At 38.8% G+C, this 246,918-nt stretch overlaps 1 protein-coding gene and 1 long non-coding RNA gene across 3 annotated transcripts; both read left to right on the forward strand.

Annotated features, from left to right (window-relative positions):
• The first annotated feature begins 6,175 nt into the window (after window positions 1-6,175).
• On the forward strand, window positions 6,176-216,953 carry XKR4 (XK related 4). Its single transcript, XM_053955953.1, has 3 exons — window positions 6,176-7,011; window positions 142,805-143,004; window positions 216,007-216,953. The coding sequence occupies exons 1-3, from the start codon at window positions 6,176-6,178 to the stop codon at window positions 216,951-216,953; spliced, it is 1,983 nt and encodes a 660-aa protein (XP_053811928.1).
• Window positions 216,954-227,126: 10,173 nt separating this feature from the next.
• On the forward strand, window positions 227,127-234,264 carry LOC128791166 (uncharacterized). Of its 2 annotated transcripts, XR_008431993.1 has the most exons (3): window positions 227,127-227,167; window positions 232,595-232,773; window positions 232,888-234,264. It is a non-coding gene; the product is annotated as an uncharacterized LOC128791166 (long non-coding RNA). The 2 variants fall into 2 exon arrangements; XR_008431992.1 differs by lacking the exon at window positions 227,127-227,167 and having other exon boundaries at window positions 231,498-232,773.
• The last annotated feature ends 12,654 nt before the right edge of the window (window positions 234,265-246,918 follow it).

A 246,918-nucleotide genomic window follows, 5' to 3' on the forward strand; every position in this document is an offset into this window, starting at 1 on the left:
AGGCAATTAAGTGTTTTTGTACATAAATGTTAAATACACATTCTAGATTACAACTTCCACTGACACCTGTGTGCATAGTTTAAACATGAATCTATTGAAAATACCTAAAACCTATGAACATCTTGTAGAATGGCTCCTACTTGATGCTCCTAAAGAAATTCATTTCATGTGCATCTGTGCCTGAGGGAACTGTTTTAACACGGAAAAATAAAGCCAGTTCTATGGAATACGTAGGAGTAAGACTATGTCTGAGTGAGTAAATGAGAAAATAAATGTTCATCAGATTTTCCATCAGGTCAAACCAGTTTTGTGTCAAACACATCTAGACAGAGGGAAGCACAGTGCAGGAAAAGACTGGGTGACTTTGGGAGAGAAATAGTATTAGAAGGGAGGGAGGAAGGCAGGCAGGCAGGCAGGCAGGCAGGGAGGCAGGCAGGGAGGGAGGGAGGGAGGGAGGGAGGGAGGAAGGAAGGAAGGAAGGAAGGAAGGAAGGAAGGAAGGAAGGAAGGAAGGAAGGAAGGAAGGAAGGAAGGAAGGAAGGAAGGAAGGAAGGAAGGAAGGAAGGAAGGAAGGAAGGAAGGAAGGAAGGAAGGAAGGAAGGAAGGAAGGAAGGAAGGAAGGAAGGAAGGAAGGAAGGAAGGAAGGAAGGAAGGAAGGAAGGAAGGAAGGAAGGAAGGAAGGAAGGAAGGAAGGAAGGAAGGAAGGAAGGAAGGAAGGAAGGAAGGAAGGAAGGAAGGAAGGAAGGAAGGAAGGAAGGAAGGAAGGAAGGAAGGAAGGAAGGAAGGAAGGAAGGAAGGAAGGAAGGAAGGAAGGAAGGAAGGAAGGAAGGAAGGAAGGAAGGAAGGAAGGAAGGAAGGAAGGAAGGAAGGAAGGAAGGAAGGAAGGAAGGAAGGAAGGAAGGAAGGAAGGAAGGAAGGAAGGAAGGAAGGAAGGAAGGAAGGAAGGAAGGAAGGAAGGAAGGAAGGAAGGAAGGAAGGAAGGAAGGAAGGAAGGAAGGAAGGAAGGAAGGAAGGAAGGAAGGAGGAAGGAAGGAAGGAAGGGAGGGAGGGAGGGAGGGAGGGAGGAAGGGAGACTTTTGACTTAGGACTTCCTTTGTTTCTAAGAGGGGCTGCTCAGGAGCTCTGCTCAGCATTGCGAGCCCTGCCAGGACAGCAGGATTATGCACAACTCCTTCTTGATGTAGAACTACTCCCTAAAGGACTGACTAGAGTAAGAAAGGCAGGCTTTTGTGCCAGAATACTTCCAGAGGATGTCAAATCCAAGTACAATGAGCTTACTCTAATGCTTCAGTTGGTCTGAACTAGAAGAAAGTGCAGAAACTAAAGCACTAAACTGCAATTGCCAAAAGTACTGCCAAACAAAAGAAAATAGATTTTGGAATAATTTTAAAGAATGCATGCAAAAATTGATTAGACCTGTAGAGTATAATGATATTCTAATGGCAAAATGAGAGATATACAAGCAAAAGTTTGTGTGTATTTCGAAAAAGCAGTCTGTACAACACAGCTAAAGAAGAGATGCAAAAACATCATTATTAGGATGTGAAGAACTAAAAAATACTTTAGAGTAAAGATAAGAGGATTGGCAGCTTGTTTCCTGGACATTTAGGTTTGAGTTGATAATTGTCTACAATGAAATGACAGAAGGATATGTACACACACAAAAAGTATTCCTGAAGTAGACCAAGATTCTAAGGGTCAAAAAAGGGAAATAGTTGTAACTCAGAAAAAAGCAGAAGTAGTGATACCCATTAAAATGTCTTTAAAGAAAGGAGAGGAAAAAGGAAGTCATGAATAAAATCTCCTTCAGAGAAAAACTAGCTTTACATGAGAAATGAATGCACTTGGTTGTCTGTATCTGGTTTATGAAATATGTATTTATGTCTGCAATCTCATTTTTGTCCTTCAATTATATTTTGTAATTAATAATTTCTGAGATTTAGTAACAACATTGGCTTGCTGAATGCATGCTGGTTTGTACACAGTGTGTATACAAACACTTCTGGCCTTGATACAGCTCCACAGAAGTTATGCCAGTCTAACAGAGAGGAAATTTGGTTCTGTTGTTATTATCATTATTATTATTTGGGATCCTTTTCATTTGTTATCTTTAAAGAGAGAAAACAAACCAGAAGACATTCCTCTTATCAAGTATCAAACAGCCTTTAATTTAAGTTTAAATGTTCATCTATTGCACTGCCTTTCTTGTAACAGACAGCTATTGTTAATATGAAAATCAGTGTGAAATAATATTTCCCTCACAAATGCAACAGTAGCTGAATCCAAACAGAGCAAACCTAGCCAACCAACAAAAAGAAGCAAAAAAGGAGAGGAGAGGAGAGGAGAGGAGAGGAGAGGAGAGGAGAGGAGAGGAGAGGAGAGGAGAGGAGAGGAGAGGAGAGGAGAGGAGAGGAGAGGAGAGGAGAGGAGAGGAGAGGAGAGGAGAGGAGAGGAGAGGAGAGGAGAGGAGAGGAGAGGAGAGGAGAGGAGAGGAGAGGAGAGGAGAGGAGAGGAGAGGAGAGGAGAGGAGAGGAGAGGAGAGGAGAGGAGAGGAGAGGAGAGGAGAGGAGAGGAGAGGAGAGGAGAGGAGAGGAGAGGAGAGGAGAGGAGAGGAGAGGAGAGGAGAGGAGAGGAGAGGAGAGGAGAGGAGAGGAGAGGAGAGGAGAGGAGAAAATATATAGGAAAGAAAGTGTAAAACTGTCCCCTCACCCACAACAAATTGTCTTGCAAACTGTACATCTTTCAGATTTACCTTTCAGACACATCTTAGGTCTGAACCCACTGTAGTGAACTGAAGTCTTCCTGGAAGATGGGTCAGCTCCTAGTTCTATCAAATTCTTTAGTGAAGTGGTTCAGGGCAAATATACCAGAAAATTTGTCTCGCATATAGAGCAGGGAGGGGAGGATGTAAGAACACTTGGCCCCAGCAGTTACCTTTTCCAATGGCAAGCAGCGGAGTAGCCTTAAGCAGGATCCCATGACTTCTGAAGATGATGTACACTGAGACTGACACCATTTATGTTCCTAAATATCTCCTGCATTGCTCAGAGCCACCTTTTGCCCTTTTAGTATGTTGGACCCAGATCTCCATTTTATTCTCTCCTTCTCAAATCTGACACCTTTGAGTTAGTCTTTACCCCAGCTGCAGCCCAAGCAATTTAGGTCAGGATTTCAGCTCTAGGAGCACAGTTGTTCCCCTACTGCCACTCATGTATCACACTATAACCTCCATTAAAAGTTTGTGGCATCTTTTAGACCTGTATATGTCAAACAGACTCAAAGTAACCTACAGTGTACAGTAAACCATTTTATTGAAGACATAACTACAAGAAGGCTCTGGGGAAATCTTATAGCACCTTCCACTACCTGAAAGTAGTGTCTACAAGTAGGGACTACAAGAAAGCTGGAGAGGGACTTTTTACAAGGGCATGTGGTGACAGGACAAGTGGTAATGGCTTCAAACTGACAGAGGGCAGGTTTGGATTAGATATTAGGGAAAAAAAAAACAATTACCGTGACTGTGGTGAGGCACCAGAACAGATTGTTCCCCAGAAAAGCTGGGGAGGCCCTATCACTGGTAGTATTCAAGGACAGTTTAGATGACTGGCTTTGACTAAGCTTTGAACAACCTAGTCAAGTGGAAGGTGTCCCTGGCCACAGCAGGGGATTGGAACTGAATGATCTTTAAAGTCCCTTCAAACCCAAACCATGTTATGAAATAGAGTAACACCGAAAACTTGTTGGTTATAAACCATAAATTCACAGCTAAATTAGCTTTATCATTAAGAACTTCTCTGCTCACAAGGTAATCCTGGAATCATAGAATGAATCATAGAATGGTTTGGGTTGAAAGGGACCTTAAGTGAATATATTTTATTATATATAGGTGCTGTCTGAATTATTAAAAGATATCTTGAGAAAGAAGCAATTTGTATTTCAAGTCTCAGGCAAGAAAGATCATGTAGATTGTAATGAGAATAAAATACAGGGTTCCAAAATTAATAGATATAAAGTGCAGTTACACCATTGTAACAGAGACTGCATAGCAAATGTGTATTTTTTAAGAACCATTATGTGACAATGTAATTAAAAGATTATTGTGTGATAACATGCAAAATAACTAGTCAAATTAGTTTCATGCGTGCTTTTCAACTTCCAAAGTTTGATTTTTGTGTGTTCAGCACTCTGAATACAGTAATGCATGCTGCAGTCTTTTCTTGAAATCTGGGGTATATATCAGTAAAAGCTAATTTCCTAAAGGCAATTTTATACTTACCAAGTACATTTAAGAGTTAGAAGGCAGATTTCTCAGCTGTCCGTATGACTTCTTCTGTTTAATTAATGAAGTTAAAGGGACTATATTTAGTCACAGAGCTTAACATAACACTACCCTATCAGTCTCACTGCCATTCCTATTAAGATATTCCAGCAACGTGGCTGAACAAACTCACTGCTCTATTTTAAGAAGGAAGAGGGCATGATCATAAAATATTTCAGAGGCTTAAAAAAAAAAATAAAAAAGGTGAAGAGGTCAATTAGTTGCTCATCCCGTATGGCTGAAGAAGCAGGAGGACAGAGAGGGCGGTCAATGCGCCCCTACCCCGCCAGCAGCCCGAGCCCTGTGATTCCCGTGTGACTCTCGGAGGCCGGATGCTGGTAGCCTCCCGTGACCGGGTAGCCACCGTTCACTTGTGTCCCCCGCCGGGCTCCGAGGGCGACGGCTGCCACGGGCCGCCCTGGGAGTCTGTGTTTCGCCGCGGAGAGTGGCGCCGGCTCCGCCCGGGACAGCTGCTCCCGACCTCAGCTGCTCCCCCGCCCCGAGCTGGGAACTGCCGGCGGAGCCAGCAAGTGCTGCCGAAACACTCGGGTGAGCTCTGAGGAGCGACCGCGCTCTGTGAACAGCCGGGGCTGCGAAGAAAGGGGCGGGGAGCGGTGAAAGGCGTCGTGAGTTCGCCTGGTAAATTTTACGCCTAAAATACAATTTCTCCAGGTGGCGGAATAAAACGGTGTCTCCTCACCTTCCCCCGAACGCCTCTGAGGCAGCGTGAGTCACGGCACAACCCGAGAACTGCAGCTCGCAACAGCGTTTCACAAAGTTAGGGGAGCGTCGGCAGCGCTTCCTACGGGACGGCCGGGACAGCGGCCGCCGCCCCGCGCGGGACTCGCCATGCCGGGCGCTCAGCGCGGCTCCGCGGTGCGGGCTCGTCCCGCTGCGCGCGTCGGGGGGCACGGCGGGGAATCGCCGCCCGTAGCTGCCCCCAGTCACCGCGCTGGGGCGGCAGCAGCGGCGGCTCCCCCCAGCCCTAGAATACCCGCTCGCAGGGAGAAGCCCGGGAGGACCCCCGCCTTCCTGGCCGCCCCGTCCGCACCCAGCCGCGTTCCGCCACTCCACCCCCCCGCCGGCGGGGCAGACGCAACCCAAAATGTTCGGAGGAGACCGGAGATCAGAAGCGGAGCCGGCGGCAGCGCCGCGAACCCCTGCTTCTGCAGCCCCGGCCCCGGGGCGAGCCGGCCACACCCCACCTCTCCCCGCCGACCCGCTCGCTCTCCGCCGCCGTGCACACCTCCCCGGGCCGGGCAGAAGAGACACCGCCTGCCCCCGCCGCTGCAGGGCCGTGCTCCGCACCCTCGGGGCAGCGCCTCGCCCTCCCCCTCCCGGCCGCCGAGCGCCCCCTTCCCCGCCCCTGCGCCAGTGCCGGTGCCGGTGCCGGGCGGGGGGCGGTGGCAGCGAGGGAAGAGGGATGAGGTCATCCTCTTTCCCGGCGTCAGTCAGCTGGGTGGTGGCGGCGGCGGGTGCGGGCGGAGGCGGGCGGGGAGGCGAGTGCGGGATGCGCTGCTCCGGGCAGCGCAGCCCTGCCTGCTCCCGGCTCGAGCAGAGCGCGGCGGCGGCGGCCCCGGCACTGCCGGCCCCCGCGGAGGCGGCGGCGGGGCGGGCGGGCTGAGCGCGGCTCCCCACAGACAGGCGGCGCTGCGGACGCGGCCGCCGCGGAGGAGCCGCCCGCGGGCGCGCAGCCCGGCGCGGAGCGGGGACAGGGGACGCCGTGAGCGGCGGGTCCGCGGCGGCGCAGGGCGGGAGGCAGGAGTCAGGAGGCGGAGGAGGAGGAGCAGGAGGAGGCGCGGGATAAAGGAGCCCTCGCTGCTCCCGCTCGCTCTCCAGCGGGGCTGAGGGAGGCATCATGGCCGCGAAGTCGGACGGGCGGCGGAAGATGAAGAAGGGAGGCGAGGTGGCGTTCACGCCGCTGCAGAACTCCGAGCACTCGGGCTCCGTGCAGGCGCTGGCCCCGGGGCTGCCCGCGGGCGCCGGGCCGGGCGGCGGCAGCGACGACGATGAGGCGCCCGGGGGCGGGTGCTGCAGCGGCGGCGGGGACGGCTCGGGCGGCGGCTCCCGGTGCTGCTGCTGCAGCGGCGGCAGAGGAGGAGACGGCGGAGGGGGCGGTGGCGGGGGCTCCCGGGGCTCGGGCGGGGGCTCGTCCTCCTTGTGCCTGCGGCTGGGCAGGGAGCAGCGGCGCTACTCGCTGTGGGACTGCCTCTGGATCCTGGCCGCCCTAGCCGTGTACTTCGCGGACGTGGGCACCGACATCTGGCTGGCGGTCGACTACTACCTGCGGGGCCAGCGCTGGTGGTTCGGGCTCACCCTATTCTTCGTGCTGCTGGGCTCCCTCTCCGTGCAGGTCTTCAGCTTTCGCTGGTTCGCGCACGACTTCAGCACCGAGGACAGCGCCGCCGCCGCCGCCGCCGCCGGGCACTGCCCCGCCGCCGAGAGCAAGCTGCTGGTGAGCAGCGGCTCCGCGGCCGCGGACATCGACGCCGCTCGCCCCAGCACGCCGCAGAGACAGGCGTCCACCGCCAGCAAGGGCAACGCCACCAACAGCAGCAGCAACAGCAGCAGCAACGCCGCCGGCAGCGGCGCCGCCGGTCCCCGCGCCGGCGGCGGCCGGTCCGCGTCCTGCGCCTTCTGCATCTGGCTCCTGCAGTCCCTCGTCCACATCCTGCAGCTGGGGCAGGTCTGGAGGTGAGGAGCAGGGCGAGGGCGGTGCGGGGGCCGGGGCTTGAGCCCCTGGCCACGGGGGAGCACGCCCGGCCGCGGGCGGGACTGCGCCCGGCGAGCGGCCGCCTGCCCCACCTCGGGGTCCCTCGTCGGGACAGCGCGCCCCGGCCCGCCGGGCCGTCGGGGTGACCGGGCTCCCGCAGGGCTGACCGAGCGCGGGATGCCGAGGGGAGCCCCGCCGGGTCCCGCAGCGTCCTGTGCTGCACAAGTGACCGCCCCGGGAGGCGCCCGGCTGCCTCCAGCCCGCGCAGCGCCAGGTGCCCAGAACCGCCTGGGAAACCTACGCCGGAGGCTCGGTAAAATAAGGGAAGCGGTGGGGAAAAGTGGGCATACCCCCGTAATGCACATCTCCTGGTCTCCTCACATGCGGCCAGCACACCGTTGCCGCCAGCAGGGAACTTCACTGTCAGTGAAGTTACTTTCCTGTAACGCCCTGATGCCGTGTTTTGAGATTTATGTGTACAAATGCTGCGAACAGTCATCTCCTTGCTATGCATATCCATTTTCTATATACGTGATGTATTAAAGGAACATCTTCTAAATCAAACTTTTGAGTAGCAGTTCTCAAAACCATCTACAAGTTACATACTGTGCATTATGGAAAGGATGTGCTGAAGTGGGTTGGGAAAGGCACTTGCTGAAAAGGGAGATGACATCATAGTTTTCAGAAGTAAAGTTTTCCTTCAGTTTTAGCAAATTTCTGGGAAAGATTCATATGGAGGCTGAATGCCCTGCAAATACATTTAGTGCTGCCTGAGAAGTGCAGAGTTCAGAAGGCATAGTGTATAAAGAGGTAAAACTTTCACATAAAACTTTGGAAGATAGATGTTGTGTTGGAGAAGGTCATGCAGTAGGGTAAGTGCACTAAAGCAACAGTGGAAAATACCTTCTGTGTTTCTTGTCTGATGGATGGAAAGAAATTATGTCATCCTTCTGTTTTGGAAACACTTGGGACTTTTCACAACTACTTCATTAGGGAGTTTAATTTATCATTACTGTAAACGTCTAATGCTGGTACTTTTAATAACTGTCTCATCCTTTTGGATGAGAGTCCACCTTAGAGTCCTCTGGTGCTGTGAGAGTCTTTTGCTCTGTCAGCACAGTATCCAGTACAGCTCAGTTCTGCTTGTGGCCCTTAAGCACCAAGGAGCCCAAGTGCTGCTAGATAATTGACCAAAGATCTTGGAATGCCACAACTAAGTACCTTTCACTTTCCAGAGTATTTGGTTCATTGTAACAAATTTAATTTTCTAAACTTGTGAAGCTAACTAAAGGTTACAGGTGTGCTCATATTAACATAGACATGACTAGAAAGGGAAGAAGAATTTTGAACAAAAAGTGATGCTTTGTTTCAAATCTTGAATGTTTGTATGCTTCTTTATCTTCTACCTTCTACCTTGTTTAGCACAAGTTAAGTTTAGGACTTTCTGAATGTGATGGGTTTTGTGTAATGTTTAGTCCTTACCCTGCAGAGATAGAGAAATAAGTACAGTGGCTTAAAATGTACTTAGAAATTCATGTTGATATTCATACATATAGAAGTCAAACAGTGTGGATCATGCTGAGTGATAGAGAAGAGAGTTTTACAAGGTCTGGTGTCACGACTCTGTGTTGGAGAACACAAAGAGCAGGGAGGGCTGTGGGTGGAGCAGGGTGGGATCCAATACTGTACAGCACTTCTGTCAGATGAGGCATCTGGGATTTAGAGCTCTCCGGCTGCTTGCTTTTTGATGCAGCACAATGTCTTTTAACATGAGATTTCCTCCTTGCAAAAGCACCTAGTCCTCTATATTTAAAGTTAGATGAGTCTCTTTTGATCATATGTAGCTTTTCTTCATGTTTTATGTGCAGCAGTGTAAGACTACCAGAATATTAAACTGATGAGGCATGTTAGGACATTATTTATGGTTTAGCCTGTTACACTTTTAAATTTTTTTTTTAGTGAAACAGAGCCATCAAATTGTCTATCTGTCAGTAACTTTGTAGTATTTATTTGCAGTTTTCCACAAACTTAGAAATTATATGGTCAGCAGTATGGAATGTTTCATATCAGCACTTCATAATTGATTAAAGTGGCTCCATTTTAATTCCCTAAATATATTCCTGATTAGGGAGAGCCTTAGGAGACAGCTACAGCTAATAATCAGTCCCAAAGAGAAGAGGTCACATCAAACCCTGAGAAACTCTGTACATAAGCATGGTGTCAGAACTAACATGATCTGTAGAAATTTTCTAGAAACAGTATCTCTAATCGGACACTTAATAGTCCAGAACTTTTACTCCACTGTGTAACATTGGCACTGCCTTGAGAAAATAGCTCAAGGTATTTAGGCTGAAAGATGATCTAAAGTGTTTTCCAGTTGCCTGTGTTTGGAGACTTAACTCCTTCTTTGACACAGCTGAACAGACCGTGCTAAGCTGCCTGTATGAGCACCACAAGTGCACATGTGCTGGGGTCACCATCCCAACAGGTGACAAAACCTGTCACCCTTTGTTCAGTGCCTCTCATTATGTTTCTTCTTAGCTTTCAGATTCTTCCTTCTTTTTTTTTCTTTTGCCCCTGTTTAAAGCTGTCCTGTAACTACATTTAAATTTTCTGTTACTTGTTGCACTGAATCTCCCACAAGTAAAAATGACAGTAATGTGTCTGTCCTTTATCACGAAATGAGGAGAAAGTTTGCTTGGGTCTGATTCTCAAGCTACTGAAATTGGTGACCATTTTGTTTTCATGTTTGTTGTTTTTTGTCTCCTCTTAAAATTAATTGAATCCTGAGGTCTTCAATTTTCCTTTATTTGTCCCATTGCCAAAGGTTTTGGGGGCAATGGTGTCAACTGCTTGTTTAAGGAAGCCATCCTGAGGAAAGAGAGGTACAACTGACAGTCTCAGTGCTCTTAATATCCTTGAATTAAATAAAAAGTTTGTTAAAATGTGGTTTTAGTGATTAATTCTGTAAAAATGACTTTTAACAATTTCAAAGCTTTTCCTCTGAGATTAATTTTTTGTTTACAAACATACTGAAAGCCAGATCATTGAAAATTATTATGTATTAATTTTAACTAAAATGTGCTAATGGGAAGTGAATGAGGTCTTTAATGTGATATGGAACAATTTTAGAAGTAGGCAATCTAAAATTACTAAAACAGTTTTTATTCCTTGAGTGTGAAAAAGGGGAGCTGCAGGAGCAGCTAAGCTGCCAATTAATTCTGAATAAAATTGTATTTTTTTTCTTTTGAAATTGGTGTAACTTTACCCCCTAAAAAACTTTGGAACATCAAATGGCTCCTTTTTGAAGATTTTTTTTTCCCTCTGTGGTTTGGCTATTCATGGACTTCCTGATAGCAGTGTCCACCTTTTAAAATTCCAGTGAAATCTCTGAGGATCTGCTTGCCACAGTAGAGTGCAGGAACTAGGCATTTGTTGGCAGCTAATTTCATGGTAAAATACAATCACTGATGACATTCTGCCTTGAGAAAGATACAGATATGTTTCCTTATCCATGCTTCCGGTGTATTCTGCTTTTTGCCAATATTTGGCCATGGAAACCACACTATGGAGCCCTCTTCTCCCAGGCAGGTGCTGTGAGAGACCTCTCTTATTAGTAGTAGACTCTGGGGGGTATGCAATACACAGGCTGGATTGCACAAGGAAGATGCAATACACAGGGTGTTTCTATCCCGTTGAAAGGAAAAAAAGAAAGTGGATGCTTTTAGAGTCTGTAAGGACCTCTGTAGAGGTATATAAACCAGTAGGATATAGATAACTATTGCCCTTTGAACCTGGCCTGAGAGTGTGTAACCACTGCCCTTGAGCATCCCTTTGATTCACTAAACTTCACAGGCTTTGCCATGACTTTCAGATTTTGCTCTGGATAGCAGGACTTGGTGACCAGATGTAAGAGATCAGAACGTTCATCTGGCATCTGTGGAGCTGGGTCATTTCCTTAAAAAAAATTCTGGCTGAGGTTCCTTTGGTCTGGCAGGATTCAGATAGCCATGCTTCTGAAGCTGGGTAAAGGGATCCTGTGAGTTAGCCCTGGGAAGAGTGTGGGGTGGGAAGCTGAGTGAACAGCAGGAGGAGACTGGAGGACTTACTGATGCCCATCTTGTGGTGTCTGGATAGCAAGAAGTAGCTCCCTGAGACATCTCCTGTGCCTTGCAGCAGGGTGGTTTGAGCAGGCTGCCTTGGTGCTCAGAGTGCTTGGGAGTTCCCACAGTGTCTGTCATTTTGTATGAAAGGTTGCAGTCAAAGTGCCTGAAAGGGAACTGTCAAGTTTCTGTAGCTAACAAGGCCAGAGGAAGGGTGATTCATTGGAAAGAAAAGGACTTGAAATTACCCTTTAAAATTATTTCTGGATAGCTGAAGCAATACTGAGCTAATTAAGTATATCCCTCACAAAAGAGTAAGGGGGTTTGACTGAGACTTACTTGCTCTATGGGAAAACACCTAGAGAAGGAGGAGGACATCAAGTTACTTACTTATCCTTCCTGGTGGCATTGTCCAGGACAGGTGTCTGTTCCTAAGTGGATCCCACTCCCTGATAAATTATGCTATGGATTGGCTATATCTGTTTATGTCTAGTACAAAGAAGCCATTATTTTCCTCATCCTTCCTGGTTCTTATTCAGAAAAAAACAAAGGAGTTGGAGCAAGGTTGTAAAGGTGATGTTGGATTCTGAGACCAGGGTCAGCTGAAATTTCTCTGGTGCCCTGTGGAAACATTCTTCACAGGTCTGGATCATTTGCTAAAGAAATGTCATTGCTTATGCTCATAAGCTTCACTTCTGCAATAACTTGACACTCTTAGAAGTAAAAAAAAAAAGAAAAAAGAAAAGGAAAAGGGGGTATCTGCCCTACATGTGAGAAATCCTGATGACTTCTTCAGGTGCTCACCATTGAGCATGACTGACACGCTAAACTGGAAGGGCGAGCAAGGTAGTTCAAATTAAGAAAAACATCATCAGTCTTAGCTCAACTCCAAACTTAAACAGGTTCATTTCTTTTCACACTTTTGATCTACATTGTAGTTTTTGACACTTTTGTTCAGTAGCAATGTAGGAGTTTGGTGTAGTTATGTGGTCAATAATTCCAGCTGCCACTGGACTTCACACTAAGATGTGATAATATCTCAATCTGACACCAGTTTTTCTCACTGTTTTGAAATCTGTCAGATAATTTGTCACATGGAGTCCAAATTTATGAATCATAACCATTTCCTAGACAAGATTATTGCATATCCTCCCCATCTGTCTCTTAGTGTAGCGGAATGCTGCCACTCAGCAATGCCGTATTTCTTTTATTGAGGTACTGCAGTGCTTGAGTTAAAATCCTACTGACTAACTATTTTGCTTGCTGTGTCTTTAGGTCTCAGGAAAGGTTATGGGCTGTCAGAAACAGGAAATAAAGTTGTGGGTTTTTTCCCTCTCAGCAGGATTAGAAGGGGCAGCCCAGCCTGTAAATGGCATGACCACATTTAAACCCTTGGTAATATATTCATCAGAATAAATATTCAAAATTTTATACTGCTTTCATTCCCTGTTTTTTTTTTTTTTCATTATTTTTTCTTCTCTCTTCTGAAGACAGTGGTATGCAGATGAAGTCTGTGCCTTTCATATTTTTTTTGAAACACAGGAGTGAAGCTTTACTATGTTCTTAAAAATCCCTTACAAGTCTGCATACAAATCAGATTTGGTATTCAGTTTATTCTAATAACCTTAGCTATGTGTAAAAGATGCTGATGTACTTTAGAAGAAAGATACTGTACTTTAATAATTAACAAGCGTTCTCTCTGTAGAGAATATTTATCAGTTACATAAGTTTTCAGATTTTCAAAGGACTGCTTAAGAACTGATTTCTGATCACACAACCGGCTTAGTAGGAAAACTAATATTTTATACACAGAATGCTTTCTAGAAACTTATATATGGGAAGAATTTATATTTACCTTTTTCCAAGAGTGGAAAATTGGTAAGATTACAGGGGTTTGTGTTTCAGAGGTTTTCATGTCACCATATATAGCTATTATTTTAGAGTCCTCTGGTGCTGTGAACAAATGACTGTATGTACATACCATGAATTCAAAGAAATGCATCACATCATAATTTGTTTCTAAATGTTATAACCTTGCAGAAGGTTCTTTGCAACCAGATGAGGGGTTTTTTTTTTGGTTTTGTTTTTTATTTTCTGTTACTTACATCAGAGAAAGTGTTTATTTCTGAAAGGTCAGTTTGTATGTCCACATCTCTTGAGGGAAAGCAAGAACGTGTAATGCTACAGCATAATCTGTAGCCTCAGTTATCCTCCTTCATTCTTCAGGTTATTTACATCACAGTTTAACTTGTTCAGAAGAGTATTCTCCTTGTCAGCTGGCTTAGTCATTAATATTTGTCCATAAGAACTGACTTGGCCACAAAGATACAAAAGCTCTAATAAAACTAAAATTAAATAAATTCCTCTGTCACTTGGTGTTACCTTGTTCTTCTGTCTCTCTGTTCCAATGAGCTTTTAATGTAGCTTTTTTAGTGTAGCTTTTAATGTATAGGAGATAAATCACAACAGTGACTTACATTTTCAGTAAACAGGTTGTTTGGGAGGAATTTGTCAGGCATAGACAAAATCAATAGCTCTTTTACTTGCACTTCAAGAAGAAATTTTTGTTTGCTAAAGTATATTTACAAAGTGGTGCCTTTTTTGTCAATTTTAGCACAGTTGTCAGTTGTATGCATTGTGTCAAGTGGATATAGGTGTGGAAGGGGCAAACAGGCTATAAAAATCTGCTTTGATTTACCTGATTTTTAAAATAAAAGGAGGCTACATGAGGGAGCATGTAGAAAAGGAAGAAGATTCTGAAAAGGCATGGGAATATCAATTAATACTCCTAACTATGTACCTAACTCCAGTTTGTTTCCTTTCAGCCACTGACAGAAGAGGAATTATTTGAATAATTTCCTAAGTGACTGCTTGAGAAACTGTAGAAGCAGGCAGGCAAACAGAAGTGTTGTATGTCTGGGAAAATTCACACAAAAAATGTTAGATACACAGAAAAAATGCTAGATAAACTCTTACTGCAGTGAGTAGTCATCTGAACAATGATAAATAAAAATGTGAGAGATCAGTATGGCATAAGCTGACAGGAAAGAGAGTACTCTAAAGCATTTTTTCATAAATTTTAGAATTAAAAAATAATAGGTCTTGGGTATATATTTTTTCCAAGAGATTTTACCTGAATTTTCTGACAACCATAACATGAATTATCATCTCCCCGTGGACTCTGGTTGCTGAAGTGGTTTCTTATCACTCTCCTTCTCATTCTGTTTCCCTGCCTGAATGGCTGAAATGGGTTATAATGTACTTTTTCCCCCAAGATAAAATAATTGCTATATTATGTTATTATTTTCATTACCTTTCCTTTGACAGCAAGCCTGTGTTGCTCAGTATGTTCATGGTAAAAGGCTTGTGTTGCGAGCCATATAAATCTTTTTGATTGGCAGGGATAATCAGTGGGGGTGGTTAATGTTATCAGTCACAAATGATTTGATGTCACGAGTTGGAGCACATGGAGTGAGACTGTTTTGTGGGGTGTTTTCAAAGGAATTTTAGCAGGCAATGATATGACAGGGAGAGTATCTACTTTTTGTTCTTCTAAAGTTGGAAGGTGTGACTTAGATGAGACTAATGTACCAAGGATGGTGCCAGAGAAAGATGCAGATGTTTTATGGTGAATAAAAATTGAATTAACCTACAGTTGGACGGACAGTTTTCCTTATCTCTATCAGCAGTTATATATCAGATTGGTTTCTGCCCTAAAAAATGAAGGTTAGCATTGCCACAGTTTTCAACATTACTTGCTTTAATGGGATGTTTTCATGTAAACATCTGATCTATTCCAGGATCCTGCCAACTTCTTTGAGTGGTGCTTTCCCATGGATATTACATAGGATCTGTGGATTGCTTCCTGCAGGACCAAGGAAAGTGCCTTTAAATATCAAGCACCAGACATCAGTTATCTGTAGAGAGATCTACACATGCACAGAAAGCAATGAAAGCCACTATGCTGATATTTTCACATTTTAATAGTGGCTTGTGTGGAATGATAAGCTTTGTCATTATAAATGTGTGTGGGCTTTTATCTAAAGGAAGGGTATGGATGCAGTTGTTTCTTTTCTTATTATTCTTCAACCCTAACCTTTATAGTCTCACTTTATATGGAAATATTTCTCTGAGACAGATCTATAATAGGAATTTGCTCTGAAAGCAGAATTTAGATGTTCTTCAGGCATATAGACCTGAAAAGATGACCTAGAAAATTTGGCCTAACAGCCTTGTGAGGAAAGCTTTTTTACTGTGAGGGTGACAGACCAGTGGAGCAAGCTGCCCAAAAAGTTTGTGGCGTCTCCTTCTCTGTAGATATTCAAAACATGCCTGAATGTGATCCTGTGCAACTTGCTTTGTGAACTTGATTTAGCAGAGGACTTGGACTGGATGGTCTCCAGAGGTTCCTTCCCACCCCAAACATTGTTATTCTGTAATTCTTAATGAAGTTACTTGAGGAACTTAAACATAATGGACCATAATGTTCAACTTAAAAGCTGCCTAAAGGCTTGCATTCCTGCCTTTTAGCTGTGTCTAGAACCTCCCCAGCACACACAGCCTGAGTTCCTCCTCATTTGAGCTCATTGCAAACCAGATGCTAGGCTGCAGTGGCACCAAAATCCCTTAGTGGATCCAGTTGGCAAGGATTGTTTAAATCTGCTTTATGAGCAATGACAAGCTTATATCCCCAGCAAATATTGCAGACTCAGCCTTGTTTTATAGTACTGGAGAAATGTCCCTTGTGATTAGAATATTTGCTCAGGTTTTAGGAGATTTGAGTCCAGTGCCCTTTCCAGCTGTGAGGGGTCAGTTCTTGTCTCCCTGATTGGTTTCTGCACTGATGCTTAGGCAAGGCTGGATGGGGACATTTACTGCCTTTCCTGCTGGAGTTGTGACATAACACTGACAGAGAAATGTTATGTTTGTGAGGCCACAGAGGAAGACCTAATAGGGCCTCGTAATGAGATCAAAAAACAGATTTCCCTTTCTTCTTTACAATTTAAATTTTTTCTACCTTTTTCCACCCTTTAACCTTCTCTCTTTCTCTTACCCTAAAGGACACTACCAGTATTTCTGTTTACAAACATTCATGCTTCATGTATAGTATAACCACAAAGAGCACCAAAATACAGATCTCCATGAAAATGCCTGCTTAAGCTTGTAGGAGTAGCTCCAGATGAACTGAATTAGCTGAAGGATTGGTTTATTCATTTTTTTTCATCAGTGTTTCTTTGTCATATGTAATCAAACTTAGAAAAAGAGATAGAAGAAAGCTGTTTTTGATGTATGCACCCAGTAGTTGTTCCACACTTTTTCTCTGCCATTTCTTGCAAAAGTGAATGAAATAACAATTTTAAAACTGCGATTTAAAAATTGTTTGAGTTCCTGGTTCTTGCTCTGAGTTGATTTCCTGATACCATTTCTGTAGTTGATTTTTATCAATGTAAGAATAAATTTTGTGGCTGAAGTAAAACCTGATCTTCATGTCCCAGCTTCTTATTTCCCAACTCACCTCAAGCTCCACAGCAAATGGAGCCCAGCTTTTCAGTATGCATAATTTTGGTTGTCTTTTGGTTGCCTTTAGTCTATGTTTCAGAAATTAAGAACTGCAGCTCCCTTTTACTTAAATTGGAGTGGAGCTTTTTATATTATATTTTCTTAAAAGAGAAGGATATTTAAAGGCTCAATTTAGATATTCGAAAGCTGAGCATACTTCTGAAGATGTTATTATTTAGTTATCTAGTACATATTTGCAGTCGAGTCTATGGATATTATGAAGACTTATCTTTGTAATATACTTTGAGATACTCAGATGGAAAATTATCTAGGTAGAAACAATTTGAAATCAATTATCATTTCAAGGTGTCTGTCAAAACAGGTTTTAAGTTAAATATGTTGAAAACATGAACGTCTTTCTATAATGGACAGTATTGAGCTATTAAAGTCAGACTTTAATATTTTAAAGATTTCTTTCCACAAGGCTTTATGCTTATTACACCCAGAATATGCTATATAGCGTAAAAAAAGTTCTGTCCTCTCCATTTCCTTCACCTACTACTTTTGCTGCTTTTGGTTAGTTTATCACCTCATCTTTTGAGCTGTTTTCCTTATTTGTTAGTTTGCTTTTTAAGCTGGATTCAATATGCTGTGGTAAACTGTCCTAAGGGTTAGGAATTATTCTAAATTAAGTGGAGGAGCTAGAATCAACTTCAATCTGAAGCTTCCAAGCACCAGACATTTCAGCTTCAGAAACAATGACATGTGTAGGTGATAGCAGACAAATAGGCTGAGGATAGAACATTACCAGTAGTATTGGTGGAAACTGGACTAAATGCAGAATTATTGAAAAAAAACCATAAGTGTAAACAGAGCTCATAGAATATTAAATGGATATGTTAAGTAAAGATTGGGTACTTGTAGGAGATTAACCCAAGTGAAACAAAATACAGTGCAGAGGATAATTAATGTGGCAGTGAGAACTCAATAATAACGGCTTTGAACTTTTACAATAGTGTGTTAATGCATGTGTCAAAAGGAGGGATTGCATTTACAGTCAACAACCATTTGTTAGCAATTTTTACCACACAGGCAAATTAAGAACTCATGATAACATTGTATGAAAATTACCTTTCTGAACTAAGGGCTATGTTTAGTCCTTAAGTATGTTATTAATTTTTTTTTTCTGTACCTAAAAAATAAAATTTTGGACATGTACATTTTTCTATAACCTGTCTTCATTTTTTTGGTGTCACTTCTGTAGAAGAGCTACTCGATTAATAATCCAATTGTGTTAGAGAATTAATTAGTTATTGGGAGTGTTCTCCTCATAGTTGGATTAAATCAAGAGAGCTTCTGAGAAAACTAGCATAGAGTGCAAAATAAGTCACCCATCAGTTCCTGAGTTTGTCTCATAAGAGGCTTACTCAGCTCCTGATGGTTGGTTTGGAGAAGAAGAACATAAAATCCAAGGAGCTGTAAAGGATCTAGTTGAAATGGACTCGCTCCCTTCTCAGTTTGTACCTGTTACTCGTGTGCTGTCAGGTAGACTGAGAATTTTGGCTTGTTTTGTGAGTTTATGGATACTTTACACTCATCAGTGAAAAAGTATAACTCCTATAGAGAGAGAATGCTGGTCTCCTGACCAAACTGTGAATTGGGCCATTGAAGGTTCTTCAAGTGGGACTTGCCTGAGACAGCCCAGAGCAAGTCTTTAATTTTTGTGTGTCCTCTCGTCTTCCAGTAGCACTTATTAAGAGCTTCCAGCTTCACCCATGCTGAAAAGGTGGCAAGCTGGAAGAAGGTTCTCCTGTTCCTACAAAAACTTCCTAGAAAAGCTGGAGGATGATATTATGTGCAGGTCTGGGGATACTTCTGAAATAGAAGTAATGAGGAGTTGCTACTACTTCTGGTGGTTTAAGCGCATGTTTAAGATAGAGGAGTATTTTTGAGCAGGTGCCTTTCCTAATTCATCCCAAAATCAATTTCAGACCTAGACTCAGTCCTTTTTCTTGAATCTAGCTCTCTTTATACTGCCCATATCTTTACTATAAACTGTGCACTCACAAGGGAGTCAACCCATTCTCTGCTAAGAACCAGAATTTTTCTACAGGTCTATCTTTTATTAGGACAGGTGTGTGGAACACCATACTGCATCAGAATTCATGTTAACAGGTTGTTATCATTAATTCTCATGTTTTTACAAATGGGAGATTTATAAAACAAAAACAAAAAAAAAAAGAAATTATATTTTCATGTCTTTCTATTTGTTAAGTATCAGGTACTCTGACTTGCTTTCTTGAAGTGCAGAAAATATTGGATGGAAAGAATATTTTGCAAAATGTTGACTGTCAACATAATTAAGTATATTTCAGTAATGACATTAAAAATTTTCCTAATTCATTATATAGGTGGGAAATGGAGGTGCATTACATGAAAAAACCTATAAAATTTCAAGTTTTTAATGTAATGCTGTGTCTTAAAGGATTTTAAATATCCACAAAATGATTCATTGAGCTTTGAAACAATTGGCATTTACATAATCAGCGTGTATTAACACAGGATATTTTCAATACCTCAGCAAAACCTATTAAAAACTCCTAGTTTTTCATTTTATGTCAGCACCTAAGGAGAAAATATGGCCAATAGCTTTATTTGACAGCTAGCACTAATATAGGAGTCAAACTTAAAAGGACACTCTATATACCCATCATCATCAGAAAAACCTTACAAGTATTCTTTTGAAGTTCACTTATGAATTCAGTTTGACTGTGTTAATGGCTTGTACTGATTTCTTCAGTTTGAGCTTTATGAGTGCAAATACTTATGGAAGGTGTATTTTAAGCCTGAGTGCCAGAATATTATCAAAACCTTAATTACATATTCAGTAGTAATATTAACAATTCATATGGGTCCTACTTAATATCATTACTCATCCAATCAAGGATCAGAAGCAATGACATATGATTTAAATAGAAAATTGTTTTGGATATTTCTAATTAGTAGGAACAAAGGATTGGTTATCAAAGGAATTAACTTTGGCACCTTGAAAACAAAGAATAACCTTGAAATAAGAATAAACTCAACCTTCAAATGTGTTCACAGAAAATGTAATAAAGGTTTTAATGCATGCTTACTGTATATAAACTATTTACAAATAAATAAATGACAGAAATATCATAGAAATATGTCTTCTAATGGCATTTCATAAATAATTCTTTGGAGAATTCTTCATGAATAGCAACCTTAATAGATGTGGAGAAGACAGCAGGATTTATGCTCATTTCAAGCAATTGTTTTGGGTATAAATATTGCCACTGTGACTCAAGAATGCATCTTATTTTGATACTACATCTTCGAGCAATGAAATTCTAATTTGGCCATAATGGAGAATGTCTCACACTGGATTTATCTTACTATATGGGAGCGTGTCACTGCTTCATCTGTGCTTTCCTCATCCTCAAAAACCTGTAAAGTCTTTTAAGGGGACAAGGCTTTGAAAAGTCTGCCTGCAAACTTGAAGGACCAGTGGGAGAATCGGGTCCTTCTCTCTGTCCTGCTGTCACTCCATGCTCTGTTAAGCATCCTTCATCTGCACTACAAGCCAAAGCTCTTTGATTCTGTGATCTACCACTCGTGATGCCAGAGGAAGGTTGCTCTGTGGCTCCCTCGAAGCTGTATTTCTATGAGCAGTACTGGATTCTAAAAGCAAGGAAGCCAAAGCCATGGGAATAGTTTAGGAATTATATTAATTGCCATCGCTGAATGTGTATATTCCTGGGATTTTTTGCAAGCAATTTCCTTACACAGGCTGTCCCACTTTCTTTTTTTTTTTTTTTTAACATGATCATTTTCACCTATAGACTTCACAATGAGAAGAAATCCATGATGAAATAAGGTAGAATTTTAGAACTGTCAGATCTTCTTTAATTTCCTTTTTCTCTTGGCAAGTATTTTTATCATATTCAAGCATTAAGCTCTTAGAGAGAAATAATGTTCACTTCAAAAGCCACTTCCTCCACAATAAATAATTCAGAATCATAGATTGTTCATGAGGAATTATCAACACACTAGTAGTAATTTAATATACCAAGCAATCGCTCCCACTTTAGCCTACATATGATTTAAATAGAATATGACAGTTTAGGGTCTCCATTTGCCCCATGGCATGTTGGAATCAAACTTGGCAAGTGGTTGCAATGTTCTCATATCTTCTGAAGAAGTGAATGAAAGTTGCATAATTCAGAGAGGATTTCTTAATTACATGCTAAATCAGAGTTTGCTTGCTTGTGTTCTGAATCCAAATTGTAGCCCAGGACCAGCTTTAAAGCATGTGAATATTTTCTCTGAACCTTGTTAACTAGCATTTCACAAACTTGTTTTTTTTTTAACTTGTTATAATTTTGTGGCAGTGTTTCAGTATATTCATTACCTTTGATTTATCCCATGGGTGAAAGGCTGAACCTACCCTTCCTGAACTGTCTGACACATGGGATCCATCAGCTGAAGACAACGTGCTTTCTGGGAAGTTTTACCTCTTTTGCTTTTTCAGAGTCGGTTTTATTTTTTTTCCCCTTCCATTCCCACTAGTAGCCCAACACCACTGAGTGTTAGCTACTGGTTGAGCAAGATTTGTTTTTCTCACAGTCATAAATAACTGGTGAAAAAGAGACAAATTCCTTCTCACTCTAATGCTTTTGCCTGTTGATAGGAAAATGTAAAACCGGTAGTATATCAATGGCATACATATCACGTATTACTACAACTATCATATCTGAACTCAGATTGGGACTTCTTTTTTCATACATTGCTTTTTCTGGAGTGGCTCAAATGTATTCACACTGGTTTGTCACAAATTTGGCATAAATTTTCTTCTGTTTTGGCTGAATGACAGTAAGCACTCCTATGAAGGTTTAGGGCTATAATCGTTTAAACCATAGCCATTTATCTTCTTTCCTTGGAAAAGATGGAAGAAAGGGATGCCTACAACCAAGAAATGTTAAGTACAATGCTTAATTTTATGCATTTGCCCTTTGTGTTCTCTACAGTCTGTATCTTCTAGAAAGCCCTTTTTTAGGTAGCCTTCTATCTATGACAGATATATAATGAAATCATAGCGAGAGACCTGTAATTGTCTTGGTGATGAGAGGCAGTCCAGGACCGTATTTCTCCAGGACAATAGCAGATTGATATTGAGACTGAGGAGTAACATGTTTTCCCGCGTTCTTGTGAAAAAAATAATTGCCCTTCAAACTTCTACAGTGTTCTCCAATTCATCTGGCTGATAAGGTAAAAAGATAGCCAGGATTTCTCTCAGAACATGTTTGCCTACAAGGAAGGCTATAGCTGAGTAATTTTTTCTCCGAACTTCCACTATAGGCTGAATAGATTTAGGAATGATTCCATCTTCATAAAAATCCCTGCTTCCTGGAGGAAGGGTAATGCCACAGGTTTTGGCTCATTGCTGTGAATATGAATGTAATGCAGGTCTTGTTATTTAACTTCTGGTTAACCTGGCCTTTCATCAGAACTCCACCAGAGATTTTCATTTTAGAAACAGTTTGCTGATCATATGGCATGCATAGAAGGAGCAAGGAACATCAGGTCAGTGACATGTAGAAGTAAGGAACATTAGGTCAGTGGTGGATGTATTTCTACTTTGATTTAAAGTGTCTTTAAGATGTTCAGAAATGTCCTTTATGTTCCAGTGGGATAAGAGATTGGATGCATGATGGAGCACTGGTGATCAGCATATAACTCAGGAGGCTGCAAGGGATGTGTTTTGAATCATCAGCTGCTATTGTGCAGTTGGATGAAAGAGACATCTAAAGATGTATTCTTGTCTGACTTAGAAGCTAGTCTCAGGTTGGTACTTCTGGAAGAAGGACTTCAAACATATATATATTTGTATAAAATACGTGCAAAAGGAGGAAAATGGGGAAAATCAGGATAGAACAGTGGATCTAGAATTGTTAACAGGAATTTGGTTAGCAAAGAAAACTCTAAGTTTTCTTAACCTTAAAAAAGTGTCAATGGCACACTGCTCTTAGAATGGTGCTTGATCCGTTCAGTGGCTGAATGTTGTCCATAAGGAAAAAGGTGAAACATGGATACAGACCCATCAAAAACCTGTGCGAGAAAAGAGAAGCAGTGGAAACACCTGCGCAGGACTTGAACCATGTGAATTCATGACTGGAAATAGGGACTTGTATGTTGTGTGCTAGCAAGAAAAGAGAACTGAAATTAGTGACATGCTGGTATTCTACTGAGTATTAATAATATGATAATTTGAAAGAGTGGGATGTATGTTTTTAAAAAGTAATTTTTAGAAGGTCTGCAAAGGTGGTTTACCTGGCCTAAGCATAGGGCTGCTGGAGTAGTGTTGTGAAAAGGGAAGGGATTCCAGAAATCTGTGAAAATGTTATCCATTGTGAGGGATTTAAACTGCTTGAATGAATACTGTAGAGCACAACATACTAGAAATCATCATAGATGTTTTCATGTGGAGGCTAACAGTCTTCAGCAAGTAGCTAATGTACTAGGATGGGTCACAGTGTTCTGTTTTTGATGGGGATCTTTTAGAACTTTTAGAATTTCTCAGTAAGGAATGAGGACACTATGGAAGACTGATAACACAGAATAACCTTCAACAGCATGATGATAGATAACTTCATTTTAAGTTTCTTTAAGAAATAAAGTTGCTACATGGTTTGTTCTATTTTGTTTTGTTTTCCCAAAAGAGCAAAATTTCATAACAGAGGCAATTGGCTAGTAAGAGACATTTGCTCCTGCAAATATATAAAGAAATTATAAATTTCTTTCGAATTGGTAGTACTAACACTGCAGGGAATCTCAATATAAAAAAAAAGAGAAAAAATTGTAGGGTGTAGCTCTTAAACAAAGTGTGTGTTTGCAACGCCATTAGGTATCTGCAAATAATGGCTTGGCACCTTGCCTCCTTTCCTTCCCAGTTGTTCAAGCAGCACTAAGGCTCAGAGGTCAAGAGGTCTGGAGATAAAAGTGAGACTTTCCAAAACCAAGCTGATCTGGCCTTTACAGGAAAAAAATTAGCAAAACACTCTTCAGCTATGTAATAGGGACAGAAAAAGAAAGAAAGACAGCTGCTATTTTATGAGAAGGGATATTAAAGATAATCTAGATAAACTTGGTGATTTCCCTAATTTTTCAATAAAGACAATTCTATTATCATAGTGGTAAAGGGAAGACAGATAATGTATATGATGATAGTAAAACAGAAATAACCACGACTGCAATGTAAGCAACAGTAAATGAGGTTTTTTTAGAAAAATCAAAGGGAATTAATAATTCCAGTTCCAGAATACTGAAAGAGCTAGTGAATTGCATCTGTGTTTTAAATCTGTTAATACAAATGTGGCACCATAAGACTGGAAAACAGCTACATATTTAGGAAGCTGAGAAATAAAATTATTCATCAATTATCCATCTATGAGTAAGTGATGCTATAAGTGTCCTTTCCTTTAAAAACTTTTATAAAGACATACAGTTAAAGGACAAGGGAGGAAGAAATACAGTGTAACAGGGTTTTCTAAAGATTGGCACTGCCAGACTGAGCAGGGAACTTTCCCAGTACTTTTACTGAATTTTATAGGGAAATGAAGTGTGCTGGATGTTTTCTGTCTGACAAAATTTTGTAATGCACCCTGGCAGTTTTCAGTAGAGCTGGACAAGAAGAGGAATAGCAACAGACTGTAGATTATGGAATGAACTAATTCACCGGTAGGTGTGTTTAATTGCAACCAATGGAGCTGAATTATGAGGGGCACTGTGTGGCCACAGCCACGGCTTCACTGAGTGACCCAAAGCTCATGGCAAACTGAGAGCTTACATGCCTGCTGTTAGTGTCTTCCTCATCAGCCTCTCATCCAGGAGACATATGTTTAAATCACTGCATTACCATTCTGCCAGAATTTCCAAATGATAGCTCTTTTTGTTTTCAAAATTCTGAATTTTATATCAGATAGAAGTTTGCATTTCACAGCCTAGTCTGAGCATATTGGGATTTTGTTTATTCTCCAGGCATGATCTGAACAGATATAAAAAAATTGCTGGTAGAAATACAGTCAAAACTAATTGAGTCTTTCTGCAGTTTAATTTTGCTCCACAGAGATGTATTGTCACATGCTATGAAATCAGGGAGTTTAAAAACTTCAGAGTCAATGATTTAAGCTTCCTTTAAACATCTTCTCAAATAGGATTCCAGCTTGTATATTTGTGGCATACCCTGAGACCACAGTTAAACTGGAGCTTTCCGTATGTTGTGGCACACAAGAAAATCTTGCTTAAGCTTTGCTATGACAATATATCTACAGGATCAAGTTTTTTTCAAAAGGTACAATATTCAGTTTAGATACCTAGTCATGGTGAGAGTTTACTGGCTGCTCATCACCTGGGAGCATTCAGGTGTTTAGTTCTGTGTCTGCAAAGTGATGGAAGAAACTGCTGTCATTGAAGATTGAGTAATTTTATGTCATTTAGATCCATGTAGGGATAAACTACTCCAAACAAAAGCTAGCCTGGGTGTTTTACTTGACCGTGTGCCTCGTACTTTGAAAAACTGCCTGCTGGGGATTTCAGGGTACTTTCATCTGTTCCCGTGCTTGTGAGTTTTGTGTGTGTGTAGAATTTTGTAGTATCCTTAAATTAAAATGTGGAAATAACATCATATTACTGTGGAAATGTCTTTATTTTAATTTTAATAATTTGAAACATTCTTACCTGCTACTGCAGAATAAGCATGACAGCCAGAGAATGAGACTAAATGAGAAAAATAATGGTATTGCATCACTGGGCCAGAATATATATTCCTTGTCTACAATTGTAATGACACAGGTAATGTCAAATCGTGTTGAAGCACTTTCTTTAGAATGTGTTCAGTAGTGTTTGTTGACTGCTTCACACTAGAGCTTTTCTAACCTCACATGTGGATGTGTCTCCTTTCCCCTGTGTTACGTAAATCTAGGTGCGAGGTGATTCAGAAACTGAATAAATCTGAAAAATATGCTTATGTCTGAGCCCAGAATGCCCTCCCTCTTGTGCAGAGTGCCACAGCCCTAGGTAATTAGGTTGTACTTTACTGAGTGTCAAACCAGTTTAAAGTACAAAAGGCGAGTGGGCACATTACTCTGCATGCTGGCAGGCTGCAGGCAGAGGCACCCCCGCTTTAGGCTCCACAGGAAGTCCCCACAGGCACAATAATGTGTGTGACTCCTTTAACCAGCCCACTGACTTCAGTTCAGAAATTCGCAAAGCACATACTGTCTTAGTCAACCTAGGGGGAAAAAAATAAAATATAGAACTAGCCCAATAAGTTGTATAGTAAGGTTGCTAATGATAGTTGCAAAAGGGATTATTCAATCACTGAGAGCAGTAGAACAGTGGAACTTTTTTTATCCAAAGAGTTAGGATTTCTGTTTGGTGAGTAATGCTTCAGCAGCACTCACAGTGAGGAGATGTGTACAAAGCTCTGGTCCTGCAAGCACCATGCCACCTGTGCTAAGCAGACATATAAACAGATGAAGAATCTGGCCTGTGCTCACTAAACTCAGACTAATTCAGTCACGTGAGTGAGGCAGAGAAATAGATGACTAAATAAATCAAGTATTAAGTGTGTGCAATGTGAAAAAAACGTTGGGTCTTATATTACTTCTTTTTCTGTTTTTGTTTGTTTGTTTGTTTGTTTGTTTTTTTCTTTTTAGAAAGGCAACTATCAGTCATTCAGATACATCAAAATATTGTTGGACCAAAAGACCTGCTCATGAGAAGACATGAGGCACCTTGGGTGGCAGATTAGTTTGCCCTGCTAAACCATCCAGACTTGTATAGTCTGCTGATACTCTGTATTTATATACTTCTTGATCTTAAAACTAACTTTAAAACTTTTAGAAGTCAACAAAACTTATTCCAGTTCTGCTTTATACTAGTGAAATTTTTGCTGAAAAACAGGACACATTTCAATAGTGAGATTAGCTAGACTGTGAAATATTACCCCTCAGGGAAGTCGTAGGAGACCAGTTGCACGGATCATTTAAATGCAATTAGAAAAACCAGCAGAGGATGGAGCCAAGCAATTCCCCCTCCCCGCCCTCCTTTGCTTCCTCCCCAAATAAATTTGAAAAATGTCTTTTGGGAAAATATAATGGAGTCAGGTTGAATTTAGCAAGTAGTTTTGGCTGAGAAGGGACAAATTTGAAGATCTTTTATTCTCATAATTTTGTGAAAATGCCTGCACATTAAGGAGGAAAGTTTCATGCTAAAAATGCAACTTGTCATTTTGAAATTTAGTGCTTTCATTTATGACTTGGGTCATGCTTGTTCCAGGTTGATGCAAGAGTACATAATTATATTTTTCTTTTCCTGCTTCTTTCCTTCCCTAACATGAGATTTTAATTGTTTGGGGTGTTTTTGTTTTTGTTTTTGTTTTTGTTTTTCTAGAATGAAAAGTCAGTTTCAGGCTGATAGAAGGACAGACTTTGTCTTTTCCTGGGAGACCTCTTTTGTTTAGAGCCTGTGATTTACAGGTTGAGTTGTCTGTCTCAGCTTAAGTAATGCCTTTAGTAGCTTTCAAGTTTGATTTCTCTGAAAATCTGGTGATGTGTATCAACAACTTCAGTTTCAGTATGAGGTACATTTTTGCATTCCCTCTCAGAGTTACGGTTTAAATTTCTCAAATTTGGTGCGTAAAGCTAAAGCAGTTCTAAAGAGAAGTAAAACGGTGATAGACCAAGAGAGTATTTAGTGGCTCTTAAGTCTTAGATTGCTTTTCTGAACAGGGAAGAGTTTTACCCACTGAGGTCTGGAAGGTTTTCTCCCATGCATCTTCCATTGTGTAGGTGTCAAATTTTCTGACAGATGGGGAAAAATTGAAACCAGTGAGGCTTCATAAAAATAAGAATTTTTGGGGCTACTGGGACTAACACTGCAATATTTAGCAATCTATTGTGAAGCAGCAGATGTATAATTTGATATACATAACTATTTCTTTCTTAAATGGTGATTAAAAAGAAGTGCTTAGAAATGAAAGTTGTCCACAAAAGCTTGATTTTGTCTCATTACTTCAGATAGGCGATGGTTTCCCCCCTCTGTTGCTGTCTGTTGTTAATTAGGGATGTAGAGATGGATGTGTAGAATTAGGTTGCACATAATCTCATCTGAATATTTAATCATAAATGATTAAGATGAAGATTTATAGCACAGATTTTGACATGCTGGCTGATAAAGCAAGGTTAATAGAGCTATATTCTCTCCAGTTGTGGATTGTCTAGGAAAGCAGGCAAGACAATAGTGTCTACAGACATTAGCGGGCAACAAGATCTCCAAGAATGTTCTTTCCCTTCTTTATTTTTAGGAAAAAAAATGTGATTGTCTGATGTAATACTAAAAAGTTCCATGGAAGAAAATTTAAACAGAAAAAAAGCAAAATTGAAAGACAAATTATTTCCTAATGAAACATATGGCTGTGGATTCTAATAAAAGTATTATAGCAGATCTGTTTTGTTTGAAAATTCTAGATGTTATTTGATGGAAAAATCTGCTCATGTGATGACTAAGGTCACATATTTTCCTATCCTGTCTAGTTGTACTTTTTTGGATTGAAGATTACTGAGTTGCATGTTCTGCCTGCTCTATGGAGTATAAGACCATTGATGTCTCCAGGACAATACCATGAGTTGGGGATGGTTGCATGCATTTGCTATACAAACAACTGAAAAATTATTAGGAAGTGCAGTATCAACACAATTTTTAGTACATTTTACATACAATATATTCTCTTGTAATCTCCCTAAAAAGAAAGAATAATTGATTAATTATAACACTGCTCTAGAGGACCTGTGCTATCATTAGATAATACTTGATTTGCTGGAGGAAGAACTGAGATAAGTAAAAATATGCCACCAATTAAAAAAAAAAAAAAAAGGCAGGTATCATGGAAATTGAGCATCTACACACAAAATTCAATCTGAAATTCAGTTCAGATGCTATCTCTCTAGGAATATTCTCTCTGGGAACATTTTGGGCATCTTATTCTAAACTATACCTTTATGACTAAAAAAAGGAAAAAAAGGACATGTAGAAATATCTCAGCATTAACAAAGCTGGTCAGCTTGTTCTGGGTCACCATAGCCCTGCCAGGGATCTAGAAATTAAGAAGTGTTCCACACATCTGTTGTGAGGATGCAGTGAGACAGAGAGTCAGCAGGTTGCCAGTGGATATTTCTGGGATCAAAACCTCTGAAATCATGAGCTCAGGTGTTGTTTCAGGTTCTGTGGTACTTTGTGCAGGTGCAGCACCTGCCACTGATCACCTCATGGTTGTGTCAGAGTGAGGCTTAGGACAGGGTACCCACAAGTACCAGCCTTGGCCAAAGTGTATTGCCACTCACATCAATGAGAATTTTTACCAGAGCCTTTAAAATGAGAGTTAGGAGATTGATATTTTTGAAAATCTGTGGTATGGGAATTCACAAAGACTGAATTTATCCTAGGAAACCTAATCTTGCATTCAGCTTGGAGGAGGGAGTCTCCCCCAGAGGGGAGTTGATGGCAGAAGACTGGTTATAGCTGCTTGGTGCTTTGAATTATCGCCCTGGAAGAGCCCATCTCCTCTGCTGCCCGTAGGAGGAACCTAGGGAGCATGGGAAAAAGTCAGGCACTGTAAATATCTCCCCAAGTGGCTTTCCTTGCTGTCTTCCTTACTTGTGTATTTCTAGCCCTGGGCTGTTGCTGTCCCTTTCTTGCATTTCCTCTTGCCTACCCCTATCATTCTTGTACCCTGTTACCAGAATAAAGGTGGGAGTGTTACTTTTCCTGTTCACAAACGCCTTCTGTGTAACATTGATCCAACTCTGGTGGTCATATCCTGTGACACTGATAATGCAACTTGTGTGGAGGATAGAAAGATAGTTGTTCTGTGCCATAGGTAGCTGTCCTTTTTCATTTTGTAGGGCGTGGAGAAGATTTTTTTACCAGACTTCAAAACTTACAGCAGTAAATGAGCTGTTTAAGCCCTTTTGTAAAAGCCATTGTTCTCTCTCTCTGTAAAGTCAAAAGAATTGACACATCTCATTAGTCCGTTAAGCAGTACAAAGATAAATGCTTTATATATAAGAATGAATATAGATGATGATACCAATTATGTGGTAGGATTCATAAATGTAAACTATAATGTCTATAAAGAGCTTTTGCTTATAAATTTTCATTATATTTTGGTTTAGTTTATTTTTTTATTTTCATAGATAATTTATTTTACTATGTAAATGAATACTTATATTAAGTGGTCAAAGATGAAAACTATCTACAATAAAACATACATATTATCTGTTCTTTGTTAAGTAAAAACATGTTTAACTCCCATTTTGTTTCCTTCTTAAACAGTTGGATATTTTGATCTAATAAGCATTTTAATGACTTTGTAAACAAGGCATGAGATGTCTGAAGTATCATAGGCAAGTTGTGAATTGTGATCACTGTTCCTTACTGGCTACAAATTAATTATGAAGGTAAGCCATGCTAAAATGTTTGAGGTTTCTTTCTCTATTTTGTTCAGCTGGCTGGTTATTTACTCATGCAAAATGAAGTTTGATACACAAACAAAATCTTGGTATTTTTTTTTCAAGTATATATAGATGTTTATAAGGCAGAAAATCTGTTGTCAGCTCCCAGTTAATTTGAAATTCAGCCATTCTCAGCAAATTCTGCTCCTTTATGTATTTGTATCATTTACCTCCCAAGTCTTGTCTTAGAATATGTTTCTATGGGTAATTACACTAAGTAGCCCCATTTGAAAGCCTGCTGAGCAGGGGTGGACCTTTAACCTATAAACTTTGTCAGGCAGAGACCATAACTAAAGTGCTTTTAAAATTTCTATCTCGGAAATGATGGGTAATATGCCTGGAATCATAAAATAATAGCAGAAGGTAATGAGGGGATTTCCCAGAAATTAACACAATCTAGTAGGTTATCTGAGCTCCTGATGATAGAGATGCCTGCTTTTTTCATTCAGGACATTGTTTTGCATGGGGAATTGTGTGATGTCAGGTGAAGGGATGGCATATCCTAATAATTGGCTGCTTTACCCAGTGTATCAGCAGGACTAATAAAAGATATTTCCTACTCCTACAAGGCTTTGTGCCTTTTATCATCAAGCCATCATGCCTTCAGCAGCACTACCAAAAGACAGTCTGAGAGAGATTTGTGTTGTGTGCTTGAGAGTTAGTTAACACCACTGAACTGACAGCACTGACAGAAGCCATGGGTGAAGTTACTGAAGGCAGGCAGAGGTGAATGGTCAGGGTGTTAAGATAGTTAAGATATGGTCCCTGTAGCAGTCCTTCCTAAGCAGTTCCTGAAGGGCATGTGTAATAAATTCAGATGAGAGAGATGATGCTTTGTATGCAGAATGCTACATCCATAAGGGAAAAGTTCGCAAAGCTGCAGACAAGTGACAGCATGATTTGGTAAAAAATAGATAAATAAATTGTTCATCTGTATTGCCAATGTTAAAAGAGCAGATGTGAAAGATTTTCCTGAAAGAACTTTCTATTCATATGCTGAAGTCAGGAAGAGCATAATTAGAAGTTAACTAAAAATAAGAGCCAGTTTTCTTATTGACAGCTGTCAGCAAGCATCTGTAGAGCAAAAAATATTTGACCCCAACATGTACTTCTAAAACTGTTAGCTTCTAAATTTACTCAGATGGGTCATGGTGTTGTTGGTTCTTTTGCTGCTAAGAAGTGACACTAACGATTACATTTCCATTTTGAAGCAATTTTTGTTGTGGTACTTAGAAACTTAAAGTCTTTACTGATACTATTGGCAGGAAAATTACTTTTTCAAAGCCATTCTACTAAATGGAGTAAAATTTCCTAATAGCTTTTGATTAAAATAGTCTTTTTAAAAATTTATCAATTCTTTAAATATTTTCTGCAAGTGCTTAATTGCATTTCTTCAACTTGAATGCTGTCAGTGCAAAATTTCTCTTTAAGGGACACTTGAATTCTGCCAAGAGGCAACACCCCTTATGTTCTAGACAGTGAGGTAAATAATCGATTTTTTTTTCTTTTTAAGAGATAGTTCTATCCAAGAAAAAAAAAAACCATATGCATCTGTATCCCTGCAAGCACACACAGACCTTCTCTAGTTGATTGTCATAAGAGAGAGCATAAGCAGAAGGATTAATGCACAGACCTACATATGATAATATTAACCACATTCAGATCCATTGTTTCTCACTATTTTTACAGCTCTCTTTCTGGTGCTGTGTGATGGCTTGAATTTCAGACAGTTACAAATATTGTCCCTTAATACTTGGACTAGTTCCAATTTCCACCACTGGTATCTTGAAGTCTAACACCAGTTTTCCAGCAGTAATGGCTGAAAAGACAAGAGTTGCTTAATAACTGTGTATCATTTCAGTTGATGGAAATTAAGAAGTTTCCCTATGAACCCCCCTGATCCTGCCTGCTGTATGTGAGGAGGCATGATGTGTACATTTGTGGGCCCAGAATGGAGTGCCTCATGGCTCTTGGGACCATCAAGCTCCACGACACCGCCCATTGTCCTTCCTCCTGCTGTTTTGGTGTAAACCCTCATTGGGGCCTGCCTTGAAGGAGAAATAAACTCTTTGGATAACCTTCTCTGCTGGTGGCTTGCTGGAGAGCATGTGGGACCTGCATGTTTGTGAAGCTCACTAAATCCCCCTGTACCAAAAGCTTTTCAGACCACTTACTCACAGTCAAAGAGATCAATTGTTTCAGCCTGTGATGGCAGCACGGTGCTGTTGCTGGTGAGCTCTGCCTTGAACGACCCTCATGGAAGCAGGTGGGGAGCATGGACCTCCAACAGTAAAATGAAAAATAATAAGACAAAAAGCATGACAGATGAAGTAAACAGTCAAAAATGGGGGCAAGGAAAAATCAGTTAAATCTTATCTAGATCTGTGAATGATACCAGTTTCCATCAATGCCAATAATAAACAGATTAATTTCATCTGGATTTAATTCCAGGAGGCTTTAAGTATAATGTTTCAATGAAAATGTTTATCAAATTACTTCTTTTATTTTAATTCATTGAGCTTAACACTTCATAAATGACAGAAATCAAATGAGGGTAGCTTTCTGTAATGAATTTTAATTGTATCATTGCTCCATAGTTTATTTTTAAATTCTGAGAATCCTGGCCCAAGTCCAGCATCACAGCTACTATGTACTGGAACCCTCCAAAAAGGTAATCCAAATTAAATAGAAGTGTGAATCCACAGTGGATTAATTAAATGACATTAAACTCTCATGTGGATACTATGAATCAGAATTAAAAGTGTCTTGATTCAATTTAACTTAATTTCCAGAGAAAATGAGTTAATTAAGTGTGCTGCAATTTTGAATGAAAGTGTCTACACAGACGTTTAATATGTTTTGACTAATCCACTTTAAAATTTAATTCAGTTAACTTTCCTGAGTGACCCTTGCACTGGCAAACCTTTAGTAACTTGAGAAAAAGTCAAAGAAAGGCTAATGCTCAAAAAAAGTAAAGACTGCTATTGCAACTAGTAGTTGAGACTTGATATTTGCATTGGAATTTTTGTGCAATCAAGAAGCAGCTTTATTTCTTCGGTCAGAAACTGTTCTTCATGAATATGATTCATTCTGTCAAAGAAAAGGAAAATAGTTGTGCAGCTCCAGAAGTGAAATACACGTGATGGTATAGTTGGTTTTGCCACAGGAGGTTGCTATATGTGATTTGTTTTTGAATATCAGAGCAGGGAGATACCAAGTATTTCTGATATTACAAAAACAGAGTAATAGCATTTCTCAAATAGTGCGTAGGATAGAGAAGTTCAGTTAACATTTTTTTTTTTATTTTGGAAAGAAATAACAGACCACCATGGACCTAATCCACTCCTGATAATGAGCTGGAAGGGAATCATTGAGATGAGGAAGCCAAGAGGAGAATACTGCCATGGTATAAAGAAAAAGCAAATTATTCAGTCACTTTCCATGATCAAATCATGTGAGTTAGGAGGGGTTACAGTACTGTCAGGTAGAACTGTGAATGTGGATTGACATCTGCACAACAATGGAAAGGGGAGTGACAAGGAAGAGGAAGGGGAGGAGCACAGGTCTTTCAGTGATGTGGGTTCCTGTGGCAATGTCCCACCTTAGCCTGGGCCATAGGTCTCCTGAATGAGCTATGAAGCATTAACTGGATCTGACAAGGCTGAGGCTGGGGTGACAGAGATGAAGAGTGACAAACCTCAGTTAGCCATGCCCATAAGGGCCTCCCTGAGCCACTATCTGTCCCATTTTCCTGGCACTGGTGTGATGCTTTGGACTTGTTGACCATCTTGGGTACAGGCATGGAAAGGGAGATGTTGCCTCTTCCTTCAGCTGAATATAAAGAACATGTAAGGAGAATCCGGTTTAGTGCCATATGAGACCCGAGTACTGTCAAGCAGAGAGCAAAAAGGCATGTCCACAGCTGGGATGAGATAGGCAAAATCTAGGGAAAGAGGGAGCTGCTGTCTTGAAGGAATAGAGCTTGCTCCACTGATGCAGAGACTAACATTTATCTTGGTCAGCTTTTTTTTTTCTTGATTGATGTTTTACCATAATTTTTGTAGTAAATAATTTGTAGATTCCTGGAGACTTCAGGACTCAGTGTTTTGTAATGGTAATGTGATACAAAGAAGCTACAGAGCTGAGAAAATATCAAATGCATGCTTTAATTGTACTTTGAATCTTAGTTCTTATTGCCCACTTTTGTTATCCTCTGTCCATTGCAAGAGCCTTTAAGACCAACTATCATCCTCCAACTACTTACAAAAATTACAGCAGCTATTGCTAGTAAAACGGAGAAACAGGTGCATAAGAAAATCAGATTTTGAATGCCTGCTTTAATTTTACTGCAAGAATAAGGTCTGGAAACAAAGCTCTGATTGGAAAAGTGGAGAGAATCAAAAACGAGTTGCAAGAGTATCTTCACTACATCTTTTAATTATGAGGAAATTTTGCCACATTTTCATTCTGTATTATTATCAGAGCACAATTTTCATGCTTTTCATATTCTAAAAACTCCAGAGTGACACACACATTTATTTCTAGTATTAAATTGTGCTGCTAAAGCACATTCTGTTTGGCATGACGTCCTTTCAGTTTAATTTTCTCCAAAAATCCGTTTCATCTTTTCAGAATATAAATGGCATACCATTGACCCTTCAACTTCCTGCTATTCCCTCCTGTCTTCAGTACTCAGATGACTAAGTTGGGAATGTGTTCAAGTGGTGGCATCTGGCTCTTTGGGGAGCTCTGTGAGCAATTATGTTGGCAGCTTTACAGATGGCTCTTCATGCATTGTGGGGTGAATCTGAGCTTTTATCTTTTAGATATCTGTGATTTGGAAGAACTTGCATGCTGGTAAATAACCATGCTCTTCCCTTCTTGAGTACCCGTTCAAGGCTAAACTAAATGCAGCTGCATTAAAACTCATTGTTTTATGAACCAGACACAAATAAAAACCATACAAGTGTACAGCTACAAAGTTGTTTTTAAAGGCTTGGATACATTAATATCATCCTCCTTGAAGACTCTGTTCTCTGTCTTCCATAAAACAGACATTGTCTCGGTAGCCAAGTATTTCCCAAATAGAAATTTAAGCACTAATCCTTGAAAGAGAAACTGTTAGCTGTTTAAAGAGATTATTTCCTTCTAGTTCCCTTTAAAGACTAGTCGATTCAGGTGTGTCTGGAGGATTTTAAACCTGGATGCTTTGGAGTATTTTTTTTAAATAGATGTACATGTTAGACATATTTAGAGTAATCAGAAGGCAGCCTTATCAAAAGGTTGCACCTTCTCAGAAAAAAGTCAGTTTACACTGAAGTAGAATGTGGGGACAAGCTGAAGTTCAGAGAACCCTGATGGGTGCAAGAGGGGGAGAGCTTCCAGATTCCTCAGCCTTTGATTTTTTTAACCCAAGCTAAAGTATAGAGACCAATTTATTTTTATTTTTGGAGCATATCTGACCTGATGTCAAGAAATGTATTAATGTCTTTTGAGGACATGGACTTGTGTAGATAGGCAAGAATAAGGCTTGAAAATTTGTCAGGACAGGTTACAGAATAGTTGAAGCATCTAAAAGACATCCAAGTCTTAAATAAGATGTCTTCAACTGAATATGTCTAATTTCATCCCCTTTCTTAGCTGAGTTCAGAGGACAGCAGTGAAAATGTCATGACTGCACCTAAAACAGCAAATTCAGGGTTTTGTGACATCAGAGCAGAGGGGCAGTCTGGTCCATTTTTTCACTTGTAGCCTGTAAAGGGAATTGCTGATAGGGTTTGCCTGCCATTCTGCCTAACTTCTTCCTGTCTAGAAGCAGTGCTTTTAATCAAACGAATGGGCACAAGAGAAATCTACACACTGAGATTTTGCATTAGTGATTTCTATAGATAGTGGATTTATAGATAATATCTACTTCAAATAAATCTGGCCTGGATCATAGAAAAACATTTACTAGTTGCATTACTGACAAGATTACATATTGCCTGTTGGGATCTGAGATTGGTGAAATAAAGAGAGTGTTCTCCAACAATCAATTTTTCTAGTTGTACGACTTCCTCAGGAGCAAAATGAGGCCCCTGGACTTGGAAATGAGGGAGAGAACCTCCCAGAAGTGCTGAAAAAATGTTTGAGATAGATGATGTAACCTATAAAATCCTGGCATCAGGATGCTGTATCATTTGAGATGATTCTCTAGAATTATCACTTTGATTAAAACCGCTTGATTATAATATTTGATTATAAGAAGTTTTATTATGTGTTATTTGTGAAGCATTCCAAGATTGAGGAATTTTACATAGCATTTCTAATGAGATGGATTTTGAGCAAATACACTGTATCTGAGTTGCTATGAGTCTATAATCTCTTTTAATACTTAGAAATAGAAACTTCTGACTAATCTTTTTCCAGTTGTAAGAGTGTAATGTACTCATTTGAAAGATTAGCTGATATTTTGTAAGGATATCTAAAGTAAAATGTGAATCAGCTTAAAGGACTTAGCAGAAAGACAGAATTTTTGTATATCGCATAGAAGATTTAATTACAGCCTTTGAGGATCCTGTGTTCACTCTCTCTGTCAAAGCCAAGAGACAGTAAAAATCATTACTGGACTATGAAGGTCCTAGGACTTTCATGTGTCTTAGACAATTCGATTATTGAAATGTTACCTGGTTTTAAAGAGTTAATTTCTGCCTGACAACTGTCACACAGAGGACCATGGCAATGGCCTTAGACAACACTTCTGCTGGCATTTAAGAGAAAAAGTAAGAAACTAGCTAATTTTGAAGACAATCATGACTCTCCATTCCTGCTCCCTGGGGGAGAGAGAGGAATAAAACTGTCCAGACTCACATGCGCCAGACAGGGGCCTCAGGGAGAACACTGAAGTTAGGGAAGATAAGATGTAACCTGGCTTTTGTGACAGTGTTTTCTCTAGTTGCTTATTCTTATGGTTTCTAAAGAAGCTGTTCTGAGCTACTGTATTTCTCATCCTGCCTTTTCTCCAGAGAGATGTCCTTTGCAGGTGTCAAACTCATTAGGACCTGCTGAAAAATTAGGCTGGTATACAGTGAAGACAACTAACTAATGAAGAAGCCAGGACATTTCTTTGCTTTTAGGGTACTCACCCTTGGAACACACCTTGATATTATTTTCTGATGAAACCTGTGTGTGTACCTCTGGTGTCTCTGCAAATAAGCCTGGGTATGTGAGTGGAAAGGAAGTTAAGGTATATACCAGCAGATCAGCTGATCTTGGTGACAGAGGCCAAAACTTCAGGTAGGATTGGGCTGTGCATTTACCCCACATGTTATAAGCAGTTTGGTGCTCTAGGTCAGTTGTCTCCAAAGAGGATCCACAGTCCATTGAGGTGTAGGCAGAAAACACATTTTGTAATTAACTTATTAATTAATAAGTTAATTAATAATAGTATGTTTATTTATTTATTAATAAAGTATGTTTTAAATAGTATTTATTTCATCTTTAGCTCATCCTTTTCTGTTTTAATTTTCGTGTATGTTTTGCAATATGCATTATATAGTAACATTAGTATAACTAATGATTGAATGAAATTTATTTTGCTGAAAATGTTTTTACTGATAGGTGCTCACCATCAAAAAAGTCTGGAGACCATTGCTGTAACTTATTTCTATAGGTGAAGGAAGATCAGGCCTTTCTATAAAGCAGGAAAAGATAAGTTCTATCTAAGAGGATTGCCTTAGGAAAAGAGTCTCTGTAAAATCAAATGTACAGTCTCTCTGATGTAGATATGCCAAGAATATATAAGTAATTTCTAACTGTAGAGTGTAACCAGGGAAAGATTTAGAAGAAGGAACATTTCCATCAGCATAGAATAATCTTTATTTGCATATTTAACTACTACTTAGTAAAAGTTAGTTTAAGTCTCATTATAATTATTTTAAAATCACTGCATTTACTCAGAAACAAAGAATTACTGACTAAGGGACTTAAATGCAATAACTCATTCCCTTCGTTTCCTGATGGAAACTCAATTCCAAATTTGTAACAATAAAAACCAACAAAAATGATTTTGAGATATTTTATTTCTGATGCTAAGTATTATTAAAAGAATTATGTGTACATATGTGTGTTATCTTTCTTAAAATATTTCCTAGGCAGATGAAATCTCTTATACATTGAGTAGAGCAGAAGCATAACCAAGTTCATGGAGTTTTATCAGTAAGAAAGAATAGTATGAAAGACAAATGGGAAGCAAAATTCTACCATTAATCCATAGGATCAATTTTGCAAGGCATCTCTCTGTACTTGATTTAGAAAACAGTATGAACGCCATGAAAAACTTTAAAACTGCAAGTAATTTATTATTGGTTGAAGTACTTCAGGTTCTGAATGCCTGCTTCTTTTTGCACTGGAAAATGTGCAACAAAACTCTCTATGCCCCCAGGTCTTAGGATCTACCTATAAAATAGAGAAGACCAGTAGAAGAATCACTTCTCATCTCCCTTTTGGGTCTTAATCTCTGCCATTAAATTGAGATATGTACACATAAAACACAGGCTGACAGTAACACGCCAAAGTCTCCCACAACGTATGTATGTAAGGTCAGCCAGCATCAAAGCCTATAAACAATAATTTCTAAACTCTCACCCAACAGCTCAGAGAAGAGAAGAGATGCCACAGCCTGCAACACGCCCTGGCTTTGGCAGAGCTGGGTTTATTCACCTGCCAGAATGAAAGGCAAGACCACAAAGGAAGGGAATCCTGGAGTCATGGTTTATGGAAGTGGATGTTGTCAGATTGTGCCTTTTAGCTGCTTCCAGCTGACATTGCATCATTTGGAGAAGTCAATTCTCTGATTTTCTTGGACCAAACCAGCTTTATGCCAATTTCCTTATCTTATTATTTGTGTATGCTATAGTACAGAATTCACATTCTACATTATATTGGCCTCTGAAGAGTTTCTAGACATATGTATGTGTGTAACGTGTGACACAGGCAAGTCTGTGCTTTACTAGCTTTGGTTTCCAAATGACTTAGAGGTATAATGTGTTAGCTGTTTAATCTGCAGAGTTATGGCATGAGTAGCTAGAATAAGTTACTGGATGTTGCTATAAGTCAGATGAGCAATCCTGTTAATAAGGGGTCGAGAAACTTGAGGGCATGCATCTCTTACTGTACTTGAAAAAACAGTGTAAGTGTAATAGAGGATGATTTTGGTGATATACCCATACTTTTATGCATTCCATTGTGTAACTCAAAGAATTTTGAAGGTAAAGAATTTTGAAGGTAAAGAAGCCTGCATGGTGAACACCCAGCACAGTAGCAAAACTGCCACTAGCAATATTTGATAAACTGAAACTACAAAACACCTTGAGTAGTCACTATCTGCTGTCAGCCCTGCTGCACTCCAGCTTGTGCCACGTAATTATCCTTTGAAGGTTTTGAGTCAATGATGCTTCTCCCAGATGCCTCATGCAGTGAATTCTTTCCTGCTCCTTCTCCCATTGTCAGTTCTTTGCTAACATGGTCTTTTCACTGGCTTTCAATGTTGTTCCACTGAAGAGGGAGAATGCACACAACCCTGTAGTCTTTCATAGGTTAAGCAACAGCAGACAGTGTCCAGATAATAAAAAAATTAAATTAATGTATTTAAATAAGATTTTCTTTCCCCTCAAGGACACGTATTGAACTTGTGATGTGTAACTAAGATAAGAAAAAGCTCCAATCCAGAACTAATCCTCATAATATATGATGGAGAGGCAAGTAGAAAATGTTAACAGTAGTTGTGGTTTGGAAGTGGGGTCATTAACTGTGCTGACATTCCTGCAGTACTGACAACTTGATCTTTAGGTGATCTCCATGGCCTTAAAAAGGATGAAATTTTAACTGTGATGAATTTCACAATTTGTTTCCTTCTATTTGTTGACTTTTTAAGATCAAGAACAATTACTTCAAGATTTTTCCTAAGCACATGGTTCAGAATTGTATTAGTTTTTAAAGACGTATTATTTTTATGTAATCTCATTATACCAGCCTTAGGGAAAATACCAATTATTGTGTGATTTGCATGAGTTGGCAACACTGAAATGGTAGTGTGGTAGGGTGCAGTGTATCATATGCTAATATCTCAGCGCTGAGGTGACTAATCTGCTGTGTTAATTCTCTTTCCGTGGGGAACAGCTTGAGAAACCCCTTTCTTGACAGTGCTAATCTCACTGCTGACCCTTTAAGTATCTTAAAAAAAAAATTCTTAAAAGCTTACAGAGAATAATGTGACAATATTTTTTGTTCTCTATTCTGAATCCCATGAGAAGTGATAAAAAGAACAGATATAGAGCAGACAAAAGAAAACCCATAGGCTAATGCTTTTTTTTTTTGATTACTTCATATTTTAAACATTACCACTCTTCACAGAAATCTTTCTAGAATTCTTTTAAATAACATTCATACCTCTCAAAATAGGCACCAAAACATATCTTTCTTTACCAGTTCTGTTAACAGTCATGAATAATGAGTTAAAGCTCATTTTGTATGTTCATTTAGTGTTTCAATTGGCAAGTTGAAGGTTTTTATGGCATTAAAGTATGCCGTTATTTATTGTCTTTATGGATTTATTGTCCAAGGTAGAGACTGAGTAGACCAGTGACATACAAGGGACCAAATTCTGTTGGCATTTACCCTCTCATAAATTCGAGGTAGCTTTGCTGATTTTAATTAATAACACTGCAGGTTTGCACTGAAATCATGCCCACAAGCTTTCCTGATTAAAGCTAAACTGAAAGGGCAAATTATGATTTGTTTAATTAATAGTCTGTAGTTCAAAATATTATAATTCAGGATGAGATCTCCAAGAAGATTCATCTGTGAGCTGGGTTCCCAGATCACTCAGTGAAAATATTAATGCCAGTTAGTGTGAGACAAGTTCAGGGCCTTTGGAAGAAAGCTCCATTGGGTTTGTGTTGGTATTAAAGCTTTTGAAGTAAAAGCATCCCATGCCTGGGTATTTTCAAGACAGTGTGAGAGCATACAAGACACTGACATGGTAAGTATAATGTGGAATTATACCTTGTAATTATGGGGTTGGATTCTGAAACAATAGAATTTGCCTGTGTGATCATGAGGATGGTGCTTTGCAGGGCCAGGAGTTGGATTCAATGATCCTTGTGGGTCCCTTTGAACTCAGCATATTCTGTGAAGCTGTGATTCTGGTATTTATTACATATGCATATTGCTATATTCATGATTTCATTTCAATATTTACTTCACAGAAGTATTCAGGGGCCCTGTCAAGATAAAGGAAAGAGAAGACAAATAACTCTCTTCCAAATGGCTATTTTAAGCCAAAAAGTAATCACTTGTACACAGTGGCCAAGAGGACCAAGAAATCTTCAAATTGGAGTGGCTGTTAAGAAAGACTTCCTGTGCAGAAAGAGGGAGCAGCTGAGTAAATAAGCTTGATTTGCCCAAGAAGTGGTGCACAGCCTCTGTGGTGGTGGTATTTTGGGCTATGGACGGGGAACAGCAGATAGGACAGGCTAGGTGAACATTTGTTCAGGTGTTTGATCTTGGAAAATCCTCACAGCTCTACTGAAATAATCATAGTATTCTGGTAAGAAGGACTAGGAAAACATCTCATTTCAGGCAGCTATCACAGCAAAATATTTATGAAAAAGTAATGCATGTACTCCTGCAGTCTCTTTTCAGTTGAAGGAACAATGATGCTGAATGTATTTAATTTGAAATTAGAAGGCTTCTGAATATTGGGATAATGATAGTTCTAGGGGTGTATTAATGAATCTGTGTGAAGGAAGGCAGGGCTGAAAAATGGCTAATCAAAGCACAAGCTATTTTAAATGGATTCCAATTTTATCTCATGACCTTCATGAAAAATATGCAATATCTGTATCAGTAAATACTCTGCTTTTTTTGCTGGCTTGGTACTTCTAAAAATATTTTCTCCTTTATGCTCAGGAAATGGAGAATACATAGCATTTTGGACTAAATAGGGGCCAAAATACTTTTCTTATCATCACCTGTATTTGCAGAGTTATGCCAGTGGTTGAAAATCACCAATTATTTTCAAGGATTTGGGACTACTTTAAAAACCAAAGCAGAATGCTTTGGATTTGAAGGGACCTGTAAAGTTCATGTTGTTCTAACCCCCTTCCATGGGCAGGGACACTTTCTACTAAACCAGGTAACTCAAAACCCCATCCAATCTGTTCATATGTTTTCCAGAGGTAATAAAAATAGAAGGGGAAAAGAAATCCCTACATAATATCAGTTAGGGTGACTTCTGACCCCAAACAAACATTTAAATATAAAAGCAATTTAATTTTGTCTTATAAATTGATGAAGCCCCAAACCATCCTCATCTCCTAATTAGAGGCTGCCCCTTGTGGTTCTTGGTGTTGTCTGGGAATGGAATAGCAGTGCTCTTCTTATGAGGGACACTGTTATTTTTCCCCCAGTATAGAATGCCATGGTGGTACAATGAAAATAACAGCTTTTGCTTCTTTCTTTTGTATTCTCACTTGTGGCTGTTAGTCACACAAATGCTATGACTGATGAATTAAATCCTACTTATGGTGCTTCATGAATCCAACAACAACAACATTGCCACCTCCTCACAGATTCACAAAATCTTTACCCCATGCAAAGTTCTGCATTCTGCTTAGTGTAACACTTTATGTCAGATGAAAAGATAGTTTTCTGTGTAGAACTTCCAAGCATGTGGGTATTTGTTCTGTTTGTTCTGAGTATCACTGAATTCCGTCAACTCCTAGTCAACACAATAGAGTGTGAAAGTACTCAGCGCCTTACAGAAATTCTTAGTTCCTGATGGAACTGGGTCATTTTTTTGTTTTTGTTTTTTGCTGGGGTTTTGTTTGTTTGTTTGTTTTGCTGTTTTATTTTAACACATTTTCTTAGTTCTTTGAGTTTTGAAAGTGGGTGTGCTCTTCCTCCATCAAATTTCTGATACTTGGCATTCTATGAACAGTCCCAGAGTCAGTCATCATCAGAAAAGCAGTTAGGTGGTTCTTAGCTACTGGAACAAGGGAAGAAGAGAATACAAAATGATCAGATTATCCCAATATGCTTTTTTTCTGTCACAGAAAGGGAGATAAGAGCTACAAAATGGAAAAAAAAAAAAGATCTGTTGCATTAAGTTGCTTTGTATATATTATCCTCCATTCCGATCCATGGTTATGTGCTAATTTTTTAATAAACCTTTTTAGGAAACGCTTCTCAAAAAATTTTGATCTGAGATGCTGTCTTGATAAAAGCTGGAACATTTTCCTAACTTCTTTGTTTAAAAAATTATTCTTGGTGATTTTTTTATGAAATCCAGGATGAAATTTTTGTTGAACAGCAAGAAAAGCCAGTAGCAGTAGTATCAGAGTGATCCAGATTTGCTTTGGAGGTGTATGTTCAACAGTCTGGCTTATGGTAGACGCAGAAAGGGTTCATGTATGTTTTCCCAATCAAAGAACTGAGCAGAGTATAGGCATGAATTTGGGTCTTCCTCACACTGTAGAATACGTCTCTTTCAGTTTTATTTTTTTCCCCATGAGAGTTCTCTTGCTTCACACAGATGCTGGGGAAGGGCAGGCTGATTCTAGGAACAATTGGAAGATCCTACATTCTTATTTTTGGGCCACTGAAATGTTAATTCAGTAGTATGCAATCAAATGGTTCCAATAAATGTGACTAGCAGAGGTTTATTTGGTGTCAAATCAAGCTTCAGGGAGATCCTTTACCTTCATTATCCTGTGTACCCACTCCCTTTTCCTGCCTCTCCTTGTCCATCTTTTATTTAGCATGTTCTGATTGTATATAGTAGTGGAATAAATATAATTTCTGAAGCCTTGTTTTTTTAATGGATTATTTTTTACCATGGATTTTAGGTTTTAAGATGACAATGAAAGGTCTTGCATATTTTACAGAATCACGATAAAAATAGTACTAAGTTTATTTCAGGGTTCATTCCTTTAATGTCATAACTGTTTTTTTCTAAAGATCATTTCCTAGAAATATATTTTGTAATTAAGTCTAACATAGTATTTTATAACACCTGCTGTCTGTAAGCTCTTTAGCTAATTCACAGAAAGGACAAATTTTAACTTTATAACTTTATACCTTTGTGATAAGTAATAAAAAATAAGTGTTCTCAAGTCTTCACAGTCTTTGATTCCACAATGGTTTGGCTCCAATGATTTGTTTCTTTCAGGCATTACATAGCAGGGCCTTAGACTCTTGGATCATAAATCAGGATGATTTATATATATATGATTTATTCATAAATCAATATTCCAATCTTGGAATACAAATCAAGATAATTTTAACCAAAACCCACAGGCACTTATCACTGGATATCAAATAGAATTTCCATTAATGTGTAATAAAACTTGTCTGTTAGACTGGATACTAGAGGGCAGCATAGCTGCTGCAAACTCTAAAATGTTATTAACAGGGGATTCAAAATGTGCAGTAGCCTGTTCTGGATGAAACAGAATAAATAGCAGCTGGTAGCAGACCTGTATAGAGGGACTTATTCCAGAGCTAAGGAGAGCAGAGCTTTTGCCCTGCCTGATTAACTCACACCCTTGATTTCCTGGGTCTTGAATTGCCCACTGAGGGATCACTGCCACCTGTGGAAAGGTAAGTCATGCTGGTTCATTACTGCTTACAGTCACCCATCTCCAAGCATCGCCAGCCAAGGTCCCTAAGCATCCCACAGCATCCTCACCTTGAAGCAAATCTCTAGGATCTTCCCTGACTTCCAGGATCTCTCCTTCAGCCAAGATCTTAAACTGCTTTCCAGGCTAGAAAGTGTCCCTGCCAATGGAAAGGGTGGGGGGTGTAGCTACACGAGCTTTACAGTTCCTTCCAATCCAAAACATTCTATGATTATATGATTCTTCTTTCTGAGACCAGTTCACCAATCCTTTCTGACAGCAGCCGCTTTAGCCAGAACCCAAATGCTCAATTTCCCAGTCTGTATAGTCTCTGTGCACAAGCACAAGGTACAACCAACCTCCTAATTGGTGGCTCCGTCTCATGTCTCCTTATTAATAGGAGGATTCAGGACATGCCAGTTCTGCTTAGCCCAGGTGTTACTGAATTTTCCGCCCAGCTTGTGCCAGTTATAGCTAGCAAGAGTAGGTTTCTGCTTGAGGACTCAGAAATTCAGTTTTGGACATTCATATCCTGCAACATGCCGTGCATTCATTTACCAGCTGCCTGTTAGTGTCCACAGGTCAAGCTATTTTTTCACCTGCAATACCCATTTATGTTGGCTAAACCCAGGGAAAATCTGAGGATTACAGGCTCCAGGATCCCGCTTCCTATTTTCACTGTAAGAATTCTCCTGGCTATAATATTCTTAAACCAAATTGAATTTGTATCTGCAGAGACTGTTAGCACCAGTGTTTGTTATCTGTAAACAATCTGTTGTCTCTTTCTTTTTTGTTCTCATCTCAGCCCTTTATAGATTATGACAGAATTTGAGTTTCTCATATCCTGGGTCTGTTCCCAAATCAGCCTTCACATCCAATGTTCTCTCTGCTCTGCACACTCTTTTTTAATCTCAGCATTTAGCTATGTTAAGATACCTTTCCTGGTGTGAAAAATGATTGATATTCCTGGGTGCATTTTAACTGCACTGTACAAGGATGGGATCATGTGATTCCCATTAACATTTACAGGAGTTGTATAATTAAATCCCTGTGCAACACAATGAAAAAAATATACCCTTCTATCTTATATCCTTTGTTGGACTGTTGTATGCCATGTAGTTGTATTAGTCACGGTGTGTTAAAAGAAATGCAGAAGTACGACTTTCTTCTTTCTTTCTCTCTTTCCCTGCCACTAGAAATTGCCCCTTTTTAACAGGGGAAATTCTTCCTTGTCAGTACGTATTACGCCAGAGTCAGGATGTGAGTTTTGAGTATAGAAGGCTGTTTCTTGCAGTTCCCTGATGCTGTCATATTTCCAGGACTTGTGCAACTTGGATGCATTCCCAGCAGCTGCCGTGTAGCTCCACAGATAATGGATTAAGTTTAATTTAGTGTCCCTACATAATGGAAGAAGGTCAATGCTTCCACTTTATTTTGGTTCTTGGTTTGAAGCCACCCAGGTTGACAGTAGCCATAATCATTACTAATTTGCAATTGCTTATGAAACAAACACAATATTCTTAATAGAGCTCCAAGTGGACAGGTGTCCACATGGCAATTAGCAGTGAAGGAATTATTAGGGTCATTGCAAAGAAGCCAGAGATGATAGAGATTCTTGGCACTAGGCAGACCTCCGACCCAAGGTCATGATTGCTCATGGTAAATGGTGAAAGCAAAACACTGGTATTGTAAAGAAGGTTTTAGTGTCATTGCGTAGGCAACCCTGATATTATGGCTAAATTAGATTCTTTTGTTTGTGCAATTATAGGCTTTCAGAGACTGTCACTTTATTATTTGTATATTGCAAAGAGAATGGGTAAATATCATTTATTCCTTCTCATTATAAGAGTCAGACTGGTCTCACTGTGATTTCTCCACTTCTGCTAATTGCACACTGTACTGTGCCAAAAGGAACAGTTTTGTCCACTGCATTCACTGCAGGAATATTTTTTAATATTCCTATTTCTCATTTACATAAACTATAACTTGCCTTCGGATTCAATGCAATGGCTTAGTAGTCATCTGCTATTAAATGCTGAGTTATTTGATTGCTGTTTCTGCAGTCTTTTGCTGACTCCAGTGATGCTTCAGCTCTTTGCTTCCTGGTCAAAACAAAGACCAGAATCAGAAGTGGCAGCAGCCAGTTAAGTACCATGACTATATTTTTAACTTAGAGAAGTCCTCACTAAGAACAAGTTTTCACAAGTTCTGAAGTCAAAACAAGCTTCAGGGAATTCAGATGCATCTTTTATTTCCACGTGATTTCTCAGGTCTTTTCATGTCTTTTCATATATACGTGTATGTGTATATATATTTAGGTTAATAACTTTTATCTCATTGTTGACTAAAATGGTTGCTATATAAATTACAATCCACATTAAAAGAATAAGATAATATTTTTAAAAAAAGGTAATCTCAAGACTTAATTCAAAAAGAGCACCTACAATTCATTTGCTAAGGCAGAACTGACATAATGCAAAGTGGATCTTGGTCTCTTGAAAATGCAGTTCATAATTTTTAAAGGTTGTAGGGATTTGTCTTTCCTTTGCCAATTAAGACTGGAAGTCTGGTTTTCATAAATTGCATACCATGATATGAGAGTGGAAAAATCCATAGGGACAAAATATTCTAAACCGATTACTTTTTTTATTAATTTGACTTAACATTTTGAAGTAATACAATGTAAAAAACTAGGCTAATGCCAAAGAAAGCATTCCTAGAGTGATAAAAACAAATTGTAAATTCCTGAGTGAATACTTAAACCTGAAAGGGCTATTAGTAAGCCCATCTGCTTGTTTATTCTGCCTAGATTAATGTAAAAGTTGACATAAATAAATTTTATTGTTTAAGTTACTTAATGCAATTTCTTTCAAATCCCAATGGAAATATTTACTATCCTGATAATATATCCTGTTTTCCCTGTGTGTTGCTATAGCCACCATTGGTCCTTGTAATGAACAGGTGCGTATTAAAATCTTCCTTCAAATACACAGCATTTCATTATTGGTCTTTAATTTCTGTTGATTTTCTGCATTAAATCATAATCATTTTTTATGACTGAGATTTTTATATTTTAAAAAATGCCACTGAACATTATTTGCTCAAGCTTTTGACCAACTGGTAGGAATCACAGCTCAAATACAGTTATCAAAATATACTGGTTCTTCAATATAAGGCAGTACATATTACAGCAATTACTGGTATGTCATACATAAAGCAAGTCTTGCCCTCTGATAACACTTTTACAATTACTTGGTCACTAAATTTTGGTCTTCAATTTTGGTGGATAGGAAGTAAACTGCACTTCCGGTCTTTTTTTGTGAATCAATCTTTCCTTATATGAAGTGCTTATATTGTATAGCCATTCTTAATGTGTGTTGTCTTACTATGATTTCAATAATTGTTTTCAATTGAGTTTTTACTGAAAGTAGAAACATCTGTCAAGCCTGCTTTCAAAAGCCTCAGAACTTAATTTACAAGTCAGTTAATGATTTCAGTGCATTTAATAAGCCAGTTGGTCACAGAAGAACTAATGTATTAATGACTAGGCATTTTATTTGAAACTTCCTCTTTAGCCAGTCTTCATCTTCTACTTTTAATAAACTGTAGCTTATTAAAATAGGGTTTAGTGAGTTAATGGTCATTAATATGAAAGCATTATTTGCTTTTATTTTGCAAGCATTGCTATAAAATATCTCAATGATATTTCTGGCTCGAGAAGGCTTTTTCTGTGAAAAGCAGTGAGTGAGTTTTCAGCATTCAGGATTTCCTTTCCAACATAATGCACATATTGTTGCATAATAATTCCAACATGGAAATAATACTCTTCTTTTTGCCTAAGACCAAAATGTGTGTGCTATTAAACATAGTAAGGTCAAAAAACATCCTGTAGTTATGTCTTCCATTAACACCTTCACTGAACACAGGTCAGCAGTAGTTATGTTCCTGCTAACAGAGGGAGATACTTTTTTATACCGTTTTCACACTTAAGCAGTTTTCTTCCGTGTCATAAGGCATTGCATAGTGTCACTTGGGTACCTGGAGTCTGACTGCTGACGAGAATCTGTTCCTAATTGTGTTGAGAGGAGATGGATAAGATGAAAACTGCTCAGCAGCTCTGAGGGTGTGTTCTGTGAACACATGGGCTTGTTAGAGCACACATGCAAGGTAGTTAGTTTTTGGTAATTCACTTCTGTTTGAGGATGCCTTCTCCAGTAGTGCTGCCTTTGTTTTTCCCTTGAAAAAAGAAAAAGATGAAAGAATGAGCATAAGTATAAAATATGGTAAAGACTAGTTAGTAGACTTGCTACATGCAGTCCTGCCAGGACTCATCTGCTTCTGTTACTGAAATAAATTTGCTACTACAGTTTGTGCTAGCATCAAAGTACTGATTAAACTACAAGGGAGTGTATTGAATTCTGTTATAGCTTAAGTAGCATAAACAGCTTTGTTAACTACTTTGTTGCTAGGTGCACATAGCTATGCTTCATTGCAGTGCTGAGGTGTTTGAACTAAATTAATTAGCAATTAACTAGCAATTTAACTAACTACAAAAAAAAACCCAAAACAACTAATTAAATAAATAAATAAATATGGAAAATACACAAAGGCCACACCTGCACATTGAATGACAGTTTACTCCTCTTCTTGGATAGTCTGCTTCGGAGCAGGGTGGATTTGGCCCTGCTGTGCCATTGCCCCTTGGCACAAGCTTGGTACCCAAGCCACCTCACTGCACATCTAGCCTGGGCATCATAAGATGCAGACTTATCCTGCAGACTGCACTCTAAACTTCAAAGGAAACAGGGAGGATGTGGCCACCAGAAAAAACGAAATTTGAGTTTCTAAACAGAAAGTAAGTTTCAAAGGCTGGAGCTTTTGCCATGTTAACTTCCACATAACTAATCTGGAGACACTTAGAATTTAACTCAGTGCAGTCATCTCTCCTATGGAAAAAAAAAAAAAGATATGAAATTTATATCTTCAACAAAACAGGTGACTCTTACAAGAACTGAGATGTTCAATTTATTGTATGGCAATGGTTATTTAGCTCAAAAAGGAAGGGGGGAAAGGAGCACTGTGTGCACCAGAAGGAAAGGTGCTTTGCTTAGCATTCCTGTGATACACAATACAGTTGTCTTCTGAACCCCCAAACTACCAGTTAGTATATCCCAACTTGGCCACAAGAAGAGGCAAATGAGCCTATGAGCCTGGCAAATGCACTTCACACAGATTCCACGGTAGATATTTAGCAATGCTGTAGAAATGCTCAAAATTATTGCTTTTAAAATAAAAATACATTTTTTTTGCTTTGCCTGACAGAGATTAGCTGAGATAAAAGAAACTATGCCCTCAAAATGGGTTTTATTTATCTTTTACTGCTACATAACCACTTAAGCTCTCAGAGTTGATGAAGGTGGTAGATAAACAGTTGGGGTTAACATAGCTTCAAGGAAACCTTAAGACAGATTCTCTCTTTTTATTTACCTAGACTAAATTTAACAATTATAAAACATTATGATATATAGCACTGGCTTCAGTTAATCTGTTCAAGAAACATAGATCAGTTTCCTTATGTAATGTCTCTCTCCTAAAAGTGAAAAATACCTCTGTAAAAATTATTTCACTTCTGCAGTGTTAAAAATAAGGGTGATCTGGGGCTTTGTATGAATGCCTCCTAACTCTGACGTTGCTTTCTGCCAGTGAAGCAGGACAGCCATATCTCTTCTGACTTTTATTAGCACAAATGAAGTTAACTGGAAGGTTTGATCTCTCTAAAGCAGTGTGTGCATATTTAGTAACACAAATGATTTAGAGCTATTGTTAAATCCCCTGAAGCATGCAAATTTTTGTTAAGCTTGATTAGTATTTGTTAGTTCCATATGTTCAAAATCTTTTCATTTTAGGCCGTCTGTTGTTCAGTAAGGAATTAATTTCCAATTTAATCTTTCTATCCACAGTGTGTCCTTTACAGGTACAGTCCTTCAATAAGATAGTATCAGTGCTTGTTAGAGACAGTAAATTGAGTAAATTGTACTATGCATATTAAAGTAAACAGTACATAGTAAAATATAAAAAGTAGCTCATTTTGTGTAGTAGTGTGGTGTGCCATCCACACACATATTTTAAGTAGTATTCCCATGCTTTCATAAATTAAATCTGGAGGACTTAATTATCATTTAAGAACTCTCAGTGTCTATGGGCAACAATTTCTCTCTCTTAGCACAAAGCTTTTCTCAAATCTCCAGTCATGTGAGCTGTACATCTTAGAAAACTTCTGCTTTGAATTTTAGCCACTGCTGTTGCAGACAATCTCTCCAAAAACAATCTTTAAATGAAATTTGAAGATATTTATTTAAATTTCATCTATGTTCACTCTTACTGAGCATCTGAAGTTAGCCACCAATATTAGCAAAATTAGTTGTTAATTTAAAAAACTCGAACCCTAATGAACAGGCGGCTTTGCTTTTCTGTTTCTCTCTGTGTAGAATCCAGGTTTGTATATTGCTGGAGAATGCAGCCTCCTTGGTATCCAGTCCTGTAGCCATTTACTAGAAATATGTAGTTCAGGAATTTGGGCATTACCATTTGCTAAGTAGCTAACAGTGATCAGCAGCTTTGGAAAGGAGTTTCTTACCACAAGGTATGACGGGATAAAGTCAAGCTTTTCTTTTATGATTGACCTGTTCATTGCTATCAAGGCTTTGTATCAGTTCATGCTATGCAATAGAATTATTATTTCTCTGACCAATATTGAGAGCAGACCTAGGTGTTTTGGCTATAGGCTTAATAAAACCAATGGAGAACTAATCATAAGACGCAATTCTGCTGTTTGCATTTTTGTTGTAATTAATAACACTGGATAAACCTTTCTGTCTTTTGGACCAATACCCTTTTAATTTTTTTTTTTTTTTGACAGAAACTTTCTTATTCAGTCCACAGTTTCAAAATTATTAACTGAAAGGTTAGAACAATGACCAGATTTGCATGGGCTTATAAATGTCAGACATAGGTCCAGTCTGGGTTGCTATTTGAAGTTATTTTTCTATGGGATTTTTTGGTGTTAAATATCTGCATTTTCCACACACAAGGGGTCTTGGGTTGATTGGTTTCCTTGGCAACAGCTCTTTGCTCTGATTGCATAAGCACACTGGAGTGGTGCAGAGCAGATTACTACAGAAACACGCTGGAATTTGATGTAATGGGATGTTGTCTGAGCTGTTACTCAGTTCTTAATTCCATTATCCTTTATGTTATTCCCATTAATACTGCATTGTAGTGAAATAAAAAGTAGCTTACTTAAGATTAATCAAATTTCCTTTAACAAGTTAGCTGTTAGTTTCTGAAAGAAAATTTTTAAATGAATGAAGTTAACTTCACAAAACTCTGAATAAAATGTGCTGTCATGACTGGTGCAGAAGAACACTTAATTCTTGGCAAATTAGTTTGCAAGATAAAAATATTTATACAGCTTACATTTATGTTGATGGATTTTCTCAGTCATTCTTTCTTCTTAGTCCACAGAAGAGCTCCCTTGTGTAGTTTTCGAAAATACTCTATGTCAGTCTTTGATAGTCTTCAGAATATATGTATTTTAATAGAAATTGCATTATTTTGAAGGTTATGATTAAGTCTAAAATGGTAGAGAGTTATTTCAATCAAGTGAGCTATAAACACAGCAATGAAATTTTTGAAATAGGTAAATTTAAAACTAAAAGGCGTTAGCTGCAAAAATTGGAAGAAATTGCATGGACGTATTGTCAACTGCCACATGCCAGGTTGCTGTACTGAAGGCTTTTAAGTTTTCTGGAGTCTTGTGAAGCTTGTCAGACACAATGTCCAGCATTACCCTGATGCTGAAATAAAAGAATCTGTGATCACTCCTAAAATATTTGGCTGTGGAAATGTGTAAGGGTGTGCTTGCAGTAGCTGGCATGGCACTCTGGAGTGAAACTGGCTGAAACCCTCATGTCCATGCCAGAATTTCCTTTTTCTTTGGACTAGCTCACTAGAAATTCAAGTGGGTGAGGTGCACTCTGTATCATGGCTTTGGGGTTTTTTATGCCCAAAAGAAGAATGGTTGCATGCCCTGAGATCTCTTTATGACCAAGAGATAATGTGCCTTCTTAAAGTAAATGAGAACAGCTGTGGGGTTTGCTTTGGAAGCATGCCACTGATTGAAGTCAAAACCCCAAAGGAAGGACACCCTGAATATCCCCCAGAGCCCCAGGAATGAGGTCATTATAATGTTTATAGATCAGTAGGCCAAAGGACATCTGAAAGCAGAACTGATCAGAAAGAAAACTTTTGAGCAGGGAGGAAAGGAAACCTCTCTAACTGATAAAGGAAGTGTATACATTTGAAGAGAAGCAGATCCTTATGTATTTTCCTTATTTTCTTCACCTTTTTTTGAATATAATTAGTATTAACGAGAGTCATGGGTGAGATCTGTGACTGGTCCCTTTATTATTCTCTTTAGAGTAAAAGGACACTTTCTCATTCCTTTGTGTAGCCATTTTACTTCATGCGTGGTCTGATAATTACAGTAGATGCTTGTGTAAAGGCAGCAGAGCTGTCGTCTTTTCTTTTCCTGTGACATTGAGAATGTCAGTTCCTTTCAAGTTGTTCACGCTTTGAGGCCTCTGAAACCCAGGAATCAGTCTGTTTTTTGTTTTGCTTTTGAGGAAATTCCACTCCTTCTAGCCCAATTCCTTCAAAGCTCTCCAAGGGGGATTTTCTGAAGTATCTCATTATTATGGGGTACTTTCACTTAAATAGGTCTTTCTAGCAAGGGACCTTCCCTTCTTCCTGGCTAGAGAGAGACATGACACAACCTTGGTCAATTCTATCTACCCAGAAGTATTCAGTAAAGCAGCAATTTCATTAGCACAGACAGGTTGTGTAAGCAATACCCAGGCAGCCATACCACCCGTCATGTCGATGATCCTGAAAATCCCTCAGGTTAACTACTGAAATTGTTTTTTGAGTCAACTTCAGAGACTCAAATAGAGTATTATCAATATATAGGATAATGACAGCATCTGTAAAAGCACATGTTAGAAGCGCTCTCAGCACCTGAGTTTATTCAGAAAGTTTATTTGCAACTTTATATATCTCTCCTAAGCCCCTTCCTTGCTGCAGTTGTTAAAACAAAGTTGGATATGCTCTGGCTGGGTTTTGTGACCCTGTTTGTGGAACAGCCCATAAACAGCCGTACTGTCACCAGTCAGCAGAAAACAAACTGTACCATAATGGCAAGAAATGAGGTGTGTGCAGAGAGAACCACTTAAACCCTCTTTATCATGCTAAGAAATGTGAAAATGCCTATGTAGAAAAGAAATGTTGACTTCCACATAAAAACACTATGTAGAAGCAAGACAAGAGACTGAACTGACTCTGGCTGTCTACTTACGTATGAAAGATAATGGAATTCCATTTTGTGATTCCAGCTCAGGTTGTGTAGTATTCAGAGAAGAGCTTTCTCTTTAGGAGAATATACATTTCAAACTGCTAAGATGTTACTCAAATCTGAGTTCATAGAATCATCACAGAATCATAGAATGCTTTGGGTTGGGAGGGACCTTAAAGCTCATCTAGTTCAAACACTACCACCATGGGCAGGGACATATTTTCCTAGACCAGAGCTCCATCCAACCTGGCCTTGAACACTTCCAGGAATGGGGTATCCACAAATTCTCTGGGCAACCTGTTCCTCACCACCCTCACATTAAAGAATTTTTTCCCAATGTCTAATCTAAACCCTCTCTCTTTTCCTTTTAATCCATTCCCCTTTGGTTTGCCCTTTCTGCTTCCATACACAATTGTGTTGATTTAGCCTGAACCTCCTTGAGTAGAGACTCTTCATACAGGGACTGTCTTGTGAGAACCCTGGTTTTGGTTGGTATTTCTTGGTGAAGATGTGTTACAATTAAATAGTGACATTGTACCATGAGGAAGGGTTGGAAAAGTTGACTTTGAAAAGTAGTCACAAACTATAAACTGTATTCAGAATTCAAACATGTCCAGCTTATAATTATTATTACTATTTAATATTGGCTATTATCTATTATTGTTTAAGATGATGCAGCATCTGATGTTAAAAAAAAACCCAATTTTTGGGGAGGTTGCAGCTCAGTCAGAAAACTAATCTTTTGATGAATATCAGTTTTTGTTGAAAAATCAAATGGCAGTTACAACTTTTTACAGCTAATCCTTTCCATGCTATCCACTGTCACATCAGGCTGGTACTCAGACCAGACACAGACCAACAGGAATCCAAAGCAGCAACAAGTCAGTGGACTTAGATCTGCTTACAACTTGTGAGAGAGTGGACTTCATGTATCTCTGCCAGCAGAGGATTGGGAGTCTTAAGCTGCCTGGAGGCCACTGGCTGTGCAGTTGTGTTGCTGAAAGGCAGATGACCTGTACAGCATGCCATAACTCTGCCTTTTCTTTCCCTGTCAAGTGCAGGAGAGACACAGGCCTTGAAGCTGGAGGCAGCAGCACAGTCATTTTCCATACTGCCCAAGCAGAACAATCAGGGAAAATGTCTTCTTCACCTGAATTCTTCCTCTCCTTTCTTGGTTATCAAATTTTACACCTAATTACTGAGCATGCGGGGTGGAACCTAATCTCTTTCTATCCCTAATGGTGTTTAAATATCTTGAAAGACATCAAATATCATATTCCTGGTTATTTTTCTCTTGTAACAATTTTGCAAAAATAAATATTAACATTAGGGAGAGTGATCAAGGTTCATGTGAAAGGTCAGAGTTAGGAAGGAAAAGAATGGCTAACAGGAGGAAGGGGGTTAGTTGCTGCAGCAATAAACACTGCAAGTTCACTGTGCCTTTCTTTCTGCATGGTAAAATACGTTACATAAAATACAGCCTCTTCACAGACAATACCAAGGTTTCTCTGAAGGATTCTGGAAGGATTAAATACCCTATTCAGACATCTTGATGTCAGAAAAAAAAAATATAATGGCACAAAGAATACAAAAGTAAATTGCACATTTTAGCTGTTAGATATACTTTAAAATGGGAGACAGTTATGTCTATAGCAGTGAAATGTACCTGAAAAATTATTTGTCAAGTCGCTTCTAGAGCCAGCGAGGTTGGCTATGAGGACTGTATTGTTTGGCTCAAACTGCTGAATAAAAAATCTGCTATTTAAGGATATGAAATCTGCCTATGCCCAAGGTTCCTGAATAAGAAATTGCATCAATAATATCACATTACTTGATATAGTATGTGACTAAGAATAAAAATATTTGAACAAATATTATTGTAGCTTAATAGAGAAACACTGACTTTACTTCTTAAACATATTATGTATCCATTAAGAGTTCAACAGAATAGATTTTACGGCATCAAAAGAACACCTTTGTGTTTAAAATGTCTGTCAATACTAAAAATTGACTTGAAATTAAACAGAATCCGATTATAGGTGCTGTCACTCAGTGACTTCCAAATCAACATTAGTCTTTCTACAATTAAAAGTTTTACCCTATGAAGTATGTGCAGACTACTAAATACAGTTGTGTAGTCTAACCACCTTCAAAGAGATTTCTTATTAGAGAACTCCCTAAAACAAAGATTCTTCATAAAACTTTGCCATTCTCTATTTATCTATACTAGTATAAATAAGCTCTGATGATAAGCCAAGGAAAGTTTCATTATTCAGTTGATGTATATATTACACTGTGTTACTGTGGGTGGACCTTGGCCAGCTGCTGGGTGCCCACCAAGCCGCCCTCTCACTTCTCTTTTTTTTTGGGGAAAAAGAGGGAAAAAAACAAGATCAAAAACTCAAGGATTGTGACAAAGGCAATATAGTGAAGATTTAATCTTGGCTTTCCATCAGCAGATGATTCCACCTAAGATCTCGTACATGTAGTGACTGCTTCAGAAGACAAACACCTTAATAGTTAATGCCCCTCCTCCTCCTTTCTCTTAGCTCTTATTGCTGATCATGTCATATGGTATGGAGCCCTTGGTCAGCATGGGTCAGCTGCCCTGGCTGTGTCCCCTCTCAACCCTTTGTCCACCCCCAGCCTGCTGGAGGAGGGGAGCAGAATGTTGAAGAGACATTGTTGATGCTGAGCCAAAGCTGCTCAGCAGTACCAAAACACCGGTGTGCTAGCTACGCTTTTCAGCTGCCAAGGCAAAGCACAGCCCTGCAAGGACTGCTGTGGGGAGGCTGACTCCATCCTAGACACAGCCAGTACAATTACACTAACCTGGGCTCCAGCTAAGCTTTCTTTGCTGTAGCCAGGCTGGCTCTCCAGTGTAAACATGATTAAAAGTGATTTTGTAGTTAAAGAAAGGAGTGGTATAAAGAAATATAGATTGGGATAAATTCCTGCATCTGTTCCTACATAATCTCCATATATTCCCTCTGTTTTTCTTATTAACACAGGGACAATGCCCTCCTTCCTGTGCTTTAATTACCAGGTTAGCTGACAGACTGGGTGGCACAGGAGCTGACTTTTGGTACGCTGCTACACACACAGAAGCACTATAGGGTGATGCTCCTCATTTACTGCACCTCTGCGCTACCTCTAGCAAAACTCATCTTCACTAATGCTCTTAATTATATCAGAATAATCACAATTCTGAATAAAGTGTTTAAATAAAACATTGATTAAGAATGTGGCATTTTCACAGGTTTAATCTATAGGCTGACTTTTTCTTGTCCTTGTGCCTCATCCCATTCTCTGTCCCTCAGTTTCCTTGGCTGAACCACATTGGTTTCTGGAAATTTAACTGTATAAATACAGACCACTGGCAAATCCAGCTTCACAGCTACAAGAAATTTTTCAGGATATTCTTACCTGTAATATTCACATTCAAACTTATATGCAATATCAAGTCAACATTTGTAACTGCAAAAATATTTTATTTCAAAGTCCTAGGTACCTCGAAGTTAAGGCACAACAAACTTTGTTTTACTTGCCTATTGTCAATAGGGTTTTTAAAAGGCTTTCATCCACTAAAAGGAAAGAAACAGCTCTGCTCTTTTTTATTAAATATGGAGTAAAAGTGATTGTGGTCTCAGGTAATTTTAGGATTTTGTGGAGCTTTTGACCTAAAAACAGAAAATGAGGTTATTCTAAAATACAAGTAGGAGAAGAAAGCCAATTCTACATTATTTTTCCCATTGACTTTTAAAAAGCCTCTACTTCTTTTAATGAAGATTATTTGAAGGGAGTCATAGGAATTAAAAAACAATCGAGATTTCAAAGCTAATATAGCCACAGAACCACATGAGACATTTCAGTGTTGACAGTAATCAGAAAGAATCATCTTTAATGCTGTTTTCAACGATATCAGAAAAAATGCTTTTCTTTGAGGGAAGAATATAATTTGATAAAACATGCTGGTAATATGAGTTGTTTCCCTTAATATTGTTAAAAGCAGATTACAACATGCAACTGAAAATTAGCATCTGTCTTCTCTCTGAATTGACAGAGAAGGGTAAAGACAGCTATGGCTGCTGACCAAACAGGGATGCAGTTGTGGCTCCTAAGCTTTTGCAACTTTGAGTGAAAGCATGGGCTGTAGGATGCATCAGAGAAGTGTTCCCACCCAAGGAATCATTTATCCCTCATAATACCAATAATACAGGTATATTTCCAAAAAGATAAAATGTCATTTTTTAGATCTGTGAGGTTTTTTAAAAATAAAGACTGTGTATATTTTAGTGATTGTACACAGTGTCAACTCGTATACCTTGTATCTTCTTACTCATTCCTGACCAGGGGTTCAAACCAATATCTTTGGCTTGGATAGAATATACTGAAAAAGGCCCTCTATCCAGAGGCAAGGAAAACTTTCCAGGGAGGGAGATACTATCTAGATATCTACATCTAGATCCATTCTCAGAATATTCAATTGGCCAGATATGCAATAGTTTTCTCCTCCTGGTCATAAAGATTGCTATATAACCTTTTTTGCTCAACCAGGTGATAGCTTTCATATCTGGGACAGCAAAACATGGTGGACAAAACACCATATTTTTGTGGCTTTTCATCTTTTTTAAAAAGTATTGTACTCTACTGCCAGCAGTGTTTACTTTTCTAATGAAGTGAAACCTCCATGCAGCTGCTCCTTGAGATCTTTCATGACACTACCGTGGTTTCTCAGTGCTACAGAAGCACCATGGGCACCCCACAGTCACAGGAATTTGTGAGGTCTTGCTCTTAGTTATGCAGTGCTTCTTCAATGCTATAAAGGTGATTAGGTCACTGCTGAGGCAGGATTTTTGTGGTTACAAGAGGACATTTTAATAGAAAGCTATTATTGTTCGAAGCCACATTTATAAGTTTGAATTGTGTTGCCCCTGAATGGGAACTGTGCCTGGTTCTTTTGGTTTTTTTTTTTTTTTTTTTTATTGATCATAATAAAGAAGCTGCCAAGGGAGTAAAGAGAGTTTTATTGCATTGATTCTGTGTGATTGCACAAAGTTTTTATGGAGTGATTAAAATATATGATAATTCATTATTTATCTATTATTCATTAATTAATATATTATTAAATATTATTATAATACATAATGTATTATTATAATGTATTATTACTAAAATTTATTATTTATTAATTAACATATTAGAGCACCACAATCTACAGTGCACCCATTTGAATTGTGGAGAAATATTGTTTGTTGTTCCTTTTCTGTGGTGTATCACAATATTTTTCTTTCATTCTATATATTGGATTTGTGCATAAAGGAGAAAAACTTACTTTTTGCATAAAATATGGTATGATTTTTAAATGTGGGTTTTAAAGCAAAAATATGTTTGAAGAAGTTATGCTTGCATTTGCACTTTATTCTTAGTTTTGAAATACCCTTACATTTTTTTTTGAAAATCAAATTCTCTAGTTTTTTTTGCTTCAGGAGCTGTATTTGGGTAAGGAATGGATTTCAGCAAGAAAGGTGTAGAGGGAATATGAGCAAAGATAAATAGAAAGCATTTCTATTTATCTGTCTACAGTTCCATTTCTTTACTCTGTATCTTGTTTTGAGGGACTTTTCTTGTTGAACTTTATTTTATTCTTAAATAGATATTGACTTCCTTAAACAAAGTGGACATGAAAGTTTTACCTATTAGGTCTAGCACCATTTCTTCTTAAATTTGCATACTAAATAATGGCATAGAAAACATGTCAACACTTTCTAGTTAGCAGCAAATGATGATCAATGGTTCTATGATAATTAGTATGGCTGACAGTCAATCAAAGTGATGAAAATAAAAAGTCTGATCAAAAGACCTTTTCTTCTGTGCATTGTAAATTAGCATAAACATAGCTATCCCTTCATAATGCCAGTAAATCAGAAAACACTGCTTTGACATGAAAAGAATTCTTATGTGGTTAAAGGACAATGAATTTAATCCACTGCTATATTAATATTTTTTTCTTATTTCTTTAGTTTAGATAATTTAAAAATAAAAAAACTGTTCTTTGGATGAGGAAGTTTGCATTGCTTGTTTTTAATGGCTGTGAAATTGTGTAAATTGGCTGAACAATTGTTTATGAACTAACCAAAGTTAGTGAGGTCTTAGGAGGCAAATGACTATATCATGAGAGAAAATAACTTAAAACCACTCACTCCCTGCTTCTATTCCGGGATGTCTGGGAAACTGTGGAAATGGAGCTTTGACAGATCCCATGGACAACACATTTTTACCTTATAACCATGTCTGTTTTCAGCACAGCACCTGTGACTTAGATTTATTTAACTTCACTGATGTTAGAGGGATGACTCATGATATTTTTAAGTACTCACATGATTGAATCCTACTGTCTAGCAATAGTTTAATCTTGTATAACAATAATAATGAAAAATACTGAAGACAAAACCTTATCACAAGATCCACCTTGGTAAGAATTTTACTTTTAAGACTGAGGGGACAGATCTTTTATGAACTGTACTCATTTAGGACATTTGTGTCTCTAAGGATTAGAGTTAGGCCCTTAAGAGCTAAGAACATTAAGCATAGTGAAAGATCTGTTTTACCTGATCTCTATTAATATGCAGTGCATCCCAGCCCATCCCATAATTAAGGTGCTGCAATACACAGATAAATGCACAAATGTTTAAAGAGTGATTCCCATTGCTGAATACCAAAGTATTTGTTTCCCTTTCATTATTATTAGTAGCTCATAAAATGAACTACCAAACATATAAATAACTCCATCTCTTTCACTCCCAGCTTTTGTAGCCATTACATGTTGTGGTTTGTTGGGTTCTTAATAAAACACCTGTACTCCACTGGGAGTGTTTGGTACATAAAGGCTGACCTTAGCAGCAGTGAAGTCCTGTTCTAAAATGTCAGTGTCAGTTATGAGTGAAGTTAAGTAAAAAAAATAGGGTTGTGTCATGGAAAATTGCCATTCATTAACTACATTGCTGTATTTTGCTGGTAGGGATGGGGCTACACAAGAAACAATAATATTTTAATTTTTTTTAATATTTGTTTTCATTTTGTTTAGAAGTACGTGGTCAGGTATGGTCAGGTTTTCATTTAATTTCTTTGCTTCTTTTTGCTTATCATCAGTTTGTCATGGTTTTTCTTCTTGCTTGGAAACTGGTATGTAGCTGAGTAGATAATGAACAAGTAAGCTTCAAAAATTTTTTTCTCTTAACGAATATACTGCATGCTTTGAACTTTTCTTTATGCCAATGAATATATGGGGAGTGCAGATCCTGTGAGCTCTGGACTTCTATATGTCATTGTAGTCAGCTGGCTTCGTGCCTGAAAATTGTGAAAAAGGTTTACAAAGCAGAGCACAAATCATTTTATCCTCTGAACATGATTTCAGAAGTGTAATTTACCAGCAATTAAAACCCCCCAAAATGTAAACTGAATTGCTCTTCTCTTGGGATCCCTAACACCATTTAATTTGTGTTTGTTTTATCCTTTGGCATTTTATCTTCATAAGCCTTCGAGGGAGAATGGAGTATTAGATTTCTATTTAAAGGAAAGGACAAATAGAAGTAGAGTAAGTACACTTTAATGGCCAAAATTATTCAAGATTTTTGGTTTCAGCAGCATGCAAACAAACATCTGTATTTACTGTGTTGGAGAGGTTTGTTTGTTTTACAAAAGCATTTGGTAGAGATTTACTTACAGGTAATATTTACTATTACTTCTCCGTTTGAGCAGATACAAATTTCCTAAGGTTATTTATTTGTGGAACACCAGCTGTGCCGCTATACTTCTGACTCATCCTTCAGTATTTCTGTATTCTGATACTTTGAATATTTCCTTAATGGAGAAGCTGACATTTGCCTTAAATTCTTCTAGTTGTTCATTTATCAGGTCTCCCATGTGTGACCCACACAGTTTACTGACTTGGTCATCTGATGGTGAAAAGTAAATAACCAACATACTACCAAAACCACCACTAAAAAAACAGATAAAACCAGAATTGTTTTTCTAAGATTTTGTTGCCTTTTTCTAAATTAACACACGTCTTAACTGGATTTCCATTATTCTGTTATAATTTCTAATTATAAAATTAGAGGAAAATGCTCTCAGAAATGCTGATTTTATTTTGCATTTTTTTTTTTTTCACCAAGACACTTAAATGTATCTGGAAATACCCTGGAGGAGCACAGTCTCATCTTGACAGTGTTTGCAGTGATATTAGTTTAGAAAGGTTTGCACTTTGTTGTACATTTTTTATACTTTTGTTGTCTGCAGGTCTGATTTTTATACATCAAAGTCCCAGAGATTATTCTATCTTCTGTTTTAAGCTGTCTTCTCTTTAGAGGCATATTCTGAAGAGAAGACTTGGAAGACTGAAGCAAAGTCATTAAAGCTCCTAGTCTGCAAATATTTGCTTGGTATCCATCTATAAGTTGCTCTGTTTCCTCCCAATAGTAGGGTGAAGCATTCCCATAAACCTTCAGTTGGGGTTTCCCTTCAACATGCTCCATGCTGATGGAGTCTGACTTAGGGCTTGTTTCATTATGCATTAGCTCGAGGTCTAGATATGGAGAATTTCTTGGCCCCATATATATGTTCTATATTTTTGAAGGATGCTGGTAGGTTGGTGCTTTGCAAGCACATGCACTTTAAAAATGACTGTAGTGTAAAACTCACAGGCTAGAAACTCCTTCTGCTTTTGTGACATACCTTGTAAGACCCTTCCAGCATGGTTACTGCACAGCCACATGATATCCAGAGCTGTATGGGCCACCTGTGCATCTCCTAGCCAGGTGGAGGGACTGGGTGTGGGACCCCACCCACAGTCAGGAGATGCCCTGGGTATCTGAATGGGAGTAAACTCGTATTGATGTACTGTTTCAATTTGAGTTTGAATCTGAGCTCTTGCTTGGATTGTGTTCAAAATACAACCAGAATTAATTTTTTGCACCTTTGAGGAAATTTACATAAAATGGTGCCTATTTATTGGCTCATTCATTAATGCTTATCATGGAAGGGGCTCATATGGCTACCTAGGACCTGGAATGAGAAAAATTTCTGCCCATACAGAACAGCACTTGGGATTTTGGTGCGTTTCCCCAAGTGACTACAGTCTTTCCTTCATACTGCTTAACGTGCTTTTCTCAAAAGAGGAACAAAACTAATTGCTGAGACCTTTGTGTCCTAGGGGATGTGTCACGGACAGAAAAAAATATTCTTCACAGCCATTACCTTCTCATAGTTATTTCTTGCCAGACCCTCAAGGATAAACTGTCAGTGTCCGTATACAACAGATTATATAAAGATCATCATTTTCCACTCCATATAAGATGTTACTGTGAAAGTTATATTCTGATATTAAATAAAAAATATTTTGCACTATATTAAGTCTTTCCTACAAAGACATAAAAGTGCTCTCTAGTGTTATTATTCATGTTGAACAGAAGATTAAAATGAACCATGCAAGGGTGAGGCAATCTGCCCAAGGTTACAGGGAGTCAGCAGTTGTTGTCACAGTCCAAGACCTCTCCTGAAGTATAAGAAAAACTGATGTTTTGGTTGTGATTCAGTGCAAGAAAAGTCTCCTTCTTTTGTAGCATGAACACAGCAGAAGGAGTTGGGGGAGCCTATATGTCAGTACTTGGGATCAGATGACAAGACAGGGCTTGAATAAGCAGCTGTGGTGTAAATCCACTAGGTGTACAAATGTAATGGTTGGGCAGAAGTGTAGCTAGGTTTTACAGAGTACAAATTAATACAAGACACAGATGCAGGCAAAATCTTTTTCAGTGTTCATTTGCCAAAACTTGCAGACTGGGTTTAGGCAAAACTCTTTTGCTAATCTAGCTAAAATGTTTTGTGTAATTTTTAGTAAATTCTTTTATTTTGGAGTGGTACTATCCTCCCTTCAAATGCTCATCTGAGGTTTATACTGTGCTTTCTGTACTCACCCAATATTTTGGACCACCAAACAGAAAAGACCTATTATTTTTAGTATAGTAACTCAGAAAAAAAAATACAAGAAAAATTTTACTTGGAAGTAACCAAAATAATTGTAGTATATATTTGACAGATAATCAGTAGATGGATTGTACATTATGCAAATAGGTTTATAATATTTATAGGTATACTTTGAGCAAAATTGCTAGTATGGTGGTCTAATATCTCCAAAGCAAAGATAAAGAATGCTTATGAGCAGTGGATATCAGTTTGCATGATATTGCCAAGAGCTTTCTACACCCTTTTTTCTTTTTCTGTTCCCATTTCTACTTATTGCATGAGAGAACTGACCCCAAACCTCCAAACAAGGAGCCTTGTGAAGCTCAGGAAATTGCCACAGCCATCACCAGCTGTGATAGCTGGCAGAGCCAGGGTAGTCCTGTGCTGTGACCTTCCCTCTTCCTCTGGGTTTTGGGGAAGTTTGGCAAGGTCATGGTTCTCTCTGTGTGTGCCCCCTCTCCCCAGGCTGGCACCATGCTGAGAAGGGGGCCATCCTCCTCTTCCCACATACAGTTATGTCCATATACATTAGCTGGCTTACCTGAATGGCTGTCTTGATAATTTACAGTGACTCTTGGGCTTTGAGAAATGTATGCCACATAGCATGCTAATCTGCTGTATTAATGTGAGTGATAAATTAGGCTTTCAGTCTCACTCTGATGGCTGGAAAAAGGCCTTTTTCATGCACTCAGTGCATTCCTTTTACCTAGCCTTTCAAAGAGCCTCCATTTAGAACATTTCCATAATTCTAAGGTTTTTAGAGTAGTGGAATTTTAAGACCTCTGCAAAACTTTTTCACCAGCCATCACATGTCCTAAATTTCAAGATAATACATCAATTTTATCATGAAGTAATAATCTTAAAAACATAATAGCTATAAAACAAACAATATTTCTGGAGAAGGAAACAAATGAACAAAATAAGACTTCTTTTTGATGTTAGAGAGTGGCTTCTGGCTTCCACAGAGGTCTGTCTTCTACAATGTTAGTACTAACAGCAGATAACAAGGCTCATCCACAGAGGGACTTGAATGCTTGCTATTGCTATAGAAATGAAATTGCAGCATTTAGGCACTATTGAGATTAAAATTTGCTGAACTACTGCTTAACTTACATCAGGTAACTGATACATTTACATTCCTGCCATGGAATTTGACTATCCTCCTTAAGATGCCAGCCTTGACTTGTCTGACCTTTTGGAGGATTGTCTGTGCACCCATCTGTAACTTCTGCTTTTCATTATGATAAAGAGATTTAAAATAAATAATATTTTTACTGAAGAATCTGACTAGTATGGAAATAAATATCTGCAGTAGTTTTGCAGAATATGTAGGACAGAGAGAGACAACTTTTATAATCCAGTGATGACATTGCTTAGTAGTACTCCTTGTGTTAGCTTAAGTTACTTTTTAATACTCTCACTACCACTGCAGCCTTCATCAGTGTCCTTTGTCTAGCAATCAATACAGAAAGTAATTACAAATCCCAACAAACTGCTTGAGCTGAGCAAAACCTGTACCTGCTATTACCCTGGTCGTTTCATTAGCCCTCATGGTCTAGCACATGGTTTGGTGTCTCTGGGTGGTGCTGCATTGCTTTGCTTTGGCTTTCCAGTGTTCATCTAAATAGCAGAGAATATGCTATATGAGATGTGATCATGATGCATAACAAAAGGTTGACCTAGCATACACTGAGCAGGTATGATTTGTAGGGTTTTTTAAAAGAATCTGGTTCAATGCAAGATGGAAGCACAATGACTTTTTAAATTAACAGAACTTCCAACAAGCAAAAATAGATTATTCTGTGTAACACTGTACCCATAGTACAATCTTTTTGCCAAGGACCTTGCCACATAGAAGCCGAGTCCCAAAAACTGTACTGAGGAAGATACTTAATGGTGGTCATACATATTAGGAATGTGCTGTACACAGATAACATTGTAAATAATGGTATATTAAATATCATGCTTTTCATTTCTACATTTTCTTACTGGAAAGAAACAATGATTTATTGCCTATTGATATAATGAGTTTGCACAAGCCAATAGTTATTACTATTCACTACAGTGCATTAGCTGTACACAGGAATAAACCACGAGGCATTTGTCAGTTAGACTATTCCTTGATTTACAGATTTGAATGCCTTGAACATTTATCTAGAAGTTACCTAAGTATGCTCCAAGTATCTTATCCCTGAAGGTGAGGTGAAAAGAGCTTTCTGTTAGATGTCATTCAGCCAGAGTTGCAGAATGAAGGGTGACAGCATCATGTGAGAGCCATTCACCCGAACTGTCATTTTACATTTCCAGGAGGAAAAAGATTTAAACATCCACTTTATATGTGTGATTGTTTTCTTATCTTTTTTCTCTTCTCTCTTGACCCTTCTGGAATATATTTTCTCCACTGTTTCTTTGGGGCAAAGCCTTAGCACCCTGTAGGTTTTCTGTCAGACACTATGGTTTGCACTCGTGACCCAGCTGAGTGAACTATGAATGTGTAACTAGATAAATGTTTGAATCCTCACTAAATAACAGCTGTTCTCCACTAGTACAATGCCAGTTACTGAAACAGAATTACTGCAGGTTTGTACTGAAATGTGTGTAGTAAGAAAATTGATCCAAAAATTACCCGTGCCAATACCTTATCTATTAGAATATAGAAAATTATAGTAAATCTGTTGGCATGTGACTTACATCCCATTCCTCTCTCTTCAGCATGCAGAGAGGAATGCAATTCAGATTGAGGAGAGAATGCAATTTCAAAAATCTTCTGGAGTTATAATTTTGCTTACTTCTTGCCACAAAGCTCATTCATGTGGTGATACCAATGCCTCTCTTTTGGCATTTAGTAGTTAATCATTTGGAGAAGCACATGCTTCTTTGAGAGTGTGGGTCCAGCAAAGGGAGCTCTCTTACACCTTTCCAACCTGTGCTACCCCCTCCATTATGTACAGCTCACCACATCTGGTTCTTTAGTGAGGTAGTCATTCTAGATGAACCCTCTGTGGTAGTATTAAGTGGCAATGTAAATTGTGACAGAGCTGCTGTGACCCTCTCCTCACCAAGCAGATGTTCTGGATACATATGATGTGACATGGAGCTAGTTTGGTGGATTTTTATCAAAAATGATTAAAAATGTCTTTTAGCACCAAGTTCTCAAGTTGTGCACAATTAAAAATATACTTGCCAATAGCCTATTTTGCAAAGAAAAATTATTGTAGCATTCAATATGTTTAATAGTTTGTAAAATGAAAGCTGCAGATTATGTTTTAGTCACTGGGGGGTTCCTAAATAAACTCTTTTACCAAACTAGAAAAACCTGAGTAAAGTCTGAAAATGTTTTCCGCGTCAGATTTTATTCCTGACCATTTACAGAGAGCAAAACTGCTTTCTGACTTCAGATATACCATGGCAGATCCCAGACTCAGAGGTGTGCAGTGAAAGAATGAGAAACAATGGATGCAAATCACTGCCAGGCATAAGGAAAAAGTTCTTTGCCTTAAAGGCAGTCAAACAGGAGGGTGGGTTACACAGAGAGCTTGTGAAGTCTCCATTCTTGAAGACATTCATAATGTGACTGGAAAAGACCCTGGGCAACCTGATATAACTTCAAAGTTGCCCCCAGTTAGAAGCCTAATGACCTCCATTAGGCCTTTTATACTGGCGTTATTTTGTAGTTCCATGATTTTGACTTCTAAATGGAATTTTGAATTTCAGCAGATATCTCCATTTAGCTCTCGTTAACACTGAGCATCTCATGTATGCAGAATGTGCACCATGCTGTGCTTGTGCATGGTTCATGTGTGCAAGGTCACTTGATGGAGAAGGCTTAGGTCATAGCAGAGGAAAATTTGGATTCTGCTGGGGTTTCTTCAAGCACAAAGCTGGCAGTTCACACTCTGCTGCACTTCAGCATGGCAGGTCCCATCTGCCAGGGACAAGCACCTTTGGAAAATATGAGTTATGGAGCATGACATTCACTGAAGAGTTGTGTCTGGCATATAGAATCCTTAGATGAGCGTGAGGAGAATTATTAGCACTATTCTGTAAGCTCAAGCCAGGGAGCCATACTCAGTGTGCCAGATTGAGGCTCATGCTCCTCTGCGTGACTGGTACCATGGAGGGAAACTGAAGAGGTAGCAGTGAGTCTCTTGCTGAATGCAGATTGCACAATCCAGTTTGCTCTGGCTGTGTTTCACACAGAAATATGTTCCTCTCAGTGGATTCCAAATATTTAATTCAGTCACTGGGTTCACTCTGGAGCAGCTCCACAGTCTCTGTCAATGAAGAGTGTCATGCTGTAAAGTGCTTGGCCCCAGTTACCCTGGTTAAGACATTTACAAGAGTTCTGCAGGTACAGAAGCTGAACTTCTGTAAACCTTCCATTTGGCACAGGAGAAATGGCAATTTTTTTCAGAAGTTTTACTGATGTTTGGTGTCATAATGGATTAGCTCTCGTAGCTAATTGTCATTGTATCCTTACCTAGTCCTGTCCAAAAAGTTAGCTCCAAATATTCGTATATCCCATAAGCAATATAGGAAGTGGAGAGGGTCCACACAGGTATACTTCATTTCTTTTCTCCCATACCTCCCAACTGCTTTGAAATTCAATAGGAGTATCAATTGCACATCCTCTTGCATGCATCCTCTTGCTTTTTTGAAGTTAAAAATAGTGGCAATTTAATTGCAGAAAGTATTTGTACTAAGTTGAGATATTAAAAATGTCAATGCATTCTGTTTTCAGTGTTTGGTTCAGAAATATGTTTTATGATCCAATATTATATCTGAACTTGCAAATATATATATCTATATATATATATGTGTATATTCATGTATATGTAAATATATAAAATAACCTTTAGATTAGATAAACATTTTCACAAAAGGTTTTCTCATCTTTGAGTATTCTGAAAAACTTTCAGCTCTCAGAGTGCCATTTCATTATAAATCTAAAACAGATATGAGAATCATATATGTTGTTGGTTTTAGTTAGAAATAGGTTTTATTCATGGGATTCTTTGTTCTACCTTAGATTGTAAACTCCTTGGCTGGGAACTGTCTTTAGTAATGTCACAAAAAAGTTCTACTGGGACTTTTCGTATGCTGTTTACAATAGGAATAGGATTAAATAAGGTCTGTATTTTTAAAATGAGGCTTAGACTGGTGATGGTGGCTTTTTTTTTGCTTTCTAAAATGATCTTTTCTTCATCAGTCTGCTCTGTGTGTGTATTCAGAACTAAATTGTAGAACTTTCCTTTTAATAAGAGTCATTCTTTTGAAAACCTCTTATGCTTTCAGTGATGCTGATAGTGATGATGCCTTGCAGGATAACAAGAATATTGGTCTGTCTTGTGTCATGGATAAAGTTATTTAATGAAGTTGTGAGTGTCAAAATCTTGCTGATAAATGATCACGATGAACACAGCTTGCTTTTCAAACTCCAGACTTTATTTACAGGGCTAACAATAATAGCTGTCTCCCTGACTATGATATTGTTCATCTGTGATCACTGAGAAGCAATAAACACGGGCAAGAGGCATCTTTTGAAATATTATAGGACTCAAAGTATGAGACACATGCTAGAGTTCATTCTGTAACTCTTTACAACTCTGTAAATCAGGTGATGAAATACTGTATATTTTCAATACAGTGCTGCATGGCTTGCTGAAAACAAACCATGGTAACAAATTCTTTTTAGATTGTTATTGCTCAGTTGTGAATCTGTTTGTCATTCCCTCTATTGCCCAAGGAAAGTAGGATTGTTCTAAAAGACACTGCAGGTCTTTAGGTAGAAATTAGACAGGGCATTCATTGGTCCTTCAGGAAGTGTAAAAAGATTTCTGGTAAGGATGAATGAAAAGAGAATTATTTCAATATTGAAGTTAAAGACCTTGCTACTTGGGTAGTATTTTTAATGCTACAGTCCCTTAATCAACTCTATTCTCTTCTCCTTTGTGTATCTTGTCAGAGAAACCAAATAAATCACTCTATCCTGTGCTTCACTGTCTCTAAGAATAAAGAGTTAACTAAATGCCAGTACTGAAAAGTGCTTTGAGATTTACCAATAAAAGGCTCTAGAGCAAGGTTGTGTTTATTAATAAATAACAACAGTCATGAATAGAGGTGTTGGTGTAATGGGTGAGTAAGCAAGCTACTTTTACATGTATTTGGTCTAGCAATTCCAGAAGGCACTCTGCCCCAAGAAATCTGTGGTAGGCTGTTACTACTTGGGTTTTTGGTCTTACTGGGTCTTCAGCTGTTCAGATTCACAAATGAGCAAAGATCCTTGCACTAGTGGGAAAACATACCCTGTTTCAGTAGGGGACGGACAGCATTCCCCTTTCCTTCTCAATATTATCCCATGTGGTCTGTATACCTCCATCTTTGAAGAAGGCTAAAATACCAACTGGCTTAAAAAGAGATAGTCTTGCTACCTTCATTTATGGTGACATAAAGGTCTTAAAATGTATATACTATCTGTAATAACTGCTTCTGCTTTAAAATATGCTTTATTTGTTCAAAAAAAAAAAAAAAAAAACAAACGTTGCCTGTATAATCAAGCAAAGATGGTCTAGGTCTTGAAGTAACACTTTAGAAAACAGGATATACCCTCTCACTATTTCTGGTACTTCACCAAGTCCATTTAGGATTAGCTTATGTATCCAGCCACAGCACTACATTTACATCTTACCTTGTGATGGTGTTTCTTTAAGCAGTGTATTACCTGTGTACCTCCTGATCTGCCATATAGCTGTTTGTTTGCTAATTTCTGGTTGAAACTCAGGAGCTGTGTTGATTGGATTCTCAGGTAGTGTTGATGTTCTTCAGATGGAAATTTAGAGCACTGAGTTACTAGCAACAGCCTTTGGTTTTGGAATGCTTTCTCTTTTTGTTTAGTACATCTTCAAGGTGCTGGTATTCTTCAGGGTATGCAGCCTCTCTGCTTTATCATCTTGCTTCTGAGGAAGGTTTCAGGACAGTTTATAAAAAATAGGAAAACAGAAAATTATTATTGTGGGTTATTTCCTTTATGAAGCTTATAACAATGCATTGTTCATGGTAGTGAACGTATGTGTCTCAAATGTGAGAAATATTTTTTTTTTTTGCTGCTGGTGATCTAGGTACCATGCTTTATGATTCTTTTGTGTGCTTCTGTGAAAACCTCTCCAAGAGGAGCCATCAAGGCGAATCAAGCCAGTGGTGTCTGTCCCTCTCCAGCAATAAAGAAGAATAGCACTTCATGTTTGTCATTCTAACAATGGAATTTTTATCACAGCATTTTGTAGTTAAAGATAAAACTTTAATTATGTACTGGGCAGCAATTTTGGTTTTTAGCAATATAGCTAAAGGATTAGATGACAGAATTAAATTTACTTAAAAATAAAAATCAGTGTGAGCACCATACGCTTGATACTCCAGTTAAGTTAGTGAACTGCCTCTCATTCAGCTCTATAACAAGGCTTATGTGGAAAGGATATTTTATTAATGACAATATATTGGTTTTAACTTTTTCATAGTTTCATGCTAAAAGATTTGACTAGTTAGGTTTTCAGCAATCAGAAACCAGTGTGTCCTTTTTAGAGAAAAAATGAGACCTTGAACATTTCAATGGCCAATGAAAGGAGCTTCTATAGAGTATTCCAAAAAAGGCTGCTGTTTTTAAAAAAATAAACAAACCCAAACACTAGTTAATTAAACTTTACAGGATAATGCATGTTCATCTGAGGATTTATTTTGGGAGCTGTAGAATGCATTTCCATATTTAAAGGGAGCATTTATCTGTAATATTACTAAGTTCCCTAATTTGCCCTTGTCATCTCAGGTAGCACCTAATAGAATGGAACAAAAGGAATATTATTTGGCAGTGCAACACCATGAGAATTTTCTGGCATTCAGTATTGTTTGACCCTGTAAAACCTTTTGGTATATATTCAAAGAAGGGTAATAACAGAATTTTGGAACCTCCTTATCAGCATATGGTACAGAATACCAATAAGCCTTCTCAGTTTATTGGAATATAACTTGAATTTTTCTTACTAGTCTCTAAACTATGAGTGTATGAACTGAAGTTGAACTGCTTTTGATAGTGAACTGTCCAACTCTTCAGTGTCTACTTAGATATTCATCATATATTCTGGATTCCTATGAGACTTTTTGCCTGAAATACCATATTTTTCCTTCAGTTTGATGCATATCTCTTTTGCATTGCTCTTTATCAATAAGCATTCTGTTTCATCTATTCATCCACAAGAGATCGGCATTCTTTCTAACTCTTCCTCTCTAAAATTAGGAAATTTGACCTAAATAATCCAGGTATCTAAAACTCTTGCAGTGAGTAATGAACCTCATGAAAACATGATTCATTTAAAGCAGACACCTATCCAGTGTTCTATGTTTATATTTTAAAAGCTATCTACTTAAGGAAGAGTGATGGAGGTAAATACTTTTAATGTCTATGATAGTTTCATTGAAAGACTTCAGTGTGCAAGAGAGAAAGGAAAATGTGGAATTTCAGGAGACCAGAATTCTTTCCTAATTGGTAATGGGAGGATGACACTTTGTTATGAACCTTGCTACGTGCTCAACTTTTGATGCCATCAGACAGCATAGGCTGATTTTAGAAGGTCAGTTTTGGTAAGAAAATGTTATAGACTGAGTCATCAATTGGTCTTAAATTCATCGTGGAGATAAACTGCTTCCTTTGAATCCCTGTGGAACATTCTCGTGAAGTCTTTAGCTGATTTAGAAGTGAATTAAATGCTAATTTTCTGAACACATCCCTTGGAAGATTGAATCAAGTCCTAGCAGAATTTTTTTATAGCAAAGAAAATTTGTGATTCTGAAATTCTTTAAAGACAATTCAAATTTTGCCATTCATATTGACCAGCTGTGTTAGCTCAAAGAGCCAGCTCTTACTTCCTCTCCTTTCAGACAGTATTTCAGAGGAGTGTTTGATTTTGACACAAGAAGCAGTGGTGTCTCCCAGACTACATTCAAAAAATACCAAGGCACAATAGAAGGATGTGCAATGAGTCTTCCCTAAAATTGTCATCTTTCAGGTGAGGTGACAATGCCACTGAGACTTCAGTTGAAAAAATTCCTGCAACGTCTATCACATTGAATAAATTTACTATTTGTTGGTTTTCAGTCTATAGTTGATATTTTCTGCTTTTTTTGGTTTTGTTTTGGGGTATTTTTGTTTGTTTATTTGTTTTTTGTGGGTTTTTTGTTTGGTTGGGTTGGTTTTGTTTTTGCTTTTTGGTTGTTTTTTTTTTTTTTTTTTTTTTGAGGATACTACCTGGAGTATTCTTTCCTAAATAGTTAATAGGTGTTAGTGAATCATCTAGTTATACTGAATGATCTTTTTCTGTATCTGTTGGCAAAGTGCACTGTGAAAGAAGCATCATCTAACTCATTCTTGTGGTCCAATAGATAATTCTATTGACTGAATGCTACAAACAGTGTTTCTTTGTAAAGAGTGTGTAGCTTGGTTAAAGGAAGATTCTCCTTGGATTCTGCTTGGGTTTCACAAAGGAGAAAAGTGTTTCGGGAGAGATGAATTTGGCAAATGTATTCCACAGTGCGTCATTTTACCAGAGGTGTTTTATAGGCAGCTTATTAATGAACCATATTTTTAGAAGGATCATTTTTAGAAGTAGTACATTCAAAATAGATGGTCTGTGTTATACACTGGGACAGGAAAGGGCCAGATTCCCCTTATGTGGCTGATGCTACCAAAGTAGCTGGACTTAGAGCAATGCCAAATGGACTCACCTCTTTCATTCCACTGGCAAATGAAGATATGAGTGAGAACAGCCAGTAGATGTCAGTAAACACAAATCTGAATGAGAGAAGTCTGAAAATATTCTGCCTTTTGGGGAATTTGGCTATTTAGTATTGAAGAGTGATTTACATGGATGGTAAAAGACCTCAAGTCATAAAGGACCTGATTATTACGTTTCTTCTGTATTGGAAGTGTATATGATAAGAATTTTTTTATTTTCTTTTTTAACCATCTTTTGAAGGGTAGAGGGAAGAAAATTCAGTTTGTGCTGGAAAAGTCAATTTGGCAGGTGAGCAAGATTACTTTTTGGACCCTTCCAGCTCACTGTGATTTTATGATACCAATGCTTGACTTCAATGACTGGGAATGGGGAAGAGGAGCTGCAGCATGCCCAGGAGCTTACCCCCACCCAAGCCTGCACTTCTTTGTTCAGTCCTGGCATTCCCTCTACAAAAAAAAGACCACTGAGGGAATGAACCATTTAAACCTACATCACTTTGAGGCACTGACAGGAGTTATAGGAATATTTGACTCTTAAATTGTTTCTTTTCACACTGAGCACTGACAGGTTTAAGACAAGTTTTAACACTGGCACCATTCAAAACTGTGTTCAGAGACTTCAGCCTTTAATGCTTTTCCAGTTGCAGAGAACATCATCAGCAATTCTTCTGCTGATAAGAGCATTTTAATGACTCTGATTATGAGAAAAATACTTTTCAAAAGGTTTTAAAGAGCAGCTGAAGGATACAGCATGGTAAGGCATTTGTAGTACTTCCACCACACATTACTAATACACTAGGATAACTGTTGAATTAATTAATAATGGATTCAGGCCCTTCCCATGAGGAGATAGGCTATGCACTCTTCTAAATGGACCCATCAGAAAAAGTAATGATGGTACCTGTCTTTTATATAGCACTCATGTTTTGAGTAGGAACCATGCTGGGAGGACTCAGTCCTGGAGGCCTTACTTACTGTGGGTTTATTCAGTGGTCTCCACCTCAGTAAGAAAAAGATTATTTTCAGCCCCTTTTAACTGGGTAGTTGTAGCACACTCTTAGCTTTGAAGCCTCATGCTGGAAGAGGAAAATTGGATGTCTCCCATGTGTGTCATTCTAATCATGAAAATGGTACATTATAGACTGGTCTCAGCTGTGGTTTAAGATGTAATTTAACATACTCCCTCATTGGGAAAAGGAAGATTGTATTGGGTTGGATTTTGGAGGCAGGTAGCTCTTCTTCAGCAGAGAATGAGGCTTTCTGGGTTTTGGTGGCCTGAGATCACAGAATCACAGAATAAGCTGAGTTGAAGGGACACACAAGGATCATCAATTCCAGCTCCCAGTCCTGCACAGTACCATCCCCAAGAGTCACACCGTGTGCTCAAGAGTATTGTTGGTGTAGCACTGAATCAGGTACTTTAACTTGGGAGAGAAATAGGGCATCAGCTACAACTCTACAATAAGTGTTTCTGGGAAATAAGCTCTGGGCACTTAATTCATTAAATGTGTTGGGTTTTTGAATTACTGTGCTGAGACGTTTTGCCTTGTATTACATACTGCATGTGAGACCTGTATGCTTAATGCAGGTTTCTCAGTGCTACATTTCTATGTTGGTTATTGAGTGGAGGGGGTATGGAGCAATGGTGTGTGACTGGGACCTCTGAACAGTGGACTAGGTTCTGTGAACTGCAGGATTTCTCCTGTGATGTTAATAGTAGCCAGCCATCTGTCCGTCCATCCATCCATCCATCCATCCATCCATCCATCCATCCATCCATCCATCCGTGTTAAATGGCAATGGGAAATGCAGAGGAAACTCCATTTTTTTCTTATTACTGTTGCTGCTTACAGCCTTTGTGAAGGCTGTATTTTAACTGTACTTTAGATATGCTTCAGTCACTTCAGGTAAAAGAAGAATGAAATAATTTTTTATGTGACTTTTGAAGGCCTTCACTTTTGATTTATGCATCTTTTACCTCCATACGCCATCTCAGCTATTTTTGCTTCTTTTGTTTTCTTATCCGCAAGTAAATTAAAGCAACTCAGATTTAAATTATTCAAACAGAATATTATTTAATATTATTCAAACAGAACATTATTTAGCTGCTTGCTTAAGGGTCATCAAAACAAACTGTAAAAAGCAAAAAAGGTTCAAATCACAACTTTGCTTTCACCTAAATCTTAGTATCTTCTCCCAAGCTTTGGGAAATGCTGTTCAGCTCAGCTGCTTTCACAAACAACCCAAAAAAACACAGATATTGTGATTTTTCCTTTTCAGAACTCTCTCAGGCTTCTGGTGATAGCCCCATTCATCTTCATCACTAGTCTTTTGTTTTTCTCTGCCTTTTTCCAAAAGGGAAGAATTAAAAAAAAAAGTATTTGCTAGAGTAGTAATAGTCAAGCAGCAATATCATCCAATTAATAGCTCCAGGCACCATTCAATGAAAAGGCTTCCCCTCTGATTTTGTTCAGTTTCCTGATACCTTCATCTACACTAGCCTCCTGTGCTTTAAAACCATTGGACCACATAAAGTGAGGTGCCTATGATGCATGTTTTTATGTCTAATGTAAGTATTTAAATAATGCAAGTATTGTTTTCCTTTCTCCTCACTCTTTCCTTTGTTCTCCCTGTATCTCTTACTTGTTGATTTACCTTGATAGAATTCATGAGCCCTTTGCATATATTTCTGTTAATATATGGTTTCAAAGATTGAAATAGTATAAGCAAATGTCTATTTCTGGTCCATCAAGATTTAACATGAGAGAAAATCCTGAGTCGCATTAGCCATACTAGATTTGAAACATGCCTGTTGAGTTACATTCGTGTGAAAGCAAAGATAATTCTTTTTCCTCTGCTTCTATATTTTAGTTCATCTTAAAAGCCAAAAAAAAAGGTAAAAAATTATTACCTTTGGGTACATGTATATGGGTTTTCTATTTACAATGTGTCTTTTACTTGTAATTTTATAGCAGTCTGGTAGAAAAAAAGAAAACAAGGCCAGGAAGTCTCACAACATATTTCGATGCAGACTGCAAATTGAGCTCACTCAAATGAACACATGTCAGGTAGGATTGCGTTGGATCAACTGCGCTGCTCTGAGTGAGCTGAATGCAATGCAAATGTCTGTTTGGGTTCTGTATTACCCACTGCCAGGCAGATGGAAACAGGTCTTGTTGGGTGCCATTTGTCAGGAAGGGGAATGAACGAACTTGGAACAAGGGTCATCCATTAAAGCTACCGAAGAGAGTGAGGAGTAGATAAGAGTCTCAAATGATTGAATGGCGTGTGATTACAACAGCAGTGGGAAAAACATCCAAGAAGATTACATTTCAGTCCAGGGAGGTCTGAAATAATGTTGCAGCATAAAAAACATGTACAGTCTATTAAATGCAGTGAAAGTAACAGAGACTAAATTCACAGCAATGCTTTGTAATTGTACACATAACTAAACCAGCAAACTAGCTAACTCTGTTTGGAAAAATATGTGTAGCTGAGAATTTGAAAGTGGCAAGTCAAAGTTATGCCTATCAGTTTCTGAGTTTCCCTGTAAATTACAGGGTTTTTATTTCTATTCTTTTTTTCTTTTTCCTGAAATTGATATTCTAATGGCAGCACTGCAAATGGAAGAAAAAAATTCTCTGCCTTTTGTTCAGGCATGAGGCAGCTGAAATCAGTATTTCAGCAAAATACAACCTTTCTTCAAACATGAGAGCATATTGTATACATTTTGCAACTGTTACAAAGAAGTCAACTTTAGATATATTTCTTACAAATCTTCTGTTTTGACCATTTTTTCAGTTCAAAGAACTATCTTATCTTAGATTTAAACTGCTTGCATTTTTATCACTTGTTGCTCAAGCTGTTTTCCCATTGAGACAGCACAGTACACCAAAAAAGCAAGGCATTCTTGCTGCTAGCAGAGAGGCACAATGAAACTTAATTTGGTTCTCATGGTATATTTGACCAAAGAGAAATAGAACCAAACTTCGGAAGTAATCAGGATTTTTTTAAAATGAGCAAGTCAATATGCAAATGAAAGCTCCAGCCTCTTATTCAAGCACAGGAGGTCCTCCTAAGCTTTTATTCTCTGCAGGTAAGACAGGAATGCAACAAGTCAGCAATGCAACATGGCCCAGCCAGGCTCCTTCCTTAAGAGAGACTGCAGCCATGAATTGCTCTCTGAAGATGTAGATGTACAATATACCTCAAGATCTTCAACAGAAGCTGTGAAATGGTATTGCCCTCTCCTGTGAGGCAGAGGTTAGCTTACATAGCATAAAATATGTGACTGAAGCCTGTTCAGGCTTGCACAGAAAGGGTACACAAATTTACTTAAGTTTTCCCTGAATCCTGCCACTTTTGCTGGAGGGTTTGAGTCCTGGCAGTAATATGCATAATGACACAAGGAACACGTGCCCCAGAATGAGGGCACTTCCTGAGGTGGTGATGCTCCACGATATGTTGAACCCTCTGTATAAGACACCTTATGTTTTACCTTCAACAGCCCAAGCCATGTCTGAACATAGCGCTCGTTTATGGGCTTCTCTCTTTACACTCAGCACCTACATCTTCCTGCTGTGAATGCTGAGGGTTCGTCCTAACCTCAGAAAACATTCCAGGAACCTTTTTATATAATTCTATCCAGGTGCTGCATAACAGTTTTTCAGAGTCCTGTATTTACATTTTTGGGTCTTTAACTAATCTAGGAAAAAAAAAAAAAAAAAAAGCTGGAAGTGCAGCCATCCTAGTGGATCAGTACCCGCAATCAAATTATTACTTATTTGCTTAATATATCAATATTACAGCAGACTTAGATAATTTAGTAAAATACTGTCCTTATTTTCCTCATTAACATCCTTTATATGTCTTAATATGTGCATTATTTACATGTCCCTTTCTGTCCTTAGTCCATGCTGAACAACATAAATCTTCCAGTTTTTCCTCGCAACGTTGTATTTCCAAACACTATATTTATCTAAAAATTTCTGCTGCTGTCTTCTGAATTCTCCCTAGTGTGCCTGTCACTGCCTTACTATGTTTTGGGCAACAGCAGGCATGGTATTCCAGCTGTGTCAGTTCTAATTAGGTGGACCAGAAGGTTTTCTTCTGGATACATACGTGCAACATCATCACTCTCTTAGTCCCTATTTGTCCGTAATCTTCTATTATTCCTGATCCTACTACTGTCTAGCAAGCTATTACTTATTTATTGATATACTTCGTATTTTTTTCCAAGTATGCTTGGATTTCATCTCTTGGATCTCATAGGATTGAATTCAGGCTATTCCTTGAAATTCCCAGTACCACTGTGTTTTCATCCTTCCTCTAGAATATCTGCAATTCTTGCCCTTTTTGTTCCATCATCTATTGAAAGACTGATATGGATTTCAGGTGAAACTATACAGAGGTCTTTTTGGACAACCATTTCATTTTGAACAAACCCTGTTTTAAGAGGTCTTTGGGAGAGCTTTTTTCAAGCAGAAAATGCGCCTTTATGAGAATTTCATTTAGACCATTTTTTTAAGTCTATGGGAGTGTCTTACTGCTTTCTTCATATTATGGGTTACTTTACATAAAGTTTACCTTCATGACCTACTTAGGAGTGGAATATATGTTTAGGAGATAGAGAATTCAGTTGTATTTTAGGGAGTTAGCAAAAATGCTCAGAGTGCTGAAGTACTAACCCACAAATTGAATGTTCTATTTAAATCTTTCTGAAAAAAAATCTGCTGTAACCCAGAACCAGGACATGCATATTCCAAATCTTGTCAGAGTCTGATTCACTCAGAAATTTTAAAACTTTTCTTTTTTTTTTTTTTTTTGGAAGTCGAGAGAGGCATCAGTCATTTTAAATTTATTTTATTCTGTAAGTATTTTAGGCACTCAGTGAAGCAAGTGCCAAGTTAATATTGTGGTGCATGCTATACCAAAATAGAAAAAATACTGAATGCTGAAATTTCCATAAATCTATTTTCTTGAATGTATAGAAAACAGTGACACTTTTGGGAAGACAATGTTTTAAATAAAAAGTGAGCTAAAAACATTTAGTTTTTGGTTAGACAATTATGTCTAAAAATGTATGTGAATATTCTTGTCTTGTTTTGTTTTTTACAAGGCAAGTGTCATTACAAGGCAAGTGTCATTAATTCACAGCATTTTCAATAAGTCCTTCAGTCAGTGAGATCTGTGTGGCCCAACAGAAGAGTTTAGATATAATTTATAAGTAAATCCAGTATACAGCTGACAAAACCACCAGGTAGACTAGCAAATTGGCTGGAATTCCTGGATTCAGATCTCTGGATGAGGTAATGGTTTTTGGCTTGGGGGTCTATGCTGCAGAAGTGACATTTTTTGCAGAACTGTAGCTTTAATATTTGCAGAATATTCTTACCCTTGTCTCTTAAAACTGTTCTTTAATGATTTTTTTTTTTTTTTTGGTCAGGGCCTGCTTCAATCAGTTTTACTGGAACTTGAAATGCAAATTATTTGAGACTTTTGACAAATATATTTTATCAAAGGGCATGAAGGTGCATTCAGAAAGTTCATTCATGGTTACATGCATCATTCATGATTTTTATTCACATATAATCTCCTATTTGTTTTGAAAGCTTGCTTCCAAATATTTCATTGTGTAGAAAATGCCCCAGAGCACATTCCTTTTACAAGTAATACAGTCTTTTATAGGTCGCTTCTAATTTGGACACTTCACTGAACACAGCTGCCACAATTAGAGTCAGATTTGTGATTTTCTTCATTGTATGGTACCAGTGTGAATGATACATAAACACAGCTGGCCTGAATGCAGATTTCTTCACATGATGATGCCTATCAGCAGCAGCAGCATTTCTGAGGCACTGACCCACAGAGGCCAAATTAAAAATCAAATTAAGCATCATAAATGCAACTTCATTACTATTCATGCTTTGAAAATTATGCACTGATATGATTTATATAAGAAAACTGACTGAATGTCCCTGACTGAAGAAGTGCATAAGTCAACAAAAGGTTTCCAAAGAAATTTAGGCATAAACAATCCCCAGCTCCTGCAGATGTAAATACTCTTTCAATAGAGGATGATACTGTAAGAAAGTCTCCTTCCCATCCGTGTGCTATTGAATAAAAATAAAATTTTTCACTAAAATTACATGAAAGTTTTGTTAAATTTATTTTAAAGATATTTATTTGTGCATGTGCCAAGCTTACAATGGCCAGCAGAAATTGCTTATTCTGGGAACTTAGTGTCTACAGATTTGTCTGCAGATAGTGTCTGTAGATTGTCTTTCCAAAATTTCAATGGGATTTGGACTGTGTTTAGAATAAAATTATTCTGCCATCAAAAGTGGTAAGGGGAGAGACTACAAGGAGAATCAAAAGTAAGAAATATAGAGCAGAAGGAGCCAAACAATGAGCACATGACCAAATTTCTTAGAGTGAGTGAGGGAAATGGAGTGAATTTGGACTGTGCAGTAGCAGAGCTTGGGTTTTTTCCTGTAAAATGCCTTTTAATCTTCTGTGAAATTTGAAAGTTTCTGAATGGCACAAGGCAGCTCAGAAAAAGAGTTTCAGGATCAAGACAGCTAAATTTTCCTTTGTGAACCTGAATTCTATACCTGCCATAAGTTCTATAGAACACTAGATAAATCTTTTAAACCAGATCTCCACAAATGGACACTGATTGCATCTGTTCTTTTTTTTCTGGGTGCTCAGCTGAATTCATTAACTCTTGGTTTATGCCCACTCAAGGTGGGTGGAAACTTATACCTGAATTTCCAAGCAGTTCCTCACATACCAAACAGGAGGAGTTATAATACTATATATATAATTAGAGAAGTGCTCAGAAAATAAATCAGTTAATATATGTGAATAATTTTAGTATCACAGTGAAAAGCACTGCTGAAAAGGGAGTGAGGATGCTGACTCTGTTACTGGAGCATGGATGGTCAGGAAGCAGTAAATATGATGGCACAGGACCACATACCAACCCTGGAAGACGAAACAAAAGAGAAACTGAAGCTTGTCCAGCTGATTTTTAGCAGAGCACTCTTCCTTCCTGTTAACTGAATACAACAGTGGTCCTGAGGGAAAAAACAGTGCATGAATGTGTAATTACAAGCCTGTGCCATAATGCATATAACCAAAGGGACTAAATTAATTTTGCACAGGCAACCTTTCTTCTGACATTGCCAAACTGAAATGCAGGATTAGGAGGGGGAAGCACAGGACCTGCTCTTTTGGTAGTTCTCCTGCGATTAAAAAAAAAGCACTCAATAACAGCTCTAAGGTATTTATTTACACATAATAACATCCCTGATCCTTTCAGTTCCAGAGTTTTAGGTTTGTTAGTTTATTTTACTCATGCTGTAATATTTGTGTTTAATGTAGCAATATACTAATTATTTCAAAAACATGAACTTCAGGTTATACAGGTATTTAGCAAGTCAGAAGCAATGTATGTAGGACAAATCAGAGTAATGCAACAATTTTCTTCATAGTCTGCAGGGCCAAGCAGAATAAAATTGCTTGTTTAATATTCAAATCTGCTATGAGATCTCTTAGCAGTCCTTTCTCCAATAACTCCAAGAGCTTGCTCAGAGACACAGGATGCTCAGGAGTGGGAGGAGGCATTTATAGTTCTCTCTGTTATGAGGTACTCTGTGAGGTTACTGTGGGGAGCAATGGCTATTCTCATTAGGTGAGGCTAAATGTGAGGATCCTACATCACAGCCTGTTTCTCTTGTGGCCTCTGAGTGTCCATGGCTCTGTGCTCTGAGATCCTCCAGGGTTCTTTCCCAGTCAGTAGTGTCAATCCAGGAAGACCTGCAAGAAGGTAACTTGATGACTGTGAACATCCAGGTGACTAAGCCTGGGTTTTAATTTATATCAATGTCTTACTGTGCTACCCTGTGCTTAAAATTCCAGATGATCAACAACAGAGATTTGCTTAGGTTTTGGTTTTGTTTTCTTTCACCTGCTGTATGGATCCTATGAGCAGCACTGTTAGCCTTGTCCAGTATTCTCCCCAATATATTCTGATGATCCACTAAGTTCAGTACAACATATAATTCTTCTACAACTACACTTGAACTTTGGACCAAATACTTAGCAAGAAAAAAAAATGTTAATAAAAACCCAGCACACTTAATGTAATCACCTTGGTTTTGCAGAGTTGTTCCTCTAGGAGAAGAAGATTTTCTTTATTTTCAGTTCAGAATTAATTATGAAGTTTTTTCAATTTTTATCAATGCAGTGTTTTTAAAAAGCAATTTAAGTCCCAGTTAAGGTATTTGTTTTAAAGTCAAACTCATGATTAAGTGGGGGATTTTTAGCTTTCAATTTCAGTCATCATAATTTTTTTTTTTTTCAAGATATGTACTGGAGCAGCTCCCACAAGAAGAGTTATAAAATGTACAGCAATTGTAGCTCACACTGCTATTTGCTTTTTCTCAATGAAGAAAAAAGTGCTGTGATGGGGATTTCTTCCCATTATCTCATATTTATAGCTTAGATTCCTCCATGACAAGAAAAACTTTCCTCAGATTACCAGAATGTCTGGCTGCTTCATATTCTTATTTTAATGTCCCTTGATTTGGTCTAGCTACTAGAAGATCATATTAAGATCAGTTGAGGCAGCAAAGGAGAATGCCAGGTGGGGTTTGTGACATACTTCCATAAACATTACAGTCATTCTATCCCACAGAGGGATGAGTGGTATATTCACAGAGATTTTTTTTTCCTTTCTGGGGGGCTCTAAGGTCATGCAATACAGTGTGTGTAATGGAATACATCCCTTTGAAATATCTTGTGAATATGCTACAATTATCAACATTTCAACAGAGGGATGGAGAGGAGTTCTGTGGAATCAAATGTGCTCCTGTGGTTTTCATTGTGCCCAGCCTTTGCCACAATCTGGTTTCTTTTGCATGCATTTATATTTGGTTCAGAGATTTTTATGAGAAGTAGCATGTAATATTCTGTTTAAAAATAATGCTGTCTTAATCTCTAATTTTAGAAAATATTTTGTATTCTTAGGATAAGTGACATTTCAACATTTAAATTTATTAATGGTAACTTTGTAAGATAGGAAAGCCTTATTGTTTCCTCTTAGGGATAGCAATGAAAAGCAAAATGACATGATGGCAGTCAGACTTGAATACTGAAGTAGAATAGGCTGAGATATGTAGCAAGCCAAAGTTTTGACTTAAATCTGAATTCACATTGCTAGTACAACACTGCCAAACAAGATCATATACTTAAATCATAAAAGCAAATTTGACTACAGTCTCATCTACTTTGTGATGTGCTGACTATAAATGTGTTTCAGGTGTTTGATGGCTGGAATAAAGAGAAGGGCTCCTTTCATGAATAGACATTTGTCTTCCTGGGATAATCTTTCCAGCATGCTTTGAAAAACCACTTTCCCATGAGATTGTCCTGAAAACAAGCACTCTTCCTAATGATCATAGCCTTCTCTTTCTATCCTTTGCACTTTTTTTTTGCTGGTTTTTTTTTGGTGAGGTGAGGTTTGGTTGGCTTTTAGCTTTTTTGCTGTTTTTAACTACTGGTCATGAGCAGACCAATCGTCTTCAAAACAAACCACAGCAGTGATTATAGTTTGGCTGCATGCACAGAGAAGCTATTGACATAAAACTTAGGCTCAAAAGAATTTGGCTATTAAAATGGATTAGAAGTTGTGTTTATGATGTCTTTGACCAAAAAAAAAATCTACTTTTTTTTTTTTTCTTCCCCAGAGAAAGGATGTAAGAATTCAGGAAAGACAAAGATGAAGACCATTTTCAGTTTCCTTCTGATTAATAGGAGTTTGACTTAAATCTGGAAATTTGAGAGTCAATGCTGCTGCCAGAAATTTCAGCAATATTATTTTTGCTATTTCACTGGATACCCTTTCACTTCATGTTTATGATTTGTAACTTCTTTGTATTCTCCTCTGCTTTAATAAGTACAAATTGAAAAGAACTGAAAAATGGTTCATTCCAAAGCAATTATGCTTAATTTACTTTTTTTTTTTTTTTTTTTTTTTTTGCAAAATAATGTTTCCTTGTTACCACTGACAGCAGTATCTGCCACTGAGAGCAGTAGTTAACAGGATCTGGGCATAAATCCCTCTCCTTATTGGGAGAGTTTCAGCCCATGTTCTTTGCCATCAGAACAGAACGCCTCTAACACCAGTCTGCATAAGACACTGGGAAGAGCTTATCTTAGTCTCTCTTCTTGAAAACTGTTCTTTAACTTAACCTGATCTGCACTGAGAAGAAAGGAAGAGTCTAAGACCTGAATTCTTCCTTTTATATCAATAGCAGAAATTGAGGAATGAACTGAGGTTATAGGTCCTTACCTGTTTCTCAAGTCCTGTCAATGTAACCCTCTGCTCAGCAGGCAAAGTAATACATCATTTCTGTTTTAGTATCATTCCTTTCCTTTCCTTTCCTTTCCTTTCCTTTCCTTTCCTTTCCTTTCCTTTCCTTTCCTTTCCTTTCCTTTCCTTTCCTTTCCTTTCCTTTCCTTTCCTTTCCTTTCCTTTCCTTTCCTTTCCTTTCCTTTCCTTTCCTTTCCTTTCCTTTCCTTTCCTTTCCTTTCCTTTCCTTTCCTTTCCTTTCCTTTCCTTTCCTTTCCTTTCCTTTCCTTTCCTTTCCTTTCCTTTCCTTTTCCTTTCCTTTCCTTTCCTTTCCTTTCCTTTCCTTTCCTTTCCTTTCCTTTCCTTTCCTTTCCTTTCCTTTCCTTTCCTTTCCTTTCCTTTCCTTTCCTTTCCTTTCCTTTCCTTTCCTTTCCTTTCCTTTCCTTTCCTTTCCTTTCCTTTCCTTTCCTTTCCTTTCCTTTCCTTTCCTTTCCTTTCCTTTCCTTTCCTTTCCTTTCCTTTCCTTTCCTTTCCTTTCCTTTCCTTTCCTTTCCTTTAGTATAATTTCTTTCACGGAGCGGACAGTAATAGTATTTTCCAATTATACTCATGGACAGAAGGTTTTTTTCTTTTCTAAAAAGTGTTCTCATTTCTCTTCCATGAGCACCTCCATTGGTTCAACAATATTCTTTTTGAAAGGAGTAACTAACTCTGTGTACAATATTGCAGTTGAGAATGACAGAGTCATACAGCAAACGACATTTGTGATCTCTTAGAAGTGCATGCCACTTACGTATGATGCTTCTTGTCTTAAATGGGTTGGGTTCACAGACGGAAAGAAATTCAAGCTTAAATCTTCAGTGGCTTTTATAGCAAAGATGCTTTTAAATTAGCAGGTTTATGACTTGATTTTTTGTTTGAGAATCTTCTGTTTTGGAAGGTGTGGTCAAACAAAAAATACAGTATACTTCAGTAAAAGAATGTATAATTAGGTTTAATGAGTGTGAGCAAAGCATAAGATCAGAGATTTTTGAAAGAACAATAGACCTCCATGTATAGATCTGGTTTATTGCCTTGTCCTGCACTATAAAATGTTAACTGGTCAGGAGTTCTGTCTCAGGCAGTAGGATAACAGTATCTGGCCTTTATAGAGGAATTTTTCATTTGTTCTTATCCTTTTGACATACAAACTTCTAACCATGGCAAACTTGCTCTGTAGCATAACTAGATGAGTGGGAGCAAGCTGTTCAAGTTTGATAACTCTGGAGCCTCTTAACCCTTAAAAATGTGTCAGCTTATGTAGAGTTTACATCAGATCTCAGCTGACTACTGATAATTTAAGCAAACATATATATGCATATGAAGTCAGAAACTTGACTTCTGGTGAAGCTTGTCTCTGTGAACTTTTATAATACCTTGTGGACTGCAACTTGGAATATTTGTTGCTACTTCTTGATTTAAAGACATGAAAAAGAGAGGCTATGATCCAGTCTGCCTAAATCTTGCCTACAATAGGATTAGAATGCTTTAACCCTGCTGCATCCTAGACACTGATCCAGCCTGCTTACTTAGTAAGGCTATTAATTCCAGGAGGCATTGAAATTCATTACATGCCTCCCATGTAGGCTGAATTTTCCCTAGGCGCTAACATTTTGTCAGTGCACAGAAGAGCCTTTCTTCCTGAGGAGTGACAGAAAGTATATTGCAATCAAAGACAGGGCAGAAAGGTACCAGAAGCAAGAAGTCCCAAATATTAGTGTGATATGTCTGTCTGGCTTCTTCTTATGAGGAGAGTACTGGGAAGGCAGAAGGAGATGGGATCTAAGTTTCTGCCCCTGGTTATCAGGGTGTGACTTAATGAGAAATGCATAAATAAGTCCTCTCAGAACAGAATGTTTTAACTAATAACTTGGACTTGGGCTTTTCCAGCATTTGCTCCCCTTCAACGTTCTGGACACACTGACATGATATTTGGACACAGCTCTCCATTGAGCAATCACTAGGCCACTTTTCTGAGACATGACATCAACTCTGATCAGATAGCCTGGCATTCAGATCTTCTCTTCTTTCACACATTTTTATTGCCAGTGCAGTTCTGTGAAGTGCCACCACTCTGTGGACTGAGTGAATGGATGAGTGCAAAATTTTCCTTTAGTTTCCCGTGATATTAGTTGAAAAGATGTAGACATCATTTAAGCAGACAGCATTCATGATATTTGGAAATTCCATATATTGGCAGGAAAAAAAGCAAAAATAGGCAAGCTAGGAAGACTACATATACTTTTACAAGTCTTCAAAGGTATCTGACTCCATTGACTTGTAGAGAAGCTGGGCAAGCTAAACTGCCTTCCCTCGCCAAACACGTAAAACTGAGATGATGCAATATCCAAATTTAAGCAGACTGGATAATACCCTGAAAAACAAAGTTCTGTGGCCAGATGGTTGAATGAAATGGCATGAGTCTCCTGCGGTATGAATATTGCGAATGGCAAAATTTCATGTCACCCTTGCCAAGGAGAAATTTTGTATAATGAACCTTATTGCTGGAGGGAGGAGTCACGTGTACAACCTTTTCTCAGACACCACATGAACTCCTTCATCCAGAAGGTGCAACAGTCTATTTATTCCTTCTGCACTGTTTTTAATGTACTGCTCTGTCTGAGAAATACAGCTTGAAATTATTTTGGTGAATCCAGATACATTTCTATATTTCACCACCAATAGTTTATCATGAGGTTCAGGGACAATGGGCAGGAGATCTGTGTCTGACTTATTTTGATGTATTACCCTACCTCCACAAGCCAATGGGTTTTTTTAAATGTTATTCCTAGATAACTGTTAGCCTAAGGTCTACACCTTAGTAGGTGTAGAGTATATGCTTTAAAGTGTGAACAGTTCACACCACACATGGAGGGGCCTCTAAATTTTTAGGAGGGTTGAGAAAGAAGAAGTAGTCATATTTGTTTGGGAGGGGGAGGGAAGTGCTTTGTTTTTCCCTACTGAGCATCACATTTTTGCTTCTATTTTAAGGAACTGAAAAAGTCAATGACATTGAATTGTACATACCTTATCAAATTTGACCTATTTGAAAAATCCCACATGGACTTCACAAAATGCTTTCTCACAGAGGATGGTTTGGTGAAAGCATATCATAACCTACTGAACAGAGGCTGTTCAGATTCCTTAGGAGTCCTTGAATGTTTGCCAGGGTCACCAAATGCACTGTCACTGTCTTGAGCTGAGCTCACAGATGCTACTTTGTTTGTGTTCAAATAATCTTTAAATTATTAAATATGGTGATCTTCCATATGCTGAGGAAGAGCTTTGTCCTTCCTGTTCTCAGGTCTGTTTAGATATGAGTGGCAGAGGCATTTCTTTTATCTGTGAATTGTTTCTGCTGTTAATATCATTTACTTTTTTTATCCAGAGTTATCTGAATAACTGATATCTGATCTGAATACCTGAATAGTTGCCCATCTGCAAGAGCACAGAAAGATTTTGAGTTTGTATCAATTTTTATACAGTGAGATTCCAACCTGTGAGGACTTGAATGGAATCTCTTTTTTATCCCAGTTCCATATAACAATCGTGTTTTGCTTCTAAGAAGGGAGATACAAATTAATTTGTTTATAATACATAGCAACCTCTAACACTTAAAAAATCATTATACTGGTGATCTTTTTCAATCAGAAAAGGGGATTAGGCTACTACTAATCTGCATATACCTTTCATTTTGCAGGCTTATTATGCTAACCTTTAACAGGGAGTTCCTATATCTTCTTTGAGGTTTGGCCTTGTCATGACATATAGAGAATCTGTACAAAAATTTCTACTTTTAAGACATATCACTCCTGTTTTTACACTTCTTTCCTTTAATGGTGGATATTAACACAAAACACTGTGTTTTCAAGGCACTTAACCACTCTGGTATAAAATATTTGACATCCCTGTTAGCTCTTGATCATTTGTTAATGTAAGATTTGGCGGGCTATGTAGCCCAAGACTGAACTTTATAACTCCTGAAGATTTTAATGTGTTTCTATGGAGGTGGAATTCTCTTCTGATTACTGGTTGAAATAATTATTTTTCTACACACTTGAAATTAATGTTTTGCTGATTTTTTGACTTTTTTATAAAATACTGATGATGTTGCTATGAGCCTTTAAGTAATTCTGTGCATGAGTTCTTTTCATCCTTAACCTTTTGATTTATTATATAAATAAACTAAAGTCAAAGAGGAGTTATGAAAAAAAGTTCATTGAAAAGCCAAATCACCTCTTCCCTGAAGACTTCTCAGGTTTGGTCAAGAGCTTTTCCACCAAAAAAAAAACTCCCTTTCTATCCCTGAGGGTTAAGAGGAGGGTCAGGGGAGGCTGTTTGCTGAAACACAGTGTTTTAAAGGATTGAGTCAGTTCATTTTGGTGATCACCTAACCCGTGGGGCTGGTTTCTTCCTCATACTTTGCCTCACAGAAACCCTTCCCCATCACTTCTCTGACCTGCTCAGAGGTGGTCTGAGCCTGAGAGATGTTTGGGGAGATGCAGAGTTTTGTCAGCCCCACTAATAGCTTGAGGTGTCTGGGAATCAGGGCTGTGTGGGAACTTGTAGGACTGGGTCCTGCACACGCTGCCTGTGTGGTGCTGGATCAGGAGGCAGTAAAAACATGCCAAATGAGTCAGAGCTAGGTGATATGTAATTTAGGACAGCTTTGTAGCCTTAGGTCAGCTTCATGCCAGCTGCATAAGGACAGGTTATATTAGCCTGATAAATGTTTATTTCTGTGTATTTTCTTAACAGGATGAATGCTTTATGTGCTTTATTCATATATATATTGATATTTCTAATTTGGGATTAACAGGATCTGTAATACCAAAGTGTCGGTATTTATTGTTTATCACATTTCATAACTGGGATCTCTACTTTTATCTTAATTTTTACAAGTTTGACTAACATGTGTAGTTCTTTCTCTCTCCCCTATAGGCATTCTGAGAAAGCATCCCTACCCTGAAACATTTATCTTTCCAATTTGAAATGAAACTTTTCCTAAATATCGACTTTGTTAACAGTATGGGATTGTGAGTTCTGAACGTCTCTACTGATGATGGTGATAAAATTAATTTCCTTTAGGGATGCCATGTCACTGGTTTTAAAAGTCTAAGTGCCTTTTTGGAATAAGCAAGAGGTACTGTTCTGTAACAGCTTGAGAAATTCAGGGTATTTGTTTTTTTCTTTTCTTCATTTAATACCTTATAGCCATCCTGTGGTAGAATTACAGAAACATGGCTCCAGCTGTGCTACTCAGCTTCTGTAAGCAGAATTAAAATTGCATCTAAATGGTTTAATTGCCCTTCAGCTTTTAATATTGCAAACTCAAGCTGTGACTTAATTTTTTTTTTTTAATCTGTAAATATAGGGCCTGTATTTATTAATGCTTTTTTTGTTCTTATTTATGTTGTGGGTTGTAGGCAGAAAGATAAGATGTGTATCTCAAAAGACCTGCTTTTGGTGGATGTAGCTCTTCAAAGCTGGTAATTGACACAATTTTTGTACCTAGGGTGACTCACTGGATTTTGATTAATGTTTAAAAAGACGCCAACACTCATTAAATACAAAGTAGCTGCTATCAAGCTACTATAAATGAACCCTAGTGGAGGTTATTGAATTTCATTTTACATATCAGCAACAGCTGATCCCTTCAGAGAGTCCTATTCAGCTCCTTACAGCACCAAGAACCTGATTTTTAAAAAAAAATACAACTGAGGGTCGAATCTTAAATGTTTTTACAAGTAGAAGCCTCCTGGAGCTACTGGGAAATTATTAGATGTAGGCAAAATCAGGGATAATAAATTGGACGACATCTTGAATTGTAATACAAGACATCTTCTAATTTATGATCTGTGATTTTGAGTAGAGTTCATTGAGTAGATTTCTTCTGTGTTCAAAGAAAGCCTTCTCCAGATGAAAAGGTGCAGTCAGGCTCATCCTTTATAGAGGCTGGTCCTTCTGTGAAGCCCTAGATTAAGCAGATATTTTTCTGTCTTGGATGAAAGACATTTTAGTTGTTGCTGTGAAGAAGTAATGTGCACATGGCCATACTTACATATTTATTTTGTCAGGAAATTATTCTGACTGCTATTCTAGTTTAATTTTCTCCTGAAGGGAAGGAAGGAGACAAACATCTACATATTCTCTCTTTTAGTGCTCCCTTAAAGTTGAATGAGTATTCAATGGTGGAACTTCTTATTGCTAAATCAGCAAAAACCTGTTCAAAGTCTATGAAACTATGAATTTCTGTCATTTCATAGCTCAGAAGATATTACTATTCTTTTAGCATAATGGATAGAATGTGATTGCTTATGCTAAATAACCTAGACATCAGCCAGATGCTGTCACAGACTTCACAAAGTGGTGTAGTGAGCATAATATAGTGCTTCTATAATGGAAAAGCATGTTTCTCAATTTTATTGCTGGATGAGGAAAGTGTGTTTAGTTCCTCCTATCCTGTTTGTGGGCTGAGATGAAAGCATAGGAATTTTTCATGGAAAGAGGCAAACACCTGAAGGAATTATGGCAATGAAGTGATTGGAGTTTTCTATTTATAGTTCAACAGTGGCCCAATAAACTCCTCTCAGGGAATCATACCTTTTGCTTACAATATCATTACATTTTTCATCTCCATATCTTCATTAAAATACAGACTGGTATATTTTGACTTCTCCTGTCAAAATGCTATTCAACTGAGTTGGATAGCTGTTAAAATAGAAGACTCTTCAACAAGAAGGTAGCTGCTGTTATTAATAATATGATTTGCAATTGCAGGCTAAGGTTCATTCATGTCATGTATGTCAAAGGAACGGTGGCAGAATGGAAATTCAGTATAGTCAGACAGTGCTGTCTTATCTCTATGAATCTGTGTTGACTTTCTTTTTCCTTTCTTCCTTTTCCCTCTTTTTTTCCCTTCCTATCTTTGTTGTGCTTTCAGAAACAAGGCATTACAAATGGTTTTCTAAAAACAAAACTGATAACAGTGTCTCCTTGCTAGACCTGTATGTTATTTAGTAGCTTAGAAAAGACTAAAGTACAAGTAGTATTAATTTTACTTCTTATTCTAAATCACCACTCAGGTGATGGACAAGCTTCTCATTCTAAAACTACATCTCTCTGCAGAAACCTAGGTTCATAAAAGCAATAAAACCATGAGAAACTGATTAAGTTAAGAGAAGATTATCATTCCATATCCTTGGAGATAGTTTTAAAATCTCCATCACACTGCAAGAAGCAAACTTGTGCTCTGCTTCTCTCAATTGCTCTCTTTATGCAAAAACTCTGCAAAGAATATCATCTCCAGTGCTTTCAGTGAGGAGAAGATAACTCCCAATAAGTGATTCCCAACAAAATCCACTGTTCATGTGATGAGACAAAAGGTTTTTATTCCAAATAAGGGTTCTTTGGATATAGTCCAATTTGAGTAAACACAGTTTTAGCTGTCATCCTCATTCTACACTCTGGATAATGTTCATCTATTTTATGTTTATGATGGAAGATTAGCAGATCAAACCAAAGGTACACACACACAGAATATTTTATATTGTAAACTGCCCAGGAACAGTTGTTTTCTGATCTTGACATGGAGTCAAGGTTGATGACACTAAATTAGCAAAGGAGATAAAAAGAAATGAGTGATAAACATCATTCTTGTTTCATTTTCATCTGAAGACGTTTCCCAAGTGAATATGCTGTTATCTTAAATAGAAATGTCAAATAGTGTTAGGACAATTCACTTATCAGACTCTTCAACAAGGTAACATTTCTCCTTGTTTTCTGTTCCTCTTTGCAGATCTCCTTCTATTTAGCTGCATTCATAGAAAACTGCCTAAAGTTCTTAATTTAACAAATTTAGTCTAAACCAGGTAGCGGCTCTCAGCCTCTAGATAATGAAATGTTTTGTGGCACATTAGCCTGTGTTATATATGAGGGCAGGACTGAGATGCAGCTCCTTGCTGGGTAGACTCAGGCGATGCAAGCACCCTGGAAAGGAAATGTCCTCCTTCCAGATCATCTACACTTCCACATTTCCACATCAGGTCTGTAGGAGCACATGTATTTCATAAAGTGAGAAGCCTTGGTTCTGCATAAGTGTTGCATTTAAGGTTTGGATGAGGTGACAACGGCAGCTTGCTGGGTTTGGGAGGCTCTGTGCTCTTTTTAAATATCCATGACAAGCACTTCTGCCAAGCGATTTCACCTTGCTGTACAAGATAGTTCTACTTAAAATGATCGTAAGCCAAAGGATATCCAGGAAAACATCCTGGTTTAAGGCACTGTCACACACTGAACTTGTCAAAGAGTGCACTGATGCCAAAGGCAATTTTGCAAGCAGTACTGTTCACAGAGCATGCTACAGCAAGCTGATTGTAAGGAATGCTTGATCTTTGCAAACACACATTTTAAGCTGACTGCCCTCTTCTTATGCATTATATGTGAAACATTCTGGATTTTTCCAGGAGAGATAGTATTTCAGTATCAAATTATCTGGCAAATATACCACATAATTATGCTGTAAAAGTAGTCTTGATTAAAAAGTGACCAGGTAAGATTAAAAATCTTTAGCAAAGGATACAGCAGGATGCCACAACTATAAAGGCAAAAAAAAAAAAAAAAAGGAATAAATTCCTAGTTACATCTCTCTTTGAGTGCAAATACTGAGTTTGGGTCCTGATTACTGAAAAAAGTTTCTTCCTATTCATATGATGTAGGAGTTGGTGAGTGTCTTTGAGTACCATGTTAAGGAAATGTCTGACAGAACAAAGTTTTATCCTGAAATTCTCATTCCTTGGGGCAAAATTCTCTGATTCAGAATGTGCTGTGTTTGATTAAATCTTCCACAAAACCAAAGCAGAGTTCAAAAGAGGAGCATCTATTTCCCTGACGGCATCAGCAGTGTCTGATGGAAAAGTCTCTTTCACCAAGCAGCTGCAAGGCTCAGGGGAATTCTGGTTCTCTGGAAATACAGAAACATTTGCATTTAGTCTCATTTTGACCAAAACAAGACTCAATAAGAACAGGGAAAAATATCCCTTTCCTGCCATCAGGAAATCCTACTTATCAACAGCTCTGTCTGCATCTCATGCTGGGGATGACACATTTGTGGTGTCCAGAGGTTGGGCTGCAGGGAGTTTCCAAAGAGGAGCTGGAATCCGTGTTAAGCCTGTAGTTGAAGTCCAACTGTGCCACCCCCTGTTACTTGTGAAAGGCTTGGTTATTTCTTTCACAGGGCTTTTTCTTGTGAAGGGAGCAGTGGTTAGCACATTGAAGGCTTTGACTGACACAGTAATAGGAACCAGAGTTGGTGGGAAATAGACATTTCAAATCTGTGCATAATTCCAACATTTGGAGTGTAGGTTGCTGGCAGATTTGTGCTAATGTGAAATGCAAAGAAACCCCAAATTTCAGATTCTTGTGAAAGAGACATTCCTTTTTCTTCTCATTATCTCCAGTACAAGTGCTGATGGTTTGGGGTTTTTTTCATTAGTGCAGCATCCATATAAAATTGAAAAATTACATCAGCTGCAGGCATCTAATTAGTATTAAAGTTTAATAGCTTAAAAGTATGAATCAAATACTATTGAAATTTCACTTTTGATTTTCTTCCGTTGAAAAGCAACATTGATAGTCAGCATTATTTCATAAAACTGATAAATTTCTTATAGGTGCATTTTTGAAGGAAGACTGTGCTGCATTATCATAACAAGTATTTTCTTGGCAAGTGAGAGCCAGCTTGTCAAGTACTTTACTTCTAAAAGTGATATTGCTTGCTGTTTGATTTTGTATTTGGCCAAGGCTTCCATTTGATATGCCTACTGTTTTATTTAAAGATGATTTAAAAATCTAAATAAATGTATTTGTGGGTAAATATTTGCCAAGAAACTGGATGTTAGAACAAGTATTAGCAAGCTCTGTGATTTCTGCCAGGTAGCAAATAATTAATGTCTCCTTGATGTGACTAATGCTTGTGAAAATGCATGTTTGCAATGTCAGCTTGAATCTTCCTGTTACTACTTTAACAGGTATTTGTGTACCAGAGACATCTCTGCAAAGATGTATGCTATGGGTGCAGTAAATATACACAGCAAAAAAAGTGATTATAATACAATCATTAACAGAGATAAAGGCAAAAAATCTGGACTACCACTAATGCACTACCTCATGAGTAAAGGATTCCTACTCCTTTTTTAAAATATGATGGAACTGAGAGAAGGAAAGATGCGGAGGACTGTATGGAAGTGGAAAAGAAAAATAACTGAAGGGAATGAACAAGAAATTCTTGATGACATGGCAGTTAGGTTGGGTCACTTCCCTCCTGAAAAGAGCCAAAAGGACTGCAGGGGAGGATGCATAAGAGGCAGTGGCAGACAGTTTGTACCCTGAAACAAGAAGCAGTCTACTCCAGTCAAATGCTTGTGCTATAGTATGGTGCTCAGTAACTCTCTAAAATCACTTTGACAAAAAAGAACACCCATTTCCATCTGGCAGAGGATGAAAAATAAAAAAAATACGTACTGACAGCAGTGTGTCCTGAGAGTTCTTTGGTTCTTAAGCATACATGGTGCTCATGACTATGTTGTGTGCCTGCTGCCAGCTTTTATCTCACTCATCATGGGCTCTTGCTCTTTCTACGGATCCGGGGTTGACGTGGCCAAGTAGAATATAGAATAGAGTAGAATGTTAAAGAGTACTCAACTTTAAGACAAGTGCCAAATATCCATGTGTACTAAGGACTCTATCACAACCTGACAGTTCATTGATATGTAGGGGAATGTATTTCCCCAGCCTTCACATCTTTTTTTTTTTTTTTTTCCTAAAGAAACTCAGCATTAAAATTTCTCATCACAGCAGTAGCATTCTCTGATTTCATTTATTTTAAAGCTTTAATTACTTTCTAACAGATAGTCTGACAAAATTCCTTCCGAGTTGCAAGCATCTGCAATTTGTCCAGGGACCAAGGTCAGTGAAAGCCAAGGCACAGTGATCATTTAGCCCTACGCAGGGTTTTCTGGTGGGAGTCCTCCACTGCTGGGATTTCCTATTACCTTTCTGATGTTCTTACCCATCATATAGAAGTTTCCACTAGCTAGTGTGTAATAAATGACTTTCAGATGTATTCCTGTGAGGTCTGTGATCACTTAGTCCAACACCAGACAGATTTTACCTGCTCAGGGTTTGCAGACAGCATGATTGCAGCATGCCTGCACCAGTCTTTGCTCTCAGGCAGATTCATTACCCTGGGCACAGCACCAGAGCAGCCCAGTGGCAGGGAAAAATCTCTTGGTGCTATTCCTCCCTTGTCTTTTCTCCCCAGGAGAGCAGTGCAGATAGAAAGAGGTGTTGGAGATGGAACAGAGTGGGCAAATTTGTTCTTCTGGGAGCCTGACAACAAGAAAAAAAAAAAAACCAAACAACGCCCCCCCCCCCAAAAAAAAAAAAAAAAACCAAAACAAATCCACTAAAAAACCCAACCAAACAATTAAAAAAAAGCCACTCTGAAAAATACCACAAAAAGGAAAAGAAAATGCAGCAAAGTGTAGGGTGGATTTGCTCAAGATTGTTTGAATTCTGCAGATGAAATGCTGTGGATGTCTGCACTGAGTCAGACTGCCAGTCCTAGAGGCGTTTGGGATTTATGTGTGTTGTCAGGCACAGATCTCCTGCCTCCAGGGGAGGTCTTTGACCTGGAAGGGCCCTGGGAGCCTTGGTATTGCCACATTAGAAGGCAGCTGTGCTGTAGTCTTCACAAACATTTGGAATAAGGTTTTTAAATTACACCTTTTAAGCATTCTCTTTCAAGTCTAGTTTGTAATTATTTCACCAATAATTTATTCCAGATTTTCAGGAAGTATATCAACCTTGCCTTCTTCCTTTGCTCCTTCTTCAACTTCCAAGGAATGGAATTTTACCAGTGAAACTCTTTGAAAGCACTGTTGTGAAATAATATGCCTGACTAGATGCAGGGCTGTTGTTTAGCACAAGTGAAGATCTAGCACCACAAATAGACTGAAATAAGATTTTAAGACTTGTTTGACCAATGCAGTCAAATTGCACTGTTCAGATATCAAATACAACAAATAATTTAATGATTAATCCACAGAAGAAAAAAATGCATTAAATGTATTTGAATTCTAAATGGAAGGGAATTACAATCTGTTTGCAGGTATTTTGCAATGTGTACACGGGGGTACAAATTGTACCCTAAAATTATTCACTCACTCATAATCACAGTCAAGAAAAATACCTTCCTCAAGAAGAATAAGTGCAAGAATAGCATTAATCTTAAGGAAGGGTTGAATCACTGAACCTGGAAACCAGATCAGTAAACTCGAGTGATGGAAGGCAGATGCTGCTCTTTGGCACCGAAGTGCTTCCAGATTGCATTAAATTATCAAAATTCTGCAGAGAGCTGGAGGAGGGCAGTGACCCTCAAGCCATTCTACACACAAAGTTCCAAAGCTTCTCATGTTTCTTATGATCATTTTCTGATTTCCTCTCACCTTCCACACAGGAGGAAAAAAGTACAAGGAAAAAAGTACCAAAAATATGTCAAAATAGGTTATGTGCTTTTCCCTCATGATAAATTAAATTTTGTATTCCTCATTCACTTTCAGTTTCTGTTATCAATATTTACTGCTCAAATCTCATTTTTCATTAAATATCATTTATGCTAAAACTGGGTTAGTGGTAGGAATATCTATGCATGAATATTTTGTCAAATTGGAAATTGCTGAGTGCAGCTCTCAGAGTAAATTTGAGTTCATTACTAAATTAAGCTGCCCTGATTACAGTTTTATTTTGTGATGGTTTCTGCATTTGTACTAGATACAGGGCTAACGTGAGTGCAACACATTTTCATGGGGTAGATTGGGCCTTAGCATGTGTTGATTTCAATTGCTTGATCCTATCCATTTGGTCACATATGTGCACATTGACCACATAGCTCCTTGCAGGTTAGTTCCCAAAGTCCATATTTACTGGCATTTAGCTGTTATTTTACTCCCTGTTGCAAAAACTTACCCTTGCTGGCTTCAATACAGTGGCACAGTATGTGTACAGGAGGAATTCCAAGGAAAGGCATTCAAAAAAGTCTAGCTGATGGAAGTCCTGTAAGTGAGTCAGAAGTGAAATGGGAGAGATATGTATAAGAGAGGGGGACAGTACCTCTGTACCTGAGGTTGTGAGGGTGACTGGTAAGCCAAGGTGGATGTCACATCTCTTGCCTTCACATCTTGTCCTCAAGCATCCATAACTGCTGGCACTGATCATCTAACTCAGATCAAGTATTTAAGTAGCCCATGTTCTATTGTCAAAACCAGTTCAGTTTCATACTCCCTCTTAGCTATTTGCATTTATTTGGCTGTATTCCCTGCTCTGCCTTGGGTGGCAAGCTTCCTGTCCCTCCTCCCAGCTGTGACATACCTAATGCAGGTTGTTAAGGACCCCTCAAGGCATGCCCACAGGAGGAATGGTGATGACTGGTATTGAAATATGTGTTCGCCCACCTGAACCATGGTCCCCTTCCAAGTCTCCCTGGTTCTCTGTGTCTCAAGACATGAGGCAGAGCTATGGGAGCTGAAGTTTAAATGGCTTTTCAGCTCATCAGTGGCAGAGACATAGGTGTCCAGGCATTATTCCTGATCTAGGAGTATTGGAAGCTGGACAGCAGGTGGGTGACAGCTCAAGATGCCAGTGGGATGTCCTTGTCAGACATCAGAAGCTGGATACCAGGTTGCACTGGCTGTGCACATACTCATAATGAAGCAAGGCCGAAGCACAAGCATGGGATTGCCCTCACCATGAGCCTCATCCCTGAGAGCTTTGGCATGGGCCAGCTGTCACTTCCATACAAGATCAAGGACAGGCATTGGTGTGACTGGTCACTAACACAATGCCAAAGGACATTTGACGTATGGGTAAGGTATCAGACCACATTATTTTCTAGTACAAATGTAGCCACAGATTCTTCAAGATGAAAGAAAATGTTTCTAGAGCTCCCAGCCCTGATCACTCAGTCATGCTCTCACACTGTGCAGTGATGACACAGAGCTGACTGTTAAGAGATGACCGTGCAGTGTCTTTGATTTTCTCTATGAATACTTCTTTCCAGATTATTGGGCTGAGCAAAGCTTCTAACAGAGTGGAAACACATGAGTCACTGTTACTTACCTAGGTCAATAGATAATGGGACCCCCTGTTTAGCAAATGTATTATTGAAGAGGCTTTTGGTTATAGATTTTTCACAGATCTATGATTTCCGTGAAAATATAGTTACGGAGAACAGCTTCTTCAAAAGAAAGCTTTTCTCCTCATTAGACTGTAACAAGCAGGAAGGAACAGGTCAAAAAGGCAAAATTTTACATCTATTGTTTTTCCTAAATGTACCATTTTTTTCTCATAGAGTTAAATAGCATTGTCTCAGCCTTGAGCCTCTGTGTCCCGTCAAGGTCTCCTGAGCCTGACCTTTTAACTTCTTTTGGGTCTTGTATTTTAGGAGTACCTAACAAAATAATGTCAGGGTTACAGTTATCAAAATGCTCATGCAATCTTGCTGAAAATAAGTTCTGAGGAGTCATCAACTTGGTTTTTAGAGCAACTGAGGCTAGCTGACGACGTTAACTTTTGGATCGTACAGGCAAAGGCTACAAAAGCTGCATGATCTAAATTGTTCTTTAAATGTTGACACTATAACTCCCAATTTAGCAAGATGATATTCATAAAGCCAAAAAGTAGAGGTATACTGCTTCACTTTTTTTCAGGAGGGTTTAGTTTTGTTTCTTGGGGTTAGGGGTTTTTTGGATTGGTTGGTACTCGAATTATCATGCAACCTTTTCTAATTCTCACCTCCTCCTTCATGAACTCCTTCATTCCACTGCTGAAGTTAGTCTGTCCATACTGTGTTTAACTTTCAGCTGAAGTTTTCCTGGCTCTTCAGATTTTCTGTCCTCTGTGAGCTAAATGCTAGGGCAACAGGCAGATGCAGGGATGCTGAGAAGCAGCCTACATTGCTTCACATAAGACTGTCCCAGGAGTATCAAGCCAGTCTCCAAAGGTTGCCTCAAGGGCATGGCCAGGCTGCAATCTTGGGCCTTAGCAATAAAATGTTACCTGGCAACTGTCCTGTCAGGCATACCATTTATCAATTGCAGGCTATATCTCCCAAACTGGAGCCACACTGGAGCTATTTTCAAGCCACATATAGCTGAGCAATTTTGGCTTGGTGATTCTGAAGTGAAACACATTGCATAAGCCATGCGTGCTAATATGTGTGGGAGGAAATGTGAAACAGTGCATACATTAATTCTGTTGTATAAGGGTGGTGCCTATGATGAAATCTTGTCTGAGAATAACTGATACTACAGGGTCTCTCAAATCTAGGTTTTGAGTGCTAGATACAGCTTCATGCTGGCAGTTGAAAGAAAAGCTAATCTAGTTTATAAATTTGTAGCAGTATTCCCATTGTCTTGCCTGTAGAGTGATTTTGCAGTCAAACTCTTTTTTTTTTCTTTCCTTTTCTGTTTTCCCCTCCCCCACACCCAGCCCTGATCAAGATTTCAGTCCCTAAAATGATGACAAGGCTTCCCAGAAATTGATATGTCTGTTTCAGATTCAGATTTTGGCCTATAAATAGAATAAAGTATGACATTGAACATAATGAAGAGTGCATATAACATCACATATTTAATCTGGTAATGGTGCTGCAACGGGGTAATGAGGATTGGAAACATGAATCATTTACAAATGTGTTATCAATTCAATGAATATTCTTATGGGCTCTATATAGAGTCAGTGCCAATTAACAGGGGCACCTGAGCTCCAAGACAAATGTGTGGGAAGGTATCTAGGACATGAACATTCTTCAAGTTAAATTTTCCTCATTTAATGACTCCTAGATTAGGAGATAAGCTGTTCCTTGTGGATAGCTACACTGGGAAAGTATCTGCTATCATGTCTAGTAGTAAATCTAACTGATCAACCATGGGAATCTGATTTACTTGCTTATTTATTTATGAGTGCTGGACTCTTTAACTCTAGAAGAAGCTGAGGGAACTCAGCCACTGTGAACATTAAGCTTAAATTAATACAGACAGTCTGAGCCTCACATGAGAAAGCTGAGGCTGTGTATTCAGTCCCAGACTGAAAATACCTGACATAGTTCAGGTCTCTTTATAATGTGTGTAGAGAGGTATTGGGAAACAAAGTATGTGTGCACTCTGCATAGAAATTTCAGGTTTTCTTCTCAGAAAATATTTATATCTCTGCCTGGGAGGCTAAGCCCAAAATTCCTCTATGATTAAATGGTAAGAGCCCCTGTTGGCAAAGTTGTCAGATGTGTGTTAATATATGGTGCTCTGGTGGAGTTATTTAGGCTTTTGCTACTTACTAAACTGCAAAGGATTTGTTTCTCAGTGGTCAGATGTCATCTTTGATCCAGGAAGATTTAGCTTAAAGACCTTTTCCTCTGTTCTTTGGCTAGCAATCAAATCCAGCTTTCTTTTATGGTCTTCTGAGAAACACATCAAGATTATCAGGATTTCTAATGCTTCACATTTTTCCCTTGTATTTATTGAACGTCACAGAGTCCAACTTGTTCTGCAAAAGTATATAAGGAGCTGGAACTTCATGTTGTGGTAAGAAAAAGGTCAATTTCAACTAAAGTATAAAAAATTGGCAATTAGGAGGTATTCCTTGCTAGAAAGCCTGTGGAAATTCTCCAAGGTTTTTTTTCTTGATCAAAAGAACTGAACTGAATGTATTAAATGGTATGGGATATGGTTTACAGCACTACTTTTCTCAGAAATTTGGAAGAGGACTTCAAAATACCATGTTTTTTTCTCGCCTGTCTTGTCTCTTGATGCAGTATTCTATCATTCCATAGTGTGTTTTGGTTTTCTTGAGGCAAAATGAAAAGTGGGGCAGTCCATGGCCAGTGTATTTGACCTTACTACCTCTGCAGTAGTTGAGTCTCCTCCTACCCAGGACTACTCTAGTCAGATTGTCAAATCCCCCTTCTGCTCACTGCCTTTCTGAAAGGGTTCAAATTCAGTGTCTCCATTATGGCACATTTTAAGCAGCAGTTTTAGTTTTCAAATGCTTTCTTTCCCTTGTGAAGCCTTGTACTTTTACATTCTGATGTTTCACCTTTTAATCCTAGCAGTGTAAACTCTTTGTGTCCTGACTGTTTTGACTGTCCATCCATAGGCCAAAATGTGAATGGAATTTATTTAAATGTCTTACTCTGTTCTTCCTGGAGACCTTTGGAAAATGTGGCTGCGAGCTTGGAAAAAGGAGTTGATCCAAAAGGCAGGCTGTAAAGGAAATAGAGAAGTCCCTGTGAATATATGGTTGCACACTGATTATCTTCTTCCATGTGTTTATCAGCAAAATCATCACAATATGTGAAATAGGGTTGGAAGCGTGTTCATTGCCTTTAGAGGGTCTACAGAATCCTCTCTTCTGACCCACACATTGGAGGTGATGGGTACAAATACAGGAAACGTGTAGAAACTAGTGTAGAAACTATTGTAGAAACCAGTGTATTTCCTTGGCTGGCATTATGTTTCTAGATAAATGAATGACTTAAAATTGTTGAGAGATGTAGCAAAGCTTATTTACAGCTCTATTGATTTTTGTTATCATGAGTGTCATTATTGCCTTTCCAGCCTTAGATGAATGATCAGTAACTTACACAAATGAAAGCAGCGTATGTTTGTGCTCAGGGAAGGAAGAGAGCTAGTGCAAGATGTATGACCACTGACAATTAAAATTAATTTTTTAAACATTTCTTATTAAAATTATATACCCGATTTGTAAGTTCGGCTGTTGCTGTAGATTCTGTAATTCATTTAAGCAGGAGAAAAGAAAAAAACAGTGTAAATAAATGAGGCAGGAGAGATGAGATGATACAAGCCTGGAATGCAGTGTTAGAGACATGAGGTCTGTTTCCAGCTCTGCCAGCATTTGGTCTGATGCCAGACTGTTTGAATTTTTTTTCTCATTGCACTTTTTTTCTGCCATATACAAGCCCTTGTGGACCATAGTTTACTTAATACAGTTTTGACAAATTGGTGAAATGGATCCCAGTTCCTGTCAGCATGAGTTAAAATAATACAAAATTAAAATCCTACACCTATTACTCAAATTTATTTACAGCACTAGATTAAGATGGAGAGATAGAGTTCTACTACAATTAATAGATGCATATTACATATGGCAACCTCTCTAATTAATCTGGCACAATGCTCTTTAAATGCTTCCATTAAATCACTTTTAAAAGGACTTATCAAGAAGCTGAATCTACCAATTGTTTTAGGACTGCAGTAGTTCTTTCATTTAGTGTTAGCATTGCACTCTTTTTCCAAACACATCCCCCCACAATGTTATCCAAATGTGGTTTTCTACCTTGCATCTGAGATGAGCCAATAGTGCACTGGTTAGAGATGGAGCTCCTTCTGGACAAGCTACCTCCTTAAAATGAGATTTTCATGGTCTTAACTTCTGTTCAAGTGAAAAGTTTATGTGTAAACCACAGGGTAAAAGAAAAATTAAATTTTTTTCTGAGGAAGAAATGACCATACAGGTGAAAAACCAAAAGTAATAATTCTTAACTATAGAAGTAGCATGATCAAAAAATAGTTACTGCAGAGTAGAAATTAGTTGTTTAGTTTAGAGTATAAAATGTATTTATGTGATTTATACTTGATTTATTACTAAATTTGTAGATTAAGACAACGATATCACATAAAATATAGGGAATGAGGATAATTTACCTGGAAAACGGCATGCAATCAACTTAGAGCAATTCTTGTTCTGAATGGGCATTGGTATAAAGTGATAAACAAGTAATGGCCTTTCAGACAGATGCATGAGAAACCCTGTTATCTCTAATTTTTCCTTCATTCCTGCTCTAGAATGCTTTATTTCAGGCTTGCAATGGATCTTGTACTTTTTAGAGCTAACTTTGGTCGCAGAGCTTAGATCCACTTCTCCACTCAGAGATTTGAACCCATGGGAAGCACAGTCACACATTTTTCTTTCCAGGCAACACAGCACACAATCACAGAATTGAATCATGGAATCATTAAGATTGAAAAAGACCTCCAAGATCATCAAGTCAAACCTTTGGCCAAATTGATAGAAACAAACATCCAAAATACTTATTTAATCTTTCAAAAACACACTTGGGTTAGATTTCTTGGATTCAAAGTTGGATTTGGCAACTTTCCAGTTTTTAATTTATTTCAGCTAGTGGAGCCTTTTCCTGCTCCAGCCCTCATAAAATTGTAGTGTTTATCCTTACATTTTTCTGTACAAGGAGGCAGAGCCATGGCAGCACCTTTGCTCACAATGACACAGCAAATGGAAATCTAAGACTCAACCCCAAGCCTGCTCCATTCCATAAATAGTTGTAATTATTAAAATATGGCTTAACTAATGTGATTGGAAAAGCAGTGTTATCCATGACTAAGCAGCAGAGCAGAAATGTGGAGAATGAAGGACCAACACAACCACACAGTGAAAGGAGGGAAGCCCCCACACAGATGATGTGTTTGTTTAAATCTGAGTTGTAGGCAGGTCTTCTGTCAGTAAAGCACATGCTTAAAGTTATGTGGTTCAGAACTTTCAGGTGCTTGTGAACAGTCACTCTCCAAAATGCCTGTTGGCTTCTTCCACAAGTGCAGTGTTCTGAATAACCCCAGGACATTAAGTGCCATCAGGATGTAACACAATTACTGGAACTGTTCAAGGCCAGACTGGGATGGGGGTCTGTGCAATCTGGTCTAGTGGAAGTTGTCCCTGCCCATGGCAGGAGGGCTGGAACTAGATAGTCTTTAAGATTCCTCCCAACTCAAGCCACTCTATGATTTTATGAAAATTGGGTCAGGTCAGGACACAAATACAGTGCACCAAAAATGCCCCATAACTTGATGGAGTCATCAATTAAGATGGACCTGTGGAAAGGGAAAAGAAAAAATTTTCAAAGGCATGGGAACGCAGCATTAAACTCAGGCTGCCTGGTTTCCATTCTGAGGGCAGTTTTCTCACATAAGACTTTGGAATGCAAATTGACAGGAGAGTTCTGGAAAAGAAAAATCAGCTAAGCCAGGAAAAAAAAACATGGGAAGATCAATGCTTTTGTTCTCCAAAAGACTTCATTTCATGTTTTGCTGGAAGAGAACAAGGCTTTGTTTTGGTCTGTCTATGTATGTTGTAATTTTAGTATTCTCATTAATGTTCTTTTCACCAATTCAGAGCACTAGGAAATGTGTTCAACACTAGGTTATTCCTGTCTAGGCTATTTTACTAAAAATTTAATGCACAAGAATTTGCACTAGGTGCTAGGTTGTGATAAAACCAATTCCCAGTTATGGGTACCAAATAGTACAGGAGGATGCTTATAATACTTTTTTTTTTTTTTAAAGAAACCATTAAATCAGATATTTATTCATTTTCTCATTGGAGGCTACTCTGAATTGTAGTGACTCATAACAGGATTATGCAATAAAGTACAGGATGATGTAAAAATGACAAAACTATAGATTGAACTGAGAGAAAACTATACCTTTGTTGTTTTGGGAGCATAGGGTTTTGGGGTCATGAGGCCTTTTGTGTCCATTCCTTATTGGAATTTCAAAAGGTGGGTCTAGGAAAACTGTAAAGTTATTACAGGCAACTTAGCAAAAAAAAACCAAAAAAACGGTGCATATGTCAATGAATGCCTTGAATGGTTTCTGTAATTAGCTATGGCTGGCTGAGGGCAATCACTTCCCAGGTTACCGACTTATGAACTCTTTGGAGAGAAGCTGTGCCCTAAGCACTGTTGTCACAATAAAGACATGCTGGGAACTCGTGAGTTGCCTGGGAATCTGCTCTGACCTGCTTCTTTTAAACATCACAAACTGCCTATTCCTCCTCTTGGCTCCTTATCTTGCCTTCTGCAAGTGTTAACATAGATCCGTTGCTGCCTTACCTCATTTTTCCAGGCTCAGCTCCTTTTTTGGGATATTCTTTCCCAATGAAGTTTTGTGAACAGCAGGTTTTGGCCTGATGGCTGACTGTATTCCTAAACTTGGTTTGTATGTTGTGCTTATGGACCCTGACAGTCACTTTTTCCCCTCATCTACTCTAGGCTTATTCTGCATTCCCCCCTCCCCTGCCATTTGTTTTATCAGTACTTGGGACAGTATCTCCAGCTAAGCACTTCAGCAAGTGTCAAGCCAGGCAGGCTGTGGATTTCTCCATCTCCTGCTGCACAGAAGGGACATCAGCATGGCATTAGAGTGCATAGTCTGATTACAGCACATGTAATTCAAATCACTAATACAGTTAATGTCCATTTCTTATATATTTTTTTCCTATATATGATACTTAAACCTCTAGCCCACAGCACAAATTGGATGACAGTGATAGTGTGACAGAAGATTGCTCCACTTTGCTACAATTTCCATTCTGCATTAATAAAAAACTGTTGATTGATAATTCTACCTCATTTCCAGAGATACCTCTTCTCAGAGGGAACCTGGCATGTTGAAGATGTTCCCATGAATATTGCTTACAGGAAGATGCCTTCAGGACATTCATGGTGGAAAGGAGATTATCTGTGTTGTGTGTTTGTATCAGCTTTCTGAATGATCCTCACTCTTGCTTAGGCTCCCTTTTGGCTGTTACAAGTGGTTTATATGCTTCATGCTCTGAACAAGAAGCAGGCAGAGTCTCAAAGAAACACAAATGCTTTCATTCCAGTAAAGTAACCTGCATATTTTTAGGGCTTACAGAATGTGATTATGAACTCTAAAAGGCTTCCAAAGATGCTAGGGAAGGTTTGGTCTGTTAATATAATACAAATCCTCCTTTTAAATATTGCAATTAACACAAGGAAAATTGGAAATTTCAAAAGTGGTGTGAAGAGAGGTATGCATTTCCCGTGTGCATTAGAGGGAGCTGTATAGACACTCAGGAGAATCTGCCTAGTAGTACTTTCTTTTCTCTCTAAGTAGTAGCAGTACAAGGTAGTAATTAAAAAAAAATTAGTCTTATGCTAACATAATTTACCATCAATACAGTCTGTTTTGCACTCGGTGCATGGATTCTAATCCCACAGAATGTTATAAAAACATACCTGAGAGAAGATCTAGACTTCCCCTGTCTTTTTTCTTATTTGCTTTAGAAGCACATGTTTAATTTGAACAAGTTGTGGATGATAAAAGTTAACTGGAGTAATGAAGTAACAGGTAATGGAGCCTTGTCTCCAGGTGAGCATTTAACAGCCTCACAGTGCCCTAGTGTCACACAAACTGGTAACTGGCCCAAAGTAATTGCTCTTGGCTCTATTCCTCTTTCCTCACCCATGATGAAGGGGCACCTCCTTCCCCAGAAGTGAGTATGCTGCATCATCAATACCTGCCTGCTCCTTCTCCTCTGCGTCCCAGTTCCTGCTGGGTATGCTGGCTGTGGACCATGGATTTCATTGTCCTAATTCCCTTTGCTGAATGGCTGAGCAGGGCAGTGGTAGCAAGACTGCAGGGAATTGAACAGCACATCCTGCCCTAGAGAGGTGCTAAGAGGAAAAAGTACTTATATCAGCAAAATCACCACTGTTGCCAAAGATCTGACTGCAGTTTATGAGTACAAGGAAGTCTTGCCATGTGTGAGAAGGTAAGATTAGGCTCTAATTAAAAAACTGCAGGGGAATCATTGCACGAGTCAATGTGCAACACCCATGAGAGGAAAAATCAAATTAGGATGGAAAGGTTTTATTGAGGCAACTGAGACCATATCTGACATGCTACTTAGATTTATCCTGCTGTGTAGGAGCCAGAGAAATTTTTTTAACATAAGAAACATTGTGAGAGAGGGTGCAGGACTATCTGAAACTTGTGCCTTCTCTTCTCTGTAGATTCCCCTATTTGAAAATGCCACAGTAATTGAAAGTACAACCAAATGAGACCTTGTCATTTGGACACACTGAATATCCAGGGGCATGCAGATTGTGATTCAGTAGATTGGTGGGCAGGGCATTCCAATGGGAGGTGGAATGGGTTTGAGGTTTTGCTCCAGGAAACATTTGTATCCTTGACTTGACATATAAATTTCAATCCTATATTTTACAGGGAAAAAACTTTCAAACTGGTCCAAACTGATAATATTTTTTTTCATTGTATAACGTAAATCTCATTAATATTACTACCCTAACTGCATATCTTAGTCTTTGATTTTAAATCATAGCAGATCTTGTCTACATTATCAGTCCATTAAACATCCTGAAGCAAAGTTCAGGAAATGAAAACAAAACCTTTCAGTAAAATATATTTTGCAAAATTTGAGATAGCGAAACAAGTATGGAGTTTCAGAAAGCTTTCAGAAGTAAAATAAAATAAAAAAATTGTATTTTTCCATTATAGATTTAAGAACCACTGTATACAAAAGCAGTATTTTTAATCTTAAAAGTTCAGTTTCAGGGGTCAGTAGTAAGTTATATTCTATTTACTGCTTTAAAAGACAGTAACAAAACCCAGTCAAGAATTCTAATTTATAAATTAGTATTATTAGAAAGGGAAGTAGCATCAAGGAGCTTCTTACACTTGTCTAGCTGGCTTTAGCTAGGGATGCATGAGAAAATCCACTTGGAGTAGCCTCAGTGGTGATCAGACCTCACCCCATAATGCCCATGGCAGTGCCTTGTAGCTGGGTCACTGAAGGGAGAAAGCCTCTTGATTTGCTGCTACACGTGACCATGCTTCATACCATGCAGCCTTTCTAATAAGGGAGCTACTTGAATAACATTGAATGTCTTTAATAAATCAGTAAATGAAGAGAATGTCTATAACATTATCTATTTAACTGGTCTCATTTAGTTTTCTCCTAGACTTCTAAATTAAATGTTATTAAAATTAATGTAATTAATTTATGTTCCAGCCATTTAAAATTAGCTGCTTACCTAAAGACTATAGGACTTTTAAAATAAGAGTGTAATTAGAGCACTGATAACAAAGTACATGTTCCTCAGAAACAAGAGAAGGCACTTGTCCATCTGTTTACACCAATGACATGGGCCCTCTTAAAGCTCTCTTTATGGTCTGTATCTTCTTCAGGCGTGTCTGCTCCGGTCTGGGTTTGCTACCTCAGATGCCATTGCTGTGCTAAACTGGCTTTTGAGGCTATTATTCAGGATGTGAAGTTTCAGGATGCAGTTTCCTAGATAATGATGATGATAATAGGTGTATTGGGCTCTTGCCCCTTTGCCACTGCTGTCAGGTTGCCTCATGCTGGACCAGCTGCATTCCTCCTGCCAATCACAGGGTAATGATGAGGCACTGAGACAGCTGGAGCTTGTAAAAATCATATGAGACTGAGTTCAATGTCAGTGCAGTGTCTGTACTTACATAATAGGAGAAAACAGTGCCTGGAGGGAAAAATTAAGGCCTCCCAGCTAATTGCTGGGTGATCTTTTTAACTTCTGTTATTCAGGAAACAAAACTAGGTGGGTATGGTGGTATCTTCAAGTTTTAAAATATACATTTGTCCATAGCAAGGCTAAGGGGTAATTAGAAGCTTTTCTGTAAATCTAAGTTCCATAAATTCAAAATTTTATTTTTAAACCATTATATTACTAGGTGTAAAATGTGACAGAAGTAGAGTTCATTAAGTTTATTAATTCAGGTTCAGATGAAAATGGTACAAGGTCTATCACTTAAGCAGAAGTTCTCCTGCCCCCAACTGGTACACACCAATATAAGCAGACTGCTGCAAATTCCACCCTGATCACAGTTATGTAGTGTATCAGGGAAAAGAGAGGTTGGGACTGGTTCTGGTTACTCTAAGCAAAAGCAGGGGAGAGAACAAGGGCACAGCCTGAATGTTCCTGAGGGAAAAACTATAGAGAAACAAGTCTGTCAGGATGGTCAGTGTGGGCGAGCTTTCTGATGCCCCTGTCCTATAGCCATTCTTTTGTGCTCAGACTACACATGAAGAGTGTACTATAATGTGAGTGTACCCAAAACACCACTGCCTTCCTGCAAGCCATGCAAAGAGAAAAATGGCAGGGTTTGTTTTGAATCATAGAAGTATAGTATCAGTCACAGAATACTTTGAATTAGGAGGAATCTCAGGGATCATCTGGTTCCAACCCCACTGCCATCAGTGGGACAGGGACATCTTTCACAACCACTTTTCTCAAAGCTCTATGCAGCTTGTCCCTGAACACTTATAGGGATGGGGTATTCTTTAGTCACTGTAATGATTTCTTCTTTGAAATGCATGTGTAAATTATGAGTTACTTTATTTTAAAAATGGGTATTACTATGCATGACTCAGTTTTGCAGTGCTTCAGAGAGAGTTTTCCTTTGTCTTCAAGATACTATCAGTGCCCGTTGTGTTGTCAGTGAAGTGCTGTAACTTAAGTCAGAAATAGAATATGATTAAGCTGTGGTGAGGATAGGCAGAGGAGAGAGAAATAAGATTTCGTCTACAGCAATTCCCAAATTGCTATGAGACTCTTGGTTATGTAAGGATTGAATTGTCTGAGATTTCATCTAAAAAGTGAAACCTTGTCATTTTTTATTTAGAAATCTCTTGCATCCACTTTATTTAGTCTTTGATATTTATTCTTGAATCACTGAAACAATCCGGAGTAGGGAATAGACAATTAAAGGGAGAATTGCACTACTAAACACTGTGTAGTGATTATTCATTCTGGTAATTTTTTTTCCCCTGATATATTTGTATTAGATGGTACAAATACATCTAACTTCTAGGAGACTATCACAACTGAACACTATGTTTCCAATATGTTCCATGGACTTAATCTATCTCTCAAAACTGTTTACAGTTTTATAGGTGAACTGTGAACCATCATCTCTGAATCTGTTCATAAACTGCTATAGACACTTACTCCAATACCTCTCAAATGCCTCATATTTTGAGGGTTGCTGCTCATATTATCTCTAAAGTTGCCCATACTCCACCAAACCTAGTATCCCTCTAGTATCCCAAGTATCTTCTCTGTTATGAAAAACTGCACACTGTAATTAACATATCAAAGTTCATGTAGAGAAAGCTGGTTATGAAGAAGATATGAATTGCAGAAGATAGGAATTCTCTGGTTTTTGTTGCTCCCTGCACCATTTTCTGTTACACAGAGCCTAAACCACAGGAGGGATGTGTTCAGTTCTGTGCCCTGCAGCCTTAACCCCTGGTGTATAAACCTGCCAGAGCACAGGGTGACTGTCCCCATCCCAACTTCATCATCAGCCTTGGGCTGTCACGTAGCCAAGGTGCACAGCAGAGCCAGCAGATGGAAAGTGCTCCTGGGCTCAGAGTTCAGCTGGACCTGTGATGTCTTAGATTAAATTCTTTGACATGAGATTTTGATACTTATCACTCAGATTTCTGTCAGAAATTAACTGCTTTTCCTGGTGTCTACTGCTGTAATTTTATGTTTAGTATGTGCACAAGTGGCCAGACAAAACCATTACAAACTTGGCAGTGTTCAGTGTGTTTAGAACCTCCCTGGCCAGCAGATCATTCCCTGTGCTGTTAATCATAACGTGCATGTGGCCAAATAGAAAACACAGATTGTCCTGAAAGCCCAGCTGTGGGTGCTGCCTACACATTGGCTATGGCCACCAGCAATTTAAGCAGGACCAGAGGTAATGCAGTCTGTCAAATACTGTTATCTGAATGATTGGCTCTCAGCACAGGAGCAGATCAGAACCCATTGTCTGCTGGCAAAATGCTTCACTGTGCCACTAAGAAGTTATGACATGGCTAAACTGACCATCAAAGATCCTCAGATTTAAGATTAAGTAGAAGAAGAGAGGAGGGAAAAAGGGCTGTAATGGGAAGTTAAGGGTATGTTGGTACTCAAGCTGAAAAACCTTCATGGTGGATGCACAGCAGAGTGATGTTGTTGAGTGGTGACGGCACAGAGTTAGGATTTGGGTCACACAGTATCTGAGCAGCATAGTTGCACACAACTGCACTTTGAGCATAACACAAGTGGACCTTGTGGACTACTCTGGTGGCAAATAGCAAGCCAGGCAAATACCAGAAGGCCGTGAGTGTTAGATCCCTCGCTAGATTAGCAAATCTTGTCTTGGTAGCCAATTTTATCAGCTGGTGGTGGAAAATCAGCCTTATCAAGGCAAATGCTGAGATGTACTCTCTGTGTATTAGAACCAGCTGCTGCCCTGTGCCCATGACACAGAAGCAGTCGTGTACACCAAGGACACATGGGAAGATGAATTGAAAGTGAAAAGCACACACAACTGGTTTAAAAACATTCAGCAGAGTAAGCACCGTCATGGTTGTATGGGATACATCTCCTAAGTCCACACCAAAGAGGCAGTAAGTTCTCAAAGAACAGAGACCTGAAAATAAATGCCTGAACAGCTCAAAAAGAAACAATAGAGGAGTTCCAGGAGGATCAGGGAAAAGTTACACACAGTAGATGCTGAAGAAGGTGACTGCTCTGAAATCTCTAAGGAGGAGTTTTGTGGACTCAAAACCAGCAGCATGTCAAACTTCTTGCAGTTTCCCAAGCAGATTGCTGGGCCTTACCAATGTACTTGACATGGCCACTTACTTCCAAAGCCAAAGTTGCCTCCTTAGCTCAGATTCCTACCCTCATGTGAGGAACTGCAGGAATGTAGGCTCAGTGCTTATGCATTCAGCAGTTGGCAGGGAAGGTGAAATGGAGAGCAAGTAGCAAACTCACTACCCACCCTTTCTTAGCAATCATTAAAGTGTCATTTCACACTTTTTCCCGTAGCTGCAGGCAGAAACGTTGCTGCTAATTTTCAGCTCCCTGCTAACACTTAAATTAAGGCTCTAGAGAGACTTGGTTGGGTTTTTTAACACCTGAGTGGTTGTTTGACAGCTTGCAAAGTAGCAGCTGAATACTGGTGAGGCTGAGAACTAGGTGTTGTCCAAGGGTAAATACATGTGGCAGGGAGGCAGGGTAAATTCACAATAAAAATAGACTGTACTGACCTGGGAATGAGGATACTTGAAACAAAATTGCTGCAGGCAAAACCTGTTCTGAGAGTATAAAGACCAAAACAAGCTCCTTTGCCTTGCTGATATGTTTGGTAGACCTTAATATGACCTTGGAAGAGTGGTATGCTTCAAAAACAAGGGTTGAGAGACAGGGGTCTAGGCTGGGGGACTTAAATAAAAGCCAGGATGGAGTTCAAACCCTAGTTTTTAACCTGACATAACACACAGAATGAATGCCACAATGATATGTAAGAGTCAGATGGAGGATAGCACGTCTTCATCTCTCCACAAAAAGCTGCTTTGAGCATGAATTATCAGCGTGAGATCACACACCTTTGTGCTGAAAGCTGCCCTGGTGACCTGTTAAAACACTCGCTATTATGGGAAAAAAAAAATTTTGCTGAACTTGATGTTCCAGAAGCTGTGGTTGACAACAAGCAGTAACACAGGCTGCTGGTACCAGGAAGCCAACTCATTTCTGCATGGATTTAATATGAGGCTCTTCCATTGATACTGCAGCTTTGGACACACAAATTATAGTGAACTTTGGATAAATCTTAAAGGAGATGAGGGAATATCAGAACTTTGCAAGCTGGGTCAAATAATGAGACTACATATGCTTATTCACTGTTACATGTTTTCTATGGGGGTTAAGAGACATATTTTGACCCTATTGAAAACCCAAATGAAAATCTACAGTGTAAATTTGTATAAAAGGTTCCAACATATTGAGAAACTGCAGCTGATCCAAATACATGATACTAAAAACTCTGTGTGTAGCTGTTGGACTATTATTAAAATTGTGTTAATCAGAAGCCAAAAAAGTAGTATGTGTAAATACAGAGGTTTACACTGCTTTTCTAAAAATTTAAATTTTAAAATTAATAAAGATGTAAATAAAAAAAATCTTCAGAAATTCAGCATTTGGGTTTCTGCTGTCTAAAATTTTTACATGTATGCAATAGATACCTGGAGAACATGAGAACATCAGGTGCTGCCTTGTCTTGGGCAGAAAGGAGCATAATTTTAATACTCTTTTATGACATTAGCATAATGTAAAGTGTGAAACATTGAACCAAAAGATATGGCTCGTTTTATTTAAGTGAAGACTTAGCTCATTTACTCATTACTGCCTGCCAAAATAATTTGTAAATTACTAAGCAGTCCTTGACAGGGAATGATACTTTTTTTAAGCACTTGTTTTGAATTATTGTAAGCAATTTCCATTTTATTCCTTTTCTAAATAAAGCAGCACTCACCTACCCCAAAGCTGGATGCAGCCTTCAAGCTCAAGTATTAAAAGCACAAGGGAGAAACTTAGGGCAGAACTGTATCTTTCTGTAATTTGTAATGCATTATTTCACTGTTTCTTGGCTCATTCCTGCATGTTAAAAATAGCAGCACTGTTCTAAAGCAAGTTGGTTTATAAATTTGACTCAAATACCCACTTGGCACCCTCTTTTCCTGGTGATGATTGTGCAGAATATAGTCCCCTTTGGCCTCTTTTGCAGCTCTGAATGCTCCCTTGCAGGACTAGTGTGACAGCTGCTAAAACAGATGCCAGACTCTGTATGATACCATATTTTTTGTGTATAATCCTGAAGTAGTTTGTGTTAAACAAAGCAACACTGCCACTGAACGACCATGCCATTTCCTCCATGGTTTAGCAGTAAAACAAAGTTATTCATGTGTATGGGTGATATGGTGGGAAGTTCACATCTTTTCTTTTAATACCTATGTTTCTAATATTGTAGCAGGTGCTTTCTCTTCCCTGGTAAGCTCATGTCTCTGCTTCTCATTTTTTTGCATTATAAGAATATGTCACAGCACTTCACTGGTACTTAGCTAGTTTGTAACTGTTTTTTTGGAAGTACAGGTGAAATCACAAAACATTATTTGTCTCATGATCTTCAGCTGGCTCTCTGAAGGTCTCTCTGAAACAGCATTTCCAAATGTATAGCACTTCAGAGCTGAAGTGGGGTCAATGGGTGTACATGCTGTGTGAGAATAATTTCTGCTTACTTTGTTTTTATGCTATTTTTTTTCTCAGTGTACTCAGTAAAGTATTTAGCATACATCCCATTAGCATAAGTAGGAGCACATAGCAGTATATCACTGTTAAGCTGTACTTACTGAGGATTTTATAACTATAATACTTAGAGCATCAAACTTTTTATGATACTTTTTGCAAAATATAAAAGTGGCTATTATTTCCACATATTGTTATTTAAGCCTAGCTTTTCTCAAAGAAAAATCTTTCCTATTAACTCACCATTTTCAGCAGCTGTTTGCAGATTAAATATTCCCAGTTTTTTTATCTTCTTAATACATAAATTGAAACAGTGTTCCTAAGCTTTTCAACTTGTCAAAGTCTTAATCAATTATTTATTATTTCCTTCCACTTATTGTAGATGTAAGAACAAAGAATATACCCACACAGTAGCAAGAAGGACATATAAGCTTATGTTCGTGCATCTGTTTGGAGAGGTTAACAGATTATTTGACCTTGAATGACTGGGGTATGTGTGTAGAATTGGAAACCAGCATTCTCTCTGCTTTATAATATAATAAAATTTACAGAACTTCAAGTGACCTTGATTTATTTTCACTGTCCTTCTGTGTTTGTGGCCCTTTGGTTCAGAAATAGTGCCCTAAATCCTTATTAAAGTATCCTTTGTATCAAATTGTACTTGAATGCCAAGGGACAAATGACATTGAACATAAAAGAGCCAAAGTGACAAACAGTTTGGGTTTAGACATTTTGCAGAGTTCTTGGCAGTATGTCTTACTGAATAATGCTTTAAAGGCATAGTTCTGCATTCTTTCAAAATTATGTTCACTACCACTTAAGAAGGATGAAACCCTGAAGTCCACTTAGAGGTTAATGTAGAAGAGTTAGACTGAAGATGTCCTTACTCTTTGTGTTTTAGGGAGATATCAATGCATTACTACTGGGGGAGAAAATAATGTATACGTATTGGTATCTTGTTTAGACATACATGATGAAATTTAAGGAAAGATTAATTTTTCTGCGTAATTCCAAGTCCAATTTTATATGGGCATGGGCCTTTTTAGTGCCTTGGAGTATAGGCAAACAAAACTGATATCTTCTTGCAGCATGGGCAGAAACAAGCTTTCATCTGTCCATGGACTGTGCAGGCCAAACATATTCACAAAAATCCTCTGACCTGCTGAGGCACACTGAGTAAAACACAGCTCCTGAGTCAGTGTGGATGCTGGACTCTACCATGATGCTTGGCTGTAGCTCTTGACTGTATGACAGTGTTCTTTATAATAAGGCATGGAGCAAACTCTAATACCCAAAGGTAGCTGTACACATCTCTAGTTCTAAAATCGGGAATGTCCTTTAGCTCAGGTTTGTAGTGTGGCTGCTGAGACATACTGTGTTCTCTTTGAACATCACTGTTTACTCCAAGGATCTCCATAGAGCAGTGTAGCCACTAAGACCTTTCCTGCATAACCTGTGTGTAACAATTCTTGGCGTTACTCCTGCATGTGTTTAGCAATGTGGTGGTTGCTGAGCACACCTTTTCAATCCTCAGCTTCCTCATTTTTAAAACAGTTTTAATGATATGAATCCACTTCAGAGGCCAGAGTACAAATTCTTAATGCTACATTTATGCAAAGTATTATTAAGATGACCGTCTGGCAAAGGACAGATTCTGGCTTGCAGCCCTTTGTTCTTTCATTGGGCCATTCTGTTGCTATTTTTCAATGTCTCTGAGTTCCCAGACAGTTCTGCAAGCCTAGCAAACCTTTTAACACCTCTGAAAGCTGGGGAAGCTAAAGAATTCACAGCAACTCTTGCAGAACACAAGGGAAATGAAGAACAAGACTCCCAAATTCTCTAAAATTGCAGAGTTTTTGTTATTGTTATACCAAATTGTTCCCCATAGGAATGGATGGCAGTTCATGGATCATTGAGCCTGTTGCCTGCAAACACAGCCAACCATATAATAGAGTAATAGTCCAAAAGAGGCCAGAAGAAAAGCCAGCCTGTGTGTGCTACACCAGCCACAAAAAAAATTCCTGTCTGTAAATTAAAAATCTCTCAGAATTACAGTGTCACATGAAGAGAGTGTTACACAGACACCCTGCATCCCCACAACACTGTGGGCTTTGCCAAAGGGTCATGGTACAGAGGGAAGCAGGTTCCTCCATGCTTATGCCTCTCAAAGGATAATGGTCCACAGCCTGACCATTACTTCTTCCTCCCCTCCAATCTGGTCACAGGTGTTTTACCTCTGAACACACAGGTTAGAAAAAACTAACTGGAAAATGAGAGGTTTCTCAGCTCTGCCAGGTAACCTGCACTTTCTGCCCACAAGCCCAGAATCCTGCCTAAGCTGCGGATGCATCTTCAAAGGATATTTTGCTGCGTCCAATGGAGAAGTGGAGAGAGTGCAGTTTTTTCTTCCTTCACTGCTGCAGTCAAAACCCTGAGTCAGAGGAAGGCAGGTTTGAAATGTGATTTCCAAGCAGCTTGATTATGACTTTGCATTAGTGCCTATCATAGAAGATGAGACATATTCTCCTATTATAACTCTACTTTTTTGCAAATGAAATCTAGGCATAATGGAAGATGAGGTGTTCAAAAATTGAGCAGTAGAATAAACTGCAATTAAATAGTGGGTCTAGCCACTGTTCATACAAGAATTACAGGGATGTTTGAGAAGTGCCTGAGCTGTTGATAAAAATGTAGTTTAATGCTAAAGTCAATTACTTATCAACAGCCCTGATTTGTAACAAATACTACGCTCTTAAAAAAAAAAAAAAAAAAGATTAGGGGGTCACTTGAAGAGCATAAAGCACTTACATTAGGATCCAGAACAATAGCTGAAAAAAGCAAGGCCCAGCCTATGAAGCACTAAACTTAGCATGGTACAATAGATACAAATCGCTCCAGCTTCCATGAAGAAAAAAATCTAATCTTACTAATTTCATAGAATTTTAGCCTGCCATTACAATTGCAGAAAATATTGTGTCAGCTGGATCTTTATCTAGACTTTTGAAAAGACTTTCCTAAAGTTCTCTAAACAGGATTCCATGTCTGGCATTTGTCATACCATGAGGCTGTCTAAGGCAGGAGAGTAAGTATTATTGGAGATATAAGAAACAAGTAACTTTTGTAGAGGATATGCCAAGGAGGAAATAAAAGAAATATTCCACATACTTGCATGATACTTTATGGATCTTTTCTGTTATCTGAATTACTCTTTCTAGGCTTCTTCACCTGGTGCTACTGCACCAGGAGAGTGGACAAACCCAGCTATGGCCCTGTATTCTTGATGAGGTTTTGTCAGTGGTATCTAAAGAAATTAAGTACTCAAGGTTGGCCAGCCCAGAATAAAGCAGTGATATAGACTATAAACTGACTGAGGGACAAAAAGAGGAGCTGTAGATGGCTTCTGGTCAGTATGGAAGTAGGTTAATTACCAGCTTTTCCAGGGCATTGTACAAAGACCGATGACCCGCATGTGCTTTAATGACCTAAGAGTGAAATGAGATTGTGTAAAATCTGAGAATAACTATTAGATTATTCCCAAACAAATAAGTCAGTGAAACTCTGTCTTTTTTGACATAAGTAAGGTCAACACCAAATGTGAGAAAAACCGAGTAATATATAGCGTTAAGATTCGTTTCCCGCATGATTAGTTTATCTTAAATCCATACCAAACATCATAAACTCTTCTCATCTTGATATACATTGCCAAGACAGTGGAAGGAGCTTAAAAGACCCTGTTCCTGATTTCAAAGATACTGAAAATCTTGTCTTACCAATGGAGAATTCAAGTTGAAAGGAAACCTGAAAAGCTGATAAAGGTTGGTATGTGTGAGCAGCTGTCTGTAGAGACAAGCTGGCATAGAAAGCCCAGCAGAATTGGGCCATGTTGATCCAGAAAAATACAACCTTAAATATGCACACAGTATGGTATTGATATTCTTCTCCTGGAAACCTTGCTTCTAAAGGGTTTTTAAATAACTTGAGTGAATGATCTTGAGGCTTTTTCTCATTGTCCCAGAGGGAGCAGGAAAAGAATCTCTTGTGTCTATTGCACTCCAGTATGTGTCAAGATGATCACAAATTCTCAGAAGGCTGCTGCCTGGGTCTGAGTGTTTTTACTTCGGGTAAAGGCACCAAGACATGAAGAGTAAAACCCTGGTAAGATACACTCTGAGAGAGAGGATAGTAATGAGGTTCGGTTTGTTGGGTTGGTACAGCACTTTATTGGAGTACTTGTGGTAATGTAAATTCATACAGGCTTGTATGAAATAATGTGTTTCAGAAGAGAAAATTGTACCAACTCACTCAAGTGCATGAGTTCTTCATATTTTTAGCAAACAATGTCCTCATTAGTCACCACAAAACCTTTTGAAGTTTATTTGCAAAGTACTTCAGCTTTCAAGATTCAGTAAAAGTCAGGAAAACTGATGTGTCTGCATGCACGGATTTTATTCAGAAGAGGGAAGAGTTTGTCAGTGGATTCTGGAATAGGCAGGCAGATTAGACAGTCTAATCAATGGGACAGTCCTTGGTGTATGTTCTGTATGCACCAGCTGGGCACTCTAGAACTTTAAATATTTGTATCATAAAATAAATGAAACAAGAAACCAAAATGTGCATCAGTGAAATGAAAAACCCATGCTACTAAGTCCAGAGTAAACAATAATTTAATAAAACTTGTTTTAGTTATACTTATTCTCACAATTTTCTGGTCTGGAACATGTAGGATAAATGAAATTTCTGGGAAAAAAACCCCAAAACTAAATTAAACAAAACCAAAACCAAAAACACCTTAAAAAAGCACCAAAAAAAAAGCTCAACCCCCCCCAAAAAAACCAATCAAAAAACTCCCCACCAAATCAATAAACACCAGCAAGCTAACAAAGTAATCTAAGCTAAAATACTTTTATTTTTCCTGAAGAAAAGTATGTAAGAGTATAGTCTGGAAACAATTTAAGAACTTGGTGAATAAATAGATCTGAATTGTAAATCTACCTGCTGCTGCCACAAAGATCTGAACACATGGAAAAGCTACATGATATACACAAGTGCAAAAAACCAGCAGGATATCTCATGCTTTTTCTGTAAATCAAACATGGACTATAGTCCCTGATATGTTTTTTCCACCTCACAAGCTAGAATAGTTTAACTTCTGCCTTAGAATTGAAGGCAATAGTTGAAAATGTGAACTTGACATTTTAAATAGTAAAGGCAGCTGCTGAACACATCCCTTTACTGTATTTTCTTGCTTGCAGTTGGAGTGTGTAAATTCCTGGGTTATAAAAGAACAAAATAGAGGTGCACTAGTTCAAAGTACATTTTTATTACTGCCATCTGAATTTTCAGTCTCACCATGTATTGCCTGGAGGAGCTTGTGGAGTGCAAGGGAGCAGAATTCCAGTAATGTCCCTAATCCACTGCCTTTATAGCTGAAAAATATACAAGTGATGCTGGTGTTTTGAACCATCAAGCTTACTGACAGCACTAGACATTCATCCTGACTGTAAGACTAATCAAATGCATGATGAAGAAGTCACATCATTATAATGGTATTTGAAAGAAAATTCAAGATATTAATAGTGGTTACAAACTAGGAAGATGTGCTTTAAAAGGTCATAGATTGATTCCCCATTGAGATATAAAGATCCTCAATGTATGCTAATGATCACCAAAATAGAACTTTGGACTTAATGTGGGCTTAATAATGTCACCTTAGGATCTGGGGGAACAGAACATATGAAGCAGAGGACAAAGGCAAGCTTGCACTCATGAGAAATAATTCAGAAATAGAAAAATAAGTGTAACATAGGAGAGTGGGATATAATTCTACTTCTGCTGTGCTATATGCAAATCTAAGTCAAATATTGGTGTAATTGCACTGATATGAATAGAACTGCTACAGATATAATAAATCTTTGTATACTAAAGAAAATCAGACAGATTTTTGGCCTATTATTTTGCACACAGATAACCTGTGTCCATTTTTTTCAAATAAAGGCACTCAAGCAAAACTTAATTACAGGAGATACTGAGCTTCTGTGGTTCCTGATTATGTCAGTTTACAGCTACTTTACCTCTAAAGGCACTAGCCATACAATGCATTAATGGATTTTTTTCTCTGGTTGCCACATTTTTGGTCTGGTTTATATGGCCTAGAGAAGCCCATGCTATGGAGAAAAAGAAAGGGGACGTAGCTGCTTGAAATCCCTGAAAAATCTACTCTATATATAGCTGAATTCTCTTAATTTTCATGAGTGATTGCATTTTAAAAAAGTGTTGCTCGTTTTGGTTCTGTATCTTCATTGCTTGAGATTTTAAGAAAGGTTTTAACAAAATATAGTAATTAAAGAGTACTGCATTCAGGAAAAGTGTGGAGATTAGCCTGTCCAAATTAATTAATGAATTTTAAGTAAGCCTTTTTAATATACAGAAGAATCTACATATTTTCTGAATCTGTTCACTCCAGAAAGCACAATATCAAGTATTGAAGCATCCCATCCCCATTTATGTCAGATGTTGTAATTTAACTGTCAAGAATCCTAGACTGCCACAATAATTGCTTTCAGCACTTCTGTTAATGCACAGTCACTCTTGAAAGGTACACAATTACAGGATTTTTTGTATCCTTTGAAATGGAGGGCTGGAGAGTTTCTGTCTATAGTTATGCTGCTATACTTCCTCCTGTATCTGGCCCTGCTGAGGCCACACCTCAAATCCTGTGTTCAGTTTTGGGCTCCTCACTACGAGAAATACATTACAGTGCTGGAGTGTGTCCAGAGAAGGGCAGCAGAGCTGGTAGAGTCTGGAGCACGAGTCTTATGAGAAGTGGCTGAAGGAACCAAGTCTGTTCCACCTGGGAAAAAAGGAATCTTAGAGGGGTCTTATTCCCTCTCTACAGCTGTTGAGAAACCTGAAAGGATATACTAGTGAGGTGCAGGTTAGCCTCTTTTCCCAGGCAACAAGGAATGGGGCTAGAGGAAATGGCCTCCAGTTGCACAAGGGGAGGTTTTGATTGGATATAAGAAAAATTTCTTTGCTGAAATGGTTGTTAAACATTGGAAAAAGCTACCCAGGGAAGTAGTGGAATCACCATCCCTGAAGGTATTTAAAAAACACGTAGATGTCTTGGGGAGATGCTTGAGTGATGGACTTGGCAGTGCTGGGTTAATGGTTGGACTTGATGATTTTAGAGGTCTTTTCCTAAGACTAAACATTTCAAAGAATTATACTATGTAGAGCCACATTTGTTGTGGGAAAAAAAGCTGAAAAAGTAATTTTTTAGATTTCATTAAGACAAACAGTAACAAATTATTTAGTTTATACATACTGCAGTGCTGAAGTCAGTACCCTTGCCCACTTCTCAGTTTAAGCTTAGCAAGACTAATTTTTCAGGCCCTTTCCAATTTGTTGGGGTCTCAATGAGGGTAGTAATTGATTACAACATTGCAAGCCTTTTAAGGGCAGGATATTAGTTTCACTACCTGTTCTGAGTGAATATGAGCTAGCATCAAATATTAACACAAAGTTTCAAAAACACATAATATTTTTACATATTTGTGTGTGTCTATAGTGCATATAGTGTTTTCTATTTATAAAAAAACAGAACACGTCTGCTTCCACAATTTAAACATTCAAATTACTGCTGGAAGAATAAATTTTTAAATGTTTCAAATCTATCCAGTACGTATGTAGCTCTGATTTTAGAATTTTAGGCCACAACTATTAAGTTCTGTGTCATATTCCCAGATTTTGCTAAGAATGTAAGTGGAATGAACAGGATTGTTTTAACTTATAAGCCACTGCCAAAGCCTAAAAAGATATTCAGGATAAAATCTCTGGATCCGAGATGTAACTTATCATTCTTGAATAAATAGGACTTTTTTCAGTATGTGCATTAAGAGTCGATTTTACTGGGAAGAGGCCAAATTTGTTTGCTGCAGCCAAAGAGTAAGGTGGGTTTGGATTAATGAAAAGAAAACAGAGATAAAGGAAGTCTTATACTGTTCATAGCTAATGAATTTCTCTGGTGCAAATTCAATATTAAGTGCAGATTGCATCTGCAATGGTTCTTGGGGGAATTCAAGAGGATATTGTATCTTATGGGGGATGCTAATTTAAAAGAATGTCTGGTCAGGATGCATTTAATAACCATTGCAAACTCTAGTGTACATTAAAAGGCAAGGGAGAAAATCGTGCCTGATGTGATACAGGTAGCAGTCTTCATTAGGAAGTATCTGTGGTTGCCATGAATGGAATGGACACATGCAATTTTGATTTATAATCAGTATCTACTGTGAGGTGATTATTTTCTTTGTCAAAATTGAATTGGTAGGAGCCTTGTATCTAGCTCTTTTAGAAGAGCTAGAACAGTCCTCTGCTAACTCATTAATTTACTGTGTAGAAAATGAGGCTTAAAAAGAGTTCAAAATGGAGGAACAAGGTGGGCTGAAGTCCCTGGTCATTTTTCTGCTGTTTTGTTTCATTTAACTGGTAATTGCATTCCTGTGCATAAATTTATCTATCAAGCATGGTACATAGGCATTCTGTGAGTGTGTTTGTTCATACACGTGTTTGTGTATAAGGTAACTGTACGTGTGAGACAGGGAAGCATTTTTAGCCCTAAAAAGAAGCTTCATGTTGCTTACTTTGATTCTTTTCCTCTTTTAAATATGCCAGGTTTTCCTTTGCCATTCTAGATGCTTCAAGATGGGTGGTGTTTTGAGGAAAGAGTGGGAGAGAAAAGAGGGGTTTGGGAGGATGGGCTGGTGTTGACAACTTGCTAATGAAATTTCATCTTTAAAACTCATAGAGGATTTCTGTGACATAATCTTCTGAAAAAAAAAAAAAAGAGTTTTCTCTTAGCATGACATTTTAAATATAATATCTTTCACTTATATAGCACCTGCTTTCCCAGGGAGCTAGTATTTTGCAGATTCTAATTTAATTATCTTCCGAACATACCTCCAATGTTACTGAACAGTACCATTCCCACACAGACATGATGAGAGATGTATAAGGAGATAAAGCTACTATACTGAACCAGACTTAATCATCTTGTGTCACCTTAAGCACACGAGAATTCTTGGGAGGAAATGCATACTGAGAAGGTATCTGAAATCTCATCTGCTTTTTATTACATAGTGGATGCTGAAAATTAGCTGCTGGTTCTTGGTAATTGTCTAAAAGCTGTAAAAATAGTAACTGGACCAATGTATAGTGCAGGGAATGCATGGGCTTCTTGCAGATTCTCCCCAGCCTGGGGTATCCCAGCCCCAGTCTCACACCCCCTGGAAGTTACTAGACAGAAGACTGAGGTTATAGCAAACACTGGCCCACATCAGAGTAGCAGGCATGTAAATTATGGTACATCCCATATGGATGGACAGGAGCAAGGAGAAGATATGGAGCTATTCAGCTGGGACAGGGTGGTGGTAGCTCTGGGCATTACCATTGTTTTGGTGTTCCTAGTGGATGAAACTAGAGATTTCACTGGTTGTTTTTTCTTCAGAGGAGTAGTCAAGATTTTCATCAGTCTTCAGCTAATTGAGGTGCTTAATTGAGTTGCATTCAACTCTATGAGCACACCTGCTTTTTGTGGACTTCTGCCTTCTCTTTTGTATTGAGTATATTGTTAGCCTATGTCCATTTAAGTGATTCTGCAAGTTTATGAGAAATATACAGAATTATAATTAGGACTGTATTTTTTCACTGCTGAGGCCAGTCTTTAGAGCATTTCCTCCCTCCTGCTTGAAGTATTTCCCTCTGTCATCAGGATAGAGTTCAAATCAAGCCAGGAAGATAGAGATGGATGAAACCACATAGGTTTGCCTTGGAACAGCAGTCCAAATGTGAAAAGCTTAACAGGAGCTTAGTCAAATTCCTTAGTTCATTAAAATTAATTTGGAGATCGCAAGAGGATCATCAGTCTTCTTTATGACTTCTGGCATTCCCTGCATCTAGTTAAGGTCCACCCATTGTGAACATAGGCCAGATTCCCAGACTGTTGAAATTTGTTTCATCAGTTTCCAGGCCTGCTTGATATAGCAGAGTCCCAGACTGTGAAAAAAAAAAAATGTTGAAAGCCAGCTAAATGAAGGGATTTGGACTGGCTTATTCAGGGCAGGTTTTTTATTTGTTTGTTTGTTTGCTTGCTTTTCATTTTGAATAGCAGAGACCAAGTTCAGTTCCTTTTAATCTACTCTTCTTTTAGACAAAGTGGCCGAATCCTACCTATGGCAGCTTAATGCTAAATACCAGATTCTCCCCTGTGGGCAGTGAGGTGCAGCAGAAGCATTCAGAGCCAGACCGTAGATAGTAGCATGAGAAAGGTACCATGAACTCTGTTCAGTCCAGGGAAATAGCACAAGAGCCTGGGGATCACAGGGGGGAACTGCACTCCACAAGGTAGACTGGCATGAGAAACAGCCTGGGGCCTGTTCTTTGTCTCTGAACTTCCTGAATTCACTATTTTGGTGGATTTAAGTGGGAAAGCTTTGTCTTCATTTACCTTGAAGACTTTTGTTGAAGATCAGTCTGCTTCTGGGAAAAAAATGTCAGGACACAAGCGTGCAGAATCCTTTAGAGGGTCCACTAGATGTATGATGGTATGGTAATGACATGTCAGGGTGTATGCATGGGACATGTTCACACACATATGTGTATGCGTGTATATACAATCCCGAGTCTGTCCCATTTTATCAATTTGTCCCAGTATTTAAAGGAAATTAGAGGTCTCAGTCCTGGTGATTTCAGTAAAATTTGGGCCTCTGCCAATGCTTTCTGGGAAGTGAGATTTTTCAGTGTTCGGTGAAGATGTAGCTATAATGTGCTTCTAACTTAAGGTAATCTGAAGCCAAGTTTAATCAGATACACATTAGTGAATGGAATGCACTTTCCAAATTATGAAATTCTGGTTGGAGCACTCAGTGTAAGATAAGAAAATCAGAGCAGATGCAACTAAAGCAAAGGTGGGAGTTGAGGGCAGAGACTGCCAAGAAGCAGTAAATGTGTTTTGCAGAAAACCCACTAATTCTTTGTCATTGGCGTTTTCTTTGCTTGCCATCTCTGCAACTAATTTTCCCCTAGGAAGTTGTAAGGTCACATTGACCTGTATGTTCAAACCATGTGATCAGGAAAGAAAAAAAAAAAAAAAAAGATAAAAACACTTTTGTGAAAATATCTAAATAGTTGGTACAAAAAGAAGAGATTTTCTGCAGTCTTTTTCAAACTTAATTTTAAAAGCAAATTAAAAGAGTGAATGATGGTCTTGACCTAGGGTCTCAGTGCTTCACAAGTATATCATGCCAGTCTGCTGTTTGGTTTGGAATTTGCACAATAGCATGGAAGAAAAAATCACAAGTCCTTAGAGACAGCATTGATCATCACTGTATTTTACAAGGAAAGTAAGTATTCTTTGGTGGAGCTCTTTTTGGTCTTTTTGCTTTCATGCCCATTTTGACAAGGACAAGATGGAAAAACAAAATGTTAGAATAAGACCATTCATAAATATATCCCAAAACCGGAATGTTTTTATCTTCCTTTCAAGTCATTTATACCACGAAATAAGAGCTTTAATTCTTCAGCTAAAAAAAAAAAATTGCAGGGCATTGAATTAATCAGTGCAGCAGAGATCTTTATTACCTTTATGTGCCTGGTATAAGTTAGTTAATAAGCAGATGAGGTTCTCTGGAGCAAAGTTAGCCATATTTGACCAACATGTCAGCTCAAATGCTTTTAAATATCTGTGTTTCAAATATCAGTAAAAGTTAGGGGGTTTCTAAGTAGAAAAACTGAAGTATTCCCTGGGGAAACATGGCAAGGAAAAACTGCATCCTTGGAGCCACCAAGGTCTTTCCAATAACTGAAGATGTCCTGCCATGGCAGTGGGACTCCATCCAAGTGCTGGCTGATGTGGTTCTACCTTCCTCCTCCCTTTGCCCATGGCTTGTTCTCTTGCCTCTCCCTGTGCTTCTAGTGCTTTGTGATCCTCACAAGGCCATTTCAGCAAGCTAAGATGACAGAAAACAAACTCAAATTACATTAGAAAAACAGGTATAGTGGTGACCTACATGGCATGTCGAAATAGCTTAGCACAGGTTCAGCCATGTTCAGGAGCTGGTGAGAAGGAGGGAGCTGGTTTGCACAGTCAGGATTCATGCCTGGTGGACGTCATCAGACAGATCAATGCAGGTGTCCCTGTAACCATGGCTTTAATTGTTTTTTTTCAAAATGGCCTTCAAAGAACAGGGTCACATTTGTTACACATCTCTGTAGGTGCAAACACAAGTAAATGTGACCAGAGAAATGGAGGACAGTAGCAGGAAACCTTTCAGATCATTATAATTGTCTTCTTACATGAAGAGATGCTTTGAGAAAGCAAAGAAATCCTGCCAGAAGCAAACATGTCAAAGCCCCTAGAAAAACAACAGAATCAAGCATGTCTGGAACTGAGACAATTGTCTTAAAAAGGTGCTTCACTTCCTTCAAGTGGTTTTTTTTTTTTTCCCAAAGACCAGTTCTCAAACTTAATTAGTATTCCTAAGACATAAAAGACCTTCTCTGACATGAAAAATGCTAAAAGACATGTAGAAAGCAAATGTGTTACCTCAGCTACCTGTTTGGGGTGACATTTTAAATATAGAAAATAAAGTTGACAGAATTATAGTGACCTTTCAGCCTGAGCAGATAAAATAACATCTGCCAAAACTAAACAGCTGCCTCTAGCTGTAGGAAATGATATGCATCTTTGAACTCTAATACACAGGCCTTTCGTAGAGTTAGCTTTAGTAATGCTTACTAGGCCTAAGAAATTTATTTTGCTACAGAGCATGGAATGTTAAAATCTCAAGAATATGGTGCAAGTGCCAAGGGACCCACAGGGACCAGCCATGGCTGTGGGTGTGGCAAAGCCATCTTCATGGTCTTTCACCCTGTTAATGCCTCACAGGTCCCTCCCTTGTTTTCTTGAAAGGAACCAGAAGGAGCTGTTCACTGTATCACTGTATATTTTTTTACGTTCTCTATACGCGCACGTTTCTGTGTATAGAAGCAGACTTGTGAGTTACATTACCTCTTTTTGAATTTCCTCTGGAAACCAAGGACATATGTGTGGCCTGGGAGCCAACAGCAATCAGGCAGATTGCTGTTAGAAAGGAAACTGGTAGGTCTAAAAAGGGAAAGCTTCTCTTTAAAATAATCTGCATAGGAAAATAGAAAAAGAATGTAATTGCAAAAATTACTTTTTCCTGCTTTCCCAAGCTCTTTTAGCTTCTGGTCTCATCTTTACCAGCAGATAAAGCAAATTCTTAATTGTGCTTTTGAAAAGCTGAGAAGAGCAGTTTGTAGTTTTTAATGCTTCCTTTATCAGGCACATTTACATCCCTCTCCACCTTCACCTCAAATACTCCTTAAATTCAGAGTGATCACTAATGTGGAAAAGCCAGTTCTGCACTTGGATAACTGGGATACATGAGGAAGAAAATGTCAGGGAGATGGTGGTATTTTACCTAGCTAAGTTAGAAGGCAAGCAGGTCCCATGAATTGCAACTGTAATTAGCCAAAAACGCTGAATTTCCTAATGATTTCCAGAGGTTAAAGGAAGTTCATGCAATTTACTGTCTGTATTAATATGAATGGTTTCCAATTTAAGCAAATAATGCTAAACAGCCTTATAATTATTATCATTATTAATAGTATTATTATTAGTGTTATGTATTACTTCAGTTGCACTTAGGGTTCTGAGAGAATTTTTATTCATTATGCAAAGATCTAGGAAGATATGTCTCATATTTTCCTTGAAAAAGTCATAAAGTAAAGTCTAGGCTGAGAAACAGACTTGTAGCATGTGGCATTTTGGAAATGAGGTGTCAGTCTAAATAAGGAATTTTATCACTGGCATCTGTCATATGTCTGAGGGATTTTCAGTGGTGGGCATGGATAGTTAAAAGATCTATCTGCTTCCTAAATATACTTTTGAATTTTTTGTTTACTTGTAAGCTTTCATTTTCACCAATGCTGTACCTACAAATCTGACCAGAAGTCCTGCCATACCAATCTTGTCTTAGTTTTTGTATAAACCTTCCATGGTGAAATGTCTGGCCTAGTACATGAGAGGAGAGCAGTGGATATTTTCTACACAGACTTGAGCAGGGCTTTTGATACTGTCTCCATATGATCCTTGTGGAGAAGCTGGTAAAGTGTGGCCTGAAGCAGGTGAAGCTGGTGAGGTGGATTGAAAACTAACCGAACAGCTGATCTCAAAGGGCTCTGGCAGCAGCGTGAAACCTATTCAGAGCCCAGCAACTAGCAGTGAACCCTAGGGGTCAGTGCTGGCTCTGCTCCTGTTTAGCATCTTGAGAAGTATTGCATGATCTGGATGATGGGGCACAGTGTGTCCTCAACAAGTTTGCTAATGTCACAAACCTGGGAGGAACGGCTGATACACCAGAGGGTCCTCTACAGGTTGGAGAAATGGAACCTCATGAAATTCAAAAAGGAGAGTGCAAAGTCCTGCTCCTGGGGAGGAGCAACCCCATGCACCAGTAAATACTGGGGAATGTACTCTGCTGGAGTATATCCTCTGCTGGAAGGCAGCTTGTCAGAAAAGAACTTGTGGGTCATGGTGGGCACCAAGTTGAGTATCAGCCAGCAGAGTGTCCTTGCAGCAAAGAAGGCTAATGGTGTCCTTGCAGCATCAGACAAAGGGCTGCCTGCTGGTTGAGGGAGGCAATCCTACTCCTCTACTCGGCACTGCTGAGGCCATGCCTGGAGTTCTGTGTCCTGTTTTGGTCTCCCCAGTACAAGAGAGATGTAGAGTACTGGACAGAGTCTGACACAGGGCCACAAACATACTTACGGGACAGGAGCATCCCTCTTCTGAGGAAAGGCTGGGCTGCTTAGCACAAAGAAGTGTCTCAGGGACCATCTCACATACCTGGAAGGAGGGTGCAAAGAGGGCAGAGTCAGGCTCTTTTCAGTGGTGCCCAGTGACTGGATTAGAGTCAGTGGGAACAAAATGAAACCCAGGAGGTTCTCTCTGAACATCAGGAAACACTTTGTAAGGGTAACAGATCATTTGGACAAGTTGCTCTGGTCTGGAATGTTGTGGAATCTCCATCTTTGGCGATGTCCAAAAGCTGTTTGGACATGCTCTTAGCAACCTGCTCTAGGTGATGGCTCTCTTTGATCAGATGACCTCCAGAGATCCCTTCCAACCTCAGCTATTCTGTGATTAAGATTGCAATGGAAGGGTGAAGCAGATCACACCAAGTTTGCCAGTTTCAATGGATATACCATGGGCAAAGTAGGGTTTGGATATCCTCCATAGCTCTTTTAACCTTCATTGAGTTTAGAAGAATTAGAACTGGGGGGTGTTTTCTGCCCAGGTGCAAAGGGATAGTGCCAGATGCTTTGTGGAGCGCAAGTGTTCCCTCCAGATGTGCCAAAAGAGCCTTCCAGCTCTGGCATATCCCTGCTCACCCTGGTGAGGAGCAAATGGCCCTATTGTTCCTGGCAAGTCCCTGTCCAGTTTGACCACCTTGAAAGCATTCCTGTTCTATGTCAGGCTCTTAATTTCTGCAATTTTAATTGTGATAGCGAATTCAGACATGATACTGAAAGTGCTGCTCTTGTTTACAGGTACACGTATGTCCATTTGGGACTTACAGCCCACAGATTTTAGGTTTGTTTAGTTGTATTCGTAGCATTTCAACAGTATGGTCTCCCAGGTTTTACAAGCCTTCTATCAGATGTTACATCATTCTCTGCTGGAATAAGATGCCTAAACTGCAGGGAAATTATAGATTATACATATGCATATAGATGCAAATATGGTTGTGTTTTGTGCTGCAAAACTGATCTTACATCCAGCTAAAAATAGTATTAAAAAACCTTTTCAAACCTTTCTTCTATTCCTGCCATAGCAAAAAAAAAAAATCTTTCTTAATTCTTGTCTCAAGCCTGTGATATCTCTGCCTTCTTTTCTGAATAAGTTTTAAACAAAATGGCTGTTGAATTCAGACTCAGTCTCAGCACATATAAATTCATGCCCTTTGATACAAGCCATTCCTTGAAGCATTTTGCTTAAAGGCACTTTACTAGCCTTCTGTGCTTCTTGGACTTTGTGCTATTTTTTAAGATGGAACTAATATTGGAATATAGAACTCCAGTTAGACTGAAAACTGTAGATCTCTAATGAGCACAGTTTGCTTTCAAGTCCTAAATGTAATTGCTGTATTGCCAGTTCGTTTTAATTTCTCCACTGGCATGTATGCTGCCAGCATGTCACCTCTTACATCCCTTCTTCTTTTTCTATAATATATTGATAAGGGGCAAACTAGGAGGTTGTAAACTGGCAAAATTCCCTCTAGATTCCTCGGAGTGTTTTTTTCTCAAGACACCCTTTGGATTTGGCCTATGGGAATTGATGAAGGCTGACATGAAAATGCTGTCATTTGCCCTAGAGCTTTTTCGATAGGCAAAACCCAGGCCAGAAACTTTATTCCTAAGATTTCTGAATACTAGATTTGCAAAGCATGCAGATATAGTGCATGGTGAAGTGTTCAGCTTGGTATTCAAGACCATCTCTTTGTGAGATGCTTTTCAGCCCTACTAATGCTATTTGCTGGCAAATTTGTTTTTGAATTGATTCTTATATAAAATTCTTCAAGCAGGCAACATTTAAAGAACATTCTCCATTAGTCCAGACAACTGATAAGCACCAAGAGGAAGTTAGCCTGAATTCCTGTTAAATAACACTGCCAGCCATTTGATTATCACATAAAGATCACACGAGCACTGCCTGTCTATATCTTAATGAGTGATTAATCCCACATTATTTCCTGAGTGTTTATAGATTGCTCCATCCAAACAATGACCATTCAATTTATTAGGAGTTTTTTACTGCAGGATTAGCAGTAGAACGAGGCTTCTCGTGAACACTTCAAAAGAAAAAAGCTGAAGCAGAGACTGCTATATAAATAGGATGAATAAAAAGTTATTTACAGCGAGATATTTCCAGACAGAATTCTCAGTTGTGTGTTTTCTCTGAGCCAGAAAGAGCAAGCAGGTCCTATAAAAGCTCTTATAAGCAATTTGGAAGGTTTTTTGGAGGAAGGAAGGGGAAGGTTGGCAATAGTTCAGTTTTACTGGTTAGTGGAGGCAGCTAGCTCCTGCTGTTTCACAGTGTGAAATTACATGCTAGGCCCCCAGAGCGACACAACCCAGATTCATCCTGGCACACACCAGTGGTCATGAAAGAAAGATGTTTATATGAAAGGGAACACATTACATTTTGTCTGTGGGCTTAAAATATCACACCCACACTAGCCATTCTGATTGTCTAGTGTTTGTACTACTATTGCTACTCTTGACTTTTGCAAAAGATACTGCAGGCATCTCCTCAGCTTTAAAAATGCAATTTTTTTCCTTTCCTAGATCAAAGAAATCACAATTGTCTGCTCTTGTTCTGTGAAAGTTGTCACTGGAAGGCTGCATAATCAGCAGGCAGATCAATCTACTTAATTTATCAAAGGCATCAGGGAAAGTGACAAACAACATGGGTTCTTGTGAATACTCATGTAAAGGTATTCCCTCTTCCAGATGGTGAGGTTGAGCATGAGGTTGAGAACTTGAACACTGAAGGGTTCCCTTACAAAGCAGTTGTGACTGGCACAGGAATGCTCAAGGGTATTTACCTCACCAGCTGCTCTGCTGCTCCACCTCTGCGTTGAACCCTCCCTTGTGAACTGTTCAGACTGATAAATAGCTCATGTCCCTATGGACTTGGGCTGAGAGATGGATGCTGGGAGAAACTCAGCTGTTCCAGAGGGGCCTGAGCATCTCCCAGTGTACAGTGTGAGTGATAAACACTGGTGCCCAGGGGAAGAGCCTATCTCCAGACTGCAAGGTCTCCAGCCACAGAACACTGGTTTGCAGAATGTGCCGTGGTACACTTTACTCCTGTGAAAACAGTGGTAAGATAGGCAAAGGGTTCTTAATAGCTTTTACTGGTCCTATCCTTTTGTGTTCATGAGAGGCTGCCTGGCTGCTTCTCCAGAGATCTGGGATATGCACCTGGTGCCCCAAGCTGAGAAGCCAGAAACGCTGCTCTCCATCTGTGCCCAATCTTACCTCCACAAGCAGTCCTTTCTTCAAGTGCAATCAAATAGGTGATTGGGACACAGGTGCATCTTCCTTGCCAGTCTCACATGGCAGGTCTCAGGACCATTTCCAAGGGCTGTCAGACCTAGGAGAGAACAGGGAAACAATTCAATTCCTGGTGCAGCCCCAGGGGCTGATGAAGTGAGGATGCCTATGATAATGATTATATTTCTGTGACAGCTGCATGGTACAGATCCTTGGCCGTGACTAATTGCCTTTCCAGGGAATGCCTGGAGCTCCTTGGGGGATTCTGTGCTTTTCTGATCCCTGATTCTTCTTGATATCTCCAGACTGAGACAGAGGCAAACCAGGATTCACTTCTTGGGGTGCTTTAGGATGACTAACAGGCAGACAGGCTTAGAAGCAAATGAAAAATATGACATGAGGAGGAAGGGAGGAGAAGAGAAGAAATAGTCACTGTAAACCACTATTGGTTGGGAATCTCAGCTCTTCTTCATAGGACAGATATGGCCTTCCACTCGGTCACCCCCAACACCATATAAAGCTGCAGGGAGGAAACCAAACAGAGACAGTTGCAGAGCAAGCTGTGAATTAGGATTTTAGCTGATCTCTTTAGAGTGCCCTGGCATTTACCAGCAGAGCCATGTTTTCCTAACAGCTTCAGTGGAGTATTCCTTCAGGAAGCCCATAAGGACTCTTTTGACAAAGCAGGAAAGCCCTCAGTTTCTCAGAGGACACAGAGCAGGGCAGATATCTAATCTCTCAGGAAGCTGCTTGCCCTTAGGGGGTCTGATCTCACTTGGGCACCACTTTCAGGGCTGCAGCCTTGACAATATATAACAAAATCCAGTGTTTCCCACAGGTGGAAACCAAGGGAGCTTCTGAGAATCTCTAAGGCCCAAAGTGATTTCATCAGCTTCTGATGAAGCAGTGCCTGCAGTTAAAGAGCACACAGGTGTGCAATGCCATGCAGGAAATGACAGTGCAGTAAAACTTCTTAGTTGAGCTGCCAAACATGTCTAAATGGCCCTGTCCCATGATTGAAACAGGAAAGGCAGCTGTTATGCAGCACCAGTGGCAATGCCTGGTGAAGAAACTATGAAAAACAAAGCTATACACATCTGCAGTATACTGTGCATTTTTTAATTATTTCACTTCTGCATTCTCCTTTTCAATTCTAGCCTATGGTTGATAGTGCAAAAAAATGCACCGATGTTTACTCCTAAGTATCTGGGCAGCATCTAGAGGAGCTGTGGCTAGTGGCTGTGTCATACTTCCTGACAAGGTTATGCCATCCCTATCACTGGCAGTGTCACCATCAGCTGCCTGTCCGATGGGTCCATGGCCACCAAGCTCCAGCTGCTCCCACCCCTGGTCCCCAGCACCGGACAGGGGGAAAGCTGACCTAGGGATGAGCACCACAGGCACAGCAGGGGCAGCCTTAGCAGCACAGGACTTCACAGGCTGATTGGGATGCAACAGAGCCTCCAGGATGATAGGGAGTCCTGGGAGGCAAGTGCATCCTGGGAATATCCCAGTTTTGAGAGAAGAAACATGGAGACAATTAAACTAAACAGCAAACGTGCAAGGGTACTTCCATCTGATCTGGCAGCATGTGCCAGGCATGCTGTGGGGATATCACCTCACTGTGTGCAGAAGAAGAGGGTTTTCTGCCTGCCTCACCTGAGTCTGCAGGGTACAGAGAAAAAGGAAGGGACAGTAAATTGCTGTAAAGCTAGAGGGGTCCTGGCAGAGGACAGCTCAGCATCCATGCTGCTCAGTGCAAGCATCCAGGCTGCAGCTCATTCCAATACAAGGAGATTTGTTTCCTAGAGATTTGTCACCTCATACATGGTTGAATCCCACAGTGGGCTGAGCAATGGAGCTGAGCAGCTGTACCCAAGGGTGAGGACAGTTAGTAGGGGAGTAGGCTGCATCAGAAATTTCTTTAGACCTCCCTGCCTTCTCCCCATTTAACCTGGACCTAGTCCAACTTAGTCCTGCCATCTCCCTCCACCACTGGTTCACAAACTGGAGGTTTGCACATGTCAGGAAAGGAAGGAAAGTGCTGGGTATGACTGGCTACAGTTGGGGAATTCATAAAGTAGCTAAATTCAGATGGCCATAAAAATTTAGATGACCATAAAATGCTGCTGTAATACGACTCATGGCCATTTGAGAAGGATCACCCAGTCATAGAAGATGCTGGGGAATGCTTTATAGGTCGTAAAGAAACAGATGTAATCATTTTGTTTATGCTCATAAAGTGCCTTGCTTTATGTTATAGGAAGTAAAGCAGTTATTTTTTTGATATCTTAAATACTACAAAGTAAAAATTAAATACAAGGAGTCAGGTTTTGTTTTTTTTTTCTTTGTAGGGTATGCATATTCTGGAAATCAGCCTTTTAATGTCTCTTATGATGAAATATTCCCCAGTGGGATCTGTCCTCACATATAACTCATCTCAGTGACACAGATGAGGATGCTGCACTCATAATTTAAAGTAAATTAAGTCCAGACTTTTGACTGCTGGTAAATTGCCAGAACCATGCTTAGTTGGACAAGTTTTGGTCACTGCTGTGTTCCAGAATGCATTTCAGTTTCCTTTTGCACATTAAACCTTAATGGTCGCATCAAAAATAATTTGATTGGAAAATTAAAAGTTGGCTGTTTTTTCCTTCCTAGAATAAGGAATTAAAACTGAAGGGATTTGTTTGTTTATTGAGAACAAAAAGAATAAGCATTAGCATGTACTGCTAATGCAGTCAGTATTCCTTCTAAAGAAACTTTTTTAATTTAAGTATTCAGGCACATCTAATAAAAAGGCACATAAGAAGTAAAATAGAACAATCTGTTGTTATTTAACATAGCAAATACTGTTGAGATACAAACACAGTTAAGTTTTCTTTGGTAACTAAGCAACAGAAGAAAATACCACTTATCCAAATTGCTGTTTATTCTACTGATTTTTAGCTCTGCAGTAGTGATTTTCATCCTTTGCACCTGAAACACAGAAAGAACAATTGTTTATGGTATGGCTAAATTGTTTAGTATAGTGTTTGATGTAGGGGCAAATAAGGCATCAGAATAAATGTCTAGGACTGCTCCAAATAGCCATTAATGCCTTTTGGTCTTCTCACAAGTTCTTCAGTGGATTATGCAACATAAGCAGGCATCCTCTACAGACTTAGGCAATTTCAATAAAATGGACTACATGAGGCATGAAATCAAAATAATTTCATTTTTCCAAAGAATGCAAATGGAATCTTATTCATGTGCATCATCCTAAGGACTTCTTAGATAAAGCACACAGTAACAGTGTAGTCTTTGACACTTCTAAACTGAAGACTTTTTTTCTAAACCCGTATATATTATCATCAGATGGATAATTTCATTATGGTGAAAATCTGTAGCAAGTGCTCAGAGCCATAGTCAGACTGGACTCACATATGGCTCTGCACTTGCATATGCACATACTTGTTGTGCAAGCTGTCTAAATGAGCAGCAGATAAACATAACTTTTCAAAACCTAGAAAATCTAAATTTGTAGCTAAAGATTTGCAAAAGTTGTAGGACTGGAAGAAAGGAGGCAAAAGCAAATAGCAAACTTTGGGGTAAGAATCCCAGAGGAGCTCAGAAGACTGGAAGACACTGACTGAGCCCAAGTATGTGCAGCAAGAAAAGTCATGTCTCACATGCTTGGGAACAACATGTAATAAGGGTTTGGCTTCTCTTTTCCACTTATAATAAGTTTCATCCATCTGTACAAAAAAGAATGGTGTCTGTGAAGCATAATTGACCAGCTTCTGAAATTTCTTAGAAGCAATGGGCATAAATGACACCCAGATACTATGAAGTAAACTGGGGAAAAACTCAAGCTCTGTTAAATCACTGCCAAAAGCATCTTCAGTTTCAATGATACCAGGGTATTCGCCAAAGGTCTTTTATAATAGAGCAGATGAATTGTAGCCAGGTTGGAAATCCTTAGTACAGGTGCCAGTGGCACATAAACACTCTTCCAGAAAAACTGACTCTGAGGATTTGTCTCCTGTTTGGTAGGTATTTTGGGAGCTTCCTAGCCCGCCTTGTACTGGAGCAAGACCTGGGGAGAAATTGCTAAGAATAAGAGAGAAAGGAGTTAGAATTTTCTTCACACAATAAAAAGGCCCATCCAAACATGGGCTTCTGAAATATCAGCTGGATTTGAGTGTGCTGACTGAAAGCTACACCTTGCTCCTGCAGAAAGGTATTAGGTTGGTCAGCTGCCAACTCCTGAGGAACAAATTCTGTAAGATTATTTTCATTGATCCTAGTTAATCAAGGAGTGGTTGTACAGTACTTTAAACATGGAAAGCACTCCTATAAATATTTGGTATTATCATCTTATTACTACCTCATCTCAATTAAATGCATAAGTGGGCATGCTTTAATCATAAGTGAATTGTTACCAGAATTATTTCAAATGTATATATCTCAGTCTGTGCTGACAATCCTCAAGACTGGTATGTGAAACTGGAACAAAATGAGGCCTCTTGATTTTGGAAATACTGGAGAACCACTGTCTTATCAGAATGAATGTCTCTTTCCCTAGAACCAAAACACATTTTTTTCCCAAATACAAATGGAGGCAATTTTTTATTTCTATTTCTCTTGCATCTTGGCCACCTGCTGTGGACACAAGGAGTAGCATGGTTTTCTGTTTTTTATTTTACTGACTTCCATCATTAATAGAATGGGAAAAGAATGTCACTTGTGGTCTTGTCTCAGATTCACATCCTTAAGGCTTATGCTTTATCTAGGTCTGTATACTGTGCTGTGTGATGCACTGGAATAAATTAAGACAATTAAATGCTGAAAAATTCTCTACTTCCTTCAAGGGTTAAGACATAAAGAGTCAAATAATGATACATATGTTGCCATCTGATTATCAGTGATATAGTGCTTCTCACTCCATTGTATTAATTCTGAATATAAGCTTCTTTAAATCAGCATTGATAATGCAAGCAGTGGTCTGTCTTCATAAAAAGAGAGAGAGAGAGAAAGTGTACATTTAAAATAAAAATATTGTTTCTTCATAGTACATTTCACAGAATCACAGACTGAAAGAATGGTTTGGGTTGGAAGGGATCTTGAAGATCATCCAGTTCCAATTCCCTATCATGGGCAGGGACAACTTCCTCTAGACCAGGTTGCTAAAAGCCTGATCCAGTCTGGCCTTGAATACTTTCAGGGATGGAACATTGGCAACTTCTCTGGGCAACCTCTTCCTATGTCTCAACCACCCTTGCAACGAATTATTTTTTCCTTATAACTAATTTAAACCTACCCTCTTTCAGTTTGAAGCCATAAACTTCAGCCTCCTTCAGGTACTGGAAGGCCACAATAAGATCTCCCTGCATGGAGCCTTCTCTTCCCCAGGCTGAACAACCTCAGCTCTCTCAGTCTGACTTCACAGGAGACTTCATAATCCTCTAACTGCAAAATCTCTAAGAAAATCACTTATGTCTAAGTTCTTCTACACAAAGAGAGCTAAGAAATTGTAGGGTCTTTTTGTGGAGTGGGTGGAGTGGTATCTTTTTATTTGGTTTTACTCCTCCAGTGAAATAAGAAACTAAGATAAACTTGATTTATTAGACAAAGTAGTTACTGTACTAGATGGCAGTATTGTTACCACACTTCCCATTTCTGCTTCTTTTCCCTTTTTTGTCAGGTGCTCTAACTCTCAATTCTTCACTCTTTCATCTCTTTTTATATCAATTAAATGCTCTTTGGGAACATGGATAGGCAGTTTTGTATATTTGTAAAGCACCAGCAGAAGACTGTAGTTGACTGAATGCAATCATAACCAAAATAATAACATTCACATCTGCTCTTTCATCAATTTACCTAAGACACTTTGCAATGCAGAACTCTATACTACTTTTTCTGTATCTTTCTGGAGTAACTGTATATAAGAATCACTACCTGGACTCACATAAAAATGTGAATTTCTACCAAAACAATACCAGAACACCAAAATATAAAAACCCTTTACATCAGGAACTACCTCTGACTGTGTCTGTATGGCATTTGCTGACAATAGGCTTCCAGTGAGGGTGTTTGAAGTGGAATTACATAATGCATATATATATAAAATGGAATGTGTCATTGCTGCAGTGTTAAGCTATATTTGGAAGCCACTACAACAAAGCACTTTCTCCCATTTTTTTCTTCTATATTTCACTATCAGAAAAAATTGTCTTTGATATATGAATCATTTTATGAGACCTTTTTATTTTAATAACTGCTAATTTGCACACCTAACATCAATTGCTGGTGGAATTAATTGTGGATGCAAATCAGAATGTTTAGCTGTCTAATCACCTGATTGTGCCTATAAATCAGTGACAGTAATTATGCGTGTAAATGTTCATTTCAACCTGCAATTAATTTGGCCAAAATTGAAAGGACAGGAAAAAAATACCACCCTAGGCTGAAATTTGGTCCCCAGTGTGTAAAACCAGAAAGTATCTTCCTCCTCTACATCTTGTGTTTAAATTGCAGAGAGCTAAGTAGACAAAGAGCAATGATTCCCCAGTCCCCAATAAGTCACTGCCAGTGTTTCACAATAAAGTGCAGTGGGAGAGGAAATATTTCCATCTGGGTTCATTAATCACAACACATTTGCCATGCACAACCACTCTGCAGAGCAGGTAAAGAACCCTAGGGGTCCTCACCTGCCACAGTATGTCATTTTTGTAATAGGAAAAGTATGTTTTGTACAAATGCTGTAGAATTGAAGTTGCAGATGGCTCCACTGGCAGAGCTAGAGCCTCCTGATACAACTTTCAGCAGCCACAGCTCCTTTAGGAATTTATAGCAAGGCTTAGTGATGTCTTAAAAGAATGATGCTGAAGACACTGTCTGCTCCCACTATGTGCAATATTCCAAGGTGTGCCCCTTGGGAGCACATATTAGGCAGGAGAAACAAACCCCACCCAAACAATAAAATGCAGAAGGAAATACAAGCCTTACCTGTCCCTGTTGTGCTGCAGGACTTTAATGAGAGGTCCAGGAACAATTAAATGGATCGTGACTGAGAACCCGTGGGTCCAATGGACCCCATTAACAGAACAGCAAAAGATGCCTTTCCAGCTCAGTGGCTTTCAGATCTGGGCAGCAGGCCATTCCACTTTACCTAACTCCAAAGACACCAGAGAGCCCCAGTCATCCCATCACACTCTGACCCATCTAGACCTGCTTAGTGTTTTCCATGAGAGAGTTACAGTTGGTGTCTTGTTTACTGTACCTCTGTGGTCTCAGTCTCTGAGCAGTTCATTGCTTCTTCACTCCCACACAGGACTTTGATAAAATTCAAAGCCACCTGGTGTGATTTTAATTTAAATGTGAGTTTAATGTGTTTTCCTTTTATATTGCTGTGATGTGCATTGTCAAGAGAAATGCTGCAGGCTCAGATCTGTCCTCTCAGCTGTTTCTCTGTGCTACTCCCTGGTTTTGTCTGGTGAATATTCCTGAATAAAAACTGCTGCTCTGCAGTAGAGTGTGCATTGGGTACAAGGGTGCATTGGGTCATTCTTCAAGGGGGCAACCAAGTCTTGGGCTCTTTGCCAGTCCGAAGCCAAAAGTCTAGCCAAAAGTCTCCTCATCAGCATAAGACACCTCTAGAGTTACAGCTGAGCAGAGATTAAAGGTTGCATGCAAGCTTTGTAAAAAGAGATTTTGCAATTCACCATGCTCCACTAGTTATGAAAAGGGTTTTAAGAAAGGAACTTGTGGAAAGAAGAAATACAGAAATACTTTATCTTAACTAATTAAAACAATTCATATTGAAAGTGGTTAAAATTTACTAAACTTTTTCTAATTATAAAATAGGATCTCACTTAAAAAATTGCTGTGAAAACATATTAAAAATATAATGAGAAAAAATGTCAGGAGCAGAATATGAAAGATACCTCAAGAAAAAGAGAAACAAAGATCCACATCAGTTAGTAGCCCCCCAGGCTACTACTGTAGGACACAAGGCACCCTGATGCAAGGCAATACCTTAATCTTGAAAATTTTTCATTAAGTGAGACTGGGAATTTTTTTCAGCCAGCCTTAATTAGTTTGGAACTAAAATTGTAGTAACAAAGTGGGAGCTTTTCTGACACAGAATATCTGAGATCAGATCAGAATAACAGAGCTGATCAAAGGCCACCCAGAGTAATCACTGTGCTGTGACCCAGGTGTGCCATGGGAGGCTGCTGCACACTCTGCAAGGGTCACCACAGGCATCACAGCATCTGGGTACTAGCCTTCAGAAGACCTCCCTTGCTTCCTAAAACCACTCATTACTCCTGCACCCACCAAAATCTACTTAATGAGCTGGTTGCCAGGTCTTTTCCTGCTGGTCGCACAGGCCACGAGAGCTGATGGGCTTTGCCTGTTGCCCCTTTATCTGCTGGTTACTACGGGGAGCAGCAGCAGCCTGCTGGGTTCCTGGCTCCTGCTGCTGCGTACTGCTACTGCTGCATGGGAGCTACCGTAGTGAGTCACTTCTGATCTCCAAGGGAACCCACAGCCAGATCTCCACGCCTTCTAAAATAGAAACTCACACCTACATCTTCTCTCCGACTAAAATAATCAAACTATGAGAAAAAAAACATTATACATTTGGCAGTATCTGAAATATTCAATGCATTAGATGGGTGGAAAAGCAGGACAGTAAGCTTAGCCATAGCAGAGCTACAGGCTAAGACCACCTCAGAGTTGCAGCGCAGGTGGTCCTCCAAGTCCTAATACATCGATGCAGAAGAAGATTAGTTCTTTGCAGGTTCTCATTAAAGAGTCAGTTTTGTTCCTCTCATTATTTGCAAAACCTCTGAGGAAAGCCATATAATCAAGATATCACCCACATATTCAAATTAGAAAACTGGGTCCTTGAAAGAAATACTATTTAACAAAAAAGACAATGCTAAGCTTTTTTAATGACCCTATTAAGGCTAGTCTTGTCTTCAGTTTAGTTTACTCTTATCACATCAACTATTATAAATTGAAATACAACAATCTTTTTAAATAAATGTTCATTATTTTGAAGAACATTGAACAAATTATTATTTGCAAGCAGAAGCATAACCTGTAAAATATCATTCTGTGCTTTTGTAACCACTCTCTTTCATTTCCAGGTATTTTCACACGATGTACTTGGGTATCCGGAGCCGACAGAGTGGAGAGAATGACAGGTGGCGGTTTTATTGGAAAATGGTGTATGAGTATGCAGATGTGAGTATGCTGCATTTGCTAGCCACCTTTCTGGAAAGTGCACCACAGCTGGTCCTGCAACTCTGTATTGTTGTACAGACTCGTACACTCCAGGCTCTCCAAGGTAGGGGTTCATTTAATCTATCTATTTTTTATAATTTTTGGAAGATGTAATTTCCACACATACATATTTATCCTTCGTTCAGACTGCTGTGTGCCTTGTAGTCCTGGCATAAGAGCAGATCTTGCCTGCTAGCTGCTATTTAGCTGTTAACCATAACTCTGTCAAGAAAGCTTGTGCTATTAGAGGTTTTTTTAGCCTTTCTTAATGGCTCTGGGTTGTGGGTAGGATTTAAAATGTTTTGCTTTCTGCATGTCCTTGTAATAGAAGAGCTCTCCTGATTATCCACTGGGCCAATGTGAAGATTGCATCAAACTATTACTCTTCTCCCTATGCTTTTTTTCTGTGAATGTTCAAAACCCTGCAAACTGCAGTAATGAGGTTCATATGGCATTATGCAAAACAGGAGACGGCACAGGAGATAACAGCAATTCTGTGAAGAAAATGCCAATGTTTGTGCCCATCAGTTCTTGGCTGTGGTTACCTGAGATAATACAAATCATCTCTCAAGCACTACTCATTCCTTCACACACTGGGTTTCCTTCTAAAGTTGATGCTTTCAGCAAGTGTGGTTACTTCTTTAAAATAGTAAATGCATGCATATGTCCTGCTATATGGCTTTGTCAGTCGGTGATACAGATATTAGAATATCTCATTCACTATTGCTTTTTCCATGCTGCTTTTGGCTACCTGACAGCTGTCCTTTTGTATTGTGCCATTGTTTTGCCTTATGGCTGTGCCTGGACAGAATTTTTTAGCAAGGGAATGAAGTGAATGAGAACTTGGAATCCAGAAGGGGACAAAAATGCCATGAGGCAGTGAGAAGTGAAGGGAGGAGGGGAGAATCAGAGGGACAGAGGGAGGAAGAAAAAGCAGAATTTTGTCATTTGCTTTTAAGGAACAGCTCATGTGCTTACCACTGCAGAAGAAGAAAATGTGACAGCACCTTGCTCCAAGAAAATGTTGGGTCTGGTTAGCTTATTATGGGTGACATGCAGTGAGTCTAATTGGATAAAAAAGGACTGGGCATAAAGTGGGTAACTGTGTGAAGATCTTGATCCTGGGCAGTTTCCTGTGGATAAATCAGAGGCTTTACTTTTACAGAGCTCTGAACTGTCGTGTAATAAAGAGCTGTACTTCTTCCTGTATTTTTGTTTCATTAGATCTGAAACTCTGCCACCTTAATGGGAAAAGAAAACCAAAGTTTCTACTTTAATTATTTGGTGCTCTGTACAAGGAAGTTTATCTGGGCACTTCCTACTGCTATTTCTCAAAATTATGAGGCCCCACACCAACAAATTCAAACTATTATCATTGCGGAGAAGGTATTATCACTTCAAGATTTGTCTCACCAGAAAAAACGAGTCCAGAGAAAGACTTAGGAGAAGAACACAGATAGAATACTGTATGGTCAGCTGTAATCCAGCTATCTTCATAAAATATTAATACAGAATGCCTCTCATCCTCATTTTCTCGCAATAACAGATCTGTCTCTGAGAAATGAGCCTGGTGAGTAGACACTAAGCCTGTGATACACTCTGCAAGTGGTTGTTACTTAGAGAAGACCTGAAATACCTCAATTTAAAAGGCAAAAATCATTCCTGCACCCTCCAATCAGCTCTGTGAAACCTATATATCAGAAACCAGAAAGTAATAAAACTATAATTATGGATTTCAGCTGAGAAGGTTGAAGGTATTTACTTATGCTCTCTTCCCCCATTTTTTCCAACTTCCACAGAGAAAAGGATCCATTTAAAAAAACTAACAAAATTAAACAAGGTGCTAAAATTTTCTTAAACAGTAGTACCATTATGCTCTCATGATAAAAGCTAATATGTTTTAGCATCTTTACAGCTGTGAAAATCCTTCTCTGTTTTCTCTCCTTTCTTAAAGAAATGATAAGGCTAATGCATTACACCGTAGGATGGTGGATTAGCTGTGAGGCTGCATAAGAAGAGCATCATTTTTCTCAGTGGTATCATGCTACAAATGGGTGTTTTAAAAGGCCCAGCCATAAGGTATTTGCTTCAGCTAGCTGTCCACTCACTGAGCCTGTTAGAGAGATTTCCAACCCGGATCAATAAACATGGTGTTTGATTGATTTTCTTTGTTTAGGGAAAGCTACTGGGTTTTTTTTTATTGTTGTTCTGTTAGTTCTCTGTGCCACAGGACAAAGTTATTATGAGACTTGTTAAGTGACATCGCTGGTCCATGTTCTTAAAAGTTTATGACTTTGACAAGCCACAAATTTGGCGTGGGAAACAAATGGCCTGTAACCAGAGTATTTCTAATATTAATCCATTAATTACTGCAAGAAAAACTTTTAAGTATTTTTATTTATCAAATTCTTTATTTTCAATTCCAAATGCAACAAAATAGCATTATTCCCAACAGGAAAATGCTATCAGTGTTACTGAAGATTACAAGTTTTATAATGGGTATTGGCTTGGTTCACACTATTTCTTATTTCAGTAACTAAGCCATGCTAATCAAGGTAAGAAATATGTGCAGACCTGTACATGGATCTTGTTGGGAATCATGAAATATTGTGCAATAGCTGCAAAACCTTCCCTCTCAATCTCCCATGCACTGCAATAAGGACCACTTCAAAAGCCCTGAGGATACACCGCAGGGATCCTTTAGCACTTGCCTGGGCTCCCCAAGCATGAATTTTAAAACTTCAGTGTAAGCTTCTAGAAAGGATTGTGTACCCCTGTATCATGACCCTGCAGCAGAGCAAGGCTTGTGTGGGAAGCCTTATGGAGTGTCATCTCCAGACCTGTCATCGACAGACCTTATGGAGTGTCATCTCTCTTCTGCATCCTCATCCAGAGATATCCGAGTAATAGTAAAACAATAGCTAAATTATCATCTAAAAACCTGATTCTTCTTTAAGATTTCATCAAAACTGGCACATTTATAGGCAATGTTCATTCTTATTCTGCCTACAACCAGCAGCCAAGGTCTCACCTGAGTGGAAGGAGTGAAATTGCTTGTGTGGGAAGCTGATGATTTCTAGGTGCAAATTTCTCAAGAAGACAAACAACTTCAGTTTGACAGTGGACTAAACTGGAGCTGTGCTAATACCCCTATTACCTCCACCACTGCGGTGATTCCTTTGAGCTTGAAGAAATATCTTCTCTCTAGAAAGCTGACTGATGCACCTTGAAATAGGTAATTCCTTCTTCTTTTCCTCACAGGAGTCTGTTCCTCCTGCCTTTGCTCTGAGCACAGCCAAGCTTCCTGGGACGGGGGATATAAACAGTGGATAATACCAGCCCTGGGGCAGCAAGGGAGGACAGGGCATCAGGGTAGGTAAGGAAGGTCAAGGCTGTCCCTTTTTGTGGCACCTCATCTTGGAGTCCTGCCCACAGACTAGCAGCCATCCCTTGGCACTCTGTTACTTACTTCAGTTTTCCCACTATGCCATTTAATTTTAGAAAGTTTTCTTATCTTAAAATGAGTAAACTCCCAGCAAGCAAAACATCCTGCTGACCATCTGATTGGAAACAGACTCCCATCAGTTATCATACAGATACTACTTTCCTATTCAAGGTATGGTGTTCTAACCACACCTAGAAGAGCAGATAGACAAGATTACTCCCTGGATTTACCACAGATTTCATTATTTATACTGTATTAATTAACACATTCCTTAAATTATAGATTAGCTTCTCATTCCTGTTTACTGCATTGACAATTTTTTCTTCATCAGCCCTGGGAGGTTTGTTCTAGCTTCTCCATACAGTGCTATTAATCAAAGTCTCTATCAAAGTTTAATCAAAGTCTAATCAAAGTTTATGTCATATAAAGCTGCATTTCTTAATGGGGACTGACAGTAGTGCCAGAAGCAAAATGAAAAGTTCAGACCAGTTTATAAATTCATCACGTTTCATTGAAGTCACCACACACCACAGAGCTACTGGATTCTGCTGAAAATGCATTTCCAGGAAATCTCCCTGGCCAAACATTTTCCCATTTTCTACCAACTCTTATGGAATCCCTACACTGTTCATATGCTGACACTGCAGCCAAACAAACGTTTACAGTGCCACCAAGCACCATTCTCCAGTCCTTCTACTCCAAACAAATTGCTGCTGCTGCCTGAGATGAAGAAGAAGCTCAGAGACTTGATAGCACTTTATGACATGGCTGATAGGTCCTAACTTTATCTGGCAGAAGCAAATTATGTTTTTCACTAGTTATTTTAAAAAAATCCTCTGGCAAAGCTCAATGTTGTGCATCAGGAATTCAGACTTTTCATATCAGCACAGTAAACTGAAAATCATTTAGGTCTACAACTTTTTTGTGAACAACACTATGCTTTTGCAGAGCTTTCTTTTTTGTTACCTTCACAGCAGTTTTGGATTGCTCTGTAAAATGCTGCCTACATTTGCAGTGCCCTATAAATAAATAAATAAATAAAATACATAATTCTGATGCAATATTTTATACAATTCAATGTATATTTGTATGGAAATCAGGTGCAGCACTTGAGTTCTGGGCAAGTTGCCATTACTTTTCTCTGTGTTGTGAAGGTTCTGCACCACTGCAGTCCAGCACCCAAACTTTCCACAGAAAAACTAAAACAGAGCAACCTATAGTTACAAATTCTGCTTGATACTTGGCAAAACAGATTTCCAGTGAAAAGGATCAACAACTATGATATATTATGGAGTAAATGTGTTTTCTGGAAATGACTCTTAAACTGATCCGCAGGTCTTTTTGCAAATTTTAAAAATGTTATCTTGTGCTCATTAGGATAGAGGCATCATATTAGCATACCCTTGTTTCTGATAGCCCAGGAGAGGACTTCCTGAAGGCAATCATGTCATATAATCCATTTTATAACCTGATTACAATCTAAAAACTAGTTATACCCTTAGTATCTAATATACCAGTTGAAAGTTTAATTCTCTGATTGATATAGACCTGCTGATGCCTGTCCTGACTTTTTAATTTTATCAGCAGTCTGCGACTATTAATTCTAGTGCCATCCCTGTTTTTATACTTGTTCCCTAAGGAAATGGGGTTCGTACAATTATATAGCCAATTCTGTCCTTCAGTCCTGCTTTTAAGAACTTCTGATACATTGCAGTATTTAAATAAGTATGAGAGAACAACCAACATCTCAAAGATAATTATGTTTTCTTAAATGTTGTAAAAAAAAAAGCAGTCGATGCAAATAAAAAATAAATAAAAATAAGTATAATTTTTAGGAAATATTTTAAAAAATAGAGAGCCTCCACTACAGGGAAAAGCAGTCAGACTTCAGCCAATATTTTTTATTGCCTTCCAGCCACCAGTCATCCCAAATATGCATCCTTCCAGAGAAGGAATTGCACTGCTTTCCCCTGTCCAGTGGGACTGTTGTGAGTGACAAATGGGATTGGGGAATCAGAGATACTTTGATGGAAAAGTGGAATCATTCCTCCTGCTGTGCATTCTTTTGTCTCATGAGAGGTTCTGAAATTTCTTCATAGACTTTTTCTTCCTCAGTCCCAGTCTGAATTAATCTTTGGTGTATACAGATGACCAAGGCTGCACAGAAAACTCCACATGACATTTATCCAGAGCTCCCATATTTCTCATGGCAATATCTCACTAGGTATGATCTAGGGTTGTAATTCCCTGTTCACTCAGGTATTGGACTAGTTAATTCTAGTTATTTCATGATTCTTTAAAACACACAGGCTCTTCTAGTGTCATGTCACTCTGATGAGGCTTCAATTACATTAAAAAATGTATTAGCAACTAAATGCATGTAATGAAATTTCATCTCTTTTCTACTTTTCCAGCCTGCAAAGGTGCTCCTGATTTTTTCATGTATCACTCTCCTTTCCTACATTGACAATATCTCCCAAACACTTACTAGTACATTATGTTTTAAACAAAGGTCATTAAGAGAAATGTTCAGACAAGATTGGTTCCAAGTGTAATCAGTATTGAAAAAGTAAGAGTAACTCTACTCCACCTCAAGGGGTTTTTTCCTAGCATTTCAACATAATCTGCAATATCTTTCTTTAATTAGTTCCTTTACCTGCCTTATTTTCTCCTCCACTATTCCCTAACCTCTCAAGCATCACCAACACTTTCCCATTAGCATTGCAGTCACCATTCTGCCATTTGATAGATTAGATTTGCTACATTTTACTTGTTGAGAAAGTTGTTATAAAAGAAAGATATTGAGCTATTCTAGACTCTAGCTCTCTCATGATTTACTTCATTTTTAATGTATCCATTCTGTTTCATACACTTCCATGTTTAGAGGCCAGGTTGGACAGGGCTGTGAGGAATCCGATGTTCCTGAAACATGGCCCTGCCCATGGCAGAGGTTTGGAACTAGATGACCTCTAAGGTCCCTTCCTACCCAAGCCATCCTATGGCTCTTGGTTTAGCTTTGTTTTCAGTTACTTCCTGCGTTAAAAGCCGCTCTAAAGCTTTGTGTTGTATTGAAGCCTGCATTGTAGCCCTGCTTCAGCCAGGTACTTGTGAAATGCCTCCTTTTCAGTCATGTGGAACCACTTCTGAGTGGGGATAGTTAAGATGCTCCTCACCAACAGCAGGATTTCATACATTGGCTCATTTTGAATCCTGAGACAGACAGGTTTTGGTTGCATTGGCTGAAAACAAGGAACTTCCAGTTTTGCTTCCATCTACAGTAGTACGAATTTCCTTTCTGTTATTTTCTATCAGCTGGCTCTGTCTTTGCGCTCTTATTTCAAGAGCCCTTATGGAAAATTGTCTTATAAAGCGCAACCTTTATTGCTCATCATTCTTTTTTCCATTTCCATCAAAGAACCATTTCTGAGGTAGACTTTGAGGCTTTTTTTTTCAGAAAGTTTTTGTGTTTCAGAGTTCAAAAGCTCCAGAAATCCTTCTGTGCTTTGCCTCAAAGAAAATCCGTCTCCCCCACAGAGAAGTGGGCAACAGAACAATTAACTTCTGCTGCCTTCACTCATTTCTCTAAAATTCTGTTAGACTTACTAACAGATCTATTTTTGTTTATCCCTCCATTGTATATAAATTAAACCAACATTTATGTGATTCAATGCTATTTTGCTACAATTAGATGTCCTGTAACAACCGCTATACTTTCCATAACTAAGTTTAGAAAGAATCCTCTCTGCTTTCTCTCAGAAAAGCTGTCAGTTGTCACACTCTGGAATATCTGGGCTGCCTTCAGCAACACTTGTTCTCCAACCTATATCTGACAAATCAGAGGCTGCCATAACAAGACAATTCTGTGCAGAATTTCTCCCTGTAATAATGGTTTGAACAGCTCAATCCATATCCAAATTTAACTCTGGAATTCTACAGCAGACTCTAACAACTACCCACCATCTTTCCCCAAAGTGATTTTGTATGCAAACAGAATCTGTTTTATCAGGGAACCCTTTCTGAAACATCCTGCTGTCATTCCATTCACACACACTGCTTTTGCCATTATTTCCATCTTTTCTGAATACCAGCTCTCTTTCAGCACCCATGTTGAGGGAATGATGATGAGGCCATGGGTATTTCTGTAACCCTATAGTTCTTTTTGTAACCCTATAATGCTTTATGTCCTGTGTTTATTTCCTGTGTTTCCTGTCCATTCATCTATCTAAAAGTATGATGCATCAATACAACTTGTAAAAGCAAGAGGCAATGTACACAGGCATTGTCTTCTTAATAAACCCATTTTACAGGACCTCAACCTCTGAAAGTCAATCAGAGATGATTAGTGAACATTTTTATTTTTTCTGTTTAACTGCAGTAAAATAACTCTAATTCCTCTAGCAGCCTTAGTAATGAGGGGAAATGCATCAAACATTTTTTTCATAAATAATATGTCCCAGTGACTCTGGTTTTTACTGAGTTTATGCTGATATCTTTATCCTTGTTTATTATGTATTAACTGGTCATTAAAAAGACCAGAGGTCTCACATATAAATGTGAGTTTGCATTATGATGCAAAAAAATATCATTTTTGAAGCTTGGCCACTCGTTGAACTTTTTTTTTCCACTCATTACATCATAGGAAAATGAATAAACTATTGAGGTCATTCCGAGTGAATAGCAATAACACTTCATAACATACCAGCATAACATCTTCCTATGTAATTTTAATAGGAAAAAAGTAATTAAAAACAGTATTAAGAAGATTTAGTACACATTTTACTGCTACACTTTTTGTCCTCATTCTTCTCACATTAGCTATCCTAGCTACATTTGCAGATAGAGGTGTCTCTAGCTAAGCTTCAAAAACCTGTTGAAAGGTCTCGATAAATCAGATGGTTAACAAAGATAGTAGGTAGGTGCCTCCTTCACTAAATTTTGAAAAATCATGACATATATTTGGATATTCAAACACAACTTTAGGTACATATTTTGTCATACCTTAGAGGTATTATGCCAGTCTGAAAGAAAAGAATTTTACGTGGTTTTATAAACTTATGTTTGCATAGGAATATAATTTAAAGAATGAGTTCTCAAGGCTTTTTGATGCAATGTGTTCAAGTACCAAGCTGATAATCTCACCTCTGGGTGATATTTCCAGCTCACACCAATTGAGTGTCTTGTTATAGAATGAGAGAATAAATAGGTCAAAGGGTCCTCAGTCAATCATCTGGTCCAAACCCTTCTGGATGCACAGCCATATTAAAAAATCAATCAGGTTCCTCAGGGACATGTCTGTATGAGTTTTGTGCATTTCTGTGGTTGCTGAGCCCACAGCCTCTCTGAGTGAACCGTACCAGTGCTCACCACCCTGGCAAAAATCTCTTTTCTTACAGTAAATCAGATTTTCCCTTGCTGCGATTGTTACTCATTGTGTGCCTCTAAGTTTAAGTGTTTTGTATAATTCTCCTTTTAGGCAGGAGAAAATGGCAATTAGATCTCTCCTCTTGGTTCACAGTCCTCTCTACCAGTCCTCCCTCAGGCTACACAAACCCAGCTCAGGCACCATATCCCCTAACATTGTGGCTATGAGTGAACAAGAGAAGGCTTACAGATGTTATATACCTGGACTTCTGCAAAGCCTTTGACATGATTCCCCACAACATCCCTCTCTCTAAATTGAAAAAAGACGGAGTTGATGAGTAGACTGCTAGATGGACAAGGGAGTGGTTGGATGATCACATCGAGAGGGAAGTGGCCAGTGTCTCAGAATCCTGATGGACATCAGTGGCGAGTGGTGCTCCTCAGGGGTCCATATTAGAGCCAGTGTTATTTAATATCTTCACTGACGAAGGGATTGAGTGCACCCTCAGCAAATTTGCCGATGACACCAAGCTGAGTGGTGCACTTGACACACCTGAAGGGCAGGATGTCATCCTGAGGGACCTGGACAAGCTTGTGAAGTGGCGCCATGAGAAGCTCATGAGGTTTAATAAGACCAGGTGCTGGTGCTGCACCTGGGTCAGGTGGGGTGATACTGGGGTGTTGATATCCCCAGTATCAATGTGGGCTAGGGGATGAACAGATCCAGAGCAACCCTGATAAGAAGGATTTGGGGGTGCTGGTAGGTGTGAGGCTGGACATGATCTGGCTATGTGCACTCACTGCCCAGAAAATCAACCATGTCCCATGCTGGGTTAAAAGTAGCATGGCCAGCAGGATAAGGGAGAGAATTCTGCCCCTCTGCTCTGCTCTGCTCTGCTCTGCTCTGCTCTGCTCTGGTGAGATCCCACCTGGAGTGCTGTATCAGCTCTGGGGGCCACATCACAGGAAAGACATGGACCTGTTGGAGTGAGTCCAAAGGAGGCCATCAAGTTGATCAGAGAGACAGAGAACAACTCCTACAAGGAAAGTATAAGAGAATTAGGATTGTTCAGCATGGAAATAGGGTGACCTAGTTGTGGCCTTTCAGTACCCAAAAGAGGCCTACAAGGCAGATGGAGACAGACCATTTACAAGAGTAAGGACTAACATTCTATGATCCTCTTATTTCAGTGACCCTTCACTGGCCTTGCTCCATTTTGTGAAAGTATTTCCAGTACTGGTGGCCCAAAGTGATATGAATTTGCCTTTGTAAGTCTTTTTGTCACTCCTCTCAGTCTTCTGAGATCCCTCTGCAGGGCAGCCCTGCTCTCCTGCGGATCAGCTGCTCCCTTCTGATGGATCCAGGCTTTAAGGGCGTTATGACCCTGGAGGTATTGTGAAAATAAATTCTTTACTGCTGTAGAGAATGGCAAAAAACCCAACAAAAATTATTTTCACATTATCTACAGGTTTTTAAATCTAATAGTGCCTTCACAAAGCTCTAATGTGTACACAGTGGTAAAGACAGCCTGAGACACAAAGTAGTGCATTTAGTTTCTGCAAGCTTGATATGTTGCCTACACACTGAATTTTATTTGTTGGGGAATGTCAGAAAGTTGGTGGCATATCCTTCTGCTCCCTTTTTGTTGTGCTATAAGTGAACTTACCAAGGAAAAAAATTCCAATTTCATTTTTGGGTTCCTGTGGTTTTTTTGACTGGTAAGTTTGCTCAGGGATGGGAAAAAAAGTGATGCATGCTTGGCACAGAAAAAGCTTTCCTGTGTCTATTATAGCAGTGAGAAATTTTAGTCGTGATTGTGTCTTACCCAAAGACTGCACAATACCTCAAAGATAAGAATTAATGTGAATTCTTCATCATGCAGTGACCTTTAAATCTTCAGTCACAGAGCCAAAGTGCATGTCCAGCTTCACGCCAAAACCACACATCTGAAATTGTCTGTCATTTTCATTGCTAGTGCATGTTAGTGCATGTTAGTTTGTTATTTTGCAGAATTTTTTTTTGCCAAAATTAACCAGAAAAGTAATCTTTTCTGATGAGAGTGATTTTAGCTACAAGTTGCATGTCAAAGTGGGAATGCAGGTTTTAAACTGTGCCTTGTATGACATCCAAGTTTAGTGGTATACAGAATATACTGCAAATGATGAAATTTGTATGGGATTTCATATCTGTAATTAGTTTTATACATATTAGTGTTTTTCAGTTGTGTGTTAGATGAGCATCAGGCTGCAAATATAAAAACCCTATTGCATTTTTGCTTATGCACAGAGTTTTGCCAGTATCAGTGAATAACCAGTGTTACAGTGAGACTCAAACAAAAGGTCCAGTCAGGCACAGGAGGTTCACCTCTGTGGGCACCTTCTCACTGAACTCAGTGGAACTCTTTTAATGAATAAAATCTATTTGCTGGGCTGGGATTTATAGGAGCATTGTTTTACAAAAAGGTATTAAGTAGCTGTCTTTTATGTTGAGCATGACATTCTACCTAACCTAACGGGGATAAAAACCTATTAAGTGTATTTTATTAGTTTTTGGTTTCCTAACTAAATTATAATGAAAATTAATTTAAAATATTTTTCTATTTCCAGTGGGTGTTATTTCTCACAGTATGTCAGTTAATAAAGTGGTAAACTGTGTTGTGTTCTCTGTATATAATGAATACAGTTTAAAAACAACTCATTAACAGCTTTTGTGTTACTGCTGAAGAGAGAATTTCTAGTTTTAGTTTTGAGTGGGGCTTTTAGCATATCATTTGTGCATGGGTGGCCAGTGTGCTCTTGGGAGTTAAATAGCTTGGGCAGGAAGAATCTCGTGGTATGAGGTTACTCAATTACTATTGATCCCAGGCCCTTATAGCTAATAGACACTGCTTCTGCATGTTCTTCCCCACCCTCTGGACATGTCAAGATGCAGAGGAATTCTTCCATACTCACATAATTGAGTCAAAAGCGTGAATTGAATCCTCCCTCAGTGTGACTTTTCCTGGCAGAGCCACAAGTAGTGCTCCCTATCATCCTCCAGCAGCCCTCCAGGATTGTCACGGAGTTTTGTAGGAGCTCTGACAGCTGCAACATCCCTGGAGCTCCTAACCAGTGAAACCAGGAAGACCCAGGAGCCCCGTGGCAGGGTCAAAGAGCAGCCGGGGGACTGACTGGGAGTAACCTGCAGGTGCTGGGCCCTGGGACCATGGGGATTTCAGGGCTCACGTGTAGCAGACAGCAGCAGCAGCAAACCCCATCTGCCAGCTGCTGTATTGCTCTGAGCATGGCTGCTGCCGTGTCCCCGGCAGTGGGGACAACAGAGTGACTCACTAAAAACCTCCCAAGTCGCTGCAGTTTTCAGTCTGCAAAATGAAATAAACTAACCCACATCTCATGCTTTATGCTGTACTAAAATCTGCAGTAGCTCAGGGGCTGCTTCGTGAGCTGTGCTGTCGTCCCCATCACAGGGGCAGTGAATGATGGGGCGTACCCCTCCTTCAGCCATCTGCTGCCACCCAGGTGTCAAAGCCCTCTGAAAGCTTATGCAACTTGAGGCTGTTTTCAGCTTTTAATGAGTGCCCTTGGTGCTCTCACAGTCTCCTTCCTGCTCTCTGTATAAATGTATTGAGTGATTCATCATCACCAGAAAGGTGGATGAATAGATAGATAGATAGATAGATAGATAGATAGATAGATAGATAGATAGAAAGAAAAGAGCTGTTCAAGCATCATCTAGGTAACTGGATCTTTGCCAGTCCTCCCGTGCCATAGAAAGGCATTCAGAGCTTATTTTAAGCTCCTAGGTTAGTCACTCTTGGTAATGAAGCTAAATAAGTAAGATGCCCCAAAGCCATAAAAAAATGAGCTCTGGTGATCTTCTTGATCCTGACCCTAAGTGACATGGCAGCATTTACTCTCTGTATATTCATAGCAGCTTGTCATCTTTAAATATAGCTCAAAGTGTAACTGTTTTTCTCAGTAACTGGGCTCTCTGCTGGTTTTGCTCAGCAGAAGGCAGAAAATGTGCAACTTGAGTCCAAGGCAACAGTAAACTGAAAATGGCTCCCCATGCCTTTTCTTCAGACCCACTGTAGTCCCAGCAGGTCTCTCTCACGCCATGAGACCAGGACTCTCATCTAGACATTTTCAATGATGTATTTTCACCTGCAAACACAGTAGACACTAAAATAATTTGCAGTAAAAAGAAATTCTGCTAGGGGATGAATATTTTTTTTTCTTTTTTCTTGGCATTTCCTTTTAAAAGCGTGATTTTACTTTCCACCCCTATGGAGTCAGTTTTGTTATAAAGAGCACAGAAATGCCTGAAAGTATCTTGAATGGTGATTCAGTAGAAAAGAAATGGGGTTACAATCATTTGCTTGAAAAGAAATCCAAAGGTGTTCTCTGTCTTTGAGGGGTTTTCTTTCACTCCCTTGATGATGACTGTAGCAGCAAAATCGGGAAAACAAGCTGGGAAATTTGCATGATGTAGTCATACACCTGGCTGACTCATTTCCACACCTGCTCTGGGGTGGTTCACTTTCAGCCACTTCAATGCCATTCCTTGAGAGGCAGAGCCATGCAAACAAGGGCAGAAACAGGCCTTTGGCTTCCCAGCAACAGCACATCCTGTGGCAGCAGCCTTTGGAGCCAGATGGGTTTTCTGAGCAGAGCATAATGCATTGCAATTGAATTGATATTTTAAGCTAACACATGTTTAGATCAGAGAGGCTCACAACACAGTCACTTACAATACACGGCTGATTGCTTCATGACAGAAGCAGCTAAATGCTGTAATGGGGAAGGTGGTATCAGCATTTCACTTCTAAATTTTGATTCTCAATTACTTAAAGCAGCTATAAGAATTCACTTTTAGCTGGGGCTTGAACAAGGCCATGGGCCAAGACCTGGATCAATCTAAAAATCAGTAGGACTTTATTTCTTTATGAAAGGCTTCCTAGTATGAAAGAGTTTAAATATAAGAGGGCAGCAAAATATGCTACCCCAAAGGCAAGATCCTGTGTTTGTTTCTGAAACTGAGATACAACTGAGACAATGAGAATGAACAGACCTTTGAAAAAAAAGCTCTTCTGAAAAGACCAGCTGGATAAAATGTACAGATCTGCAAATGATCTCTAGGAAAGCACATTAGCTATACTTCATCTAACATGAAAGCTGAAGGACCACTAAGTTGAACAGTGGCAAAGTGTGTTGAGGAAGTGTTATCTTTAAAACTTTTGCCTGTATAAGGTATCCCTTTGTTGTCAGGTATCAGTGAGGCCAAGCACAACCAGTAAAGGTAACAAAGGATTGAAGACCATGATTATTATTATTATTGTTGTTATTATGAGTACTATTATTATTATTCAGCATTCTAACAGCAAATGCTTACAATCCAGACATTGTGTCTTTCAGAGTTCTGTTTTCTGAGATAGAAAAAGCATTTTTCTTCATGGCAGGCTATTCCTGAACCGTTTATTGTAGAATTTTTTATACCATTCAGTGAAGTGTCTTGCTCTAGTTGTTATCAGCAAATGAAGTAGCAAGTCCATCACAACTCACTTCTGTTATGTTTGTTTCTTTGTCACTACACTTGGGGAACTCTTATGCATTGAGGGCTTTTTTTTTCTCCTACTCGAGATCTCATCAATTGCAGCCATCAAGACCAAGTCTTTCAGATTATATATTCAGAAGCATTTAAACTGTCTCTGCAGAACAAATTAGGAAGAACAGACACTTTAAAAATATCTTCTGCTTTGACAGTATCTGTACATACTGTGAATCAATTTCCAGATTTGATTCTAAGTAGAGCATTCTTTAAGCAGTCTTGAAACAGAGGAGATAGAGAGCTGCATACACAAAAGCTAAAAGCAAGATTGAAAGGTATTATAGAAGATGGTTACACAAATATGGGAACATGAGTAATTTGTAGAACAAAGTCTTCAGCTAAGAAAGGATTCCAGTTAGAGACTTTCACACATTTTTCTACATATGAGCTGTACCTGCTATTAAGTAAAATAGTCCTGCTGGGAAGGCTATAGAAAGATGTTTCTCAGATATCAAATTTCTGGTTTCAAGAACTGTATATTAAAATTTGCCAAGTCTGTAAAGAGAGAAGATAAGATATGAAATCTTCGTAAAGCTGGAATGTAATGAAAAGAACACCAGGCTTTTAGATCACAACTTTGGGGTGATATTTTGGTTTCTTCCTATAACACACCAATCACCTGTTACGTTGAAAAAAGCTTTAAAAATTGCATGTCTAAAGTTAGGAAAAGGGATCCATAGTTAAGCACATAAATATGTAATCTGCTTTCTAAATGGATAAGTATGTGTAACTTAAAGAAAAATTTGCAGTTATGTGTTTGTAAATACATTAAGGCTACAGAGGAATTTTCTAAATACTTGTTGATCCAAATGACATCTTAACCCACTAAAAAACTGAAAACATATATCATTGAAAACCATGAAAATATTTGAGTCTTTTAATGATATCCTATGAAATCGTTAATATCTTGTAGTCTTGTAAATGTAATAATCCAGTCATAAAATATTTTACAACTTAAAGGGCTTTCATGGCTCCCTTAATAAGGACTATAAAATCATTACCTAATTTTGAATATTTATTTCTTTAAATAAATAGGTTTGTCTGGAGTACAATTAAGTTTTCTTTAAATTTTTGCTCTTTTATTGATGTATCTTGTACCTATCAGTCTATGAACTTACTTATGAGTCTACATTTTTGTTGTCTGATAAGAGGACTGAAAAGAACAATTTTTTCCTCTAAGGATAGTATTAATTAGTTAACTAATGTTTAGTTTTTGTTTGCTTCCCCCATAAGGACACAAAAACACACATACTATTTCATTAGCACCTCACCAATGAGTGCTAAAATGTTTATTAGTTCTTGACAGTGACTATTTGATGCTGGTTCCAGTTAAGCATTACTGCCTAAATATTCATTCCCTGGCTTATTAATCCATGGTGACAAGTCCTATTTCCTTCTTCTTGTCCTCCCCTCTATTCCCCCACCCAAGCACACTTTTTCCTCACTGTTGTTTGCAAAAGACAATGACAATGTTTTAATGACAATGTCATAAGCTTTGAAGAAAAGGGAGGTAATGCTTTCAACCAGTATTTCTGTTGTCAAAACCAGATGCTTTAGCTCCTGAGTGTCTTTGAATACAATAATTTCAGTATGTTCAGCCCTCTAAAGCCATTACCAAGGCTGTAATGGTACAACTCACATGGTGTTTTTATTATGGCCTCTCCCAATAGTTAATATCAGGTGTCAGATGATGAGGAATATATTTGGATCACAAAACTCACTCTCCTGCTAGGAAACACTAAGATACTATACTATCCAAAAACAACACTAAGAAATTATACTATGCAAACAATACTATGCTACAAAATGCAAAACAATAATCAACAAAAATTAGCATTGTGTCATTAACTATGTCCAAAGTGAGGCAAGAATAGACAAACTGTGCAGAGTAGCTCTTGTATTTATGGGTGGAGGGACTTAGGACTGAGATTTGAGATTTCTGTGCAAGCTGGCACTGAATTTGCATTTTTCCCTAGCAGGGGCATGAGAAATGTGCCCTCTTCTCCTCACCCAGGAATGAGAATTCATGCTGCATGTAAGTATCCTAAAAGCTACATATGTTTGGCAGGAGTCTGCATCTCTGCTAACATTTACTTTAAACAACTGCAAGAAAAAAGAAGTTTAAAAGAAAAAAGCAGTAGCTACGTGCATGATCATAAATTGCTCTAGCCTGTTTTTTTCCATGTCCCAGTAAGCTTTAGGGTTTCACCAGAGAATGCAAATTGAAACTGACTGCAACAGTTGGTTCTAGATTTTGTTGTCAGGGAGCAGTGTTCATTTTCCTCAGTGCCTGATTTCTGTTGCCTTTCTGCTTAAGAGAAAAAGAACAAAAGGAGATAAGGAGGCAGATTGGGAGAGCGTGGCTTAGCAATTAAAATACGCTAAAATTATACCTTCTTCCTGCTATGAAGTGCCATAACCCCAGGATACGAAAAACTAGATTTAAAATAGCAGAAATGTGCTGTTATGAGCAGGGAAGAAAGAGGCAACAGATAAAGGTACTGGCCAGCAGAGTGCAAGCATGCAACTGAGCTGCCAAACCTGAATTTGCATTTTAATTCTCCCCCTACACAAGCTTTGCTCAAAGCCATTGTAAAGCACAGTGGATCTGAGTCCTTCTGCAACGCTGCTGAAGAAAAGCACAAGGCCCATATCTTTTCTTCCAGCCAAGATTCCATCTTGGAACTGTCCCAAAACCTGCACCCTGGGCAGTACCCAGGCCTCACAGCAGCCTTGCAGAAGCATGGTCTTGACCCTTGCTTAGCATTGCCCACGGGGATCCCACCCACACCTCCCGCCCTGGTGTCACTCCTGTTTTAAGACCTGCAGGAATGGCGGGCAGCCTGGTGCACCCCGTGTGTCAGGGCCAATACTCCCGTGAGCTCAACGGGCACACCAAGCACAGCTGTGACCTTTAGGACACAGGGGCAGGCTGCTCCCTCGCCACACTGGAGCAGTTTGAAACAGTCCTGGGCCCCTTTCATGGGTGTCTGACAGAGGAGAGGGAGGACACGAGGGAATTCTACTAAGATTTCACACTAGAAGTTCAGTTTCACCTTCAGTTCTTGATAGACAGTGATTTGCTCTGGTTTTGGCTCAGGTTCAGGTTCCTTTCAGCTCAGTGATTTTCACTTATGCTTCTCAGACATCATCCACTGTCACAGGGTTGCTGTTGTTGCCTTTTTCCCAACCTGGAAATGAAACTCAAGAAAATTTTAGTGAGGAGGTAATGTAAAAGGGGATCTTTATTTGAAGGCCTTCAGAGGCAGTTATGGAAAGATGTCCACAAAAGCCCCCCTCCCTCCTCCTACCCAGGGGTGAGTACATTTTTGTAGGTTTAAGGTAATTAGCATAATTGATAAAAAGCACCAGTTAGGAGGACAAGTAGTAATGCAATTCCCCTCCAGGTCAAGCCCCTTCTCTGGAGCCCCCCCATTCAGCACTAGCTGTACTTTGTCCATGAGAACGTATCTCCAAGAGTTGTTCTCAGCCTTGGTTCCCAGGAAGAACCAAGATAGCACAGAGCCTTGAAACCCCCTGGAGTTTGTTTTGTGTTTCTGCCTAGGGAAAGACCACAGAAAGTCCTGGGAAAACAAGTCATTAATACAATAGGTGATGGAGTTACAAATATATGGGTGAAGAATACAGAGGTCATGTAAAAGAAAAAAAGCAAAACCTAAAGGGCATCACTGTGAACTATTATTTTAGAGGATTCTGGTGGAATATGCCAATGCTCTCAAATAACCATTGATCATCTTGCTCAGGCTCTTCTTCTGATTGGATATGAAATGAGTTGACATTTGTTTCAGCTCATTTTGTTTTCTGCCAAAATTCAAGCTATCTCAAATGAGCTTGTTTTAGGAATGTTCTTCTTTCTGGTATCTGCTTGGATGGGGGTCTTTATATTCCATTGGTCTCAGTGATCTATCTGTAGGAACAGTGGATAGATAGGATGTTCCTCATCTGAATATCCAGTTCTTCTTGTCATCAGGTTTTGTGCAAGAACGTGCACAGTTAGGTCAACAAGAGAGAAAAAGTGTCTTAAACTAAGTATTTCTCAACCAGTTATAGAGGAAAATTTTGCCTGAAATAAACATTATGCCAAATGGAGACATGTCAACTGTCTGAGCATACTTCTTAGATTCTCATGTAAAGAAATTACTGGAAGCTGCTCAAAAACTGGCAAGGTGTTTCCATAAATTTTTTTTTCTAATTTGGAACATAAAATGTCAACAATGTCCTGCTTACACTACACTGATACAATTTATGGCCCAGTACTTTAATCTCTACCATCAACTGCCATGGGAGCTGCCTGAACAATGGCTCTTTATTATGTGTGGAACATTTCACACCATGAAAATGTCCCCAAACACATAACAGAGTTACATAAAACAGTCTCAGTAAATAATAGCAGAGAATAAATAAATTTAAAAGATTTAGGCAGAGGAAAGCAGAAATAATTCAAACACTTAGTCAGACATGCAGCACAGAGCTAGGCAGTAAATGATGCCTGGTACTTCTTTTGAAAATACCTAAAACAGTTGTTTTGTTTTTTCCATTTGCTCTCTAAAATACCTACACTGCCTCTCAGGAAAGCTAAAGAGAATTAGTGTCATAAACAAGCAGCCTGGAGTCTAAAAGAGGCAGCTAGAGTGTTAAGCTTTCTTTTCAAGAAACCATCCAGTCCTGGTGTAACAAGATACTTAAATCAGTCCATGTGATTAGAGTTATTCAGCCGTGGAAAGCTGGGCATGTATTTAAATACCTTGCTGAATTGTGAAGATGATACTGAGGAAACTGCATGTTAAGGGTGGAATTAATCTTGCTGAACTACAGTTCTGTTTAAAAGTTAGATGTTCTCTTTAAGCTACTTTGAGAACCAGTTAAAAGAGAGAGGCGCCTGAAGGACATTATTTCTTTCTTGAGGGCATCTAATATAGATGGGATGACTTAACCTGTAGATAATCTCACATCTCTCATTGGACTAGAAATTAGCTACCTCAGGTAATCAGTATCTCACTTAAACATGGATAAAATTTAGGGAGATGGACATATATTTACTTCTTCTATGTCTTTCACTGCAAGATGCTTGAAAAATTTGTGAAGAGAGATTTCTCATGGCTCTGTGCACATACCAGGGATTTGCATTCCTAAGAATCTAAGAAATTTTTAATTCCTTCACCACGGAATTTTTCTTGCATTATCACACAGGAATAAACTAAAAGTTTGTTGAGTATGAAAAAACAATGCTGCACTTAAAAAAATTACAGTTGAACCCATGGCAGTTGTGTGTCACACCTGCAGTAATAAGAAACACAGCAAATGTTTGTGACTTAATACTGCTACAGGTCATACAGTGAATTATAATATCTATTGTGCCCTAAAAAATGACAGTGCTGCTCTCTGAGGAAGGAACAGCTTGTTCCACCTGCCACAAGATCAGCCTTTCAGCCTTGTACAAATGCTCCAATATGATACCTTGGGATTATCCTCATATAACTGGTTTGCCTAATTCAAACTGGCAGACACAATCTGAATTCAGTGAATCAGAAGATACATGGGATTTCATCAGTGAGATCATTTGAGTAGATTAACTCAGGCACCACCAGCCTCTGTCAGCTTCTTCTGAGAACTCTTGGGGCAAAGGAGGTGAGGACAGAGGCCAAACAAAACTGCTTGATTGCAAGTGCCTGTATTCCACTGTATCAGAGGCATCCATAAGGTAACTGGTTTTCTAGGGATGAAATATAAAATGTCTGGCCCATCCTTAGAGCCTGGGTTAACAGGTTCTCACAGGCAGACATGTCATTTGCGGAGCTTGCAGTACAACTTACAGTTCTTATAAGAGTTATAAATGTCTCATTTATACTATAGACATAACTTCACTGTCTCAAAATCTTAATAACGATTGAATAACAAAAAGCAAACATTATACTTTGTCAGCATAAACAAAACAATTATATTAAAGGTCCTACAGGCATTGCTCATTTGTATTAATAATTCCTGCTTTTCAATCAAGCTGTACAAGATGCCAAGTTAATTATTTTAAATACTTTTCAGTCTTGGCACTTTATTTGAACTTCAAATGGGGAAGTGAGGAGAGAAACAAAGAGCAGAGAAATGGAAAATCCTTCCCCATCAAATAATTGAGGCATATGACAGAAGAGGATTTAGGAGGGAAAAGCCCTAAGGAAATTTTGGGAGGTTTCACTAGTTTGTTCAATGGTGAACCATCCAAAAATGAAATGCCTGGAAAGCTGGAGGCTGAACAGCTTAAGATAGACTGTGCACACAGAAACACTGCAATGTTTACTGCTGGAAGAGGCATAAATTATGCATTTCTGCTGTGTCTCTATAGGCCTTGTAACCTTCTTTCGACCCTTAGGGTGCTCATTATCTGCAGGAGCAATTAGCAGAGAGTATCTTGCAGCTAGCATGATTTCTTACCTTTAGAGTGATTTCAAATAAAATAAAAAGGAGGCTAATAGAGCCAAGGAGGCCTGAGCTGTGAAGTTGCTTCTGAAGTATATTGGATAGAAATAATCAGTGAGTTGAAGGTACATGGTGCCAGGAAGGCTGGATTATGTCTGGCTGGTTTTGCTTGCTGAACCTTTTATGTTTTGGATAGATATTGTTGTTCTTGTGAGAGATTATGCAAGTGACACAAATAATGGAAAATGCCTTCATTAATTCTGAAAGGAAAGGCCTAACTTCCCTTACTTCAGCTTCTTCCAGATGATTAATCAAAAGATCTGTTTTTTTAACCAGCAAGAATAAATTAAAGACAACAGAGGTAAAAAAGCACACTTAAGACTAGTCTTAGAAAAAGAAGTTCTAGTGACCAACAATCTGCTTAACTCCCCAGCAGAAATTTTTCAAAATTTAAGATATATTAATAGCTTAGGAAAAAATAAAGATCAAGTGCGAACTACATAATTATGAGATAAAGTTTATACAAAACTGCTTATTTCAAATAATAAAAAAACTAAATTAAATGTTTCTTATCTCAAAGGGCAGATTGTTGAATACAAATCAGTCCTATATTATGATTTCTCTAGAGCTGTCCTATTGCAATATGGAAATCCATGACAATGTTTAATATATGGAGCCTGGCACAGTTCTACATGTTCCTTTAGTACTAAATGTGATGCATCATCATTTTCCTTAGTAGTAACATATTTTATTTTCAGTTCCTTCCTAATGCATGAAAATCATCCCAAGTCATCCCTACCATCGTATATGCACTGAGATACATTATAAAAGCCACATACATTTAAAAATAAATTACTACATTTCTGGTTTTATAAAACAAAAGAGATTTTCAAAATATATACCAAAATGTTTATTACTGCCATATCCCATTAGCTCACACAAGCCACTGTTGTCTAAGAGTGTCTTTTTACTGTTTCATCATGAGTTTATGCTGAGGCTGGAAATGGGATTTGTATATCTTCCTACACCATACAGACCTGCTGATTTCACTGATGATCCAGGTGGAGTCAGGGATCTGACTTCCACTACAAGATTGAAGTTTTAAGTTTCAGGTTCTTGGGATTGAGGACATTTTTCTCCTGTAAACTACAACACCTTGAAAAATGCTTACAAGGAAAATCTTGGAGCCACTCTGTTCACCTGAAGTTTATCATCACTCGCATGTGGCCAGGATTTCTCTACCAGAAGCAGCAAAACCAGATAAGAATTGAGACTGGACTTGCAGCAACATGATTTTATTCTTATTAAAATGATTTTTTAAAAATGCTATTGAGCCTAAAAACCATGTTCAATTTATGATAAAAAGTGAAATTTCATCTTACATGTAGAAACACCAGTATATATTTATTAATTTCTAAAGTGTAAATGATAATGAGATTTCAGAAGTAGAAAATGAAAGGGTGCTATTGAGCTTGTAAGGAGGGGATGTATTTTGGCAGACTGGTTATCATTTATCACAGCAAAGTCAATCATCTGACTCTGGATGTTGCTCCTCTTTACTATAGGGGTTAAAGAACATAGATCAGGAAGAGGGCACTCAGAAAGTCATGGCTTTGGTCTTGGGGGATTTCAGTTACTCAGGTATAGATTAGGATGACGATTATACAAAAGGTGTAGAGAGGAACACATTTGCAAAGGTTGACCAGGGTTGCTTTCTTTAGCCATTGTTGAGGTGACTACATAATGAGAGCTTATTTAGAAACTTGTCCTAACAGTTCTGAGCTCTGATAAATAGAATTCAGGAATCAGCAAGACCTTTCTGGGTCTGAAATCTGCCTTATGGCTGGGAAGCACAGCATTGTTTTCCTATCACAACTGCCACCATTCCTTCCAGAAACTCCCTACCAGCTCCCTTGTGACAAATGACCCTATGATTTCCAAAGATCTTTTGCTCCTTACATTTTGTCAGAATGTCTCTACCCTGACTTAGCTCCTTAAAAAGTCAGATTTACATCACAAGAATACTACTGACAGAGGCTTACAGACACAAATGTACCTCTGTGTGTGTGTGTAAATACTAAGTGTGTAAATATAAATACTAAATTATAGTATTCATATTAATACTATAAGTTATTTGGGAGCAATGCTTTATATTCCTTCAAAAGAAGACCCATAATTAAGTATAACATCCTCAAAAATTACCATAATGGCAGTTAAATAACCAGTGTGGTATGGATGTGAAATCATCAAATCATAGCCTTTGCCAAATAGGTCAGTAGAAATGGAATCACACTCAGTCAGAATAGGAGCCAGCTCTATGTCAGAACCCAAGGTGTCCCTCAGACACTCTTAGATGTTCCAGGTCCAGGGCAGAAGCCTCTGAGACCCTGGCAGGCAGCCAGAAGCCCCTGTGGTTTTGAGTTTGACCCATGGAACAATTTACTAACTTTGCAGGAAGAACAAGAAATCACAAAAGTTTAGATATTATAGTAGAAGTAGTCACAAAGTGAAAGGTAGGATTTTTGAGTGCTGTACAGGGGGGTTTTAGGCCTTGTACAGAGGGGTCTGAGTTTTGTACATGGGGGTCAGAAGTTCTAAGATGGAGGGATTTGGGCATGCCCTGTCTTCCTTCTTTCTCCTTCCTATTCCCCATGTTCTTAGCGATGTTGGCACTCACAGATTGGTTTAGAGTAGAAAGTCACCATTCAATATAGGTAATAGGCATTGGGGAAAAACTATAAACATTTAATACGTAATGTATGATATAAAAGATGGCACCAGACCTTGGGCGGGGGAGACGAAGGGAGATGAAGAGAAATGAAGACAGAGGGAGACAGAGAGAGACGCAGAGGGAGAAGGAGTCAGGGAGAATGTCAGGAAGTCTGTGTGCCTTGAGATAACATGCAATAAACTGCCTTGAGACCAGAAGACTGAAAACTACTGAGTCTTTCTTTGAAGACACGGGTTAGAGGAGAGACTTTACCACCACCCGGAGTCACCCCAATCTAGGGGAGATTCCAACACCTCTACTATTGAAGAGTTTACTCACTGTAAACAGACAGTGCTTTTTAGTCATCACAACAATTTCCAGGAGTTTCATTAAACTGAGGGCTGCTTCAAGGCCAAGGAGCTGAGGTCACATGTTTAATTAATCCCATATATTTTTTTAATACTTGAACAGCGTGTTAATTTAAGGCTCAATGCTACTTTTAGATATTCAGCCTCAAAGCCTCACTAAAAGACTATGTTTATTTCTTCACTTTGGGTAAGTGGAATGTGAAACAGCTGATACTGCTTCTAACTGCTGTTTCTTGAGCATCTCTGTGCCCCACTTTGTCCAAAGGTGATTCCTCTGCAATTAAAATGGAATTTCATCTGTTTCCAGCCTGTCATTCATGCAGCTTCTCTGACTGAGTCTGTAATGAGCAGTTTGGGTCCAGCTAGCTCATTCGTGTGTGGAATCAAGAAGTTCCAGCTTTTCCCTGGTACATCAGGAACGCTGTTGTTTATCAGCTGCTGCATGTGCATGTTCAGTCTGGGAGGGAAATTTCTACAGAGGCTAGAACAAGGTCTAGCCTCAGTAACAGGTCAGATCTATTTTGGGGGATTTTGAAAAAGGCAAAGCATTTGCGAGCACAAGGATCTCCTAAAACACATTGGCATAGCTCAGTGGTACAATTCAAAACTGAACTGTGAGGTATGATTTCCCACTCCTTCAGGCCACACAGATTCTTATGGGAGAGAAACCAGCAGTCTCCTCGTGCCTGCTGGAAGAAACAGCCCAGAAAAATCCTTCCCGGTGCGTCATTCACGCTGGAGAGAGGGAACAGGACAATTCTGCCGGCAGAACCCGTTTTTCTTTCGCTGTCAAAATGTACGGAAAAGCCTTCCTAGCTCGCTTAGGCTTCATTGAGACAAAGTTTGCGGCAGGGAGCGCGGGGGCGCGGAGCTGCCGAGCCGCGGTCCCCGGCGCAGCCCCGCAGTGCCACCTAGTGCGAGCCCGGCCGCCGGGAGCCAGCGCCGCTCGGGGCCGCGCTGTGCCAGCGGCCCCCAGGGCTGCTTAGGGGCGCTGCCGCTGCTGAACGGGGCTTCGGCTCCGTCTCCTGGTGGCCCGGCGGTGCTAAGAAGCTGTTGCTGCAGTTGTAGCGCTGCTGAAGAGCAGAGAGGAGGGAGGGGAGAGCATGGCTACAGCAGCTCCCACCTGAGAGAACTGCTGAGGAACATTGAGAGAGACTTGGAAGTTCAGACTTGGAAGTTCTTCAGTTCTGGTGACGTTCTTCAAGATGGCTAAGATTGAATTGATGCCACTGGGCACATCATCTGGAGTGTATCAAGCTGGAAAAAAAAACACATGGGAATTCAGGTCAAACTTAATTCCTTGCATCTGTGGGAGTCAATATACCACCAGAAAACAGCAATACAGCTGGGTGATGGGGAAGCTGAAAGCTGTAAACAGAGGAGGATGAGCAGGAGGATCTACCAAAGGAGTAGTCATGTAGGCTTGCAGTTGTTTGGATGCTTTACTCATCCTCCTGGCTTCTTCAGCTTTCTTGCTGGGGCTGCTAATACATGGTGTGCATATAAAACTGTTCCAAACTGCTAAAAGAAAGCACAGCAAGGCACATTTTTTTATATTGCTTGGCAAAAAAAAAAAAAAAAGAAACAAAAAAAAAAACCAACAAACTCCACACATAATAGTCAGTGCATCAAAATTCATACCTGGTGTTTAGGAACAGATATGCACACATTTATTACCAGTTTTAAATTCTTTATAATATCAAATGTAGCTGTATCAAATCCCAGAGGGACTCCCCTGCAGAAAAAGGGAAATAAAGGGAAATATATTGCATCAGTATTTCATTATACAGTCCACTGATCACAAAACACATCTACTCCAGGTTTACCCCAGAGTCCCTACCTAACACACTGTTCACTCAGAACAAATGCAAGCTCCAGAGTCTCAGGAAAGGGAGTTTAAACCACAGTCTTTCACTGTGGCATCTTATTCCCTGAAGATAATTAGCACACTTCACAAAGCTCTAATTAAAGTTGTCTTTTTTCTTCTTCTGCTTCTGTTAATCTTATCCTGTCGTCTAATGGCCTGAACACTGTAAAAATGAAAATGCATTCATTAAGTTAATGGTTTTGTAGAGTGAGGTACAGCATGTCTCCTGTATTTGCTGGCTTCCCTAAGAACTACCTGTGCAACCAGGTGTTGTCGACCACGATTACATTTTAGAATATGGGAACCTTCAGCTTCGTTATAACAAGCTGAGAGTAAATGGTCTAGGAGCACACTGGCAGGGTATTTCCTCATCCCCAGAGGTGCCATCTGGCATGTCTGAACCTCTTTATGTTCCCATTACAATGTTAGTATGGGGAAGAGGAGATGGGGGTGCAAGAGTCAAGCAAGACAACTTATTTTAAAAATGGCAATTTGATACGTCAAGGCACTAGTTCCTGAAATGAGTGTGGTTTTATGCTACCAAATATTGACAGATTTAGTCAGTTAAGAGATCATGATGTCTCTGGTAATGGACATCTGGAGTGACATAAAGTTTGTTCTCTTCATACTGCACAAAGAAGGTATGAAATATGATTAAACCAAAGAGTATTTTTTAAATACCCACTTTACACAGGCATATAACACTTCAAGAGGCATAAAGCAATGAGAAATCAAGCTGACAGTAATGGAGAGAGCAGTGGTGTGCAGGAACACTACACTATTCAGCAACAAAATGGTTACAGTACAATGCAAATTGTTCACTTTAACATTCAAGTTGCCTGTTCTTGTCCCCGGTTGCATAACAAAGTCAGACTCAAATACTGATTGTTTTCTACACTGAAACAGTGTTCAGCTAAAAGGTTACTATTGTTCAGACTTTTTCAGGAAATTTAGAGAGATTTATGTTGTTAAATCAAAATTCTAGTTTCCTGTTTTGATTCAAACTATACAAATTCAGAGCAGAACAGAGCATTTGTGTCAAATAAGTTAATACATGAAAGCATTCTGTTTTCTTCCCACAAATGGTCTGCTAGAGCTACAATTTCAACAGTGTCTCTTTCATGATATCTTGTGTTTTGAAGCTGAAATTCAAAGTGTGACTTTGAGAACATAAAGATGAGAAATTGAAATCAGAGGGTATACCATAAAAGTTTCTATAAAAGAGTAACAGAAAGTTGAAGAAGTTTTAAGTAAGCAGGATTCTGCCAAGGCACATACCGAAATTATTGTAAGAATTACTTTCATTCTCTTTCACTGGTATTTTGCATTAAGATAATATTTATAACTACTTGTCAAACTTGCCAAATTGGGCTATGTGCCATCCTTATATATACTAAAAGCAGTAACTCATAATGAATTAAAACATATGGAGGTCAAGGCAGAAACATTAAAAAATGTAAAGGGAAGATAAGCAGTCCATTTGCCACCACTGAATATAATAAAGTTTCATAGGTTGTCATCTCCTTACCTATCCATGGAGATGAGATGGGAGGAAGCACAAAAAGAGGAGAACAAAATAGAGGATAATTTTGTTATGGATCCAGGTATTTTATTGAAGTTTTTGCTGTAAGTGAAAGAGACTAGAGACACTATAAAAGAGCAACAAGAAGATGTGGGCTGATGGACAATGAGGAGCTGTATTCTGGGGAAAGCAGAGGCAGAGTACATGAGATAAGTGTGATGACAGTTATGAGGAGGATGTGACAGGTTTTGTCCTCAACAAGATGGTAAATTCATTGGGATAGGGAGCAGAGTATTTGGGGTTTGCAGTTAGTATAAGTAATAATGACAAGGATTTTCTTTAAAATGGCTCCAAGTGGCCATTTGTCCTCAACAAGATGGTAAATTCATTGGGATAGGGAGCAGAGTATTTGGGGTTTGCAGTTAGTATAAGTAATAATGACAAGGATTTTCTTTAAAATGGCTCCAAGTGGCCGTCTGGTCTCTTTTCTGGTGGCTAGTGCTGGCTAGCACAGTAGAACTCTTGACCATAGTTTACTAGAATCTGAATAAAGGAACAGAGTCAAGAGCCGCTTAAAAACTCAACACTGCAAGACCTGAAGAGCTCAGTGCAAGATCGAGTGCCCTGGAGTACCTGCCTCTATGGCGTAAGTACTGGCACAAGGGCTCCTTTCTCACCTTTATTTATTCAACCACATCAGCCTTAGATTTCCCTCTATCATACCTTGGTAACACAAAACACTTTTGCTTTTGTAAGCAAAGCCTAAGAAATCACCCCCACCCAGACACCTGGAATTAGAAGCTGCTGTTGCTACACTACAGCTAGGTCACAAATCTGGAGCTAGTTCTGCAATATTCACTTAACTGGCAGTGTGACTTGGAAACAAGTATCCACTCTTCTCTTTGCATTCCTCAATTTCCCTTTGTCCTACTTGTGTGAGTGTCACAGTGTAAGGCAGCCCCAGATCTGACAGGAGGCACTCTTCTGCATCTTCTTTGTGTGAAGCCCTGCTGCCCTGCATTCAGGAGGGCAGGAAATGCCCTAGGTCGTGTCAGCTACCTAAAACAGTGGTGGGGATGCTCTGCCCTGATCACAACAGGTACACTGCCTGCTGCCCTCTGCCTCCTTTCACTGGGCTGCCTATTAGAATTGTAAAGGATAGTGCTGTTAGTATGGAAAAGACAAGCTGGGAGCTACTTCTGTGCATTAAACACAGGCAGAACAGAGGTGTATCACTGTTGGTGGGGGGGGTGAAATGTTAGTTGACTGGACAAGCTCAAAAAAGACAAAAAGAACAGGGTGACCAGATTGTAATGTGAAACTCAAAGTGTTAAGAAGTTGCAGGTCATGCTCAGGGAAGAGAAAAACAGGATTGGAAACAGGAACTTCTCAGCATTGGAATCATTCATGTGGAGGATCAGAAATTTATCCATTGGGAGGAAGTCAGAAAATGAGATTGCTAATTTAAGAAATGTCTAAAGCATCACCAAATTATTTTTTGAGAACCAATATCTGGCAGGTATGTATGAACAGAAAGCAACAGCAAGAATTATTCATGGCTGGAAGTTAGGAGATATATGGGACAGAAACATTAAAGATTAGCTTTAAGCTGTCATGGTGACAGTGAAGCAAATGACAGAAAGAACTTAGAAGGAAGAAAACCCCAAGGAGAATTTTGAAGGTTTTGTGCAATACAGTGGCAAGCCTTCCAAGCTGAGAGGTCTATCAGAGGAAGACAGACTGTGCACAGGGAAAGATCTGCTTAGTACAACATCAAATAGAACAGCTGCTCAGCTGCAGCTGATCCAGCTCTGTAGGGACCAGACACCACAATACAAAGAGAATAAAAAATGCATCTGAACACTGACACGAGGCTGAAGTACTTCTGGTCAAAGAGCTTCATTTCATTCATTGAATCCAGGCACAAACCAGCTACAATGAACCACTGGATCTACTATCTACAAGGTAGTACATGATCCCTTACTGATACCAGTTGTGTAGACAGGGTTAAAATGCCTCCTGAGATGTGGAAAGAAATGACTGAACACAAGTCAGGCCAAGAGAGGGGTCCTGCCATTTCTAGTAGTGCAATATTATGTTACAGCACCATCCAGGAGAGGAGAAAAGGGTCCAGAACCAAGCAGAGGAACATCCACTACAGATACACAAACCTGCATAAATCCCTTATGGGGTTTGTAAATCTATGTTTGCAGATTTGTGTGCCTTGGATAGCTGGCTGCAAAACTGAATGAAAACCAATGGCCCCAGATTTCCTCCCACAATGGTTAGGAGAAGAAACAAACAGCAAATCACAAAATCACAGATTAGATGAAGATGGAGGAAACTTCTGGTGATAATTTAGTCAAATCCTCTTGCTCAAAACAGGGCCATAACTGACAGACCTGAACCATTTTCAGACAGTTTTTGGGTATCTCCCAGTTTGGAGACCACAGCCTCTCTATACAACCTGTTCCAATGTTCCATGGAACAGTAAAAATCTACTTTCATAGCTACTGAAATTTTTTTCCACAGTAAAAAAAAAAAAAAAAAGTGTTTGTTATCAGAGGGAACATCCTGTGTTTCAGTTTGTGCTCATTGACTCTTGTCCCGAACATCACTGAGAAGAGTCTGGTTCCATTTTTTTCACACTCTCCCCTCAGTTATTTATATACATGAATACGATTCCCTACCAAACCTTCTATTTATGAAAATCCTTTATGCAGAAATCCTTTATAAGATTTCCATAAGTATGCATGAACTTTTAATAAAAGATCTAGAGTGTGGGAAAAGGAAAGAATGTTGGGTTGGATAAGGAAGAAGAGATCTTTGCCAAGACAGCCCTTGTTCCTGTATCTTTTAGAAGGATAGGAGGATGTAGGAAGCTCGTTCTACAAAAGAGGAAACTTATCTGGTTTCTGGGATCTTTGCAAACCACACCAGTAATATTTCCCTCTCTGTTTCAAAAACAGCATGTTCAAGCTCCTGCTCGAAGGACCCTGGGAGACAGAGGTTGGATTTACTTACACTGTGGGCAGAGAGCAGCAGAACTGCTGCACCAGTGATGTATGAGCAGGTGTCCAGGTGTCCAGTGCCACCCCAGGACCTCACATGTTAGGGAGGAGAACTTCTTTGTGGAAAGGCACATCCAAAAGGAAGTGCTGTGTTAAAACAAACTTCCATGCAGGAAACCATAATAAATTAATTGAATAGCTAATTTGAGATTAAAGAAGGAAGCTTCTGAAGACTATTTGCTGTTATAATGACTACAATATAATGTATGGAAATCTATGGCATTTCTTTACATTTTTCCTGAATTGAAAAATTGGTTGTGTGTTCCTATTCCAAAACAGCTTATTTAAGAACAAAATATTAGGTCATAAAATTCTTTCATTGCAGTAATAGAGAAATTTAATTTCCTTTTCTAAAGGTCTTTTAGCTTTCCTTATCCACTCTCTGGGACATGGCTTGCAGCTATTCCTACCACATCATGGAGATGCAGCAACCCAGCCTGGTTCCAGAAGTCATCACCAAAACAGGATTGCAGAAGTAGAAAATAATATTAGTAGAATTGTTGTAAATTAAGGACATAATTGAGCAAAAGTATATTATGTACAAACTTAATTTCACAAAGATTATTAAAAGACAATGACACTATGCCCACTCCAATAAATAAGTCTGAGAAGTAAAATTTTCAGTTGAGGAAGGACATTAATTTTCTCTCTTTTATGCTTGAGTCTTTATAGCAAGTAGGAACTGGAGTGAAAACTTATATGTGTCTTTAGATATTAGAGGGTTTTTTTGTCTCTGTTGAAAAAAATTACTTCAGATTATTCATTGCCAGATCTTTCTATGCAGTCATCAAAATAAGCTGGCTATGCTGATTAGTGTTACAACCACAAAGGTAAAATTTTGGTTAGGAAATACAGTTTTTCTGCAGTTTTCTGCACATTTAAACTTTGGGATATAATTGAAGACAACTTTGGTTAAATGTACATTTCAATGTTAAAATTTACAATCAATATGGCAATTAAATGATCCCTCTTTTTTTCCTTTTAATTAACAAAATCATATTTTAAATAGATATCTCTTGTTTTTCTATGCATGAATGCAAAACGTTCCTTACGCTTTGGTAAAAGTTTTACAAGGTTGGGGTAAAATCCTATTATAGTGGGTTGACCCTGGCCAGCAGCCAAGTACCCACACAACCATTTTCTCACTCCTCTTCCCTCCTCCAGGAGTACAGGCAAGAGAACAGGGGGAGTAAACCCAAGAAAACTCCTGACAGTTGAAATAAAGAGAGCTTAATAAGTGAAGCAAAGGGGAAAAAAACTATACTGCTGCTGCAAAGACAATCACTCACCAGCTTCCAAAAGCAAAGTGATGCCCAGCCAGTCTCTGAACAACAGCCACCTTGGAAGCCAAAATACCTTCAGATCCCCATACTGTGAACTGTCCCCTTGTTCTGGTGACATCTGTGTTGGATAGCTCTGTGCTAGAGGTAAAACATGGGAAAACAGAAAAAGGCAGGTCCATGTTGGTACAAGTAGGGGCCGTGATGGAGCCCTGGGAAACTGACACCGCGTTTCTGCGGGGGACAGTGACACTGAAGGCACATTTAATCTCTGGACAGGGGGGGCAAGGTGCAGTAGTGGTAGAAGCCAAGAGAGGGAGTCTGAGCCCAGGAGAAGGAAAGAACAATGGGAAGAATCCTCCTCACCTGCTTCCTTGGTGGTGGGACACATGATGGGGGCAGCAGAAAAGCCAGACTCAGATCATTCCCCCAGAGAGTGTGCCTGTGTGTGACCTTGCACCCTTACCCAACAGCCAGGTTGGCAGCCTCTCACCTAAAACATCTGATTTTCAGTGGTTTCATCAGCCACACAACAGTAAGTGTGTTTTACACTTGGGCTATTAATTACTGCGACCCTTTTGCTTGTTAACATCAGATGTGCTGTATTGAAGTGCATGCATATCTACTGAAATTTTAAATCTTTAAATAGTTTGTGTATGTGTATATATATATTTATATATATATATATATATATACATGTGATTAATTGTATCAGTGACTAAATAAATCTATTTTTATCCAATCCTGTGATTCAACAGGCATGCACCCTGAGTTTCCAGCTGACATACACAGATTTAATCAAAATGACAGCAACTCTTTGCCCATATTTATAAAGGAGAAATGGTGCAGGTTGTGGATGCATGTAATTTCTGCACTGCATTTCTTTAATTCTCTGTACTATAGCTGTGAAATAATGCCTAAAGAGTTCATGAATTGAAAATAGTATGCATAGTATGGTAACTTTTGGAAAATCAGACCAAGACGAAAGAACAGCAATTTGTTCTTTTGTTTTGTATTTGTCTTAAACCCAAATGATCACAGTGGGAGCATTTTTAAGTGTTCAAAGTTCAGGCTAGAGTCTGCTTTTGAAAATTCTAATTTGGTTTTCAAAACAGGTATCATCCTTGTGTCAAATTTATTTCGAGACTTGAAATGTTCATGCACTGATCTCTGGAACCACTTTATCTTGTTTAGTTGCCCTACCATTCCCCTTCTTGAACCCTCAGTGATAGTTAGCTTTTTCCTGACGTCAGCATGGGGTCCCTTTGAAACTATGAGCTGCTTAAAAATCAGTTTTACTGGTGCCTGGGTGAGGGTTGAAGAGCAAAGAGGAAACCGTTTGAGACCAGCCTGAGAAATACCTACAACTGGGTTTCTAATCATCTTTATCTTTCTTGCCCCTCACAAGGCAGCCATCACCTCAATGCTACATGTGTTTTCCTAACAGCTGTTGTAACTCCACCACAGATAATGAGTTTGACCTCACTTTGGTCGCCCTTGTGATGGTGATGCGGGTTTTTTGTGAGGAGCACTTGTCTGCAAGCAGTGGTGGGAGGCAGCTCAGCACAGGGTACCTGCTGGAGGCCCTCTGCCTCTAGGGCAGGCCCCCGTTCCTGAGCAGGCTGGAAGGATCTGTTCTAAACTTAGCTGGAATGCTTTAGCAGTGTGGTTAATGCATAAAATCAGCTGCTTCATTTTGGGAAACTACAAATCATGGTATTTAATACCACGTTTCACATTTATTCTTACTGAATGGCCCCAGTCAAAACTAGCTTTATTCCCAGACTAGGAAATAAGGCACCAAGATGCAGAACAGCTGACCTTTCAGACATGCCCACCCCTTCTAAACACAGATAATCACTCTCAGTTGAAGACTGGGTGCACAGAAATGGGTTGGGTTGGTGCTGGCCTTTGCAGAAGTCAGATGAGGTCAGTGTAGGGTAAAGGAGTGTTTTGTACCCCTTCGCCTATGATAGCTTCACTCATTTCTTCTCTATGTACCTTAAGCTGATGAGGAATGTATTGCAATAAGTTGGATGTCAGCCTTGGAGCACTGCCTTGCTACTGGATTTCCTAAGGTTTCTATGACTTTGTTGGTCTTTTGCTCTTCAGAAAGGACAATTTTTCCCTGTTCCACACCTTTGCCTCACACAGCAGACAAAAATAAATGAACTTCCTGTGTTTTGGTAGCATTTGACACCTGCTGCAGGGTTATGGTGGGTCGCCTTTGAAAAGTAGTGACAGCAAAGTTTCTAGGAGACTGATGTGCTTAGGATTTTTTTTAATGTCATTTTTATTTAATCTCTGTTTCCTGTCTAGCATGTCCTGTAGGGCAAACCTCAAAAAAAACACAAACTTGTCATTTGCCCAGAAGGCCTATTCTCAGATGAAAACACATATTAAATGCTTTGGAATTATGATGAATTGTGGAGCTGAGGGCAGACAAGTGTGCACATAATGTTTTGATTATTTTTGTCCTCTTTAAATTAAAGCTTGATGAGACTCAATGTCAGTGTCCTCGCCCTTGCAAGAAGAGAGACAGTACTTTACCCAGAAGAGTGAAGGTAGTCAGTGTCTCCAAATGGGAAAAGTTAAGACACAGAGTATGTATGTAAGAAATACCAGACCTAAGGCAAAGGCACATTATGCCCACCCACTTTCTGAACACAGATAAAGATGTGAATTTTCACCTGTATTAGGTGTGAAAAACTTTCATAGGAAGGCAGGCTAAACTGGCTATACTTTCCAAAAATGACAGAGAGAAAGTGAGCAAGGTATAGCCACAGAAAAAAAAAAAAAGGAAGAGATAGTTACATACATATTTCTCTATTAAATTAGGCTTCCACATTAGTTTTTTATTGATTGAGAAATCTTTACAATTTGCCAGATTCTTAGCTGGCATTTATTGATACCATAATGTAATGGTATCTGGTTCTCTGAATATGTATTATCTATGAATATCTCTTAATGTAGTAAGAAAAATTCTTCCAAGTAGATTTGAATCTTCTTTTAATAGAAATACTTTATTTCCAGCTTGATACAGAAGTATCTACACGATAGTCTGTTTCACTTGAAAATACATTGTCTAAATACATTTGCTTAGCCTTGGGGAGAATGAAGAAAAGTAAATCTTTGATTCCTTTCTTTATTATTAATGTTCCAGCTGCTCTGTTAAGTTGGGGAAAAAATCAAGTGAGAAATGTTTAAAGTCCCAAATATAGCATCTTAAAAAGAAGTTATGACAATTTAAATGAATTAAATGAACAAATAGTAATAGCTGTTTCTGTGGTGGTGTACATGGTAAAATCTGTGTATCTGTTTCAGAATGAACTTTGAAGGTGTTTCGCAAAAGCCAGGCAAAAAAAAAAGTGTTATAAAACTTTTTGATGATGCCCTTTCCATGTTACCATACAATACAGTATTTTGAGTGTACTTTATTATGGATTTATTTTAGAAGGTGCAGTGAACCATACAAAATTTTTTCCACTTTGTTATACTAAGCATAAGTTTGTCTCCAGAAAGTTTACAATGCAGATCAGGCTGAACTTTGTGTGGCCTGGTGTGACTGTTAATATTAATCTTTCCTTTTCACATTTTAGCTTTTCTACCACAACTTGGAAATTACGGCTATAATAACACAAAATGGTGTTCCCTTTCTTTCTGTTTTCTCTCTCTTGCTCTTCCTTTCCCAAGATCTCTTTTTCTGCTCATTCAAAGGTAAATTACAGATACCATCTGATGGATATCAGCATCTTTCACAGAGGCTCCATTCCAATTGCAGATGCTGCCTACCAGGGTGAAGCTGACACTCATGTTTGTGCACAGAGAGCAATAACAGTGTTAAGTTAAGGAATAACTGAATGAATAACTGATACTAAGATAAGTTGTATTTGGTGGTTCACATGCAGGTAAAAAAACCAGCTTCTCTGAGCCCGTCACTTTCTTATTTAGCAGAAAAAGATGACTGAAAATACGGCTTAGAAAAACACAGGACATACTGCCCTTAATATGCAGGTTTTTCTGTGATGTCATCAGAGATTTAACATGTGATCCTGGGGAAACCATTCCATTTCAGTGCATCTCTTTCTTCATCTGAGAAGGTGAGGATGAAGCATGCCTGCCTTACAATACAATGGGAAAGGAACACTGGTAATTTGTATCTCAAGCGTCATGGGAGAGTCTGTTAGAATTGAGAAGGATTGATATTTATTTTTCTCTTAAATACAGCGTTTTATCCGTCTCTTGAAATACAATGCACACAAGCACAACAAGCCAATTATTTCCTAATATATCCAAGATAGTCATATGCACGTGTAGTACTGCACAAGTGTCTCTATAGAGATCAGCTTCATCAACTGTCTAATTTCATATAATCAGGGATGCATAATCTGGATCTCTCCACACCCTTATTACCAGTTCTGGCCCTCTAAAAGCTTCTAAAATATTTAACTCTTCTCACTGTGGAGTCAGCTAAGAAACGTAAGCAACACCATAGCAAACGCTCTGTACAGAGTAATTTCTGTGTAGGATAAACCTCTCAAGCAGTGATATCTTTGCAAACTCACAGATATAAATACACAGAAATATAGACTGTATATATGAAGAGGGATAAACACAATCTCTAGTAATGAAATTCCTTGCATTGCCTATCTGGTAGTTGTTAATGAAAAGCGTGTAATACCATGGTATTTCTCTTTCATGTGTTTTTAGGGGTTGAAAGTATTGTGTTTCATTTGCTGACATAATATACCCCAACTGATTGATCCTGGGGATAAATAACACGCTTCCATATCTGTTTCATCCATAGCAGAACCAGTTCAAGCATTCCCTGAATTTCATGTCAATCACAGAGTCACTGGGGTTGCAAGTGACCTCTGCTCTAAACAGAAGTAGCCATATGGTCACACCAGGCTGCTGAAGGCTTTATCCAGTCAGATATTGAACATTTCTGAAGGTGGGACTGTAAAACCACCCTGGGCAGCCTGTGTCACTGCCTTACTGTGCTCGTGGGGAAAAAGGTTTTTAGTTCTGTTCAGTTTGAAACTCCCATGTTTCAACTTAACATCATTGCCTTCATCCTTCCCCCTTACACTTCTGTGAAGAGCCTGGCTCCATCTTATTGATGATCTCATAGGTTCTCCAGGCTGAACAAGCCCTGGTCCTGCAGCATCTTCTCCCATGGTAAAGGCTCCAGCCCCTGGCTATCTCAGTAAACTCCTGCTGAAGTCAGCCCAGCTGAGCAATGCATCTTGTACTGGGGGCTCCAAACTGTACATGTATATATGTGGCCTAACAGGTGCTGCATAAATGGAGTCACCAGCTCCCTCAATTTACAGGCTATGCTTCTAATGACACTGCTCAGGATGCCATTCAACCAGGAAACATGGGGTTCACTTATGTCTGCCATGGTCCTCTGGGCCTCTTCATTGGAGATAATCCTCTGCCAGTCTCTCCCCAGTCTGCATTGCTGCCAGCCATTCTTCCTTTTCAGGGGCAGGGCTATGCTGTTCTTACTGAATTTCATAAGTTTCCTGTTACCCTGTTCCTCCAGCCTGTCCAGGAAGCAGCCCTGCCTTGGAGCATATTGGCTGGCCCCTCAATTTGGTGCCATCAGCTGATCTGATGAGTGAGCAATGTTTCATCCTCCATGTGACTGACAAAGATACAAAGGTCCCAGGACAGACCCTTCTGAGGCTCTGCTTCTCACCAGCCTCTAGGCAGAATACAACCCATTAAGCACCAACCTCTGGGCCCAGCCATCCAACACTCACTCTCTCTTTGTGCAGAACTAATCCTGCTGAAGGATAACATGGACAAAAACAGTTTTGGCTGAATGACATAACTGATTCTGTTTGCTGCAGAGCCATGATTTCAGATGTGCCATGACAACACTAGGGGAGGTGTGGAGGTGTAAACCAATTCAAGGCAGGGAGGGTGGCAACTTCTTAAACCAGTTTAAATGGCACCACTTAATGTATGAACTAGTGGCATAGACTAAATGTTAAAATTTGTAATCCCTTAGACCACACAAAAATGCATAAGAAGGTTGCTTATCTGTGGGCTTGTAAAATTTTTCTACAGCTTTCTAGACAAAACATTTGTGTATTCAGGGAGAAAATTACATACTTGCAGCAATTAATATTTTAACCAACTGGCACCATTGCTAGTCTACTGCCTGCAGTTACAGTAAACAGAGTAGAATTTGCATTTCTCTTGGTCTGTGTTGTACTCTGCCTTCATTTGCTAAGTTATTGTTTCTTCTCAAGTGAATTAGTATGCAAACAAAGTTTGGAGGAGAAGGTTGTTAGATTTTTTAAACATTTGTCCAGAGTAAAAGAGGAAGTCCACAGCACAACCATGAAGTCTGTACAAATTTCCCATATCCTACTTGCAGTGCCTTAATGATTATGGTTTTTTTATATAAGTGCCCAAAGATATGTTCTTCCATGCACTACCTCAATAAGAAACAAGAGAAACCAAACTCCCACCACTGTTTGTTTTATAAACCAAGCCTAAAATGTTTTAAAACCTAAGAAATTAAAATTAAAAAGAGCAAAAGATCTGTCATGCTTTGTGCTTCTAATAAGTATATGCAAGTTACTTTGTGTTTATAGTGAAAAATTACTTGGGATTAGATTTTGGCTTTCTTTTAGTTCAAGTAAATGTTCCAGAAACTTTTTTCTGCATAACATGTACTTCAAATCTCTTTTTTTTTTTTTTTTTGGAAGTGCCAATTGAGGACTGCTACTGTATGGTTTGATAGAGCCTATGAGGATCACAGTTCTAAGAATGGCATGCAATCCACTTGTTTCTTGTCTAAATGAATTTCAAATAACATTGGAAGCATGATGCTCTGAGGATAGAAGTGGTATTGTTGTGTATAAAGGTATTGTTTCCCTCTACAAACTTACCCTAAAGTAAATTAGTTTCTTAAAGTAGCAGGTTTTACAGCCTACAGCTAAGAATTCCAAGTATTAAGGAGATGAAGGCAAAGGTTACAAAAGTGTACTGGGCAGAAGGCAGTGCCTGTATCATTGTCTCCTTAAGCTTTAGCACAGAAATCCCAGTGTCCCCTGTGCCTCTATACGCAACATAAAGTCATAAATTAATATGACATATTTAAATGGTACATTTGAGCTCACTCTGCTAGTCTATGTGAACTCTCTAAAGAGATCAAGACAGCGTGCTCAGGTCATGAACTCAATACCAATACTTTAATGCCTGATAGCAGTTCTGCTTCAATCCTATTGATCAGTCTTGTCATGTGATAGCACTCCACTGTATTACCCAAACCCTTTATGGTACACATGCTTCTGTCCCATGCTAATAAACTAGTCAGGTCACTTGTTGCAACAGCTTCAGCATCACCTCCAAACTGCACTCCTTCAGGTCTAAACCTGTTGTTTCTTTCAGCAATGCCTGGGTGCCTCCCAGAGTGGGGGTGGTTGTAATCATGCACCCCCGCGTCCATTGTACCACTTGTAATTTCTTCTTCTTGCAAATTTATATAAGGACAGAGGTGCAAAAATGCTACAGCAGTGGGAGATGTGACTTTCCAGTTCAGAATCATAGTGACGTATTTGCTAACAAATGCAAGTTTGGCACCTACATGTTTTTTTCATGCTCTTTCTCAATGCTCTTCCCCATTCCTCATCCCTGCTCTGTAATTCACCAGGTTCTGTTGTTAAATTATGATTCCCATATGTTGTTTTCTCAAGAAAATCAATCCAGTTTTCTAGATTACATGCAAGGCATTTAATGACAAACATATTTTGTAATATTTGTAGATTAAACCCTTTATTTTCCTTTATTTTTGTATACATTAGTCATTAGCTCAGCAGAAGTGTTAAAAAGTAGTAATTATTATTCAGTGATCTATGTAGAAAAGTGATGGAGGTTCTGTCATAGGAACCTGAGGCACTGCACCTGATGAAACTGAAGGTCATGTTAGACCAATAATTTATTTCTGATAGTGGTCAGTAGGAGAGATACTTAGGGTAAGATGTGTAGGAAATATTGTTCCCTCCTGTTGACAGGCTCTCCTCTGTGTTGCACAACAGGTGTATGGGAATCAGTGATCATCAATTGAAACAAGAGGTGTTCTGGCTGTATGTAAGAGGGAACAAAAAGTTCATCAAGAAGACAATTAATCATGGAACAGATTGTCCAGAGAGGTTGTGAACCCTTCCTCCTTGGAGATTATCAAAAGACTTGAATCTCTTGGCTTGTATTCAGTGTTGATGCTGCTCTGAGCAGGAGTTTGACTAGGTCACCCAGGTCCCTCATTGATTCTAGAGACCTTGTAGGAGTAATTGTCTCTTTTGCAATCAGAGAGCTATCACATCTCTGAGCAGTTCTCGCCCTGATTGCACATCTAAATCTGTTTTTCATGAAATGAACAGCTGCAGTTTTGTTTTTTCTAAAGGCAACAGTATTTAGACTATAATTTCATAGAATTTTATTCAGTCAAAGACTATGATTATTTTTATTCAAACATTGGCTCAAATATCACCTTTAGATGCATGGACTGGCAGCAGTAGCTATATAACAGAAATCAGTGACATTTCAAATACACCTTCTGTGGATATAAGTGATCTTGGTTTAAAAGTTTTAATTATGGTCCCTTGGGGCAATTATTTTCAGTAGTTTTGTGAGATGCATCTGCTATAGGTATTTGCCCTGCTTTCTACAATAATGCAATATCCTTTTGTTGATGATATGAACACCCAGTAATTGCATCCTGTTTCTTTCTTTATCCATGTGTCCATGGACTTTAGTAACAATAAGTACTTAAGTATTATTAAGTTCATTGCACATTCAAGGTAATAGAGAAACAGCTTGAGAGTTTGGTTTTTTTGTGGGTTTTTTTTGTTTGGTTTTTTTTTGTTGTTGTTGTTTTTGTTGGTTTTGTTTTTGTTGTTGTTTTTGTTGTTTTTGTTTTTGTTGATGTGATGCTTTGAATTTCTAGAGCAAGCTAGAAGATAAATGCAGAGAAGTGTCTTGGCAATTACAGCAAGGACCAGAAGGCCTACTCAGTGTGAAAAAACATGTATGCCCCATCCAGTAGTTCTGGTAAGGCTAAAGCAGAGCACAGCTGATTTGCGTGTAAGCACAGGATGTTGTGAACCTTCATTCCAGAGGAGACCACTTCAAAACATTTTTGCATTGTGAAAGGAATAATTTAAGAAAAGGATTCTGTTCATATATATTGATTTCAGATTTCAAGATGAGTATTTTTGCCTATTGTTTTTGAAAATAAACCATGAAGCTAAAAGCATCCAATGTCTGCCAGATTTCAAAGGATATGAGCCCATTGACAATCCAGGTATAGTTCCTTTCTTTTGGTAGAACTTGACTTGAGATAACTAAACTAAAAGATTTCCTGTCATGTTTGATGAAGAGAATGCAAAAATCATTTGTCCTTTACAATGTCCTAGGAGGCAAAGAAGGAATTTCAGAGACTGTCCAACATGGCTTTGATGAGAAAGTAATTAAAGTCACTGACAGCTGTCCACATGTTTGAGTCAGATAACAATGTAATAGACTGTAATGGTCCCTGTGCTGAAGGACAGTAATCAGAAGATAGATGTGGCTGAAAACAAATTTGCTAAGAGAAATTTTATTGGCATTTCTAGCCAATAGTAATAAGTCAAAAAGTTAATTTTACTTTACACAAGAGCTAAGTAGGCTATGCTGTGCTGATTTTTGAAGAGAAATGAGAATATAACTCAGTATCTAGATGGTTTTATCTTTTTTCATAATAACCTGCCATTCATAGTTTACAGTTACTATTATCACCTCCTTTGTTTTGCAGTGGGAATCACACGTGCATCATGTATACACCTCAACAGCTCTACCAACAACAACTGACTTTGCAAGTCCTGCTGATGGGCCATCAAACCTACATCACAGATTCATCACAGCACACAGTGGTTTTTAGGGGCCCATCTCCTCCCTATCCAGGATGGTTAGAAGCTAATTTTAAGTATAGATAATTTTGTAATTTGCAGGCAAAGAAGTCGGTTTGACATACTCCTCTTAACCTGATTGAATTAATTTTAAATGCTTTGGCAGCTTTTCACCATGCTGCTCTTAAAAGAATTGGAGATAATGACACAACTTACAGCTGATCTCAATCCTTCCTCGAAAGGAAGAAAATAGCAACCCCCTACAATAACCACAGCCAACCTAATTCTTTGTGCAGCTTTAATTGCTTCTTTCCTCCCCCTAGATTTTTGTCAGTTTAGGCTCACATGGTTATTTTGAGATGTAAAGTAACCAAGCATACATATTCTGATTTTTTAACAATGCTAGGTTTTCTGGGCATGCTTAAAAACCACAGACATTTTCCAATTCCTACATAAATTTTTACAAGATTTGATGCTCTCAAGTAACATTGAGAAGTTCCTTCATTGAACTACATAGATAGCCCATTTCTGTCTCCAATAATAATATTTTAGAGGAGTCAGGGTGACACAGTGTGAGTGCAACTATAAACCATCTGTCCTATTTTCCTTTATTGCAGTTTTGTGCAGCTGTCATTCATGACCAACCAGTCTAAGCTGTGCAAAGAACACAATGCCTAAGCACCACTACAGCCTTTACCCAAATGGTCCTTGAGCCTCTAACATGCAAGGGGTGTTGCTTTTTCAGCTTGTGCATCATCTAAATAATTGATTATTCTTTCCTCAGCCTTCAAGCACCTCTAAACAATGGCTAGCAGGGCACAGCAGGACAAGTTACTGCTCCCCATTCTTTCCTTGTATCAGCTGGGAAAAAAATCTGGTTTTGCCCCTGAAACTCAATGCATGTTGGAGTATTATGGTCATAGTTCTCTCTCAGTCGGCAGTGTGTCAGTCCTAGGAAAGCTTTTTCCCCTTACTAAGTCAAAAGAGCACCAAGACACCTTTCTATGAACCAGGGTTCAGCCCTAAATTTCAGGTGTACAATTCTCATGGTTGCTGAAGTAAGACAGTAATGTCACTTTTAAGAATATCTTGAATTTAAATTACTAGCAGTAAAAGCAGTACACTTTCAATTTGTACATTAAGTTGATTGGATTTGAAAGAAACAAGCCATCACCCTTACTTTTCTTGCAATATTGTTCTTCCAGTACCTTTGCAGCAAAGAACCAATCTTGAGGCACCATTTTTAAAGAAATACGCAGTCAGCATGTAAATAGTCAGCATGTAATTTAATTTGCATATAAACCAATCATTTGTACACCTAAGCAGTAGAAATACACACACACACTTTTTTGTATCTTAAGTGATGTTGACAACTTCTGGGTTCATAAATTTTTTATTCAAATTCAGCTTGTAACCACGAGATGAGTTTCAAAGCAACCTATTCATTTCTGCCCCCTCCTGAAGCTGATCACTCACTTTTGTGTTGTTGTAGCTACTTATGGCATTAACCTCAAAACTGGATTACTTAAATGATCAAGGTTTTTAAACTCCTGTTTCTCTCAAAGCCTTCTTCATAATATAGATAGTTCTGAAGATGAGGTGAAGGTCAAGGTGTATGGGGGAGACAGAAGAGATAGAAGATAAGCCAGTGTTGCTACTGAGTAAAAAGTACATGGGATGAGACCTTTACCCATTAAAAGCACAAGTTCAGAAAAAAAAATATAACCAATTAAAATATATAACCAATTAAAGAAAAAAAAATCACCCTAGCGCTCCACGGTCAGTTCTTTGTAGATGACTGTATTGTTCTTTCAAATCTGTATTTCTCCTATAGATTCTGCTTCAGCAAAATCCTTAAACAAGATTTTTGCCTTAGGTATTTGAATGCTTTTATTGGAGTTTATTATAAATAAAATACACCTCACTTCAAATACTTCCCTAAATGTGGGTATATTTGATTGTTTAAAGTTGTATATTCATCTATGCATTCAGCTGAATCTGGGCACTCTTAATTGTCCGTGTTAGGGATTATATAAGCTGATAAATATTTTCGAGCACATCTTATGGAATGAAAGCTCCTTGCTCATTCTTAAAGATAGAACTTTTAAGAGTAGTGTAGGACAGGACAGGAAAGAAAAGACAAGACCTTTTGACATAAGGCCACCATTAGCATTTCTAATGTTTTACCTGGTAAAAGTAATCATAAAATAAGGATTTCTCAGGCTGTTGAGAGTATCAGGAAATCAACATTTGCAATGTGTTTAGGTGTGCACGTGACTGTTACCTTGAAATAAGTGTAAATGACATAGCCTTAGATGAGTAACTTGGCAGGAATTAATTCTTCACTTAAGATTTTTATCAGCAACTCTTAATATGACCATTGCAAGGCTGCAAACTATTGGGTCTGTCTACAAAGAGCCTGGTTGATCAGTCTTACCAGTACTATCAAAGAAGCTCTTAGAAGTGAGCCTGACATTCCTTTAAAAAATGCACTAGAGAGATTGAATGTTACCTTTGAATGATGTAACCTTCATTTAGCAATTCCAATCATTCCATCTGCTGTATAAGTCCTCTTAACAGCTGCAATGGCAGTGATGATTCAGTCCATGATGTGTTTATCTGATCCACGCTCAACAGGTGCATTTGAGCTGTTTCACATCCATGCAGTGCCCAAGTAGTACGCTGTCTAACTGTGTTTACCTCAGCAGGCGCTGAGAATACCAAGGCAGGCTTCTTTTGTTACCTTTCCAGAGCAAAAAAAAAATGGTTTCCTTTGCAAAAGCATTGCTAACCCACAGTGGGAAAACTGTAGAGGAATGAGGGGAGGGAGAACTTAGCCAATTCTCACACACAAACTAATCCCCAGGGCGTTACTACTGAGCCTAGTGCAACACCCATTTATACCAACTTAACCTCTGACATGGCCTTCACAGGGAAGGTGTGTTGCTATTGAAAGGGATTGGTATTAAAGGGGATTTCTGGGGATGGAAGAATGGATGGATGGATGGAGGCCCCAAGGCTTACACCAGCCACTCAGTGCATTGCCCCAGTATTGCAGTGGCCTGCAGAAAACTGGGCCAGACTGTGAATACATGACAAAACAGTGTTGCCCTTTCTTCTGCTTCTGGCAAGTGGAAAATGGTTTGTTGCCGCACCTACTAATCGGGTATTAATCATGCTTACCTACCAAAATCTTGCTGTGTGTCCACTGTATCTACTTCCATAAATCAACTATACTTGTAACTGGGATTTCTAGAGGAGTCTGAAGTCATGTGTTTGAAATTGCACTGAGTTACTTCTAACCAAGTAATGTTAGCAGAATCTTTTAATATTAGTGGAGAAATACCATGCTTACATTTCAACTCCTTTTTCTACTCAATTTTCAAACATTAGGAAAAGTCCTTTTGAAGTCTCTATGCATACTCACAGTTCAGCTTAATTGAAATACTTGGATAAAAGTGAGACTAAATCTTCAGCATTGAGACATTCAACCAGAATATCTAAATTTTTATAGCACCTCTAAATTGCTTCTGAATCTGACCTAGTCTGGTCCTAATTAGCTCACAATTTCTTCAGAGTCAAGTATGAAAAAGATCTAATCTCTAGTAGGCTGTAAAAAAAATTCACTTGCAGTTATGATGTCAGCTTACAATGGAAAATACAAGTAATATTATTAGTATTTATATTTCATACTTAAGTGGAATATGTAAGTATTCTTACATAAGAGCCAAAGGTCCTGAAAGACTTCACAGCAAAAATATAGCAATCTAAAAGTTATTAACTTGTTTTGGTTTAGACTTGGATCAATAATATGTTGTGTATCCCATTAGGAAGTACGTAGTAGGAGGTCATCTTGCAGCTGTGCCTAGTGTCTAGTTTTCTACAGTGCTGCCTAGCAAATCTGAATTCTGCAGCTCAGGTTGTAGTGTTGTAGTATTGTAGCATGTTCTTTTGTTTGTTTGGTTGCTTTGTTTTGTTTTGTTCTAATTATAAAGTTCCTCAGTTTAAATTCTCAAGGGTTTGGTCAGCATGGATATCCTTTGGGCAGTATCAAAATACTTCAGCTACATAGCACTTCAGTGATAGATACTATCTGAAACTTTACCCTTATGAAACACACTGCTTACACTTGCTTCAGAAACTATTCAGAAATTATAAGAATGTAAATAAGACTCATGCACAAATCCAGCAGAAAACCCTTAGGTAAATTCTTTCTAGTTCTGTCACAAACAAAATGAGTTTTTAGACTCTAGGGTCCCTCTCTGATATACCTTACCACAGGTAAGGTTGATGCCTGTCAACTAATGAAAGATGGCTTAGTTTAAGAACATTTTTCCCCACCCTGATGACTGTCTGATAGCCAGATTCTAAATCAAACAGAGCTTTGTGCCTTGGGCTGTGCCTCTGTAAACCCTACTGTTTAATTAAGCAACAGTATCAGAGATCATCCACATCATATAAACACTATATTACTTCTTTTAAATATTTACCTGATACCCAAGGTACATTTGGGAGTTTTTGAATCAAAGAAACATCAGAATTAGAAATTCAACAGCTGTTTGTGAGAAAAAATACTTATTGCATGCTTAATTGCTCTTTGCATTTAACTCTTCTTATCTAAAAAGCCATTTGACAGTTAAAATTTGCTAAGACTACAAGACTGTATTCATCCAGACCAGAGAAAAATAATACAATTTGCCACTACAGTACTGTTTTTCCCATTGATATGTATTTGGTGCTTGTAGATGGGACAACTCTGGAATGAATATCAGCTTCAAATTCCATTTAGTATTCCCAATGAATAATGTTTACAGTCTAGATACACTATAATGCTTCTCCTACCAAGCCAAATGTTGTATTTTTGGCAACAAGAGGCAGAATTTTCCCTGAGACTATGCTTTTTTCCTGCAATTTAATTAATTCAGAAAATCCCAGTTCACTGGCCATGAAGCAGTACTACAAGTTTATGTGTTTGTTGAAGTCCTATTCTTGGTGAATTATTACAATGGCAATTGGGAACAGTTTCTCTGTTGCTGTTGCTTCAATAGCAGGCAGTACTATGTTATCTTGAATATTTCTGCAACTAGTTACTGTCTTTTATTCTTCCTCACAGACTTGCAGATGAATAGTCAGAGAAACTCTCATGTGCATTGGCAGTTCCTCACATCAACAATGGTTTGGTTTGCTGGTCACAAATAGACTTAGAAGGCTGGTCCCAATGGTTGTTAGCTGGGCTTTCCTCATTTAGTTATTTTGTAGATAAAATATCTCAGATCTATACTATCCTCAAAATGGTACTGAAACTATACCAATCTGATTGGAATCTGAATATGGAAAAGAAGTTGCATGACCTATTCACCCATTCCTGGCAGCAGAAGGGACAAGCTGCAAACACTGATTCTTGTCGGGCTATGAGAAGCTATGAACTCTTGCTGTGAAAGGCAGTGGAGGTCTAAGAGGATGGGTGATATGGTCCTTACATTGTTCCTCTTTTGTCCTCTGGCAGAACCTAATGAGTTCCTGAGGGTAATTGCTCTCCTGTCATGAGGTCTTTTTAGTATGGATTACAAGTAGATGTGATGTGCTTTCAGTTGTGTGGTGTTCTGTAAGAGGCATGCATAAATCCATCCAGACTGAAAGGTGAAAAATGGAGAAAAGCTCATAGAAATAGCAAATTATCTTACTGATATTAGGAAACAGGTACAGCATGATTTATATCACAGATATATACAGTATTCTCCTTCTGCTTTGGCTGCCTATAACCAACTGCATTTCCTTGTGCTTTTAGGGCATTTAAGCACAGTGCCTAATCTCACATTGTCATTGCCGAGTTCAGTCTCTCACCACATAGCAGGCAGATACCAAAATAGCTCAGGAAGCAAGACTTCTCCATGTTCTGTCTTTCAAGTAATATGCCAAAACAACAGCTGTTATCACTTCTAAGTTGAGTCATTTGGTATAACTTATTTCTTACTGTTGCAACTGGTATTGCTGAAGTACTGTAACTCCATTGGTACAGGTTTGTGCATTTGGCAAAATGCTCTTCATTATGAACTTCTGAGCTCTAGGCTGCATCGCTGCATCTCCCAGGTGATTAAGGTCTGTGTTTTCTTATAAATTCTCTGGAAAACTCACCTTTGCGCAAGTTTCTTATAGAGGGATCTAGGCACAGTGACTAGGATTTATTTAATTTATTTGTCACAGCATTTATTGTTGGCTGGGGGAGACACTAGACTGATTGTGAGATTAAATTACATGAAAATACCCAGACCATGGGACAGAAACGTATTTGTGCTAAGAATCTAAATAATGCAATAATTAGTAATTCTTCACAACAAAGCAATGAATCCTATATATGTTTTTGATAGAAGCATGTTCTATCAGCTAGGTGATAGATGTATTTATGACCCACGAATCAGAGTTGGCCTGGCCATCAATTACTGGCAAACAGGGAAGCAGAAAAGCTAGACTTTATACAAGATATCTTTAGTGAAATTATATTGAAATGGGTCAGGATTTGTCTGATAAAAAATCTAAAGCTCCATTAGTGCAAAGGCTCCTATTGCCCCACTGGGTCACCATAAGGAGAGAACTCCCACCATGCCATCTATAACATCATTCAGGCAGTGAAAGTTGATCAGAAACGCACCATTTCCCCAATTGACAAAATCTATTTTTTTATAAGATGAAAATTAATGTGCTGAGCAAGGTGCTGCCCTAACTAAGGTGAGCATTGTAGTCTATTCAAATAGCAAACCCTTCAGACTCCATACAGTAGAGCTGTATTACTTCCAATAACACCGGGTTTTCCAGGTAGAAGGTTCCTTCTTTTTTTTTTTTTTTTCTAAGTTGCAGCCAAGGCTTACTGAGATAAGGTGTTTTCTTAGCATTCATTGCTACGTGCTGTAACAGTACAAGATACTGTGCACACCTAAATATGTCTTTTTTTCTGTATGTATTTTTAACTGGTGCTCTATACTACAGTGTACATTGCTCTCATTGCAGAATGTCCCTTGTGATGAAGTTCTGCAGAAGCTGGCCATCCTTGCCAAGAAAACAGTGACAGATTCAGTCCCTGTGACATATACATACATAGCCCCTCTGTTAACCAATGGGGAAATTTCCTATACAAATCACAGAAATATTATTTGTATAGGAAATAGCATGGAACTGTTACTGGAAAAGAACTCGTTCCATGAACCCTCATGCTAAAGTACCTGTCACTAGTACTTGTCAAAGCTAATTGGAACTGCTGGTCCAGAATACAATAACCTGACAAGTTTTTTTTAGAAATGCCTAATTGCCAAACATAGAACAATTGCCCAAGTAAGCAGCATTTAGGGACTTTGAGGGCAGTAGGTCCTGTACACATCCTGTTGATTTCACCATCAATTCAAAATAATTGCTCCTCTTACAAGGAAATGACAGTTCTCCATTCTTATTTTCTGGAGGAATCCAGAAAAAAATAATCTAGTAATGAAAGAAGTTCAGGTAAGCAGGTTCTTTTTGCTTTCTACGTGAAGCCACTGTAAAGGTACATGTTGAAATTATATGGGATTTTTAACTGTTTTCTTAACTCCTTTGATTTTTCCTACAAATGACATCAGCAGGCCTTATGCCTCAAACTTCATTGGTTTGTAAACAGAAGTACTGAGTGATTGATATATTGAAAGCTTCCATTTTGTCATGTTATTTCCTGTGTCTATAAGACATATATGCAAATCCTCTGACTTTAATCATCCTGGTTATCTTCCAGTTTCTTCCCTCTTTAACAGGATGTATCTGACATATTGGTGTGTGCTGTGATAATTGTACAGTCCCAGAAACTGAGACTAAAGTAAGAAAAATCTCGCATGAAAGCTTTTGTTGCTTCTGCCAGAAGCTCAGTTCAGATGAGTTCAAAGAAACTTGTTTTTGTTTGGTGTTGGTATTTTGTCCTGCAGAATCTCAGTTTAGTTATATCTAAAGTTCCTAATTCCTCTAGTTATTAAGTAAATTGAAACAACTCCAGATGAAGAAAGTGATGTGTGCCTGTGATTGCAGAAATTCTGAATAAATGGTGTTGAGCACTGTGAAATATCTTCTTTGTGTCAATGTGTTGTCAGGTTTTTAGTGTCAGTTGTTGAATGGAGACCAGTCTATCAGCTATTTCACTGCTCTTTACAGTGTATGAAAATGAAGACTGGCAAATAAATAGAAAGTATTGTACAGGCAGACCTTTTGGTCTCATCCTTAGGGAGTTTCTGAAAAACTGTGTCATCTTTCTCCTTCATCTTTCTGACTGGAACAATCTATTATGCAGCAGGAAAAACCTAATACTGGCTTTTGTCCACCAGGAATGAGTCAATCACATGTGGGCCCTGATTCAGCTCTGCAGTCTCTTTGTCCTAGTGGCAGCTCCTCTTCTCTGGAGAACAAAAGTAGATGCATTATTACACTGAAGACATTCAACACATATGGGTCATGTTTTCAGCCTTTTCTGAAATCTGACAGCTCACATGGTGTATATGAAAGAAGAACTTGTGAGTGCAATGAGAAGTAGCCAGTGGTTTGCAGTTTCATTTGGTACATTGTCTGATGACTAAGAAGGGAATTTAGCAGATTGTACATTAAGGATGAAAAAACAGATGTGGTTTTCATATAGGGCATATTTAAGGTGCGAGGATCTTCTGGGTGGTAAATGTTAGACAAATCCAGAGCAAAGCTGAGAGCAGTCATGAAAGAAAAAGAGCAACTGACACAATATTCACATTTGGGGAAAGAGAAGAGTACAGCTGTCCTATTTGTGTTCCTTTCCTCAGGTGATTGATCTGGGCCATTGCCAGAGGCTTCTTTGCATCTTGCATATGAAGCTTCTTGCATCTTTGCCTGAGCCTGTGTGGCAACTCTATCTCCTTAATCTTTCTTCATTGCTGTTTATGTTTTTCTCTTGCTATTTTAATAATATAAAATAATGACTCATCAACACTGTTCTTTGCAGGTAATCAGGTACTTTATAATATTTTATAGAATTGGGAATTATCACAAGATTATTTTTATGTCTGTTGAATCAGCCCTCTAAATATCATACCTTTTCTGATACTTCTCTCAACCAAGCAAAAAGCTACTTCTGTAGGACTCATCAATGGCTAGCACCTTTCAACAGCAAGGCCTAGGTTTCCATCACCCTTATTCCCTTGCCTCAAGGATAGCATGGACTCCTGCAGAAATTACATCGGCCATCTGAAAACTATCCTAACCTTAAAGGATAGTCCTGTCAGGACCATTGTCTTTTAGGATGCTCCCTCAACACCATCATGGAGTCAATCACAGTGATGTAAAGTCAGGTGAGCCAGCACAGTCTGTGCCATGATTTATCCCCAGGCGGGCACCAAGCCCCACGCAGCCCCTCTCTCACTCCCCCACCAGCAGGATCAGTGGGAGAATTAGAAGGGTAAAATCTGGAAAACTCATGGGTTGAAATAAAGTCAGATTAATAATGAGTGCAAAAACTATACACAAAAGCAAAACAAAACAAGGAATTAATTCAATGCTTCCCATGGTCAGGTAGGTGTTCAGCTATCCCAGGAGACCAGGGCTTCATCACATAACAGCAGCTTGGGAAGACAAACACCATCACTCCAAACATCCCCCCCATCCTGCTTCTTCCCTGCCTTTCTGTACTGAACATGATGCCATAAGATCTGGAATATCCCTTTGGTCAGTTGGGGTCACCTGTCCCAGCTGTGTCTCCTCCCACCCTCCCGTGCACCCCCAGCCCCCTCACCAGCGTGGCAACACAAAAAGCAGGAAAGGCCTTGGCTCTGTGCAAGCCAAGCCATCTCTGTATTATTATCACTGTGTCCAGCACAAATCCAAAACACAGCCACTGGGAAGAAATTTAATCCTACCCCAGCCAAAACCAGCACAGCCTGGCAGAAGGAATAGATGAAGCATGGGGGGACATGCTCACATGAGGAAATGGTGCTGCAGAGGTGTGCAAATGATGCGCAGTCTCAGCCATACCCTGCAACACAGAACCACACACCTCACCAGCTGGTCTGGAAAGAAGACAACTGGAGACTTAGCTTCACTGGTAATCCTATCTTGGCCTGTATGGAATTTTCTGGTTCTGTTTTAGCCTGCAGAAGGCAGAACATTTTTCTTCTGAACTAACTTTCTTTTTTTAGCAGCACTTAAGGGTAGAATTTTCTTTCAAGGCTTCTTTCTGACAAGACCTTTTTTATTTTTAGACTGTTATAAAAACACTCTACAAGGAAAAGGAAGTATGTAGATTTTAACTTGGGTGAATGAATTTTCCTTAATTTTTGGTGAATTTTTAAAATTAATATCGTCAATGATCAGATGCTATTGCTATTACATTTTGACATATCAATCAAGTTGAACACTCTGGTTTTGCAGAGTTATATGGACAGGTTGTTTGCCTCTCTGAATTGTACTTTTGTGATCATCACAACATATTTCTGTGAAAAAGAACATTGCATATTCTCAAACATATTAAGTGTCATTAAGAACAGTTCCAGGGGTCCTTACAATGACCCTGAACAAGGCTGCTAATGTAGGAAGAAGACAAATCTACCTGGTAAGAATAAGGCTATATAAACAACAGCCTACCACTTCTCTTTAATTCACTGGATATTAACAAAGTGGTGTATTTTTATCTCGGACTTCATGTGACTGATATAAGTTTTGCCCTATCTACTGGGTCAGATTTGCAGATTATTGATGGGCTTAAGGAAAAAAGAATGATGCTTTCTGTAAAAATATTCTTGACCACAGAATTATCTGTTCTTCTTAGCAAGAGAATACAGAACCCTGTAAAAAAAGGAAGGATGTTTTCTACAGGGCTCTATGGGAGGAGACATGGGAAAATGGATTTATCTTGCAACTTCTCCTGGAGGCCATTGCGCTGGTTGGGACATTTGGAGTTTCATAGGATTTAAGGTCCAACTATCTGTATATCCCCAGCCATTAAATTTTACCTAGATATCTTTTACCAAGGACAAAGACTTGAGCCAGATTGCATTTGGTTTCTAAAAATACCTAACCTGGCTGCATGGAGAGAATGAGATGAACTAATGGTTCATCACTGCCAAACATTAAAAAAGATGCTTAAGCCACATTTCTTAAAGTCTCTCAGATTTTAATTTATAAAATGAGAATATAAATATAATAATACTTTATAAGGATATTTAAGGTTCAGTCATAAATACTGAGGGAACTTTAACTGAGTTGTTTGATAGCGTAGGCTCTATTAGCTGGAAGAGGAGTGCATACCAAACTGAATTTACTGACACTCAGCTCATATTTACTTAGGAGATTGTCTCAGAACAGATGAGTGTGAGACATGTTTATTTTAAGTCTGCACAAAATTAGACCTTGAAAATCTTTTTGAGAGTTTTTGCAGGCTTGTCTAGAGTGACTAGGTGCCTTGCCTTTTTTAACTAATACTGTATTTAAAATACATTTATAATAAATGTACTTGCATGCTATCTAATATAAATAATTGACTACTTAGAATAAATATTCATGATCTCAGGCATAAAACTCACTGAGGACTAAGTCAGTTGTGAGCCTGTTCCCAATCTTAACATCCATATCATTGACCTTCTGACAATACCCTGCAGATTTTCCATCCTACCAGTTTAAGCTGTAATTTTTCATCCAAATAAGCAACTGCCTGTTTTTCTGACATACCCACAGCTCTTCCTCTTGTGTTGTGTTCAGCCAGTTGGCATCCACAGGATGTCAGAGCATATCACAAGTGAGGAGGGTTAACCTTTCAAAACTGTTTACCTCCATATGTGACCAGTTTTTGCAGCACTGCAGTATTGTGGCACAACCTCTAAGTATAGCCTTTAGATGTGTTTCTAGGAACACTGGCTTATAAATAAATACAGTTGACAGTCTGCTGATCACAAGCCTATATTTACCACAGAGAAGTTGACATGATGTCATGAAGGATTTGACAATTAACCTTGAAAATTCCCCAAGTAGTTTCAACATCTATTGAATTTTTTCTGAATAAAACAAAAAAAATTAAAACAAGAAACTTATGGCACAGGGCTCATTTGGATTACAGAAGATAATCACAAACTGTAAGGGGTAAAAAATAATTTCATGTCCATCAGAATCATGGATAGGAATTTTAAACATATTCTGGGCTTGCTATTTGATGTTTCAGCTGGGCAAACATTAGTGAAGCAGTTTGTTATACTGCTGCTTCTCCTGAGCATTTGTATTAAGTTAATTCAGAAGAAAAGTTGGCCATGTCTACTTTCCCTCCTGGAAGGTCATTCTAATGGTGCTTTAGCCTTATCTTGGATTTTTCATTGAGTTCTATTCTTTAAGTAGGAGCTTCAGCACAGAAGAAAAGCAAGCTCGTGAGTGCATGACTGACAGAAGGAAGAAAAAAGATACACAGGTATCTTAGCTGGATAACACCCTGGAAACAGCACAGAAAGCCTTTAACAGTTAGCAGAAGAGCACTACCACTGAAAACATAGTTCAAGTCTTGGGAGAACTAATTTTCCCAGACAGGCAGTGAAGAAGTTCTCAGCAAGGGGCTGGGTCAATATTCCCTCAGGTTACATTTCCAAAACTGTAACTGAATTGGAGCTGGCACAAAGGATTCAACATAAGGGTTTATTTTGAGCTGTAGTAGGAGTCTTACAGCAAACTTAACAACAATGATATTTTTAGATGTGGAGATCTTTGCCCATAGGATTTCATCTGAAGTGCTTTAATGTCTAATGCCCAATGACATCAGGGGTGTTAAGCACTTAATTACTGCTGAAGCTTAAGTTACTTTTGAAACTGGAAACCAGACATTTCACAAATTTCTTATGATGGGTTTAACATGACTCAGATCCTATTGACTTATGCATTTCCTTTGCACCTCATTGTACCAGGGGTCAACAAACAAGAAGTTTTACCCCTAAGGTGAAATGTTGGCAAGTACAGCCAGAACAAGAGAGAATTGTATTAAAAACCAGCCCTTTATGTTCCTCAGCAGTACTCTTTTCCTTCTGTGTGACTATGTGCCTCTACTGAAAAGCGGCTCTGGTGAGCCTTATTTTTCCTCACAGAAAGACTCAAGGGAGTTTTCTGGTTGCTTACAATGCATTAAACCTTTCCTCCCTCCCTTACTGTCTTCTTTCACAAACATTTAACTTAGGTGGATCTCTAAGGCTTTGATACTTTGCAGCTGAGGAAAGAGCCTTGCATTGCTTGGCAGGCTGACCTATTTCACAGACACAGGCAATTACTCCCACTACAGAGCAGCCCTTAATTCACAGCCAGGGACTGCAGAAGAGCTTTCTGGTGTGCAGCAATCCCCTGATGCCCTGGAAGGCAAGCAGCTGTTCCCTCCTGTGCAAAGACTGTGGCCTTGGGAAAGGCGACGTGGCTACACTCCTCCAAAGCTTATCAGCTGAATCAATAATCCTTTAAAACTGTTAGCAGCAAAGGCAAATGACAGCCACCTTCAAGCTCCTTTAATTTATGCCAGGATAACGTGTTGGCAAACTCCCTCAATCTATCCTCCTACTCTGAAGGCCAAGGACCTACATTTCCTATGGCAAATATGTGTGATTATGTAAGTGTCTGTCTTCAAAAGTGCAAAGGGTTCTTTTCATTAATTTCATCCTGGAAAAGCAAAAATGAGCAAGCTAATTATATTAGCAACTTATTTAACTAATTGAAAATTTAGCCAAGCTATGTGGTGTTTGCCTTTCAAGATGTAAAGGCATCCTGTGCTGTGGATGCCTGCTGCATCGAGCCCACCTGGACTGGCATCCCATTTTTCCTCAGTTATGTTATCATGCATGCCTTATAAAGTCATTTATTATACAAATTGGCTACTTCAATTCCTTTTCCTGGATAGTGTTTGCATTTTTAAAATGCAGTGTGGAGTGTTTGCTCATTAGTCAGTATTCTTTAGCTGTCACTCAAAATAGCTGCATGACTTGATTCCCTTCTGGTTAAAAAAAATTAACAGAGAAGCTGCCAGTCAGGTTTACCAAACAGTCCAACAACAGAGAAACTGTAAGCCCAAAATATTCTCCAGTTTCTGTAATTATACACTGAGCAGAGTAATAGAGTAATTGGCATTCATTACACAAGTTTAAATGTTCACATTATAGACTTCTATTTTGAGGACATTATTACCATGCAGTAATAATTCAGTTGAGCTTGGTGATACCTAGAATACAATAGCTTTTGTAGAGTAAGGGAAATTTGTTAATATTCTACTTGCAAATATGCCAGTAAAATTGCTGCTTGATTCCTAAAGATGCAAAAGAAGTTTTTAAAGACAAGTGGCAAATCTTGATTATTTCAGAAAATAACTGATTTAGGCAAATATTCTTATTTAGACAGTACTGCTATTAAATTGCTATTTAAATATGTGAGTATATACCCTGTATAGCTCAGAAGTTCCGGATGTGGAATGTGCCATTGGCCAAAAATAATAAATTCAAGTTGCAGTGTTTGATTGAATAATTGTACTGAGTATACGAGGTTAGATATTTTAAAAAGGCCCATAAGGGTTTAGTGAACCAAATACTGCTAATGACCCATAGAATTTATGCTCACAGAATTTATGCTCAGTCCTCAAGTCTCTCAGATGAGGAAAGCCGTTGGAATTTTGTGCCTCTGCAAAACTAATCTAAGAAGAATTAATTCACCTAACAGTCATTGCCAGTGAATTAGCACAAAAACCATTAGAAGTTTGTGTGCACAAATGTGAAGTCTTGAACAAATATATCACCACTGTGATAATCTTGTGAATGGCATCTAAGGTTGGAAAAACTCCAGGAAAACATCTCTCATACTCACCCAAAGGCATGCCAGTGTTTGCAGCAGGCATTCTCAGCATGCTTGAAACACAGTGGTTAAACACTCTCTTGGGTGAGCACAGGCACGAAGCATCACCTCCAGCTGTAAGAAGATAAACTAAGCCCTTCTTGATTTAGAATGTAGAAAGCTGCTAAGTTGGTAAGACAGCTTGATTTATATAGCTCTTGAGAAATGGCAGTTGTGATAATTCTGAATTGTAGTTGCTAGCCAAGTTTATTCTTTTAGCTTAAAAGAATGAAATAAATACCTGTCACTGCCCACAGCTTTAAAAAGCATCATTCAAAAACATTCTCTCCTTCATGTTTTCACCTATTTTCAAAGCCCAGTTGCTTTTGATAGATTAAGTGGGAGTCAACTGGCTTCTAAAATATACAAGTTGTATATCTTTTTGGTAAACTGATTGTCCAGGAAAGAAGTTTCTGAAGATCCAGCTCAATGCTGATGAGGCAATGTCTGCAGTGCAGGCACAGGTTGTAGTGCTGGCTCATGGGCAGCAGTGCTCGAATCCACTGATAAGCACAGCACCGATGCAGGCAGATAATTCTGTGTGAAAGTTTAGCCAAGGAGTCTGCTGCCAAGTGGTACTGAGGTGCCATCGAAGCCATGCTCTTTGTGCCTGGGATAATAGACTCTGCTTTAAAACTCCTGGGTTCCTACTCTTGAAAAGGCTTTGTAGGTTGATATTTCAGGCAAATCATTCAGCTCCTTTTTCTCTGGTTCATGCATCAGGAAAATGGATGTCATACCGACATTCTTCATCAGCTATTTTAAGAATAATGCAATGACTGCAGAGAATACTAAAATATTTTGAGAAAAGATGTTAGATCTGCGAAGAATTGTTAAATGTCCCATTCACGGGAACACGCTCATTTTGGGAGCAAACGTTGCTCCTCTTGAAGAGCTTAGAGGAATACAATGGAGCTATAAGGGGAAATTTTGTCACCTTTTCAGCATGGATAAAGGAGAGGGAATCTTATACTGGAGACAGAAATTATGTGTTTTATTAACTGAATATTGTCAGACACAATTTTTTGTACAAACATCACTTGCATTTCCCAGAAGCCTCTGAGGTACTCAGTTTATGATCTCTTTGCACTGAGAATAGGCTGAGTTGAGATCATGCCTATGACTTTATCTATTTTAATGTTAAATTATGAATTTATGGATCTAGGTACTCTATGAATAGCATAAATTATTTTAATGCAGAAAGAAACACAGTGTGACAGCAAATAATTACAAATATATTCCTGCAGTCTACGGAACTTTACCTGATTACTTGACTATTGTATTCAGAGCTCCCTCACCTCATTATGAGAAAGAGAAGTAATAAAAATGTATAGAGGCACAGGGCAGGGGTTATATTGATGAGATAATTTAGGAAACAAGAGTGCTAGTCAGAACAGAAGAAAGTGAATTGAAATGTCCCAGATAATGAAGGCTGCTTTGGAAAAACTAGGAAGCAGTGAATTTCCTGGCCGACTTGATAGTTACTCACATGAGCAGACCTTTGTCCTCAATATGACATCTTGTATTAAAATATGAGGCAGGTAGCACTAGTAAAACTTGCTTTAAAATTCAGAATATTTGTTTCCAATGAAATTCATTGTTGTAGCAGGATTTTTTAACAAAAAAAAAATTTAAAAAAATTAAAAATAACCACAGTTACCAGGACTTAAAAAAATCTGTCTCTTTAAGGAAAGCAGATGAACTGGCTTGGGGGGAAAGTCTGAAGAACAGCAAATAGGTGCTACTTGTGTGTGACTACACACAGGCTGGAAACCTGAGCAGTGAGTTGCTGGGTACAGGTTGCTGCTGCCAAGAGGAGTGAGCATGAGAGGGCAGCTGTCTGGTTTTATGGTGGACCACAACACATTCCTGAACCAGACAGCTCTGATCTCAATGCTCTAGTCATCAAGAGGTTTTATCTAAATGCAGATACCTGGGCACCCTGTCCCTGTGCTGGAATGGGTACAGGGATGTGGAGATACCACATGAGATGGACATAGGAAGGGAGGAGGAAGGCTAAGAATCTGGAGCAGATTCTTAGCCTGTACAGAAAACAAATATATGAGCTGGGAAACCTGTGAGAAAGCAAGAAATATAAGGAGCATTGAGAAAAAAGCAGTTTAAAAACGTTGCAGATGAGATGACAAAGAGAAAAGGAAGATGTCTCAGGCAGCATTTGGGAGGGAGGTGATGCTGAATCCTTTTGGGGTCAGAAACAGTAGAAGGAAAATATGTAGAACAAGATGTTTGTAGGACAACATGTTTAATCTATGGTTAATGGTAGTTATTTTGTGAGAGGAGAAAGAAGAGTTTAGTATCTCAGAAAGATAAATTAAATCACACTCTTTCCCCTCATTAGACATTGCTTTTCAAGAACAAAGTAAGGAAAATATCTAAACAACTTTGTATTCATATACTGTTCTAAACATAATCAAAACAAAATTTCTGTCTCCTATTTCCCAGATCAGGTTAAGATTTGAAAAATATTAATAATTTAAGTATGCTAGGTTTCTGCAAAAGTGTTGCATTTATTCCTTGGCTAGTATCAATGCCCATTATATGTTGTTTCAAAACAGTCCGAAATAGCTATAGAAAAATCTGAAACTTATTACAGTATAAACAAGCCAGAAGTGTGAAGAATTCAAATTAAATGCTAGAAGCTCAAACTATAATTCATCTTGGTATCCTAACATTAAAACTTGTAGAGACATAGAGACAATCTACTTGCACACTGAATGGGTTTCTGATTAATGTGAAATATTTTTTTCCACCAGTGCCAGAGTGTTTGGGGAAAGGTATTTTGCGTGTGCTCTAGTAAGAACCACAATTATTAAAAAAAAAAAAAAAAGCCTAACCTATTTACTTCATCTCTCTGTGGAAGATCATTTACTCAACTAGATCAGGGCACTTTTTTTTCTCTAACTGGGAATCTGAACTCTTTGAAGTGTATTTTCATATTACCTTTCAAATCTCAAAATGGGATATTAGCCTGTCGTGGTGTTGGTTTTGATTCTTTGCTTGGCAGTGTTTATGGCATAGCTCAGAGGGCTTTCTATGAGATTTGTTTTCTAAAGAATAGTTATTTTCCTAATTGACTGAGAGGGACAAGTTATCTAAGTGCACAGCAGAGATAAGCTATTTTTCTTCAGGCTGAATGAAGAGTCATTCACAGTTGCACATCCAAACAACTACCAGAGCTGAAGGGAAATAGCATATTTCCTAGCATACCTTCCCCCTGTCGAGGGCACACACACTACCCTCTTTCCTTTACAAATCAAAATTAATAAGGTGGACCAGAGTAATGATATTCTATTAGTCTAGTGTATTCACCAGTAGGTTTAGAACTACTTCTTCTGGGCTTTTATCAGTGGTTGCTACTACTGCTGATGTTGAGAAAATACTGGATTTTGATCTCAAATTGTTTACTTAGGTAACTTATAGATTGAATGCTTAATTATTGTTATTTTCTTTGTTAAAATGTCTCAGTGATGTGAATTCATAACTTCTTGATCATCAGTGTCATAAAAATGCCTTGCTACTTTGCTGTCAGATCAAAAAACAATAAATCAAATAAATATTAAGTATGTAGCTGACTGTCACTCCCCCCTTTGTGTCTGCAGAGAATCTGATTTACAGTCACACTGGTGTAAAACTAATACTAATTTATCTGCACTTTGAGGTAGATGTTCAGTAATCCTTAAAACATGATCTAAAGTCTTCAAATTCCATTTGTGGGGCCCTCTTTGTGTTCTATGTCCAGCCTGAACTATTCATGTTCCAGCCTGAAGGACCCTGCCATGTATGTCTGTAGACACTGAAACATTGCATTTTAACAAAATATTGGAGAAGTAGATGAGTTCAAGAAAAGGAGAGTGCCTATTAATATACATTCTTCAAGCAGCAGAAATAACGAAACCTCATTTCCTGCCTTAACCACTGCCCTGAGAATATATCCATTTTTTTCTCAGATCCCCTGTGTTGTCACACCATGCTGTTCACTCCCTGCTTTATTCTGAATTCTCTCTCATGACTTTGGGTTTGGATGGCTAAGAGGCAATATCTGCTGGGATTAGCTCAAAGTTACATTTTTGTGAATTTGCCAGCTGCCAGGGACATATTTATTCACTTATTAATTGGTCCCTAGCTGTTGCAATAAAAATGCCTGAAGGCATAATAATGCCTGAAATTCAGGTATAAAAATGAAATGCCTGAAGTCCACTATACTTTAAGTGGGAATATTTCTTTGGGCCCTTCTCTAGCTGCTGGGTTCCCTAAACCTCACAGGACTTAGTATCTTTGAGACATCTGTTTCTGTGTCAAAATCTGTTGGAATCAGTTGGTCATACTTAACAATTGCCATAGAGCACACTGATGTGCAGATGCATAAAGAAACAAATCTAAAAATTTTAAAAGGAAGTGTCCACAGAAATAAACATTAATATAGATTATCCTGACTTTAATTCAGCAGAAACAAATAGAAATGTCAACTCTGTACTCAGGTAACAAAGAATTAGAAGTGAGACAGTAGAATTCAGCAAACCTTTTTGTTTATCGGATATCAGGTCTTGTTACCCAGACCTGTTATCATTCACTGACAAGCTCAGAAGTTAGAATGATCACAGCAACTATAATGAATGATGTATAAATATTTTTTTTAAGTTCATATGACTTAAAATCACACAAGCTCTTGAAGCAGGAAGGAATAGAGCTCATTTAAAGTGTATTAAAATCTGTCATCTAGATGGATATGGAAATGAGGAAAGAATAAGTGAGGGAGTGCTCAGGAGCACCTACTAAATGCCTGTCCTTGCTCTCATCTTGTTTGATAGCCTTATGTATCATTTGCCAGCTGGGTTTCCAGTGACTGGCATTTCCAGGCTTTGCACAGAGATCTGATGGTAGCTGATAATGCTTAGGACAGCTGCCATCACAGGCAAATCTGACTGACTGGTCAAAACTTACCACAACCAACTAATTATGGTTTAATACAGGAAAGTGTCGTTTACAATCAGAAACACAAACTACACCCATAGGATGGGAAATTGTCTGTCTTAGAAAACAGTAATTCAGAAGATGGCATAGCAGGAGAGAGAGGAGCTTTCTTGTAAGATCTCAGTGTCAAGTTGACACCTTGAACCTTATATTGATCCATGCATGAAAAGGAAAACAAAAAGGTACAGTAGAGATATTAAAAATATCAAACCACTTTGAACACCACCAATAAGACCACTGTGCCCTGTTCTGTGACTCACGCTTCCTGGAGGAAGGAGCTACTCAAGAAAATTCAAAGGACAGGAGAAAAATGGTCTCAGAGGCCATCAATCAACCATTGGGATATAAGTCTTTTAGGAACTCATAATCTAGAATATTGGGGAAAGGTTGAAAAAGTAATTCAATCACTCTCTCTGGGTACTTATACATTTGAAAAAAAAAAAAAACTTAATGACAAGAACCAGGGGAACTTTTTCAATCTTCTAGACAAGCAGCAGAAATTAAAATTAGATTCATTTAAACTTGCAACAAGAAGCAAATTTTTGGCACAAGCCACAGATAAATATTGGAAAAGCTTTTCAGAGGAAATTTTGAGTCGTTGTTTCGCTTGGTATATTCAAATTGCACTAGTTTTTCTGTCTGCATGTAGTTTATATCTCTAAATATGCCACACATGCAGAATATGTGTAATACTTACCTGCATATGTCATGTGCATATATTCCAACTATATCACTCATAGGTAGATATATAGCTGTAGATCTTCCTTACTGCAAATGAATAACTTTGCAACTAATATTTACAAAGACGTAAATATGAGACCTAAAATAATCCAAGCATGGTATGAGCTGGAAGCAGAATTAATCTTCAAAATACACTGAATATTCTTCAAAACAGTTTGTTAGGCTTTGCTTCAATTTTCATTATCCCCACAGTAGGTGAAAATATGGATTTTCTTTTGAGATGAAGAAGAGGTTAGTGATTGCTTTTTCACTAACAGAAAAATAAGTCTATTTAATGAATTACTGTGAAAATACACTTGAACTTTTTTGAAGTGAAAGAAACATAGTAAAGAGTTTGATCCAAAGGAAACTTCTTCATGTACTAACATGAACTAACAGCTACAGTTTTTTCTTTGCTAAGTGGGATTGAACAAATACTGAATTGATTTCTTTTTCAGAGTGACACTAATTGTGTTGTGTCCCTGAGCACCATATCAGGCATTAACCTCAACATCTCTTGTGAGCTTAGAGAAGTTTAAAATGCAAACACAAAAAAATGCTACGTATAGAAAATATTTCTTAGACAAATTGTGTCAAAGAAGGTACTAACTTCAGACCAATTTTAACGTGCAAGTGGGAGAAATAGCAGTTCCTTAATGAGGGCTGAAATTTATCCCCTTTCAGAAAGCCAATATGAGCCTATGAACCACTGAAAGCCAATCCTAAAATCATGACTTAAGGAGATTTAAGGGCCTCATGCTATTTTTACATGGATTCAATATTTTTTTGCCAGTGACCTGGTCCCTTGTAATTGATTTGTAATAAAACTTAGTATAAAATATTTGTGATATTTTTCATGCCAAGATGCATCTTGGCTTCTAGTCTTGTCTGTGTTGGATTCTGGCCACATGTGGCTAGTGCAATATTCTTTAAAAAAATCAAAAATCTCGGATGTATTTGAAATATTGATTTAGCCCTTCCTTTTCCAAATCCTCAGCAGAAATTTCTAAAGCCAGTGTGATAGTGCTATTTGTAGTTTAGGATATTTACTATGTCTTGAAAAAAATACTCAGAAGAGATAGTTTGAATTTTCCAGATACTATTTCTGATCTGTTCCACCATATTGCATCCAGTATGATCATTTCAAGCTGTTTTGCTTGTGGGATGCATGTGGAAAACACATCAGAAATCTTGGTTAATAGTAAAAATATATATCTTTCATCAGCTCATTTCAGGCTTAGGAAAAATTGTCTTCAGCTATTTAGTACTGAGGGCTTCTGAGTAAAAAACTGATGCCCTGGAAACCTTTAATTTTTAAAATGCTGAAGGTCCATAAAATATTATGCTTAAGTCATTTGAACCCTACAAAACTTCAGCCAAATCAGTGGCTGAAGGTAGAAAAACTCAGACTGGAAAAAAAAGTGCATAGTTAAAGTCAAGGCATATATCCTTTGGAAGGATACTTTGTCCCTTGTTTGAAACTTTGGAATTCTTATTCACTTCTTTGAATGCAATTATAGGATTCACTCAGTGTTCATGATGCAGTGCTCTGTGGCTTGAATTTTACACTAATTGTTATTGTGCTATCTCACTTTCAATATATCTCTACATCTATGAAGTACATTAGTGAAGTATCAAATTTTTTACATGCTTCACTAAAAAAATTAAGATGGTGAATTTGTTGTGACTATGTTAAACTAAAACACAAAAATTTCATAGGTACTTCCTTTTCCAGAATGTGTACTTTTCTCTATAGGCATTGAAAAACTGTTTGTAGTAGCCTTCCAATTCTCCTGGGTATTTGGTGCATTCTTCTCCCACATCTTCGCATTAAATCTCAGGAAATAATGTGGCAGCTTTGATTTTCTCAGACATCCATTTTTGAGGCAGCCAGTACATTGTAGGTCACTGGCAGGTGGCAAGACATCCTTCAGAGGAAGGAGGGTTTACAGTATTTTGAGGAATGTTTCATGTATCCCTGTGCAAAGAAAAAATAATTTTCTTGAGTGGAAAATCTGTATCTGTCCTGGAGGGAACAGGTACAACGTGGCCCCTAAAGCCATGACCATATGTACAGTTTGTGCATGCAAAAATACATTGGTGTGAGGTGATTCAAGCGATGGGTTGACCTTGGACTGCAGACAGACACCCACCCAGCTGTTCATTTACTCTGCTTTCTCAACAGGACAGGGTGAGAAAAGAGGATAAAAAACCTTGTGGGCTGGGGTAAAGGCAGGGAGATACTTCACCAGTTACCACCACAGGCAAAGCAGATTCAACCTTCAATATAATAATTAATATAATTTATTGCCAGTGAAAATGTGGATAGTGAGAAACATGGACTAATTAAAGTAAGATTTCCCCCCTGTATTCCCTTTTTACCAGAATAAACTTCATTCTTTCATCTCTGACCCTTATACTTTCCCCTTTCACGTGGAACAGGATGTAGGGGAATGGGGAGTTGCAGTCAGTCTGTACCATTTTCTCTCTCTTGTTTCTTTCTCCCCACACTTTTCCCCTGCTTCATCATGGTATCTCTCCTACACACTATAGTTCCTTCAAGAAAAAACTGCTCCAGTGTGGGTCACCAAAGGCCATACTTTCCTTCAAGAAATATCCAGGGGCTGCAGGCTGTAAATACTCTCCATCATGGTTCTTCACAGGCGGTGGGAAATTACCTGCTCTACCATGATTCTTTCCCAGAGTTGCTTGGAGAACCTCATCCCCTTCCTTCTTCTCTCACCTTTGTGCTTACATGGCTGCTCTCTCATCCTTATTTCCCCCCCTCCTCTGCCTTTAATTTTTAAATGGACATTTTTAAATGTCCATTCTTAAATATGTTTTCCAGAGGCATCAACATATTGACTGATGGGCTCAGGTGCATTCTGTGGTGGATCACTTTGGAGCTGGCTGAAACTGGCTGGAAATAACTGTGTCGCACGTGGGACAGGCTCTGACCTCTCTTCATGGAGGCCACCCCATGTGTCCCCCTGCCAACACCTGGGCACCTGACACCCAATTAGAAAACAGTTAGAAAACAATTAGAAAACAGTTTCATGGTGACTTGATTAGGAAAACAATATTGTTTGTAGCACCACCGTGCTTTCACTTCAACAGACTTATTTCCAAATTTTGTAACCATTTCAGTTCTAGTTTTGTATTGTTGTTCTGAGAGTTGTTAGTCTGAAGTTTTACTTTCTTGCCCTTTTTTGATGTGTGGGTTCAGTCCACACCTGCAGCAGTGCCAAGCCAGCCACCAACATCTGGCAGGCCCCCTGCCCTGTGAGCTGAGAAGAATGGCATACAAACCTTAGGGCAGGTGACATAGTGACTTTGCAAAAGAAACAAATGCTAATACTAATTTTCTCCCTATTTGTGCTTATGCACTCTCATAGACTAAGTAATATATATATTTTTTTTAATTGTGTATTCTTTAATAGAAGACTTAAATAATCTAAATGGCCTTTACTCTGTATGTTGTCAGGGTGGGGGATTGCGTGGTTCACTTTAATATTTTTCCAAAACATTTCCCATTAAAAAAGTTCCAGTTGATCTTGTTAGATGCCATGGAATGAAAATCTGTGTGGCTGGTTCCTCCAGCCACAGTGAAATAAATATATGAGGACAGAATTTATACAGAAGCTGCGTAAGCAAAAGCATATAAAAGCTCGACAGACGAGTGCTGGTAAAATCGCAGAAATGTGGGCCAACAGAAAGGCATTTCCTCAAGAGTTAGGTTCTAACAGGATTTCTTACGTGTCTAGTAAGCTCCATCTTTTTCTTTTTCTCCTGCTGGGTGGCAGGGAGAGGGGCTGCTGCTGCTGCCACAGGTGCTGTGGAAGGTGTCCATGTACACAGTGCATTGGACAGAGCAGTGCAGGTGGAGCTGTCTCCCGTAGATGGTGCCCAAGATTTAATTTAGCATGAGGTTGTCATGATGTTTCTTAAGAGCTAATGGCAGGGGATTTGCTCTGCTTGGGGTTGCTGTAGCCTCCAAATAATCCCTTGATTTTTGTAAGCTACTTGCAGCAGGCTCAAGCCATTGAAAGCCCTGAAATGTAGAAATCACAGAAATGAGCCTGGAGTCAGTGGGTATGTTTGTGCTGCACATACTTCACTGGAGTAAAAGACATCAAATTACCTAACAGCGAAGGAGTCTAGCTGTGAAAGTACAGAATTTAAGTTTAGATTCCTAACAGGCAAAATGATCTCATGCTGTCTTGCCAAGCCTGGCAGCACACAGACTGCACAGTACACATGAGTATCTGGCCATTGTCACTGCCAGTGAAGGACTGGACTTGATTGGTGGCTAATGATGACTCCTAAACTGAAAGCTTTAAGTATAACACATCTTTAGTAGAGCAAGAAACTAAGAAATCTTAGAAAAATGTAATTGAAGGGGAAGAGATCACCCAGCATGTGAGCTAGTAACTGGCCTTAGCTGGGGTATTCTGACGGTGAGACTTCCATTCAAGTATCTGAAAAAGCCAATTACTTCTACAGATAGGGAAGAAGGTAGTGGAGCTTTTGGTGTCTGTGAAGAAAGAGAGATCTCAATTACTTACTGTGGTCTTTTGAAAGACAGGAGAGAGCCAACTTTCATGGCTCTTGTGGTCCCAGCATACCAAGTTGCCTCTCTCTATCTATGTTGATTGTATTCATAGTTTCTAATACAATTCCTGAAACATTAACAACAAAAACTGGGTAAAAGAGTTAGTCTGGATTTAGGGGCAAGGCAAAGGGGAACTGTGCTTGATTTTATCTTGAAATAAAATTATGACCATCGTCCATGTATTTAAAGCTATGACCAGCTCAGCAGATGCTTCTCAACACTGTCTAAAAGTTAGATTTGCTAAGGTAGATAAGATTCTGAGTGCAATAGCAGATAAATCATTAGGCAGGTGTCCTGTATAGACCCTAAGAAACTGCTAAAGATGCATACAAAAAGCCAAACTTTTGCCAGTTAACCATGTTCCTCTACAGAGTCCAAACAAATTTACTCTGTCAAAACAGAGTGAATTTGAAAGTAATACAATACATAGAGTATTTCTTGATTTTCAAGGAAATGAGAAGTTGTTGTGGAGAGGCAAATTAAAGAAGCAGCTGGAAGTTGTAACACCAGAAGTGTCTATTGAAAGCAGCCAAGAAGAATCATGGAAGACATTATTCCTATATATATATGCTAGCATGTTCTATGAGTATTGTGTAACACATAGGAGGAGTAATATCCGGTGTAATTCCGACTTACATTTCAACAAGGAAGAGTTCCTGACACACATTATGCTGCATTAATCTATCTCGGTATGCAATGGAAGAAGCTAAACTGAATGTTGGCAAGCTGATGAAACCATCTATGTTGCCTTGAAAATCCCCAGCTATGAATGAAGCCTGTGGCAAAAACTGGAAATGTGAACCACCGGAGACTCATCCTCAGACACTGATACTCCCATGTTTGTAGGTAGGAAACAATCTGAGTGTAAAACCACAGGAGTGGAACATTTAAGTTGTGTGCCATTTCAACCTAGACACAATCAGATATAGTGGGAGTCAAGAAGAAAGAAATGAGTGCTTTTCTGACCTCAGGAAGCTTATTTCAGTTGAACAGAAAGCCTTTGATCTTGGTTTATGGTAGCTAATATATGACAAACTTGTTGACATGGGAATGTAATAGGATTATTTTGGTAACATGTTTATGGGGAAATAGCCCAGGTGAAAGCAAGAGTTTAACTTATTATCCTTTTAGAAAATAGGAACACATGAAACAAAAAAATTGAAAACCAAGATTCATCTTTAGGTTTCATCTCACAGTATTGATCAGGGAATGAGATCCGTGAGAATGAAACCCGTACTGACAACCTGGACACATGGTCTTTGATATGACCAAAAGCTGCCCTTAAAACTTTCAAAGCTCCCTGTGTCCTAAACCACATATGGAATCACAGTATGTACACCATGACATACATTGTTGTCATATGCTGTGTTTGGGAACAAAAAAATTAGTGCAGAAACCCACAGACTATTTTCAAGCTGCCTGCAAGCCTGCCTCCGCGTGAATCTTTAGCTTGTGCCTATACTTGCAGAGCGCTGTGGCAAAAGATGTGTAAATATAGCAAGACATTTTCTGAAGCTGCGGGGATACAGTCATGATGTGCTATTTCCTAAAGGACTTAGATGTGAATATTAGAGATCCTTGGCTGTGGTTCAGAGATGCACCTGGAAGCTTGGATACGTGTAATGTCACTTCTCCAGCTGAGAAAGAAAATCAAAAAATACGCTTTCTTAAAATAATATTTCAAAGTCTCACATCCCAGGCACTGTTGTCACACCTAGATGTCCTACTGCATTTGGTATTCCTGCTTTTAGATTAATTTACTCCTGGAAATGGTGAGATGAGGACAAGTTTTAAAGGAAGGATGAAGCAGGCAGATGCCTTGGCAGGAATTCGATTTCTGAAATCAGGTTGAATGTCAAGGAGCACTTTCTCAGATCAGTTCATTCGTTTGTAGGGTTTCCAGCTTATTTGAGCTGTTCTGTCCTTATGCTATATAGGATTTATGTACTGATACGATTAGAAAAAAAGTCATTTATGGACCTTGATATACATTTAATTTTCAAGTCCAAATCGGGTTTCTCACAAATGCCATTGAGGAGAATTCCATTGATTCTCATCTAGTTATTCAAGCTTGCTTGCTTCCTTGAAACAATATTGCATTTATGAATGTATTCATCTCTGTATACATTATCTTTTCCCTCATATGCATTTACTTTCACTTGTGAAAGTCATGTGTGTTAGTTTTTTATCTTGTCTTTAATGAGCTGTAGTTCATTGTAATGTATTATGTATTACATTTAAAGTATCCGTAGAGAAATGCCACAATCTATAAAATGCAAGCACATATCTTATATGGGGAAATTAATAATTTCAGGGAAAGAAATTAAAGTTATGATTGAATCAAAGCAATCCTGTTCTTTGTTTATCAGACAGAAAGTCTGATACACTCTCACTATGTTAAGAACATCCGAAACTCATCTGTAATTAAAAAGATGTCATTCCTTTATACAAATAATATAATTAAGTAATGCAAACCATTCACAGAATAAAAGAGGCTAAATTGTATTTTTCACTCTAAACAGATTATAATTAGTTCCTGGCAGAATGTTGTCCTGATACAATGCACTATTTTCTTGCTGTTGTGGCTATTGTGGATGGGCTATGCTGCAAAGGCTGAAAGTGGGTATGTACACTCCCACTCTTTGCTTTTTAGAGTCTTTCAGGTGTCCACTTTAGAACCATATAAAAGCATCCTTTTGCTGATGCAAATTATGATGTTTTTCCTGTGCAAAGCTTACGTTCCTGTCCTCTTCAGGACAGAAGTTTAGAGATCAAATCATGTACTGTGGAAAATGTTTAAAGGTTCAGCTTTAGAAAAGAAAGAAATGGGAGCATGCTTTCATGCTTCCTAAGGCCATTTTAGAGAATTTCTGCTTTCCGGTTCTTATAGCAATCTGTAGTGGGTGAGCTTATAGTTACTTGTTTACATATTCACTGGGAATGGCTATTTAGTCTTAATTTCCAAGATCAAGACCCTAAATATAAGACTCGTAATACAAGGAAGTCAAATACACCAGAAAGCTGCTGCAGTATCCAAGAAGTGTGCAGAGACTGCAGATGAGCAAGTGGGAAAGCTGGTTCATGAACAGTGGCCCCACAGATTTTGTCCAATCTCTGTTCATTTCTGAGTGGCAAATAAGTCTTCCTGACTGCACCTGCATTGCTAAAATTTTTTGTTTGATAATAATAGAAATTGATTTTATTTCCTCTTTGAAATAGCGATAAAGAGGTTTATATGAACATATACTCAGCAAAGGCATCAATATATTCTAATTAATTAATTATCCATTTAGCGCTTCAATAGTTCACTTTTTTTCTAACCATTCCCAGTGAATTATTTATATAGTGACATTTTCATTGCTTTTACATCATTCTTCTCATTATTAATTTACTTTCAATAATTCTTTAGTGCTTGGTCTCATCAATAAAGAAAAATGGATGGAGCCCATGAAGCATTTAACTTTATCTTAATTCTATATCCCTAATACCATTGCCAATAGCAAAAAGCAGATACATAATATATTAACTGGCAACTCCTCCCTTTTGTACATTCCCTTGTCTCCTTTTCTCTCCTGTATGCCAGTATCCCTGAGTTTGTTCTGTAAAAGTAGACTATGATTTCCTATTAATGACTATTTAAATAACAGAATTACATAGCTATTGTACTTGCTTCTTTATGTTCCAGACAGTGACTATGAATTAATTAGCATTAGAACATTGGAAATTCCTATGAGTTTAACATTGTATTTTGTGTGCATTATTGAATGATTTTACACTTCCTAATGCAAAACTGATGATATCTCTTCAAACCTCTGGGGAAGTGTGTGAGGTCATTAAAGTTAGATTTGCAAAGAAAATATGTGGATTTCTTGCTCACATTTTTTTTCCTGTGCTGATAAGGCTATTCTTGAGTTCTTTGTCAGAGTGGCTTTTTTGTATAGAAAGATTCTTTATCCTATTCATCTACCCTTCCCAAATTTTCATTTCATGAGGGAAATGAACTGTGTTTTTTTTCAATACTTAAAACATTCCTACAGGAAAACAAGAACTTACATTTTCAGCTCCCAGGGTTGTCATCAGAGATAATGGATACAGAAAGGCAGCTCAGTGTGAAAAAGCAAATATACACATCAGAAATCAAAACACCAATTTATACCATGTCTCTTTCCTGTCTTCATTGCTGATAGCTTATTTTGTCCAGGAAGGAAGATTCCAGAAGTAACTTCAGTGGTTTTTCATGCAGGCCTCTGCATGGGAAGAAAAATTACAAAGTTTTATTAAAAATTCTCCCTGGAATCCTAAGCTCACTTTATATTTCTGCTGATTATTGTTATTACTTTTGTTTTTAAAATGAGGGGGTTTTCGATTCATGGATTCAAGGAAGCTCACAACATGATTAGCACCCTGCCAGAGAGGGAGAAACACTGGCAAACAGAATCCCTCCTGAAAGCAATGAATCTCTCTATACTACTTACTGAGCAAAATCTTAGTGTGTTATGCCAAGTGAATTGTTTAAATAGATTTTATCTCCATATCTTAATTTTCTTCCTCTTTTAAAATAATCTTTTTTTGTCTTCTTTCAAAGTAAATAGCAACATGTATTTAGGCTTAAATTTACCATTTTTTATTAATACAAGTTCTTAAAATTTATAATATATTTAAGTAAAATATTCTTGATTGCTAAGTTCTAAAGAAAGTTGTTTAATTGGGAAAAAAAACTGCTGGCTATGCATCCAGACCAAATCTTGTTGAAATGATTAAGCAGCTTTTAGCAGAAGACAAAAGAAATGTTTTCTTCATGTCAGTTTGATTTACTTCAATGACTAGTTCAAAGTTAAGGAACTGCTTAGAAATAGAATAACCTGAAGCATCATTAGCATTAAATGGCCTATGAATAAATTCTCAGTCTGGGATCCTGAGACTTATGAATTCATTCATTAGCTGTATGTAAAATTAGCTTTGGTAGTAAACCAGTTTTAAATATAAAATGCTTGATACATTTTTCCTCTGTATACATTTATTGCAATTTTATTTAAGAAAAAAACACACTTGAAAGGCAAGGATTGTGCATTTCAATTGCAATTCCCATTTCCATCCAAAGCAGCTGGATACAAGTCGTAAGTAAATAAAAATTAATCTTCTGGTAAAGAAGAATTATAATTAATTTCTACCAGAATGCTATGTAAGTATTTATCAGTTGAATAATTGTGCTGAACTATACCATTTTTTACGTGGGAATATAAGGTGTTTTTCTGGTAGTGTATGGAAGCAACAGATTAGTTTAAAAGTCAGATTTGTTTCAAAACACCATTTTTTTTTTCCCTAAATTTACCTACCGACAAGAATCAAATTCCCTTGAGGAGAAAAGAATAATACACATTTAAAATAAGTATGGAAAGGTCTATTTTTTCAACAATTATTTTACAGTTTTTGTATTTTCACAAAGTTAATGTTTTAAATCTTATGATAAATAATTTCATATTGAATGCTTTAAATATTTGTCAGGTTTTACTAAAATATTATAGTTTAGAGCCTTGTAAATAGGCAATTCTGTGATACATTGGAGATAGAATGGCTATAAAAATTAAAATACATAGTCCCCTACTTTAGGAGCATCTTTACTCACTATTTTAATTTAGTAAAAAATTCCAACATTTTAAAAATAAATTTAATTTCCAGATGGAAGAAAATAAATTCTAACATTTTCTACTTATCAAAATTCTGTTTAAAAGTGCTGAAAATATCAAAATGGGTATTTTTCCCTCAGCAAGAGTAAGGCATTCAGTTTAAATTTTGATGTAACAAGAGTAACATAAATTTATTTTGAACATGTAGATTTATGCTTACATTGTTGTTGATTTAGTTTATATGTAGATGATGCTGGTATTTTAATTAGAAACAGATGGTTGCTTTATATTAGGTTTCTTTAATGACTTATTAAAATCAGAAAATTCATATTCTTTCTTGAAAACATAAACCAAGGTAGGTCCTCTTAAATCACACAGCTGACAGAGACACCTATTCCTGACTTGCTCAAAGTTGTGTATTAATCAATTTGTTTCAGTTATGTAATTGCTAGGGAAGAGGTTCAGAGTGTGGTCTAATAGCTGCTGTTATTTGTGTGTATCCAGCACTGGGCAATGAAATCTCAGCAGCAAAGGTTCATTTCTCTGAGCTAAAGGAGAAGGAAGAGGTTTTATTGTGCCAGTGGTGGAGAACATATTTAAGCAGCAAGGATCTCACTGTTTTCAGCCAAGTGCTGGCATACTAATTATGCCTTAACTGCATCTCCTGTTTCCTCCTAGGTCTTACTGCTGCAGCATCCCTTGTATCCCTGGCTTGGGCTTTGGCTTCCTACCAAAAGGCCCTCCGTGACTCCCGTGATGACAAGAAACCCATCAGTTATATGGCTGTTATAATCCAGTTTTGCTGGCACTTCTTCACGATTGCAGCAAGGGTCATTACTTTTGCTCTCTTTGCCTCGGTTTTCCAGCTGTACTTTGGGATCTTCATCGTGCTGCACTGGTGCATCATGACCTTCTGGATCGTTCACTGCGAGACAGAGTTTTGCATCACTAAATGGGAGGAGATCGTTTTCGACATGGTTGTGGGGATAATCTATATCTTCAGCTGGTTCAATGTCAAAGAAGGAAGGACACGCTGTAGGCTTTTCATTTACTATTTTGTCATCCTCTTAGAAAACACCGCCTTGAGTGTCCTCTGGTATCTGTACAAGGCCCCTCCAATCTCTGATGCATTTGCCATACCAGCACTGTGTGTAGTGTTCAGCAGCTTTTTAACAGGCGTTGTTTTTATGCTAATGTACTATGCCTTCTTTCACCCCAATGGACCGAGGTTTGGGCAGTCACCAAGCTGTGCTTGTGAGGACCCTGCCGCTGCCTTCACCCTTCCCCCAGAAGTGGCCACAAGCACACTGCGCTCCATCTCCAACAACCGGAGCGTCACGAGCGAGCGGGATCAAAAGTTTGCGGAGAGGGATGGGTGTGTGCCTGTGTTTCAGGTGAGACCCACTGCACCATCCACACCTTCCTCCCGGCCACCAAGGATTGAGGAGTCTGTCATTAAAATTGATCTGTTCAGGAACAGGTACCCAGCATGGGAGAGACACGTGTTGGACAGGAGCCTGAGGAAGGCGATCTTAGCGTTTGAATGTTCCCCTGCTCCTCCACGGTTACAGTATAAAGATGATGCCCTTATTCAGGAGCGCTTGGAATATGAAACCACATTGTAAACAAAGCAAAAACACAGCTTGGAGCAGCTCCAACGTTACTGTCCAAATTAAGGGTTGACAGTAGGGCTGTAGGAACAACTAAACTGCGTACTACAAGTAGAGCAGCAACCTATAGTGTTCTTAGTCTGGCTATCATCATGATTATCATTTGATCCACTGTGTGCAGTCTGTCTGCAGGACACTGATACAGCAGCATCATCTGAAAGCCTCAAAAAACCCCAAACCCTGACCCACACATATAAATCAGTTACATCAGCAGGGGGAACTCACCCACCCCCCCTTACTGCTATCAAACTCTGACTGCACAGTACTTACAATCAAACCAATAGAAAGGCTCTGACCAGAGCTTTCAGCTTCAGCCAGTAATGCATTTTATTTTAGAAATGAATGATTGATATTTCCATAATCAATGGCAAAAACAAAAAAACCCACACCTTTTTAACTGAATAACGGAACTGTAGCACACAGTGTTGCTGTTAGGAAAACTGTTTTCTGGGGCAAAAACCAGGAGCTTAGTAGTCTTCAACGCTCCCATAAATCAACCATTCAGGTTAGAATAGGTTTGCAAAATAGTTCTTAATTAAAAAGAAACATCATCATGTTTATAAGGCTGTCAATGGAAAATAAACTAAATTCTGATTAACTAGGTCATTAAAATTAACACTACCACTACCAGAACTGTTTGTTTTCTGTGGAATTTCAAAGTCTTTTTTAAATGCAATTTAACTTCTTGGTATTATTTTCAACAGAAACTCTATGCAGTTCACTTCTGGTTTTGAGGAGAAATAATGAGCTCTAGCACGTAGTGATATTCATTAAATGATAATCATGATTCAGTGTTCAATTTGCAAAAAAAAATGTAAAAGAACAAGGAAGTATAGTTTTCGTATTCTAAACTTTTTGGAGGACCCCTTTCAGATATTTCAGAAGAAACCACAAGGAGCTGAACACACTGAAACTTCTCTGTTTCAGGACTGAGAATGCATGATTCAGTGTGTGAATGTATGCAGGTGTGACAAGAGACTGACATGCCATACCCTTCTAGTGCCAAACATTGTATAACTGCAAGGTTGATATTGCCTGAGGGACACAACAAGTGGCACAAGCCCTACCAGAAAAAGAAGCAGGAAAGACCAACCAAACTCTCAATGTGTAGAGACAGCTCTGATTTTTCCCACTCAAGGTGAAAGTGATGTCTTTTAAAGGCTTTCAGCCACCTCTTAGTAAGTATATTCACCGAAGTATAATGTAAACAAATTATGTGGAAGAGCCTCTTCTGCCTGTTCAAGACTGGTGTCCCAACATGTCTAAAAATTAGAATCTCTTGTAATAGAGTTTTTTTGATGCAAGCTTTTGGGTTTTAAATACCTCCCTAAATCTAGTTAAAGGTATTATACTTTATGTTAAAAGTATCCCCTGATGGTGCTTTCAAATGCATTAAAGGTGCAAGTCAAAATTTGATAGTATTTTTTTTAAAGCTGGTGCAGAGTGAAAAACTCATGGATTATTTCAATATTTTTGTAAAGTAAAAATATGGTATAAAAGGTTACTTTTTATAAACCTCAAATCTTTTAATACATTTCATTCTCTTTATAGCTTAGATTTTAAGAATTGGTCCATGAATTTTATCAAATGGCTTTTACAGTTTGACATAAACCTGGTTTTCACATATTACGGATTTGTTTTGCAGTGTAATGCCATATGAAAGCCTACATGGGTACTTTTAGAATACTCTATAAATTGTGGATCCTGCTTCAAATGTAAGTGGCTTGTAAAGACACCAAGTGATTCCGTGAGAAACAATTTGCTATAACTGTTTCCATCCATTTTAGGAGAGCAAAGCAGAACTGAAGAGTTACTGTTGTAAATGGCATTGTCAGGATGGAGAAGACCTGATAATTGGACTGTCAGATATATCCAGTGTAGTCACTGCTGTGTATGCTGCTGGGTAAATTTCTGTCTTTCCTATTACAATTATTTGTACTATGAAATGGCCAAGGTTACACAGACTATGTTTATTTGTATGCGTTCAATTATCCATTTTTAATGTTGACTTTTTTTATTAGTGAAATATTTGATACCTGTTGTTCTTTGCTGTGGTGAGTTCCTCTAAACAAAAACCTGTGGAAGTGCAGGAATCTGCAAAGCAGAGGGAACTGTACACAGATCAGAAAAAACTTACGCTTCAGGGGTTTCTTAGGTATTTTCAAATTAAGCAATGGCCAAATGCCTCTATAAATTTTTTTTAAATGAAACAAATCTTTGATAGTCCAAACCTGAAGCTTTTTAAAAAGTGATTACCCTTTTAATCATGGAGATACAGCTGATTATTCAGAGAAAAGCACTCATGTTTTTTCAGAAAATATACCACTGCAAGAACTGATAAAAATATTTTGGAAGCAAGTCCTTTGTCCTGTCATATTCAATAGACCCTTCACTCCAGAATCCAATTCTAGTTCACACAAGGGGATTGCTGTTTTTCTTCACAAAGAAAGCAAGTGTAAGTGATGTGAGGATTTCTTTTGGAGACAGTTTGAAGTGTTGGCTGCTGCTTTAACCACTCGGAAATTGAAGCCTGAGCGAGGCACAGTGGGCAGCCTTCTCAAGCTTCAGTCTTCCACCAGCAGCTCCTGGGGAGAGGGGCAGCATCGCTGCTGTCAGCGAGGCTCTGCCTCTTCTGATGTTCCTCTCATCCTCTCGCTCTTCCTCAGAGCTGTGAGCCTTTGGCCAGGCTTACAGAATTGAAGAAAAGTTGCTTCGTATGGAATTTAAAGGGTTAAGGTCTTCACCAGTGCTTGCATTGCAAGGTTTCTGAAGAAGGTTTGGGCTGAATTTGTTTGATTTGTTTTTATTTGGTTTTGGAAGGAAGGACACAGGTGTTATTTATCCATGTGGTTTTTCATGCCTAGCATATATTTTCTTTACTCTCACAGCATTTTTAATTTTTTAAACTAATGTTTGCAAAGATGTTTATCTTAAGCAAACTACTGCAGGGTGTGAGTGCAGAGTGACATATATATGTGTGTTTGTGTATATATATTTATATATATGCAGCACTACATATATACACCTTGTCCTCAGAATTCAATATGACAGTTTGAGGCAGGGGTAGAAGTCCTTATGCACTAAGTCAAAATTTACTCTCCAAAATCTTGCTCTTTTACATTCATAACATCAGTGTTACCTGCACTGAGAAGAGGGCAGTGACTGAAATCCAAACACTCTGATGACTGCATAGACAGTTTCCTAATTTGCATTGCTGTGAGTCGTCACATTAAAAGCTGTAAGAATTTTTTATAGAAATTGCCAAGAATAAACAAAGTCCATGCTGAAATTCCATTATGGCCTTATGGACAGTTAATAATCAATATGCACTCTTCTTTTGCCACAGACAGTTCTAAAATCAATAAAGTTCAACTGAGACAGCAATAGCAAAAATAAAATTTAAAAAAAGGACTTGTAAAAGACCTGAACTTTTGCTTTTGAAATAATGAAAACAACAGGCCTTTTAAATTTCACATCAGAATACAGGAATATAAAAAAATCATATTTTCATATTTACATGCTGGCAAAAAATAAGCAATCATATCTATTTGTTAGAAGTAACAAATTGTTCTAATGAGCCAAACACACTTAGCAGCAGACTTAATGGTAATTTCTCTGGTTAAAAACTTGATCCTAAAATTTTGAGAGCTGTGGATTTGTCTGTTGCAGAAAAGACAATTCAACTACTATCACTAATTAAATAAAGGTAATGTATACCCATGTTCATTCCAAAAACATGTAAGAAAATGTAAGAGAAAAGTTTTTACTTGTTTTAAAAGCTGTTTATTCTGTAATGGGATAGTTTTTCTTAAAAGAGTTCTTTAAAAATATGTGCAATACTTTCTTTCCATGCATATTTAATAATGAAAATACTAATTTCCAATTTTGTTTATGCCAATTTAAATATGCTTCTTGTGACAGAACAATGTTTCTTTGCTTGGGTTATATGGACTTGATGGCAGATATACAATATTTTCATTGTCAAATTAACAAATTTTCTATTAATTAATTTTTATAAAATTGGAGAAAATTTTCCTTCCAAAATTTAATGCTAGGTCTCATCTGCCTGATTTTGTAAACTTTTAAGCAAAGGAGGAAAATTACATATTTATTGGCGATTTAATTTTTAATATGTGGTGAATAGCTATTAAACCTGTATTAGTTTAAAACATACGATGGTCTTTCCAATACATCATTATCTCCCCAAAAGAGCAATTCATAAGTGGTACTAAAAGTAGAAGTGCTGCTTTCTTTGGAAAGGGACTCCCAGTCATGCAATATGTTCATTTACTTTTTATTGGCCAGCAAAATATTCACAACTAGACTGTTGGGGTTTTTAGAAGACAAATTAAACAAGTTTGAAGCGTTTGTGATTTGATCGTATCATTCCTAAGAAGCCTTAAAAGTGGCACTGTACTGAGTTTTAGTTGGCTATGCCAGTGATTCAGCTTTCTCTGCTCCCTGCCTGAAGTTGTGCAATCCAGAGTGACTGAGATGCTGTGATTTACTCTGTACCCCCTGCACTGCCTGCACAATGCCAAGGACAAGACTTCAGCAGATTCCTGGGGTCCTGCTGCTGCCTCTCTTACTCCTGTGCATGGTGGGAAGCAGAGTAAATTGCATCTGTGCATCCATCTAAACAAGCCTGTGTAAGTTAAACCCTTACAAGATGTGTGTGATGAAATTAATCGCAACACTTGTCCATAGATCTACAAGCCCAACGCTGCAATTACTAATTCTGCAGTGTAACAATGCAGGACATGGGAAGAAGTGTCTAAATACACAATAAGCCATTTAATTTCACTACTTGTAGCAATTATACTAGCTCACACAGAGCCCACGCTCTCAGCAGAAAGTCAAATGGAGTAAGTGGCAAACAGCCATTCGTGTACCAGAGACATTAAGTTATAAAATCCTTACTTGATTGTTTATAGGACTATGTCTTTTCATTACAGCAATGAATCCATTCCTCTTTATCCTGATAAAAGAGATAAAATGCAAAATGAGAACAGATTCTTTTAAATCTGGGAATAAAAAAAAAAATGACGCAACAAATTACTGCATTTCCCCTGTAGTGATTTTTTAAAACACATCCTACCATTATTTTCACTTGGCTGCAAATAGCTGAGTGATCTGCTTCTGAGATGATTTCTCACATCTGGTATGAGCAGACTTCATTACAGGAGAGACAGGGATGACATTACAAGGCCTTGTTCATGCAAAGTTAGGGGAATGGTGCCACTGATGAAGACATCATTTACAAAGCTCTTTTAACACATGAGGGGTCCCCTGGCACCATTTATTTTACCTCAGTGTCCTCAGTTCAGGACTTTGGTGAGATTTCTTCACTGGTATGAATATGGCAAAAACAGGCCGTGGCCTAGAGTGAACTACAGGAATTCAGACCATGGTAGTGGAAGTCTTCACCTCTTCACTCCAAACTGAACTCAGCTGGAGATTTGCTTAATGCCAAAAAGCCTGCATGGCATTTGGCTCAGCCTGAAATACACACGCTAAACTTAGTGCTGACTCAGCATGCATCAAAGATATTTTTTTTTACTCCTTCCTTTTTAGTTCAATCATTCAAGATTATTCCCGCTTTGACTGAGTTGCTGTTTTGTGATCCTTTTAAGAAGACTTTGAAAAATGCTTCTGAAACCAGTCAGTTCCAGTGATTCTTACAAAAGCCAATTCCTGGCCAGTACATTCATTAAAAGGAACTTTTTCTAGCTGTGTAAGCTTGGCTCCTGTACTTACATTTTGCTCTAAATGCTTAGCATTTCTTTCTTACACAGAGGATCTTATATACCCATTAGTAAACCATGTGCCTACTCTAAATCCTAGGGCAAAGACAACAGATATGCAAGATTCAGGACAAAAAGTCCTCTTCAGCACACTTAGGGGGTGATTTGCATGAGCCAGAGAAGTCAGACAGAAGCTTGTGTATAATTACAACAGACTTATAATTGTTATATTCATTGAGAGAGATTTACAAGAAATTATAAGTGACCAACTAATAGAAAGATCAAATCTCAACTTCTATGTGCAAGGCAGCGTAAAATAAAATCAGCCAAAAAAATTTAAAGTGTAACAAAAAATCTCATTTCAAAGACTGGTTGGAATAAATTTTAAAATGTAACAGATTTGTCAATGCAACAAAATGCAACATTCATAGAAAGAAAGATATGACTTCTGTAAGTTTTCTCTATCTGTAAGTTTCAGCCTCTTATTTCAGATAACTCTGGAAACATTTGCTTCTGGCATCCTGCAGCTCTAGGAATGCTAGCAGCTTTTCTACACAAAATCCATTCTCCTATAGGAAAGTCCGCATCTTTTTAACAAAGCATTGAGTTTGAGGTAGTTTTTTCCACTGAACTAAACCTCACAAAAGCATTTTTTAGCATTAATTGGGTGTGTCCACTCAGCCACCTAGCATGTAACGGTACTGCAAAACAGAATTTCACAGATCAGTGATTTCCTGAAGGTAAAAATGCTGCTAGTTGAATGTCTAGAAGAGCCTGCAGAGACATAACACAGTGCTAAGGCAAGGCAGACTGTGTCTGTGTGCTACAAGTCTGCTCAGGGCAAGGCCTGGTCGTAGTCCAGCACTCTCTTCCCCACCTCATGCACCAAAGAGCTCACAAAAGAGAGGAAAACCAGGTGCATGGGCTGGATGAAAGCCACAACACTTGGGGACCAGGGCACATTGCAGCACAGGTGCAGAGGTTGGCACAGGCACATCGGGGGTCTCAGGCTCATACTGTTCCTCCAAACTGCACTAACTAGGAGCTCCTGAACATTTTTAATGCCAGATGTTCAAGGACCTAAGGTTTTCCTCCTGGACTTGGTCAGATACAACTTGGTCTTCACAGCACAAAGTGAGCTCAGCTGCTATCTCCTGCTTAAGCCTGCCAGGATCCTCTGAGCAGGTATTCTCCTGCCCATTTTACCTGAAAGAATTGGATCCTCTGTGGTGCTATCGGATGGAGCTTTGCACTGAAATACTCTTGAGGGCTTTTCCAGCAGTAAATTGGTAGTAAGCAGAGACCAAGTGGAGAGCCAGATACAGTGATCTCTTCAGCTAGCAATGATTCATATCTTTAGCTGCTATCTCTCAGGGGAAGGATATAGGGCTGCACGCTGGTGAGGAGGGCAATGCTCTCTGCCTCATTTTTTGAACTGCTCTTCCTCTTTGTGGAAAATGTAAATGTGGACATCCAAATGTAGACGTGTGCAGTGTATACATACTTCTAGTATTTTGACATGTTCAGTCCCTTTAGTGTTGAGGACACTGAAATTGCTGAGCACATTCAGCGCCATTGCCTACACCCAGCCAGAGTAATGTCTGCAGAAAACGTCTGGGGCAGAAGCAAAAATCACTTTGCTCACCTTCCAACCTGACCAAAAGCTGTATGAACATAGTTAGCACTGTGAAAAAAACCGAATCTCTACATGCTGCCTTGAATTAGGTCTCTTAATGCACTGTGTGCTGCTCTGGTCACGTTCACATGGTTTTTCATTGGAGCTTAGCCAGATTTTGTATGGACACCAGAGCTACACTTGTAGCTTATCTGTAGCTCCCTGAGCCCAGGTGTCATACACTTTGAGATCCCAGCTACTTTGCCAAACAAAGATCAGTTTGGGCTAAGCAAAAGGCATACAGGATCTGTGCTATCTAGCAAAGCATATGGAGCAGACATGGTTTCTCTGGACCACAGTTGGGTGCAAATTGCCCAGGTTGTGGTGAATGCAAAACATACAGTGTCCACACCACACTATAATGAATATTCTATGTGAAAGTGTTTGGTTTTGTCATAGTAAAAATACTTGGACCTTATCACATGCTTGGGAGCAAATTTACAGTTTCAAATGCATTATATATGTATAATATATGTGTGTGTGTGTGTTTGTGTATACATACACATGACAGTGAGATTCTATTAGGATTCAATCTTACAATTCATTTAAATCTTAAGCCTAAAACAAAAAAAGGATCAGGAACATTGTCATTAAGGATAACCAAGTGGTAACTGCAAAATAAAAAATTATATTATTGGAAAATACATTCTAGTCATTATTGGAAACAGCCTTGTGATGTAGTGTGCCAGCACTTTAAGAAAAAGTTATGGAGAAACTATGTCTAATGCTATATTTCACATCTTAAATATTTTGGTAAAAGAGTAGAGCAGGGATAATTGTGTAAAATAAAAAAGGATTTATCACATTTACTTAAGGAAAAAAAACAATCATATAGAAAACTGGCAAAGGGATCAATTAAACTTTTGTTTCATGTAATGTAATGTCAATGTCATTGTCAGTAGCTTATGAAGGAAATAACCTGCAATAATTAGATTGGTTTACTTGCATTTTGACTGAAGAATGCTAATTGGGTTTGTTACCCAACACATGCAATTTCCTGATGCAAGCTGTCAGAAGGAAAGATTTGCTCTTGCATAGATTATGTACTGAAGATAAATTTCAAATGCATGTATTTGAAAATGATGCTCAATTTAAATGTACCATGCATATGCAGTAACTATTTCTGAAATTCTAACTGATGCTTTTTTCAATATGTTCTGCATTATTATGTGTCAGTCCCAGACTGTTTCCCAGAAAATATTTGGCGAGAATTCATTTTAAATTTTATGCAGCTGAGGAAGAGGCTACTAGCCAGTGAAGGCACTTGCTTCTCTGAAGTTCAGATATATGTCTAGAGTTCCCAACCTGTGTCACCATTCGGCATTAAGGACAATGTTTGAAAAAACTAGTAAGTTTCCGAGGAGACCTGTTATATGGTCAGAGAGATCTAAAATTGTCATGACTGGGTAAGATAATGGTAGTAATTACAGAGGAAGAGTTCAAAAGTAGTCACTAATGACTTTCAACATCATTCCCTGAATTTCCACTTTAGGACACACATCGTCCTCCTGTCAGCCAGCATCCATGTGTGCTGGGATCACTCCTGGCACCTGCACTGTGGTGTTCACTCTGGCTCAAAGGGAAGGCAGCTTGTTTCCAGCTCCAGTTCTCCCTGGGTTATTGGGCTGGCCCGTGGGACATATTTCACTGAGAACACTTAAGCTATCGTTGAGACTGCCACACCAATCTGGACAGGATTTAGCCTTTAGATAGCACTATATGGACAATGAAAAATCTTGCTTTGTCAGCAGAGAGGGCAGCTGCCACTATTTATAGTCACAAATTGCCAACCTATTGTCATGTATTTGTGGTTGCTATTGATTCCTTCTTTTTTATTTTATTGGAACTGCTTAGAACTTGTCGAGCTGCACCTAGGTTGATTTGCAGCTAATTAATTCAACAGACATTTTTAATCTTGCAAATGTGTGGCTTGTAATACAGTAATCAAGGTCCTGTGAGCAAACATTAATCAGTTCAGGAGGAAAAAAAAAAAATTGTTAGCTGTGTTCAGTGAGGTCACCACATTGGAAAGAGAGATGTAGAAGAAATGCAACATTAGTAAAGTCATCCTAGCTAAGTTTTCATCATTAATCTTGTGAAACATTTATCTATTTGATTAGTTTCATATATGCAAGGAGTTGTATTTTAAAGAGGATTCATAGGGTTGAGACAGCTTTATTTACCATCAGTGTGAAACTGACCAAATTTCCTTCTGGTCATTGATACATCTTATCAGCCAAAAAGTCATTCTATCCAGCAGCAGTATAATTTCATTTTTGAGATGGCTGTACTGATTGTCCAGCTGTTTATCCTGGAGAAATTACTGTAACAAAAAACATACTGCATTTAGCAACAGCAGTAAGAACTGGATGAATGAATGAAGAAAATACTGGTTCTCACTGCTTTTAACACACAGGTGGATTTTAGCTACTTTGACACGAAGCAGAAGGCTAAAAAAATAAACAATGCTGCTTACAGAGTCATCTGAATAATGGAGGGCTTGTGATTAGCAAAGCACTTAATTTTTTTTCATCATCAGAAACAGTGTAGCTTAGTACACTTGCAGTTTTATAAAAATCAACAAGAATGAGTGGGTGGTTTACTATTTAACTTAACTCTGGTACTTGTAGGAACACAATTATGACAACATGGGACTCAGCAAGGGCTCTGGCTTGGGACCCTCCTGATACAGAATTTTCAGGTGGAATGATGTCACAGTCCCCTCCAGTCAGGCTGCACAAGGCACACATGTGAGTAATCTGTACACACATTTTATTGTGGAAGCGTCTCCTCAAGTGACCTTAGCAGGGAGGCCAGAGATCAAAAAGACAGAAAAGCAAAAGGATGATTCCTCTGGTCAAGATTAAGAGATATTTGTGAAACACTGCCCCTGCTGTTTCAGTGGATAAAAGGAGGAGTAGAGTCTTTTAACAGCAAAAAAAAATTACCCAAAACTTAAACCAACAAACCTTGATGCCAAAATACTATTTATGGTGCCATTACTCTCTCCTCGGGGAAAAATGTTGACTGAGAAAATTCTTTATGTGTTACAAACTAACTGAAACACACCGGGAGACAGTGAAAGATACTTCTTAGGTATAACTTTGTTGCTCTTGACAGGAGTAGTTTATTAGCAATAAGAAACAGAAGTGTCTCAAACTAAGACCTGGGAGACAAGGATTTTGTATGGCAGTTATGCCAGTGATCGTTAGATTTATAAATGATGGATCTTTATAATAGATTATGGGTCAAAGAACCTTATTACCTTCTTTATGGAGGATAAATCTCAGATGGCTTCCACAAGAAATAAAAGGTTTAGAATAGGCTCAAAACATGGTATTTTCTGTATATGAAGTATTATAGGCTTGGTGTTGCTCGACTGGTTGTGCATTTTCTCATGCTCTCAATTTCTCACACAGTACGTCCATGAGCAAATAGTGGATTTGCTTGTGCATGTTCTTTTATTGCTGACAGTCCTTACATCCACTTCTTCATCTACAGCTGAGGAACACACACATGGGACAGTGGAAAGGCTTAGAGCAGGAAAAAAATTGAGAAAATGGAGATCAATAGATATGACAGAAACCTTATAATTAGGAAAGAGCCGTGAAGCTTTAGAGTAGGTGAGCCTTCATAGCATTTGTTCATGCTCAGGTATTCTGTCACTCAGCTCCTCACAGAAATTACTGCTGAAAGACTTCCAGTTATATTAGATGTTATCATAAATTCTTGTCTGCTTGTTTAGTAGCAGAAACCATCTCATCCTGATTTCCATAGAAAACACTGTGGAGTTATCTGTAACCTCATGCATGATCTGTAAGTGTAGGATATTACAATAGGTCTGTTTTCTTCAAAGATTTACTCAGAAAGTTTGGCAAAGTTTACTAGATACTGTACCAATGTTTTTGCTTGCTTCCATTTTTTTCTTGCATGTATGAATCTTATATTAAAACCTTACCAATGAGAAAAGGCAATGCTCAGGTTAACTAAGAAACTTTCTTTTCTCATGTCATAATACAAACCTCAAAAATTCCTTTGCATAACACCTGGCTATGGGGTAACTTCTATAGTTAAGATGGAAAACTGAGTTAAAAATGCAAACTGAGTTAAAAATGAAGTAATTTTCTCAATTGCAAAGCAGAAATTTTATTAAAGACAGCTGTCATATCTTGATTTTACTTCAGGTCAGCTTATTTTACTTCATAATTCCACAGCCTTGGTATGTGCCCATGGCAACCTAAAAGTCAGTATCTTTTTTTTCCGAGGTAAATTCTGAGTCACAGAACAGCCCATAATAGGGATCATGTTGGATTACCAAACAAGGATCTGCCATTCCACCACAGTTCTTCTTTACCAGGACTGCAGTTCCTTTAAATCAATTCCCATTGATTCTCAAGGGCAGAAACTGTCCCCTGTGTAATTTGTTGTGCTTGAGGGGACAGATATTTTGCTGTCTCTTCTCCAAGTTCTGTATTATTAACAAGCTAATGTTTATTCTAGCAAATGAGAATCACTGTATGTTCCTGCAGGTGCCATTCTGTGTATATGCAAGTCTCAACAGGGGCAGCCACCTCTGTTGTTCTTCCCATGCTTGCTCAGCTGCCTCTTTAATCAAGTGTTAACTTAACAACTGTTATTTCACATGCTGCAGAGCCAAGCAAAACCCAGTTTGGCTTCTGGATTTGACCTGTGGCATTATGGGAGATTCATCTTCTCACTGCAAGCTGAGTACAGTGGAAATGGTACCCTCTAGGATGCAATACACATGGTTCATTATCATATTGGCTTTATAGCAATTTTCCAGAGTACAGCTATGCATTGAAACTTTGTGCAGCTCTTTGTAATCTTCTTGTATTTAAAAAAAAAAAAAAAAAAAAAAAAAGAGAGGAGAGGAGAGGAGAGGAGAGGAGAGGAGAGGAGAGGAGAGGAGAGGAGAGGAGAGGAGAGGAGAGGAGAGGAGAGGAGAGGAGAGGAGAGGAGAGGAGAGGAGAGGAGAGGAGAGGAGAGGAGAGGAGAGGAGAGGAGAGGAGAGGAGAGGAGAGGAGAGGAGAGGAGAGGAGAGGAGAGGAGAGGAGAGGAGAGGAGAGGAGAGGAGAGGAGAGGAGAGGAGAGGAGAGGAGAGGAGAGGAGAGGAGAGGAGAGGAGAGGAGAGGAGAGGAGAGGAGAGGAGAGGAGAGGAGAGGAGAGGAGAGGAGAGGAGAGGAGAGGAGAGGAGAGGAGAGGAGAGGAGAGGAGAGGAGAGGAGAGGAGAGGAGAGGAGAGGAGAGGGAAAAGGACTCCCCAGCTTTTAATTGTTCTTCCTCAGCAGTCATTGCTCTCTTGAAATTCGCAATGTGCAAGGAGCAAGTTAGTTAATTCACATTGACTATTTCAAATGGTTTCACACAACATACATTAATTAACCCAATAATAATTTAAAAGAGCATATTCTCCATTCATTACAGCAAAATTTATATTCAGATAAGGCTAACTAATTTGTGTGTTCCACCCTCCATTTCTTAATATACAGAACTCCAAGTCTGTTTTCAGGTTGACTGGTGGATTTGATTTGGTTTGGGGAAATGTGCAGAAGTGTTTCTAGGCTATTAGTAAAACAAGGGAGCCTTCCAAAGCAATTTCACATGAGGTGAATGATCGTAAAAGACAGACTTGACAACAGTTGTGCTTACAACATCATCTTCAATAATCTACATATGAGCAAAAAGAAAAAAAAAAACCAAAAAAAACCAAAAAAAAACAAAACAAAACAAAACAAAACAAAAAAACAACCAAAGCCAACCAAAATATATTCTTAGAAGACTAATAGAGAAACTTTGCCTGGTGCACATATCAATAAGTCATACTTACACCAATGTTCTGTCCAGAGCATTTATTATACTGGGATTTGCTTTGATTACAGGCAGTTTATAAACATAAAGGTCTTCCCTGAAGGTCCACCACAGAAAATAAATTATTTTCTGTTGACTTTAGTGGAGTCCCATAAGCTCCAGGAGAAAGCACATGGGCATTGTGCTTTTAAATTTTTCAATGCCAGTCTAAGTAAAATTTATTTTTTAAGGAATCTCTTCAGTAGCTACTTTACAGTGCACTAGAATATTACTGTCAAGTGAAATTTTCAGTCTTTGTGCACTCAATACTGTTCTGGCTAAGTTTTTGAAAATATCTTAGGAAGAAATATCAGGCTTTGTATTAAAAAAAAAAAAAGTCTACTGGAAATAATACTAAATCATTTCTAGGTCTTCCAATTCTGTTAGTCACTGGATGAGGCCAAGATACCTCACTGGATTACTGGATTCCAGGATAAATTAAAATGTCTATTTAACTTTTCAGAAAGCTTGTGAATATATTAATTATATTTTAATATTTTCTATTAAATATAAACTGTCACTTGAGCTATATATTTCAATTTCAGCCTCAAGACAAATATCCATCTTTCTGTAGAAAGCCCAAGTCACTGGACTCCAGGGAAAAACTTGGGAAGTGAAATTTTATCCTAAGCTCAGGCAAGAGTCCTGTTTTTCTTCCCAGCCTGCTATCCAGCCCTCCATTATACTTGCCTGTCATTCTTCACCACTGAAATCCCTGAAAATGGATCTAGCATTTGTATCCTGACAAATTTCATCTCATTCTTTATTGCTGGGGGATGAGGCAGGTGCAGGTAGACCTCTTCTCTTCCAATGGCTTCTTCTCCAATGGCTACCAGTGACACAACTGAATTGGTGATGGGAAGGGGGACTGCTTCTTCTTGGGGCAAATGTTGGTTGTGAGTACTGAGACGAGGAAATATTTGTGTTTTGAAAGGAAATGTGGCAAATAAAAGTTATGACACAGTGAAGGGGATGTCCACATATGTCAAGTACTCACAATGCTAACACACTGAAACATCGAGCTGGATTCCCTAGGCTGTAGAAGATTGTCTTTTCTCTTGTTTCACATGCAGAAAAATGATTTTTGCATCCACTGCACAAGTGTGCCTTTTAGCATCTTTGTGTTTTATGAAATCAGACCCAAAAAAATATTTCTCCCCTCTTTAAAATCAGAGCATTTTTTTCTGCTTAGGTTTACCTAAAACTATAAAAAACTTGACTTCTCTGAGAAACTCCCTCTCATGATTATAAAATCTGAGCAACAAAGCGGAAATTTCTGACAAAAATTTTGAGGAAAGCTGCAGTATCATGCCACTTCAAGAAATCTCACAGTCCAGTCTTCTAATTTTCCATCTAGTTCTAGTAGAAAAAATTAAAAGGCCATGATGTGCAGGATGTCCAAGAGTAGTTGGCCTTTACCATCTCTGCCACAATAGTACATACATTCAGCACTCTGTGAACATTAGTGACTCCCCATTTTGGGTTGCCAGAGATTCACACATCACTTTTAAAAATCCTATTTACAATACAGTGAGCTTAGAAGGATAAAATTAAAGGAAAAAAGAGGGGGGAAAAAAGGGCTTCAAGATTTCCTTGTTTAATAGAAAATAAGAATAAGAGATGGCATATGCACACAGTTCAGAAGTACACATCCTACTTTTTCACAGGCCAATTAAAAAATAAAGGAAAACCACTCACATCAGAACTATTTCAGTTTGTTATGGTCACTGCTGTGATGGTCTTCAAGCCAGGCGCAGAATTCATGATAGTAAATTGCACACACCCATATTGTGGCCATGAGCACAGGGATCTAACAGTAGGGCTCAGAAGAGCTGGCACATTGCACATTTAGTAATGTGATTTAAGTTGTTGTTACTGAAGACAGGAACACATCTCCAAACTGATCTGTCTCCTACAAGTAGGCGCTTTTTATGTGAATTTCATTCCCAGAGCTTGAAGACTTTCCATGCATCTGTGCACTCCATTTGGACATTTTGTTAAAGAAATCTGCATGCTTGTCTTTCTAGACAGGAATGGAAGGGAAAGCTGGATCTGCCTCTGTGCCAGGGGCTGTTGGTGAAGCCCTGGGACCATGATGTGAGCCAAAATCCCAATTCATCCTCAGTGGACTCAAGCAAACACTTTCTTGGAGACTGTCCTGTCTCCTGGAGTTGTAACACTTTCCCCCTCTCCAGATGAGCAAAGGTCCCCATGAGAGCTGAGTTGAAATGGTCCTGGGCATAGGGAGAGGCCCGTGAGGAGCTGTGACTGTGCTCCAAAGTGGAAGCTGATCCCCTCTTTCGTGCACAGGGTCACTGCCTGGGTTACACAGCAGCTCTGCAGGAACATCACGTGCAGGATCCCCACCACATGGGCACATCCCACATGGATCCAGGCATGTGGGGACATCCCAGGCAGGCCCCCAGGACATCTATCCAATCAGTCCCCAGGAGGCACAGGTGCAGGATCCCTGGCCCTGTCACTCTGAGGTGAGCTCAGTAAAGAATGGGTGTGTAGAAGTTCACCCGAGGTGAGATGGTTGTGCTTCCAGGCACACGTGGTGGCATACCTTCAGGCACTCACAGTATATTTCTACCTTCCAGGAGCTTCATTCCCAGAGATCAACCAGATCTCATATGATGCCTGATAAAAAGAAAATGACTTCCTAATACTATACAAAGCCTGTAAAAAATGCACATGCAAATACACTCAAATACTTGAAATTAAAATTCCAATAGTATATTCTGTTTTCATTCATATGTTATTACTACTTTTTTTTCAGAAGTCATAAATTTTCCTGCTTTAAGTTGTTGCCTGATATAAAATTAATTCCAAATGAGTGGGTTTTTACTGTAAATGTCCTTGTTTTAGTTTTTCAGTTATTTTTCATAAAAACATTTTACATCTAACTACCTCAGCTGCCTTTTGTTTTGTTTTGGCGCATATGAAGTCATGCACTTTCTATATTTGGGGATTTGGGGGGAGGAATTATTTCAATTTTAAATAACCAGGTTCAAAGCCATGTTGATCAATTTATAGAGGAGGTCAGTTTAAGGAGACATAATTATTGACAGTTGCAGAACATACATTTTATTTTTAGGTTGTGTTGGGGTATAGTTTAACAAAAATACACCATAAGCTGCTTATTAATTTGCCTTAAAAATGTATGCTCTTTCCTATTCAAGTTGTGTTATTTAATTCTTCTCTTGTACACAATTTATGTGACAAAGACTAACATAACAGTTGGCAGATAAACAGCAAATTGAACAGAGTGGACCAATAGTTTCTCAGTTGTCTGTTGTAAACTGTTGCATTATACACTGATTGTGCTAAAAGAATTGTTACTGTGCTTATACTCCTTAGTCACCACTGCGGAAATAAAGTGATGGAAGATCACATTTGTGTTTATGGAACAGTGTAGATACCCCCTCCCCCCCGCCCCAGTACAAGCACAGTGACTATAAGTGAATGATAATCATTGCAGAACTTTGTGCTTTGACTTGTAAACATTGTAAAAATGTATTTGGTATTTTATTTGAAATGAAGAATCAAAATAGTTATTAAAAAAAAAAAGAAAAAGAAAAAGAAATCTTCCTGTAAATATATATATTCTGAATCCATGTATACAAACATTCCTTTAGAGTTCAGATTGTGAAGAGTGTCTTTATCGGCTAGAGACCGCTGCCTCCCGTGGCGGAGGTTACATGTGCTATAGTAAAGAACACAGTGTGTGAAGTAATTGATGTACTGCAGTACCATAGTTATTTTGGTCTGTTAAGTAAGTTGCAATTTGTGATGAAATGAAGTTGAAAGTAGTGCTTCATACTAACAAATTTCCTTGGTTACAACTTGATTTTTCTTGTAAAACTTAAAAGGGAAACTTGAAAATTTTATATATTTGGATTTTGTAGATTTTTTTTTTATTTTATTGCAACACAAGGTACCAAAATCATTAAATAAAGTACACTGTGGTCATTTTACCCTGTCTCTTGAGTCCTTTTTAAAACTTTTTTTATCCTAGTGAATCAGAAAAAGGATGCTAACCTTTCTGAAATTATTAGCAAAGAAGATAAAAATTAGTCCAGCTTGGACAATGGTTTGGAACAGATGATCTCTAGAGATCCTCTCCACCAGTAATTATTTTATGTTCCTAGGCAGTATTACCACAGGAGCTCCCATCCCTGAACGTGGGAGTGATGCAAGTGGCTCCCCGGTTACCCCTGGGACTGGGAGAAGAGTTCATCTGGAGCTTGGACAACCTTACAGGTGGTTGTCCCAGCAGGGACACCCAGGAAGTCATGAGATACCCCAGCAAGCATTTCGCCCAGAGCAGCAGAAGAGGATGCATCATGGATGGGGCTCTTTGTGCTGTCTTAAAAGAATACCTCCAAAACAGCTGCCCTCACCCAGGGAACAGGCCAGCAGAAACCCAGGATTCTTCAGTCACCCAAGAAGGGCCCAGTCACAGGCAACAGAAGAAGGTGCTTTGTTGTTTTTACATCCCCGTCAGACCCATGAAACAAGTATCACCATTCAGTGATACTCATTGAGTAGTGGAGAACAGAGAGCTGAGCCTCAACCCAGTCTTGTCTTGACCCCAATAACTGGGAAAACACCCAGGGAAGATGCAGATGGTTCTACCTCTGCCTCCTGGGTAACTGCTTAAATCACTGAACTATTACACAAGTTATTGCTGTCTTTGGCAACATCTCCAATATCCTTGATAGTCTGCTTGGAATTCATTGCCACATTTGTGTGTGCAATGCCACCTCAAGCAGCAGACAAAGTTTGTGCAAGAAAGGTGAGCTCCCAGATCCCTCAGCCTTTCTGTCCCACAGCCATGCTCCCACTCAGTCTTAGACACTGCTTCTTGGCCTTCCTCGGGTGATCAAGAAAGGGAGAGGAGGTGAAAATAACCCACAAAACAATTAAATAATTCATGAATTCAAAGAGACGAAAGAATAAATGTGTATATATCTTTGGTAAGTGGATTTGTCAGTAAGGATGATATGTGACTGATAGATTCCCAGAGGGTTTGCTTCTCGTGTGTGTCTGTTGTGTGGCTAAGGGTTTGAAGGGAGTAGTTTGTTATTTTAACTTGGAAAAGCATGATGAAGGGAGCAGCAGCCCAGTAGCACTACTGGGATTGTTTAGGATGAGTCTTAAATCCTCAGTCCCTGTAAACCCTCTGAACCCCCACCAAAGGCTCCAAAACCAGTAGACAAGTAATAAAAGCATACTTTAAAATATTTTTCCCCCCTAGCATGGTTCCCTACTTCTCTCCCCAAATGTAGGCTGCACAGGACACATTAATTGGGTGGGCTGCTGCCACAGTAGGGTCTAGTTAGCTTGGGGTAAAAGGGATTTATTTTGCATGGTTTTATGCAAATTATTTACCTCTAGGGAAAGAGCTTTCTTCAGGGGACTTTTAATGAAAACCTACATGAAAGAATCGGAGCAGCTTCTTTTTAGGCTGAACAAAGGTAGTAGACAGTTTAATTAGATTCTTTACAACAGAAGGGGAGAAAAAAAATGCAAGTGGCTTGAAAAGTGCTTATTCAGAGAAGTTCTTGTCTCTTCTGCCTTAAAAGAATTGACATGTCTATAGTTTCAGGAAAAAAAAAAAAAGGAAAATCTAAAAAAAATACAGGAATTTGGTAATAGAAGTCCCAGATGTCTTGACAAAATTATTCAAGCAGGGTTTTTCTCCTACTTTACTTAGTTTGGGAGCTAGTAAGAGGTTGAGCTTAATACTGTGCTAATAATGCACCTAGAGACCTGTGTGCATAGGAAGGAGCAGAGTCCTCCTACTATAGCAATTGGAAACTTGGAAAGGTAGATTAGAGATTAGAAGGTTTTTATTTTCCTCCTGAGTGTTGCACAGGTGTTAGAAGCATTTGTTCAGTGATTTCAGAAACAAAGCTGGAAAGCAGAAAAGTAAGTACGGATGTACAGTACTTTTGCTGTGGAGTATTTCAGACCCATGGTCAAGCACAGAACCTCAGGTGAATTTGATGTGAAGACGGGCTGGAAACCTACCTTCAGGCATGGTTTTAGACTAAGTAAACTTGAAGTTCACTACTCTCTACAGTGTGTTTTCCACAAAACAATGCATTTTTAACTACTTTACATTAGTGTTATTCTCAGGTGCTTACGTGCACTCTGTTCCAATGGCAAGAGCGCTCAGTTTGCTGACAAAAATATATCCTCTCCAGAGGATATAGAGCCAGGCCGACTGGGAGGGTGGCTTTCCCTGCCTTTGCTGCCACCTAGCACAGTGGGCCGTGAGTGTTGTGGGCTTCAGGGGCTGCTCTCCATTGCTAGGCTTCATCCAAGGCAGAAGGATTTCTCATCCACAAGAAGCTACACAAAAAAATTTGATGCTCACACTTACTATGTCTTTCAGCAACCAGGTCATTTATTTTAAATCAGGTTCTTGTTAAGTGCTGTGAGCACAAGCTTTGCTGCCACGATCACACCCAAGGTACATGCGTTGTTCCCCACTGCTGTGTGACTGCTACGTGTGCTCACAGGACTTTGTCAACCACATTGACCATGTGGATACTCTCAGTTCAGTCAGAGAGAAAAAGAGAAAGATTTCTGCCAGGCTAAGCCTGGGAAAAAGTCCAGGAGGAATGTAAACAATCTATTATCTCTCTTTCTGTTCATATTGTTTATAGATATGTTCTACCACCGTGTGCTATTCACAGTGCACCAATGGTGTGAAAGGTTTTCACTTTGAGACCAATCATATTTCACCTTAGCGATCCTGGTTATAAAAAAGGAACGCTACTTTTTAATAAAGTTCATTCTTTGCTTTCTGAGGATGGAGTCTTTTCATTCCCATCCCTGCCTCAACAGTGACATGACCACTTTATAGAAGTTAAGATCTCTGATAATGGCCCAGAGCATGGAAGGATAAGCTTAAGAACACTACTGTTATAAATAATTGGAACTGAGCTCATGGTTTATTAAAGGTATTATGGTTTTGTGCAGGTCATCACCAAATTATTTCATAGTTTTAAGCATGTTAGTCTTGTACTAATTTTAAATTTCCTATGTCTGTAAAGACAGTAAGCAGTCCAAATTTAGAATTTCATCAATTCATTAAACTACACCGATTCTTTCAATATGGACCTAACTCCATTTTAACATCCATGACTAGTGGGGCTCTAGCTGCTGCTAGTAGTTTCTCTATAACTTCACTAGCATCGAACCTACTTGATTCCTCCATTAACTCTGTGCACTGTTCCAGCAGGCCATCACTGCAGTGGAATGAATGTAGTTTCTCTTCCCTAGGTGTAGTTTCTCACTCTTGTAGTGAGACAAGAGGCACCATGACCAGCCTCAGCTCAGCCACCCTCTACAAACCAGTTATTTCACAACTTGTAGTTAAATGAAAGTAAGAGGGAACATCTGGAGTCTCCTTCAGACTGTGTGAGCAGCATTACACAACTCTATTTCACATTTATCCATACTGATCTTTTTTTTCTTGTCTGATGATTTTGTAACTCTTCCAAGATTGTCCCTTTAAGGCATTTTCCTTTTATATGTATTTCTTCATTTATTTTAAATGCCCATTTGTCTCTGATATTTGTTTTTGTGTTTTCCTTAGGGGATTTGTTTTCCTTTGGGCTCTCCTTGCCATCTGCTATGTTTGAGATTACCTTTCAAGTTGTATCACTTCTCTGTGCTAACTTTGATTCCAGCTGACTGTGCTGGTGCAGCATTTGTGAGAAGCTCTGTGGTTACATTACAGGTAACATTTTGTGATGTTTTGTCAGAATTTGATGTCCTGAGCAATGTTCTAACAATGTCCTGATAAAAGCAGGAAAATTAACCCATCTCCCATCTTCCCTGTCTGTTAGTGTTTTGTTAGGTACCCTGTGCCATCTTCTGCCTACAGTTTCACCCCAGGATCTGTTGTGTTGACTTGGAATTTCTGTGACTTTCATATGTGCCCATATTCTAAAATCTAGAAAAACCCAACCCAAAATAAGGAAACCCTTCTTTAGCTGTTCCAGAAGATCCTAGAGCATTCCCCATTTACCAAGAACATAAATAACTGCCACGTTCTTAAACTCTGCTTTAGCATGAATCACGTAGCATGGCTTAATGATCTCCCTTAATGACATCTCCAATTATCTTACCCCTGTGAGCAGCTTACACTGTGCAGGGTGTGCTGTATTTGTAAATCAAAAATGAGGTTGAAGCTTCAATTCCATTACATGGTTGAAAGGTAGAAATGGGCTGCTTTGCCTCCTATGAGAAGCACTGGTGCTCACACAGGGGTTAGAGCTCTCCCCTCTCTGCCCCAGCTAATGGCAGGCAGGGCATTACAGGCTATGAAGAATAATTATGCCTCATGGTTATATCTTTCTTTAAAGCAGCATCAACTCCTATGTGTGACTCATAACTAATAATTAATCAAGTTTAGTCTTTAGATGGTCTCTTGGTTATATATCTGACCCATCTCATATTGAAAGTTATAATTATCCAACTTCATTCCATTTATGTAGTTATCAATTTCTTACATTTGGTCCCATCACCTGATCCCAAACTGTTACTCTGTGCTGATAAGACATGAGATTTCAGTGACAGTAATTTGTTCAACACCCTAATGGGACAGGATTTCATCATACTGGTGTATTATCTAGCACATAAAATTATTTTACCTTGCCTGTAGAGCACCTCTGTGAGGCTTTGTTGCAGAATTTCAAGGTGAAATTTCTTTGAAGTTTGATCTCCTTGTATGGATGTCTAGAATAAGTCATCTTCAGAAAAGATGCAATTAAATGAGAAATGTTCTTGGAAATTTGGGGATCCGAAGAATGTGGTCCTTGGTATTCATTCTCAGTGCTCAGTTGAATGTCTGACACATCATGATGGTGAGACTTTAAAATGTGGGCTGGGGAGAAGGGAATGGAAAGGACCATTTCTGCCCCTGCCTGAACCTGTCTCCCAGCCCCTACAGGAGGTCACCTCTGGCTCCTGCCCATTTTAAAGGCTCTCATGCCTCCTGCTCAGCACAGGACCATTGCTGCTTTGTCTGGATTTGTCTCACCTACCATGCAGCCCTATGGAATTGCACAAGAGCAAGCTGGACTTAGCACTCCTCACCAGTGCATAGTTTGGATGGTGCCATGGCTAATGGTCTGATCCAGCATGGCACATCTGCTCCCTCAGCAGTGACTGGAAGTCACTGCACTGTGTTTCCAATCAGGTGTGCCATTGCCCCGGTTGTGCATGCAAGTAGGACATGAGAAACCTCAATTTTAAATTTAACTTTTTCAATATTGTTTTGAATGCAGATCTCCTAAAACCTTTTCTTTAAGTAACTTTTCTTGCATAGATAATTCATTTTTACCAGCAGCCTATGCTACAGGATGCTTCTGACTGCACAGAGATAATATACTCTCTTTTTATTTCTGCCTGAAGCAGAATTAAAATAGGAAGTGAAGTTTTGGTTGCACTTTTATCCTTTGGAGTAGTTTTTTCTTGTGTGCACATGTGCAACCTCTTTTGAGATTATAGCTCTTATATTTCCTAAAGGAAGACTCAGAAAAAAACAGGGCAGCCTTAGAAAAAAAACAAAAAATCTTGGAAGAACATAAAAGCCTTGTGTTCATTACCGTTTGCCTTGAAGACTTTATCTGACATTTCTCTGAAACCTGAGTTATCAGAAGCAGTCATTTGCTCTGCATTATCTACTACCTCGATTCAAAGGAAGTACTAAGGCAGTGCTATTTAAATTCAGACAGGAAGACAGGCTCAAGGGAGATGCTCTGCCTCTTGTGAAGGCAGCTGGTTAGGGCAAGAAAGCAGAGAAGCTTCTAGGCTCAGGATCTCTCTGTTATTTAACTGCCTGGAACAAATACACAAAGACTGTGGCTATGTGTCAAGGCATGAGTGCACAGATCAAACTGTGCAGCACGAGCCAGCATGGACATACAGCCAGTCAGACATGGTAGGGAGGGTGAGTAATGGAGCTGGGCACTGTGTCCTGCTGCCTTGCCAGAGCTGAGCTTTTATATATGGCAGGGCAGTGCTCCTTGTTCTGGCACTTTCCAGGTCCCACATGTCTGGTTTTTAAGCAGAGGCTGCAAAGAGAACTTTTTCATACTGGCTTTTTCAGTCCACATCAGGCTGCAAGAACAAGTGGCTCCCTGTGTGCCAGCTCACATTGCTGCTGGCTCGGACGGTGCACGGCGCCATTCTGAGCTCTTCCTGCGAGCTGTCAGAACACGGATGCAGCACCTGGTGTGAGTGCTCAGAGGTGCTCAGTGAGTGTTCAAAGGAATAATCTGTGCTTCAGCAATGTGGGTTTCCACTTATGCCAAGGCAGCAATGCTTTTAAATTGTTCCTGACATCAGAAACTTTAACTGCAAACTTACTTACTGCCAATATGCTTGGGGATAAAGAACAAAAAAACAGAGTCCAAAGTGTTAGCAAACCTTTTCACAGTGCAAACTTTCCTTTTCAAAGATCCTTCCTTCCATTGCCCTCAGATGCCAGCAAAAGAGATGCAATGTTTGGGGTTTTCCATTATATGCATTACGGAATTTTTATGTGTGAAGTGAGCAGACTTAACGCCATGGGGTGGGCAGGCTTTCAGGCTGGAGGGGAAACATCTTAAGGAATTGGGCATATAAAAAATTTTCCTTTCCTCTTATAAAGGGGAATAACTGCACTATCTAAGCAACATTGAGATATCTTAGAATATCCTGAGTTGGAAAGAACCCACAAGATCATCAAGTCCAACTCCCTGCCCTGCACAGCGCCATCCCCATGAGTCACACCATGTGCCTGAGAGCATTGTCTAAATGCCTCTTGAACTCTGCCAGGCTTGGGGCTGTGGCCACTTCCCTGGACAGCCTGTTCAAGTGCTCAACCACCCTTCGGGTGAAGAACCTTTTCCTAATATCCAACCTAAACCCCCCATGACACAACTTCAGACCATTCCCTGTCACTGGTCACCAGAAAGAAGATAATTGATCCCTGGCCCTTTGCTTCCCCTCCTGAGGAATTTGTAGACTGCAATGAGGTCTCCCCTCAGTGTCTGCTTTTCTAGGCTGAACAAACCAAGTGACCTCAGCTATTTCCCATGCATCTTGCATTTTGACAGCTTTTCTAACTTAAGACAATCTGCCGTAATGTCTGTGCCAGTGGCAGCTAAAGTTGGTGATTTTATACTAGGATGGTTGCAATGGGGCAGCGCTGCTCACTAAACATAAATTTATGTAATGAAGAGAAAGGGGGAGAAAACGGGGAGAAAACAGCCCAGCAACCTGTTAGAGGATCAAATATTTCCATTCCAGATGCACTGCAGTTACACAAACGGATTCTTGGGAGAAATAAACCTTCAGCTTTTCTGCTAAAATTTAAGGTAAACCCAGCACACACACAGAACAGTATGGGATGCCAGGAAGAGAAATTTGGGTCATGGGCATAGGAATTACCTGGAGCCAGTGATGTTTTCTTCTTTTGACTTACTAATTTACTTCATGCAGCTGCCAACACTTGCTGCACCTCTTAAAATTGACTTCGCCCCACCCCAGCAATGGCACATTTACATTGGGCTGAATCACCATCACCTTCTCCAACACATCCTGCTTGTGCTCAGCCAAACATCTTTTCCTCTCTCAAGTTGCAAAATAGTAGCTGCTCCCAGTGGTTGAGTATTAAATCTGATTAAATTTGATGGAAGCAGGCCCTCATTCTGTCCCAAAAGAGCTGATACTACAGACTCACGTATTTTCCTTTGACTGCCTGTCTCTGCTGCTGTCTCTTGCCTGGCACACTGCCTGGAAAGGAGGAGGGACTGTTGAAACAGGACTGTTGAAACAGGCCTGCCAAAGAAATCAAGCTTCTTCAGAAGAAAAGCTCCAGTATGAAAATTTCAGTCTTTTTTGGGATGTCCCCTTTCTGTGGGTGAAATACACTTTTATATTTGAAAATATCAGGTTTCTTCATTGTGAAATCTGTTAGTCCTGTGTGCTTTTTTCTCTGGATGAGTGCAGGAATATTCTGATGTACATAATATAAAAAATATTTATTGAGGTGGAAACATCATTCAGGAACCTGAGTGTTTCTGGCTTTATTTGCCCCAGTGTGATCATGCTGTTAACATAGGTGCTGTCTCTTACTTTAGATATTGGAAATGGGGCCCAGATCCTCAGAAAGGCAAATTAATTGATAAAAATTTCCTACAGACCTAGTTCCAATAATTGCAGAGATTTGCATTGAAATTAGGAGCTTGGGCTACAGAAATAATTCTTTTCTTGCTATCTAATTTTGCTGCATGGTTTGAAGGGACAATCTGTTAGAAACCAGCACATCTACAGAAACTGCTTGGTTCACCAGCTCATAAAAATGTTTAAGTGTAATAATGACAAAGCAAGCATAACTGATATCATCTTGACATTTGCAAAGCCCAGGTGGATTGAATAATAATGGTCTGCTATTTGCCTTGCATCAGCAGCTGAAGTAAGTTCCATGCTCCTGTTTATACCAAAGAAACAGGGCATCACACAAAACCACATGTACACTTACCTAGGCTGCTGTGTAAAGGCAGACAGTATCTGGTCCTGTAGCCATTAATGTAAGATATTATGAGTTAAGAAACTAAAGATGGATTGATGCATTCCAACAGCTGAGATCTTCTGGCTGCCTTTTTAGGTCAGCTCTCTACTCTCATTCTTACTTTAAGTGTGTTTTTGGGCCCTGGTGGGTGCTTAGCTGCCCACACGCCAAGCTCTTCTGACTCACCTTGCTGCAGACAGCAACAAAAGCCATCCTCCAAATATAAATGCTTTTCAAACTGTACATCCACTGGCTCAAAAGGAGAGCTTTGCAAATGAAGCACTGGGCACGGAGTAACCAAAGCAATCTAAAAGTGGTTTCAGCACAAATTCAGACACTTTGCTGCACCAGAAGAGTGAAATAAATCACACAGTGCACGTGTCTATTGGCTCATTTATTACAGCTGCTATGCAGAAAGCTCATTGGCTCCTAGAAATGGTATTTGTGCATACTGTAGGATGACAGAAAAATACCAGAAGTTCTTTATACAAAGCTTCCTCTCCTCTTAGAAAAGCAGCCTTCCCTTATCAAGTTTGCTCTGTATGAGGATCTTAAGGAGGTGGTAGGATGTGCACAAATACCCAAACTTAATGACATTAGCTCCTCAGCTGTAACTTCCTGTGTCTGTCTAGCCACACCTGAGCTGAACAAGATATTCCAGGGCACATGAAGCACTGGAAACAGAGTAGCTGGGTCAGCCAGGCTGCTGCCTCTTCCTCTGGCTGCTCTGGAAAGGCAGCCCAGCACAGCACAGCACCACACCACACACAGCTACAGGCCAGGGGAACCACAGGTGCTTGAACTTGCCTCACCCCCTCTGAAGGCAAAGCTTTAGTGGGATTTAAGCCTTGTCCTGAAGACCCTGGGTATCATCACAGGGGATGGCTGCATGAAAGATTTTGGCAGAGACAAGTGGCAGAGAGAGGAAATGGGTAGCAAGCATGACTACTAGCTTGCTTTTGAGAGGAAACCACAAGCCTGGAGGTGGCAAGACCTGATGATAGTGTAATATAGCACTGAGTACTAGACATCTTCCTCTACACAGTACTGAGTTACCCTTTGCTCCAAACAGGCCCTGAGGGCTCCTGAGGTCTTCTCCTGAGCTTGCTCCTCCAGGATAAGTGCCCTCACCACTGCTCAACTAGAACAGCAGCCTTGGTCTTGGAAATGCCATCAAAGCTGCCATGCTTCTGTGCTGGTGTCAGGTTTTGCAAGGAGAAAAAGAAGCCAGGAAGCTTTATTTTCATAAATGTGACTCAGGATTGCCAAGAATCAGGATTCCAAAAGCAGTTTCGGGTATGTGTGTGCTTGCTTCAGCTGTGAGACTTGGTTTATATTTTCATTAATGCCTTCAGAGACTGAGCCAAGCTGCAGTCAGCCTTTTCCCCCAAGCTTGTTCTCACAAAGCCTGATCAAAAATCAAAATTTCTGTCTGGAAAGTGGAAATCTATGGTAAAAAACATTAACCAAGCAAACCTGAAAATGCTGTGCCCACTAGTTAAGAAAATTAATCCACTGCATTATGAGCAGAAGAAAATAAATTCTTTTCTAAATGTACAGGATGCTTCAAAGGTTTTGGTGGATCTGTCAGGAAAGTGTTTTTCAGATGGTAGGGAGAAATCTGATCATTAAAGAAGTGTCTGGAGAGCTGAAAACTTCATTACAGAAATAAGAACTCAGAAATGTTTCTAGGTACCTTTGGTAGATTTAAAATAGATCAAGGAGGTTTAAGTTGGACATTAGGGAAAATTTCTTCACAGAAATGGTGTTTGGGCATTGGAATGGGCTGCCCAGGGAGGTGGTGGAGTCATCGTCCCTGGAGGTGTTTAAGATTGGACATGTGGCACTCAGTGCCATGGTCTGGTTGACATGGTGGTGTTGGGTCACAGGTTGGACTTGATAATCTCAAAGGTCTGTTCCAACCTAATTGATTCTGTGATTCTGCAAAAGAGAACTAACAAATGTTCATCGGGGCCTCTGTTTCTGTTCCCACTTTGGAAGTAACTGAAAGAAAAATAAGTTGCTCTGAGAAAAGTGTAGACCTAAGAAAACACTACTGAATGAAGCAGAAAAGCAAATTCATCCGGAATATATGAAGATTAGCCCCATCTGCATCCCAATTCATCTGCCACAAATTCTGTATAAAGATGACACAAAATTGTAAATTCCTACCCTCCTTGATGTTTGGGACATTGTGTTTCTCATTAAAAGGAAGTAGGTAAAAACGGTTCCATTTCTTGCCTTTTATTTTTTTAAACTTTCAAAGTCTTGCCTGAATAATATGTCTTTTGTTAGAACTTTGGCATCTCATGTTTCCAAAGCATGGCATGGTTGTAGCTGGAAAACAAGAGCCAAAGGTGATTTGATGAGTTGTGCTACATTCACTCGTTACAGTAACTAGTACCAAGGGACAAGGCCCACTGGAACAGGAACTGCTCTACAACAGCCTACTCAGCTCCATGGTGGGGAAAAAAATATTGGGTCTGCTTTATATATGCAGCCTAATTCCAAATGGCATCTCACCTTGTAATGTTTCACACACAGGCAAAATCGAGAAGTGTTAGTAAACACTTCAAGTTTTAAGAAAAGGCTCCCTACAGTTCAAAAGTTTGTTACATCTTTCTGACCAATTTTATGACACAAAGAGGTAATTCTAACCATTTAAAAATGTTTCAGGAAGCAACATATGGTATGCATGCGATCTATGCTGTAACAAAATTCAAGGTTGCAAGTGGCAAATCTGCAACCATCTGTGCAATGCAAAAATTATGAAAAAAAAAAAAAAAAAAAAAAAAAAAAAGCAGACCAGCAAATACTACTGCAAATAACCCATGATGAGAAAAGTATAATGGAATCATAGAACCATAGAACGGTTTGGTTTGGAAGAGGTCCTCAAAGAAGTCCATCGTTCCAATCCCCCTGTCATGGGCAGGAACACCTTCCACTAGAGCCAGTTGCTCAAAGCCCTATCCAGCCTTGCCTTGAACACTTCCAGGGATGAGGCCTCCACAGCCTTTTCTGGGCAACCTGTTCCAGTGTCTCACCACTCTCACAGTCAAGAATTTCTCCCTAATATCTAATCTAAACCTGCTCTCTTTGGTTTGCAGCCATTCCCCCTTGTCCTATCACTACATGGCTTTGTCAAAAGTCCCTCTCCAGCTTTCTTGTACCACCCTTCAGGTACTGGAAGGTGCTCCAATGCCCCTCTGGAGACTTCTCTTCTCCAGGCTGAATAACCCCAACTCTCTCAGCCTGCCTTCATACGAGAGATACTCTAGCCCTCTGCTCTCCTTCGTAATTTTGAGACTATCATTTCTTTTGACTACTCCTGAGCTTAAAAAAAAAAAAAAAAGTGAAGAAAATAGAAAAGCATCATCAGATTGTCTTTAAGTTTTAGCAGACACATTTTGGAGAATGATCTTACTTAACATGTATTTTCAGTGCTACTATGCTCGTGTAGCAATTCCACGCACTTCCACATTTACTTTTGGTACAGTAATTTTTTTGATGCCAAAATAACACCAAGAGGAGCATCCTAGTGTCCATGATGGGCTTAATAGGGATTAAGCACTGTAGACATAACACATTGTCATCACAGCTGTATCTTCTCCACAGAATAACAGGATGAAGCAACATAATGCTATACTTGTACAGCAAACCCCATACTGGATGAGCCACACAGTTGTGTTGACAGTGCTGATTAACTGCTCTACCTTGCATTTGCAGAGATTAATTTCATGTGAAAGCATCCTAATAATAGATGTTCAGACTGAGCTCTGCTATTACACAACAGGACAGTAGATTGGCCAGTAGGAGATTTGGGTCTTGTTGAGAGATAATGATGAAGACCTGTCAGTACAGCAGTTGCTCTACTTCCAAACAACCTAAAAATGAATATCCTGCTTATGCTGCTCACATGGCGAAACATGTAATGTCTTCAGTGTATATAAAGGCCAACCAGACAATCAGTGGTTTAGTCTAACCCTGCTAAAATTCCCTTTGAATACTTCTGCTTGATGCACAGTAAACCAAATCAGCTAAAAGGATGCCA

The sequence above is a fragment of the Vidua chalybeata genome, chromosome 1 (assembly GCF_026979565.1).
Source record: "Vidua chalybeata isolate OUT-0048 chromosome 1, bVidCha1 merged haplotype, whole genome shotgun sequence".
NCBI lineage: Eukaryota > Metazoa > Chordata > Aves > Passeriformes > Viduidae > Vidua > Vidua chalybeata.

What these genes read in the sequence shown, in the direction of transcription:
- XKR4 (XM_053955953.1), top strand. Translation starts at nt 6,176, where the DNA reads ATGGCCGCGAAGTCGGACGGGCGGCGGAAGATGAAGAAGGGAGGCGAG. An exon ending in CAGCTGGGGCAGGTCTGGAG is followed by an intron (nt 7,012 to 142,804) that starts GTGAGGAGCAGG and finishes TTTCATTTCCAG; the next exon opens with GTATTTTCACACGATGTACT. An exon ending in TACACTCCAGGCTCTCCAAG is followed by an intron (nt 143,005 to 216,006) that starts GTAGGGGTTCAT and finishes GTTTCCTCCTAG; the next exon opens with GTCTTACTGCTGCAGCATCC.